Here is a 226,490-nt window from a genome sequence, read left to right as displayed (position 1 = left end):
AAAGCAAACAAACTCTAGCTGTGTTTTCGTGCTGCTGGCATTAATTGAAGCAGGAGGGCTGATTTAACATCGAGGACTTGTTTCTGCTGAGGATCTCTGGGCCACATCCCCCTGTATTTGACAGTTCACTATCAATTTGCTTTGCAGCTGATGCGCTCACCTGTGCCCCTCCAGAGCAGTCGCGGCTCTTCAGTAATGCCCAGGACATCTGACACTTGGTGGGTTTGTCAATATGCTCATATCACGTGGTGTTCATGTTCGGGGTGGAGTAAAAGATGTTTTTCCCATACCATGATCCATGTTACGTCCCAGCAGACCCCTTCCTCTCCAGTAAGCCTCACGGGGCACATCAGCAGCCCCATGTCAGTTTTGTACAACCATCACAGCAAAAACCCTAGCCCAAAACTGATGATGAGATCTTGGCCTGGATCAAGCTTTAGGGGAAATCAGTATTTAAACACCACTCAGGACATATCGTTTTAAAGACGGAACCCCAAGTCAACATAAAAACCTGGCCATTTTTGCCTTAAGTAGATTCAACAGTGCTAGACAGAGTGCTGGAGGCAATTGCCTCCAGCAAGGGTGGTGATGAGCATCTGGAGCAGAAACATCCTCAGGTGGTGTATTGGTTTTGTTTGGCAAGGTTTTGGTAGCGGGGGGGGGTTACAGGGGTGGCTTCTGTAAGAAACTGCTGGAAGCTTCCCCTGTGTTCAAGAAAGAGCGAGCCCATATTAGCCGGCTCTGAGACGGACCCGCCGCCGGCCAAGGCCGAGCCAATCAGTGATAGTGGTAACGCCTCTGTGATAACATTTTTAAGAAGGAAAAAGTTGGGACGGAGAGAAACTGCCGCCGGAGTGAGGAGTGAGAACATGTAAGAGAAACAAGCCTGCGGACACCAAGGTCAGTGAAGAAGGAGGGGGAGGAGATGCTCCAGGCGCCGGAGCGAAGATTCCCCTGCAGCCCGTGGTGAAGACCCTGGTGAGGCAGGCTGTCCCCCTGCAGTCCAGGGAGGTCCACGGTGGAGCAGATCTCCACCTGTAGCCCGTGGAGGACCCCACGCCGGAGCAGGTGGGTTCCCGAAGGAGGCTGTGACCCCGTGGGAACCCCGCGCTGGAGCAGGTTCCTGGCAGGACCTGCGGATCTGTGGAGAGAGGAGCCCACGGAGCAGGCTTTCTGGCAGGACTTGTGACCCCGTGGGGGACCCGCGCTGGAGCAGTGTGCTCCTGAAGGACTGCACACCGTGGAATGGACCCATGCTGGAGCAGTTCGTGAAGAACTGCAGCCCGTGGGAATGGCCCACGTTGGAGGAGTTCGTGGAGGACTGTCTCCCGTGGGTGGGACCCCACGCTGGAGCAGGGGAAGAGTGTGATCAGCCCTCGTCCTGAGGAGGTGAAGCGGCAGAAAATAACGTGTGATGACCATAAACCCCATCCCTGTCCCCCTGTGCCGCTGGGGGGGCTTGGTGGTGAAATCCGGGAGGGTAGTTGTGCCCGGGAAGAACGGAGGGGTGGTGGGAAGGTGTTCTGAGATTTCGTTTTACTTCTCATTACCTTGCTCTGGTTGATTTGTAATAAATTGAGTATGTTTTGCAAAAAAAAGGACTGTGGTGGGTTGACCCTGGCTGGATACCAGGTGCCCACCAAAGCCGCTCTATCACTCCCCCTCCTCAGCTGGACGGGGGAGAGAAAAATATAACGAAAGGCTCGTGGGTCAAGATAAGGGCAGTTTAATAAAACGATAGCAAAGGTTGCGCGCGAAAGCAAAGGAAAAAAAAAAAATGATGTTACTCTCTACTTCCCATCAGCAGGCGATGTCTGGCCACTTCCTGGGAAGCAGGGCTCCAGTACGCGTAGTGCTTGCTCCGGAAGACAAAAATGTCCCCCCCTCCGTCTCCCTTCACTTAGCTTTTATATCTGAGCTGACGTCATATGGTATGGAATATCTGTTTGGTTAGTTTAGGTCAGCTGTCCTGGTTATGTCCCGTCCCAAGATCTTGCCCTGCCCCAGCCTGCCATTGAGGGGAGGGCAAAAATGTTGGAGAGACAGCCTTGATGCTGTGCCAGCGCTGCTCAGCAGTAGCCAAAACACTGGTGTGTTATCAACACCTTTCTAGCTACAGAGCTGCAGAGCACAGTGCTATGAGGGCTGCTATAGGGAGTACTAACTCCATCTCAGCCAGACCCAATACAATCTCCACCCCTTATTCCATACCATTTGCGTCCTGCTCAGGTCCCACATAATTTAATACAGATATCTTCTAACCATACTATTGTATTTAATTCTCATTACTGAAATCCTTTCTTACCAACACTTACAACTGAAACTACATACTTAAACAACTTTTATACCCAACGTACAGATTTATACATTCTTATTAATTACTATCCCTTGTCCTTTAAGAGATAGATATTCCAGGGGCTTCTTCCACTCCTTCAGATGTTCACACACAGGTTATGACTTGGGCCCCATCCATCAAGATGAGTGGTCAGGACAGGAGAAGCAGTACGTTCAATCGTTGGGCACCAACGTCGGCTTGGTTTGGGTCACCGATGCACTTGTCTGGTTCCTTGCGAAGTTCACTCCTCTGCAGTTCAGGTCATTCCTGCTACATTACTTCCTGCAATATACAACTCACATCACAGATTATTTTTCCCCCAAGGTTAAATGTCCTTGAGGCACACACTGGGTCTCCCCATCCTTCCGCATTACCCACCAAGTACACCCAGGTCCCTGAGCAAAGACAATCCCACGAATGGGTTTGCTTTTTCCCATGGGAGGTGCAATCCACACTGCCTTCCCCAGCCACTTCCCCATGTGCACCACGGGGACCTTATCTCCTCCCACAGTATGTAGGGGTTTTGTTTGGGCAGGACCAGGACGGTTAGCAGATCCTCTAGAGTTAACTAGCCAAGTGGCTTCTGCTAAATTTGCATCCCAATGCAATCCCAACCATCCTCTGCTACCAGCCTGCTGATGGGAAGTAGAGAGTAACATCATTTTTTTTTTTTCCTTTGCTTTCGCGCGCAACCTTTGCTATCGTTTTATTAAACTGCCCTTATCTTGACCCACGAGCCTTTCGTTATATTTTTCTCTCCCCCGTCCAGCTGAGGAGGGGGAGTGATAGAGCGGCTTTGGTGGGCACCTGGTATCCAGCCAGGGTCAACCCACCACAGTCCTTTTTGGCGCCCAACGTGGGGCAGGACAACGGCAGTTTTGCATTAAGCGTTCTATAGCTAGTTATTAAGTGGCAAGCTCCTGTGCAGGTCACAGAGCTTGTTAGCTGCTTGCTTATCTCTAGCTTGCTGAGTTTGGGAACATGTTAATACAAATAATGGCTGTGTGCTTTGTCCTGGCACTGATGGCTTTGTTGTGCTGTGGGAGTTATCTTGTGTGGAGAATGAAGGAACGTGGGAACGTGCTAATACAAATAGTGTCTATGTGCTTTGTCCTGGCAGTGATGGCTTTGCTGTGTTGTGGGAGCTATCTTGTGGAGGAGATGAGGGAACACATCTCCCTCTCCCTACCAGGCATTGATGTGAATGGTTTTATTATGCAGGCTCCCGAGGTCCTTGTTCACCCTTACGTGAGCTGTTCAATACTAATAATTAATACTGGTGGCATATTATGGGTATTGTGGAACCTGGTCTCTTCCTGGTATAAGAGGAGGCAAGTTTTAGGTGAGGCAATATTGAAATGTGCCCTCAAGCGACCAGTCCCTGGGTGGCAGGGTATATGGAAGGATTTGGGCAGATTCCTAGGACGGTTATCACCTCCCATAATCTGGGATTTTACATCCGAACAGACAAGTAACCCTGGCAAACTGACACGTCACCTGATAGAAGGGTGCCTTGCCTATCCCAATGAAAACCAGCAGCTTCTCGCACTGTACTGGGGCCTGGCCTATGCCTACCGAGCCACAGTTCAATACTCTCAGAGGACCATGGTTGAGGCAGGGACCCAGACTGCATCTAAGGACACGATGCTCGAGATAGGGACCCAAACAACAACTACAGTAATTGCCCCAGTAGTGAAACGGAAACAGTGGACAAGGAGATCAACGGGTCCATACCATCGATTAGTGAGGGAAGAAGAAGAAGAGGAAAGGCTTGATTTAGAAGCTGGTCCTTCGATAAGGAAATTGGAGGAAGGAGTGAGGGAACTTAAACAAGAAGCAGAAACTACCCGGTCCCTGACGTCCTCAGAACTTCGGGACTTGCGGAAAGATTACAGCCGCCAGCCAGGTGAGCGGATTGCTGCCTGGCTGCTCCGATGCTGGGATAACGGGGCTGATAGTCAGCTACTGGAAGGCAAGGAAGCGCAACAGCTGGGATCCCTCGCTAGAAACCGGGGAATTGAAAGAGGAATTGGGAAAGAGGCAGCAATTTGCAGTCTCTGGAGCCGGCTCCTCTCAAGTGTGAAGGCAAGATATCCATTCAAGGAAGATCTTGTAAATTCATCAGAAAAGTGGACTACTGCAGATGAAGGCATTCAGTACCTGAGAGAGTTAGCAGTGGTGGAAGTCATCTACAGTGATCTAGATGACGAGGAAGTTTCCAAAGACCCAGAGGATGTCCTGTGCACACGAGCCATGTGGCGAAAGGTGATTCAAGGTGCCCCAGCGTCGTATTCTAACAGCTTGGCAGCAATGTATTGTCCAGATATGGAAACACCAACTGTGGAGAAAGTGTCGTCTTGGCTCCAAAACTTTGAGGAAAATCTCTGTGTCTCCTCATCCCTACAGGACAGTGCCTTGGCTGTTAGGGATGCTCCAAGAAATCAGTTCTCCCCTGTCCCAGTCAGAGGGAAAGGGAGCCCTAGGCGTATGCCACGTGGTACACTCTGGTTCTTCCTGCGTGACCAAGGGGAGGACATGAGGAAGTGGGATGGTGAACCCACCTTTAAGCTGGAAGCCCGCGTACGTGAACTGAGAGGGAAGACAGCTGTTAAGAAGGGGTCACCCAAGAAGAAGGCTGTCAGCGTAGTTGCTGTAGAGGCCCAAGAAGGCACTCAGCGATCCTCCAGGCATAGAAGAACTGAAAACACCTCCCTTGATTCTGGTGAGGGGACTTCTGGTCTGGTACCGCAAGGATCGGACAGTGAATATTCTGATGAGGAACAGCAATAGAGGGTCCCTGCCTTCGGCCAGGAGAAGGAAAGGGATGATCGGATATACTGGACTGTGTGGATTCGATGGCCTGGCACATCAGACCCACAGAAGTATAAGGCTTTGGTAGACACTGGTGCACAGTGTACACTGATGCCATCAGGATACAGGGGCACAGAATCCATCTGGATCTCTGGAGTGACAGGGGGATGCCAAGAATTGACTATACTGGAGGCTGAAGTGAGCTTGACAGGGGACAAGTGGGAAAAGCACCCCATTGTGACCGGTCCAGAGGCCCCTTGTATCCTTGGCATAGACTACCTCAAGAGAGGGTACTTCAAGGACCCAAAGGGGTGCCGGTGGGCTTTTGGTGTAGCCACTGTAAATGCAGAGAAGATCAAACAGCTATCTACCCTGCCTGGCCTCTCGGAAGATCCCTTTACTGTGGGATTGCTGCAAGTTGAAGAACAGCAGGTGCCTATCGCTACCAGGACAGTGCACCGTCGGCAATACCGGACAAACCGAGACTCCCTGGCTCCCATCCATGAGCTGATTCATCACCTAGAGAGCCAAGGAGTCATCAGCAAGACTCATTCACCTTTTAATAGTCCTATATGGCCAGTGCAGAAGTCTGATGGAGGATGGAGGTTAACAGTAGATTATCGCGGCCTGAATGAAGTGACACCGCCATTGAGTGCTGCTGTACCAGACATGTTAGAGCTTCAATATGAACTGGCATCAAAGGCAGCCACATGGTATGCTACAATTGATATTGCCAATGCATTTTTCTCCATTCCTTTGGCAGCAGAGTGCAGGCCACAGTTTGCTTTCACATGGAGAGGTGTCCAATACACCTGGAATCGGCTGCCCCAGGGGTGGAAGCACAGCCCTACCATTTGTCACGGATTAATCCAAATGGCACTGGAACAAGGCGATGCCCCTGAACATTTACAATACATAGATGACATCATCGTATGGGGCAACAAGGCAGAAGAAGTGTTTGAGAAGGGAAAAAGAATAATTCAGATTCTTCTGAAAGCTGGTTTCGCCATAAAGAAAAGTAAGGTCAAGGGACCTGCACAGGAGATTCAGTTCTTGGGAATAAAATGGCAGGATGGTCGTCGTCATGTCCCTATGGATGTGGTTAACAAGATAGCAACTATGTCTCCACCAGCTAACAAGAAAGAAACACAAGCTTTCCTAGGCCTTGTGGGGTTCTGGAGAATGCATATTCCAGGTTATAGTCAGCTTGTGAGCCCTCTCTATCGAGTAACGCGGAAAAAGAACTATTTTGAATGGGGCCCTGAACAACAACAAGCCTTTGAGCATATCAGACAGGAAATAGCTCGTGCAGTAGCTCTTGGGCCCGTCCGAACAGGACCAGATGTACAAAATGTACTCTACACTGCAGCTGGGGAACATGGTCTCACCTGGAGCCTGTGGCAGAAAACACCAGGAGAAACCCGAGGTCGACCATTAGGGTTTTGGAGCCGGGGGTACCGAGGATCAGAAGCTCACTATACCCCGACTGAAAAAGAGATATTAGCAGCATATGAGGGGGTTCGAGCCGCTTCAGAAGTTGTTGGTACAGAAACATATCTCCTCTTGGCACCACGATTGCCCGTGCTACACTGGATGTTCAAAGGAAACATCCCCTCTACACATCATGCAACCAGCGCTACATGGAGTAAGTGGATAGCATTGATCACGCAACGGGCTCGACTGGGGAAATCTAACCGCCCAGGAATTCTGGAAGAGATTATGGAATGGCCAGAAGGCAGAGATTTTGGAGCATCACCTGAGGAGGTGACTCGTGCCCAAGAGGCACCACCATATAATGAGTTATCAGAAGATGAAAGGTGTTATGCTTTGTTTACTGATGGATCCTGTCGTGTGGTAGGGAACCATCGGAAGTGGAAAGCTGCTGTGTGGAGCCCCACACGACAAGTCATTGAGGCCACTGAAGGAGAAGGCGAGTCAAGTCAGTTTGCAGAAGTGAAAGCCATCCAACTGGCTCTAGACATTGCTGAACGAGAAAAGTGGCCGGTACTCTACCTCTATACCGACTCCTGGATGGTGGCTAATGCCCTATGGGGGTGGCTACAGCAGTGGAAGAAGACCAATTGGCAACGCAAGGGTAAACCCATCTGGGCAGCAGCATTGTGGCAGGACATTGCTGCCCGTGTAGAACACATGACTCTAAAGGTACGTCATGTAGATGCTCACGTGCCCAAAAGCCGTGCCACTGAAGAACATCGAAATAATGAACAGGTAGACAAGGCTGCCAAAATAGATATAGCTCAGGTGGACCTGGACTGGGAGCGTAAGGGTGAGCTATTTGTAGCTCGATGGGCCCATGAGACATCGGGACATCTAGGGAGAGATGCAACATATAGGTGGGCTCGTGATCGAGGGGTGGACCTGACCATGGAGGCCATCACACAGGTCACTCATGAATGTGAAACATGTGCTGCAATCAAACGAGCCACCAGAGTAAAGTCTCCCTGGAACAGAGGGCGGTGGTTGGGTTTTCAATATGGCGAGGCCTGGCAAATTGACTACATTGGACCACTGCCACGAACACGCCAAGGCAAGTGCTACGTACTCACCATGGTGGAAGCAACTACTGGTTGGCTAGAAACATATCCTGTAAACCATGCCACTGCCCGAAACACCATCTTAGGCCTCGAAAGGCAAATTTTATGGCGACACGGTACCCCAGAAAGAATTGAATCAGACAATGGGACTCATTTCCGAAATAACCTTATAAGCTCCTGGGCAAAGAAACATGGCATTGAGTGGGTATACCACATACCCTATCACCCGCAGGCATCTGGAAAAATTGAGAGATATAATGGACTGTTGAAGAGTATGTTGAGAGCGCTAGGCAATGGGACATGGAAGCATTGGGATGCAAATTTAGCAGAAGCCACTTGGCTAGTTAACTCTAGAGGATCTGCTAACCGTCCTGGTCCTGCCCAAACAAAACCCCTACATACTGTGGGAGGAGATAAGGTCCCCGTGGTGCACATGGGGAAGTGGCTGGGGAAGGCAGTGTGGATTGCACCTCCCATGGGAAAAAGCAAACCCATTCGTGGGATTGTCTTTGCTCAGGGACCTGGGTGTACTTGGTGGGTAATGCGGAAGGATGGGGAGACCCAGTGTGTGCCTCAAGGACATTTAACCTTGGGGGAAAAATAATCTGTGATGTGAGTTGTATATTGCAGGAAGTAATGTAGCAGGAATGACCTGAACTGCAGAGGAGTGAACTTCGCAAGGAACCAGACAAGTGCATCGGTGACCCAAACCAAGCCGACGTTGGTGCCCAACGATTGAACGTACTGCTTCTCCTGTCCTGACCACTCATCTTGATGGATGGGGCCCAAGTCATAACCTGTGTGTGAACATCTGAAGGAGTGGAAGAAGCCCCTGGAATATCTATCTCTTAAAGGACAAGGGATAGTAATTAATAAGAATGTATAAATCTGTACGTTGGGTATAAAAGTTGTTTAAGTATGTAGTTTCAGTTGTAAGTGTTGGTAAGAAAGGATTTCAGTAATGAGAATTAAATACAATAGTATGGTTAGAAGATATCTGTATTAAATTATGTGGGACCTGAGCAGGACGCAAATGGTATGGAATAAGGGGTGGAGATTGTATTGGGTCTGGCTGAGATGGAGTTAGTACTCCCTATAGCAGCCCTCATAGCACTGTGCTCTGCAGCTCTGTAGCTAGAAAGGTGTTGATAACACACCAGTGTTTTGGCTACTGCTGAGCAGCGCTGGCACAGCATCAAGGCTGTCTCTCCAACATTTTTGCCCTCCCCTCAATGGCAGGCTGGGGCAGGGCAAGATCTTGGGACGGGACATAACCAGGACAGCTGACCTAAACTAACCAAACAGATATTCCATACCATATGACGTCAGCTCAGATATAAAAGCTAAGTGAAGGGAGACGGAGGGGGGGACATTTTTGTCTTCCGGAGCAAGCACTACGCGTACTGGAGCCCTGCTTCCCAGGAAGTGGCCAGACATCGCCTGCTGATGGGAAGTAGAGAGTAACATCATTTTTTTTTTTTCCTTTGCTTTCGCGCGCAACCTTTGCTATCGTTTTATTAAACTGCCCTTATCTTGACCCACGAGCCTTTCGTTATATTTTTCTCTCCCCCGTCCAGCTGAGGAGGGGGAGTGATAGAGCGGCTTTGGTGGGCACCTGGTATCCAGCCAGGGTCAACCCACCACAGGTGGGAAGGCTGGAGGTGGAGGAGAATATCCCTTTAGAGCCTCCGATTTCAAATGAACCCCTGGTGTTTTCCTGCCTGAATCCATGCCCAGCTTGGCTGTTTCTGCTCAGAGAGCTATATTTTAATTATATATAGATATAAAAATACAGTCTGGTAATCTCAGAGATGGCTCCTGCAGCTTGAATTCAGAAGTCAGCAAATTGGGGAGAGCAGAAGGAGTCTCCAGTGTTATTCATTAAGGTGTGACAGTAGCTGTAAGTCTCATACGTCGGTCCAGAAAGAAACATCTATCTTTATGAGCTGTTGAAGTATGGTCCATGTCAATGTGAAGAGTAAAACCCTACTGCACTTGCATTAAAGGCCTCGTTTCTTTTTTTTTCTTGGCTTGACTAATGAGAAGTAGCCCACCCGGTTCTTCAATGTGATTTTTGCAATCACTTGCGCTGACCCAGATTAGGAGGCTGTGGGATTTCTCCTGGCAGACCCTGGTGTGACAACATCAATCTGTGGATACGACCGGAGCAACACCTCCTGGATTCAGGTGCTGGAGGAGGGGACGATGTCCTGTGTCCCTGGCTGTTTCACTGAGTAACTCCCCCCGCAAAAAATAAAAACTGGCACACAGCGATGCTGTGGCAGCAGAAGCCATACCCAAAAAAGCACAGGGCTGCTTGTGCCTGGGGGTCACCCTGTTTCCCCTTGCTCGGGGGGGACGGGATAAGCCAATTAGGGCCAGCACGATGCTTCATCCCCCCACCTGCACCCCCCCTCAGCTGCCATGCCCTAGCACAACGCAGCCTTTCCAAGATGATTTTTGAAACCTCTAGGAACAGGGATGCTACATTCTCCCCTGTCTGCCCGCTCCAAAGCTAGACTTGGGAAGTTTTCCCTAATAGCTCAGTTAGGTGCAAGCTTTGTCCCTTCTTTGGGCTTTTCTCCATGTAAGAAGCTGAATGTAAAGGGGATTTCCATCTTCCTTTTTTTTGTCTAAACTATCGATGTCACTGAACTGGATATTTATTTTTTTTTCTCCCCCATCTTCAGAGTTGAAATAGAAACTCTTCAGTTCTGAGACCCTTTTTCCTTTGTGTCTTTTTGGCATCAATGCCCTTATTTTGGCAAAGACATATAGCAATGAAAAGACATTTCACTGGCTGTATATATCATTAGACTTATTAAAATACCACATACAAAGAGGAAACAATCTGGATGCTTTGTTCTATATGACCACTTATGGGTCTTGTTTTTTCTCTCTTTTTTCCTCCCTAAAACACAGGGATGCCTATGTGAGACAGTACCATCCCCCTGGGAGCCCTCTGAGCAAGACCGAAGGCTCCCGAAGGATGCAGCACCCTGGTCAGGCATCCCAAGCCCATCCCACTGGCCCCACGCAGGAGCAAATACCTCCTTCCACAGCCCAGACCAGCTGAGGTCCACTGAAAGCATCACGGCAAGTCCCAGGACTCGATTTAGGCTGCAAACACCCGCCCAGGTGAAACAAGAGGCTCCGCTGAGAATTTAAGGCAAAGCTTATCATTTTGTCTTTGCTTTTCCTTACCAAATGTTTTGCACAATGCACTTGTTTGCTAATTAATACAGTCCTTTCTTTGCAGCTGGCAAGTAAGTGAGATTACTTGAGTCATTAAGAGATAAGGAGGACCTCAGATTGTAAGAAGGACTGTATAATTATCTAGCTGGCTGCTGTCCCCTATTACTAGCCTGGGATATTAATTATTTTCCTGCTGATTCAGAGGGAAGATAGCCAAGCCGTGAATCAGCCCTGCTGCTTCTTGCAACACCTGTCTTTTCCCTAGATCTCCTCTCCAAATCCCAGCCAGGTCTGGCAGTGCTTCGTTAATGAGATCAGGCGTAATTACAGCACGAGCTGGTAGGGTTGCAGAGTCGGGAGAGAATTGGAGTAACTGCTTTTCTTTCCACATTGCAAAGCAGAAAATGCTAACTGTCAGATGTATATATTTTTCTCTGAAAGATGGATTAACAATTGTTTTTTTGCAGAATCAGAGGGTACCTGGTTCCTTCTCCATTGGTCTTCCCACAGACCGCACAATAGCAACTCCTTTAAAAAAATCCACCAAGAATCTGAAACACAAAAAAAGCCCAAATTCTCGACTTGTGTACACTGCCCAGCAGCCAAGACGTGCATCCTTGTGTGAGTGAAAGTAGACACGACACAGACTTAATGAGCAACAGGTTTTTGGCAGCACCACAGGTCTCAGAAACTGTATTGTTACTCCTTTTCTTGACTAATGCAGTTGTGTTGTGCAAAAGAGGGGGGGAAAGCTATCTGGAGGGCTAAGTAAATGAGGTTTTGAGAAAAAAAACGTAGCTAACTCAGCAGGGTTTGCTGAAGCTTAGGTGGGCCTTGGGCATATCGTACTTTTGGGGTTGGCGGAGAAGCCTTTCCAGGAACCATCTGAAGATTTAGGGGGCCTCAACACCATGTATGCAATGCCTGAGCCTGCACTGGCTACACAGAGCATTTAAAATCAGTGTCACGTTCTCCTCAAGATTTCTGACTGAGACATCCCTGTTCTCTAAAACTTTGAAAAAGAGGGGAATCAAGGCACGCGAGATGCCCTTGGTATCGTTGTCATCTGTATTACTGGTGTGAGGGGAGTATCTGCACCCCGCAGATGATAACCAGCAGTCTCATCAGCAGTGCTAGATAATTGCTGTTTTTCCCAGTATATGATAAAAAGGTGTATCCAGAGCTTTTAAAATGATGGTTCAGTCTGTTTCGTAAACCGGCAGCAATGAAAAACTACGGGTGTCAAAGATCTCTTTGAAAAAAGTACATTTGGGAACATCTCCTTCTCCTACCCACTCATTTTGGCTACAGTACAGTATTTTCCCCTAAAATATAAAACTTGCAGAGGAGGAAGGGGCAGAAGCCAATCGCTAGACACTGCAAGAAAAGAGGATGATTTCTGAGCACGCATGGAAGGGCTGTACCCAAGTCAAGGCTCTTGTGGACTCCCAAACACAGCAGCTGAATTACGGTTCAGGGGTCAGGCAGGGATGCTGAGCAGTGCCTTGCTGCCGGGCTTTACGCAAAGAATTACATTGCTGTTGTTTTTTCTGACACCCTCGGCTCCACCTTTCCAGCCAGTCTGTACTGCAGCAAATAAATCTTGATTGCGCTAATGGTTTTATGCTTGCCTAGTGTTTAAAGCTAAGCCCGGATGAAGCTGATGTAGAGGTGACCTCTCTAATTAATGCTCAGGAAACTTCCCCGAGCTCTGTAATCGGAGACGGTCCGGGAGCAGAAGTTGGAGTTGGCTTCCTCACCAACTACAGGAGTCAGCACAAGGGCTGGAGTTGCTGCACGCTGATGTTGGGGTCAAGGTGAGGCTGATAAGCAATATGTAGAAGCAAATACTCTAGAGGCCTCCAGGACATGCCCTAGAGATGTTCCTTGCAGAAGGAGAGTAGGTTGTAGAGTGAAAATACCTGCCTTGGAAACAGTGGGGAAATTCCCAGATAACAGGTTCTCATGGGGTGAGAGTGATGGAAACATGGGTGCATGGTTCCTGGTGCAGGGGGGTGAAGGGACTGTTGGGACGCGAGGCCACCACAGCAAATTATCCTCAGCCCCTTTGAAACCTCCATTTCCTTGAAATGCCGTGGACGTGAATGGCCAACCCACAGGTCCTGGTGGGTGTTGGAAGTAGCTCAGTCAGACATATATTGCACAAAATGAGTAAATCCCTGGGGAAATTTGTCCTTTCGGATCCAATGACTACTCATCTTACTGTCTTGTCTTGTAGGGAATCATCTGAGTAATCTTTGTCGTCTTCTTCTGGGAGCTTTGCTCTATGTATGCGGGAGCAAGGACTTGGTCAAGGGTGTTCCCGTGAGGTCCACCATCTGCCTGCTCGTCCTCCCCAGAGTTAGCCACTCCAAAAGTCACGGAGGGCAGTCCAAAAGTGACATCTGAGGATCACCTTCTGGAAGGACAAAGTCTCTTCTGACATAGGAACCAGGCAGTGCTTTGATGTATCTACACATTACAAATCAGCGGTATTGTTAGGCAGCTGGGAAACAAGGAGAAACTCGAAACACAGCAGAGTTTTCTAAGATTTACTTAGGAAACACAAATCCTGCCTTTCTGTGAGTCCTTCAGAAACAAGGTACCGGTTTGCACAGCGAGCGTGACTGGAAGGAGAGGGAAGCTGTTATCCAGGAAAACTCAGTCTCAGTTACACCAGTGTAAGTCCAACATCATTCCACTAATTCCAGCATTGATTTAGACTTGTTAAGTGCAGATCAGAAGTTGTCCTAATATCACAAGCAGCTGCTTATCTGCAAGAAGAGTGGTTTGGAAGAGCCTTCACGTGCGGCTCTGCCTTGCCCAGCTCTCTGTACACTCTTGGGAGCTGCTGGAAATGGGAGCTTAAGGTGTCTCTCTGCTGGGAGCTGAAGGCAGAGATGGTGACTGAGAGGAGAAAAAAAACCAACACTGGTGGTTTTTTTTTTGTCTCTCTGGGGCACAAAAGAGAATCAGCAGGAAAATAGCCTAAAAAGCTCTTGGCAGGACTATTTAGAGTCAGCACCTGTTAGGGCAGCTTCTGCCCTGTCATAAATAAAGAGCAGCTGAGAGGACAGCGGTGCTGTTTGCTCCTTTCCTTCCTCTCTGCTCCAGGGAACGTGGGGTTGCTGGCAACCTGCTGATTTTCCTAACCATCTTGCTTCTCGCTGTGGAAAACCCCATGGAAAAATCAAGGTCATTGACTGAACTCCAATAACGCTGTCTGCTCCCAAGCAGAGGTGCGTCCCTGCCAAAGCAGCTGAGCCCTGTTCCCCTCCAGCTGGGTGGTCATGGCTGAACGATGACCAAAGTCCTGGAGGGTTTGTGACCAGGAGATGGTATTGACTTCCAAGCGCTCCAGTGCTGCTTGTGCCGTGAAAAACCCTGGCGAGGTGGGAGTTCTTGGCCAGTGCCTTTATCTGGTGATGTCCCAGGGCCTTGGCAGAGGGCAGCATCTGTAGGTCATTACTGAACGACCCCCACCTGGTCCTGGCATTTTGCCGCAGTTTCTGGAAAGATTTTGTTCTTTTCAGTTGAGGAGGAACATAAGGAACATGGTGCTGGGAGTTGTTATGTCCTTGTTTCCTATATTAGTCTAGCGAAAGGATGGATGGCAGGTAAGATGGAGGTTTACCATTGGCTGTTGCTCAGTTCTCTGCTATTCCTAGGTCCATCAGCTTATATCTGGAAGCCTTGAAAATTTGAAGGTTTCTCTGCTTTGTTGGGAAGATGGGTTCAGGCTCTTTGAAAGCCCAGGAATAGAGGGACCGTGTCACACTCAGCTCCTGGAGCCCAGAAGGAATTACAGGGGGTTAAGAGGGTGGGAAGTGCTCACATCTGCATCCTCCAAGCTGCCCTTTAGGTGTTATCTCCTCATTCTGCACAGCAGTTCAGCTGCCCGGCTGCAAACCCAGCTGGGGTTTAGCCAGGACGCTTGCCCCAACCTCATCTCCTTAAGTGCAGATTACCCTGAAGTGCTGCAGGGCTGGGCTGGCACGGCTGAGTTTAATATTGCAGCACATCCCTAGACCAGGCTTTGCAACACCATCTTTTTTTCAGCACTTGGGCATTTTCCTCTGAAGTCGCTTATTCATAAGCAGGCAAGTACTCGCATAGCAGATCAGATCGATGTGGGAGAGGAGGAAAGCTGTTAGAGCAAGCCCAGCTCTCCTCTAACTATGCACTGCTGAGCAAAAGGCTGCTCAGATGGCCAAGGGACTGGGGACCTGAGCCCTGTTTCCCACACTCGTGTCACCTGCACATAGGATTCAAGGAGGATTCAGGATAGAGAAGAATAAATGCTCAAGTAGCCCTGTGCTTCCAGAGCTTGATTTGTGATACCCGAGTTACCTTCTGTAGATATAATCCTGGATAACCCTTCCTCTGCTGATTTACCTTGCTAGCTTTTCAGGGGAAGGCCAATCTCTTAGCATCTCTCTGGGCTACAGCTCCTACCCTGATCTCAGCTGCAACATCAACTCTGTCCTCCAGTATAAACCCCGACGTCATGTTTTCATTCCTCTTCAAGCAAGCTTCTTGCTGTTTGACTTGTCTTGCTTAATAGCAGCCGGCCCATTAAAAAGCTGCCTGATTTGTGACTGTGCAGAAGTAAGCGCTGATACAGACAATTAAGCGGAGAATTTAATGGTATGGATTTCCCAGCAGAGTTATCAATTAACGTGAGCTGTTTGCCAGGCAGCTGCTGAGCAGATCACGGCACGGGCGCATCCCGAACCGTGGCCAGCGTTCACCAGGGCAGCGAGGCAGAGGTGGGTTTCACCAGGGCTTATGGTTTCCACCTTGCATTTTATGCAGAAACAGGAAAAAAAATGGACCTTTTCCATGATAAAAGGTTATGATATGGATCTTTGGATGGAAACGTCTCTTCTGGCCAGGTACTGCTATCATTAAAGACCCGGCTGTCATGGCCATGATGGTCTCCTGTGGAAGGACATTAAGCTACAAGGTGTGGATTTGTTGGCTCCCAGTGACTCCAGGTCATACCTGCCCAGTTTACTCAGTGATTTTCCTACCTTAGCTGGCCCATGGTAGTGTGTGGTAGAGGAGAATGGAAAGGGAGGAGATGCCTGATGTTAGGGAGCTCTTAAACTGGGAGGAAAAGAATATTCCAAGGTCTAATAGCTGCAAGAAGATGCCGGGGAAGTTCAAGTGGGAAACGAAACAAGTATTAATAGAAAGGATATGCAGCTACTGGACCATCTGCCAAGAGGGGTGGCAAAATCTCGGGCAAGGACCTGACTGCATAAGCAACCAAAGCATCTCAGATGCCCTCTGAGACCTCCACCCCTGCTAAGCACCTCACCAGCCACTGCCCAAGCATCGTTGGGGAAGGAGCATCGCCAAATTCAGCCCCAAGATGGACTTTGCAAGGGGAACTCCCTGGCCGATGCCTCACAGGGCTCCACAGGGTCTCCATGAGCATCACAACACTGTCTTTCAATAACCTCAACTTCTCCGTCATGGTCAAGGACAGCAGTTTGGCTTCTCACCCAAGAGCTGCTTCTGCCAAAAAACAAGAGGAGTTGCTACAGTTTCCCTTTTTGTTACCAACTGCTGGTCCTCTGGTCATGATGACCCCCCCTAAATAAAACAGCTAATTAACACCCTTCTCCTCCCACCAGTGATTGACGATGACCTTGAATGACCTTGCTTAATTTAACTTTCTCAACCAGCTATTTTTGACAGCGAATAATTTAACATCCTTGTGACCCCGGTCTTGTCTCTATCCTGCCAACTGGCTCTGCAGTTTAAATGAACAGCAATAAATAAATACATATCTGCAGAGGGACCTAAATGACTCCCATTACTGGAGCATCTGAAGGCCTGCTTAAATAAATCAAATGAGTAGGAGATTATGCTGCAATCATGTGGAGAGGGAAAGGAGAGAATACATTACTGGTATTCCAGAGGCTGCAACCGGGGCGAAGAACTTTGTAGAATTCAGCAAAATGAAGTTTAATTCAAGTGCAGATGGGCGGCCAGAGGAATTGTAGTAGGCTCATTTCTTGACATGTTCGAAGAGGAGCAGAAGACTGCAGCCTGATGGGATCAACGGCGGTGAGCTCGCTCGCACCAGGCAGCTCCTGCATTGGGGATGGGGCCGTCGGCGGTTGCTCCCGGCATCCCCGCGGCATGAAAATGAGGATATGGGCACCAGCTGCCAACCTGCAGTCGTTTTCTCACTTTTCTCCCCTAAAATATGCCCTTGGAGGGACAGAGCTGGCCTCGTAGCCGCAGGGGGTGGCAGGAGCTGGCAGTTCTTCACCTCCCACCGCCCTGGGCAGGCAGACCCTCACCTTGAACCACCCCAGGACCAAACCTCACCTTGGGGGTCCCCTGCATGAGCAAGAACAACGAATTATTCCCAGGAGGGAGGAAAACCTCACTAAGGCATCTGCTTTGAAATCCCAGAAGGAATAATGAAATCCCATTTGTCGGAGGAATCCCCGGCTGCAATTTTCCTCCTCCGCTTTGCCTTTTACCTTGTTCCTACTTATTTTCAGGGTCCGGTTTTAAAACATCGCTATTTCTTCGTTCCCCCCTGCGCAGCCCTCGCGTCACCCCCGTCACGGTGGCATCACACCGAGGAGCAACGAAGCGTCGTTATAAATCGTATTTACATAATTTTCCTTCCCCTGCTGAGGCTGAAATCGAAAATGCAACTAAGTTAATCGGCGAGATCTGGGCCTGTGACGAGAGTGGGCTCGAGCTCTGCGTCCCTGCAGGGAGATGGGAGCGGCTGGGGACCCGCTCGCTGCCTTAATTCAGCGGAGGAACTTTTCCCTAATGCTTTCCAGCCCGTTAACAAAATAAAAGCTGTCCTCCTGCTGCTGATTTCGTCTCAAGGGTGAGCCCATTTTCTCTTTTGTTTTTCCTTCCTCCTCTTTTTCATCCCTTCAGCCGGCGCTGCACAGCATCACCCATCACCCCTGTGGATGACAAATTCCCCCACGTGCCCCCCAGTCCCCACGTACCCAGCAGCGAGACGCTCCCCCTTAGCAGCTTTGAGGTCAAATAGGTGAAAAAGTGCAATAGGAATTTACCTATTTATCTCCATTGCAGTTCAAGCAAACCCACGACGGCTAACTGGGCAGGAGGTGTCTGTACTGGTGGGAGGAATGATGGTTGATGATGTTAATTAACTAACAGTGATGGAGTGTCTCCCCATTTAAGCGTATCACAAATCAGAGTGGGTTCTATGCTCTCCCTGTCCTACAAGGGAGCAGCAGCAGCAGCCACCCCTGCCCTAGCCTGCCTGGTACCTGGTTTTAGGGCTATTACTGATGGTTTTGGGCTTGGAGACCTGTGTAGGATCTACTCTTCCCCTTTACAAATATTCAGAAACTGAGGGTTTGCCTTTTTTTTTTTTTTTTCCCCTTTTTTGGGGGGTCTTTGCCATTTGCTGCTGGAGTTTCCCACCATGGTTAGGGTGATGGTTCAGTGCTGCGCACAGCCTGGCTCTGGACCTAATATAGGGTCCTAAATATGGGGTAATTTCCTAGGTGATTTTTGATGAGGGGAAAGAAAAGGGGTGTGTGAAATGGGACCCTTGCACTGACCTGGTTTTGAGCACAGCCAGATCACAGCAGATCCATGGGGGAGAGGGGAAAACAAGCAAAGAGAAGGAAAACATTAGAAAATGGCTTTTGCTGCCAAAGAAAGCATTCGCAGAACTACAGATTTTTGGCTTTCCTATTCCTTCAACCAATAAATGAATTAAAAAAATTGTAACGCAAATATTCCATGAATTGAATAAGTAATGAAATTATCATAAAATTAACAGGAAAATAACAAGAACCTTGATATGAAAAGTCCAGAAGTGTTTCAGATAATAAGAAACTTGAGGAAATGGGTGACCCCAGAGGAGATGAATCACCCGCACACAGCTGCAGGTGACACCTTGGTGGGACCAGGAGCTCACACCACACCAATGCTGCTCCAGGCACGGCCTCCTTTCTAATTTTGTCTCCGAAATTTCACTGCATTACTGCAGATGTGGCAAGCAGATGTCCTTAAGCGTTCACTCTGTCGCTGGCAGGCAGCAGCTAACCCTTAGCCTGTTTTTTTGTTGTCTAAAAAAGTCTGACCATCACCCGTAATTTTGAATGTGAGAAGTTTATTCCCATCATTTACAATCGTTTTCTTTAATTGTTCTTCCCTTGCCATCTCTTTTTGGCCTAATTTACAAAAAAACTGAATACCACCGTTAAAGCTTGTGTGTGAGGTCAGAGCATCGGATCAGAGCTGCCCATGACACAGGGTCCGTAAAACCCCACCGGCTCCTTCCCGCTGCGGGGCATGCACTTTTAGGTAAGTCATGTTTATTTTTCCCCTCTTGGATGTATATTTGTGGGCTGGGAACATATGTTTTCCACCGTGGGGGGCACGGCCGGTCTGGCCTCCTCGGCCCCATTGCCAGCCCCGTGACACCCGTTGTGTGTCCACCTCCGTGGATGTGGGGGCCAAGCGCCTGCCCAGCCTTTGACCCCCTGCTCCCCAGTGCCTCAGTTTCCCTCCTGCAAAACAGAAAAGGGGAATAACTTTGGTCGTGGGCTGGAAAACACGTCTCCTTCAACCCCACTGATCCTGCCCCACGCCATTCCTGACTGGGGGATGTCCCCTTCGCACCCAAATCCTGCAACCCCTCATGACTCTCCCCTGCGCCCTCCGTGGGTGATAGCCTAACGCACCCCAGCTGCCTGATGCCTGGGTGGCCCTGCTGTGCTGGTTGGTGTGTGGTTGCTCCAGTTTGCCCAGTTCCCAGCCCCAGTGTGAAGTTCCAGGCAGAGCCGGTGGGACCTTGTCCCAGTATCCAGTGCCAGGGCAACGCTGGTCCAAGTACCAGTGCCTGGGAGGTCCCAGTGGCTAGTGCCGGTGCCCAGGCGATCTGGGTGCTGGTCCCAGTTCCCAGCACCCAGCTGATGGTGCTGGTGCCTGGGCAGCCCCAGTTACCGGTCCCAGTTCCCCATCTGGGTGGTGCTGGCCCCCGGTTCCCAGTGATCCCAGTCTCTCGACGCCTGGGGCAGCCCCAGTTACCGGTCCCAGTTCCCCATCTGGGTGCTGCCAGCCCCCATTCCCATTGATCCCAGTCTCTCGACACCTGGACAACACTGGACCCAAATCCCACTTCCCAGTTGGGCTCCCCACGAACCCAGTCCGCTCCCCCCCCCCCCCCCCCCCCCGCCGCCCTCTCCCATTTCCCACTGCCGACCCGTGCCCATCCCTGTTTCCAACCACGAATTCCAGTTGCCGGGAAGGGGATGAGAAGCTGTTCCCAGTTCCCGTCCTGGTTGATCCCAGTTCCCGGCGCGATCCCAGCGCAGGCGCGGCCCCGGCCGCTGCCCGCCCCGTCGGGGCGGTGCTTGGGGAAAGCGAAGGGGCTGCAACGGGCAGCGCCGGGGACCGGCCACGGGCAGCGGGGAAAAAAAGAAAAAAACACCCATAACGGGCAGGTAAGGCGAACCCCAGCCCTGGGGAAGGGTGCTGCGGGGGGGGGGGGGGGCTTTTTCCTTCTTTTTTTTTTTTTTTTCGGGGACCTCTGCTTCTTATCCCGGGGTCCAGGCTTCTCCTCGGGAGGGGAGTGATGCTTAGGGTACCTGTGGCTTTGGCACTGCTGGGGGTGTGCGGGTGTAAGGGTTGTTAATTTTTTTTTTTTTTTTTTTTTTGCGGGGGGGATGCAAAAAACAACCCCCCTAAAGCAGGTACCCGCCTCCTCCCCTGCGCTGCTTTGTGTGGGAGCAGGTTGGTGCTTTTGCCTTTAGCGAGCGCTGGTGCGAGGTCTAGTTTTTTGGGGGGATGCTGGAAGTCAGGCTGCTTGGGGCTGGTGCAGCTGGAAGTTGCACCCCGGATGGTTAAAACCCCAGAGCTGCTCCCAGTCTGGCTCATTTCTGCTGGCAGAGACAAGCTGGACAGAAACTTTCAGAAGCGAGGCCTCGGCGCTGGCTGGAGAGCAGCGTTTCTGCGCCGGGGAAAAAAATCCTGAGGTTTCTAGTATTGTTCTTTGTTCCATTTTTTTGGGACAAACCCAAGGGCTTTTAGTAAGTTGCATGGAAAGTTAAGGCGAGAGAGAGCTCCTGCTCCCAGGGCAGGCCAGGCTGCTGCTGGGGTGCAGGAGATTGATGTCTTTTGGGGTTTCCAAGCAGAGATATGAATCTGGATTTCCCGTATCCTGGGGGTGGGAGGCCCCATCCCTTTCTCCCTTTCTGCCTGCCCTGAAAAATGTTATTTTGGACCTGAGAAACCAGCCTGGTGCTTTCAAGTGGAGGGTGTCCCATCAGAAGTGGCTCTGGTCCTCTCTGTCCCTCACCTCCCACTCCAGTAGCTGCCAGGTGAGCCCAGGCTGCTCGCCCGGCTCTGCAGATCCACCCGTGTGCGATGCTTGGATTTATTACCAATTATTTATTACCAATTACCATTACCTTTCTGCCTGGGTGCTGCATTAGCACCGAGCTTGGTAGGGAGCACGGGCAGATGTGGCAAACGGAGATGAAAGCAGGGCAGCGAGCACAGCGGGTAGCGGAGGATGCTGTTAAATCCTCAGCTGCTTTTCTTGCTGCATCCAGCAAGGACCGTGCTGCAGACTTTCCCCAGGGCACCTTTCATCTCTGTCCACTCTGACATCTTAGGGGGCTCGGATCCCCCTCCCAGGCTCAGCCTGGTGTCCAGTTGCACTGAACTGGTGTTATACTGGGGTAAGGGCAGCACAGGGTCCCTGCATCTCCCACCCCAAGCTCTGCACATGGGTGGTTGGTAGCCCAAGGCAGATGCAGAGAGCCTGGCTGGCCATGCTGGGTGAATTGAGGAGGGACAAGCTTACGGATGCAAGTGAGAGTAGGTACCTGTTGGGAGCATCCTTGGGGCTGCAAGAACCGGGGAGAGGGAAAAGCAGCAGAGCCAGACATGGATGGAGGAGCAGTGCTGGCTCCGGGTGCTCACCGCTTAGCTCCTGCTCGGTGCAACATCTTGCTACAGGCACATCTGTCCTGGTTCAATCTTTTTCCCCCTGCCCTTCCCGGGAACATCTGGCTGCCTCCTACTTATTTAAGTAATTCTTTAACGTGAATCGCCTGGGTCTCAGCTTCAGCCTGCGAGCCAGGCAGCAGGGTTGTAAAACCCAAGAGGGACTTACGGATGGATGCTCTTTGAGAGACCCTCCTCCCTTGGCAGCTGGATGCGAGGTCTAAATCCCCCCCGCAACGGGTGCCTGTGTACAAATGCTGCTGCGTGTGCGAGGGCTGGCTTGCTCAGTGTCTGGCGCTTGCCAGGAGTCATGCGCCAGAATTGGTTGGGAAAAAACTTTCTCGTTGGCAGCAGAGTTGAGGATCAAGGCATTAGCGAAAGGAAAAGCAAGTTTTGAGGGAGGCGGTGGGGCTTGCTTTAGCAGGCCCTGCTCGGAGTAGAAATCAAGCCCCTTTGTCGTGTCCTAAGGACACCCCTAGGTGTGACGTGCAGAAGCAATAATCCTGTCTGCAAAGCGGTGACACATAAAAAAGGGGCAAAGTGACATGACCGAGGCACTGGGGAAGTTCATAGCAGAGTCAAGTCCGACCCTGCTTTCTGCTAGCATCCCCCCGTTCTTGCCTGTTGTAAGAAATGACTTAAGTGGGGCTTTGACATGGCCACGAGCTCAGCAAAATCCCTGCTCAGCTGCTCTGTCCCCCTCAGCGTTGTCTGTTCAAGGGAGCTCTTTCAGCCGACGATGGATGCCCATGGAGAAATACCGTGGGCATCCTCAAGCCGCCGGGGTGGAGGAAAGTGGAAACCCAGGGCTGTGCTGTAGCTTTGCTTTCATTTTTTTTAGGCAAAGGAGATGCTACAGGTCTCCTTTTTCTGGACTTGATGGAGCTTTTACACACTTAGTGCATGTGGGAGTGTGTCAGTGGAGAAGACTTCTGCCAGGGCCTAGGGGAACTGGCAAAGGGCGCTGCTGGACAGATTAACCCCACTCAGGATTGCTTAGATCTGCTTAAAGCCTTTAAGGGAAGATCTGAGCTCATTCTCATTTTTCCTGCCAAGATTTGCCTGCAAAATCAAGCTGAGAGGCACCGTCCAGCGAGGTGCTGTATGGCTGGATATTGTGTTATGTTTGGAGGTTGAATCACGTTGGGACAGACGAGACCGGGGGCTCAGGGCTGTTTTGGGCTCCGGATGCCTCTGGGAAGGTTGCAAAAAGGCGAGGGAAACCAGGCAAAGGGTGTTGGTGGGACAAGGGTATGGAAGAGTTAATGTGGAAGAACCGGGTTCTGAGATCTGGTGCTTGAGAGGGATTAACTCAGCCTGGAGCAGGTGCAGGGAAACAGGGCTCTGAGGCTGATCAGAGGGATGGAGAGCTATTATACAAGGCTATAAAAGCCCAGCGAAACAAAGGCAGAGAGGGGATGTGCTTGCTGCCTATAAATACATCCAAGGGGTGAACACCAGGGAGGCAGAAGAGCTATTTAAACTGGAGGACAGTGTTGGTGGGGGAGCAAATGGGGGTGAATTCATTCAGTTTAGCTTGGGAGGCTTATCTAGAGGCTCTGCAACTGCACCCCCATAGGAGGAGGGTAGGAGAATGGGAATTAGGGCACATCACCTCTCTTCTAAGGTGCTTGACTGTGGTATAAAGAGGGTTTGGGGTTTGTCAAGGTAGGAGGCTGGGACTCTCTGGTCCAGACACCCTGTCCTGGTATCTCCTTTGGGAAGGGCTGTGTTAGCCGAGTGGGTCTTACCATCTGCCTGATGCAGGGCCAGACCGGGCATGAAGCAGATGAAGCCCAGCCATGTCACCGAGATAATTTTTTGTCTTTGATTATGCCTCAGAAAAAACAAAAAATAAAAAATCCAGCTCTCCCTTTGCTGGTTGCTGCACAGATTAATAACAAAGCCTCGATGCCTTAAGAAGGCTTTGGATCTGATCCCAAGAGCAGATTTAGACAGCGTTTGTGCTGGGGTATGATGATACTAAGGACGGGTGCATCCTCTAAATCCGCTCATGCTTGTGCATTCATTACCAGATAATTTTGGCAGGTCCAGAAGTGCCAAGACCCCTCTCCTAACGCTTATTCCAAGCAGGGCAGCAGCAGGTTAATATGTGGAGAATGAGAAGGATGCAGCTGTGCCTTGAAGGCTGGGATCAGGCACTCTTCCCTCCTCCTCCTCCTCCTCACTACTCTCTAGAGGTGTCAACTCCTTTCTCTGCAGATGTCCAGAGGTGAAACCTCTTCCATACCTGCGGGAGGGTTTCAGCCCATAGAGAGGCGTCCGTCGTCCTTTGCTCATGCCCCGGTGTCGTGGGGCACAGTCGGGTCCCATTTATTTGCCGATATCTTCACGCCTGAGCTTTCACCCTCTCTTCTGAGCTGCTTGTGGAGCACAAAGCCTCAACAACAGTCTTGTGTTGACCCGCTTTGGGCCAGGCAGTGCTCCTCCATCTCCTGGCCCTGCGGGCAGTGTTGGGGATGGGGAATGAGGTGCAGTGATTACTCCAGCTCTGCTCGCTTCCAGTTGATTACCCAGGGAGAAAAGGCCAGGCTCTGGGCACTGCAGAAAATGGAAACAGACCCATTGGCTTCATGGGGGCTGTTTTTTTTTCCCCAGTGGAGCATCTGTCTGTCTGCAACATTAACCCTTCCCCCGCTCCTAGCTCTCCCCTTTGCACCCTGGAGCCTTTTCATCCATGGGTTATTCCTGCTAAATTGGCTTACACTGTAGGAGAGACCCCATTCTGGTGCCTCGATAGAGGGGTAACTTCTTGAGGTTATGGTGGAAACGGGAATGGTTGCCACTGAATTTTTCAACCCCTCTGGGAAAAATTCCTTTCTGCTCTGCGCTCTGGGATCGGGGAGGCTTCAAAAGCTTGTGCCTTTCTGCATGATGCATTAGTTTTCAGCCAATATTGCAGATCTTCATGCTTTGGGGATCCTCCTGTGCTGGAGACGTGACAGATGATAGCCCTGCAAAGCCGTGCTGGGAGCCCGTGGGTTTTGCAGCATGTAGGTCAGAGAACCATCTCCTTTGGGCCTGATCCAGCCCTTCAGAGGGGCCAGGACCGAGCTCCTCACCCCCCCCCCGCCTGCTCGTGCATCCCGTAGGCAGCTTTCATATGCTGTAGGGGGTATGTCCCAATTCGATAATGTTTTGACGCATTTTGCCTTAAAATACTCTTTTGGCATAGAAAAGCACTCCCTGCCCCTTGGTTTGCCCTTGTGCAAAACCAACCAGTTTTAGTCCTCCCATTGTTCATCTGAGCATCATCTCTGCTGCCTTGTGTCCTGTGATTTCAATCGGTCGTGAATGTAGGTTAAGGCTAGAGGGGACTGTAACGCATCCCGACCACCTTAATGCTGGGGGGCTGGAAAACCACCTTAATGGGGAGCTCTGAAATGATACATAGGAGAAGTTTTCTTCTCCCTGCCATGCAGGGACCTCCTCAGCTCATGGGGCAAATTGTCTCCTTGGCTGGCTGCAGCTTGTCCTCAGATGAGGGAGGTTGCAGCCCTGGTTTATTCCTTCATGTTTTATCCTGTAATCTGGCCATAACTAATTAAACAAGGCTGCAGCAACCCAGGGTAGGGCTACGCTTTTAGCTACACTTTTAGCATCAGGGAAAGGGACAGGTTTCTACGGAGTTACAACACGACAGGCAGCAGGTCTATCTGATTGCTGGGTGAAAAGGGCAAGACTCCAGCTCTGCTCCTGCCTCGCCTTCCGTTAAACCAAGAAGCTTTTCCCCAGCTGTGTTTTTTTTGTTGTTGTTGCTGGGTTTTTTGTTATATCTCCAGATAATTCATACAGTGAATTCCCCAGGTGAGAATGCACATCCCTCCCTTGCAGTGCGCACCCTCCGTCCAAGCTTACGTTGCATTTCTGCTTGTTTGAGGTTCCCTGGCTCACTGGTGCAGGATGCAGATGGCTCTGGTTGACTGCATCCCTTCCCAGCCCGTCCTGAGTTGTTCCACCATTGGGCCCAGTCCCCTTATAAAGAAAAAGGAAGCACGCCTGTTTGTTGCTCAGAGTTTGGGGTTGGTTTGTTTTATTTTTTGCAAGCCACACCCTGGTAAGCAAGAGCTTCCTACAAAGTATTTGCACGCTTGCTGCTCTGGAAGTCTTGCAGAGCTGGTCCTACCAGTTGTCTGAGCATGTGTAAATAATGTAAAGATTGCTCCGAGAGGATTAAGGGAGGTGATTTCTCTGCCGAGCAAAGGGAAGTCTTGCTTTGGTAAAAGATGCAGCTGCAAACTCTGTTTTTGCAGGGAGCCAGGCCACCCGCTGCTGCCTGGGCGTTGGATGGAGATGGTGTCCATTGGCTGCTCGCCCGGCAAATCTTGCATTTGGCTGCTCGGCAGGTCTTCATGCGGGAGCAGGACAGCAGTGATTTATTGCGTCAAACACGGGGCTGCGGCCGGGACTGCAGCAGGTTTCTGTCCCGTGTGGGGAAGCGAAATTCTTCCCTATGTCGTGGGGTACGTTTTGTCCGTACCCTGTGACTCGCTGCTCCAGCTCCAGGCTGCTGCAGCATATCTAAAGAGATAAGGAGCAAGGATTTCCAGCAGGATCCCTGCTGGGAGAGGAGGCAGAGGCTTAATCCCCGTCCCAGAGCCCTGTGCTTGACCCATGCTCCCCCGCTTGCCGTTAACCGTGCGGTAATAACATGCCCTGAGCCACCTCCTGCAGAGAAGCCGGTGCCCTCTCCGGCTTTTGGAAGAGTTTCCAGACAGACATCGGAGCGGTGACAGGCATTTTTCCTGGGCTAAGAGCTGGCTGTGGCAGCAGGAGCAAGCACTAGCCATGCTGGGCTGCAGCAAAGCAAGAGGTCCTCAAAAGAGGAGAAAACCTCATCTGGAAGAAATCTTTTGACCTGGGTGGATAACTGCTTTTTATCCTGTCTGTGTAAGGTCTCTCCTGGTGCTGCTGCCTGTAATCCCAGCCTCGGGGAGATGTCCCTTCGGGGCAGCCCTAGGAGGGTGAGTGGCCCAGGGCACTGGATGCTTTCAGAGGAGAAGGAATTTTAGATTTTGCCCCCAGAAATGAGGTAGGTTGGACTTGCAGCATGAGAAGCAGGGTTTTGGTCTCACTGTTTGTGCTTGTGGCTTGGCGATGGGTTAGTTTGACCAGCGGAGCCTGCCTGAGGACACAGTTAAGCTAGCAAAGGGCAGGGTCTTCTTCTGGGTTATCACAGGAAGGACCCCAGAGGACCATGTGGAGCCCCATGGGTGCAGAGGTCCTACCTTGCCCTCTGGACTGCATGGAGCAGGTTGACATGGGGATGCATCACATCCTGATGGCTGATCCTCTTAGAGAAGTGCTAGGAAGCAAAGCAAACAAAGGTGGGTGCCGCACTGGAGCATGATCCCCTACCAAAGGTCATGTTGTATTGGTGCACGGTGACCTCCTGCGCTTTCTGGAGGTCACTGTCCCTTGTAAAATGGTTCAGTCCCTCCCTGAGTATTTCTGCTAGGCACAAAGAGCTGAAAGCATCTCCACAGTAGGAGACAATCCCTCCCTACGCCAACAAACCTTGCAAGGCTGCGTTGCATATCAGCCGTGGTGCGTAGCAGCAGCTCTTCTGGTGCTGGTTGGCTTTGATCACCCGGCTGGAGGTCATGGACCAGATGTGGCCCACAGGAGATATCCATCCAACCTTCTGCTACTTGACAGGGGAGATGCTCGATAGGAACATGAGGTCGAATGGAGGCAACTGGGGTGCTCAGCATCGTGACCTGTATCCGTCTCCTGGGGGGAGGAAAGCTGGTGTCTAGTCCCTGCCTGGTAAAAGGCTGCAGCCTTCCAGCTCCGAGAGCGGTATGGCAATCTCTTGCCTCTATATTAAAGAAGAGCAGCGCTGCTGAAATGAAGGAATAAGGGGGGAAAAGTCGCCTGGGAGGTTGGGAGAGTTGCAGCATCCAAGGCAGAAACACAACTTGGAGAGCTCAAACTGAGACTGCGGGAACTTAGGTTCAGACCTTTCAGCTTGCAAGAGCCGGATGGATCCAATAACAAAGATTTCTAATAAATCTCACAAATTTGAAGCCGTCCAGTCTACCTGAGAGAGGCTTCTCTCTTCAAAAGCACTAGCAACTTGAGTTGCTACAAGCCTTTAAATACGACTTTTCTACTCGTGATGTTTTAGAAGAGTCACAGAAAGAAAAACTCTCTAAAGATGGAGGGAAAGGGAAGTAAAATCAAAAAACGGCGGATCTTGCTGGCCCAGCCTGAAGGTTTTGCAGACAAGGGGAATGCTCTTGTGAAGTCAGAGAGTACTCAGGTGTGGTCTGGATATTTAGTGTCGTGGCTATGGGATTTATAAGACGTGGGGCTCAGGAAAGGTCTGGCAAGAGGTTTAAGAGTCTATCAAAGTGGAAAACTGAAAGTGGCGGACCCACGCTGGAGGAGGGCAAGGAGCAGAGTGCCTCAGTGCTTTTATTCCGGTCTAGGTCAGGCAAAGAGAAAATACTAGAACTGTTTATTAGCCAAACCTGGGAGATGTTGTCTTGGCAGACGTTTGAGTCCTGACTTGGGGCCAAGAGCTGTAGGGCTGGGGCAAAGCCTGGGGTGCGGAGCCCATCGTCAGAGGCAGTGGGGAACCCTCGTTGGCTGAAATTGCAGGTGATGTTTGGATCACTCTCAGTTTGAACTGGAGCAGGACAAGGGACACATTTCTGGTATGGCCAGGAGTCTCTCAAGAGGAGACCTGAAGGACTTGGTGGTACCTCCAGGCCTCCAAGGGGACAGAGTTTTGGGCTCTGCCTACAGCAAGGGGTGGAGGTGAGGGAGAGAGAAGAAACCTGTAGCCCTGGGGACGGCGTCGATGTTATGATGGGGTCTGGGCTGAAGCTGCAGGAGGGATGCTTTGGATCAGCCGGAGGGACAAGCAGCTCAGCTAATCTGGGAAGGATGATCCTGTAGGATCCAGCTGCCTTCATTCAGTCTCCTACAGAGTAGCTGCAGCCCCGTTATCTCTTCTGCTCCTTGAGCACAGTTCTCTGCATCTTTTGAAGTTCAATTGCTTTAATTATCTGAGAGGCTGCAGAAGCTATTGAAGGCCGAGCATTTGCATGCAGATGTGCTGCATTTTATCTGTGCTAATGATGAGTTTTCTGAATGAATTTGCCCGTTACCCAAACCTCTTAACGAAGCATCTCTGTGACCTGTAATGCCCAAGAAAAAGGCTCTCTAGGCTATCTCAAGCAATGCCCTGTGACTGTTCTGTCCTTCCCTCTAGCCACTCATAGAGGTACAGGTCTGTCTTTAGACCATAATGTTGTTGCCCAGCTGGCAAGAAAACCAGCACGAGTGTATTGATGTGGTGCAAGGCTTCCAGTGGAGTCAGTGTGGCTGGATTTAAAAGAAGCCAGTCCAGACGTTCAATTAGAAGCCCTGAATAAATAATAGAAATACATGTTCAGTCCACTCCTGCAAAGCTAACATCTTTTTTTTTTTTTTTTAAATACAACAAGTGATCAAAATGGATGCTGAGAAGGGCACAGCGCTCCTGTTACCTCGTGGGGTAGGTGGTCTGTGTTCAACGCGATGTGCGTGTGGGGTGAGAGCCCTCTTGGGATAAGGAAGGCCCACGTGGCTGGACAACCACAGATGGAGATGTCTCAATTCTGCACACCCGACTTTACCCTTCCTAGGCTGTATTTCTCTGATGCCTGAAAACCTGCTCGGTGTGAGCCATGCCATGTTTGAACATAGACATTGCTAAATGATACCAGCCCCACGTCCTTGTGCTATTCCATCCCAGTTCGGGCTGCCATATATAAACCTGGGGAAGCCCTGGAGAAGGTTCCTGCTGTCAGCAAGGTTTTGTTGGGAAGCCCCAGGGCTCCTGAGTGAGTTGTTGTGCTCCTTTGTTGTTGCTGGGTGCTCTGGGCTGCTCCTTGCAATTATTAACCAGGGTCACGGTCGGGGTGCTGGGGTGTGGAGGGTTGGTGAAGCGATGACTGTCTCCAGGGGCTGGGCATTGGCAAAGCCCATTAATTCACCTTTCCGTGCTTGTCCTGGAACTTTTGCTGATCTACAAGGGGTTATAACCTTGCTGTGGCCTGGGGAACAAACCTAACGTAACGCATGTCTGCCACAGTAAGGCTGGCTCTGGGCTTAAATAGCACTTGGGGATGAGTTAAGGGATACCCAAAACTGAGTTTCTCTGTTCTCCTCAAACCATGAGTGGGCTGGGATGAGCTGGACCCAGAGCGGTGAATATCTTCAGCTCCTCTCTTCTTCCCTCGGCCAAGGCTGGCTGCCTGGTGGCAAGTTATAGCCACCTTCTTCCCACTGCTTTTGGGTCTGTCCTTCTGCCATCTCCTTTTGCTGTTCTTCCACCCCTGTCCCTGCTAGTCCTCCGTCTCTCCGGCCTCCTGCATTTGCCGGTCTGGTGGGGGATGCTGGCACCAGCTTTGCTTTAGGCTTGTTACTGCTGCCTGTGCCAGGATGCCTTCAGACATACGTCCTGGTCCCATCTGACTTTAATGTCTGAGCTGAGCAGAAGGACCAGTCTGGCTGATGCCACAAACGCCTTTTGTGTGCAGTGCTTTTGCCAGACAGAGCTTGCCACCAACGCAGAGTTATTAGGGTGTTTACGGTACAGGGCTGGCCTTTCTTCCTGCAGCTCCGACATCGACTCTGTTTGCAAACGGTGACTCATATCTGCAAGGAATGAGGAACTCCCGGGGCCAAAGGCGTCCCCAGTGTGAGTTATCCAAGCAAAAGGGAGCTCCTGGCCATCATATCCAGCTGGCTCCTGCAGGAGATGGGTATCCAAGGATGCAGAGACCTTCCCACTAACCCCAGCCTTCCCAGGAAAAAACATCTCCGAACACTGTGCCCCCCTGCAAACCCGCTGGCTGGCTGTATCTCTCCTTTTGCTATCTTCTTGCCGTTAAGCAACAAAGGAGAAATGTTCTGGAGAAAAAAAAACACGAGAGGAAATAAAGCAAGCGTGATAAAAATCACCATGCGTTGCTGGAAATAGTCTCCAAATGTGACATCTGACTTTTGGTTGATTTTGTTGCAGATATTGCCAGCCAGGCTCGCTTTGGTGATACAGAGTCACTTGCAGTAGTTTTCTGCTAGGTCGAGTGACCCTGGCCCCTTCCCTGCCTGTGCTGCAAATGCACTTTTTAATGGAAGATTACTTTTTTCTTGAGGTTTTTGCAGTAATTGCCAGCTGTTAGACAGCACCTTTCTCTGCAGGTCTCGGAGTGCTTTGCAGAAGTGACCAGGATCCCTGCAGATGGAAAGTGATGCTTTTTCCCACTCCATAGAGGAGGAGGTATCATCAGGGAGCATTTGCCATACTTAAGTGCTTGCAAAATGCCGTATCGATGCGGCGGGTTTACTTGCTCAGAACAAACAGCCCTTAACCCATCAGGATTTTTTTGAGACTAAATCCACTCCGTCTACACGGAGTTTTTGAAGGGGGATGGCTTATCCCCACGTGCACGCACAGAAGATTAACCCTCTGGCTGAAAGGCGCTGCGTTCAGGTGTCTGGATTCAGACCCCAGCTGTGCTGCAGCAAATCACTGGCAAAAATCAGAGCTTGATAGAAATATAGTTAAGAACAAAAATGGTTGTTTCACCTTTAGCCTAGTGGAGTTTTTAGCTCTTAGATGAGAACAGAGATACTACTGGATAAAGAGGAGAGATAAAGGCCAGAAAGGAACAGTCAGTCTTCCTCTGTTCTTTTTGTTTCAACAAGTAACTGCTGTAAATGCTCAGTAATTTGCATTTTGGCTAAAGCAGCTTCTCTGGAAAGACATCCAACTCTGCTCAGAAACATCTGGAGATGAGCTACCTATGACTTCCCATAGGAAATAGGTCCCCTGGTTAACAGCAGGCAATTTGAGAAGAAATGATGTCTTGTTTTCTAATTTTCATCAGTGTTGCTTCACCTTCCAGTCCTTGCAGACGTCGGTAATGCAGGATGCTATGCGGTGCTGCTGGCCCCGGGCCGTGCCACTTCAAGTCCAAAGCAAAGCTATGGTAGATACGCAGCTGGGAGTGGGAAAAGGCTTTGGGAATGGAGCTCATACCTGCTGTGGACCGTGTGCTGGTGGTGCTGATGGCCTTTCAATGGGACTGTCACTTTGTAGGCCATGACTTGAGGCTTTTTTGTTCCTAGAGACGTTGGCTAAGAGGTGTGGAGCGCTTATCTTGTGTTCCGTGTAGAGAGTGATTCACAGTTCAACTGCATCTTTCCTGGGTCCTGGAGAAAAAGTGTATAAAGCCGTCCTTGTGTCAGCAGCGTTTCCTCCGCTGAGCTGGACTTTTGTGTTGGTAGGTGGAAGGGCAACCCCATGTCTGTCAATAGAAACACCCAAGGAGGCTGGAAAAAATGGTTTCAATCACATTTTTAGAAAAAGCCTACCTGCTCTGAACACCCTGCTATTGGGCTGCGGTGTTGTACGTTGCACCCATAAGGCTGCACCTGGTTGGGGATTGGGCAACCACATGCCTGGTTCCTGCTTTGTCTTCTCCTCAGCTGATCCTATGGCTTTGCAATGGGTTATTGAAGATATCTCCTGTTCAGTGAGAACAGGGCTGGAGAACCCTGGTCAGCAGATCCTGTCCTCTAAGGACAAAGTGTTTTGTCTGACCTGGAGGCAGACGACTGTAGGATCTACAAGCATGGAGCCCTTTGGCTCCGTGGTACAGGAGCCTCCGAGCTGGAAGGGAAGGAGAGGAAGCATTTTGGGGGGGAGGAAGGAAGAGCTTTTCGGCAAGTATCTGGTCCTGGCCAACGCAAGCGCTTTCAGTCCCTCTCCCCCATTGCGGTGCTCGGAGCCCTGATCGTTACCAGCTGGCAGGTGCTGGAAGGAAGGGAGGATGCTGGAAGTGAAAAGGGGGAGTCCGCAACACCCCTGAGTCATATATCTGGCTCCCTTCTTGAATAAAATAGCATCCTGTTTAACTCCTTCATGGCCGGACTGAGGTTGGGCTCAGACCTCTGTTTCCAAAAAGTCAGCTCTGCTAAGATTTGTGAGTGCAGATACCCCTCCATGCTCACACACAAACACATACATGTGTGAGTGTAGGGGTGTTAATTCGGACCAGGCACGAAAATGCCCAGTTCTTGTGCTCCTGGAGCATCCTAGCTTGGCGCAAGAAAGCAAAGAGTAATTAGGCAGCCCTTGAGCATTTTAATTTGGCAGATCGGAAGTTCAGCCTGGTAAGCGTGAAATGCTGCAAATTAGAGAGAGTAATGAATTTTAACACTGCCCTAAGAAGATTCCCCCCGCCCCCTTCCTTTTAATTATTTTGCAAGGGTTTTTTTTTAATGATCCTGAACAGTATCCCTTCTTGTTCTGTTTGGCATTTCCTTTGCAACTCCAATCCATCTCCACCCTCTCATGTGAGAGCAGCCCCGCAGCCAGGACAGATGGCTGTCGAGGTGACAGTCACTGTGGGGTGGGATAGCAGGGCGAGGACTTGACCCTTTTCCCCCAGGCAAATTTGGGTGGCAAAATGGCTGGAGCTCCTTGGCCGAGAGGACCGCAGTCCTGTTCTCATAGGGATGCACGTTGCCCAGGGTGTCTCGTGGAAGTCGGTGTTGCAAGAGTCATTGGAAAACTCAGCTCCAAGCTGTCGTCGCAGAGCTGCCCGGGGAGGAGCAGTAATTTTATGAATGAGCAGCCAAGTGCCAGCCCTCGGCCACAGGGCAGGCTGCGGAGCAGCGTCCAGCATCTCCTGCGTCAAACCCATAACTCCTGCCTTAACCTGAGCGTGTCTTTTAGAAAGGCACCAGACCTCCCTCCCCTCCTCTCCAGGCTCTCTTCCTAAATCTCACTGGTTCTTTCTGCACAACTTCCCGTGGAAATGTCCTTTCCAATCTGTCAGCCCAGCTCATGCACCAGTCCAAGCAATTCTTCTGGCGTCTCAGTTAGCAGCATCTCTCAGCCTTTGTATTCGTGCAGAAGGCAGCTGCCAACCATCCTTTCCCAGCACTGCTGCTTTCCCTGGGTCTCTCTAGCAGCATGTGCTATCACTGCGAAAGTCCTGCCTGCTTGTCCCTCAAAAGGAGCTCATCCCACCACCTCCCTGGGGACATCTCCCCTGTCCTTCACCCCCTTCCTCTGCTGGAGGTCTGGAGGCTGGCTCGTTCCCTGGCCCTCTTAGCAGGGTGGATGCATGTTTTGACTACTGGCTGCATTCCCTGACTGCTCGGTGAGGCTGTCTGCTTTTCTACAAGGAGTAAATCTGGTGTATAATTTAGGTTTTACTATCAGGCTATTTATTTTTAAGGCTTTTCTGAGGGCAGGTGATGCACTTGGACCTCTTTGTAGCATCTGGGAACATCCTGATGCCGAGGAGAAAATTCTGTGAGCATCGCTATAAGCCCTTTATACCACAGCACCTCAACACATTGCTGAGCTGCCTTCAAAGGCTCCTGTGTGAATTAATACTTTTGTAACTGGCCCTACGCAGGCACGGTCCTAGCCGTGGTTTCTAAATAGAGCAAGTCGTGCAGGGTGCTGAAGGCAGAGCTGCTCTCCTTGTTGTTGGCCTGCAAGCTAAGGTGTTATAAACTATAAAATCTCAAATCAAAAATCCTGGAGGATCATTGCTAAATGCTCACTATGTTCTTCCTCCACATCGGGGACATGGGAGTAGAGACATCGAGGTAGGTGGGTTCTTGACCATCCAGTCCCACTGGTCTTCTCCTGGGAGATGCATCTACCTGTTGCCCCAGTCCATCCTATGCAGTCTGCCCAGGGCGGTGCCTCTCTTGCAGTTCAGATCGTGTTTAATTAAAGGCCTAATTGCCCCTTTGCACAGTTATTTGCAGTCGCTGCATCTCAGGGCTTGGGGCTGGGACACGCTAGGTGGTTTGGAGAAAGGTGGCTGGCTGGCAGAAAGCAGCCCACAAGGTGTTTTAGCAACTGATCCTCAGCGGCAGAGACCTGTGGAGCAGCCAACAAGGGCGTTATTTTGGGTTCACTTAAGCTCTGAGTGATGAGCACTTGTGCTGATAATCAGGCAGATAAATACCATCAATTAAAACCTATGCTTTGCTCTTCTGCTTTGCAGAAGTGAAGTGTTTTTGTCTCTCCCAGACGAGAGGAGGCTGGCTGGGTGGGAGATGCTCTCGAAGGATTGCTCCGATCAGCATGGGCATTGGTTTAGCTCTCAAACACCGACTTTCCTGCTGCTAGTCCTAGAGATTCATTAACAAGGGATGTGACACTGCTCCTAAATTGATGCCTGACTGCAAGTGATCATATAATCCCTGGGTTTTTGGATGTTTACAGAGTACCTGCTTCCAATTAGCCTTTATTGCAATTTCCTTGTCCCACCACATGTGATGATACCACAGTAAGCATATGGTTTCTGTATGTCTCACTGGGAGCAATGAGTTAAGTCAGCTTGCTGGATGCATCTCCCCGCAGGATGGGGCACCTTTCATTTTACTGTGGATGGTGTTGGAGGCCACAGTTGGGATTATGTGGCACACAAAACCCCCTTTCTTTAGGAAAGCAGACTAGGTGTTTTCAGACTAAGATCACTAATGGTCAACATTTTGAAAAGGACATCCCATTTTGGGGAGAGAGAAGGGTTCTACATGGCTGTTATAAAAAAATACAGAGAAACTTTAGGGAAGGAGCTTTGGAAGGAGGTCTGTGATTTAGTAGAGGGGAATAACGTAGAGCACCCCCCTCTCCTTGTGCTTGTTGTGGGGACAAAGTGACTCGACCTGTGGGGCGGAGGGATGAGGACCTGAGCAAAGGGGTTGGTACCCACTGCCCAAACGACAGGGGTGATAGAGTGGTGATGGAGAGGTGCTGCTCTACCTTTGAGGAGCATTTGGGCAACGGTTTCCTTCTGTCTTCTGGATTTCTAAATTCACGTCTCTGCCCTGGAAGCTAGATGCTTGTCAAGACAGAATAATTAATCCAGAAACACATGGCGGTCTGCCAGGAAGTCTTTTTTTAATTAAAAAGAGATCTGATAAAGTCTACTGAGAAACTGGAGTCTCTGATGAAATCATGAAATGTATGGCCGTGATTTAAGGCTGCATGGTGGGGGTGCTCTGGGTAGGGCTCAGCCCCCATAAAACCTGGGGACACCTGTCTTGCAGGGAATGTCGTCTCCTCCTTTGCCTCCGAGGGCTGTGTTTTTCCCAAATGAGTTACAAGTTCCCTAAGAGGCAGGACACCAGTTATCATCTACTGTGCCTGTTTTGGTGGCATTTGGCCAGCTTGGGGGGCTAAATGGGAGTCCTGTGTCCAGGGGATCAGCAAGGTACACGCAGAGGGCTTAGAGGAATCATCTGCCCCTCCTCATTTGGGTGCAGGATTTTCCCTGCCTGTTTAAATTGGTGATGGAGCACGCCGATACCTCCTGGAGTGAGCCAGAGGTGCTTCATTGGACTATAAATGTGGGGTCTTAGCGATGCAACCAGATCTGGGGAAAGGCAGGGGCTGCGTGGTTATCTCCAGCCACAACGTCTTGGTCCTGCCACTCAGATGCTGCAGTGGAGGATTGAGTGTCCCTGGCCAGACCCTGCCCCATCTCACTCCCACTCTGCCTGTCCTCCCAGGGCCAGCGGGGAAGGATGTTTTCCTCGGTGAAGCCATACGAGAACCAGCGCTACGCCTCCCTGAAGAAGGAGTGTCAACGGCGGAAGCAGCTCTTTGAGGACCCGCTTTTCCCTGCCAACGACGACTCGCTCTTCTACAAGTCAAGGATCCAGGGCATCCAGTGGAAGCGGCCGAAAGTAAGTGAGCCTGTCCCCTTGTACCTCGACACTGCTTTACGCCGACTCTGCTCTCAGGCGTCCCCAAAAATGCACAGCACGTCCTTCACCCAGGGTGCTAAGCCCCAGCTGACATCTCCTCTCGCCAGCAGGGTTTATTTGCCCAGGTTCGGCATCGTGAACCTCTGGGATGCCGGGGAGGTCTGCTGCACCTTGTTCTGCCCCCCATGAGGCCCGAGAGCAAAGGGGACTTCTCTGTGACTCAGTTTCCCCATGCATAAACCAGAGAGGTGGTTTGCAGCCGGGTTGGTGTTGGGTGCTCTTGTTAAGCCTGGTGGGTCCAGAAAGGCAGAGTGTTATCTCTGAATACTCTTGGTGGTCCATTTGGAAAGGAAAAAGATGATAAGATTTGGGTAGGATTTGGGGTCTTTGGGAGGTAGGTGGTCTAACCCATCCTTCCTCTCCTGTTCAAAACTGGTGTCCTCTGCCTGTCCTCTGCAAAAAGCACTCTGCGTGTCCTCCACGCTGCTGTGTCTAGCATGGAGGCAGGCTGTGGGAGACTGGGGGTAACATCGCCTGTCCCCCGTGCTGCCTGTCCCCCTTCTGCTGTCCTCCATGCCTGCCCAAGAGATGCACATCAGGGCCTGAGGGCACTACGTCTTGGGGAATTTGTATGCCCTGGTGTGGCCATCTGCTTGGGTTTGACCACGAGGCTGCTTCTCCGACTGCCATGAAATACAAGGCATCCCAGGGAGCAGTGATAATTGGGTAGAGGTAATATTACAGCATCTAACACACCTGGGTCTCCTTCCTTGCCGGCGGGGAAGAGCAGCCCTCGCTGCCCAGCCTGCGCTCTTTCGTACGCAGCTCGGTGGCATTTCAGCGTGGCAGGGTCGCCTGAGCTGCCGTTGTCCTTCTTGACCCTGATAGCAGCCCAGAAAATCAGCTGGCCTTTCGCGAGACAGTGCTGCATCTGTCTGGGTGAGGGCAGTCTGGAGGGGGTGGACAAAAAGGCTTTGTGTGAAGGGAGGAATGGAGCTGAACTGATTCTTTCTTTGTGGCAGGAGGGGCTGAGCCCCCCATTATCCCACCGTGCTCCTCGTGGGAGGAGGTCTGACTTCCCTCTGCCCTGCCTTGGGCTTTTCCATGCCAGCTCTGGTTGGACGTGGGGTTTGTGCAAGGCTCTGCATGCATTTTAGCTTTTTCCCCTTCTCCGTTAGAGTCGAAGGATGCTCTGCGCACAGCTGCCTTCTGAAGACAGGGCTCACCATGGTTTGGGCTCATTGTGGAGGACATGAGAACCCCTTGCACGTCCCACATATAGGTGATGCCCAAGACTTTCTAAACAACTTTCTTTGGGATTAAAGGGTAACGACGTATTTGACACCCCCTCGCTGTTTTGCATTCAGAGACATACATTAATTCAGCCCCACGTCTAACGGCAGAGGGTTGGATGCAGCTGTAGAGGGGCAAAGTTTGCTTGTCTTCTGCTGAGCGTTTACATCTCAGAGCTTGCTGCATGGGTCACAAATGATTCTGGTTATTCAGACTTTATCACGCATAGACTTGTCAGTGCTTCCTTTCAGGGAGGAGGGAGACCTTTTCTGAATGCGTGACCCACCTCGACTCCATCTGCTTTTCTGGCTTTCAGCTCACATGCAGTCCTTGGTGTTCAGGCATGTAGCATCAACTCTTGCTGAGGAAGACCTGAGGTCAGCCAGCAAGGCATCATCCTGTTGCTGCCCTGCTCCAGAGACCATGAGGCCTTTCTAAGAAAGGTTTCTGGACCTCCTGGTCTTCACCTGTGTGGTGACATGTTCAGCTAGGTCCAAGCCCATCCCTGCTGAAACATGGGGTGAATTCAAGCTTTTTCCAACCAGCCAGCTCTGCGGTTTGAACAGAGGCTCCTTCTGGCATGGGCTGGCAGTGGGAGTGGGTGCTGGAAGTGGGTCCTGCATGCAAGCAAGGTCCTGTGCACTTAACTGGAGGTGGAGATGGTCCCTCTTTCGCTGCTTCTGCACTAGGTGAAGGGAACTTTGCCATCAATTTCGTCACCAGGAGTCTGTGCTGAGCAATAGCTGTCTCCTTGATGCCACTGTCCAGTAGGATCATCTGATCAGACCGGTCTAGCTGCCTTGATCACCAAATTACCATAAAATAAGAATTTGAGCTCACATGTGCCCTGGTTACTGCTGAAGTTTCCAGAGGCATCTTTACCTAAAGGGCTTCTCAAGGTTCTTTCCTTTCAGTTGTCCATTTTGGCGAAAGTGACTGAATTTCAAGGGGTGAAGAACTGCTTTGTGCCAGCCAGCCAATGCACAGTGACATTTTTAGTTGCTGGACCCAATCCTGCCTGAATTCACACCAGTTCTCTAAGGGAGACACCCCAGCAAAATGTCCCAGCATCTTCTGCAAGAAAGCAAATGTGGTACATCTGAGTGTTAGAAATCTTGATATATATCTCACCACTTTGCTGTCTGCAAGAGAGCTGGGAAACATCATCGGCTTCTCCAATTTAATGCAGTATTCACTAGGGTCCAAAATGTCCACAAAGTTCAAATCAACTGCTCTGCTTGTGTGGTAATTGCACAGTACAGTTATTAAGCCACACTAAATCCCTGCAGCGTCCTCTTTCTATTACAATCAGCAAATCTTTCCTTAAGGCAATCACATTTTATTCTTGTTTAGAAAAAAAAAAACAGTGATACTTCCAACTTTTGGCAAGTGCTGTTTTTAGGACTTCCTGACCCAGAAATGGAGTCTGTCAGTTCCCAGGGCTGCTATCTGCAGGGAGGGGATGGTGTGTACACACCTCTGTTATCTCTCGGGGCCACAGCCATGGTTTGTTTTGGAGAGTTTCAGCTGAAACTGCATGATAAAGTGCAAGAGCTCATCATGCCTCAAGCCTTGCTGTGAGAGCAGAGAGGGTGGAGAGGGGAAGCAATTAAAAACAACTGTTTGCTTTCTCAGAAAGGCTGTCACTTCTGGTCTATGCAGAGAAGTGATACATAGGAGCTAACTTTTTCAGGTGAAGCACTGGTATGTGAAAAGTCACCATAGTAAACTCACTGGGGTGGTGGGAATGAGGTTTGGAGGAGGCAGGATCTCATTCCCATGTATTTACATGGCACTAGTACAGTGGGCATCCGTTCCTTCCCCACCAGAACCTGCCCTCATCCTTTATGCTCCTCCATGGGCTCCCAAAGCCTGAGGTTGCTTTGGCAAAAAAAAAAAAAAAAAAAAAAAAAGGCAATCTTTGCAGTTCTCTCCCTCTTGCTTGAGGTTTTTCTGGGCAAGGGGAAAAAGACAAGACTGACGGGTTTCGCTGGAACAGCCCATGAATAACCCTTCCCAGGTCAGGCTGGTTTGCTTCAACTTCCCCCTGCATCTGGCGTTGCAGCGTTTCCTGGAACGGGCTCAACCTTATTCTTTCCAGCGGGGTGTCCTCCCTCCCTCCCTCCCTTCCTCCCTGCTTTCCCCTGGCCTCAAGCCCTGCTCTGGATGCCAGATCTTTGCAGAGGGAGCAGCTGTTTGAGCTCTCTAATCAGGCTTTGGCTTTGGCGGTCGTTTGCCAAAAGTCTTCGTGATGCAGCACGGTCAAGCCAGAAAGCTAATTGCTCAAGTGTATCGGAGGGAGGGAAGCCGTAGCATCAGCCTGAGCATGGAAGGGGGTCCCGAAGATCTTTGTTTTAGTGAATCCACTTAAAAATGAGACTGGCTGGTCATTGCTGAGCCAAAGCAGATTTTGGAGCTGGCTAGGGCAGCATCGGTGGCTCTTTCTGGCAGCAGCACTTGGCTATTGCATTAGAAATTAAACCTAGCGTTTTGTGCTAAGCCCAAATCCTAGTTCCTTGCTTGAAACTCCTTTTCCCTTGCACTCCGCCTGCTAGCATATGAAGGCGAGGGATATCTCTGTTTTCAAGTAGTACCACCCGTAGAGAAGGTCTTAGCCTGATCCTTAAGCTCTGGGTTTCGCCCTCCCTGTTTGAGACGGGAATGCTGGCAGGGCAGCACGGGAGCAGGAGTTTTAGTCTGTGCATTGGTGAGCTGGTCTGGGCTTTTGGGAGCTAGGTAAATGGGGAAGGGTGGTACTGAGGAGAAGGGAAGGGGATGGATGAGATGCAGGCTGAGAGGCAGAATTAAGGGGGGATCTGTGTCTGTTGATCCTGTGGGAGAAAAACAGTGATGGCCCAGGGTGGAAGAAGCTCATCTACCCCGTGGGAAAACAGTTCATCCCTTCTAATCATCACTGTCCCAAACTCTCTTCTTGGGTACGGGCTGCTTCCAGTGATGCCACGGGATTGGAACACGGTTAAATTAGGGTCGTTAGTACCCCTTAGCAAGGGCTTGCTTTCTCTCTGCAGCCAGGAGGGCCACGTGGTTCAGGTTCAGTCCGCCAAGCGCTGACCTGCTGCAGAGACTGGTCGCTAGCCAGGACAAATTTGGGCATCACTGTGATCTTGTGGGAAGCAAATGAAGCCTGGTGGGAAGCTGACGCCGTGCACAGATGTGATGTTGAACGACGTGAACCACTCCTGGGAGGCAGGAGTGTGTCGCAGGACCTTGCAAAAGCACCTCATGGTCTTCCCTAAAATGCAGAGTGGTTGGGACAGGAGATCTCAAAGATGCTTGGGAGGGGACATGGTGGCAACTCAATGCCGAGCTGCACCAAAGGTGGTGGAAGGAGAGAGGCTGTGACAAAGCACGAGGGTTTCCAAGCAGGCTGTTGTCACAGTGGCTGGGTGGCTCAAGGTGACGTGCGGAGATGGTTGAACCTGAGCTGCACCTCTGCACTGTGAGTTCAAGCCTGGCTGGCTGCAACCACCAGAGAAACTCTCTTGGATGAAGACTACACCCTCCCGTCTCCAGGGGAAGAGTTTTGCCCTCCAACCCTGTTTCTCAGTAATTTTATATCTCTCCAGCGTTTGCTCGCAAGCGCCGGGTTTTCTCTGCAGGAATTGTCAAGGGAATTTGTCACTGATTAAACAGCACAAAGGTAAATTCTTGCTAAATGGTAATATTATTTTATCTGGGTGCAGAGGCAATGTCATTTGGAGGGGAAAGTCAGACAGTCAGAGTAGTTTGGGGGGAGACAGAGAGGCCAGGTGTTTTGGGAAGGGTTGTGGGAAGCGGGAGGTCTTAGGGCAGTAGGGCCGTGGCATTTTCAGCCCTACTGTGGCACTGGAGAGATATGGTCTCATTCACAGCCCTGTTTTTTTTTTCCAGCCAGACAAGAGGAATCTTGTTTTAGAAACTGAGAAAATACCATTTTTCAGTAGCCGCTTCCTTATTGGCCTGACATATATCTAACTTGACTTGTGTATAGGGGTTTTGTCCATTATACCCTTTGTCTCCCGAATTTGATGCTATTGTGTTTGGAGGATGAGGAGATGTTGCAGGATGGGAGAGCATATTTCAGATCCCCTTTTCCTTGTGTTATTAAGCACTTAGCTCCTTTTGCTTGCTGAATGAGGGTTATACAATCAATCCCCACAGGGTTTTCCTGGAAGGGGAAAGGAGTCAATGAACTAATTCACTAAAAGCAGGACCGGCACTTGCCTGCCCTCAAGTTTCTGCATTAAAAGGTCTTTTCCCCAGTGTATAGCGCAGGCTGAGAAGCTGGCAAAAACACAAGGGTGAAGATAATGGGGAAGACAGAGGTTAAGTTCTTGCAGTTCCTTGCTCTGAGAGCTCACCTGAAGCAAGCGCTCAGAGGCAATTAAAATGGTAATGGTCATTGGGAGCAATAATAACCTTCTGGTGCCCCACCTGGACCATCCTCTGCCAGAAATACTAACCTCTGGCACCCACGCTCCAGGGATGTCTTTGCTCAGCTTTCTGGCCTGTCTCATTCAGTTTTGGTCCTGCCCGAAGGATGCTCGTGGTTAGCACTGATGCTGTGGCTCCTCTGTGCTGCTGGATGGACTGAAGGCTCGTCTCCACCGAGCAGAGTCCGTCGTCTGTCTGTGATCCATCATGGGAGTCGGAGTCCTTCCAGACCTTTGCGTTTCTCAGCTTAGGGATTTATGAGACACTCGCCTGTTAATTTATCTGCCTTTCTCAGTAAAGCCTGGAGCTGACTGCCAGTCTGGTCGCTCCTTGCCAGGAAAGGATTTGGTCACCATTTAATGCAATCTCTGAATTGACCTTGTTCTTACATTTTTAAGCCATTCACAGGCTCCCCCTGTCCCTTCTCCTCAAGGATGGACAAGAGAATTTTTGTTATTATTTATGCTCATTTTAAAATGTCTCTCCTCCCATTAAGTGTGATGGTGACCCCGGCAGCATTCCAGCAGATCTCGCCAGATCCTCCCAGGGCCCATGGTCTCAGGCAAACACACTCTCCCCCTTCCCCCCAAAGAGGATAGGGAGTGACAAGCTGCCCGGTGTGAGTATGGCTCACTGCAGCCTTTGATAAGAAATTATCCAGCCAGTCTGCTCTGTCCTTGGCATCAGAAGGACACGGCCTTAAATGCAAAAGCAGCAGTAAAATCAGTGGATTAGACTCATCGCCTGCTTCTTAATGCAACTGCACATCAGTGTCTAGAAATTATTGTATTGGTAATGGGGAAAAGCATAACGGTAGCAGAGGTTGTCGCAGAAAGGAGCCCTGGGCATCCGCTGCCCTCTGAGCTCCATGGGAGGGAACGGTGCAAATCCTCCCAGATTTGGCTCTTGGGTGCCGGAGGGGCACATTCAGCCTGCGGAGCAGGTACAGAGCTAGTTATGCCCTGGATCAACCCACGTTTTTAATCTTGGTGCAAGCTGGGAGGTGCTGCAATGCCTGTGAGCTCTAATTTTTGACCCCCGGAGAGGATGGGATTTTGTGGTGATTTGCCTGTGTGAAGGTCAGGCTTGGTCCTGTTGGAACAAGTGCCTTTCGCCAAAGCCCTTGCAAAGACTCCATTAGGCACGGCGCTGCCTCTTGCAGAAGAAAAATAAAACGTTAGGTGTGGTAAAACCGAGGGCTGAGTTCAGCTGCTGCAAGAGGTGGTTAAAGAAGGAAACAAATAGGAGGAAGCATTGGTGGGAGGATGACAGCTGGAGCCATGCTGGCCCTGTCGTTAGAGCAGAAAAGGAGCCGTTTCCTTGGTCTGGCGAATTCAAAGCCATAGGAAACCATTGTCGATGTGTCGGCTGAATTCTGTGTAACAAGAGGTCATGGCACTTCTTTGAATTAACTCCCCATTGAACTAAACTTGACCTGCTTCCTCTAAGCACCATCCAGGTTTTTTTCAGGAGAGGAAGATCCACCGTGGCTCTGGATCACTTGTTCTAAAGACCAGTCCCTGCCTCAGGATTTGCTTTTTTTTTGGTGTGAATTGGCTTAGCTTCAGTGTGCTTGGATCTTGCATGCACACTCGCTTGCTGCTGCATTTCTGTTCCCTTTAAATACATGGTAACCCTGTAACGCTTATGAGGTCAGGGCAGAGGGGTACCTAAAACTGCAAAGAAACAGGTACAAACCCTCTCTCCATCATCTTTCCTTCTTTCCTCTCTCAGCAGAGCCTGGACTCCTGTCCAGTCCAGAAGCATTGATGGGTTGACTGGGGATGAATAAATGCAGCTAGCATCTGTCTTTGTAAGCATCCCAGGGCAAGGGCTTGTCCTTTCCTTGCTGCCAAACAACTGACACCATCTGAATTATTTGTACGGAGCATTAAATTCTCCAAGTCGTCCCTTTTTAAGATAAAACCCCAATGCAGTTTGACACTAAGTGGAATGGCACTGTTTCTCCTCTGATATATATAATTTAACACAGAGACTATGCAAATACTGCCCCAAAGCCCTGAAAAGATTAAAAACCTGTTTATGAGTCGGACTGAAATGTGCAGTGCAGGGAAGGGTGCAATTTTTGTCCGAAGTGAAGGCACTTAGCCCAATGCAATCATTTAGACCTGTGTGTGCTTGCTGAAACACTGTGCAATGGGGGGGATGAATTCCTTGGGCTGGTGCTGTCCTGCTTGACCTTCCTACCCGTGTTCATGGCCATCCATCCCCAACGTGCATGCTGTCTAGTTGCCACTTGCGGTTGTAGGGAGCCGGTGCTCAGCTCCCTGCTATGCCCCTGAGACCTCTATGGACAAGCCAGTCTTGAAGCTGGAGAAGCGGAGGAGAATGAAAAGCATCCCTGAGAAAGGACAAAGCCTTTAGGTGTTGGCAGTGCCCTGGAGCACAGGCACTTGGTAGTTGAGCTCACCAGGACCAAGCCTGCACCTCCGCGACCCCTTCACATCCTCATCTGGATGCTCATCTCTATGAAAACCCACCGACAGGTCCCTTTTAGACTATCCTTCGTCACCGAAAGTGCAGCCAAGGAGTTTGCCACAGAATTTTGCCAAATGCTCTGGCTTCACCCCCTTTTTGGCCGTGGCTTCTCAGGTGCCCTAAAGGAGCTCAGTGCTTCAGCCACTCTTCCAAGTCCCTGTGGGGCAGGGACAAGCTGGCACCACTTCTCTACCCCTTGAAGCTGGTGGTGTCTCGCTCAGATCTCACAAGAAGAAATCAGGTCAGCAAGGGCGAGCTGAAGCATCTGGCCCCTTCAGGTGATAGCTGGGGCCAGCCGGAGCTGTGTTGACCGACAAGGCAAGAGACTGCGGCTTGGGAGGGGTGACCTGTGCGTTCACACAGAGACGAAACAAAGCATCCCACATCTTTGATATTTCTGGATCTTTGGAAAGAAATCCCCACTCAGTGATGCGTTCCTCCCAATTCCCCTCCAGGAAGGAAAAGGGTGGACAAACCAGCTTACTGGAGAGTGGTCCTGGATGGTTAAAGCTTGATTGCGGTCTGATACAAATACCACTGATAAGAGTTATGTAAGAATTAATGATGGAAAACTTAAACAGAGTGCTTAATAACTGGAGAAACTGGCTAAAAGTCTAACCATACACATATTTAGCTTGTATACAGCCCACGTAAACCATGTAGTGAGTTTGTGTGGTGACCCTGTGCTACCTATTGCTGGGAGAGCTTGTCCATGTTCCTGTCTTGGAGCTGCTGCTGCTGTACCTGCGTTGTTGTGTCTCTCGGTAAACTGGCAGCAAACTGAGCATGAACTGAAGGCTTCAAAGTCTCATCTGGAAATGCTGCGTATTGCCTGTGTTACTGGGAAAGTAGAGCAGGTCAGGAGAAAATCACCATAGGGGAAGGTGATGTTACCAAGGAGAGATGAAGCTTGCTTGAGTTTGACGTCTCTGGGAACTCCTGCAGTTCCACGACCTGAGCCCATGGCCTCATGGGAAGATCCCCACTGGTTGTTAAATACAGGCTTCATCCTTTTTGGTGAACCCCCCACTTGGAGGTGCCAGCCAGTGCCAGCTAATGCTGGGTGCTTACGGCCAACCCTGCTGCCAAGTTCCTCTCCGCTTCCTTCTCTCAACAGTAGCAGGAGCTCAGCCTTTTCCTGGTGGCTGAATATTGAATCATTTTCTCTAAATAACGCCCCTTTTTGTCCCTTCTCCCAGCTAACAGAAGCTCATGAGTTCACATTCCTCGAGGGTGGTTTTCTCATAAAGCGGGTTTCTCTGTAAAGCTACACCCAGGATATGAATAACCAGAATAGGTGTGGGCTGGAAGTCATTTCTTTAAATGGCTTAAACTCATGATAACCTCTTCATTGTCATTGCATAGTCAGGGATTAATTTGGACTGTGGTGGGGTCAAGTCCCAGTCTTAGATTGAGGTGCTTCTGTGCTATAAATATGACACAATCACAAACCAAAGGGTGGTTCCTCACCCTGGGACAGTATGGCTCAAGCGGGTGTGGGAGGTATCCCCATAGAAAAGTAGTTAGGAGATTTTGATCTGAGATATGCACAGTGGAGGGTGGGGATTATTTTCCTTTGCAGCTTCAGGTTCTTTCTTTTCCCATCAATAACTTGGCTTTTAGGATAATTAAAAAAACCAAACCAACACCCACAAACCCAAAACTAAAAAACCCCCTGCATGATTTAGATGCCCAGTCCTGTTTTAGAAGATTGGCTTTCAGTGAGACACAGGAATTGGGATTCAGGCAGGGCAGTGTTCAGCAGGTACAAGTGCCAAACCTGAATTATGTCACTTGGAGGCAGAAATGGTGCAGCCAAGCTTGTGGCCACATCAGCTTGCTCCAGGATTTCACAATAGCTCTGTGATGAGTGGGTGGTTTTGGACCATTCCTCCCAAAATACTGTGGTTTCTCACGGCAGGGCTTACTTGAATAAGTTCCTCCCTTCCCACCAACAGGTCCCCACCACCATGTCCTCCAGGGTGGGGACTGATGGCTCAAAAGTGATGCAAGTTGTGGAAGATCCTCATGGCTCATGCCTGTGGTTCATGGTCCCTCACTTGTACCAACGTGACTGTGAACCTCTCCAAGAACAAGTTTGGGACCTGGTGGAGATAGTTTCAAGCCAAAGTCCTCACCCTGCAAGTCCTTAGCACCATCCCAAGGGAGCTTGGTCAAAGGAGATCCGTAGGAGAGCTCAAGACTGGGATATGATGGAGGATGGCGGGTCTTGGGAGAAGGTGACCTGCAGCACTGTGATGAATCAGAGGGGTATATCTGTCATAGGGTGTTAAAGTTAAACCGGCCATAGGAGCTTATTTTTGTTTCTCCTCCTCCACCACCTCTCCAGTGTAGCTCCCTAGAGCCCCTGCCTACATGTAGTAAGATTTAAGGGAAGGAGATCCAGGTGGAGCCATTTCTGAGAGCTGCTGTGTTTGCTCACCGTCCTCTCCTTCACTTCTCAAGACTGTAGTTGTGGGCACTCAGCAGGGTCAGGCTGGCTCAGGCAATGCAACATGAAAAAGAGCCAGATGACATCGTTTCCATGAAGGAGCAACAGCTTGTGCGGTGGCTGGGACTTGAAACCAAGAGGGACCTCTTCTGCCTCTGGATGGGGTAACCTGGGGTGCATCATCTCACCGCTCTGAGCATCCCACCCCCCAGTTTGTCAGTAAGATGTGTGAAGACTTTCCTGCTTCGGTGCCGAGATCTGCAGATCTCAGGGCTGTCAGGATCCAGGGAGTACTTTTTCTTAGCGGCTCTGCAACCAGCCGCAGCAAAAGAACTCGCTGTGGGAGAGGCAATCTGGGGAGGGCTGCGTCTGCATGTGTCGAGATGCTAAAAACCAGGCTGTGGTGGCCTCTACATCAGTCTTGGCTGGGTGGAGACTGAACAAGTCCTGGGTTGAGTAATGGTGAGGCTTTCCAAGAGTCCATTCCTGGAGAGCACAGGCAGGTGGAACGGGAACGGTGGGGCTGAGGTCTCTGCGCTTGTTCCAGTCTCCTTCCCATCCTTCTCCCTCTCTGTCTGCTCCTGGAGAGGTACGGTGCTCTCACAGCATGTTGCGTCTCTCCACGTCTCGTTGCTTTAACAGAGACCTCTGTAGTGCCTTTGTACTTTGGATACCTGGATGATAAAACCGCAGAGACCCGTCAAGGCTGCTAAGCCTGCAAATTGACCTTTAGATTTTGTTTGCCACCATCCCCACTGTTTCTGGTGCCAAAACAAACTGCGTGGCATTGTGCTGAGGTACACAAGCAGAGTCATGTGTTTGGTGGGGAGTGTATTTTTTTGATGCTTCCCTGTACAAGCAAGTCCTGTTTTCTGTGGGTGGCGTGTCCAACGCCCTTTGTGTGGTGTGGGAGCTGATAACAGAAACAAATTGTGTACATTAAGATACTCTGGGTGGATTAGCATTAGGGATGCCTGACTGAGGCAGTACAAACCCCCACAAACAGTTTTATAGGGTGTAGATATTCCCAACCAAACCTAGCCTTTGATGTGTGTGAAGCTGAGTCACTGAGGATGTAATTTTTAATAGGGCCTGTAGCAATAGGGCAAGGGGCAATGATTTTAAACTGAAAGAGGGGAGATTCAGACTAGATATAAGGAAGAATTGGTTTACACTGAGGGTGGTGAAACCCTGGCCCAGGTTGCCCAGAGAGGTGGTCGATGCCCCATCCCTGGGAGCATTCAAGGTCAGGTTGGACGGGGCTCTGAGCAACCTGATCTGGTTGAAGATGTCCCTGCCCATGGCAGGGGGGTTGGACTGGATGACCTTGAAAGGTTCCTTCCAACCCAATCCATTCTATGACTCTATGATCCTATGATTCTGTAAAAATCCCTCTGAAAACACAGACCCTTGGTTTTCTAAACTCACCTTTTCCCCTCCCTGTTGCAAATTTTTTAATTGCCTTTTTTTGCAAAATCACATCCCAGTGCAGGTACGTGCAGCAAGGCAGCGCAGGGACCTTTGTGCCAGCTCTGTTACCGTTGCTCGACGTGCTTGGACGCCTCTTGCTCTTTTGGCTGTGTGAGTGATATTTATGACACAGGATCCTTTTGGTTCCCCATTGCCCGGGAGAGGGGAAGCGCAGCCACGCTAATAGATTATCTTGCTGAGTTTGCAAGTCTGAGTGAAAGCGTTGTTCCTGAAACAGCCAGGCTCTGCAATGCAATTAGACTAGTCTGCTCCTTGCAATATCTTATTAGCAAAAAACGGTCCTGGCACGCAGCAGATGTTGTATCTCACATGGTTGTTTTCCCCCTTAGCTTTTTCCCTCCCCACAGCTGGCTTGATACGATCCAGATCCCCAGTGAATCTAAAGCTCAGCAATCTGCACTGGGAAACATTTATGATGAGACAGTCACCAATTATAAAGCCTATTAGAAGGTGATTTGCTCATTACTACCCTGTGTGGAATTGGGCTAGGTGGAGGAGATGAGGGTGATATTTTCTGGTTTAAATGGATTTGGAAGGAAATTGTGTGTGTTGGGGGAAAAAGTAGTAAAGGGGAGAGCAGAGGAAAAGCCTACATGCTTTTTGGTGGGAAGCAAAATTACACCACCAAATGCAAGATAATTGCACTGATTGGGTCTTTTTTTCCTTAATGGACTTCAATAACCCAAAGCCTGAGGGAGCAAATTGGCCTGTTCTGGGCTCCCGTAAGCCAGACCTGGTACATCTGCAATCAGCCTTTCATCGACAGGGACCTTAAAATCCTCTCCCAGCCCTAGCTCTGATTTCCACCTCTGTCCCACATCCCTTGCAGGCGGAAGAATGTGGGAAGTAGTATATGAATTACCAGAATTTTGAATCACTAGTTTGGCACTCCCTGTGTTATCAGGCTATATCTTTCCATAGGACTATCCACACAGGCTTTCTCTAAGTTTTATTTTGTTGCCTGGAGCTCAGCAGTCATTTCAGCAGGCACTTTTAGGGAGCACAAATCATCTCTGATGGTGGTTAGGATCCCTCTGTCTTTCCCTACCTATTGCTTGCTCTTCGCCATCTGTGTCCAGACTAGGAGCAGCCATGACCCGGGATTTGGCTGGGATGAGATGAAGGATGGGACGGACTCACTGTTTGCTGAAGCCGCTGGTGCCACGGGGCAGTTTGAGCTGGTTCTGTGATGGCTGATGCCTGAACCCAAAAGGCTCCCAGGATGCGTGTGGGTGTGTGGGTTTGTGTGCTGCCCTCTTCTCTTGGAGTCGTGGTGCTGGGAGGGTGATGTGGTGTTTGCTTTTTGGAGACGTGCCTGCCTGGGTAAATGTTATTGCTCACCTGGTTTCTCTCTGCTGTATGAGAGGGAGGGGAGGAAACCAAGGGGCTTTTTTATGAGCAAAGCATCCCTGCTTCTCTCCTCCCCCTGCACGTAGTCAACCCCAGGCCCTGTAATTCAGTCTGGCTGCAGAACAAGTTCTTTATCTCTTTCAGCTCTGTCCGCAGGAAAAGAAAAACTAAGTTAAATGCTTTTCTTGGCTCTTTTTGACCTAGTTCCTGCAGGTCTCTAGTTCATCACCCACCTCTTCATGTGGGCATGGTGCTTCATAGCTCTGAATGTGCTTTGCACCCTGAAGGTGCTGCATCACACACCGGGGCCCCACTGTGCTCCATGCGATCCTGGGGGCATTGCAGCCTTGCTGGAGCAGTGCCTTGGTCCCTTGCTCCCACCTCAGTACAGGCAGAGCATCCAGGGAATGTCATCCCTGCGGATTGAAAGCCACACAGTCTAGCCCAGGGCCAAAAGGTGTGAGTTGGTGCTCAGCAGCTTCAGCGGGGACTGAAGAATCCAAGTAATTTAATATTGGGAAGCTCCAGTCTTAGGGATTTGGGAAACCTTCTCAGGAGGTTTTGCTGGGGAGATTGATGCATGGATAAGTCTTACCCTGATGGGATCAACTCCGCAGCGTTAGAGCAAGGAGGCAATGCTGCCTTCCCCCGTGCGCTCGAGTGCAGCGACGGGCCATGAAGATCATTAAGGGACTGGAGCATCTGACATGAGGAGAGGCTGAGGGAGCTGGGACTCTTCAGTCTGGAGAAGAGAAAGCTCAGGGGGATCTTAACGAAGTGCATAAATACCTGATGGCAGGGAATGAAGAAGACAGAGCCAGACTTCTCAGTGGTGCCCAAGGACAGGGCAAGAGACAGTGAGCACAAATTGAAAACAGGGTAATTCCATTTAAACATGAGAAAAGACTTTTTTACCTTGAGTGTTACCGAAAATTCGGAGTAAAGAACTTATCAACACCAATGTGGTGTAGATAAGCAGACACTTCTTTATTAACGGCAGGGTGCGCAGGTGAGTCCTCTCATGAACCACGCACACCTGAATTCCAAAATCATACACCTTATATTAAACCTACTCATTCATATTCATTAGATTTCCAGGAAGTCATTAGCCTACTTTAACATATGTTAATGTCCTTTATGCATGCGCATTAAAGGTCTCTGGTGGTCTTCTAGAGTCCTCTGGTGGTCTTTCATAGTCTTCCTCACTTTGTCCGATAGTTGATCTCTCTTATGTGATTCTGCGCAGTACGGCTTTCGCTATCATGTATTTGATTACATAAAATACATTCAATGTTAATTCTTAAATTTAACCTTTCTAATGATTGGCCCTCAGTCACACCACTTGATCAATATTCTTATACTAAAACATTCATTGGTTGATCTTACTTAATTCCACTAACTGGAATCTTGACCAAAGTGGGGTTTCTAAGCAACAGAACTAAGGTCCATAACGATCTCTCTTGGTTTCTTAAGACAAAACACTGTAAAACTAACAAATCGGTCAAAGTTTCTATGGTTAACTAATTTTAAACAATACTTATTCTTTTATGATTGTATACAGCACATTTTGTACGTTCCTAAGTTTCTATGACTATATTGTTGTTATAATACACTCCTATTGGTAAATACTATATCAAAATCACCTTAAATCTCAGGCTTGTTAACTAAGTTCTATATGTTCCTACTAGATGGTTTTGGCCAATTCCTCTGGCCTTGGTACCGGGTTATACAGAGGGTTTCACAGCAGCTGTCGGTTGTTAATTAAATGTGCAAGATACTTTTGCTAAACTACTTCTTACCATTTTATATTCTTATTAAACATGAGCTATTCTAACTACTACCAAATCAATAATAAATTAAAGCTACTAACTAGTCAATAACAAATAACATAATCAATAACCAATCAGTAACATGAGGGTGGTCCAAACACTGGCACAGGTTGCCCAGAGAGCTTGTGGAGTCTCCATCCCTGGAGATATTCAAAACCTGACTGAACACAATCCTGGGCAACCTGCTCTAGCTGACCCTACTTTGAGTAGGTGGGATGGACTGGATGATCTCCAGAAGCTCCTTCTAACTGTGTTGATTTGGTGATTCTGTGCGTAGGGTCCCTGGGAGTCCGCTGGGACCGCGCGCAGTCCTAGGGCTTGAGGGTGCTGCGTGGTCCTTCTGCAGGGAAGCATGGCAGCCCCTCTCTGCCCTTCAGGGTGGAATCCTGGGAAGACTCACCAAGCATTTTGGGATTTGCACAAGTTTTGTGCAGAGCTCACGTGGTGTTTCCTTCTAGCTGGGCCTGTATATCATGCTGGGCTCATCCTCATGCAAAACATCATTCCTTCCCCAAGGCCTGATGCATCTCCAGGCACCAGACGTGCAAGAACCTGGGTCAAGGGAGAAGCTGTCACCCCCTGCCACAGCAGAGGATTGTGGCATTTATCAGCCTTCATGCTCCTAGGAAACTTCCGATTCAGCTGCAAACTGCCATGGGGTTTTGCACATTATGAGAGAAGGAGGTTAAAAAGTCCGTGGGCTGCTCAGTTGTAGAGCAAGTGTGTGTTTTCGGCCACAACCATGCTGGACCAAAAGCACCTTGAAATGCCACATCCAAGTGTGCACTTGAATGGGAAACGCCTAGCGCAGCATCTGAAATGCTGCCTGAATGAATCCTTCAAGAACGACATACCCTTAGGGACCCATCTGCAGGGAAGAGAATCTGAGTGAAGTGAGAATTGTGTTTTGCAGAGGGAGTCTGCCCTGGCGTGAGTATTTCCAGCCGTGGCACCTTCATTGCTGCCATGGGTCCAAGAGAGTAGGGTCTAATGAGCTGCACCCCTCGTCTGTGCCAGGGCAGGCTGCTCTTTTGATGAGTATTTAGGACTTCCCTCTGTTAAAGTGAGCAACCACGGGGTTTTAGTTTGCAAACTCTTTCCCGGTGATAGGGAAATCATACGTAACTGGCAGCTCTGCTCTTAGGAAAGGTCCCTGAGCATCTGACACCCTTTACCCTATGCTAATTTCTGCCAAGCAGGATATGTTTTTCATGCCTTCATGTTCTCCCCTATCTACGTAATACCAAGTGACCCCTTTTTTGTATGCTGCAGATTCACCCAAGGGTAGAAAGGACAGTTCTGGTCCTCAAATTGGGCAAACACGGTACCTCTTTCCCCCAGAGCAGGGTCACTAAGAGCTGATCTGGCAGACATCCCCATCACCAACGGACAGGACAGACGGATCCCCTGCTGCTGGGTGCTTCCTCGGTGGTATGAAACAGGAGATAAATGGAGATAAACCCCACTGCTCCTCTCCCATCCCTGTCTGCACTCGGAGATGCTGGGAAGAGCAGGTGGCTCTTGCCTTTGGTGGCTGTCAGCTTGCCTCCCTCTAGCGCTTATCCCAACCTCCTGCAACACCAGCAGGCTGGCAGGAGATTAGTCCTCTCCCTTGGGTTTGATCCCTGCCCAGTTTGTGTCTGGATGGAGCTCAGGTTATATTTTAGGTGTACAGTGCTGGCTGGGTTAGGTGGGAATAGCAGGAGGTGCTTACAAAGCAGCGATTCCTTTTCCTCCCCGTGATGGGCAGAGGCAATGCAAGTCCTCATGTGCAAAGTTTGTGGGGAACGTTATTCTAGGTGCAGCCAGCGTGAAAAACTGGGAGGTGTGGGGGAAGAAGGAAAATCTGCTTTTCCTTTCCCCCCTTCAATTTAAAAGCAAGAAAAAAGGGGAAGAGATTCTTTCAGCTCTTTGTCCCATCTGCTCCCAGCCTCCAGCTGGACATGACCTTCCAAACTGGATTGATCAGGAGAAAAGACTAAAAAAAAAAAAAAAAGCGGTGTTTCACACGAAGCTTGCTCAACACCCTCTGTATTTAAGTGCTTTCTTGGCCGGGTTCTAAGCGGGAGTGGGATGAAGGGAGCCTGGCAGGAACCGGGCAGAGGAAAGGCGATGTGGTTGATGCCTGAGAGCTTGGAGGGATGAGCTCACCTCCCAGCTCCTCCTGCCCAATTTTCTCCATTCATGGTGCCCGTGCAGAATCCACCATGCTGGCTTTCGTCAGTATGGGTCTCCTTGCCCAACTGCAAAGCTTTTGGCTCACTGAATTTTTTCCAGGAGCTGGAAAAACAAACCTCCTGGGTGAGGACACTTGGCTTCTTGCAACCATGGCTGAGCCCTCAATCTGCGCTGAGCTTTCCTGGGTGAACTGTCGGATTTAGGCACTGCAATTCCTCGTCTAAATGCCTGTCTTTGCCCTGCTCCTGCAGGGTTTTATTTTTGGACAGATCCACAAGTTCCAGTATGGGAAACAGCAGGTTTGGGTGATGGTCTCATGCTCTCCAGAGCAAAATAAGAGAGGGAGAAGCTGGTAAAGCAGTCACAGAGTAGAGAGAGCTGAAGGGCTTATGAGAAATAACAAAGAGTGAACTTAGAAGAGGGGATGGGTCACTAGGGCTGTAATGGTGTGAAAATGTATCATTATCACCAGGGATAATTATAGCAAATCTGTGCTGATGCTGGAACAGAATAGGGAGGAGGTCTGGCATCACTTCGGCAGCGATGTTGCCCATGTCCTGGTGAGAGCAGAAGGCAGGACAAGGTCCTCCTGCCACCAGCGTGATAAATGAGGCCAGCAGAAAGCTGCAGGTGGGATTTAAATGGAGCCTGAGAAAGAGAGGAAGAGATTTTCCTTTGCTGAGAGGCCTTGCTCCCGATTTCCCTATGTCCTTGCTTACCCAGTGTCTCTGTTTTTCTCCCATCCCACAGGAAATCTGCGATGATCCACATCTCTTTGTGGACGGGATCAGCTCCCATGACTTACACCAGGGCCAGGTTGGGAACTGTTGGTTTGTGGCTGCCTGCTCCTCCCTGGCGTCCCGGGAGTCTCTGTGGCAGAAGGTAAGCAGTTCCCATGCCAGGGGAAAGCCTGTCTTCAACGCCTTGGCTTCACATCGTGTTTGTCCGGCTCAAAAACTGGTTCTTCAGGGATGCCTCAGGTCCTGAAAAACTGTTCATGTGCAGAAACCTCCCTTAAAAGACAATCTTTCAAGGGGAATTAGCCATCATGACTGCAGTCCCATCACACTCAAGCCAAACCCTTGGCCAGTTTTCCTTAACCAAGTGGATCAAGTCCCATCCTGTCCTCCAGGTCCTAAATCTGACCCTCCCCACTCCAAAATAACCTAAAAAGCAACAAGAAGAACAAAATTGAGGATGCTCAGCTGCAGTGTTTGGCCCCATTTCCCTAGTTCCCACGGTGTTACCTCTCTTTGGCCGCTCAGCGTGTGCCCACCTTGGCAATGAGACACCTTGTGCTGGGGCAGGTAGGGTGATTTGAGTATCTCTCCCAAGCCACTGCTTCCCCAAAACATCCATCCCTGGCATGTCCCATGGCTGACTGCACCACGTAGCAGTGCTCCTTCGAGCGTGGGGTCCAAAGGGACTCTGTTGTGGGCCAGAAAGCCACCAAGGAGCATGGGCCAGAAAGCACATCAGGCGTACCTCGTTGTAGGACAAGAGACCAGCAAGTTGCAAGCACCTTTTCCTAGATTTTACTGCAAAAGGCAGCCACCAAAGTCCTGCAGTGTGTGCAGACAGCATCACCTGCTTCACCCACAGCCTCCTGCTGCAACAGACCCTAAAGGGGTCCTTCCACCTTACGTCTTTACATCTGCTCTGTGTGCTGTGGTACCTCCAGTCTCTGCTGCGTGGGGGTTTTGTGATCATGAACACTAAGCTCAGGAATTTGTGTTTGTTGTGGCATCCCCATTTTCTGTTGAAATCAAGGTTTTTCTTTATATGGGAACAGGCTAGCTGTTGTTGGCTTCTGGATAAGCAGTAAGGTTTCCTCCCAGCGTGGCTGTAGTGACTGTTGTGGCTCTCATTACAGGCGTGCTGCATGGGTTGTTTAGCTTGTTCCTCTGCGTCGATGTCTCCCAAGGGCGAGCGGGAGAGTTGTCTTCCCTCCTCACCATTCAATTCCAGCTCTGCCCTGGGAAATGCCAACCGAACAGAAGCCGGGTCCCTTTGGACACCTCATTATTTCAGTTTGCCAACGGCATTGCTTTTCCTCCCTTGGCAATTTGGCTGTGGGTGTTTATGACTTCTCATTTTCCATGCCCTTAACTCTCAGAGGCTCTTCTTTACCTGCCTTCTCTTTCTTTCAAGTTTGTTTTCTGACAAAAGCACAAGCCGCAGACCTCTCCCCAAGCCTTCCCTTCCCATGATGTTCAGTTTGCTGTGGTGTTCACTACCAGGCTCTGGTCAGGCATGCTTCAGCACACGCCTGCTTGTAGAGACCTCTGCATTAGATGGGGCCTTTGCTCCTCCTTTGCAAAGTGCGTTGAGAGCTTGTGATGAACTGCAGGGAGTAAGCATGGCTAAAAACTGCAGCAGCAACTTTTAAAGCAAAATGGGAGACATCGAGTACACAGAATAACCCCCTGGTCCAAAGAGACACCAGCTCTGCTGGATGTGCTGGGATTAGACCGTGGTCCTTGCCTGAGATTGCGGAGCCCTTCGTTGCCCCAGAACTAGTGGACTTCTTGGTCCCTGGTACAGTTGCACGTGCAATGGTGATAACGTTGCTGGAGGTACCTGTTGCTTCTTGGCCCTCAGACATCCTCACACATAGGACCCAATGCCTGCAAGGCAAACCTCTAGTCCTGACTGATCAATATGCTGATGCAAGCAACAGTTGAGAGGACAGACAAAGCAGCAGAACACTAGGTTTTTAAACCTAGGTTAAAACCTAGTTTTAGTGTCATTAGACACCAAAATGTCTCTGATTCAGGGTCTGGGAGGAGCTGAAAGATGCTGATGCAAGTGGTAGTATCTCTGAAATATCAGCACAAGGATCTTGGCTCAGGTCTCCCATTGCTCCTAGAAAATGTAACCCTGATTTACACCAGGATGTAACCAGGTTCTGTGTGTCCCTTGCTCCACTTCACACAGTGAAACTGTTTCTCTTAAGTGCGGAGAGGAGGAATACCTCCAAGGGAAGAGGACGGGCCAGCACATCCCTGTGTATACCAAGAGATGATTTTATTCACACCCTTTCTTCCACCTCACCCCAAGTCTCTCTCCATGTCCCTACTTCCCATTAAGCCTGTGTTGTTTGAGTCACTGAGTGGGGATGGGGTACTGGAATTTAATTTAGAGATGTTTTCTAAATTCCTGAGCCTTGGCTGACCCTACATGGCTTTAGGTGCGATCTGGCTCTATAACACCAAGCAGTCCAAGCAAGGTGCATGTGACATTGTGCATGTGGATCCATCCATGGAGATACTCAAAGATGGGCTGGACAAAGCCCTGAGCAACCTGATTTAACCTTGAAGTAAGACCTACTTAGAACAGCAGGTTGGACCAGACCCCTCCAGAGTCTCGCTCCAACCTGAATTATCCCATGACCCCATGCTCAGAGAGAGCCACTGCCACCCAGACCTGGAGGGTGGCATCCCTGACTGCACGCCTTCGTTTTGGGCTAACGAGCCGTGGTTGTCAGGGAGGTTGCCAGGGAGGCTGACATCAGACATCCCTTCCCTATAGATTATCGTGCACAGCAGCACCATCGGTTCCTAATCTGCAAACGAGGCGGGAGGGCACCCAGAAGAAGCCCCGGAGGGTGTTTTGCGTCACTGGCCTGGGTTGCCTAGCACCGCTGGGACCGTGGAGAGGGGGCACCAGCTCCGGGGGCTTGGTGGCTTTTTCCCCTTGCGTGTCCTGTTTGAGAGCCAAACGTTGCTGAGGACCTAGCAGAGGAGCAGCCGAGGCGATGGCAGCTGAGGCAGGGATGCTCGAGCTGCCCTTCGTCCACGATGACCAGCTCACCCGGTGCATGCGGCTGCGATTCCAGAGCCTGCAGCAAAAAAACATGAGGCCCCAGGATGGCGAGAAGCTGCTTCATCCCAACGAGCACGTCTACCGAGTGGATTTCATCCGGCAGCACAACCTGCGCTTCCTCCGCTGGGACATCCAGCTGGAGAGACCTGGAAAAGTTACGGTGACCGGCACTTCCCAGCACTGGACTCCTGATCTCACCCACCTAATGAACCGGCAGCTGCTGGAGCCGGTGGGCATCTTCTGGAAGAAGCCAGGGGCCAAGGAGGTGGAGTGCAATGAGGCAGATGCCCAGGAATTTGGGGAGCGGATAGCAGAGTTAGCCCAGATCCGCAAGGTGATGTATTTCCTCCTCGCTTTCACCGATGGCCTCGAGCCGGCTCAGCTGAAGGGCTCCGTTGTTTTTAAAGCCTGATCCCCTCTTGCTCAGCCCTTCTTGCTCCAGCCTTGCATTTGCCTTTGCTTTTCTTTCTCTCGGTTCAGTTCTTGGTTCAGTTTTTACGTCGTTCTTTTTTTTTAATGAGGGACAGCATCATGAAAAAGTAGAGGACAGCTTGGCACTTCTGGAGCCTCTCAGCCCTATGAAACGTTCCCCATACGTGCTGTCCTCTGCCTCAGTGATGGGGAGGAGGGGGCCATGAGCTTGCTGCTGTATTTGCCTAGAGTATAAGACTGCATGCTTGTGAATTCAGCAGGGATTCACCGCGTCTCACTGGCGCAGGGTCTTGCTGGCTTGGAAATATGAGACTGCCCTAAGCCCTCCAACTGTGACAACTGCACAACAAAAGCCTGATGAAAAAAAAGTAGGAAATTGCCATACCAGGAGAGAGTCCTGGCTTCCAGTTTCCATCCTAGCTGTTAAAAAGGGAGGGCTTGTTTGCGATGGAGTACTTCTCCTTGCAAGGATGCTGAGTGCTTGCAGTGACTCCCGCTGCGACTGTGACTGCTTGGTGTCTCTGAAGACCAGTCCCATGGAGGATTGCCTTGCTGTGAAGCTCAAGTACATTTGGACACGCTGTAGGCTGCAGATTGCAAACCCACTGGACAAACTGGTGCAGGGAGGTTGGACCACCCTTTTCCTGAGAGCCACCACCATTTCTTGCTGGGGGGGGGCTCACTGTGGGGAGGTGTAGACCAGCACGTTACTCACCTTGTGCTGCCTGGAGATGGGTTGGAGCAGACGTGCATGTGTGTGCAGAGCTGGGCAAAGGAGCCAGCAGCTCAGAGCAGGCTGTAGGTCTGAGCCAGCATCGAGTCCCCTGCAGCAAAAACCATTTTTGCGTCGTTGTGGCCTTAAAGCACCCATGAATATATTTATGCTGAAGCATCTATAGAGAGCCATGAGGCTGCAGAACGCTTTGCAAACCGCAGAGCAGGAACCTGCTGCTGCTGTCCCCAGAAAAGCAGCATCTCCTACCCTCTACAAATGCTGGGGTAGGGAGCGGTGTCTGGGTGGCCCCGGGAGCAGAGGGGAGATGGTACCTTTGCAAGTTTAGGGGCAGGAAGGTGCTTTGTGCCTGGCTTGTCCCATGACTTTGAATAAATTACTAACTTTGGATGTTCCCTTTTCCTCCACCAAAAAGTGGAGGGTACTTTGGTGACACTTCTTGAGACCCACAGATAGAAATGTCCTTTGAAAGAGTCAAGTATTATTACAACTGATCCTTTGCTAAAATTGCACTCAACTGTGGGTGAGTGCTCCTCAAGGTATGGCCTGAGATTTTCCTGAGTTGTGTAAGGAGAGGACAGTGATGGGAAAGCCAGGACAAGGTGACTTTGGATCCATGGCCTAGTGACTTTTGCAGACTATCCCCAAAAGTGTCCAACCTCTTCTTCAAAGCCTCCAGAGATGCAGACTCCATACCCTCCCCAGCCCCGCAATAGTGTATAAAATGATATGCACAAGCCATGCCAGGCAGAGAGAAGAAGGCAAGCAGGACGATCAGCTACTGGCTGGAGAGATGGTGGGAGCTTTGAGTCTTGCCCACAACCAAAGCTTACATCATACAGCCATGCCATGGGCATTGCCAGAAAGGTTGATGTCTTTGTTTAGACCCCAAGAAATGCTGGACGCGGTGAGGAGAGATAAAAGCAGATGCATCCCTGCTTGGCCCACTGTGGGCCAAACCCACTTCTAGGGTCCTGGCAGACTTTCTGATAGGAGACCCCTCCTTGTACATCCCAGAGCAGAGCTCCTGACTACAGACCACATGAGACCCAATAACAGGAGCCACTGCCAACATCCAAAGGGGTTTTTGCATACCAGGTCTCACAATATGCCATTGCTACGTTGCTGGGGTAGAGTTCTTGCTGCAGATACCTCGCTGAGTATTGATGTACCGCAGTAAATAAAAGCCTAGTCAACATGGTTCCCTTTAAGGACTGAGGCTGTGCGTGTCTTCGTGCTCTTTTTGGAAGCTGCCTCAATCCTGCATGCATTAAAGCAGCACCCACCAATTTTCAACTCACTGTTACTATTTTTGAGCACCTTTTTATCTCCTGTAAAAAGTAAAATGAACATTTACCTTCTTTTCTCTTGGTATGAAAGGCTTAATGGAGCGTTTAGCAGTTTTGTGTGGTTTGGGGAGGGGTTTGAAGCTGGGCAGAGGAGGAAGAATGATCCTCAGGTGAATTCTCCTTTCCACCAGAGCTGGGGGTGGGAGGTGAGTGGGGTAGTGCGATCGCTCGCTGCTGCAGGGAAGATGACCCTCTTTATACCAGTCACTGAAACTCTCCCTACAAATTTTCAGCATCCCATAAAGGCTTTCAGATATGCCACTCTGTCCCATCTCGCAGGGGGATTTCATCTCGGTTTGTACCATGGTTCAGCAGATTGGCACAGCTGGGTCCCTCCCTCCCCTTCCTGTGGTGGCAAGTTCCCCGCAGAAGAGCCCCTGCTTGGAGGAATCGGCGTCTACCCATTCCTCCTCCTAATCAGGGACAGTTCTCCAGGGTCACAGGTGCCTTTCCTCTTAATTAGCCACTCTTAAGAAAAGAGAGAAAAGCCCTAAACCACCTTAGGGAAATGAACCTGGTGGTTTTGGGCTCCCAATTTACCCGTCTCTAAGCCTTTTCACTGTAGATTTGTCCCACTAAAGGGTGTTACAACTCCAGATTTTGGGAGCCCCTGAGCAAAAAGCAGCACAGTTGGGTGGATGAGGAGATGTGGTCTCCACTGCCTCAGTTGAGTCCAGGACTCAGTGGGATCCTGGGATGGGTGGTCCATGGCATGCTCTCCAGCATCCGCTGAGGAGGGATGGAGATGGCTGGGGAGGTTTCCTGGGAGCGGGTGGGAGCTGTGGACCTCAGTCGCATGATGATCTCCTGGAGGGAGCTGGGCTCCAGCTACCGCTGGGGTTTCTAGATGTACCCCAGGTTAATCCTCCAGGTAATTCGCAGTGTCAGGGGTTGTGCTGTATGCCTCGAAGTGTGGTGTCCCCAGAGCTGCCCCTTCTCTCCTACGCCCAGGGGAGTCACAGACACCTTGGCCAGGGGGTGAAGCAACTGGAGGGATCCTTGGCCAGGGTGGGATGCTGTGTTCTAGGAGGAGCTGGGGGGAGCAACCTGATGTTTGAGCTCACACCTTGTGCTTTGGCAGGTTGAGGACAGATCGGGCTCTGGAGGTCAGGCTCTTCTCGTTTCCCCTTGGGTCGGTGTAGAAACACGCCCAGTCCTTGCTCCTGGATCCTGCTCTGCATGAAGGCTGACCGCTTTTGCTACCCACAGGGGCAGAGGATATTTTCAGTGCTGTCCCCAAATGAGGGGACAGAAGAGGATGGTGGGGAACATTATCTCCTGCCACCGCTGACAGTAATGGCAAGTCTCAGAACCAGCCAGCTGGAAGCTGTCGCTACCAGCTCTGGCTGACAAGCTGCTTCTAATCAATGACATAATCATTTCTAAGCCCATATTAATAGCACGTTGATTAGCACAATGGTCCTCTATGACAATTCATTAGGATGAGCTCCAGTCAGGAGGGAATCGATGGGGACTGATGGAGAGCTGTCTGACCTTTCCTGGCGCTCTCCCAGAGGGAGTCTGGGGCATCGCTTTAAAACACCAAACCCTCCAAAAGAGGCTCTTTTTCACGGCTCTGTCTTCTCTGCTTCTATTGATCCAGACAACTCAAGAATGCCAGTGAGCTCGCAGGGCTGATGGCATCATTAATATTTCAGTGTAGGAGCAATAAAACCCCTGGGCTGGATTGTTGCTGGTAGCTAAGGAGTTGGGGGGCTCTGCAGAGAGAAGTCTCTCTGCAGGGTTATGGCTTCATGGCGGCAGCCAAAAAAAAAATAAATCCAGAAGGCTGTGGCAACTGGACAAGGGCCAAGGCACAATGCAGGGGGTCTCACCATGGCCTGGGACTTCTTGAAGAACCTCCTTCTGTGCAATGGAGCTATGTCCTGTCCTACCTCACCCCAACACTCACCGCTGCCTCCACAGGACAGTGATTATTTGGTGTATTGGAACATAATTTTCCCCGTGGGCACGTTGGGGTTTTTCTTCACTTAGGTCATGATGCTTTGGGAGCAGGTAAGTAAAGAAGCAAAGGTGCGGACAGTCGGTCACATTATTGCAGTTGAATCGCTCAGTACTTGTCAACTGTCAGCTACATTAACTATACATTGCCTCACCCTGGCCATGAAGTAAAACCATGTTGCCTTCACTCTCAACAGAAGCTAAGCTGTGGTGGGGCAGTTCCTTGCTGTGTGTCTCTATGTCCTGGTTCTAAATAAAATGCCGAACCTCCTAGATGTAGCATCTCTACACGGCTGTGCCCATTTCTGTCCCAACTGTTGGGTGGATTTTCCATCCAAATCAAAGCTGGTGATACCTGCAGCCCTGAAGGACTATGGATGTTGGCATTTACCCTTCGCTTGTGCCTGTCCCACTGGCAGTACAGGTGGCAATGACACCAAACCTGTGCTCCCTCAGCTCCTCAGATGCTCTAGGGTTTCTTTCACCCCAGGCCCTCTTTTCCTTCTTTTAGCAAGTCACCTCCCTGTGATTGCTTGGGTGAGTATGGTAGCTCTTGACAGGGAGGAATGGAGACTTTCTGGGGATGGGGACCTCTCTTTTCCCACTTTTATTTAGCAGAGTAGATGTATGCAGAGTATCTGGTCCCTGTTCATTGCCACCAGGCAGTTGAATACAATACTTGCTCTTGGGCCAGTCAAGTCACACCAGAATCGAGTTAGAGAATCAAAGAAGGTGCCCTCTCTTAGTGGTACCCTCCTGACACTAAAATGAACAAAAATGTGGTCATAAAAATAAGCATCCCTGGGCAGACCGAGGACTCTTCTGCTCCAATAGCCTGTCTACAGCAGTAGATGGCAGTAGGTGTCCAGGGTAGAATTATAAGAAAGAGGACAATGGTCTTTGGCTCCATCTTCCAAGGCGCGATGAAGTCTAAGCTATTCCAGTACATGTTAATCTAGTCTGCATTGGAGGAACCAGGTCCAAAATCTGACCCCAACAGGCTGTAAGCCAGTCCACACCCCCTCATATTCTTCCTTGTCTTTGGTATTATCTACGCTAGTTCCAGGATGAGAGTCAAACCGAGCAAAAAAGGGAATAACCTAGGTGCATGTGCCTCCTCTCTTACAGGTCATCCCAGACTGGAAGGAGCAAGAGTGGAATTCCGAGAAACCTGAGAGCTACGTGGGCATCTTCCACTTCCAGTTCTGGCGTTTCGGTCAGTGGCTGGACGTGGTGATAGATGACCGCCTGCCCACACTCCACAACCAGCTCATCTACTGCCACTCCAACTCCAGGAACGAGTTCTGGTGCGCCTTGGTGGAGAAAGCTTATGCCAAGTAGGTACCCAGGCAGTTGCAGGACAAACTGGGACCTGGGCACCCTGGTTTTCCTCTCTGTTCATTCATCACTTGGTTTGCACCAGTGGAAACAACATCTTTCCTGGGGAGGAGTGGGACATATCTCAAACAGACAGAAACTGTAAGAAAAAAACCTTCTCTAGCCTTAATTTATCCTCAAAGCAAAATATCTTCCAACACCATGTTTGCTTAAGTAACACCTATCCTAGAGATTTCAAGTTCCCTTTACTTTGTCCTGTGACAGCAAGAGTGCTGCAAGCAGCATGGGTCTTATTTTTTCACCCTAGTTTGCTGTCCTCACCCACTGAAAGTTTTATTATAAATCTCTGTTCTCCGGGCTGCCCCAAGAACTGCCCCAGACCCCTTAAAATGTCAAGCTAGTGGTTTTGTGCCATCCCTGTCACCCTCTTCCAGGTTGTCAGGCTGTTATGAGGCCCTGGATGGAGGCAACACAGCTGATGCCCTGGTAGACTTTACTGGTGGGGTCTCTGAACCTATCGATCTGACCGAAGGGGACTACATTGCTGATGAAGCCAAGCGAAACCTTCTCTTTGAGCGTGTGTTGAAGGTGCACAACCGGGGAGGCCTCATCAGCTGCTCCATCAAAGTAAGAGATGTTACCTGTATGGTCACGGTCTCATGGGAATAGGCATTTTAGGATGCAGTTTTCTTACACTGTCAGAGACTTCTAAGTTAGATCAGATAAATTATAGCCAAGGGTTCCTACTTCTTGTGGATGGCACAAGGAGTCCAACCTGGATGCCAGCCCTCTTTATTCCTCATTGCTATGTCCCAGAGCCCAGATTCATCCCACCACCCTTTAAATGTTAGGAGAGGATTCACTTCCAGAGAAGGGTGTTTTGGTGTCTGCATGTGGACATCTCTGCAAACGCTGGGTGCCAGACCTCCCATGATAACCAGTAGAATGAGCTTTATTGGTTGACAGTATGGGAGCTCAGAGACCTCATACAGCAGATGAAGACCAGGAAGGATCTAGGACCTAAACCAGCATCTGATACATCTGCCAAGGCAACTGGCTCTCTCCCTGAGCATTGGCACACTTCTTTTTGGCTCAGAGAAAACTGCAGGGAAATCTGAGCTCTTTTTTTTTCCCCAGTCCATGCAAAGGCAGTCACATCCCCCCGGTACGAGCACTGTCTGTGTCCCCCTGCCCAGGCCACGTCAGCAGCTGACATGGAGGCCCGCCTGGCTTGTGGACTGGTGAAGGGCCACGCATACGCGGTGACGGACGTGCGGAAGGTCCGCCTGGGCCACGGCCTGCTGTCCTTCTTCAAGTCGGAGAAGCTGGACATGATCCGCATGCGCAACCCGTGGGGCGAGCGGGAATGGAACGGCCCTTGGAGTGACACGTGAGTTAGGACGGGCAGCAGCAGCACCTTTTTCGTTGGTGGAAAAAGCTGGGCTAGTGCAAGCCTTGAGGCATGAGACAATTTGGCTACGTCCACACCCGCAGGGTAACATTGTATGGGCAGTTGTGGGATGCTGCTTCAACCCATGTCCTAAACCTACTCTTTCACTGGGGTAGATGCGTTCCTTGCCCTGCAGTCCCTGGAGGACAGCAGGAGGGTGGCTGAGCTTGGCAGATCTTGTTGTTAAGGCTCTGATAGGTGTTGTGGTGAAATGGTTATAGCTCAGCCTTCCACTCCCAGTCTTGTTCCAGCAAAAATAGCACCCAACACAATTAACCACTGACACCACTGACTGGGGTGGTGTCAGTGGATGGGATGAAGAACCAAGGGCTGGTTTAACCTTTGGCCAGAGTCTGTTTTGTTATCTTCGCTGATAGGGTTGCGATTGTACTGGCCAGACAAAATCTTGCCAAGATTTTGGATTCACCTTCTCTGGTCACAAAGGAAGTTGAAGCTCCAAGCCGTGCTGTGCTCCCCTCAGGTTTGGAAGATGAGCTCATCAGAAGAGCAGTATGGGGACTGGTTGCATGCCTGGAGCTTTGTCCAGGCCTTGTGCCCTTGACAGATCCTGCCAAGGCCAAGTAGCCTCTTGAATTCTTGTGTGTCCCCTTGCCCTTGCAGTAATCATCCTGTACTCTTCCCACAGATCTGAGGAGTGGCAGAAGGTGAGTAAAAGCGAGAGAGAGAAGATGGGGATGACAGTGGAAGACGACGGAGAGTTCTGGTGAGTCCCTCCTGGGTTTATTGCCATGGGCCATGCCCACAGAGTCCTCCCACCTCTTGAAGCATGTGTCATTTCCATGCGTACAACTATCCAGAGCAAATGGCCTTCCAAGCCCTAGAATCTTGAGTGAAGCCTCCTCCTCGAGCCCATGGGTATTAGCTTTGCATGGCCATGACCCTAGAATTGCAAGCTGCTCTGTATCACACTGGGTCCAAACCATTTCACCAGGGTACTGGGAACCTGTTATGAATGTGCTGAACTTAACAGCCTCACCAGTGCATTTCAATACAGCGTGTACCCACGTGTGGAGGAAGGGCCGCTGCTCTGCTTCTCCCGCTCTAAAGCACACAGCTCTGTTGTTTAAACTGAAGAAGTATTTACTGCATGCATGGAGAAAGGCATCTCCGTCTTTTTTGTTACTCATCAGGCATCAGAGGCTACCCACACACAGTCTCTAACAGGTGGTCAAGAAAATCCCTGCAGCGTACTGTTCAGGGGAATGAAGCAGCACAACCCAGCTCTGTCCTTTCCTGACTTAGGATGACCTTCGAAGATTTCTGCAAATACTTCACGGACATCATCAAGTGCCGTCTCATCAACACGTCCTACCTGAGCATCCACAAGACCTGGGAGGAGGCAGTGCTACACGGGGCGTGGACCAGAAACAGTGACCCCTTGAAGAACCGCTGTGGAGGCTGTATCAACCACAAGGACACCTTTTTGCAGAACCCCCAAGTGAGTCATGGAGCAGAGGACCTTCTGGAGCCTTCATATGTGCTTCCAAGTGTTTAAATCTGCTACAGGGACCTAGAAGGCCAAACTGGCTAGCAGACGTCTAGCAGATTAAATGTGCTTACAACAGTTCTCTGGCTGAGACCCTTGGCACAGCATGGCCAGCATCCAGGCCTACTCTATTGACCTAACTCTCTTATCGGGGAGACTGCATCCAAGTGCCTGGTGTAGAGCATCTTGGCACAAGCAAACAGTAAACTCTGCCACAGGGTAGCAGTGTTAGCTGGTGCCAGTCAAACAGAGCCAGGAACCATTTCCAACAATCTGGATGTCTGAATCATTAAATTCCAGTTCCTTTGCCTTGGCACTGTTAATTTACCAGGACAGGTGTAGTCTATAGGGCTATTTCCTTCTAGGTTGGCCTTGAGAAAAGGCCCTACTCTGAAGTTCATCTCCTAGAACAAGCTCTTCTGTCCTGTCCTGCTCTGAACTGGGATTCTCAGTAACATGGGACAAGTTCTTGTGAGTCCTTCACCTAACAAGCAGATGAAGGGTGGTCTGGTCCATTGCAGGAGTTGTCATCAAGGATGTGGGAGAGTTGTTTCCTGCTTCCAGCTCTGTATTAGCTTTCATCTTAGGTCTCTGTGAACGTGAGTTCCTCCTTCCATGCCTCGTAGGAGGACTTGTGGCAGACTGCAAGCGGTGAAAGTCTCTGGTCTGAGACTGCATCTAGACTCCTTGGATTCTGCTGAGCAGTTCAAAGGCTGGATTTCCCAGTCTTTTTCTAAGACGAGCCAAAAATGTCTCTGGTTTGGCAAGATGATGCCAGTTCCCGAGAGGAGTGGGTATGGGGTCTCAGTGCTGGTACTGAAGCCAGGTTGGCCCTGCAGTGAGGTGGGTGAGGAGAAGCTGAGGTTAACTCTACCATGTGCCCACCCCCACCCATGACCAGTGATCCTGTCTTAGTAGAATTCCTCCCTTACCTTCCTGCTTTTGCTTCTAGTACGTGTTTGATGTGAAGAAGGCAGAAGATGAAGTGCTGATCTCCATCCAGCAGAAGCCAAAAAGGACCAGTCGCAAGGAGGGCAAAGGAGAGAACTTGGCCATAGGCTTTGATATCCATAAGGTAGACCGTGGTTCCTGCATGTTGGCCTGAATACCCCCATAAATTTGTTAGTGGTGGAGTGGTACATCAGTCCTGCATGACGATTGGTATTGTTCATTTAAGCGTTACCTGGGTGCCTCTGGGGTGCCTTCAGCACAGCCTGCCCCCCTCTAGAGATGATGAGAGATTTCAGAGCTGAACAGTGACAGTGTGGACAAGTTCTCCTTGCTAAAAGCAATGGTTAATCTGTTATCTCCAGATGTTGAAATCCATTAGACTGATCTTTTTGTGTTCTTGCTGGGCCTCCAGTGTCAAGCTGGGATGCAAGAGACAACAAGTCCTTGAGCCAACAGGGTTGGGACAGCCACGTCCACAGTTGTTTTCCATCCAGCCCAGTTGGAACCATTTTGCTGGTTCTCTTAACTCCAGGTTTCCCAGCACTGCGGGGTCAGTCCTTGCAGTCTGGCCCCCCCCAAGGTGCATACCAATACTTTGTCAGGCAATGTTGTCCTGCTGACTGTCCCGCTGTGGTCTCTGCCCAGGTGGAGCTGAACAGGAACTATCGGATGCACACCCTGCAGCAGAAGGTGGCCAGTTCCATTTACATCAACTCCCGCAGTGTCTTCTTGAGGACGGACCTGAAGGAAGGCCGCTACGTCATCATCCCCACCACTTTTGACCCCGGTCACGTAGGCGAGTTCCTTCTCAGGATTTTCACAGATGTGCCTTCAGATTGCCGGTAAGGAACAAGAGCAGTGATGGGGAGGAGCTGGCTATTTGGAGACAGCCCTGTGCTTTTGACATGTGGTTTTCCTGGTTGGAGTTGGTCATAGCCTTACCTGGAGCTGGTGTTTGGCTTCCTTTCAAGGGTGGCCAGGAGACAGGGCATCTTTACAGGTCTCACCACAGACATGCAAACAAGCTCCCACGCTGCTTCTAAGCATGACATGGGAGAGCATCCCAAACCCAGGCTGAGGAGATCGGAGTGGGGAGCAGAGTCTGACAGTGGACAGTGCATAGTCCTTCCATTCTGCTAGAGCAAACTCTCTGGCCTGCCCATGGGGTAAGGCTGGGCATCTCTCAAAGGCCACATGGTTTTTCCCTGCAGAGAGCTGATGCTGGATGAGCCACCACACACCTGCTGGAGTGGGATGTGTGGTTACCCGCAAGTGGTATCCCAGATCCATGTCCTCGCTGCGGCTGGGCTCAAGAATCAGGACTCCCAAGGAGGTACTGGTCTTTCCTTGTCTGCTGTCTAGTCCTGGAGGAGTTGGGAAGTGGTTGTTTCAGTGGGAAAAGGGGAGGTGGTTTCATGAGGTGGGAGGTTGCTGGGATTTGTTATGTCCTCAGATTTTTTTTTCAGTGAACATGCCTGATTCAGACACCAGAGGAGGAGAAAGTCCATGGAGAATCAAATTCATTTCTTTGCTGTGGACGTGATCTGGGAACTGTTATATTTAGGCTGTTGTCTAAGATCCTCGGGAGATCCTCCCAAAACTTCCCCAAAGCCCTTAGCAGTGGTCCTGTAACAATCCAGGCTTTCCTCCCGAGTATGAGCAGCTGTAAAAGTCAGGAATTGTATTTAAAGGCTTTTTAGTAGGAAGGACAGAGAAGCAATAGAACAGGCTGACGTGTTGGGGCAGTGTTCATCACCAGAGGCTCAATAAATGTGTATCAGTAGAGGGTAAGTCAAATTTAGGTAATTTTGGGGTGGTGTGGATCGACAGCCCCTCCCTCTATTTCCTGTAAGTCCTTCTCCACACTTGGCTACTAGGAGCCCTCTGAGATGACCTGAGCCACCACAAGCACAGCGCACTATGTTTCTGCCTCCTTGGTTCTCTGAAGGTTCATTTTCATGGTCCCACCATGCTCTGATGCAATTTTGACATCCAACACTTCTCTTGCATCAAAGACAGCAGCAGCACCATGCCTCACCATGTCCTGCGGCCATGCAGAATCTCATGGCCAAGAGCCCCTGGGGCATCTGGACCAAGAAACCCAGGGGTAGTGATGACTTGTAATGGGAGTTCATCGAAGTAGGGATGAAAGGTCTAGAGGTTGCGATTAGAGAAGCAAATGCCTTTTGGCCATGGGAACAGGCCAGATCCTAGACTTTCTCCCCCATTTCCTGAATCAAGGACGTGTTGAATGTGGCAAGGTTTAGCCAGGCACTTTCAAGCCAAATTTAAAGTATAAAAATTGAAAACTTAAAATTTAAAAAATCTAAATTAAAAACTTAATTAATTTTTTTTTTCACCCAAGCATTATTGTCAGGGCTGTGTATCACTAGAGCCCTGAAAGTAATGAGCAGGATCCTTCCTTAGGGCAAGGACTAGCCCAATTTGCTTATTTATCACATGCCACAAAGGGAGTCCTTCTATCCTATCTGGTGTCTGGAGAGGGAATTTTGTTACCCTAGGCAGGCTGTTTTTTCTTGGCTTACTCACAATAGCTCAGTGTCTCTGTAGCAATGCAGGGAAATCTGTAGCCAAAGGTCTCTGAATTGTTCAGAGAAACAAGGAGATTTATCTTTTCTTTGGACAAGGGTACATGTGGATTCTGGAGCCATAAAACATTTTTTCAGCAAGAGGCCCTTAGGAATGGCTTTTTTCCAGCTGTTTTCCAGCTGTTCAGGTCCCACCACCAACAGCGTGCATGTTTGGTGCTTTCCAGGGCAATAGCATCTCTCGCATCTCCCAGCCCAGGCCTTTCACACTACTTTGGAAATAGTGATTTACAGATAGGAATTTGGCTCCAGCTGATGGAATATGAGGATTTAATGGGACATCCCAAAAGACAAGGCTAGTTTGGAAAAACAGCTGTGAAATCCAGCAGCTGTTTCTCACCAGGGGAGCCAGGTCCTCACAAACAGAAAGCTAGTGAGGAGGTGGTCTGGCAATCAAAGATGTGGTTCTTAAATCCCTGGCCCTCAGAAGGGGGTGATTTGTTCCTCCTCTTTTCCACATTTCCTTGGACAAGAAAACTCATCCACCTGGTCTGTGTTTCCATCATAGCCACTAAAGGTCATAGTAAGAAAATGCATTCTGGCAGTTAAATTTCCATAGCAGTAGCTCATTCTCCACTGAAAATCCCCAAACGAGCACTGGTTTCATAAGGGGAAAATGTTCACTAATGAGGGACTCTTTCCCTCTGCTGGAAGCTCAGGTACCATCCAGCTGTAGGCTGATAGTCTGTGAACTTGGTAACTTTACTCTCCATCTTTGTGGCCTGCTTGTTCCCCATGAGTGTCTTGTTCCAGCTGGGATAGTTGCAATAGCTTTCCTTTCCCACTTTTTCCTCCACTTCCCACTTATTTCGCCTGGTTGCCCGTCAATGCCCAGTCTTTCTCTTCCCCATGTCTCTCACTCACTACCACCAATGATCCTTTTTGACATTTTGATCTTCTCCCTGGATTCTTGCCCACAGCAAATACTCTAAGAACCATCTTCACCTCTTAAAAGCCTTTTAAATATATTAAATATATCATATATTAAATGTATTTAAATATATTTCCCATTCATTGGTTGCTCAGCACACCTTCCCAGTTCCCCAGTGGTCTCATTTTTGGATCTCATAAATTAACACATCTTGACACTTAATTTTGGCTCAGCATTTTGCCATCTCTCATCACTTTGACCACCCAGCATTTTTCTTACACCAACATTAGTCGTTATACTGGCAGCCCCTGCAGCATTTGAGTCTCACTGAATCTAGGAGGAAGATATGCCAATGATTTGTGCTTAGGGGTGAAAAGCACAGTCCCTGCTGAGGCAGCTAGTTATCACCTTAAAGTAAAACCAGGGTTACCCTGGCTTGGAAGTTTTTTGGGTTTTGGGGGTTTTGCAGCTTGCAGGCCCTTGCCTTCTTGGTGTTACCTTGCTTGAAACAACCTCTATGAGCCTGTTTCTCTTCTCCATGGCATTATTTCTGCCTGCCTTCAGCAGAACTAATCCCAAAAGGAGAGTTGAGCAGGGCGGTGTCTTCCATGAAAGATTTATCCCAAAGGTCAGGAGGATTTGAAGTGATGAAGGAGTGTTTATGTAGAATGTGGGGTCAAGGAAGAGGCAGCCATTTCATAGCAGTCCACCACCACCTGCTGCCCAGGGACAATGCCACCTAACAGAAGTAAGCCTGAGCCCAACAGCTGAGCTTCATGGACCTCATCTGGGGTGTGATGAACTCTTTGGCAGATACCCATCTTCTCCGGTGGGGTATGGAGGAAAAGTGCTGCATGACATCCCTGGAAAAGGAGTGTCTGAGGAATTACAGGAGCTACAACAAAGCAAAAATTCCCTTTTCTCTCCCCAGGAGCTGACCCTTATGTGATCATAAAGTGCGAAGGGCAAAAAGTTCGCTCTCCAGTGAAGAAGAACACGGTGTCTCCAGAATTTGACGTGAAAGGGCTCTTCTACCGCAAGAAGCCAGGACAACCCATCATTGTTCAGGTACCTGGCAGGCGAGCAGTGAGCCAAGGGATGGAGACCCTCTCTCACTTGGACCCCCCCATCTGCCCTCTCTTCACACTGGCCACAGCGGGTTCTATTCCTCAAGGCTGAGCATCAACAGTTCATGCAGGTCAACCTCTCACCACCACGGCTGAGCGGTGACATCTGGTAAATGCATGTCCTTGGCCCCTCTCGCTTACAGACCTCGACTCCCACACCTTGACCACCTCCATGTCTCCAGCTCAGAGCAGGACCCCCATAGCCCCTTCTCCTCTCTGCTCTGTGAAGGTTGGCTGCATCCCTCAAGGAGCTGCTGTCCTGTCTGGTTTTCTTTCCCCAGATCTGGAACCACAACTTAATAAGCGACGAGTTCTTGGGCCAAGTGGTGCTCACGGGGGATCCCAGCGACCGGCAGTCCGTGCACACGCTGCACCTCCAGGACAAGGGGAACAGGAGATCAAATGATCTTTCTGGAACCATCGCTGTGAGGCTGCTCAGCAGTAACATTCTCACCAATGTCTAAGTACTCAAAGACTCTTCTTCTGGTGCAACATATGTGTATATAAACATGCACACGTACATACATACATATATATACACACACGCACAGAGCCTACCTACCATCTGCAAAGTGTATATGAACTATGCATGCATTCCACTCAAAGGAGCCAATCTTGTGTTTTCAATGTTAAAAAATGGTGCCTTTTTGGGGAACCGCAACGATCCTTCTGCTGGCGTCCTCTGCAGCCCCCGTCGCCGCTGCGTGCCCTGGGGGATCTCTGCGAGCACGCTGTGTGTCCTGACAGCCAGAGCACGATGCCCTGATGCTGTTTGTTTACACGGGGCTGGCATGCACGTGCCACCACGCACACGTGTGACCACCGCGGTCCCACCAGCCGCTTCAGTGCGTCTTCGATGTGTCTGCTTGGTTTTAGAGTAGCGTGCGTGGAGTCATCTCCCATGAAACTGCCCTTTGATTGCTTCTCTGTGGAGGCACCTCAGCAAAGAAGTAGAAAAATAGATTGGGGCCTTTTGGATGTTTTCCGGGTATATGGGTTTGCATACTGCAACTGGAAGGAAAATGCACCAAGGCAGTCCCAAATCCACAGGGGCAACAAGACTAATGGCTCCATCATTTTAGGGACAAGCTGTCTCCTCCTGAGTCTTGTTCGACCCCACGCAACTGTGAAGGATGCAAAGATGCCAACAACAGTGGTGGGACAACTGTTCTCTGGGGTCAAGTTTTTGAATCGGTCTGGACTCGGCTCCTGTGTGTGCCTCTCGTACTGCCGTGGTGCCTGCTGTCTCCATGTCTTCGTGCAGTCCCCATCCCACGAGCTCACCCCACTAGCTGGGGCGGGCTTTCTGCTGGGGCCGTACGGTGTTTAGATAAGAGGAGAATCGGTTCCTCTGAAGGCCAAAGCGTCAGGTCCAAGGGATGGGGAGCTTTGCTCAACAGGCTCCATCTTTACTGCTGCATACAGCGCATCATTTCTCAGTGCCTCGCTTTCCCAAATTGTTTTAAAAAATAGTGGGATATTAGATTGTGCTAGAGAAGAGAAGAGGAGCACTGCTCCCAGTGCAGCCTGAAAATGCTGGGAATATTTCGTTCGTACCAGTGTCCATCTCTCACCTTTAATTTCCAGTGTCCTGGCCTGGAGGATGAGTTGCAGAGTGCTAGAGCCAGTCACACAAGCACAACCCAGACGCGTCCTTGGGGCCGTGTCTAGGGCCATGCTCTGCTCCTGTTTGCCGTCAAGACTGGGTTTATCTTCCTTATTCCACTGGGTGGCAGAATCCGGCTTCTTACAAAGCATCCCAGATAAGCCAAAAAACAAACGCTTATCTGGCCTTTCAGCAGCTGATCAGGGCAGGTTTCAAAGCATTTTTTTTCTCCTATTGTTTAGGTTGGGTTTTTTTAAATTCATGTGCCTTTTAAAATGGTGCAAGTTAAGGGATTTTCCTGTCAGATTTTCTAACAAGCAAATCTTTTGGAGTCACCTGCGTGCAAGTGGAAATGAATAGATATGATGTAATTTTGTAATCTTGGTAGATTTTGGCCTGAGCAGAGTCCTCTGCCTGCAAGGACAAGTGAACAGGAAAGCCTCCTTTTGCTATAGCAAGTACAGTTTCTGCTTGTCCTACTAAAAGCTCATGTTTGTGCTGCAAGTCTGTATTTTCTTTTAAAGTCCTTAAAGAAATGCTAAGTCTGTAATGTGATAAGATGTTCCCCAAAGTCACATTACCTGCCAGCTTAATTCTTGGTGCATCCAGAAGCATACGGTACAACTTCATCGATTTTTGCAGGCTGTTTTTCCCCTTTCCTCATCTTCAGAGTTTACCTCCTGTGGTTATGAATTGGGTTTTTGACTAAACTGCTTACTTTCTTAGGTCTTTTTTTCCAGGACTTAGAGGCAAGCAGTGATCCACAGGATGCTCTTTCCAGGTCTCCATTATTCCTGGCTTGCACTGAGCACCCTCCAACTCCTGGTGCCATCACTGGGACCTAGTTTAGTTCAGCATCTTGCAGAATTGGCTCAAACACTCCTAGTTTAGTAAAGTGACATTTTGACCCCAAGGTCAAAGCAAATCCTTGAATTTGGGCAGACTGATTCAGAGATATTTTGATTTTATTCTGGTTTTGTTCATGGGACTCATCACTGAAAATAAATGGAAGTGGCATTTTGGGGCTAGAAGGCAAGATTTAGGTCCTAGGAGAAGATCTCACAGGCTCACATTGAGAGTGGTGTGTGAGAGGGACTGTGATGCCCAAAGATACCTCACCTGGCAGGGAGAAGAGCTATTTAGCTAAGGGAAAACATCACAGGAGCTTTGCGCCATCATCATCAGATGGGGGTAGCCAGCCTGCCTGCATTAGCCTTGTTTTCTCAGGAAATCAGGCTACTGATTTCAGGAAATGAGAGCCATTTGGGCAGGAGTGCCCTGACATGTGCCAAACTGCGCCGTGATCCCCGAGGAATGGCGCTGAAGCTTGCTGAGGAATAGCGGTGCCCTTGTACCCATGGGCAGCCTCCTTCCTTCCTTCTTTCCTTCCTTCCTTCCTTCCTTCAGAGAATCAAGCCATAAAGAGAGGAAAGGCAGCTTTTTAACAGCTTCTTCTTCTTAAAAAAAAAAAAAAAATCATCACACTATCAGGACCAAAATGTCTTAATATCAGTAATATTTGTCCTTATTTTTTTTCAAAAACTTTTGAGACGTTAGAGCAGAAGCCTCCTTCCCCCTACATTTCCAAGAGAATAACAAAAATTACCTTTGTTGCTTTTTTTGGTCTTGTCTTTTTTGTAGAGCAGATGAGGGAGAGCAGTTATTGCAATGCCATTCCTAATGTTGATGCCTTTTCTCTTTGAATGAAGTAAACAGAAATATTCAGGGGTTTTTTATCTGAGGGGAGGGCAGGTCTGATAAGCACTTTCCAGTCCCTCCCAGGTGGTGTAGGACTTGTGTCTGATTTATTTTCCATTTCTTTTGTTAATCATTTCAATGGTTGCAAGTAGCTTGCCATTACACTCTGTGAAATCCTTTTGACATCTGCATGTTAAAGCAGGCTATGACTTGTCTTCATCTCCAAAGGCACTGACGTGTCATGCTGCACAAGATCAGAGAGTGGTCCAAACAGAAAGCCAACGTTGTACAGCTGTAAACCTCCTATAAATAAATTGTGTATATTTTATTCAGACTCCCTGCCTTTAAACTGCTGTGTTCTTCCAGAATGCTTTTGATGGGCACAAGGTGGCTCTGCAGAGCCTTTTCAATTTGCTTGATTCACTAAACTCCATTCAAATTATTTTCTCTGCGGACTTTGAGACTGAGGCAAGGCAATCTGCGTGAAGGTTTCACGCAAGTTTACACTCATGTTCACTGGGAAAAGCCATAGAGCAGAAGGGTAGCCCCCTCTGACTATAAAACCTTTGCATCCTACACCTCAAAGTCATGACAGTGCAGGGAACTTGTTTTTTTTGAGCCTCGCCTGACTTGGAAAAAGCTCTGCAGATTGAATAAAAATTAAAAAAAAAGAAAAAAAGAATTACAGGCAAAGCAGCAGGAAGATGTGATTTTTGGATAGCTTTCCCTCAAAGAACAAACCTGCAGATTGCACGTTGGGAGCATTTGAAAAGCAAAAAGCCTGTCCCTGCCCATGGGAGTCTCCAGTCTTGCTGCTGTAACACGCGTTCCCAACGTGCTGGCGCCGGGATCTTGCTCCCACCTCAGCCCCCAGCTCCACCGCCTGCCTGTGCTCGGGGTTTCCGCGGCGCGGAGGAGCTGTGCCCTTCTGCAGCCTCCCCCTCAAGACCCTGGAGCAAAAAGGCATCTTTTTTTTTCAGACATCTGGAAAAAGCCTTTTTATTGTGGGGTGGGGGCACCCATCCAGATCCTCCTGCTCTTGGGATCATCCCCTGGGACAAAGTGTGTCACTAAACCCTAGAGAGGGGAAGGAGCATCCTAGTCCTCTGCTTCCATCACTGAAACAGCGTGCAAGGACCATTCTTCAAGGGAGAGCCTTACAAACATATCAGCCTCCCAAACATCCTAATACTCTCCTGGAGGATGTCCTGAGCAACAGGCATGGCTGAGCACCTATGGGGCTGTGTTACTTGTTGCTGGATATAGCACAAGCGCTCTGGTGTAGACCAGGTGGCTTTACCGAGTCTTGCTTTATGCACATTCAGAAAAAAGTCTATGCAAACCTGGATAAACCACAAATCATCCTGTAGGCATGGAGGTCATGCTTCCCCACCAGCATCCACATCTCAGTTTTGCTGGTACTGGGGCAGAGGGCTTGAAAGCGGAGATTGTTTTGCAGCCCTGCCTGTCCCTGTGCTGGTGGTGCATGCTGACATGTGGGCTGGCGACATGGGAAGGGATGCTGGAATTGGTGTGGGACCCCAACACATCAGCATGGAGATGTGGGGAGCTTGTGCATGTCTAGAGACCAGCAGCAGGTAATAGAGTGGTGCACAGCTCCAGGCAGGATCCAGCCCAGGCTCCCCAAGGATCCTGCAGCATCTCCTTTTCCCTCCAGCGCTGCCATCTGCCAGGGATTTCTGCTCACTAACATTAAACTAACTGAACTGACACTTCAGAGTCCCTTTTGACCTGCAAGAGCATCTTCATGGAGGAACAGGCATCCTACCATGGTTGCAGGACAACGCTGGAATATTTCTCCTCGGCGTGGGGTCCCCTACACCCTGCAGCTTCCCACCCTAACGCCCATATACATTCCATCCCCTATATGGATATGAGCCTCCTGCTGCTCAAAAGGACCAGGAATTACTAGCAAGAAGGGCTACAGAAGTAGCAAGGCTTTCAGCAAGGGGATGGGTTCACCGCCTGTCCCTCAGAGCTGCTCAGGTGCTACCACATCCTTGGCCAATGTCCCTGGCATTAAATACCCGTGGATTAGCCTGTGACCTGCAGCCCTGAGAGCGTGTGCTGAGCAGTTCTCCAAAGGCTCCTCGTGCTCTTCAAATCCCACCTCCAAACCCAGCGGTGCAGGCAGAGGAGCACACCCAGCCTTTTGTCCCTGGCAGAGCCTCCCTCGCTGCCTTCCCACGCACCCATGGGACACGTTGGGCACAAGAAAAGGCTGCCCAAGTCTGAACCCTTTCCAGGCACCTCGGATGCAGTCCAGAGCGAAGCAATTCCTGGGCACAGCCAATATCTGCCCTCATACCCACGCAAATCACATTGGCACACTTAGTAGGGCTTGGGTGAAACTGGGCATGGCCTCAGGTGGTCATAAATCATCTCTCTTGAGCTTAAAGTCAACTGGGTCTATTCATAGCTGGTTCCCATGAGAGGGCTGGGCTCCAGCAGGGAGTTTCTAAGGGCTGGGGAAGGGACAGAGTGGCCGTGCCGTCACTTCTCCCATATTTTGAGCAGAGATCCTGCTGTGGCGTCAGAGGAAAGAGGGTGCCTCTTACTGCTCCTTACTTCTGCAGCATCAACAAAAAAATTCAGCCGTCCTGGTCCCCAGGAGGGGTTCAGGTGCCCTCATTCCAAAGCAAAGCTTAGAAACAGGTTGTGTGATAAAAGTGCAAATAAAAAGGCGTGTTTTGCACCATCCGCTAGCTAAAATGGCATGCTTTATACCTAAGTAAGAAACCTCAGTGATGTTTCATAGCACAATTAAAAGCCAACCCCACCTTTCTGAGCAGGAAGGAGAAAAGGCACTAGCCCAGATTTGGGCAGGGAGTCACCAGGTCAGAGTTAAGCTTCTAGGCAAAACCTCAGCTCTGAGTTTCCTGGTCCTCGAGGGGTTTTCTCTTCCAGTTTTCACATCTACAAGCGCAGGCTGGTGCATTCAAACCAGAATGCCTGTCAGCTCCTGGCCCATCCCACAGGACCTCAATATGGTCCCTTGCACACCCCTGAGACCTCTTTGCACGGGGCAGAGGGATCCTCCCGGCCACCCCTTTACCAAAAAGCCATCACAGCTGTGCACAACGAGGACTTTTAAAACGCAGCCTAACTCGTAGCAGGGCTTTTCATGGCTACCACGGTCTGGAGCAGAGCCCAGGGATGCAGGAGGATGCCCCTTTTGGGGTGCAGGGATGCTTGGGGAGCGCGACCCTTTCGGTGTCCCCAGGCTGGAGGTATCACACCCCCCCTCACACACTCGTACACACACACACACACACACACACACACGAAGGGCTGGCTGTATCCCGGCTCCTCCCCCGCTAAGAAGCTCAGCGACGGGCAGGGCAGGAGCTGCCTTCTCTCGGTGCCGGAGGCAGCGCGGCTCCGCGCCGGGCACCAGCGCCCCTTCCCCGGCTGCGGCCCCGGCCATGCCCCGCTGAGGTAAGGGGGAGGGGATTGTTAGGTTACACCCGGGAGGGACCAGGTCGAGAGCTGGGGATGCTGCGGGTGGGACGCCATGGGGGTGCGAGGGGGTGAAAGGATTGCAGTGGGGTGCAATAGGGGGGGGGGGGGGGGATAGGGGATGGAGCGGGGGTACCCCCGCCGGGTCTGCGTGGCAGCCAGCCTGCTCCAAAGCTCGGATCAAAGCTGGGGAAGGGGCTGGGCTCGATGGGAGGTGGCGGGGGTGGTGGTGGTCAGAAATGTCCAGCAGCCCCCAGCCAGCTCGGCTCCTGCAGCAGGGATTAGTGCCTCGGTAATTTCTAGCTGCTGCTTAATTTAGCTTGGGTCACCTAGCAGTCAGCTGGGGTGTGGGTTATTTCCCTCCTGTGCTGTGGTATGCAGCCCCCCACCCCCCCTTTGCTCCATATATTCAATTTCAAGAATATGTCTGGAAATGCTTAGGGATGGGGAGAGGCTTTTGGGGATGTGTCTGCTGCACAGACCCACTGCAGGTGGCACAAAGCCCCAGGTGTCCCTCCAATCCCACCGGTCCCAGGACCACCTCACCCTCTCCCTGCTCCGACCCAGCTCCAAATGAACCACCCAGGAGGTTAAAGCACAACCTGCTCTCAGGCAACTGGTGCTGCTCTTCAGAGAGCAGCAGGAGTTTCTCCTGGTTGCAGCATAGCACGGCTTGTGTCCAGGCTGTGTTTTGGTGGTGTGTCCCCAGGGTCACACCGGTGCTGGTGAGCAGTGCCCAGGACCTTCTTTAAATTTAAATGTTTAAATTATGAGGACCGTCCCTGGGTAGGGATTGAGAGGTAGCCAGCGTGGGACAGGGAATTCCCACAAAGTAGTTTGCATTTTGCTGCCTGGTTCGGGAGTACAATGTTACGTGCATGGGCTGTGCTGGATCAGCCGAGCACCATACCAAAGAACACTCCCAGGCTTTCCTAGGATAGTTACAGTCACAATGTCCTAACGAAGGTGGAACTGGCATCTCTTGGTGTCTCTGGGAATACTGTGGTGTACGGTGAAGGACCTGTCTCGTAGGGAAGATGGAGGGAGAGTTTGAAAGGCAACAGGCTAGTGGGTCTAAGATTGCCTGGTTGCCGCTGGCTGCTAAATTGCCCCTGCAGAAGGAGCTGGCAGGAGCTGGAGGTGGTTTTCCTACAGCCCCAGGCTGTGGTGTTGGTGTGAGAGTGCTTTTTTCCATGGTCCCAGCAAAAGGATGTCCAAGAACCAACCCCGTGGGGTTAACCTGTGCTTTGCATCAAGATGTCGAGGACATGGCTTGTGTTGCAAGCTGACTCCTCTCCCTTCCTTCTCCACTGTAGGATGCTACAGGTCTTACCTCTCTTCCCATGAGGTGAGGGACAGCAAGGTCCCAAAAGTGGTGGTGTGAAGGTATGGGATGGTTTTGCAGCTTTGGACTGAGCATTGCTAAAGCTTCCGACAAAACCTGTGAGACCCTGCGCAAGTCTTCCCCCCACCTGGTGTCTAAACTATCCCAGGGAGAGCAGAATAGGGACAAAAAAAGGGGAAAACCAGGACAGCACTTCCCTCCCGTTGGCTGACACTTGAATTGTTTTCACTGTTGACTTTGCAATCTCTGAGCTCTGCCAATTTCCAAATACATTTGTCTAAATCGTGTTTAATGTTTAAGTCATGGTGATGGGCTGGCGACAAACTGTCTTTCTTTTCTGCCTGACCTCATTGAAAGCTCTGCGATTCTGTAAAACTGACATGTAGGGCCAAAGTCTTTTCTTGGGCTTTTTGGGGTGAGACTGGAGTAACTTTATGAAGTTACAGTATCATCCCACTAACACCAACATTTATGAGATCTGAATCCAGCCCAGAGATGAACCCCTTTTCCAAGGCAATATTATTTCTAACGCATTTCCCCTCCTCAGAGCAGTCAATTCATCTCGTTCACTATTAAGTTTCCACGGACCGGGGACTGCTGCACAGTGTTTCTGTCTTACGCTTGCTAACTTGTGACTTCGCAATCCTTGGGTTGCCATGGAAAGGATTATGCTGTGATTAATGAAGGCATTGTCAGCTCGTAGGTTTTTTTCAAAGCCTTTCCTGAAGCTGCAGAGAACAGCTTCCAAGCCCGGCAGAAAAGGGCTGACGAGAGAGGCGGCTTCAGGCACTCTCAGTCCTGGGCACATTTTTGGTCGTCTGCACCGACACCATACTCTCAGGTAGCAGTTGCTGCCTCCACTCACTGCCAGATCAGCTCTGCTGGTCCCTTTTGAGGGTGAGAGGAGAAAAGGGGACTTTTATTGTTCTCTTGGGGCAGAGCCAGAGTTTTCTTGCTTCCGAAGTAGAGTGGGACAAGTGTCACTGTACCAAGGGACTGGCAGGATGTGGAGACATCATGTCAGAGAGCTTTGCACCGTGAAACGCTCCTTTCTGCTAGGCGACGTGCAAGGAGAACCTCATACGGGATGAGCCAGTGTGTTTGTGATGGTCTGGTCCCCCCAGCTGAGCTGCTACGTAGAGCCAGAAAACTCAGGACAAAACTGCCCCAGCAGTATCCGTGCTTAGGCTGTCCATCCATCCCCAGGTAGCACCCCCAAGCCCTACTGCACCCAGAGCCTGTGCGCAAAGCCCCTGCTCTGAAAAGCTCTTCCCGGTCAGGTTACTGGGAGACAGCAGAGTGCAGTTGTTCCCACTTCACAAGGGGAGCGCAATGTGTGGAAATGCAATGGAAAACAGGCATTTGGAGTAGACTGAGTGCTAAGTAAATATACAAAAGTTCAAAATCCAAAGCAAAAATATCTCTGGGGACCTCTTCAGTTCTTGGCATCGTTGGCTGGGTCTTCCACAGACCTGCCCTGCCCGAGCAGCTAGGTACCAACTCCCACCTCCGCAGGGATCCGAAAACCGAATGCTTGATCCCATTGGCAGTCTCAGGGCAATTGCAGAAAAGCATTGAGCTCTTCTTGGACTCAGTCCTAGCAAGTTCCTTTCACAGTGTGTTGGTTCAGCTGCTGCCATCTCCTGAATTTAACCTGCTGTAATAAGCCAGTGTTTGCCTGGGGTGCAGATGACTTGAATACAGTTTCCACATGCATGAAAGGAGTTAAAACTTACTCTTTAGGTTGATTATAGACTTAGAGGCTGCCTTGGGTGGAGGTTTCCACTGCCGTTTTTGCTGCACAAGCAGCCTGGCCTCCAACTTTAAGATGTGTGGGGGAAGGAAGGCTTGCAAGAGGACATGCCCAAGGTTATGCTGAGCGTTGGGAGAACTGTCCCTCTGTGAATCCGTCCTCTCTTCCCATCTGACACTGGGTTGTATGGTGGGAGCTGTGCTGGGAGGGGGCTTCACCCCAGGAGACAAAGCCACTCACTGCGGCAGTTCCTGCCTTTGGAAATGGTGAGATAGATCTAGGATCATGGCAGAGCTGGAGAGAGGATGGGTACAACGTGAAGCCTGGCAAAGGAGGATAAATAGCAAATGGCAGGTATCTACAGCACCTGAATGAAGGCAGCTGTCAATGGTACCATGTACATGTAAAGACTTTTAGGAATGGTTATGGTTTAGTCTCGTAGTGCTTGCAGGTTGCAGCTGTGAAATACCTTCCACCTGAGAGGGCTTTGCAAATGCTGAGCAGAACTCACCTGCCCAACACACTGAGGCATAAGGAAAAGTTGCTCTGAGCCCTACCTGGGCTGTGCTAGACTTGGGACAAGGACCCATCTCTTGGGCCCAAGCCCTTGTGCGTTTCCTGGGGTACCTGTCATTGTCCAGAGAGCACATTTCACCCCTCTGTTGACTTATTTCAAGTAATCCAAAACAAAAAAAGGCAAAACAGATATCAGAAGAGGAATGAAGACTGAAACAGCATTGCACCTTTGTGAGTCCCTGGTGTGCCTGCAACTGGAATACTGTGTGCCGTTCTGGTCCCTCCATCCCAGAAATGATGTAGGTCAGCTGGAGAGGATTCAGAGAAAGGAAGGATGGTCAGAGGTCTGGAACAGCTTCCACATGAGGAAGGATTGTTTAGACAAAGACTTCAGGCTGGAAAAGAGATAGGAGGAAGACACCTTATAGATCCTGGAAGACAATGCTTGCATGGTGAAGGCAAAAGTTGGCTTTTCCTTAATTTTTCTTTGCAATATCAAAATTAGAGAGCAGCAAATAAAGCTTATAGAGACCAGGCTCAAAGCAAAAAAGAGTTCACACAACCTGGCATCTGTGGTACTCCTTACTGTAGTACCCTGTGGATCCTAAAAGTATTGATGGGTTAAAAAAACACTCAGACAAATTTGTTGATGAAAAGCCTCTCAAAAGCTGTAAAATATATATATTAAAGAAAAAAAGCTACCCTTCTTTGGCTCTAGAAGTTCTTGAGCTGCAAATTATTAGTGTCTGGGGGAGTATTACGGAGTAGTGCCACTAAATCTTCGCCCTGCTTTTATAATGCTCCCTAGGCATCCTCTGTTGTCCACTGTTAGAAATGCAATAGATGGGGAGTCCACAAGCTGAATCCAGTATGGGCTTTTTTATGTAGAGCTCATGAGCTGGTGCTTCCACTCATCAAGACTTTTTCATGCCCTGAGATCCTCTTTGAAACAATTCTTCTATTTGCCTCACTGCGCTTCTTAGTTGGAGAAGATAAGGTGTCAGACTCATCGGTTTAGTAGCAGTGCGATGTACTGTGTGGGTAGAGGAAAATAAAGCCTGTTCTCTTCCTTTTTCATTGAAAATACTTTCATGCCAGCAAATACAGAGAGGAGCTTAATGGGATTTCTTGCAGGTTCTATATCAGGTCTCTCGTAGGCCATTAGGGAATTGCCACAAAGATGTTGATCAGCTAGATCACCGCTAGAAAGGCCGGGGTTTGTGGGCATTTTCCTGTGAATCCCAGAGCTGATCCATGCTGTTGTTAGGCTGAGGTTTGCTTTGCAAGTCAGCAAGATGGTTTTCCATGTGCCTAGTGTGTGTTGCTGTGGGGGAGTTTGAGTTCATGCCTGTGGGAGAGGCTGGGAGAAGAAAATGCTTTGCCTCTTGGTGACACCGAGTTCCCAGTCTGGGCAAAACTCCCACTGAGCTCATGCGGGACCAAAGAGCTTCACAATAACAGCGGGGAGCACCCACAAACCATAACACCTCCCATCACCAGAAATAGGGTCCTCTTGCCTGGCTGGGGCTGTCGGGAGGACGGGCAAACCTCCTGCATTAGGACAGAGGGGTACAGCAAGTGCGTGTTGTCATGAGTCGGAAGGAGCTTTGCAAGTCTAGCTAGAGTGCCTCAAACTTCTGCCTCCGACGGCTGAGCCGTTGGGTGTTTTCCAGCACCAGCGGTGGTTGTCATTACGTTGTGCTGCCCCAGCTATTTCTGTCCTGCTTCCTCTCATCCCGCAGCTTTGCTGGATCAGCGCCATCCAGGCCAGCAGATTTACCCTGGGCTGAGACGAACCCTAGAAACCACACACACACACACACACACTGGGTTTGTCTCTCCTACAGCCTGCAGAAGGTTTTGATCTGGAGAAATAAAGGGGGTGGTTATTTCACCTGTAACCTCTGTGCAAGAGCCTTCCTCAGGCCCGTAGAGAAGTTGCATGCAGAGAGCTGTCAGAGTGAGCAAGACGATCCCCCTTTGCTCTTCAGCTCCTCTGCTCAGCTTCTTGGATGCCTTCAATCCCAGCAGAACAACAGAGCCAGGATAACCTGGACTTCTGTGGTCTGTCGTTTGGAAGTAAAGCCCAGGAAAAGGTCAGGAATAGCTGGCTTTATGGCGGGGCGGTGGTGGGGTTGTATGCTGGAGAGCTGCAAGGGCCCACAGCAGTCTTTGGCAGAGACATGAGTTAAGCATCATATTGCTGGAATTACTGAAAGTCTCCATGAGCTGTCAACGGTGTTACCCATACACCTCCCAAACATGCCCCCATGCCAGGCTGGTGGGACTACGGCATCCTTGATTCAAAAAAAAAGGATGGACAAAACTCTCCAACAGTTCTTTAGGATTTATTTTCATTTCTGCAGGCTTTCACAGCTACCAACTATCTCAGAGCACTTGGGGTGCTGCGACACAGCCCACCCAGGGATCAGGATCCATAGCAGGAACTATTAGACCTTTTACGTAATTCAGTAAAGCGGTACACGGAGACTCATAAACAATTAATGAGCAGGTCAGCCCAATCTGCTGTCATGCCAGGGAGGTCTCTCAGAGCAGGTATACTGCAAGGACACCATCCCTTCCGTGTAAGAAATTGCTTCTTTCCAGCACAGTACAGGGGAATCTTTGCCTGGTGATACCACCAGTGCTTTTGGGGATGGAGCAGGTCCTTGTCCCACGGGGAGGAGAGTTTCTGAAAGTGCAGCTGTATTACTCCAGCAAGGCACTGAGATGTTGCTTTCTCCACTGCTAAATGTCACGCGTGCACCCAAAGCATCGGGGGGAGACAAGAGAGCACCCAGTGATCTTGGCCGAGTCGCTGTGAGAGCTGTGTCGGCTTGGGATACCGTGACAGGGCAAATCAGGACTGCTGTTCATTCAGGTTAATTGTACCAGTGCAGATTAGGGTGGTGGGTAAGAGAGGGTGAAAGCTGTTTGGGAAACCTTATTGCTCTTAGAAATAACCCTCTGGATCTCCCCCAGTGCCCTGTTATATCTGGGGTTTGTGCGCAGCAGGCTGCTGTTTGGAGTAGCAAACCAGGTCCTTGTCCTCCCAGTGCTGAGCTCAGCAGTCAGGGAAGATACTCAATAAAAAGGGCTGGAACAAAAGTCAGGCTTTTCAGGTACAGCTGAGATGTTGAACTCAGCCCAGGGAGTGAGACTGGTCTCCAGTAAACACCCATTTCTTATGTGTAGCTGAGACCAAATCACAAATAGCAACAGCCACCCCTTTCCTTGGAGGAATATCTCAAAATACTGCAAACAAGGGTGGGAAAGGAGCACCTTGTTAAAACTGGAATAAATTAAGTACTTGATTAAAGCTGGCTTGCTCATCTAGTCTGATTTCCATAGGAAGCAAGGCTTGTGTGGTCACACTGCCTGTCTCTTTAGATGTGTCACCTAATCGTGGTAGTTTGTTGACCAAGTTCACTCCAAATTTGACAGCTGTAGCACAGAAATAAAGTTCCTAGGCACTTCATAGAAATACGCAGGCAGGCGGAGGAGAAACCTAGCACCCTGCAGCATGGTGCCAACTCCCATCAGACACCAGAGAGCCCGGGTAGGGTGAAGAAAGCTGTCCTGGATGCCCTACCTGCAGGAAAGGCTTCTTGGGGGGACTGTGCCCTATTGACTGTCAAGTAATCTTATTGTTTGGAGTTTCATGGTTGTAGATGAGGCTTTTGTTAGCTCTGCTGCTTGCAGAGGGACTTCTGTCATTATTTCTGACCTGGCCTTGAACACTGCCAGGGATGGGGCAGCCACAACTTCTCTGGGCAACCTGGGCCAGTGTCTCACCACCTGCACAGTAAAGAATTTCTTCCTAATATCTGATCTAAATCTACAGCCTCAAATGTTCTCTAGTCTAACTCTGTTTTGGCAAAGACCTAGAAGCATGACTTCAGCTCAACCAGTTGATGTCCTTGAGAGCACGGAGCATCCCACGTGCTGAAGCCTAGCAACTCGGTACACCACCAAAATGTGAAGAGCAGTAGACGGAGCAGCAAACAGCCCCCGTGACTCAGTTTCTCCAGCTGCAACATTAGTATAACATTTTGCATGTGCAGCCAATGAGTCAGGTTCTCCTTTCATCGGGGCTATTACAGGGCTGATGTCTCCCAGCACTGCCTCATGCTGCCCTGAGGGATGCGATGGTGATTGCACCAAAGGCACCCTGGAAGGGCAGAGCAGAGTCTCTACTTTATTTTTACAGTCCCTGTTCAAGCAAAACACCCTCTGGAGTCATCAGGGGTCTCAGCAGGATAAAACGGGGCTGGTATCTTCTGATTTGAACCCACTTAATCCTACTAGTCCCTGCATTTGGAGCCTGACCCCAGCCTCTCTGAAGGGCCGTCCTGAATTTCTCCAGGACCACAGGAGATAAGAGGATAGTGTTGGGGCAGGCGGAGGGAGGATTTCACTGAAAATCCTAGCAAAGGGGTTCCTGCTGAGAAAAAGCCTCACAGGATTATAACAGCTTGCAGAAGCCCTGCTCCAGCCAGCACTAATAGCACTGAAAGGAGAGAGCCCGCGCAGCCAAGGCCCCACCATTAGGAACCAGCAAGAGTAGAGGGTGAGACAGCTGCTTATTAGGACAATTTAAGGATCAGGGGAGCTGCCTTTATTAAAGGCATTTCAGTCCGGAGTCATAGGGATAGACTTGGGTGTCTGCACATCGCACCTTCCTGGTTCCCCGCGTGACCCTGGAGAAAGTCACGTCCTCCCTCCATGCCTCAGTTTCCCTCTGTGTGAAATGAGGATAGCATCATCCCCTCCTCCATAAATAGGCTGGGATTTGTGAGGCAATAACACAGCATAGTATCTCACTGGAGCGATTACTAAAACAGTGGCTGCAATAAAGACTCTCTTTAATTAACCTTTCTATAGCAAAAAAAAAAAAAAAAAAAAAAGCAGCAGTGGGTTAGTAATTAAGTCATTGGACTGAGATTAGTCTGGTGTTCAGATCTTACCTCTGCCATACGTTGTCTGGGTGGTGGCAGATCATCTAGAGACTGTTTTAAAAGGGAGCACTTTGCCAAGGACTTAAATCCTTCTGAAACCACTTCAGGAACAAACTCCAGTGTGCCACAGGACAAATCACCTGACACCCCATAAATTTCCTTTTGGGGCCCTGGTCCCAGCCTGCAGTGGGTGCAGTGCTCCTTCTCCTGCCCTCTGCCTTGGAGCAAGGTCTCTGGTCTGGAAGATTCACGAGAAAGAAACCTTGGAGGGCCAAGGAGAAGATCCAGTCCAATTTCCTTCATAATGTGGCCCAGTTATTCCTAACTGGAGCCAGTAATATAGGATTGGCCAGAGTATACATCTAGGGGATATATACATGTATACACACTTTCCCTTGGATCTTCATGGAATTGTTCTCAGATTATAGACGCAGTCTTTGTAGCTGCCTGAGCAATACAACCAAAAGATTAAACCTTCTTCACCTGAGCTAAGGGCTAAAGGCTGTGGTTCAGCTGCAGAGCCGGGATGGCTGAGAAGGGTGCTGCCTCCTGAACCTGGCCCAGAACAGGACATGCCACACCTGAATCTGCTCCCACATTCATGCATTCGTTGTAAAACACATCAGCCTGAAGTCAACCACCACATCTGCCTGTATACATCGCTCTGTCAATGGCAGGGGTTGAGCCGCCCATGAAGGAGCAGGTCCACGGTGACCCCACCGACACTTGTTGGTCTGCTCAGCCCAGGCTAGTTGGGGTTCCCTGAGCATGGGTGGGCAGGATCTGAGCTCTGATCTCGGCACAGTGCTGTGCAGACATCCCAGTGAGCTCAGGACCAGCAAGGGGACTTCCAGTATAGCCCAGCACTGTGCAGAACAGCCCTGCTCCAAGGAGGAGTCTTGACAGCATGTTCATGTGTTAAATCCCCCTCAATTTCAAATATAGACTTTACTCCTAATTTGTTCTCGTGGTGTGCCAGGGCCCATGTGTAGACCCTAGCACGACTGGGAGTTCATCTATGGATAAAAAAGAGATGAAAACAGATTGCAAACACTCTTTGGCCAACCTGCAAGTGCAGCATTTTGCCTACATCAGCTCAGCCTGCTAGGTCTGGATTATGCTGAAATTACACCTGACCTCCTTGCAAAAGGATACTTTATTTGATTAATTACTGTGGCTGTTGAAAAATACTCAATCACCGGTAGAGGCTGGTGCACAAAGGGAAATTGCCCTCCTCGGGAGGCTGTGCCGAGCGCTCTGCGGCGAGCTGGGATCGGATGCCTCCGTGGTCCATTGTTCGGCTCTGGCTACGTGAAAGCACAGGGAGGGAGAAAAGGTCAGGTCTTTTGTTCAGCTTCTCTACCTGCCGGGCTTTTTGAGGGGATTGAATGCAGGGCAAATCTATTGAACTTCCTGCTGGAGGCTTAAAATATTGATGCCCGTTTCCTGACTACTCTCAGATGAACAGACACTATGTATTGATTCTCTGAAGTTCCAGAGAAGGGAGTTTTCTGCGGGTTTTTTGCTCTAATGTAGCCTTTTTGGTGGTACTTATTCAGATGAGGTGTCTCTCGGTGGCACTGCTACCAAGAGCCTTCAAATGGTGGTTTGAGGGCCAAACCAGTCCCACAGAGTCAGCTAAGTGGTCTTTTGACATATTCCCAGCTGCTCGGGGAGCACAGGTATAGGAGAGAGGAGGGGACATCCAAATGAAACCGGTCACCTCAGGCTTCCTTGGTAGTCAATGGAGAGAAATAATGCTGACTTCTCAAACGGACTGAGTGGATCGGTTCTTGGAAGCACCTCTTTGTCCCCATAGTCATGGAGGTGATCTCGGTTGACTTGATCAAATGCTGCGTCTGCATCTGAACAGCTCAGTCCCACTTTGGGCGTCAGATTGGACTTGGAGCACAAAAATAGAAGATCGAGAACCACAAAGTCACCTAAATGACAACACTATCACTGGTGAGAGGACAGCGTGTGCGGATTTGGTGCAGAAAGCCACAGCAGAGATGTGTAATAAGGAACTCTCATTGTAGGATTTGCATGCTTCTGTCTTACTCCATGGTCCCCGGGCTCATGTGTATAAACACAGGTGACACTGATATTAGCTCCCAGCTCTCTTGTGATCTGTGCATGTGGCCTGGAGGAGGCAAGAGAATGCTCAGGCATTGCTTTGCACCATTCCTAGGTAGTAAGTGCATCACAGGACAGGCTCTTGGCTTTGTGGAAGCTTTAGCTTTTGTCTTGAGCTCTGTTTAAAATCACATTCTAATGCTTGCAATGGTTTTTGCTTAGTTTCTTTTGATACTGTGAGACATGTCTTATGATGACATGGCGTTAACTCGGAGTGTTGCACTCTTGCACCCTCGGTACAGCTAAACACACATGCGGTATCAGCCTCACTGGTGAATTGTCTATCTTGTCCTAATCCAAAATATGGAATACTTTGGGTAACTCTGTTCGGAGGTCGGTACTGGCATGCAGAGGACCAAACAAGCTCTGAGATCCTGCAGCTGGAGTTGAGTCTCCGTGGTCCTTTCGCTGACTGGTGCGATGCTTTCAAAGGCAAACAGGATGGCACAGCCTAGAGCTGTCATCGCAGGCTGTGATTAACGCCTGCAGCTCCTGGCGGAGGAAGGCACAGAGGATCACATTCCTTTCACTTGCTGTCTTTTAAAACCTTTCACGCCCAGCCTCCTCCAGCGAGATCACCACCTCGGCATTTCGTGGCGTTCTGATTTTCAGCTCAGGGAAATCAGCATGGTTGGACTGAAGTCAGTTGTGTCTCAGACATTTCATGCTGCTGCGGGTCTGGCCAGTGAGTTTTTTTAGCCGGGTCAAAAGAAACAACAGTGTTTACATTTTTAGCTGATCCATAGTCAACCTGACCAATGAGGAGAGCTCAGGACATGGTTTAAGTGCTTCGTTTTCAGGGAGAAGCCAGATTTTTCAGAAGCTTTCAGTTCTACCTGAGGTCTGTTGAAAATCAGGCCCTGATTTGGGGTACTGAAGTCTGCACCTGGAAACTCTACCTACTGCACAACGCTTGACACCTCTCTGTCACTCATGTTGAGTAGATTACACCCAATTTATTGGTGGTTTCAATTACGAGCATCATTTCCCCAGGTTTCAGTTGCACTTGCAGAATGACAGGCTGCAGTGCATTAGTGCTGCACTTTCTTCCCTGAGCTACTTGCATGAAAAAAAGCCCTGATGTTCAGAAATGCAAATTATCTGTGTATCTAATGCATCAAGACTACTCCCATCCTGGGCTGTTTTACTGCAGTAAGCCACCTTGGTGCCTGCAGTCTTTTCTCCCTTTAGTTATTTGGCTAATTGATTAGAAAGTTGGCTGTGTTCTTCTGTGTAGGAAAGGTTGTTTTTATTTCGAGTGGCTGAAATTTTCTGGTTTGGAGATCCCAGGTCTGTAGGATGACTGGAACATCCCTTCTTGTAAAAAAAGCAACCAACAAACTACCAGGTCTTCCCTGAGAACAGCATCTGCCCACCAGAAAGAGAAGCCCGACAGGAGTACCCTCAAATCTAATTAGTACCTAATCCTGTGGTTCTCATCACTGTAAAGCTGAAACCTGCAGGAATAGCTAGGGAAAAAATCTGCATGTTCCCTAGAACAGCCCTTGCAGGTTGTTGTTTAGTTGCATGGTGTTGCATCCATGGCTAGACACTGAGGAACCTTTCTGAGGATCCAGGGCTTCACAATGGATCTTTACCGCCCACTATCACCTATATCTTTACATGTCAACTTGCAGCTCCGCTTGAATCTTTCCCCTCAGTTCTTCAGGCAGCTGGACCTACAGCTGAGCGGGAAGAGAATTCTTTACACCAAAATGCACCTCTTGTTCCAAGCAGCTATTCCTTTGTCTCCTGATCCCACTAGAAATCTGGTGGCCACTCAAGGTCTGATCCAAAGGCTGTGGGAAAGGCTTTTCTTGACTTTCAATGAACTCAGATCAGAGTTTTTCCAGGAAAACGTGCTCTGTGCTAATCATCTCCCAGGGCTTACAAGGCCTGCAGGTATGCTGTGTCATGGATGCACCGGTCACACGAGAAATGGTAATTCTAATGTTTTCTACAGCTTATTACTGTTGTGACCTGCCTTGCTGAGGTGACAGCTTCCTCGCATTCCTCCCATCACCTGTCAGCATGACCTCAAGCTGATCCGTCCATGCGGAGGCGGCAATTAAGACATAAACAAGGCAACTTTCTCAGCACGGTGGCAAGCAGCATGCTGGCCAGGTGGTGCTCGCCGTGTCCCCACATCTCCATCACGAGAGTCTCATACTGTTTGCTCACTTGTAAAAACTCAGAGAGTGCCATCCTGTGTGTAAAAAAATCAGCAAATTCTCTGGGTGAATTCCTGTTGCCATTGCAGTTCAGGGGCATGTTGTTGCTTTTAATGTGAATGCATCTTTTCTCCACGTTAAAAGAGATGATGGGTAACAAAACCAGAAGACTGGATATTACTCTCCATGTAATCTGCACTAGAGGAGTTCAAAATGATTATTTCTTCTTGTGAGGATGAAGATATTTGTGCCACAGGAAGGGAAGGTGTAAGTGAATGGCCATTACCATGAATGTTTCAGTCCAAAGATCAGACAGGGAGATGCTAATGTTTTAAGCAACATCCCAGTAGCTAAAGCACTCATCTAGCGAGACTCAAAGTCTGAGTTAAACCAAGGTGAGGGTTTAACTCAAGTTACCCACCTCTCAGCAGGTCCTGGACAGCCAACTTTCACATAGGCTTTGAGGGCAAACCTGAGCAGATGGGAGAACTTACCCTTTGTGCAGAAAATAAAGCAAAATGGGAGGCTACAGCCCAAGGAGTCAGGGATGTCCCAGGCAGCACTGGACGGCAGGAGTTCAGAAATATCTAAGATTTATCCAAGATGGGCTCAGAAACCATGGCAGGTGGTCTGAAATTCTTACTGCGAGAGCCTGAATGTTCAGTTTATTGAAAAGCAGAGTGAGAACTGATGGGAGTAAGCTGTAAGTGCCTTCAGAGGGAGCAGACATCACTGGGCACACTAAGGATGATTTGACCTTTGGAGCTAATTACCTAGAGAAGTAGTGGGTTGTCTCTGTTGAGAGCTTGCTTGTTGATCAAGCTAGCAAGGAAGACACTTGTTAGCCAAGAAGATGGTTGGCTGCCATATTCAGACAAATATCTTCTGACCTGAAAGCCCTGGTTCTGATTGAGGGCTCTAGGAAGAATGCAAAAATACAAACTGTCGTAGCTTCCCAAGCATGCCAAATTTGAGCAGGGCAGAATAGAAGGAGTGGTATGTAGTGACACTGCCACCTTCTTCTTTGCTTCCCTGTCATGCACATTCAATGTTTAGAGATCCCAAAGACTGGCGGGTTTGCTAGTTTAACCTCATTCAAGAGCCATTATTTTTCTTCCTGATCTGAATCCTGCTTGTGGTAAGGACAAAGGCGTTTGTCTCCAAGGATGTAGGTCTGACCTTCTTTTTATTCACCATTTCTCAGACGAACAGTAAAATACAGTGCAAAATCTTTAATCCTTCTCCAATCCCTTGCTGGAGGGCAGGGGTGAAGGCAGCAGTGTGCAGAGAGCATCGGTGTGTTAAATCTCTTTGCTCAGCTAAGGTGATACATTACGTTTCTGTCAGTCAAGTGAAGTAGACATAAGGTGAATTAACTTCTCTTGTTTTTTCACACTTTTAAGTGCCTAGGGTGTTCTTCAAAAGACAGGCTCTACTCCAAGCTGGGTGCAGAGGGGGACAGGCTGTCGTTGAATGTCAGTGAACACACCCTGTAAATTAATTATTCATTTTCTTCGCTGCATTTGCAGACAGGGGAATCATGAGGGATGTGGAACTTCAGGAGAAAGGAACAGAATTCGCACTTAGAATGAAATACCTGAGTTTCTCCTAATCGATACTTAATGAGCATGCGCTCTGGAGGATTAGCACTGTGGAGCGATCCCCAAGGCAGTATGGCCAGTCATGTGATTGGACTCCGGTCCTGAAGTGCCAACAAGGAGCACAGAAATGCCAGTTAAACAGATTAGAATAGCAACCCCCTTCTCTGCAATCACAGGATAATGGTTTCGTTCAGGTTCCTCAGGCTTTTTCCCTCCAGAGTTGAGCTCTGTCAGGTTCCTCTTGCTCTTGCATTTGGGATCTCTTCAGAACCAGCAAGAAAGCCATGGCAGAGGTCACCATGGTGGAGACCGTGTACTGAAGCACTCCTTGGCTTCTGTTGACCACTGCTTGCAAGCAAGTAGCATGTATAGTTCCATGTCACACATCTCTTTGCATCCACAAGTAGTTTAAAGCCCCTTCAGCCTCACCCCACTGCCTCCCTCAGATGCTCTCTTCAGATGGTAGCCAACTAGTGATGCTCAGAAAGCTGCGAAATGAACCAAATTTACAAAAAATACACTTTCCAGAAGGGTGTCTTTGTGCTCTTGTGTTACGTGTGAGTGATCTGGGAGAGGTGCCGGGTACATTTTGTTTAGTCCAGCTCATTTCCCATACCACAAGCAGCTGTAGAGCTTCACATAGGAGATGAAGGTGGGATTGAAGCACCCTACGCTCACCGGCCAGCGAGGGTTGGAGGGTCCAGATGGCTGTTTTGTTCCACCAGGGCTCCCTGGTGGCAGGGAGCTGATCTCCCTGGTGCTCAGACAAGCCCAATCCTGCTTACTGATCCCTGTGGGAAGAACAGGGAGGGCAGTCTGCTGCTCCCCCTGCCTTTCCTTTTTGGGGTTTTCCCTGCTGATCAGGCTGTGGGGAAAGCTGGCTGCCCGTTGTGTACAACCTCCCTTGCAACAGCATCATGATGGGGCTTACAAAGCATTGAACAAGAGCAAGCCTGGTGGCTTGGACCGAAGGCTAGACCTTCAGAAAATAAATTTAAAACCCCCCCAGGCTCTGGGTACCAAAGTCCTCTTTAAAAGCAGACTCTATTGGGTATGTAAATACTCTTCCAAACTTGGCACAACACCTATTCAGCATCACCAAAGGCTGGGCTGAGCAGGATGCCAGCATACAGGGTATTTTTCATGCTGGCAGCCAGAGCAACTATGGGACAGTTTTTTGCTTCAGCAGCAGAAGGATAAACAACTAAGAGCAGTTCTGAGACCTGAACCTGGTGCTCTATCCCAGCCTGTGGGAAGAGATTCCCCATGCATGGCTTTTGCAACATGGACACCCAATGGGGCAAGCACACCTAGGCTCTTCGGCTGGTTAGCGTGCAAATAATGACTGGAATACTTAGGAGCAACCCTGCTGGGTGAGATCTCTGTTTTTCAGAGAGGGAAACTGAGGCAAGGAACTATAAGATGACTTGTCCTTCAGCCAAGGAACTCAAACTGCTACCCAACCCAGTGTTCAACACTACCCCTACAACCATCGTGTTACAGACCTGGAAAGAACCTCTGGAGAACTTCACCCAGTGCCCGTTCTGAGCGAAGCCAAGATTTCACTATTCCCAGTGGAGGAGACTCTTCAGGAGCCCTAGGCATTTTGTCTCAGGCCTCACTACTTGGCAGGGTTAGAAAGTTATTTTCAAGCCATATGAATTAAGGAGAAGAGGAATAAATTTATGTGCTACAGAGAAGATTCAAACTGAGAATTAGGAAAAATGCCTCACAGCCTTTCAGTACTAAAGTGGGCACGTGATTTTCCACGAGTCATCAATCTTCTAGAGAAAGCAAAATTAATTCATTAAATATGGTCTATGGCCAAAGTTTGTCTAGTATTTTGTAATGAACAGTGATGCCTTGGCTGCTCTTAGGACACCAGTTCCTTTTCTGGGCAATGCAGAGGGATCATCTAGATGGTTTCAACAGCTGGACGTTTTCATTAAGGTGGTGAAGGCACTTAGCTGGCAAACTCCTACAAGTTTCAATGGGGTAGTTCCCTGCCTTCAAATACGTGGTTGGTAAAAATGTAGAGGTGGTGCAGGCAGCGTGGTGAGGAAAAGGGGAATAACTGGAAATGCTGTTGAGCCTTTGCAGTCCCTGCAGGGGCTAATAGGGATAAATCCTGCCTTTCTACCTAGGATGGAATCATCCATGTTTCCCACTGCAGCTGAGAAGCTACAGAAAATTCAGCCAGCAGGATCAGCACCAAAGACTAAGTCCTACATTACTGAACGGGATGAGTGCAGTTGCTGCTGGTGGGGAAGAGAGATCGCTCTACTTGCCATGAGGAAAGTGTGTTGGGACACTGGCACAGGGCATTATCACTCCCTTTTTTTTGCAAGACTGAGTCTGTCCCATATTGTGTCTCTTTGGGACATGTCATCTCGAGATGGTTGAGGGCAGGTAGAAAGCTTTTATTATTCCCTCCTGTCCCCCCCCAGAAAGGTTCTCCTTTTAGTGAGGAAAGCACAAAAATAAAAATTATGGCCAAAACTTGAAACAAAATATTTAGGTTTGTATGACAAGTCTGGACCACTTTGTCACTGTGAGGGGAAATATCTTGTGTCTTGCAAGATCATTCTTCATCAGCCTTCACATCGCCAGTGTCTCGTAGGAGTTGTGCCTCTCAAACAGAGTCCCTTTTTGCCTGCTTTTTAAGGCATGAGCGTTTTTACCATACTGGAAAATGTTCCACATCATAAATATAACAATTACTGATTGCCAGGTAGCAAGGATGACCTGGAGATTAAAAGCTGCAGAAATTCAATTCTTTGAAAGCGTTTTTCACTCATACACACCAAACCAATGTAATGCTGGGAGCACTGTGAAGTGGCAGCACACACCAGCAAGCACAAACCCAGGAGCAGCGTGGGACTTTCCCATGTAAATCCCGCAAAAGTACAATTTGTACAACAGGCAGAAGCAGAGTGTGGAGATACTCAGTCCAATCCAGGTATTAGTTGCAGGCTGTGGTGGAGGGCTTGGTATTTTCTTTCCTCTTCTGAAAGCAGTTTTGATAGAAAGATGATAATCCATCCAGTCTCGTGGGCTGTAAGGACAGGACTCCCCTTCTCCATGTGCTTTAATCCTTACCACGGGATCTGATGACACATGTAATAAATCAGTATCAGTCTGCTTGCTAGGTTAATCCTTGGACAACTTTCTAGGACTCAGTTTACAAAATATTACTTGCGTAAGCAACCTCCAGTCCCACTCTCATTCACCACGGTGCAGGCATTAATCTGGATGTATTAGAGGATTGTTTCTCACTGTCTGGAATTAATATTACAAAAGTGTGGGGAGTTTAAGTGCTCCTAGCCCTCTTCCACACCGAGCGGCTGCATCTGTCCCTTTAGGGTTGGGACAGTCCCTGAGCTGGGACCTATGAGTCAGGGTGTCAGTTCATTAACTGCTTGTTTCTTTTGGTTTAGGTCCATTCCTGGTGATTGCTGATGTGTTTATACAAGAACCATGGTCATTCTACGACAGGTAAGTGAAGCATACCTCTCTTCAGCATTTCTAATTTTACTCCATCACCCCAAGGACTAAAAAAAGTCTTTTTTGGAGCAGGGAGAATCAAGTCAGGCTATTTTTATCCTATTCTATTGCCCTAAAAGGACTGTTACAAGATGCAGAGATACTCATTAGCCTTAATCCTTGATTGGCTTAGAGGAAATCATTGCTCTGTGTGTGTAGTCCAGATTAACCTCGTGCAACGTTCCACTTCTATTTTGTCATCCGGGATGGCCCAGAAGCTGCACGTGAGTCCTGAATATGCAGAAGAATAAAACAGCTTACTGCCTTGAAGAATAAGCTAGTCAAGAATTGCTTTTCAATTTCCAGGAACAGTGCTGCTGTGTCCTTTTGCACATTGAATTGAAGAATTAAGTTGTTTGGCAGGTCTCGTGTACATTCTGAAATAATTTAGGGCTTCGAATTGTAGTGTTTTCCCTGTGTCTAGGCATAACATGTCTCTCTCACCCGCTGCTCCTGGGTTGTCTCATTGCCATGTGTCACCTGGGGAGGACTGACAATGCTGACAATACGTGTGTCCTGGGCTGGGGCTGCAGACTGAGACTTAAGTATGTCCACACAGTCAAGCATTGAGGTGATGGAGCAAATCTACCCAACAGTTTTGCTTCAGCTCTGTGTCTGTCTTGGCAAATATACGTTTGGCTGCAACTGGGCAGAAAGCGCTGGACCTCTGTACCAGTTTGTACCAGTGACAAGAAGAGCTGAGGATAGCTTTGGGGGTGAAAGGAATAACAAAGATCTCACGGAGCAACTGAAATGCTCTTTACAGTGTTGCTCTGACCTATTGGGAGCTGTGGCCCAATATAAAAAGCCTGCACTTTGGTAGGAGTAATTAGGAGCTCGGTCCTCCTTCCAAAAGGCTCGGAGGCATTGACCCCATGTTGCAAACTCTGACTGATACAGTTTGCAATGCTGAGGAAAATGGGCATTAAAATGAAGTAAGTTCATATGCTAATTTGAAACTCGGAATAGCAGTTGTGGCTCTAAGAAATACCCTGTAACCTCTCTGTCTAGGATGGTATCACGCCAGGCTGTCTGTAATGTCTCTCTGCTGGAGGTTACCCCTCTGTGGTTCAGCTACTTGTTCATAGGCTTCTGTATTGGTCTGAATTCACCCTTTGCAGAGCTCTAATCAAATAGACCATCTTGCTAGTTACCTAAAAACAAGGTGTCTTGTCTAGGCAAGGAGGCAGGGTGCTTCGGAAGCCATTTTCTTCCCACCTCTCTTAGGGTAGGATGGATCTCCTCTCTGGAGATGTCTCTCTCTCCCTTGTCTACCTAAGCCCTAAGCAAGACTAGCTTAGGCACTTGACATTTAGATGGACCCAACTCTGAACGGAGAGCTGTGGTGCAGGGACATAATTTGTTTCTTCTGTTACTGCTGCTATCCTGAAAGTAACTTACAGAAAAGGGGACAAGTATGTGGCTCCAATAACAACATCAAGGCACTTTGTGCCATCCATCTAGACACCAATTAGCAGTCCCAGGATCTAGTATGGGATTTGGGTCCTATTAAAACCTCAGGATGCGGTTGGTCTGGTGTGAAAAAGGGGCTGAATTCTTGGGCTTTTACCTCTCGTGTCTGTAGTGTTACAGCAGTAAAGCTGGAGCAGAGCAGGAGTGATGCCACTCTTACGTTACCAGATGAGAGGTTACTGCTAGGATGTTACAACGGAAGGAAAAATGTAGTGGCATTTCTGTACTGAAAGCTGGATGCTGGAGAATAAACCTGGAGCCATTTGTGATTGATGTGTTTGTATTGCCCAAGTGTTCAAAGCCCATCACCTCCAGGCAGGTATTACAAGAAGAACCCTTAAGAGCAAAGCCTTAACATTCGGTGTGCATGTTCAGTCTCCTATAGGCTTTTTTAGAGAAGATACTCAGTTGTTTTCCATACAAACACCTTTTAGTTCATAAGGACTGGGTGTCAAAAGTGTATAAGGAATCTCCAAGTGGACTCTGGGAAGTTATCAACAATATTTGATACATTACTTTGGGATTAAAGCTTCTTATTATTAAACAAGAAAAAAACTAGGCCCCTAAAACAACCTGCAGTTTTCAAAAAGCTCTTGCTGTTCTCGACAGTTTTCAGACTACCTCTCCCTGTGCATTCGGATGCTGAGCAGGTGCTGACAAATATCAGGGGAATAGGTTTGTGTAGAACTTGTTGCTTACTGCAAACATCTCACTGCATCACGGGTAAGGTGAGCAAGGATCCTTCCGTAATGAAATAAAGTTACCCAGTTGTTAGCAGATACAGGCTCTTTCTGAGGTGACTTTATACCAGTTTACCCCATCTAAAGGTCCAATCTGAGACACACTTGAGCCACTTTGCTCTCTGTGGTCCAAAGAGCTGCTGTTTATGCTGGTCCTTAATTGCAAGTAGCAGCAATATATGTATTTTACCTCCTTCAGTTTTGCTGTAAGATTTTAGAAACAAGTCTCTGCTGTTCTTGATCAGTATGACTTTCCAGGGAGCTTTCCCTCTCTCTTGTCTTTTTTTTTTCTCTTTCATTCTGGAATGTACACCTCACAGTCCTCCCCTCCCACCCCTTTTCCCCCAAAAACTTTCTCCAACAAGATCAAACAAAAGACCAAATCATCACCTGTGATAGAACAACCCAGAGCTTTTGGCCCCTACAGCTTGGTTTTCCTGTCCTTACTCAGCTATAAATCCAGGAATTTTGAAGATGAGCCCGTGGCATTGCACCCCTTCCATTCTCCCCTCAAAACAGGTCACACTGGGATGTCCCTTAGAGGTTGGCTCTGGGCAGCTGAGCACAGAGAGAAGTGCACGGCTCCGAGAAAGGATGAGAAAAAACACAGAGCTCCTGCCCTGTGTCTTCCACCCAGTAATTCAGAAGAAAAGCCAATATTGTTCCCCAGCAGGGGCCTGTAGGGAGCCAAACTTATCAGCTTTAGTAGCTAGCAAATCACTCATGGCAAGTCCATTTCCATGCACAAAGAAAGGGAAGATGAAAAAGGAGGGCTTCCTAAATTCCTGCCTTGGCAGCCTGACAAGTTCATTTGGCTCCGCAGCACAGCGGCAGCTCGTTCCCTCCTGTTCTGTCTTTTATTTGAAGCAGAGATGTTTTTAGAACTGGAGTGGAGTCCAGGAGGGTGCAGTGGCCCCAGCTACTGGTGACCACGCAGCCTGGCAAGGGACACATTGCTGCTGCCAACTCCTTCTTCTTGTTCATGTAGGCAACTCTCATATAACCTGATCTTAAATCCAGGGTTTCCCAGCCCTGCAAATTTCCTGCTGCTGGGCCAAACCAACAGAAATCAAAACCACTTACCTACTGGGGAATAAAGCACGCTCCTAAAATTTAAGTATTTCATGTAGGACCAAGTTCAGCATCCCACAAAGCTCATCCACTAAAGTAGACTTGGCAGAAGGTTGTGTCTGTATTGCTGTAGTCTCCTGACCGTGTCCAGACCACATGAGGAGCATTGCTGCTGTTGTGGGTTTCTCCCAGTCTTAGTGGCCGCCCCAACTGCTCCGGGGCTTATAGGGAGACAAGTAGAAATAGGAGTGAAAAGAAACAGTGGAGACCTAAGCTAAGCAGATGATAGAGGAAACCAAAGCTCAGCCAGAAATTAAGGTCCTGAGGGATCAAGTGCTGTGGATGCCTCGTGCTACAAAGCTCCTTTCAGTCCAACACCAAAGCAAGGAAGATGTCTCCAACTAGTCTGACGCTTTGCAGGAGCCAAGGCTTGGTCAGAGACTTCAGCCCTGTTCTCCCGGCTCGGCAGTGCTCCCAGTGAGGTGACTTTTGGGGGCAATGCCAAAACCTCGCCGTTTCTTTGCAGCCATCCATTCTGTAAAGTTTGTGGCACCTCTGGCGTTTCTTTGAGTGTAAAAGCCCCGATACAGCTTCAGCTTTAAACCCCACAAAACAAGCCCTACAGGAACCACACTGTCCTTGATATGTTCATGCCTGTGTTTTCTGAGGGTGTTTGTGCCTTCCTGTTCTTGTGCCAGGACTGGCTTTTAGCTAAAATTGTCCCTTTCCGTTCTTGCCATTTCTCAGGTGTTTGTATAAAGAGCAAGTGCTTTCCTTCCTAGCCTTGGAATTGACCAAAATCCTAAAACCCCCTTTTTTTTCTGCCTTGTTAAAACAAGCTCTGCAGCCCTCTTGTGATGGTGGCAGCCCTTACTGCAGCTGCTCCAGCTTAATTTCTTCTTGCTAAGACCAGAATTGCACATTGTACTGCAGGTGAAAGGGATTTGTGCAGTTCATTAATGAGCAGGAACAGATTTTGTGACTGTCGCTGTTTACAGACACTCGGTTTGATGCTCCAGGAGATGTTTTCCCTTGCTGGGAGTAAGAATAGCAGAGACCAGATTTTTAAATGTTTCAGTCCATTCACAGACTTCTCCCATCTGGGCTCTGTGAGGACCGGTTTTACCTGGAGCTGGCATACACTATTTTGGGTGTTATTGGATAATATGCATTCAGCTGTGCTAAGTGATTCATTGTGCTATATATTTTGTTAGCAAGGAGGAAGGGGCGGGGGAGAAAACCAATGTTATTGTAGGTCTTCTCAGGGCTGATCTGTAATCATGTTATTATAAAAAGCAAAGTGTAAGTCCACTGTTTGGATTCTCTTTCTCATAAACACTGAATAATTTAAGTCTTCTCCCATTTATGCCTTGTATCTGTCTGATCTATGAGTCTGAGGCTTCCCTGGATAGCTGTAATGCAGCAATGAAAAGTCCAGCACAAGCCAACCAAAGGGCACATTTGCATATAGATTGAAACATGAATCGTTGGGAGCCATTCATTAGTTGCAGTGCTCAAGACGTTTGGCATTTTAACAGCTCTCTGCATCAAATCCTTTCCATCAAATTTATGGGACAATTAAAGTGCTGGGGTAGCTGTGTGCAGAAAATAAAGCTGCAGGCTAGGGAGATGTTCTTGCAGTGCTATGGCTGCAGAATATAAATTGCATGATGTCAAGTAAAGGTAGAGTGAACAATCTCCGCCCTGGTGTGGAGATACTCTGTCTCTTAGAGAGCCTGTCTGAAACACACTCGTTCCTGCTTTTTGATACCTTAGGCAAGCCCCCAGGATCCGTCTTCCCCAAAGTGTATGCACTGAAACCTTAATCTATTTGATCTCAAGATAGAAAAGTCTTGGAATGAGAGCTATTATATGTGTGGGTGAGTTTAGTTTTGCTTTTTTAAGAGACAGTAGCAAAATACCCAGCAAATGGGACATTCATTTGAGGGTATAGGAAACCTCAAAGGACTCAGTAACAATATTTACCTTGAATTAATCTTGGAACCTGAGGTTGCCCAGCGAAAATCTACATCCCCAGGGGCAGCTCTTGCAAAGCAGTTCACATATCATCTTTTCTTGCTTGATGGTAACTTCTCTGTGTCTGTCAGAGCCCTTAAAAGATGCCATTTAACTTGCTGAGACCTGACGTCTGGAGCAAGAGAGAAATTCAGCCCCTCAAACTGCCTCTTTCTCTTAAGCCCTCCAACTCATCATGGCCTCAGGTTGTGCCAGGGCAGGTTTAGATTGGATATCAGGAAAAATGTGTTCACCAAAAGGGTTGTCAAGCATTGGAACAGGCTGCCCAGGGAAGTGGTGGAGTCACCATCCCTGGAGGTATTTAAAAGACGTGTAGATGTGGTGCTTAGGGACATGGTTTAGTGGTGGACATGGCAGTGCTAGGTTAATGGTTGCACTCAGTGATCTTAGGGATCCTTTCCACCCTAAAAGATTCTATGATTCTACAACCCGACTCTGAAGAATTCTCGCTGTTTGTATATGCTTTCTGTAAAGAAAAAGACTGTAATGAATCTTGAACCTCACATGGCTGTTGTGCACCAGCTGGTGGAGCTGGGGGCTGCTGGCCCATCCTTTGCAGGAGTGAGGTTTGGGGAGGGAGGTCAGAAATCCTCCGTTCCCACCTACCCCCATCCCACCCCACATTTTATCCTGCTGCTAGGAATCAACACAAGGGTTGATTTCCCTTGGTTCTCACTCCAGCTACTGAGCCTCTGATTACGGTTCGTTACAGGACGAAGCATCTTCGTACCAGCTGTGCAAACAGAGCAGAGCAAAGGAGCTCCGTCCTGTCCCGATCCCATCCCTGCACACTCACCTCCCTCTGTCTCCCCTCCATTCCCTCCCAGATGTGTGGTACAGCTGTTGGCCGGAGCACATTGTCCATAATTTCACCAAAATCATGACTTACAAGTACTTTTAAAACCCTTGAACATAATTTATTATTTCTTACTTATTGCTGTTATTTTTACTCAGATCAGTTCTCAGATGGGATATAGGGAGTGACAATTGCAATGATATGGGTAAAAAGTTGACATTTACGCCAACGTGGCTGCTGTAAGAAATGTTTGTGATATGACATCCTTAATAGAGTGTAGGACCATGCTTTTCATCTGCTCCTTGTACGAATGGCTGTGCAGCAGGCAGGTGGCTCTCCCTGTTCGAGATGACCTTCCTCTTCATCAAATTCCTCTTGCAAAATTGGAAAACATTCAACAGCAAGGCATTAAAACGAAGCCCTCAACATTTAATGGATTTGGGGTCACAGGCACATCTGTGGAATGACCCTGATGTACACTAGTGAAAGATCTGGCCCTCATGGTGTAAAATGTGTTCATTTTTCAAGCCACAGCACCATTTCTAGCACAGTGTAGATTTGACAGCTGTTTTCCTAAAAACCCCCTTAGCTCTGGCTTTCTGCAATCAGGTTCAAGAAGCTGTGCGCAGGTCCTGGGGCCCAGGGGAAGGAAAGCAATAACAGACCATTTCAATAGCACAAATTGAAAAATGGCATTTCTTTCTCAGGAGAAAGTTGAGCTGGGAGTACAGAGTGTATCTGCTGAGATTTCCTTGCCTGGTCAATGAATAAAATAATTTTATTGGAATTAAAAGCTGACTTTGAAGGCAGAATTCCAATGAGAATGTCAAAACAATACACTCCATGTCAGTCATTAGCCAAACTCCGGTGTTTTCATGAAAAGCTTTGTTCATATGTTTTTCCTGTTGCATTTTAGGTTTTGGTGAAATGGCATTCTCTAAGGAAGATTTACAGTAAGAATTTTGGAGGAGTAAATCTACTTTTAGTGTAGCCAAAACAGAAGGAGGATTTGGAAGTTTGATAGAACACACATAAGGAGACTGTTCTGAAAAAAAAATATCTGTTTAAGAGCAGAGAAAGTTCAATACTGTGAGTGAAATAGCCTGAGATGCGCTGGTAAGCCAGCTGGCACTTTAGATACCTCTGCTGGGGCTTTCAGCAGTGGGGAAATGAGATGAGTAAGTGTGGACTGAGACTTGGGAATTTGTATGCTGATGCTTTTGCATTTCCATTTTGCCACTCCTGGGTATATTTACAGATATTGCTCTCGTGGCCAGCAGTACTGACCAGCCCATGCAGGGGTTGTGCATTAGACTGTTGCAATGTAAGAGAATTGTTTTTTCCCTGTTGATCACATCTGTATGGATCTGAGTTTTGCCACCACCATGAGAAGGTGATAGGGTGGATGAGTCCTTCTCTCGTCTCCTTCCCATATCACCCTTGCTGCTCTCTGCACAAGGGAGGTGGCACTGGTGGAGGAATGCAGCTGCTCTTTTGCACCGGGAGAGGTCAATCTTAAAAGTTTACAAGGATTTCATCCTCCATTAGGCAATTTTGTGAAAGGAGAAAACTTCAGCAGCTATAAATTATGAGGACTTCTGCTCCTGAACAGAAATTATTATAAAAGTCTGAACAGACTTAGTGTGCTGGAGTTGTGAACATATATAAAATGACCATATTTGTTCAGACCCAGGTCTGTCCCATCTGGTATTCTGTGTCCAGACTATCTGTTGGTGAACACCAAGGGACAAGTAAGCATACAGTGTAATTTCCTCACAATATTTTCTTATCCTTCAGCTAGTTTCCTGGACTCCACCTATGAGATTTCAGCTCGGTGATTTCCCAAGCCTGATGTGATTTGATTAGTAGTCCCTAATACATCTCCCTTCCAAGCACTTGTCCAGCTTCCTTACTCCTCCAGGTGTCCTATCCACCTGCATTGCTTTTTGCTGAACCTAGCCCCTACTGACCTTGATGTCCCCTTATTTTTGGACTGGAAGAGTATTTTAAAGAAGTATCTCTACAGACTTGTCCACTCTGCCCTAGGCATCCACATGGGCCACTGGTGAGGATAGGATGCTACCCAGGATGGTCTTTTGGTGTGCTTTAACCTTGCACACCTATTTTCATGTCCTGCCAGAGGCAATTCCACTTACATCCCGATAGTATTGCTCCCTCCCAACTCTTTTACCAAGAAGCAAATGCCTTCCATCCTTTCCTCAGAGTCACCTTAACAGAACCTGGGAGAAAAAGAGGTTGGCTTATTTTGCATGCTGAAGAAGAAAGAGCCAGATGCTGCTTGGTTTTAATATTGGGGAAAACTCCTATCTGGGACACAGCCTTGCCAGTGATTTTCACACTGCAACTCAGAAGCCTTTCGCGCAGCCAGTGTGAATGCAATATGAGTAATTCATGTGCATCTCCTACCACCCAGCCAGATGTTTTATTGCCAGTGCCATTGCTGGCAAATGACTCTTAAGGTCACACACTGCATTTTTATGATCTGCAAATCACTTTGTAAAGGCATTTTACTGCCCCTTAACCCCATAAGATTGCTAGATTTGGTGCGAGACAGACAGGCAGCCCTTTCCCATTAAGTAGATGCTTGGAGTTAAACAGCATTTGTACCCAGCAAAATGCAATGGAGCCACTAACCATATCTCCATGCTGATACTCTGTCAGCCCATTCCTTACAGAAACATAGGCATAATTAATATATCTATGTGATAATACTCTTGCAGTCTCAAAATTAAGGCTATATGGCAATTACTGAGTTTCTCTAAACAAGAATAAAATTGATGAGCATTCTTCACATGGTTTAATTTCCCTTTACAGAATTTAGGTTTGCACATGAGCATCAACCAGCTGCCTGTTGCTGGGCAAGGATCTCTGCCATTGTATGCACCTTGCAAACCCACAACAAAACCAAAAGTTTGGTTCCAGGAGTAGCATTTAATAAAACCCATTTGTAATGCAACCCTTTTCACAGTGAAGTGGATAAAATGTGAGACAAAACCCCTTTGGAGGCCACATCTCCCTGTGCAGCATATGCAGAATGGACTGTCTATGTAATAAAATAGCCATCAGGAAAATAAGAAGTATCAAGAATAGAGGAATTAACTGCTGAGCCAAAATCATACAGAGGTTATTACTTTCATGGTTTTATTCTTCTAGCTGCTAGAGTCCAGGACGTCCATATGAAAGTCTAATCCCACTGGAAATCTTACCAGCCACCATTCCTTGATAATTTCATGTAAGAAATAGGTCCAACTTGCTTCTTCAAGCTGTGGCTGTTGCTTCATTTGCAATGGCTGGTGATTATTTAGCGGGACTTGGATTTTGAAGCAGGTTTCTGGGTTTGTGTGTGTAGAAATGACTGATGTTCAGGGTCTGGCTTCTAATCGCTTTCTGAAAGCCAAGTTTCTTCAATATGTGCCCAACAAGCTATAAACCATTAGCTGTAAAAGTGTCCCAAGCTCACAGTTTGAAGGCATCCACAGTGCATATCTGTACATGTCCTGATCCAACAAGGCAACTGTCTTGGCTGGGTCTGCCAAATGCAACTGTGATTTGAACAGTCATGATTGGCCCCATCTCTATCATCTTGTGCCAGCCTAAAACCTCCACTCTTTCTCTGCAACTTTTAGGTTAGGGCTTGTCTAGCTGGACTTGCTGGCTGGTTCCTTCAGAACCTTAATTAACCTGGTTGTCCTCTGGGGTCCCTTCCTTCTACCAGAGCCTTCTGGAATTTCACACCTTCCACGGCCCAGCTGTGATGGTGTGAAATTTGGGATTAAAATGCACACTGTATCATTCCTGATTCTTCTTAGGGTACTATTAGCATGGAAGTTTAATTAAAACCCATCAGAAATAAACCTCCTGGTGCACTTGGTAATTCCTGAGAGTTACAGCAGATGGGGCTGGTATTGTGCTGCTGGGAGCCCATGGTGCAACTCTGTGGCTAGTCCACCTCCTCTCTCAGAGGGACCCCCCACCAGCAATTTGGGAAGTTTTCCAAACGAGATAGGCAGAGGGGTTTGAAGAATCCAGGTAAGTGGCTGCAGTTACCAACCTGCTCTGGGTTTCCATTTCAAGGGTGGTCTTGCAAGGAGCCAACCCCGGAGCCTTCAAACCCATGAAGCAAGCAATGAAATATGGGTGATTTTGCTGGGTTTTAATAATATTAGTAGGACTCTTTTTGTTATCTGTTTCCTCATGGCAAAAAAGTCCAGGTGCTTCATGTTCTCAAGACTTTTTGACACTTGGGAGTATCTTTCTCCTTTTAGAAGCACACTACTTTTATCGCAGCATCTCTGCACCCTTGTGTCTGACACCTAAGGAACAAAAACTGGTATCAAGACGTTTTGGATTGCATCACAAGCATTGCCAGCATGATTTTTTGGTTCTCCGTAATGCTTTCTCCTGCCACCCATTCCTCTCAGAAACTGGCTTTTCAAACACGCCCCTGGAGTAGTCCACTTCTCCCTTAAGCAGTCATATCACAAACTCCCTCAAGATGCTATTGACTGAGCTGCAGACTAACCTTCCTCCAGACCCCCTCACTCTCCCCAGTAACCAAGACAACCCTCAGTGGATAAGCAAAGGCAGTGTGGAAAAGGGCAGTGCTGCTCAGATCTGGTGTGGCAGTGAAGGAAAAGCTGCATAACTCCCCTTTCATTCAATATTTCCAAAGATGAGACGTGCTATTTTAAGTGGTAGGGCTTGTCTAGACATATCAGTGCCACTTTGGCTAATGCAGACCCTTAGCACAGACACATTTCTGCTGGGAAAACCACAATTACATGAGTATAGATTACTACTATATGGGAAAAGCATACATTTTTACTAGGATTAAGCACTTCTTTGCACTATGTCTACATTAACGGTTGGACTTGATCTTAAAGGTCTTTTCCAACCTAAATGGTTCTATAATTCTGTGATTCTATGATTCTGTTTATGCAGGAATAACTGTGCAGATTACAATAGTCCCATGTCTATTTGGTACACAGGAATTAATTGCAGACTAGATCTCAGTGAGGTTGTGAAAAGGCAGGGAGGAGGGAACAAGGAGCCTGAAGAAGAGACATGAAGGAGAAAGAATCTTCCCAGAGCATGAAGGATGAAGCTGAAACTCTGAAAGAGAATTTGGCAGGTTGCATATGAAAAGTAAAAGAGATTTTTATCGCAGATGGTGGAAAAATCCTGTTTTGTTTCCCCAGGAATAAAATAATGTAAAACAATTGAATACATGTGGTGGCTTTTAGGCTTCTTTGAACAGCCTTTCTGAGCCAAGATGAAAAACATCCCTTCCAATTTACATTTCTGTGCATGATTGTTTTCCCCCCCCCCCCCCCCCCCCGCTTCACTGTGTCCTTTCTGTGAATCATTGTGATCTTGAAAAGGCTGTATGCCTCAGAGGCAGAAAAATGTTGGGTGGAAATACCTGATTACCTCCATCTGTTGCATTGTTCTGTAGCTCTCCTGCTCATCAGCTGGGACTCTTCTTTCGTGAATCAAATCAAACAGCTCTCTGCCTTCACCTGGGGAATAAAGCTCATCCATAAGCAAGGCAGAGCCTCCATCAATGGTGCTCAGTGATGCCACAGCAGATATCTGCGCCGGCACCAGCTTCGCTCCCCGGCCGTGCTGCCAGCTGCACGGTCCTGCTGCTCTCCCCGCTCCTTCACTGGGGCTTTGCTGATCGCCTGATGTGCCACTTCAGGGGCTAAACCAGCAAAACACTTTGCAAAAACGTATGAAAATGTTGCTGCTGGGTTAATTCCTGGAGCCGCTTCACCGTGGGATCAAATCAAAGAAAGGGATGGGAGCATGCAGCTTAGCTGTACTGTCCAGCCACCGGGACCTGCTGGAACCAGCATCCCTCCCAAACTGTGCTCAGGGAAGGAGATGGCATTCCCTTAGTCCCATCTTGCTAACGTTTGACATACAGAACAGCATGCATTTAAAGGAAAATGTCCAAAATCTTTGCTTCTGGGTGGCTAGGGGCAAGGGGTTTCCATCATGCCCCCTGTTGCAAACTAAGGAGCTCCTGCCAAACCTCAGTTGTTGGGGGAGATGGGAATGACTGTTGTTGGCAGATTTAGAGTGGATCTGAGAGCTCCCACTGTGGTACCAGTGCAACTTCTCTACTCCTAGGACCTGAAGGAATATGTGTCCGTCTAACAGTGCTAAATTATATGCTCCCATCCTAAAGCGCTCGCCCTCTGATATCCCCTGGTTTTATTTTTGCCCTCTCTGTTTTTCCAGATTTGTATGTCTCATGATTGCTCTGTTGTCTTCCTTTGGATTTCTTCCATGTGCATTTAGGACAGGACCCAGCCGTGAGGCTAAAAGGCTCAGTCTTCATTTCCTGTTCCACTTCTGCATCTTAGCAGATTTTTCAATCACATCCCAAGCAGTGGCCATCAGCTTTTTGTGTGAGACCTGATATGCAGTGCTTTGGCACGACATTTGGGTGGGTGACGCCCGGGGCCAGCCTAATCTGCTTGTAACGTCAACGGATTGCCGGATTCTCCACTTCGCCCGCAACAGTAATGCCGTAGAATTCATGGATTAAATCTTCTATCTCCATGTTTGTCCCCATGCTTAAAACCCAATCCTGAGCCGAGAGGTCCCAAACAGTCAACAACAAGCTCCTTGCCAAAAGCCAGGGATGAGGTCAGACATCACTGGGAGCTGAGCCTCATTACACCGTGCTAGATTGCGCCCCTGCAAACCTGATTAAATCCATCATTTTTGCTCCCGGAGTCTTTAACTATCCCTCAGCACTAAATGCGAAAATGCTGAGATGCGTGCCACATTTGTGGGTTGTTTTTCCCCTCCTGTCAGTATCAAAGTTACAGGATAAGCGAGTGGTGCATTGATTATTGAATTATTTAACGATTCCTCTTGCATCTCCACCTTTGCTTCAGGAAGACTTTGTGTGTAGCACGTTACCTTGGCTGACAGCTGTTGCCTGATGTGCTATGAGAAATTGGGAAGAGAATCTTATTTATTTATGAAACAGAAAAATTATTAGGGTTACCAACTACCAGCATGTGTGTTTCTTGCACTACAGTTTGTTGTCAAGTAGAAATTCAAGCTTTTTCTTCCTTTCCCACCTTTTCTTGATGCTGGTGGCAACTGCACAGCTAAAGATGAGTGCAAAAAATAGAGATGAGCACTCCTAATTCTCCCTTGGGCTGCACAGCTGTGGATCCAGGAAAAGCTCCATTAAACTGCGCAGGATACGCCCATGTAATCGAGAGCTGAACTGAATCAGACAGGTGATATCTAGAGGTGATGATACGTGGTTTTAGTAGAGCACAGGCATGATACGGCCCAAAAGATTCAGGTAGCTGGTGGAAGACTGCACTGGCATAATACGCTGCGATGCACCAATACATTTAGATTTCAGTCTGCTCTCCAAATGACATTGAAATTTGGAGCTGGGGGAATGCCTATGTTTGCACTTGTGTCTATGTGCACTAAGGATTTTCTGCTTCAAAGATGAGCAGTAAGGAAGTAAAGGACTCAGCTTGGATATAGCTCTCTGGAGACCTGGGTATGTGATTGTACCTGTTTCAAAAAAAAAAAAAAAAAAAAATGCATAAACACATTGTTTTACATCAATTGTCAGAGCTATAGCCCACACATCACATTTGGCCCATGCAGTGCATCGATGGCCATTCTGCAGGGTATCGTTTTCCCTATTTTAGAAGAGTAAGTTTAGTGGTGCAGGGAGTAATCAGTGGAGCACTGCTGACCTGAGTCCACAGACAGCCTCTGATAACCAGTGATTTTCCATATCCTTCAGCAATTTACCTGAATATCAGCCCTTAGGACCTTTCAGCATCCATGATAGGGGTAGGAGCCACCTTAGCTAGCTTTGGACACCTGTACTGTAGATTTCTACCTCCAAACTGTCCTCTTCACACACCCCTTTAGGTCAGTATCATCTGACCTAGTTTAATTACCTGCTTTATGCAGAGGTGAATAGAATAGAATAGAGTAGAATAGAATAGAATAGAATATTTCAGTTGGAAGGGACCTACAATGATCATCTCGCAAAGACCTGGATGTCTTGTTCAGAGGTGGACACACGCACTGGGTTAGTTGAGTCCCACCTGACCCATCTCACTGAATAACTCAGCTTTTCAGTGACAGCTGCAAAATAACTGGTTCAAGACCACTTCTTCAGCCCTGGCAATGTCTGATGCATTTTCTTTGGGCCTGTAAAACAGGCTGGGGCAAAGAAACCCAAGCTTTCATTAATTTAGGTGGTTCATCTGCTGTGAGGATGCTTCCTGCAGGTGGCATTGCCCTTTTCTCCTCCAGCAGGGTGGTCCACACCACCACAGTAGCATTTAATGGGAGCTCAGGTGTCAGCAGCAGCCTAAACCTATTGCCTAGGTCTCATCAGTTCCTCAGGATAAGCATTTGCCCCTTACTACGCCTGTGCACAAAGCGTGTCACAGCAGGACCTTGATCTCAGCTGTGCCTGCTGCTGCAGAGGTATAGTAAATCATCAGATCAGGGTCCGGCATGGCTCTTTGGGCTCATACTTCTATCTCTGCAGTGAAGAGTCTAATGTTACCCCAGGGAGCTGTAATCTAAACTGGATGGCATTGCTGACGGGCTGCCAGCCAGCTAAAGGTTTATTTTCCTCCATTGCGTCCCTCCCCTTATTGTCCTAAGTGTGTTTATTTGTTTCCCACATAAGGCATAGCACGTTCCGTTAGAAAAAGCGTGCTGATGGGAGGCTTAATGCTGTTGCTCTGCCCCTTGATGCATACAGAAGAGAGGCTGGTTTCCAAGCCAGGTCATCCCTTCAGAGGGATGGGATTTCCCGTTTCCAGGAGCCAGCACGCTCGGGCCATTCAGACAGACAGCACTGCAAACACCGAGTGCCTCTGGCTGACACACGTGACTGTCTGACGAGTCCCCAGTAAACCTCCTGCTAGCAGAGCAGCAATGAAAAAAAATATGCAAAGGAAATGTGTGGAATTACAGACCATCAGCAACCCCAGAGTCGGGGAACAAAATAAGCATGCTCATGTAATAGGACTACAGAGGCTGGATTCAGCCCTCTGGGCTTCCATCTCTACTTTGCTCCAAGTATAACCTAGGGCAAATCATTCCACTCCTCTGCTCCTTAGTTTACTCTTCATCAGCACACAGAGATACACAGGCTCAGAACTATGGTAGAGGGTGTAGCTGAGCAATGATTGTAATGTCTGCTCCAGTGCAAAGTGAGATAAATACATTGGCTGCTCTTTTTCAGGTCTGCTGCTCCCACGTTGCTCCAGTTTCTGTGGTGTGGCAGTGAGGAAAGGTGTGCTGATGGGCAAAGAGTGTCTGTAGGACCCAGCTCAAATCCAAAGAGCCATCCTATAGCTCCTTTTATATACATTTATTCAGTCCTTCCTTCTACCTGCATCCTCTCATTGATTATTAGCTTTGATTGGACATTTATCTCGTACTTTCTAGAGGAGCAAAATTCAGTCTTTTACAGCACTGTGTGTTCAAGTTGTGCCGGAGGTAGACATCTCCCATGAGATTGCTACATTTGATCTGTGTCTCCTTCTCCCTACATGACTATTGCACTTCATGTACATTTTTGCTTGCTCCTTTGGTGGACTGTAGACATCCATCTTATTAATCTCTAACCTGCCTTCTTATCCATGAGACTCAACCTCTTCCTTAAATCACCTACACGGCTACAAGACTTAGACACCTTATTGTTTCAGGGCTTTGTAATATGGCTCAATCCTGGAAAGTTATTAATCCATTACCTGCCCTTTGGGCAAGGATTGCCTCACTGTTTTCACTGCTGTTCACTGATGAGCAGAAGTAGCTTGGTATGAGTTTGATGTAACCATCATCTACGGTTGTCCTTGGTGACTGCATCCCATCAAGGGGACCATAAAACCTTTGTTCCTCTAGATAACTTTCCACCAAGAATATGTCCTCTGCATCGTGGATAAATGGATTCAAAACCCCATGGAATCAAGGCATCAGTAGAGTTTTGCATTGAAATAGTGATACATGAGAATGGCATGGAAAGCTGCACCACTATCTAGTCATGCATTGCTCTGGTCTGTGCAAATGATGCCAAGTTAGATTCAAAATTTCCATGGAAGACACTGGGGCCCATCTAGAGTGGCCTTAAATCCTCTAAATGGGCAGGAAGGCTTTCTTAGATGAAAATGAGAAATCTCAACTGTATCTAAGATAGGACAGGGAAAAGCAAATCTGGGGTGACTGTAAAATGTCTTGTGCTCTTCTGGTTGGGCCAGCAGTCCTGATTAGTCCTTACAAGAACAACCCCCCATACAGAGAAGGAGAGATTGCAGAAGTGGGTCTGTAGAGCAGCAAGGTGTAGAGTCAGTGCAACCTCGTTATCCCTGTGGTCCTCGTTTTCATCCACAGCCCAGGCACTCCTCTCACCTATAGGCACAGAGACTGTGCTGCTCTGAACACCTTCCACTCAATTATTTAAAATTCAGTTGCTATGGATCTACTCGAGGTGATCAGTTTAAAGAAAATGCAGATGGCCTCTGGTTTTGAGTTCCCGCTGCGCTTTGGTTAATTTGGTATGTAAAGGTATTAGGTTAATTAAATGCCATGTGTTGCATGGGGGCTGACTGCATTTGTGGATTAATAAGCACCCGAGTGTGTTCTGTGCTGAAAGTCTTCAAGCTGGCAGACGGTTATTTCACTAAGAAAGGAAGGTAATGGAGAGAAGTCACGGGGAAGTGAAGAGGTTTCCTGTTAATCCTGCAGTTGTTTTTCCAGAACGGGTGGTTGCAGTGTCCTTCAGGTCTCTGACCAAGTATCACCCCTTACTGGAGAGACTGGAAGAATTTAAGTGAAGAGAAGCAAAGTCATTCTGTTTGCTTTGAGACTCCTGCAGTGCCAGTCGTATGGAGTGAGCATGCTAGCTGGCCAGTGGAGGACCATGGCTGGTGTGTGGAAATTTTTCTGCTAGAGGATCTTTACCAAGAGCCATACTGTAAATCAGGTCAGAGGGTGTCCTGCAAGCAGCAGGCTTGGTCACGCTGGAGGTCTAAAGCAAACCGGCCACAGCTCTCTGGCATTCATGGTGGAATACAGGTAGAAAGCAGAGAGAGGGACAAATACCACTGCAAGATTTTGGAGATGTTGAAGAGGAAGAAAGTCGTTTTCGTGCAGCCATGCCCTGAGGTGGTGGAAGATCAGGAGAGAGACCAGGGCAAATGGACACTGCTCCGCAATGTCAACCAGGCCCTGAAGCCCACGACCATTTTAGCGGTAAGATAGGGGGTCCCAAGCTCTGAGCTTGGCTGGAAGTTTTCAGGCTACTTTGAGATTAGTCTCACTGTTTGATGGGATCCTCATACTGCTTGTGCCAGCTTCTCTCACCTTCCTCCTGAGTCTTTGTTCCCCCTCTAAGTGCTGTACCTGCCCTGTGGTGCAACCTTCTCGCTCTTTGCATTTGGAAACTCCTCCTAAAGATCCTCTTCATGAATTGTGTTGATGTGTGTGTGCACCCATCGTGATGTTTCCTCCTCTTGCACCGCTCTTTGGTTGTCACTGCCCATAGCTGGTGAGGTGCTGAGGGTCTGCCCCAGAGCGTTTGGAAGGACACTAGCACCCAGCGGCTGCTTTGAGGAGGAAGAGTTGGACCGTGTTGGTACTGTAAAGTGGCTGGTGGTATTCTCACTTCTCCAGTACTCTGTCGTGCGTGTTGGAAAATAAACTGCATCAGTCCAGGCATGAGGCACGTTATGCAACTTATAAGCCAGTCCACCCAAGCTGGTAAATGCATGAATCACCCCGATTTGCCCTGAAATGCCCAATATATCTGCTGCTTTTTGGGCTGATCTGAAGGTGATTGCATCAGTGGAAGGAGTGTAATTGACTTCCATGGGTTTTATGTCAAAATCATTAAAGTCAGGGAAGGAAATAGGTCGGCATTTTTAATAAGTGATGTTATTTTTTAACCCCCCAGACCTTTTTGAGCTTACCAGCTTAGCCCATCCCATAAGACTTGCTTTTTTCACCAGTATTAAGAACTGCATTTTAATGTGTTTAGAAAGAGCATTTTGAGGGGACGAGCACTCTGTGCATTAGGCAGGCAAAGCATAGGAGTTGTCTTAGTGGTAGTACAGTATCAATTTACCTTGGGGAGAGCAGGCTGCCTTTTTATCTCAGCTGGGCGGTAACAGAACGTATGAAACAGGCAGCTTTTACAGCTATTCTAAATAAGAGATTTTAAAAAAACCAGCATTTTAATTCTTGTTTTCTTGATCAAGAGCAATTTTTACACAGCTGCTGAGGTGTCAGAAGGGCTTTCTGCTGAGCAGGGACTAAGCAACCTGGCTCTTCTCTTGCTGACACCTTGATCAAGTTACCCACACTGTGCATGAATTTGCCTATCTATGCAGTGAGAATAACAGTGCTGAACACTCTGAAATGCTTTTAAAGTCTTGGATCAAAGGAGCTAAGAAATAAATATTAATATAAATGGACTTCTAATGTATCTGTGCATGGCTTACTGCATTCATTAGTTGGGGTTTTTTTTCCTTTTAACTGCGTTATGAGATGTGAGGGTAAGGTAGTTAATGAGAAAAAGATCTGAATATTATATTTTTATGAGCTGGGTAAAGAAACTGACAACAGTGCTGTAGCACAACCCGCTGAGGAAAGAAAACCCAAACTAAGGGCTGGATCCTCAGCACCATGTAAGCAGGATGACTTTGTTGTTATCCTAGGTGAAACCTAGCAAGCAGCTGCCAAGGGTGGAGTCTACCACAAAATGGCTGGGGACTCCTCGTGTGTAGTGTTTCTCCATGTGTCAGTCCCCAGGTACAGCCAACCCTCTGGCACTCACAGGTTAGTATCTCTCAGAAGTCCTGCCGAGCAGTGACTTGGGTGGTGAATGTTTCACCATGTTTTATATTGCTAGATGTCTCCAGTTCCCACCACCCGGAGTGGAGGTGAAGGTTGTTCAGCAGCCCATTGGGTGAAACCGAATCTATAAATATTCTGTCCACAGAAATAGTCGATAGTGGATGCTCAGGAAAGGGGTTTTATCAGAGCACATGCAAAGTGATCCCTCCTTTTTTTCACTTTCCCTCCTCCCAGCAGTTTTTCAGGACTTCAAAAGGAAGATAATGCATATGCATTGTGCTTAATAGCTACAAGTGGAGTTGGCCCCCAGGAATGTGGCATTAGGTGGGGCTACAAGTTCACAACATTAAACTCAGATGCATGAAAAAGTACATTTGCTTGCTTGGTGCAAACATGCCTGATAATAATTTAACTAGGTGGCTCCCAGTTTTAGCATCTCTTCACATTGAAAATAGGGGTGGGAAATAATTCCGCCTTGTTTCATAGAGTGTGGGTCCTGGTTGGGAGTTTAGTTTTGGGTTATTTGGGAGTTTGCTTTTGTGTTGAGGGAAACAACGTCTTTAAAAGCCTGTTTGCATTCGAGTAATTTAATATCCACAGAGCTGATGTGCAGATGATAGTCCCTGCCCAGCAGGACTGACAAGAGGATCACCAGTGACATGGAGTGGATAGGGGTCAACTGTTTGCTGTATCTTCCAAAACAAAAACAAAGAGGTCTCAAATGAAAGAGGCGACACATCTGAAACATGCAAAATGACACAGCTTGTCACACTATTTCTAGCTAAACCCTTCCTTTGAGATTATGGATGCTAAAACTTTGCTCAGCTTCAGGAAGCAATTTGGAGATGCTCACAGTAGATAAAATCCACTGAGAAGTATTAAATGCAAACAGCCCACGCACAAATCGCTGTGTCTGGGAGACCTCCTGAAGAATTATATATATCTCCCCCTCTGGTATGTTCTTAACCCTTTAGTCATCCCCTTTTCACCAGTCTCCAAAGTAGGGGAATGTATATTTGATAGTGGTTATCTGCAAGGAAGAAATGTGCCATGAGCCTCCAGACAAGGCTTTCCAGAGCTCAAAACAATCTCCTAAGCGTGACTTTCTAGGCTTGTACATTGCACAGATGGAAACCTCTACCTGGGTGTGTTTTTCTGCCTGTGTCACTGCTCTGTGACCTGCTTGCTGGATGCAGTCTGTGACCGACAACGGCTCATGAGCTGATGAAATGGAGAAATAGTGCAGTGGGTGTATGCCGTGTGGAGCATGCCCTGCTGATATTACCTTGCAGGGGGTTTCCTGAGCATCTGTGAAAAAGGGAAGGTTTGTGGTTTGCAAAGGAAGTCAATTGACTTGTACCAATGATCTGGGTACCAAATATCAGCAACTTGTATCCCAAGGGATGCTGAACCTTCTGCAGCCCTGAGTGTAACTATCTTCTCTTTGGTTCCAGGGGGATTATGTGTGGATGGACCTCAAAACCGGACGGGAATTCGATGTCCCCATTGGAGCAGTGGTTAAACTGTGTGACTCTGGACAGATCCAGGTTGTGGATGATGAAGGCAATGTATGTACAAAGGGTTGTGATGACCCTTCTTCAGCTCTATGGCCTAGCTAGGCCAGGGTCATAGGGTCATGATGATTGACTTTGTCACAGACTTCTCATATGTCCTTGGGAATCAACTCTGCCATAGTTTTCTATTTGTAAAATCAAGATAATATTGTGTCCCTACTTTTGTGGCTGTACTGGGAGTGAAAGGTTGAGAAGCTTCTTGAGTACAATGATAAAAGAAGCCTCTAAAGTACTTTTAGATAATGCTTTGAGCAAACCCACCTCGACCTGCTGTTCCTCTGCTGTTATCCAGTCCTTCCTGACCTCCTACCAACACAGATGTGCCCAAACGCTTGTTCTCCTTCAATTTCCCACCTCTACTTCTGTGCAGTGGTAACTGGTTTAGAGTAACACCTAGATCACAAGCAGAGGGTGATCTGAGGAGGTTCTCTGTCCTTTATCTTTTTTTTTTTTTTTCCAGCCTGAGATAATTGTAAATGCTCTTATTCCCTTCAAGGATGGTATAAAGAGATTTGGTTCAGCAGGGTCCTTGTGTCCAATTTTTAGTGGCTTTTGAAGCCCTTTAGAAGTGATCAGTCTAAACAACACTCTGCCAATAAAAATTTTGCCACCCCTGTGCATCCCTCTCTGCTTTTCTAAATCATATTTTCTCTGCTCAACAGTATTTTCTGGCAGGGGGTTAATCAGTGATGTGAAAATGTAGTTGTGTGAAGGGAAGAACAAATCTGCTATTTGTTAAAAACTCCCCTGATGTGCTGGATGTCCATGCTGCCCTGGATGATGCTTCTGCCAGGATGGCTCATGTCTCATGTCTCTTGCTGCTCCAGTAAACCAAAAGATGTTTTCTTCTGCTATGAATCTTTCAAATTAGCCACTGCCATGCCCCAGGAATAGAAGCTGTGGCCTGTGTGCTAATGCTCTGCCATGTATGTTCTTCCATCTGGTCCTTCTGTCTGGGTTGGGCTGTTTCTGGCTTTCATCCCAGTGGTATCTCATTTGGCTTATCTTTCTCTGCCCTTGCTTTCTTCCCAGGAGCACTGGATTTCCCCGCAGAATGCCAGCCACATCAAACCCATGCACCCCACCTCCATCCATGGAGTGGAGGACATGATCCGCCTGGGGGACCTGAACGAGGCGGGAATCCTCAGGAACCTGCTGATCCGCTATCGGGAGCACCTCATCTATGTGAGTGTCCTCTCCACCTCTTGCTCTGCACTGCACCCCTGCTCTCCTTAGCTCTGGGGAACCCACATAGGGGAAACCCTCATTGAACTGAGGATCTGAGTTTCTACCTTCACCTGGATCCAAGTAGTGGAGGGCCTCTGCACTGTAGAGGACACGTTGCAGAGTTTCTGGATGCCCCAGTGAAAGACCTCATGAGTTAGGTAATGAGCAAAGTCTGTGCCACCTCGCTGTGTAGCCCCTGTAGTTTTGGGGAAAGGCATTACCTTTCTGCACACACAATAACCAGTTCAACCCAGGCCATGTGCATGCTGTAGTAATCCTAAAGCAAAATTCTTTGGCAACTGCATGCTGGAGGTGGCCCTTCTGCCTTCCCCCTCTGAACCGTTAACTCATTCAATCCAAGTGGCTGAAGACAACAACTGCTGGAGGTAGAAGGGGTGGAGGAAGGATGAGGAGGTGCATGCATGAAATAACTGGGAACAATGGAGCGAGCAACTCCCAGAACAGCTCTAAAGTACCTTCCCCATCTTATGTTTATGACTTATTAGCTCTGGGTTGCCTGGGGTCCTGACAGCTGATCTCTGGGCACAGCAGTGTCCTTCCTTAGGTCAGCTCAGTCATGTCACGCCCAGTGGACCCAGTGCAGCCTTGCCAACCCCACCAGACATTCAGAAATTGAGGATTTTACAGGGAGCCAGCCAGAACTGCACCTCTTTTCTGCAACAGAATTGTAAAGGCCACCTCCCCAGCAGGACAAGAGTCAGCATTTAAGTCTCTGTGCTGGCTTCATCAGTGTGCTATATGCTGTGCAGTCTGGTGCACATTCTTGGGGCAGAAGTGTGGAGCGCGCGCGTGTGTGTGTGTTTGCCACCAGCTAATGTACTCAAACAGCCTATGCAAATATGGAAAATTTGGTATTGCTCTCAAATCCTACAGTTTTCAGATACTCAGGTAAGTGCTTGCTGTGCCTTTGAAGGCCTTTTCAAAGCCACCTGGTAATTTAATTTTTAAAAGGCTCTAGAGACTACCAGATTTTCAGTCCAGAGGGAACTGCAGTACAGTCAGACTTCCCAGATAGCATAAGCTAACAGACCATATCCAGAATTTTATCTACCAAGTCTGCTTGTTGTGCTTGATGTCCAGTGCCTTTTGATAGGATGGTTTTGGATTAGAGCTGGGTGGTGATGGAGAACACACCACTCTGTTACGTAGGCTGTTCATATAGTTGACAGGTCCCTGCTCCCAAAGCTTGGAGGAAATAGAGACCCCCAACTTCATGTCTCACTCAGGCACCTTAATTGTTGTCCATGATGCCTAGGTCCCCTGTATTGTCAGTTTAGAGAAAAAGGCATGACCAGAAAATTATTCACATATTAGACGAACTGAGTTACTCCCTGGACCTCTCTTCAGGGAGCCACAGCCATTTATAACAATAAACTAGCAAAAGTTAGCAGCCCAAATTCATACTTGAGGTGGTGTCTCCATGTGCACTAAGCATCCGTGGCACTCGCCAGAGATATCAATAGAGCCAACAAAGCTAAGACTGCCTTTCAGCTGTGCAAATAGACGTTTCTGTCGGATGAGGTGATTGCTTTAGAGCTGGCTGGAGCTTGGAATGAAAGTTCAGGTTGGAGGTCTACACTCTAAATTTCTCCAGCTCAGAGCATGTCCATCTTCAAGGTTAGATGTAGTACTCATGTGGATAACTAAATTTAAGCAACCTGAATGCCACCCAAGAAGTACAGATAGCAAATAATTTGTAGCTGATTGGCTTATTCAGGCAACACATATCTGTGCATTGAGCATTGCCCCTTTTTTTCCTACTTGTGGGCACCCTGCAGCAGTACCAAGTGGATTCCCACAGCTCTCTCTTGCTCTCCGAGAAAGTTGGGATCATGTTGGATATTTTTTCAGCGGTGTCCATGTGTCTCTCCTGGGTTCCCTACGTCATCGGGCAAGCGCCTGTTGCCTCACTAAGTGAACAGAGGTCCTCAGATAAGATTTCATGTGTGCAATATCGGGTTGCCTGTGAATACATCCAGCTCCTTCACAAAAGATCTGCCTCAGCTCCCTCACCAAGCTATTCACAGGCATCCAGGGAGATTATGAACACAAACGAGCACTGGGCAGAGTGTTGTTTGGCAGCATCGTACTAATAAGGGCTAATGCAAAGGGCAGCTTCTAACTTGGAGGTGACCGTGGGCGGTGATTTGGGCCGAAGTGACTCAGTAACCACGTGGTTTCTCCACGAGTTCTTCAGGTCTGATGGTGACAGTGCCGTGTGTCCTACAGAGCTACTGCGTAAGGGATGGCCACATCCCACAACGGGATTTGCATCACAGAGGTACTAGGTTACTGTGCCTTGATTGCTCCACACCACTAACGGCTTTGGAGTGCCAGCCCACGATCCTGGACACAACGCAGCCATTAGTGCAATCTCAAAATTAGAATGACACTCTCAAAATTATATAGAGCGCATAGCTTGATAGAGGGGCATGTAAACCACCTCTGTCTACACATATTTTGTTGGGTGCTCAGGAACCCAACTTTAGATCTCATTTTTTTAAGAGTGGTGGCACTAGGAGGAGTAGATTTGTGTTGAATGTGGTAAATATTGATGGCAGTTTTGCAAAGCCAAGGTACCGTTTGGATGCCGTGTGGGTAGAGGATATCCAGTCCCCCGAGGTGTTTTTTTCTGGGGTATAATTTGCTCTGTCTTAAAGACGGTGAAGCTCAGTGTGAATTTACCTCCACTGTTTGAAAGGATTTCTGAGCCTGCTGACTAAAGGGTGACTTCCAAATGGATTTCAGTCCCTCTTGTTTCCTCATCTCCTTAGCTTTGTGGAGGGTGTAATTCTGCTCTAATGAAATATACTTTTCCTTTTTCTCCTCCCTCATGTTTTACTCGTAAGACAAACTGCGGTGGGAGGGTAAGTATGACTTGGCGCTGTCATTTGCAATCACTATCATGCCTTCCACTGGATCACTTGTTTCCGTTCACCATCGTGGCATTCTCATTTACTTTGCACCACCATTGCTGCTGCTTCGCAAATGCACTGAGAGAATCATCCCCGTTGCCGCAGAGCTTGACCTTCACGGTGAAGTTGTGACACCTTCCCAGAGCTGGAAAGTCACCAACCTGTGAATGTGGGGGAAGCTGTAAGTGCTTCTCAGTAATGACCTCAACTTGAAGGAAAGAAATTTCTGCAGCTAAATAAGAAAAACTTCAGCAAGGGCTTTTTGCTCGTGGCTTGGCTTGCGTGCACTAAGAGAAACTATTCTGAATAGCAAGAGCGTCTGGTGGGGAGTTTGCCCTCGTGAGTAAGGTTAAATCTCTTTATCTGGAGACGAAAGCAATGCTTGCTGCTGCTGTCTAAGGGTTGCCAAAATGCAGTAATGTTTAGTAGAGCTTTGACCCCATAAAAATCCAGATGAAGTCAGCCATGGGTGTTCTGGGTAGCGAGGGAAGCAGGCTCAGAAAGGATTTATTTGGGGCTAATTAAAATGTAGGTCATGCAGGCAGTAATGAATTTGCACTGAGATGTGGTTCCTGTGGTCAGCTACGGCAGAGCCCCTGCCTGTTCGTAAAGCTTTATTTTCCCAAGAGAGGAGGGCTTTGCCTTCACCCAGCAATAGAAACCAGTAAGACAGTATTTCCTTGGAGGTGCCCTTTGGCCCCTCATTGGCGAAGTCGACAAAGTTTTGCTTTCTGTCAACTGTGAGAACTGGGCAAATTGTGTGTATTTATCAACTAGGAATGACCTACAAAAACAAGCAATAGTACAAGAGTTCATGCTGACAGAGTATTTTGTAGATCACAAGGGAAGGGTCAGTAAGAGCATCCAGAAAGCATTCCTGCAACTAATGGTTAACTCCTTTAAAAGTTTCACTAGCTGCATTCAAGGCAGGGCAGAGCAATGTGACCAAAATGCAGAGATTTCAGAGACCTCTGCAAAGAGTCAGTCTTTTCAAAAAGAGGCTCAGAGAAGATTAGAAGTGTCCCTAGAATTAACCTGGTAATAAATTATGAATAGGAAAACAGACTTCCAAGTATCCCACTAAGGACTGGAAGGACCCTTGGGGTTCATTGGGAACATAATCCCATTCAGAAATTGAGCTCACTCCTTCTCTGAGCACTAAGCTTACCTGCTCTGTGCCTGTGGAAGGCTGCTCTGGGACTTCTCTGCTCCTTTATTTCAATACCTTCTTTTAACATCTACTCTACACAATTTCACAGTCAATTTCTACCCTTTGGGTTTGTGACAACTTTGTTCTTGAGCTTAAAGAGCTTTTTTCCTTTACTGGCACGTAATCCCCTATTACAGGAAAGACTATCGTATCCTTTCTCAGTTACCACTGTAAAATCAAACCTCACCTGGGACCGAACAGAAAGTTGCTCTGTGGTGTTGGCCACCAGACTAGAAAGTGAGGAGTCCCTAAGGGCTTTCAGCATCCCTACTGTAGGACACAATTGCCACCTACTGGCTGCCTTTCAGGAAGCCTGAGCTGGTGGGAAGTGTTGCGTAGATGGTGGCAAACAAATTATCTCACTCCACTCAAACCCTTTCCATCATGACTGAGGGATACTGGGCTTGATGGGAGAAGCTTGACCTGGGGCTTGTGTCTCCAAGTTTCCCTTTCCACTCCTCTATCCAGCAGTGATAGTTATTTTGCTGCCTTCAGAAACGAGGAACAGCTCAGACTTGTTTTATTTGTCAGCCGGTTTGCAATATGCACAAAAAGAAGAGCACCCAGCAGAGCACAGAGAGTTTTTCTCAGTTCACAAGCATCCTTGTCTGTGCCACTTTGCTGCTTTGTGCCAAAGGCTTATTGTCGGTTTTAGGTCACACAGATAAAAACCCATAAGGATTATTTTTATGTTGAAACTAGTTTGGTTTTTTTCCTGAAAAGAATATATGCAGCAGTGGGGGCACTTTCACAGCTGGTCCCACCAGGAAAGAAAGGTGCGATTAATCTTGTAACTTTAGTTGCCAAAAGTTAACCTAGAGGAGGCAACTTGGCTCCTTTGAAGTCATGGAGTGAAAGTAGCCTTCATTTCATAACCCTTGGTTAGCCTGAGAAGGAGCCCCGTTGATTCGCTTGCTCTAGACACTAACTTTGAGACAGCTGAAGTAGGGGAAGGAGATCCTTATTCTCTGCCTTGAGCTGGGCATGTGGCCAAACCTCCTAACCTCAGAGCTGCATCTGAGCAAGATGACAAAGGTCGTGAGTCCTTTGATGAGAGGCTTGAGAGAAATGGCTCCTGGATGGGCAGAAATGAGAGAGCAAGACACTACAAAGAGGTTTGCTGCCCAAGGCCCAGGACAGCTTTGCTCATTTGAGTGCCACAGAGAGCACGGGATGGACCAAAGGCCATTTCAAAAATTTCAGAAATAGCTGAGAAGGGGTACGTCAGGACATTATGGGCCATATCCATGTGCACAGGACGAGGTTTAAACTGCAGCATGGAGAGGTTTGGTTAGGCAGAAATGGTAAAGAACATATTGCAGAGGGAGGCTTAGCAGCTCTGTTGTGGATTTATAAAAACAGGTTAGACATCCATCAGGAATGGTTTGGATCCAGCTGGTCCTGCTTTGAGATACAGCAACGGTCTTCAAGTTTCTTTCATCTCTAGTTTCTCATAATTTGTGCAATGCAATAGGTATGTATGGATATGTGCTGGCTCTGGTGATATTTTTTGCAAATATGAGCTTGACTTGAAACTCTGAATCTTAACTGAGGAGCATCCAAAATATGAAATAAGGCTTGAATCCATGCTGTGCATGAGCAGGGCTGAGTATGAACTGATTTAGATAGTTTGGGACTTTTGTTCCAATTTTGCTCCAGGCTCCACCCTGCAAGCATCTTTGACTTGAACATCATCTTTCATCCAGCTTTTGCAAAGCCTTGATTTTTCTGGCCTCCACACTCCATCCAAGCTGCCAAAGCCTCTCAGCTACATCTCACTGTCCCCATAAACCTTCATGTGCTTCTCCTCCAGACATACACTGGTTCAATACTGGTGGCAGTAAACCCCTACCAGCTCCTACCCATCTACTCACCTGAGCAGATACGCCTGTACACCAACAAAAAGATTGGCGAGATGCCACCACACATCTTCGCAATTGCTGATAACTGCTACTTCAACATGCAGCGCAACAACAAGGACCAGTGTTGTATTATAAGGTGAGTTGGTGAATTTTCAAATGGGCCATATCCTGAAAACAGATGCTGAGCACTTACGTTGTTGCTGATAGGCAACAGCTTATCAAACAGAGTCAGAAATCTGAATGACCTATTAGATCTTCTATCCACATATTCCCAGTGCATAGGTAGTCTCTGTTTGCAATCACTGTTCCTGGTAGAGATGTTTTATCGATCCTTTGGTACTTACCCTGCAAACCAATAGACCTTATATTCATCTTTAACCTCCTCTTTCAAATTTAAACTCAGTACTCCTACAGACATCAAAGATGCAAAGATCTATACTTTCTGCACAAGGAAGGGCCAGGGACAAGCTTGATCTCTGGACCTGTGGTTGTTCACACTGCTGAACTGGTGTGTCCCCGCACGGCTCTGCTCTGGACTGGTCAACTTTGGGCACCAAGAAATGCCTGGTCACAGTTATGGGTATAGTTCACTCCAGTGTCTGTCCAAAACAGTGGTATGAATCAGATTTGGTTCTCTCAGCCCTCCAACACTAGCCTATCAAGTTTTGAGCCCTCAGACAGTCTTTGTGCTTTCAGGTCACCACCTCTTTCCAAGGCATGCCTACCCTAAGTTTCATTGCATGAAAACATAACTCTGGAACATCCCATGCACAGTATTTCAGATACGTGGGACTGAAAAGGCCACGCAGTAGTGATTTTTTAGCCCCTGCAGGGTTAAAAAAGCATCATATAGGGCACAGAGGAGAGTCAAGGCCAGGCGTGATGCAGTGTGCCGGTGGCCAGCCAGCCCTGAGAAGTGAGGCAATTTGGCCATGGGCTCAGGGCTGGTTAATGAACACCAAGAAGGTCCATTTCAATCACTTATATTGGCTACCCAATGTATCAGACAGGCCACAGACTCACACCAAGGGATTTCTGCCCAGCCTTTTCTCTTGTACCATTGCAAGATAACGGAGGTTATTTTTCAGTGGAGAGAAAGCTTTGAGGAGTAACTCTTGCTTTGGGCTCCGTGATCTCCTCCTTTCCTACCTTCCCCTTGGTAGGACAAGCCTAGGGGACCTGCAAAAGTGCCTGTCACTAAAAGGCAGTATTTCACACTCTGCCTTATAGTGCATTTTGGCAGCTCAAGACTGGGGATGAAGATGCCCCATGGGACCAGCTAGCCCCTGGACCAGGCTCATGGTCTGGTGACCATACCTGGAAAATCACTGTCTGAAAATGCTTCATGACCTTCTTAGTGCTGATTGAATGATGGTATTTGCTGGAGAGACCCAAACTCAAGCAACAGCTTGAGCCAAATGGACTGTAAAGCAAATCTAGATCTTGGCTGGAAGCTGTCTGGTACTGTGTTTGTCCTACAACCAGTCCTTGGGATGCTGGAAACCCATCCTTAGTGGCCTCGTCCTACCTGCGCTAAAAGAAGAGGCACAGAGACAGCAGTCCCTTTGGAGACAGAGAGAGGGACATTGGCAGGGGTGCAGCAGGGCTTTCACTGACCTCGATTCCTGTTGTCTTTGCAGTGGTGAATCCGGAGCAGGGAAGACAGAGAGCACAAAACTGATTCTGCAGTTCCTGGCAGCGATCAGCGGTCAGCACTCCTGGATTGAGCAACAGGTCCTGGAGGCAAATCCCATTTTGGAAGGTGAGGCCTCAGATAATGGAGGCATTTTTTGCTGGCAAAAAAAACCCAAAACAGGTTCAGGACACACAAAATACGGTCAAATGTAAGTCACTTTCGTTGCATTTTGAGTTTCAAAAAGTGACAAAATTAAAAAAAATCAAAAGCAATGATGTAAACATTTGTTAAACAGAATATTCAGTTTCCTTCCATCTGAATTTATTCTTCACAAGACTAATATTCTCTGATTTGGGCTTTCAAATTTTCCATTAATATTTTTGACAACTACTGCTGGAAGAGAAACATTTCAGCTGACCTGAAATTTTTTTTTCAATTGTTTTATTCACTTAAAATTGAAAAATGTGGGGTTTCCACTTAAATCAGCACTTTTTTCCCAAAATTTCAAAACAAGACCCTGAATTTTACCTAATTCTTTTTGTAGTCTGGGATTTAAAAATGCTGATCACCAAACAAACAAAGCTCTTTTGAAAAATCTCACCACCTCTTCCAGGAATTATGACTGTATGCAGAGCACTGATATCCTTTAAATGCTGCATCCAGCTAAGTTTTTGTTTTATTTGACCATAGTTGCAAAAATCTTATTCCTATTCTTTGCTGGTTCAGCAGAACATGAGATTAATTTGACCAGAGCTTCACAGACTAAACACCTTGTGCTGGCAACACACAATAGCAAACCCCACCTTTTCCTTCCAAGATCAGTGAATGGCAACAGAATGCAGAAAAAGAAATAAAGGCAGTTCGAGAAAGCATGAGCTAACAAGAATCGGCTCGTGGCCCTAAAAGGTTCATTGGCAAGCTGTTACAGTGATCAGCCCCGCCGTTTTAATTGGGTGTCTGTAAATTAAATAGGTGATCTGACCCTCTGGCCCCAACATGATGCCAGATGGACCTTTTACACTTATGCAGAAAAATAGCATTTTCATTAAAGAATAACATTATTTTTATCTCCCCTGCTACTCACAGAGAGCAGTGTTTTGCTCGGTAAATAGCCGCCTAGGAATCAATGGAAATGTGAATATCCTAGCTGCTTTCCATGCATAACGTTAGCAGAGCAGACAAGAAAGTCACTGGCTGAGATTTCCTCCTCCGTGCTCTGCTGGAGCTTCCTTCAGCCATGGCATAAAGATGCAACGAGGTTCTCAGGGCACCGCAGGGCTGCCCGACCGCCGGCGACGTAAAGCATCGTGGTGCACAGCACGCACACGGGGTGTTTCTGAACGTGTGCTCCATCACTGCTAGGATTGAGGGGAAGAGAGGTTCTGTATTTCGAATGCATCTCCATCACCCACCAGCAATCCTGGAGCAAAAATTCCAGGCTCTGCTGGCCAGGGTCCTCATGCCAGCGACCCACACCCACACAGAGGATGGACATGGGTACCTTCTTCTGCACACAGCCTGTTTGCAGGGAGAAGTCTCCCTCTGGAGGTTGGCTTAGTCCATCTGTATTTCCCTAAATGACGAGCTCTTTCCTTTCCCTCTCAGTCACCAAATCACTCACCAGCAGCTCTGTCATTTCCCACCCAGCGTCACCTCACATGCTGCAGCATCCTCCTGCTAAGTCTTGCTCAACCCTCTGGTATTTCACCAGCTTCTGCCAAAATCCTGCTGTCCTCGCTCTTCTTCCTGAATAAGGTCACCCCTTTCCTATGTCTCCTTCTCTGTGCTCCTCTCTGTATTTCCAAGGACAGTCATCTGCAATATATCCTGCTTCCCCACGCTGAGATGAAATTGAGCCAGCCAAACTTAAGAGAAAGGCTTTCAGGCTGCTTTTTGCCCTCTCAGCCTGGCTCTTTTAGTTATTTATTTTGCCCACGAGACCAGATCCATGATCCTCCCTAACCCACTGCAATTCTTCCCCGCAGCTTTCGGGAACGCAAAGACCATCCGTAACGACAACTCCAGCCGGTTTGGGAAGTACATCGACATCCACTTCAACAAAAGGGGAGCCATCGAGGGGGCAAAAATTGAGCAGTACCTGCTGGAGAAGTCCCGGGTCTGCAGGCAGGTAAGGCGATACACCTGCAAGGTCAGTTGACCTTTGCGGTGGTGTTCTCCTCGCAGAGCTGACGCTTGCTTTTCTACTGCAGGCCCAGGACGAGAGGAATTACCACGTGTTTTACTGCATGCTGAGAGGAATGACAATGGAGCAGAAGAAGAAGCTGGGTCTTGGGAAAGCCACGGACTACAACTACCTTGCGATGGTGAGAGCGCAGCGAAGCAGAAGTTTGGTGGGGTGATGTCGTTAGAGCTTCTTAGCAAGGGAGAGAGAAGTGAGAGGTGCTTCCTCCGCAGCCAAGAGCTGCTTTGCTGGTTGTGACCTTCCTGAGTCTTAGCCACAGGGTTTGTGGGACTTCTTTGTCCCACCACCGCAAGCCTCACAGTCTTAGTGCAAAATCTTAACCCCTGTGTATAAGACAGGTTATTTCCACTCTTCCTGTGGAGCAGGAGGTGTATTTGGATGGTTTTGGTGCTTGTGCCCAGCCCGCTTGTTTGGAAATAACCAGGGTGTTTAGATACGACCCGATGCTCTTGCAGCAGTGATGGACCAGGAGGCATGCGTGGCTGGATGGTGCATTCTCAGCAGCATATGGTGCTGAGCTGTCTCTGCTCCTCGTTTCTGGCAGATCCAGCAACATCCAGCCTCACTCTTTATATACCAGTGTTGCAATCCAGAGGAGCTGGTAGAAGCAGGTTAAGAATTAAGACTGGCCCATCATCAGGAAGGCTGGCACCCAGCTTTCTGGCTGGATCGGTGGGAACGTCCAGCATGTTTCCTTCTCACCCTGTATCCCCACCTCAGGGAGCTTTTTCTCTTCTGCCGATTGCAGACAAACAGAGGGTAGCTGGGGACAGCAGGGTAAGTGCAGGTCACAAAGCTGAGCACCAAATCACAGTATACACCAAAAGGCAGAGCCAGATCCGCAGGTTCAGCATCATCTTCTGCTTATTCATCCCTTAAACGAAATGTCTGCTGATTTAGGGGGAAGCCCTGGATAGCTTAGGGTTACACCCAGATGCTCTCTGCTTTACCCCATGCACCGTGCAACCTCTTCGCCTCTCCAGGGTAACTGCACAACCTGCGATGGCAGAGATGATAGCAAGGAGTACGCCAATATCCGCTCTGCAATGAAGGTCCTAATGTTCACCGACACAGAGAACTGGGAGATCTCCAAGCTGCTGGCTGCCATCCTGCATATGGGGAACCTGCAGTACGAAGGTAAAAGGACAAAATACAGGGATGGGGTGAAGCGCACTTCTACTCTTTATTCTGCAGGGTGAGAGGCAGCCAAGCTTAGGGATGGAGGGTTGTAGCCAGACCACCTGCCGTGGTGCCATGCCAGGGACTCAGGTGCTTATTGTGGTTTTTTAAGGACAAGAAAGGAGGAATAAGTCCACCTGCCCATGCTGCAGGGTTGCCGGACTCCAGTATGCTCAATGACATCCACCTTTTCTGAATGTAGGGAGGCTGAACACGGCTGCAGGCCGTTCAGTAGACTCAGGTTTTGCAGGGAGAGACCAACGAAGTGTTGAACAAGCACCTGCGTGATTGGATATGCCTTTGTAAAGGTACCAAACCACCCTGCTGTCAGAAATGACAAGGTGACTTAAAAAGCCTCTTTGGAAGACAGAAGCCTAAAGCACTTACATGCTAGAAATATTTTTAACCCATTAGTCATTTAGGGTGGCTGGCAGAGCAAAGTACAGGTCCTTTGCAGCCAGCAGCAGGACTCCAGCATGAACTTTTGTCTCCCTTCTGACAACCAGATTTTGCCTGGCCGTCACACACGGAGGCAGTGGCAAAAGACCCTTTCCCTCACCCCCCTCCACCTTTTGAGGAGCCACGTCCCTCGCTGACAGCTTTCCCTCTCCCTTTCTTTCCCCAGCTCGGACCTATGACAACCTGGATGCCTGCGAGGTTGTTCAGTCAACGTCGCTAATCACTGCAGCATCGTTGCTGGAGGTCAGTGGCTCTGCGGTGCTGCTGTCCCCTTTCTGGCTTCTTCCCATATTCCCTGTGTTGTGGCAAAGCTTCATCTGAGCCGGGCTGTCCTTGCACCACCAGCTCTAGGAGGCTGGAGATGCCTGGGTGAGCCATAATTTGCCCTGCACTGGCAGCGTGAAGGTGGATGTCTCCATCTGAGCTGGGTATCTGAGCTCCTCTTCACGTCAGCGGAGACAAACAGACGCTTTGGTGGGATGTCATCCTAAAAAGGACATCCAAAATAGTTCAGTCCCTAAAATAGAGTGTTTCCTTCATTGATGTAAAGAGAGTTCATTACAGCAGCTGAGACAGAGGTGTCACTTACACTGTGTCTTTCTTAAGTGAGGTGAGATGACCCTCACCCAAACCATCCATGCAGTGGCTGGAGCATTCCTCAGTGACCTCCCCAGCAGGTAACAGGGCTCCTCAGGGACCCCCTCTCATCTCCATAGGTACCGCTAGACCCAGACTATGATCCACAGCTGTCTGCAGGCTGTTTTCATGTACTTTAGGACATTTCCCTGGCTTGATCTCAGAAGTATGTAGAGGGGTCAAGGGGATGCAAAGCTACATTCATGCTGGTAGGATACAGCTTTGCAGGCTTTGCTTTTTCATCTTCTCTCCCCACACCTCCTTAGCATCTCACACTAAGTCACAAGAACACTTTCCATAGTAAAACAGCGTACAAAAGTGTTAATTATTCTCTCTGAAAATGCCTGTGACATCATTTGAGATATTTGCCCTGTACAGCTAAGAAAAGTCACTTACCTGCAGTCACAACTAGGAGGGCTGCACGGTTCCTCTCTGGCCACGCACGTTCAGGCCAGTAGCCCCGGCCATTGGAAGGAGACCTTGTGTTATGAAGTCAGCAGCTGTGTTTGGTGGTGTCCTTGCCAGGTTGACCCTCAGGATGTGATGAACTGCCTTACCAGCCGGACTATAATCACCAGGGGTGAGACTGTCTCAACCCCTCTCAGCATGGAACAAGCGCTGGATGTGAGGGATGCTTTTGTAAAGGTAAGTCTTAGGGCATTCTCTTCTGCTGTTGTTGATAAGCTGAAGAAATCTGCCGCTTTTGAGACTAGAGCATCCGCTGCACAGGAAAAGCGTCTTGCTTTGTGCCCGTGTGAGCTCAGATCAGCAGATGGCCTTGAAACTATGTTTTCAGTGGGATGCACAAAGAATTGAGATGGACACAGTCTAGATAGCCTGGTCTTCAGTGGATTTACAATCTGGACTTGAGACTGTCTGTGCTCAAAGGTGACCTATGGAAAGAGCTGGCATTCTGAAATGACTTCACCTCAACTTCAGGAAAACATCCCAGCTTGAGCCCCAGGGTTAGATCCTCAGCTGTTATAAATCAGAGCAGCTCTATCAGCACCTGTAACACCCACACCTGAATTTCAGGATTTGGGCATGTCTGCAGCAGTAAATAAAGCTGAACGTCACAGGAATAAGGATAGATAGAGCAGTTCAGCAGCCATCAGAGCATCACCTGAGGCTTTGGGGTGATGAAGGTTGATGAGGTGGGTGTGCATCACTGCTTTACAGAAAGCCCATAGATCCAAATTTGGGATTTTGCTTTCTTTTACCTAGGCTTTCAGGTCTGTTTTCCTTGATCTATATAACAGTTTCTGAAGCTTTAAACCATTCCAAGAGTCTGGCATAAATGTTGGTGAGCGTGTTCTCCGGGACTGTCCAGTTGCTTTAGGAAAACCTGTGCCATCACAAGTGAAGTGCTGCCACTGACTAGCAGGGCAAAATGCTAACCTGTCTCAGTAACCTCCACCTCTGGGATATTTCAGGGAATTTATGGGCGGCTTTTTGTGTGGATCGTGGAGAAGATCAATGCTGCAATTTACAGACCTCCTTCCCAGGAACTCAAAAGCGTCAGGAGATCCATCGGCCTGCTTGACATCTTTGGCTTTGAGAACTTCACTGTGAACAGGTATGGAGCCTGCAAAAGGAGAAACAGGTCTTAACGCTCCTTCACCACCCCAAGCTCAAGGTCTTGCTGTCCTTTCACCTCTCCTGAAATGAACAGGACTGGGCTGGGCCAAACCTTTTTCTGTATGAGAGATTATCAGAGCGAACCGCTACAGCAGACAATGTATTTCCTAAACTGATTGGTTTAGGCTACACATGTATAATGGCTATAACATTGATTGTTTTGGGGGAGAAAAACTGGTTATCTGAACTGATAAGGAAATTCTTAGCCAACAGCAACCTTACTGAGTGGTTGATGTGGTCTAAGAGTATTGATTCAAGCATGGAGAGAGACAGAGGAAGATAGACCATGGTGGATCTAAAGGACTCATGGCCTTTCCTTGACCTTCCCTCCACAGTTTTGAGCAGCTTTGCATTAACTTTGCAAATGAAAACCTGCAGCAGTTCTTTGTGCGCCACGTCTTCAAGCTAGAGCAGGAGGAGTACAACCTGGAGAACATCAACTGGCAGCACATCGAGTTCACTGATAACCAGGATGCCTTGGACATGATTGCCATCAAGCCCATGAACATCATCTCCCTCATTGACGAGGAGAGCAAGTTCCCCAAGGTGTGTTTTGGGCTCAGCCCTACTGCCAGAGACTCTTTTGGTTTTACCCCCTTTGCACTTGCATGCTGGCACCCTATGAGGGGTCTGATCAGCCCCAAACACACATTCATTGGTGGGTTGACTATTCATAGTTCTTATTGCTCTGTCTCATTTTCTTCCATGAGTACACAACCATGCTTTAAAGAAGTTAGTATTTCTGATGGAAGAATATGCCTGCAAGAGGCTCAAGAATAGCCTTTGATAAAGTTTAAGAGAAAATGATGTTAAATATACTCCATTTGAAGCACAATCTTGAATATAGCACAACATACCAGTGATATTTAATCCATTTCTTAAATTTCTGCACTTGAGGTATCCCCTCCAACATATCTCTTCTCAAAATAAATACACATTGTCACCCGAGACAAAAAAGAAATGCACTATTGATTGGAAAATTATCTTAGCAGGACAAACCCTGGTTAAATGTCAGATTTTTTCCTGCATGCACAGGGTACAGATGCCACCATGTTACACAAGCTGAACTCCCAGCACAAGCTTAACACCAACTATATTCCTCCAAAGAATAACTATGAAACCCAGTTTGGCATTAACCACTTTGCTGGAATTGTTTACTACGAAACAAAAGGTATGGGGCAGCTCCTGGGGCACTGCAGGTGTGAGGGGATCGTTGGGGGCTCGTGAGCTGCTGCTGCGTTGGAGCAGAGCAAGAGGGTAGCCCGCAGTAGTGTCAGTATACTCCTTTTCTGGCTGCAATGGCTTGGCCCTTCAGTGATGCCCATGAGCTGCAGTTTGGTGCTGTTTCGTTCCTGCGTGCCCATGACAGACTTGCAGCGGTTTGCATCACATGTATCTTTGATCCAGTCTCAAGATGCGACTCTTCTTCCTTCTCTTGGTCCCCCTTTCTCTGCCCAGTCATTACCCCCATTACCTCCCCAAGACCAGCCAGTAGTCCAGCAACCCAGGTTGCAGGGCACATCCTGGCCATGTTGCGTTGTGTCATCTGTCTATGTGTTGTCCCATTGTTCCTCCAGGTTTCTTGGAGAAAAACAGGGACACGCTGCACGGAGATATCATTCAGCTGGTGCATTCCTCAAAAAACAAATTCATCAAGCAGATCTTCCAAGCAGATGTGGCAATGGTAATGCAGGCGAGAGAAGACCTTTATTCACAGGGGGGTGTTCCTGGAAGGGGCGGAAGATTTGCAAAGAGCGATGTTGCTCTGATGCTGTTTGGGGTGTTTCAAACCTGTTAGTGTGAGCCAACTATCAGGAAGTGTTAATGCACGGTCATGGGTATGTCCACACTTGCACCCCCAGTTCACTGCGTTCAGTTTGTCAAATATTATTTTGTGCTGTGATTGCTCCTCTCCTCATTGTGTAGGAATGGGAACAATAAGGTTTGTGATTGTAGAGATTGGAGAGAGAAAGAGTTAGCCCTTTCAACTGACTAGTCCAAATCTGCGTATAATAGAGTGAGAAGTGAAAATCAAATACTTGTAGACCAGAGCAGAATGAATGGACAATCTGGCTGGCCCTTAAGCACCACAGCAGGACTGGGAAGGACCAGCCAACAGTCATGTTTTACTGTTATGACAGCAGAGAGAGGGGACACCAGGTATGAAAGCTGAAGTTTAAAGCTCCCCTTTTTACATCCCAGCCCTTCAGGAGGGTATGTGCTTACTCCATGCTCAGTGCAGGAGAAGACCACGTGTGCTGAAGCTCTGGAGAAAGGCACAGTTATTGCTTTAACTCTTCCCACCTCATTTGAGCATATATTACTAGGATACCAGCTTAAATGCTGAGATTAGTGACTATTTCACCATTAATAATGCAAATATATGATGTTTTCTTGACTAAGTCAAACATCTACTTCTCCCTACTGAGACATCATCAGCCCTGCTCCCAAAATTAAAGTAGAAACTGTTTTAAAATATCAGCCTTGCAGAACCTGAAAGTCTACACAGATAGGTCGCTATGGCCAAATCCCTCAGTCTCTCCCTAGGCAAAGCCATGGGACTGCAGAGGGTGCGGGGGAAAATTTTTCCAAGGTAACCAAGTTTTTTTGAAGTTGGAGTCCTATTTCCAAATGCCAGCCAATGTCACTGATGGTCCAAGGGACTTAGGTACTTTCAGGAGTGCTGAACAGTAGAAGCGTTGAATTCCTTCGACTGTTAAGGGAAATAAATGTTTAAATTCCTAAGAAATTTCTTTAAATAGGCTACAGACATCTTTCCAAGCTTTGTTCATAATCTTCAGCCACTCAGTTTTGCTCCTGCTGAAAGGGATAATCAATATCCTTTTGACTTCATTAGGAACAAGATAATGTGTATCACCCCCAGTTAAGCTACCAAGATAATGTTTATCACCCCCAATTAAGCTACCAATTGACATGACACTCCTGGTGGGTTCAGAGCTATCCCCAGATGTGGATACTCCTGCTGAACTAGGCACTAACTCCCTTAGCATTAGTACTGCCATTTACTTTGCTTTTTATTGCTTGTTCCTCACTGCTTTGTATTTTCAGTGCAAGCTTTGTGGTTCACCTTGGAAATGATTTCTTGCTTCTTTGAGCAGAGCAGAGATGCACTCTGGGGAATCGATGAGATGGAGCTCTCAGGTTTACACAGCCATGCAGACTTCTTCACAGGGATACCTACCAAGCATCTTTAAAAGATGCTGGAAGTATCTGACAGCAAAAATGAGATTTTCACCTGGGCATTGTTTAGGACCTGAGAACTGAGACCTTTTAAAGCATCAGAGCACTTTTTTTTTTGAAATAAACCTTTTCTTTTATCGTTCCATTAAACACCTTCAGAATCTGTCCCGAATGGTGGTCCCTGTGCTTTGATACTTTAACGATCTCTGCTTTTCTCTTTTGAATGAGAGACTTGCAGCCTGACTGGCATGGAACTGGAAGAGAAGCAACCATTGTGTATCAGCTCCCCTAATCATGCACAATGTTAGTGTGAACAGGGAGACCACAAATCCCCTAAACACCATACAAAAAAACCTGGTCAGACAAGCAGGATCCGTCATGGGGCTGAGATGATTTTACCATTGCTTTCCACTAAAATTCAATAATGTTTGCAGCCCCTTTCTTAAAATATATTCCCCAAAAAAAGAAGTAGGTGAGCATGGGTCATAGGTGTTGACTACATGCAGCAAAGAGCTGGGGCAAAGGCTCTTCTTGGAAGTGTGTGCACCTTCCCCGAGCATCAGTGAGGCAATCCATGGAGAAACCTTCCAGAGACACTTGGGCCAGGTCAATCAAATCTGACATCTTCCCTTAAAAACAGACAAGTGGCTGCTCTGCTAAGGGCTAAATCAAATAATGAAGCATTTTGGTCAACAGCTTCCAACCTTTGGTCCTCAGGAGCTTATTGATGTGTTTGTAGGATTTTGTGAGTCAGCGAAAAGCAAATCCGTATCTGCTTCACATTCAGTCTTTCAAATGGGATCCTTATGTGCCTGGAACTTAAGAAAGCCACAAATCAGAGAAGTCTGAAAACTAGTCAAGAGTGTATATTTGAATATCGTAGTAACTGTTTGGTCCCTGAAAGACCTAATATTTGTGCACAACGAAACCTGGGTGGTGAACTGGGTATTGCTGGAGCACATGGGGCTGTGCAGCCTGATTTGTGTATGCTTGTCACGGAGGAGGTCGATCTGCATGTGTTGGCAGAATCAGAATGTTTCTTTGAGTGGTGCCAGGTGAAATGATGGGTTCAGTGGGAATTATACACCGTTCCTCTGAGGAATTAGCCAGCACAGTCTGACAGCACTGCTTGCTTGAGTAACAGGTAGAAGGAGCAGTGGGGGTGGAAATCGCTGAAAGGAATGAGAAACAAAAGCAGATTTGGGGGCTTTCCCCTTGGCAAAAATTTCAATTCCATAGAAACTATCTGATAAATTGGATTAAAATTAGGGAGGAAGGGAGGGATTTCTTTTGAAGTTTTGTGAAAATTTGCTTTTCGCTTGCATCTTCCCATCTGCTGTCTATTGAGAGCACTGATTGCAGGAGAGCAACGGTCTGTGAGGGAGAGGAGTGGAGATGGCTGAAACTGGGTGGATAATTGTGAGGTTAGAAGATGCAGAAGAGTTGTTTCCAAGAGGCAAGAGCTGCACGGTGGCAGTTCCCTCAGCTTCAGGGATGTGAACGTGGAGATGAAGGGGAAAAGCCAGGAGGGGGATAGACAAAAATCTAAGAATGAATGCATTTTATTCAGAGATATTTTAACAGCTGGACTTCCAAGACTAACAATGCCAGGCTCCCATTTTGGTTATTCCTTCTTTTCACTATTTGCTCTTCTCTGTCTCTGTTTTGTGTTTGTTTTTTTTCACCTATGCTTCACGTAGTTTCTCTGTGGCTATGCATCCAGCACATTTGGCCAGTCGCCCACACCCACACCAAAGGTAAATTGAATACATGAGTTCCTCTGTTGTATATTCATCGCTCCTTGGCAAGGATTGTGCTTTGCTCTTGTCGGTTTATTCCTCCTCCTGCACTATCTATAGAGGATCCATTTCAAGTGACCAATGTGACGGAGAGCATTTTTATGGCTTGTTGAATAGATACAAGTGTGCGACTGTGTCATTTATTTCTAGGATTCAACTCGGAAGAGTTTTTTAATGATGAGAATTTGGTTTGGATAAAATCAGAACCAGCCCGAGCCAAATTTTTGAGGATTTTTTCTGATATTTGGATAACTTGAATTAACTTCAGCTGGATCATTTGTGGGATTTGGCTGTTGTTTATCATGGTGCCAGCGTTGTCTTTGGTGGAACATTATTCCTCCATGCAACTGCAAATATGGCCCTGTTTTGCCCTTTTTGGGGCAGGAAGCTGACAGTTCGTGTGTGAAGAGAGACTCCTGGATTGCATTTCTGAGTTGCTTGGAAATGCCATCATTCTCAGAGCAGGGTTCATTCTTGCTCAGGGGAGAGCTCAAATCCAAGCCTTCAAAGACACGGTTAATATTGAATTTTGCCATGATCATTGAAAGAGGCTTTTGGCACCTTTTTTAGGTCTTTTCTGTTGCATCTCATCTCCTGACTGGTTCTGATAGCTTCCCAAACCTTTCTTGCTAGATATTTGGCCATAGGGTAGTATACTGCGTGGTAAAGATTTTGTGATGTTAGCTTTGCGACCCTGCTCACATTTCCACGACAATCTTTCAATAGCCAGAGGATTATGTTGGAGATGATAGACCTGACTTTCAACATTCAGATCCTTGCATGGGGCTGGATTTCAACCCTTCTTACCTCTGCAGTGTCTTGAATGTTTGGACTTGGAATTCCAATGAGGGGGATGTGACCCAAAATGACCCAAAGTCATTAATTCCAGAGCTGGACTCCTTCCCCTCCGTATCATGATTGCAAACTGTTTGGATTACAAGGTGTCATTGGGCACTGCTCTAGCATTGTACTGATGCCACATACTGAAAAAAATAATCTTTACTGAGTTAGGGTATGGTGAGATTAAGTCCAGGAGAGAATTGTGCAAAATCTGTCAGAAATGCCCAGGCCACCCTTTTTCTCTGAAGACAACAACAGGAGATACAGGGAAATGGGAGACATAACACTGACAATTTTTTAAAATTTTTCTGTTGTCACAGTTCTTATAATATAGCCTCATGTTTTGTAGGTTTTCTAATGAATAATTATTGTATTTGTTAGGCAATGAGACAAGAGTGGAAGAGCCAAACCAAAAAAAGATTTTCCAAATATATCAACATCAGTAAGCTTTATAAAATGGGGGTTTAGTTCAAAATAGTGATACTCAGCACCATTACGTAGCCCATGTCAACTTTGCATCTTTCCAGACTGCACAGCCTTTAGGAGAGAGACTGTCTCTTCACTATATGCCACCGCAGAACCTGCTGTGAGGGGGCCTCAACTTTGACTGGTCACCCGAGGCCACCCCAGTGACATTTCATATGACAAAACACTAAACATCATTTTTCTCACACTTCAGAAAAAAGGCTGATAAATGGCCTGTCATGTTTAGTGACCTTCTCATCCTAAAGAGATGGGAGGATGGTCCTTTGTCCAGAACCTTTCCCCAAAGTATTGCTGCTAGCACATGCTTCTCTCTCCTTCCCTAACTCACCTTAAGTAATTAATCTTTCTGCATTTCCACTAAAGCAGGTCACCATCTCCCCAGCAGACCTAGTGCTGAGCACTGTGATCCTGGTGCACCAGGCAGCCTTCTCCTTAAAGTGGGAGGAGAAGGTGCAGAGGTATAGCAGGAGTAACTCCTACCATTTCTGGCTCAGTGACATTTCTCCTCGTACTTGCCTTTCTCTTTGCTTCTGTTTTCTTGGTTTGAAAGTTACAAAGAAAGAAACCTGGTGATTGCCCTAGCTGGAACTCTGGATCTGTATAAGACCACCCTACTTAATGTAGGATGAAAGGATCCCACAGGGTGTAGATAGGCTGAACTGGTTATTGCTTTCTCGGCCCTGGACACATGATAGGTACCCGAATGTGTCCAAGACACCAAATGAAGGAGTCTGAGTAGGTCCTTAGAGATTTTACAGCTTCACAAAGATGCTGGGAAATGGCCTAATGCTCCAGCTGTGCCACTGGGGAACTCAGACACCCCGTGCTGGAGGAATGTCCTCTTTTGTCCTACTGATGATAGTCTGCCTTGACTTTTGTCTTTATGTTACTGCAAACAGCCACGATTGTGTCTGCACCTCTGAAGTTCAGGCTGGCCTGAGATGGCAGAAAGAAGTGGCATTGAAACATGTCTGAATGTCATGCTGGTCTGCACATCTTTCTGAACTTCTCTCTGAGATGGTGCTTCTCTGTAAATCATCTAATTCTCTTATTTTTCTTATTTTTCTCTTCCGCTTTTTTTCCCTTTGATGCTGAACACAGGCTGAGTGATCACTCAGTGCCCCAATCTGGGCTACAGCACCTGTGAATCCTGCTCATCCTTCCCCATGACACACAGGTCACGTCCTTCTGTGTCCTAGACCCTATATGGACACCAGTGAAGAGATAGTCTGTGTCCCAAAGATGCTACAGTCTCAGAGTTTGAAAGCTAAGACATGTCTGGCGAGGGGAAAAGAAGAATGTGTTCAGCTTTTTCTGCCTCAGGCTACGGGGACTGGGTCTGTTCTGAGCTAAAAAATGCTCCTCCTCTGCAGTAAAATCTGTCTTTTCAGTGCCTCACTAGAGTGTGTTGGCAGGCTGCTCCACTCTTTTTTTGTTGGAGTAAGGGGTGTGATTCTCCCCACACTGGTGTTGAGGTGAGGCAGGAGGAATAGGAATCACCATGACCTCAGTGGTGTCACCCTGTCCCTGCAAGAGGAGGTTGATGCAAATCCCTCGCCGGAGGTTTCGTTGTGTAGCTGAGGACCCGGTTAGTGCCCGTGTGGCTGGTGCCCACCATTGAGAGGGGTCTGTGCACAAACGTCAGGCCCAGGAAACATGCAAACGGGTGGGATGGTGCAGTCTTGACAGGAGGAGCCCAGATCACTCTGAAAATTTGGATAGGAAGACAAGCTGCTTTCTGGCTGCTGTCCTTTCCCACCAGCCCCTCCCAGCAAAAAGCTCTCGGGTGTAAGGATGGAGATGACAGCACTGGTTTTTACCAGAGCTGGATGCGTGCAAGGAAGAAATGCAAGGCATCGGCAACCTAGAGAGGCAGGTCTTGCTGTCTGGGAGCAAACCACTCATGAATTCCCTTGTAGAACCTTGTACAAAGTCTTGCACCCTTCCTACCACCACATCTGAAAAATGACCTCTCCCAGCCAAGCCCAAATTGACAAACCTGGCTAACTTGCAGTTGCTTCCAACTTCCAGCCCTGCTCCTGCGTCTGTTGCTGCTTCTAACCCCTGTGGCTATCCTTTCACATTTCACAGAGGTGACCCCTTGCACATAATTAGCAAAGTGATAAAACATTAATCAAAGCTATCCAAACCAGGATTCTTGCTGAAACAGCCTATTCTTCATCAAATCTATGTCAGAATGTGAGCACCAGACTCTACAGTGCTCTGCAGGTAGCAGCTGCATCCATTAATTAATCTAGATTTGTTAACAGTTTGTCCTCTGGGGAGGATTTTGCTGGGAGAGATCACCGATAGCCCCCCATGCTCTTCTCGACAAGGCCAGGTTTTTCTGGTGTGTGCATGACCTGGGTTTTCTCTTGTTGGAATTCCATGATGACTTTGTGTTTGTGTTGATTGGGTTTGTCTCAACATCATATCCAACCTGAGCTGTGCAAATTCCCTGCCCATCACAAGGGGGTTGGACTAGATGATATTTATAGTTCCTTCCAACCCAAACTATTCTGTGATTTTATGAAATTCCTCAGTTTTGGGGAGTGGGAATGTTATCTGACAGGTTATTAGTGCTATACGGTGAAGCGCACAAAAAGGTTTCAGCAAAAGTGGAAATAAAACTCAGCACCTTGCAACACATAGCAGCAAGGCCAGTGCAAATGGGGACTTTGTGACTCCATGGATGGCTTGACCACCTGCAGAGAAGAGGATGCTTGGCAGAAAAATGCATTAAAATCCTGTTGAAATCTTCCCTTTGGGAAATCCCTAGCCACCAGGTCATGTCACTAGTCATGTCACAGTTTGCCCTGTTTTTTATTCGGAGGGAGTTGCATCCTGGTGCCCAACTCTTCCTCCAACCCACCAGCAGGACTTGCTGCCCCACAAAGGCTCCCTGAACACCAGATCCTACGAGACACACAGCACCTCTGTGACTGGTGTGTAATGACCTCAGGTAATAGTGACAGACACATAAAATGAGCCTGGGGCTTCATTTAGTTTGGAGGTGGTTTAACAAGGTCCTCCCAGGGCAGAGAGAAGGGGCTGTTAAGGGAAACATCTTCATTCTGCTTTAGAAACACTTGCCCCAAAATGGAGATTGGATTACTAATTTAACGGATGGAGCTAAACCAGATAAAATACTCAAAATCATCCTGATTCACCCTGAATACCCACTTCATTTAGTCTAGTTAATATTCTTTTCCAAACACAACTCAAATCTTCCCTGTAGTACCAGCTGAGGAATATAGACCTTACCAGAAGTTTGTGGAGCTGTTGCAGAGTCACCCGGCAGCAAAAGTGTCCCTGGCTTGTTTTTTACCTTACGTGGGTCTCTAGTCCTACACCCCAGGGAGCAGGAGGGGCTCAGCGTGACATGAGGAACCATGACAGAGGGGTTGGCATGACCATGCTGCCATGCGTGGGGACAGGGAAGCCCAAGCTGTTTCTGAGGAGCATCCCTGGGCAGATGCATCACCCCAAGCTGCAATACAGAGATTTTTGATGGCCCAGACGGGGCTGTTTGCTCCCATCGGCAGATCTTCCTTGCAGCTCTGCATAGGGCAGATGGGATTGCCAGTCACGCAGAGAGGCTTGAGCAGGAGAAATTAAATTATGGCACTTTTCCTCCCTGGGTAGAGGTGTATGGAGCAGGTTGCCAGAGTCTGGTTATTGCAAGCTCTCCGGCTCTCTCCTGCTGCAACACTCAACCACCTCTGGCCCTGCTCCCCCCTCCAGCCCCGGCTCTCGCCGGAGGTTCCCGGGGACACGGCCGGAGGGGAAAAGCGCTGTTATCCTTTCATTTCCTGAGCCCGCTCCGCTGCGGTTTTGCAGGGAGCGGAGACGAGGAAGCGCTCGCCGACGCTCAGCAGCCAGTTCAAGCGGTCCCTGGAGCTGTTGATGAGGACTCTCAGCGTGTGCCAGCCTTTTTTTGTCCGCTGCATCAAGCCCAATGAGTACAAGAAGCCCATGGTAAGTCCTGCTTTCCTCTCCTGGATGCTTTTCGTACAGGACCGCCAGTCACTCTGCCCTGGAGCTTACGGCAAAACTCCTTCAGGCGTCAGCGGAGTCAGGATGGCCCCTGGGTGCTTCGAAAACCAACCCACAGCCTGTTCAGCAAGCAAGGGAGTCACCAAAGGGTTGGCAAAATCAGGCACTTGCTTTGCGATCTGACAGCACCCCAAAACTTTTTGCAGAGGGGGGCCCTTGGCCCTGCCTTTCTTCCCAAGGATGACCTCGAGGAATTCACCCTGCAGCCCTTTCTCCTATAGGAAATGCCTCTGAATTTCCACCGGCGGTAGGCACCTCCCTAAGAGAGATTTAGGCTGAGCTGTAGGGCCCTGGGTTTAGTCCTATGGCAGGGTTCAATGTTTTCTAGAAGTGATTCCCCTTCCCATGGGTGTTTTCTACAAAATCTTTGCTCCCAAGGGGTCTCACTCATTTTCACCCCGTTTGATCCTTTCAACTGCTATATTTTTGCACAAATTGCAAAAGCACGATTCTAAAAGGAGAGAAACAAGAGGCAAAATAGCACAGAGGAAAGGTGGGAGGAATTATTGTGCTTTGATTCCCAGGGACTTGCTTCAAAAGCAACATTCTGGGGACAAACTTTAAGGAGCAAATGAAAGGGAAGGAGATGGCTGTAAATCCCCCTGACCACAAACTGCTCACAGAGGGGACTCCGAGTTTTTCAGCGAAAGGCAGACAATAAGGCGGGTGCTGAACATCCCAATCCCACTGTCAGCACCTTTCAGGATTGGACCCTGGTGCTGTTAGCAATCACTGTTAGCTGCTCACCACTCTTAATAGTGATACTGCTTGAGGAGGAAGAGCTTTATTTAATAATAATTACAGCTGTTTGTTTCTGTGAATCATTTTGCCCATGCCTTTGCACTTCAGTAGCGGTTAATCTAGCCAGAGCTGGAGCTTTATCTAAAGTCAGTGTTTGTTAGCAAAGCTCAGCTGAGTGCAAAAAAAGCATAAAATACTGAATTTCAGAGCTGTTATGTACAAGCAGTGTTTGTTTGAAACTTATTTTTGCTGTTCAGTGAACCTAATATGATGCAGGGCCAAAGGTTTTGTGGCTCTCTCAGAGTAGTTTACTGTGCCCTTCTCCTGGTTTTGGTGAGCATAAAAAGGCACCTAACAGCATGTTAATGGAATACTTTGGGTTAATATTTAACAATATGTCTGATCTGAGATTATCATCTGAGCTGAGATCTGAATAAGACCACCTTTAAGAACATGGGTGATGTTGAGAAATAGATGTACATCCTGAACTGATGTTAACAAATTATTTCCAATGCCCTGACTTTGAGCTGCTTTTACACCTATGTGTCTGCGATTCGGTCTGGCATTTTGTGTCCTGCACAGGAAGTCTGTATTTCATCAGTTCTTGCAAGAACTAAGCCAGAATTCTCTGTCCAACCCATTTATCTACAAAACTTTCAGTGGGACATAAAAACAGCTCTATGTTTGTAAGAATTGGGCAAAGAGAAATTAATCTCCCCATTAAAGGAATGAGTGGATAAGCTAACAGTGAATCAGAGACTGTAGTGCTATATGATATGAAATGTGATTTCTTGCTAAATTTATTTTTGTCCTTGGTTTAATAATACAAAGGAAAAAAACATCCCAGGTAGTGGTAAACAGAGCTGTGCAGGGTGACTGCAAAAGAGAATGTTTTCTGGGAGTTCATTTTCTGTCCCTGGCTTTGAAGGAAAGTATACTGATAGTGATAGGAAATGGGATAGTGGGAAGTGAAAGGTCAGTGGAAAGTCCTGACTGTTTGTTACTTCATGTTATTTTAAAGCTTTTGCTTCCTTCTAAAATGTGCTTTGGGGGAAAAAAAAAATTGTTTGCATCAGGATGCTGGCTGGAGTTCTCTGGGTCTGTACATCAACCCACACTGCTGTTTCTGAGTATTGCTTTGTTGCTCTGGTTAGTCAAGAGAAATGCATGGGATGAATTAGGTAAAAAACCATGCAAAGAAAGTCAAAACTGTCTCCGGCAGTCTGTGCCTCATCAGGGCCCAATGCCAGGAGCTCATAGTTGCCCACATGTGCAATGAACTAGCCTTACAAACTCCAGACGGTTATTTGCCAGCCCACAACCTCTCACATACCCTTCTGCTTCATGGCAGGGGGAGACACAGCAACACACACCCTTTCCTCTGCACCTTTCTTGTCCCCAATACCCACTTTAGATAGGGACAGCTTGAGGCCAAAGCTGGATGATGCTACTTTCTGCCTTTTCCTCATTCATCCATTGTCTTCTCCTGGGATCAGCATCTGTCTCACTTCACTCCAGCACTTTCATGGCTAAGTGGCTCCTACGAGCTGGTCGAAAAGCTTCTTCCAGGAATGGCGAGATGGATGCATCCATACAGCAGATCCTGCTGTCCGAGGAGATGCATCTGAGATACAGGGATATCTGAGATACAGGCACATACCTATATGTCTCCTCACTCACTTCAGCGAGAGCCTAGGTGACTCTCATTTTAGATGTCTGTACATGCACAGATGCTCCCATTTTAGACAGCTGAAGGGAGGGCAGACGAATAACACCCTGGCAGTATCTCTTTGACCCAGGCTGCGATTTACTCTCCTGGCTTTCTGTGGTGTGCCAGCACCACACCACGTCCACCTTTATTTTACACTTGGGTTGAACGCTTTTTGGATGCTCCCTGCAGACAACATCAGGCTGCAAGAGGGTGCTCGCAGGGGCTCCAGGATCCTCCTCAATGCACTGAAGCATGGCAGAGATTTTCCTGAACCTCCTTTTGTTTCAAGCAAATCTGCCCATCTAGCAGCACCTCTCATTAGCCACCCCGAGGCACCCAAAGCAAGGGAGAGCGGCCAAGTTTATTAGCAAACATCTGCAAGGACTGGGTTACCCATGTGTGCTGTCTGGCCTTGAAACAGTCCATTGCTTGTCAGGAGCAGCCACAGATGCTGAGCTGAGATTTGTCCTTTCCCTGAAACCCTCAGCTGGTCTCGGTTCTGACCTGTTCATTTTAAGTTCCTCGGATGTCTTCCTGGACAGGGTGGTTTGATGATAACAGGCTTATCTCAGGGCTCCGGCATCTCCAAGCCTTCACTCTTCCTTTGTGTGTCTTCGGGGTGTCACCTACCCTAAGATGAACTGGTGCAGGCACCCTAAGACCTTTGAGTGTCTGAGCCTTCGCTGATATGGTCCTCTGTTTCCTCTGCCAGCAAAAGGGCACTGCCCTGCCCATCCAGGAGTGCTGTGATCATGCTGGTAAAGCTCAGAGTGGCAGCCAGAAGTTAATGACCACAAGTCATCATTGCGAAGGTGACTGTATGGTTTGACCCTTGTAGATGCAGAATTGCTGCCCATTTTCCCAGGGTGATGTTCACCGTTGCATCGTGCTCTCCAGTTCTTCTCTCGGTCCTTTGTGTAATGTGTAGGACACATCCAGTCTTGTAAACAGGAATTAAAGAAACGTAGTGAGTCAAACACACACAGCAGTTCATAGGATCAGGCCCATGACAGCCAACAGTCCTATGGCCTTGGGTCCCCAAGTGAAGGATTTGGGTGGTTGCCTGACTTGCTTGCCCCACACATCTTCAGTGTCCCCACTCTCCTATGGCCGATCCAGGCCAAGGTGTGTAATGAAACCACTGTGTCCTGTAACCTCCCCAGCTCTTTGACCGGGAGTTGTGCATCCGTCAGCTGAGGTACTCAGGGATGATGGAGACCATCCGGATACGCCGAGCCGGCTACCCCATCCGCTACACGTTTGTGGAGTTCGTGGACCGGTACCGGGTACTCATGCCCGGGGTGAAGCCAGCATACAAGCAGGTGAGCATCTTCTTCCACGGGTAACGATTGCTCTCTGCTGGGCTTTCCAGAGATATTTATGGGGTGTGCATTCTCTCCAAAAGCTATTACGCAACATTTGATCCCCAGATGTTACAGTGGTGCTCTGGGCTTTCCAAGTGAAGGAAAAATGGTTATGGGGCTGGCAGGGACAGGTAGCCATATTCAGCCTATCCCTCTCACCTTTTATGTGGTGACAGTAAAGCCCTGGGAGCCTCATTAGCAGAAAACTGCTGGAATTGGGACCAGAAAAGGTCCCCACTGGGCTTGGGAGGAGTAATGGGTGAGACTGGTCCTGGTGAATCCCACCCCCTCTCCTACAAGGGCGACCTGCGTGGGACGTGCCAGCGCATTGCTGAAGCAGTGCTTGGGAAGGATGATGACTGGCAGATCGGCAAGACAAAGATATTCCTGAAGGTAGGTGGTTCTCCACGTCCCCCCTGCCATCTGGGACCCTTGCCTGCAAAGGGGTCTCCTACCATTCCCTTTCCATCACAAAACATCACCCTTTCCCATGGTCTCTGGGCTGACGTGGCAGTGGGTAGAACTTGGGCCAAGGCAGGATATTTGGGATCGGCAGTGGGCAGGAGGAAGCCCTGGCGCTCTGCCAGCACTGATGGATGCACATACCCACACGGGCGCAGAAATAGTCACATACAACGCACGGCCTTTTCCCTCCTGGGCTCGGTTGCTGAACCTCATCTCCTGCCTTCACCCAAAAAGCACAGCAGCAGGAAGGACATCCATGGAAAGCCCTGCAGAGAGAGGGACTGAGAGCAAAACAGGCTCGCTTTGCTTTCAACATGTCCTTGAGCAACCCAAGACATACCTAGAGCCTCCCTTTCTGCATCGGTCTGGCTGACACAGGGCAGCCCAACATTGCAGGTCCCCTGCAGCCCCATTCACACTCATTTCTCTTTACAAACCCACTCCTGTGTTGCTGTGGGAAGGTGAGGCTGAGCTGGCCAGGAACCAGGCTGTAAGCAAAGGCTTCCCTTGAGTAAAAATCTTAGCGGTAAACACTGACCGCTCGTGTCTACATTCACCCCCAACATCATCCCCGGCACGAACAGCCCCATCTCTTCCCTAGAAGCTGTTCCCACTAGTGGCTCTTTCCAGAGCCCGTTATCAAGATCTCACAGCTGTCAGGGAAGGAAACTGAGAAACTGGGAGGCCCCGAGGGGCCACGTGAGGTCGAGAAAAGCAGGAAACGTGTGGAGCTGTCTCTGCTGCACCCAGCACAGCGGGGCTCAGCGTGCCGCAACCGGGAAAGAAATCCGAGTTACAAACGGCATGGGAGGAATCAATAGAAAGCTTGGACGGTTACATCTGAAAGCCTCAGGGCAAGGAAATTCAGTGTTTCAGGAGCTGTTTTGTTCTTAGGGTATGAAGGCGTTGCAGCCTTGGCTAGAGGGAATGATGGGACCCAGGCAGCCTGGAGTTTGTTCCCAAACTTCTCCAGTGCTCCCAGAAACTGTTCCCGTGGCCGACAGCACTAGCAGGGAGCTCTGCATGGAAGGGCAATGCAGTTGGGTTGTTTTCAGACTATGAAGTATTGCATATGCAGCTTCTGGATGCTCTGAGTCACTTAGGAACGAAGGCAGTGGATCACTAGGGTTTATGTTAGGATTTCCCCAGTGAATAGGTGGGATGTAAAATGTCCCAAGAGTTTATTTTGGACGTCTCCTTTGGGAAAGGGCCTCGTACCACCCCTCCTGCCACATGTCAGGCAGATAGAGAGCTTGAGACATGGCTGCTGTGTCACTTTGTCCCACAGGACCACCATGACATGCTGCTGGAGATTGAGAGAGACAAGGCCATTACGGACAAAGTCATCCTCATCCAGAAGGTGGTCCGCGGGTTTAAAGACAGGTAGGTGTGAGCCCCACTGCCAAATGGGAGGTGGGCGATGTGGGATGCTTCACCCAGCAAGCGGCTCCTGGGGGATGCGTCAGTCCCTCGGTGCCCATCTGATCTGCCCAGCCTGCAGCTGGGAAGAGGGGAGCCCTGATGTTTTGGCACTCAGGTGCAGTAAGCATGGAGGAAAACAGCAGAGGAAAGAAGAGGGAAACACGTTATCTGACTGCCTTAAACATGGTCAGAATAGTACCTTCTGTCCCTGTTCAGTGCTGTCTTCGGGGGAGCTGATGTTTGCTATGACAATGCAGCAGTGGGACTCTGAGCCTGCTAAAGGCAACGCTAAGCCTCCAGTCTATGGGGATCCCCACAAGACTGCAATGGGACAACTGGGTCATCCTGACTAACATTGCTCTCCCCAGAGCCCAACGGGTTCAGGACTCTTCCATTTGCAACCTCGTTGCCAGACTTGAGTTGGGGGGGCAGGTAGTCTGTGGGGAGCTCACGGCACAGTTGTGGAAGAAGACGGGGAGCCACAGCCAAGGACAAGCTTCACCCGCAGAAGAGGGACAGTTCTTGGGGCTTTGGGTTCTTTGACTGTCCAAGCCATAGCTGTGACTCAGGTTGTGCCTTAGGCTTTGCAGAAAGGGCTCATGCTGGGAAACTCAGCAATCTTTCCCATGTAATCCTAGTGAGACCCCCAAGCCCTTCCAATGCGAATGTCTCCAAGGTGTCTACAGGTAGAACCGGGCCAGGCTAAGATGGATGGGAGGAGCAGATGAGGGTAGCAGGGTGGTGTTCCTGACGTTTGATCTTGATCATCTGGGTGAGACTGAATCTGTTTTCAGGCGCTAGGACTGGAGTGGGGGGAGCAGGCAGGGAAGAGATTTCAGATGCGAGAGGAGGGTGCAGGGCAGGGGGAAGGAAGGGACCATTCTCAGCATCTCCTGCTCTGCCCATTCCCATAACCTGGCAGAACCTGCCTGCAGAGACCTATCAGAGGGAGCCCCTACAGATCTTTTTATGAAAGCGAGGAGAGCTGGGGAAGACTTTTTCAGGGCAAAAATGCAGTGTTTACTCCACGTGGCTGCTCAGTTTCAAATCTCCAAAGAATGAGGCCCAGGAGATGATAATAACTTGTGGCCAAACCGCAGAGGCAAGTGATTGAAATGCCTTTGCAGGTCCAATTTCCTGAAAGTGAGAAATTCAGTCCTGATGATTCAGAGATACTGGCGCGGACATAACTGCAGGAAGAACTACGGTGCAGTAAGTACAGCGGTGCTTCCTCACACCTCTGCCTTCCTACCTCTTTCAGCTGGGACATACGTAAGAGTTTCCTGGCTCAAAATGCCCCACTGGGAGGAGGGGGTGGGGTTGGCTTTTATCAGTTGGAGCAATCAATGGAGGTTTGCTCTTGCTGCTTTGCCTTCTCATTGAAGAAAGCACCTGACCAACTTCTAGCTGTCCTTTCCCCCATCCATTGCACCAACAGGTCACTTGGGGTTTTAAAAGTCTTCCCCTAGTTTCCAGGTGACTGAAAACTCAAGAGCAGCTTCCTCTGAAAAACAGACTCCATCTCCAGGTGGGACCATATCTAGGTTTCTCCCCAGGCCAGTCCATGGCCGCCTCCTCTCCTTGTCCCAGGTGGCTCTCACCCAGCAGCAGGTCATTTGGGAAGTATGTTGGGGTCTAGAGTGTCTCAATATCATCCTCCAAGCCTGCAATTTGATAGGAATAGCCACTTCCAGGCTGGTCAGAATGCCATGAAACAGCACCTTGACTGTCAGGCAGGAGGTCTGCAGATGCTGGACCTCCATGGGAGCAACCCTCGTGGCTTGTGGCTACCTTGAGATGACCAGCCAGACCCCCTGAGGGCTCTCAAGGGCAGAAAATCCATAGGACTCAGTGAGGAAGAAGCTGCCTTTGTGCTTCCTGGGCTTTGAATCAGTGCAGCAGCCGGAGGGCTTCATTTCTCCACCCTCTTGGAGAACCTCCCTCCCAAAGGCTTATCCTGGTGGGGGCTGATTTCAGTGGCTCTTGTTTACAGCTGTGCAAGAAGGAGATTAGCGATGGAAATCTGCTTATGGTGGGCGAGCCCCAGGGTGGTGGGGTGGTTTCATCCTGCTCCCTCTTGCAGATGCGGATCGGCTTCCTGAGACTGCAGGCCCTCTACCGATCCCGCAAGCTCCACAAGCAGTACCACATGGCTCGCCGGCGGATCATCGAGTTTCAGGCACGGTGCCGGGGCTACCTGGTCCGTAGGGCTTTCCGCCACCGCCTCTGGGCTGTCCTCACCGTCCAGGCATATGCCCGGGGCATGATCGCCCGAAGGCTGTATAAGCGTCTCCGGGGGGAAGTAAGTACCACGGAAAAGAGGTCGGTCATGGGAAACGGAGGTGGGGAGAGGGGAAATAAACACCCTTCTGCACCACGTGCTCGGGGGATTGTTTTTTAAAGAGCAAAAAAAGAATTTAAAAAATAACTAGATGCCTATTCAAAAGGGCTCTTGTGTTTATTCCGCCAGTATCATCGACGCCTGGAAGCAGAGAAACTTCGGCTGGCTGAAGAGGAACGACTCCGAAAGGAGATGAGTGCCAAGAAAGCCAAAGAGGAAGCTGAAAAGAAGCACCAAGTACGCAGGGACTGATTTGTTTCTGGGGCTCTGTCTCTGTTTTCCAGGGACTGGTTTTGCTTCTTTGAGGGGGAATGCCAAAAATATCTAAGGGATTTCTGCCCTGCTTGAGCGGTTTGTATTTAATTCACTAAAGTACTCTATGCTCTAACTAGTTTGAAGCTGCTCCAGAATTTCTGATCTGTTGCACAGGAATGCCAGAGATTATGGTTATTATTCACTTGCTTTTGCTATTGTATAAAGGCTGAAGGGGGAACTGGGACACTCTGTGTGTGTGCACATACATGGTTGTTGTATAAAAGAAAAAAAATAAGGTCAGTGAGAGTCTCTGTGCATGGACCAAGCCCCCTAAACAGGCACTAAGGAAGGAAAAAATGTTATTGCTTTGTCCCTCTGCAGTTAGGAAACTGAGGCATGGACATGTCACTGATTTGCTCCAAGTCACGATGATGGTATAGTGCCCCAAGCACAGGGCAGTCTGCCTTTTTAAAGCCAGGCCCTGCAGAATTTAGTGCCAGCTCTTTCGAGGGAGCAGTTCACTCATTGTACTTGTCGTCTTGCAGGTACGCCTGGCCCAGCTGGCGCGGGAAGATGCCGAGAGAGAAGTAAAGGAGAAAGAGGAAGCACGTCGGAAGAAAGAGCTCTTGGAAAAAATGGAGAAAGCTCGCAACGAGCCAGTGAACGACTCGGAAATGGTGGACAAAATGTTTGGATTCCTGGGGACGACCTCCTCCCTGCCTGGCCAGGAAGGACAGGCACCCAATGGCTTCGAGGTACTAGAAACATACACAAGCCTGGTTATCACATGAAAGGCTTTAGCAACACATTAATGAGTCAGGGGAGAGTATGGCAATACGAAAGTGGGTCTCTGAAGGCTTCCTTCAAGACCAGGCTCTTCTGTGTAGCCCCAGAGGGTTACCATGCTGTGGCTGGGGACAGACAGGCAGTCTGCAGGCTTTCTCTGGGGCCATGGAATGGAGGAGAGCAATATCACTAGAAGATCATTGAGGACCCGTGGCCTTTGAGATCTTTTTCTTCATGGTTCACCACAGCTCACGGCATTTAGCTCTTGGACACCCTTTCCCCATGCTAGGAGTGGGGCCATGCTTGTTGCTTCTCCTACTGCTCTGGGGACATTCCTGGACACAGGCATGTCCTTCAGGACTTGGGCTTTGCATGGGCTCCAGAGTTATATTTAATGATTTTCCCTCCAGCTGGCTTTTCCTTTGGGGATGGAAATCAGACGGACAGAAGTCAGGCCCAAAGGGAAAGGGTAGTTCAGTATTTAAAGCCATGCTGAGTGCCTGACATGTCCTTCCCCACCAGGATCTTGAGCGAGCACAGAAGGAGCTGGAGGAAGAAGACCTGGATGCAGCATTACCTCTCCCTGAGGAAGAGGAGGAAGATCTCTCGGAGTACAAATTTGCCAAGTTTGCTGCCACGTATTTCCAGGGCACGACAACACACACCTACATCCGCCGGCCTCTCAAGCAGCCTCTCTTGTACCATGAGGATGAAGGAGACCAGTTGGTGAGGCAGGGGATGGAAAGCCTCGAGCAGGGCAGGGTGGGTTGGAACAAGCCTGGGGAACCCTTCAGCCAAAGGGTACGAACAGTTTCCCTTTGGGATACACTGGTGTGCTCGTGGTTTGGTGGAGAGCACAGCCCTCGTCTGCTGCACGAGTGTCAGTAGACACTGTCCCACCAGCATCCTTTGAGCACTGACAAGACCACAAGGGTTAGAGGGATGTAGCGGTAGAGGGGTGAGTCCATCTCTGTACCCTGATATTTGTGTTAAGATAATTAATGAAGTACTCTAGGCTCAGGACATGGATGATAAAAAATTGTTGAACGAGTACCGCTTGTAAAGCAGCTACTCGGCAGCTGTAAAAGTTGCTTCTTACCTTGTCATATGCACCAGTGCAGAGCTAGCAGAGAAGAAACACTTGATCTATAGCCAGCAGTACAAGAGCAGAACCGTACTGAATCTGCATGGTTATAAAGAACATTACATTGGCCATGAACTTGCCTTCACTGTGGTTCTCCTTCCTCTCTGCAGCGGGTTAGAAGCTGCCAGTCACTGCCCCTCTATAAGGCTGGCGTCTCCTGGCCAAGAAACAAACCTCTTGTAGGGTGCACAGGCACACTCATGATGGCACGAACGCAGAGCCTGAATTTGCGGTCCCAGCCACCAGCCAGCCCGGCTTGTTCAGACGGAGTGTTCGTTGCAGGCAAAACTGTTATGTGTGATGCAGGAAAATGTTTTATCTCCTGCAGATGTACAGAGCAATCCCAATGGATTCAGCATGGCTTGACCACCCCCTCCACTGCCCTGGTGCAAGCTAACGGAGTTAATCTTTCCTTTCAAACAGGCAGCACTTGCTGTATGGATCACTATCCTCCGTTTCATGGGAGACCTCCCTGAGCCTAAATATCACACAGCCATGAGTGATGGTGGCGAGAAGATACCAGTGATGACAAAAATCTATGAGACTCTTGGGAAAAAGACGTATAAGAAAGAACTGCAGGCTCTGCAGGGAGAAGGAGAGGTAACTGCTGTGGCTGTAAAAGAGAAACTATTATTAGCTTTTGGACATTGAAATGTGTTGGAAAGAAACAACTTGTGGGGTTTGCTGCAGGCAGTTTGTCATCTTCATTTGCAATTATGCTCTGAAGGGAGAATTGCCCGTGTGTCACGTGTTGATCTCGTCCCTTCTTCTTCACAGAGAGAACTGAATGTTCCCCAGTAATACAGCCAGGAAAATGCCCTGATATGTCTCACAGGGCTTTGATCTCTCTCCTCCACCTCAGAGGGCAGAAACACATGGGGGGAATGCAATGTCCTGTGTCATTGGTCTGTCATTTGGAGATTTCTTTTTGATCTGCCCTGGGTCAGAAGAGACTAAATTAAAAATGTGCCCTTAATCTTGGAGCAGGAAGTAAAGAGTTACCAGGAGATTAAGCTGTGGAAATGAAGAAGAAAAAAAATCCCTGTTGCACCCTGAGTGCATTTTGGGATGTCACTAGAGGACTTCATCTTAGGACCCTTCCCAGATAAGACGTTGATCTAGATAAATCTCTGTCCATAGCACTGATTTGCTTTCATCTTTGGCAATTACTTTATTCAACAGGACAAGATATTACCTGGTATTGGCATTTTCTAGACAGCACTGTTGCATTTTCAAGAAGTTTTCTGTAGTATCATCTTGACAGGCCCCAGAGGCGTTTTCAGATGTAAATTAACAAATCTCCAAGTTTTTAGAGACAGTGATATCATTCAGCACTTTCAGTGAATTACCTGAGAAGGATAGTAGCCTCATCTGGATTGTAATTCTGTGAAAGTATACACCAAGAATCACCTTTGATTCTTTCTACCCACCATTTCTTGCTTGTTTATTACAAAAAGGCGTATTTTGGCCAATTGAGACATCAGGTAATATGGAAGAGAAGGAAAATTTAAGCTGTCATTTTCCTCTCTGGTTATGTCAGCTCTGGAGAGTGCACAAAAGTGCAGAGAGATGTCTGAGCTGACCCTGAGTGTGATGATATGCAAAACCAGGTTTACAGTAGCAACTTGGCTTTATAATGGATATAAACCATCACATCTGCAGGAGTCCAAGTGTTGATTTGGTGTAAAATCACAAGTGATTATCCATGCCATTTAAATCCCACAGCTGACATAAATTTGGTATGAAAATAGAAAGCCAACAGTAACTTGATGATAGGTAGTCAGTGCCTGGGTCTGTCCTACATCAAATTTATTCTTCTGGGAACTCTGATAGAGCACAGAGCTGATTAACGGTGGTGAAACCACAATGGGCAACTACCCGTCCATGAATCTCTGGCTAGATGACTTCCAGCTCACAAACCTGCTGTGCAAATGGCTCATCTCAGAGAGTGGCCTTGCTCATCTCATTTGCGATGTAGGAACAAGCCTGAATGGTATACAGCAGAACTGGGTGGACCTGGGTTGACTGGGAGTCAGCCATGTATTCAACATAACTTTTTTCAGATGTCCCCAATACGTAATTTTGATCTGAGGAAGGTTCATTGATTAGAGGCTATCTACAAAATTCAGAGCCAGATCTGGGTTTTCGGGGGGCACGGGAATATGGGTCCACACTTCTGGTTCCCACCAGCGTCTGCAATATCTCACCCTGCCGAGGATTAATGGTCTTTTGCAGGAGCCCGGGGGAGGCAGGGAGAGCACGTCCTCGGCAGGGCTCTGTGTCTCACCGCATTGCATCCACGCCTCTTACTTTGCAGAGTACTCACATTGATGGGCACAAGAAGAACAGTGTGCGGCACAAACTGGTCTCCTTAACGCTCAAGAAGAAATCCAAACTGACCGAGGAGGTGAGAGGAGACGCTTGGCCGCCTGGCAGCACAAGTGCCGTTGGATTGTCTGCAGCCCTCTCTGACTCTCTTCTGCTTTTCCCTAGACAACATAGAACCAGCCCTCCTCTGGGTTTGGCGCTACCTGTCTCTCTGCCTGAAAGATTTAAGGAGTGTTTAAGGGGAAAGGTTGGCTTCCCGTGTCTCCTTGAGTCATTCTGCACCTCGCGCCGGCCTCCCCTCGGCTCCCGTTCTCCATCCATCCGGCACCTTCCCTCCCCTCTCCCACAGCCCTCCATCTAGCTGCCGATACCTCCCACCACTCCGCGATGGTCTGAGCGTTATCCCTGCTTTTAGCTTCCTGCCCTCCACCGTGGCGTGGGTAGCAGAGGTGGGGGTCTCACCCACCCTCTGCTCCTCTCCACTGCCAGGGGTAAAACTCCCCACGGGAGCAGTTAGCCCAAGCTGAGAGCTTTTGAAAATCCCATCTCAAAAGAGTGAGGAGCAATAAATTTTTTTTATTTTTTTTTGGGGGGGGGGTGGGGGGGTGGGGGGTGAAAGCAATGCAAAGACATGGATTCAGTCTTCTTTCACACACTGCCATGTCCACTTCCAGAGCAGGCACCTTCTCACCTGGCTGTAGCTGCTTGAGAGCGTAAAAATGCTCTCCGGGATAGTCACCTTCCTTGCCTTTAGGGTCAGTGGGGAGAAATAGGACCCCTAAACAGCTAATGTGGCTCTGAAAGCACTCTAGAAATGCCCGTCTTTCTCCAGCCGCTCTAAATGGAGACTAGGTTGACTAGCTGAGACAGAGAGCTGGTAGGTGGATGAATGCCATCCCTGTTTTCACAAACAGCACCATGCTTATGTGCTTTTGGCTGCATCATTAGCATGGGGAGCGGGTCCATTCTGTCAGTGTTTTAATAATTTTTTTTAATATAACTGAGATAAAGGGACAGGCCTTCCTTGGCAATAAGCTGGGGTTATTCCAGAGACCATTGGTGGCCCTTTTCTGGCTGCAGGACCAGCTCAGAGCTGGGATGGGAGGGTGCCATTGTAGAAAGCCTGGGCAAAGACCAAGCAGGTAGGAGTGTGACTAAACAGGACGATTTTCAGCTTCACTCGTATGTGATTAAAGCCAACAAAATCGCACCCTCCCATCGCCTGAGACCCCACCTGGCTGGTGGAGGGGTCCTCCTGGGGAGCACCACATATTTGGGATGGGGGTGGGGGGGACATAGTAACTGGCCATACTGAAAGAGAGCAATGTGTCTGGTTGGCAGGTGACAAAGAGACTTCACGATGGTGAGTCCACGCTCCAGGGTAATAGCATGCTCGAAGACCGACCCACCTCCAACCTGGAGAAGCTCCATTTCATTATTGGTAATGGCATCCTCAGGCCAGCCTTAAGGTTAGAAATCAAGACAAAGGCATAAACATGCCATTCTTGTCATTCCTTCTTCCTTGAGCTATTGTCCAAATGATTTTGCTGTTGTGTGCATCTTTACAAGGCTCTCATTATATCATTTTTCTAGTTGTGTTGTGTAATACGGCCTGGGCTGGATCACATTCTTTACTATCCATATCAGGCCTGATGGGAAGACCACAAAGAGAGACTCAAATGCTTCTGAAAGTGTTAGTGGCTACTGGATTGGGTTTTTTAATGCTCACTCTTGTTGTTCACTACCCTTTGTTTTCTATTTGACCTTTAAATATCTTTAAATCTATACTAATGAAAACCTCAAACTCATTTCAGTTGCTAAATTAAGCATTCGAAAATTGGAAAGTGCCAAACTAAGGCCAACATCTTTGGTTTAGCCCATTTATATGTGTGTGTGTTATAATACAGTCCTCTTTTACATAGTCTCATGCTCTTTTCACTCACACTTATCTGCTCACCCCAGGAACAGTGGGCATTCTCATCTGATGACCAGCTTCTCGAATTTTCATTTTATCCTCCCAGTTCACCATGAAAACCTTAGCCTTACTTTTCTGCACAAAGTCTGCTCTGAAGGCAGAGGTTGTAGTGTCCCATGGGCTTTCCCATGGGGTTTGTCAGTATAACAGGTTGGCTAACATTTTTGTTGCCTCCCATGTAGACAAGGAAGTACTGTTATTCCTCATTTTGCATGTAGAGAACTAAAGTTAAAGTCAAAAGTGGACATTAAATCCCAAATTGAGACACCTGTCAATGTATGGGCCTGTTTGGATGTAAGAGGTGGACAAACCTTGACCTACACCGGAGCCGATAGCTCCAGCAAATGAATATTCCCAGCTGATGGCCCTCTATGAATGTCAGTTTAGAAGACTTTCTTGGTGTTACTGGGAAATCTCTGTAAGAAGCCAGAATAGATTCCATCATCCAGAGGTGACATTGAGCTTCCTTGAACCTTGAGACTACCTTTTATTTCCCTCTTTCTCTAAGCAGTGTCAGTCAGCTGTGGGAAATCTCAGCTGAAGCACGGGGAAGACTCGGTGGATGTTACAGGACTGGTGATGGATGGCATTTTAGAGACACTGCAACGATCAGGGTGACCATCATAAGGGCAGTTAAATTAATATCCTTGTGATGCTAAAAATGAACTTTTAACTGTCCATCACCTGCAGACAGGGTCTGTCTCTCTCTCTCTCTCTGTTCTTGTTGAAAACCACAACCTCCTTAACTCTAATGCTTTTTTCATTCCTGTTGCAGGGATGAAATCTATTGTCAAATATGCAAGCAGCTGACCCAGAACCCATCCAAAAGCAGCCATGCCAGGGGTTGGATCCTGATGTCCCTCTGCGTGGGATGTTTTGCTCCTTCTGAGAAGTTTGTGAAGGTAAATTGTAGATTATATTTGTCTCATGAATTATCTGCCAGTACATTTTCTTTTCCATCCTTGGGACCAGCTTTTCTCTTGGGTTTCACAGTACAGGGAATCCTGGTCTTTATCTTTGCCAGGAATGAAAATGACATCAAGTTCCTAAGAAAAGTATGCGTGATCCCAGGTTCAATGTCTAAAGTGGATCAGGCGAGCCACTCGTAAAAAGTGACTCTCTCTTTCCTATGATACTAAAGGGAGTGTAAACAACTTGTTCAGATGATGTCTCCTGCACTGTAGGTGTGTGAAGACGTGATTAAATGACTTCTAGCAGGAAAGTTGACTGTGGGAGGCTGCAAGTGGCATTTGTACACCCAAAATAGCCCACATTTCTCCCCTATTTCTCACATGCAAAGGTCTATACATTCATTCAAGCATCTACTGGCTTTGACAGTATGACCTTAGGCCTGTACTCTAACAAACTTGGCAAGGAATAGTACTACACAGCTAATTATAAATATAACTTAATATAAAAAATTGCACATATAAAGGCAAGCGTTTAATTTACCTAGAAGTATATTTGCATGGTTGCTCTCTGCATGCTACAACTTGCCCCACCATGTGTCACACTGAAAACATCCAGCTCTAAACAGCCGCATGAGAGATGACAGGTAACGTATCTTCAGAAGAGCACTGTGGATCAGCAGGACTGAAGTCAGTGGGAGATGCTAAGCAGCTGACGCTTTTGAAAATCAGGTTGTTCTTAAGGATTTTCTTTTTTTTTTCTGGGCAAAGTTTTGTTGCTTAGATTTGAACAGTCTGCCTTCCAAATGAGTTATACACCTACAGTCTGACTAACCCCCTGGCGTGGTTTAAGCCCAGCTGGCAACTAGGCACCACGCGGCCGCTCGCTCATTGCCCTCGCCCCCTGCCCTGCAGTGGGATGGGGAGGAGAATTAAAAAAAAAGTAGAACTTGTGGGTTGAAACAAGAATGATTCAATAACTAAAGTAAAATAAAATGTAATACTAACAATAATAATAATAAAATAATAATAATAGTGAAAAGGAATATAAAAAAAGATAAACCCCAAGAGAAGACAAGTGATGCACAGTGCGGTTGCTCACCACCCACTGAGCAATGCCCAAGCAGCGATCTGGGCCTCCTGGCCACCTCCCCCCAGTTTATATACTGAGCATGACGTTCTGTGGTATGGAATATCCCTTTGGCCAGTTCGGGTCAGCTGTCCTGGCCATGCTCCCTCCCAGCTTCTGGTACACCCGCTGGCAGAGCATGGGAAACTGAAAAATCCTTAACTTAGGATAGGCGCTACTTAGCAACAACTAAAACATCCGTGTGTTATCAACATTATTCTCACATTAAATCCAAAACACGCTGCACCAGCTACTAAGAAGAAAATTAACTCCATCCCAGCCGAAACCAAGACACACACACTGGACTGCTCAAGTTAATCCCCCACCTAAGAGTTTAGCTGGCCCAGGGCAAAGGGCTCAGCACTGTGACTTTGCTTAGCCATGTTATAAGACCTCCTTTGTCCCTCTCAGATCTTTGAATGTTGGAGCCTGGACCTTCTCACTAGTCTGCTGGAGATAAAGATGTTCCATTAATTTCCATAGATATCAGATCAGGTGTCCTCAGCACTGAAAGAGCTGAAGTCAAGAATAGAAATCCCTCCTTCATCCCCAGGCCTTGCCAGTATGAAATCTAATAAAGCAGATAAATCACTGGCAAAGTGGCAGAAAATTAAATTATGACTGGAAATGAGATCTGAGAAAGTATGCCACAGGAGGCTGCGTGGGTTTAAATCTTTAATAGCAGAACATTATTTTAAGTGAGCGAAGTACTTCTCAGAAATAATTTATGGGTAGCTCTGGAGACTCAGACATAGAATCATAGAACACTTTGGGTTGGAAGGGACCTTTCAAGGTCATCTAGTCCAACCGTCCTGCCATGAGCAGGGACATCTTCAACCAGATCAGGTTGCTCAGAGCCCCGTCCAGCCTGACCTTGAATAATTCCAGGGATGGGGCATCGACCACCTCTCTGGGCAACCTGGGCCAGGGTTTCACATGTACCTCTGCCCAAAGTTATGGTCCATGCTGAAATATGTGGCAGTATCCCCAAAAGCTTTGGAGAGGGTTTATACTAATTCTGCCCTTATTCATCACTCTTTTGCACCTTGGGCTGTTGGAGATGATAGGCAGCCTGTGGTGACAGAAAATCCTCGAGTATGAGTACAAACAACATTTGCAGCAGCCCACACCGGGTACCTTTCAAAGCCCCAGTCTTGCAAACAGCAACACACAGGCAGTGACTCGGGCAATGTCTCGGATCTCCTCTGAAGCCACTGTAGTTATCCATGGGGACATTACTGACACCTTCCAGCTTAAATTGTTATGTTTGGAGATAAAACATTCTCATGATGAAATGTTAACTCTGCCCCTGAACCACATACATTCCCATCCAGACTCACTTTTTTTGTTTTGTGAGAAGCAGAGGAATATTCCCTTTGTTGGAGTTCAGTGAATGCTTTGGTTTTGAAGCTACATTAGCCCAGGCCACCTAGTCCAGTCTGTTCTGGGTTGGGAGACAAATTCCATGTCAGTGCCAGACCTTAAAATCTCAGACTCCTATCTATTAGTACCATGTTTTCAGGAGTTAGTAGTCTGCCAAAATCTGATTTACTGTGAGTTCACTGAGTACTGCTTTGACCGTGCAATAGCTACCATTGAATGTATGATAGCCACGCGTTGGCTATCAGCCAGTTAACTAGATGACATTTTGTTAACCTCACTTCTTTTTCAATTGATGTCCTACCTTCTCATTTAGCAGTAATTATCCACCATTTAATAGAAGGAAAAGCGTATGAGGGTAAATATCTCTTAGCGTTTCTTTCCTATACTCTTCCACACAGTGAATGTTGTATCAGACTCCTGGTTACTTTTCTCCTGAAACCTTTAGGCTCTAACTTTAATAGCAGCAATATTATGGAAAAGATGAGGAATTTCAGGAAATTGTTGTGCCTGGAAGTTGTTCCACAACCTTCAAAAGTGTCAGTTAGAACTGAATGTTTTGAGAAGGATTTAGCTGATAATGAGGCAGTCTTCAAGATGTTTTCCTGCTCCCAAATAGGAAGGTCACACTTTGGATCCCATTAGACACCTTTATCACATCTTACGCTAAGCATGGGTCAAGAAACGTTAGCACTCCTGTTCTTTGTACAGATCTTTCAACTAGTAATGGACTTCAGTGGGAAGGTTCAGTCACAAAGGAGAAATACAAAAACTATGTAATGACATAGTTCATTATTAACAGCATAATTAAAACCTACGCTTTTACACAGCATCAGCTGCTTGCAGTCATTTGCAACAGCTCCCATCCATATAACCGGGCTGTATTACCTAGTTATTTCAGAGTATCTCTGTAAGTTACTATTGACAGAGACAGCTGTCTCTCTACCCGTGTTATTTATGGACTGACAGTGTTTTAGAGCAGACTGTGTTACTGAAGGAACAACTGTATGCTATCATTCAGAGAACTCTTTATCTGTAAAGTCTCTCTGAAAATAATATGATTTACAGAACTATTAGTCTTAGCTACCTTTTTGGCCAAGATGTTTATGTAATATTTTTGAGTGTATTATCTTTCATATTGTGGAAGTCACTGGATTTAATTTTCTCTACAGTAATGTGGTTTTATTTTTAATATACAGTGAAGTGCTTCAAATTCTGGTTTGGGATCTTCTAAAATGCAATTTAAAACCTGACTAAAGAAACATCTGTTTAGTGTAATTGTGACGGAACTTTTGTACTGGCTGCTAAGTGTTCTGAATAGCATTTGCTTACAATTCCCCTGGATCATTACTTATGAGTCTTTTTCATTCACTCCCATCTTTTTGGCCAACATTCAATAACGCTTTATAATACATCTTTAAAGTACAGAGATAGAAAGCAGTGGCAGCAATAGCAGGAATAGAGAAGCTGCTGCACTGGCTTTGATCAAAGGTCTGTCTAGGCTGGTACCTTATCTCCACCGATGCCAGAAATGCACAGTATAGGAACAAGGCAAGGGTGCAGCAACGTGATGTAGGAACACCCTAAGCCTGAGTGGTATCACTGCCATTAGTCCCACAGAGCTTTTCTCCAGTAAAACGTTGCTTTTTAACCTTTGCAAATGCTTGGCCTCTAGAGCCCATGGTCTAACCAACGTGTTCCCTGCTGCCAACAGTATTTAAGGAACTTTATCAATGGAGGCCCCCCAGGTTATGCTCCCTATTGCGAAGAGAGGCTGAGGCGGACGTTTGCCAACGGGACAAGGACACAGCCACCCAGCTGGCTGGAGCTGCAGGTACGAGCCCTTCCATCCCCTCCCCAGGCAGCTGGGGCTCAGGGTTTAAGTCTTTCACTATCATGGGAACCACATTTCTGGCAGGACAGAAAGTAGCATGACAATATACCTATTTCTCTCAAGAATTTTCATGTATTTCCAAGATATGGCATTCCTCGTGCATCCTGGCTTTGCTCCAGAGTATGTTGAAGATCAGTATCTTTGGCTACATCAATACTTTTAAATTAAATGTTCTCAAGAGTGCTCTCGGGCATTGAGGCCAGCTGGCACGGAGCAAGCCCCCATGTACGCTAGGAAACTGTCTTCCCGATGAACGTGGCCACAGGCAAACTGCCTACTGAGAATGGTCCCTTGGACTTCTTCGGGGACAGCCGTAGCTGGAGCAGGCACAGTTTATACAGTAATTGTTCATTTTCTATGCTGATTTACTAGCATAGACAGCTGTGCTCCAGTGCCCAGGAGCATTCCTGGGCATGCTTGGATTTACTGGATTAGGCATTTTGATGACTGAATGTATTAAATAAAAAATCTGGGACTTCCAAGTGCTTCTAGCGGCTGAGCGTACATTATCCTGTTGAGAAGTATGTTATGGTAGTGTTGAAAAGCAGCCAGTCAGTGAGATCAGGAATTAGAAAATGGTTACCACAGTTGGGTGGAAGAGTATGTAGGTAAATGGTCTCAGTGGGATTGAAATACACATGTCTTTATAAAGTTTGACTTTAATCCACTAGGCAACCAAGTCCAAGAAACCGATCATGCTGCCTGTCACATTTATGGATGGGACAACAAAAACGCTGTTGACCGACTCTGCAACAACCGCTAAAGAGCTCTGTAATTCTTTGGCCGACAAAATCAGCCTGAAGGACCGATTTGGCTTTTCGCTTTACATTGCACTTTTTGACAAGGTATATCTTAAGTTAGGTACCTGACTAGCTCTATGAAAGAAGAGGGAGGTTCTCTGTGCCGTCACATATCTTCCAGAGGGTAGAAGGTCCCTGTGCTCTGAGTAAATGGCCAAGCCTTGAGGTCGGGAAGAAAGATTTCTACAGTGCAAGTCCCAGCATGATTTTCACAATAAGAGTAGTTAAATGCTGGAGCAAGGCTGTAGAGACACTATGAAATCTCCCTCCTTGGAGATATTCAGAATTTAACAGGAGAAGGCATGAGGCAACCTGATCAAAGATGGTCCTGCTCTGACCAGTGGGTTGGACCAGAAACCTCCAGAAATGCCTTTCCACCTACATTATTCTGTGATGCTATGCTCTTACTCTCAGTCAAGATACTTTGAGGTGAAATTCCAGTAAAACAGCCTGGATTTTTATGCAAGGGAGGAAATATATTTAACTGGAAAGCTAATGGTTGAAATTAAGCTTCTAAAATGAGCTAAAATCTGAACTGCCATACCTGCATTGGCATTTAACCCAATTTATTTAACCTCAAAACATGCTTTTTTTTAGAAATTCTGTAAAAATAAAGGTAAGCATAAATGAGAAGGCAAAACAGACCTAAGGTAAAACTTCATCAGGTGAGACAACAGCTGCAAGCCAATGAAACAGAATTATTCCTACAGCAGCTGTGTAAGAGGATGAAGTATATTCTCACCTCCAGATGTGGCCATCTCTGCCTGTGGGTGGAGAAGAAAATGGTTTATACTCCATCTTCTTGGCCGTTTTTGAGGAGACGTTCATCCAGGGATGTTCACTCAGCAGATATAGTGCTTTAGGGCTTCATGCCAGACCACAGTGAGAAGACAGAGGTGATAAATCTTCCGTAATAGGACAGGCTTTTTGTTCTGGATTTGTCTGCTGCTCGGCATGGTTGGATCCAAGTCCATGACACTGAAACAGGGTGTTTCAAAGCACAGTACGAATAAACAATACTTTGTAATGGGAACATTGGCTTTGCTAGTTCACGTTGATGTTCTCCTTTCATTCTGGATGGGAAACTGGGGCTCAAAACAAAATGGCTTACCCAGCTATGCTGTAGACCTATTCAATCTTGGTTGGCTAGTAGAGATAGCTACTTTGATTTATTTTGATAATAAAGGAAGCCTGTGTGAGTGACTCAGAGACAGATATCTCTACCTAGAAAGGTCAGCATTTAGTGGGGTGAATGCCACATTTACCTCTGCCCTGCCTAGGTCTCCTCGCTGGGGAGCGGCAACGACCACGTGATGGACGCCGTGTCTCAGTGCGAGCAGTACGCCAAAGAGCAGGGAGCGCAGGAGCGCAACGCGCCGTGGCGGCTCTTCTTCAGGAAGGAGATCTTCACTCCTTGGCACAACCCAAGTGAGGACAACGTGGCCACCAATCTCATTTACCAACAGATCGTGCGAGGGGTGAAGTTTGGGGAGTACCGGTGTGACAAGGTATGTGACCTCAGCAGCTACAGGTCTGGGCCAACGTGTATCCTCAACATGGTGAAATAGGTTGCACCAAAGGGGATGAGAAATCTTCCTCCCTGAACACCCACTAGCTTGGGGATTATGGTATTCGTTTGGGAAACAGTAGCTACAGGAATCACGTCCTCTTGGCTGGGAGCAGACTGGACGCTCCCATGTGCTGCATGAGCACCCTCTCCTGGTGAATTTTGGATGCGAGAGTGAAAGGCCACTTCATCCGTCAGCCTCATTTTGGAGGGCCACAGGTAGCCTGTAACCAGATCACCAGATCAGGACTACACAGCAGGATCCTGTTTGGTGAATCCTGCTAAGCCTTAAACATGAGAAATGTTTTTCAGGATACCTAGACCTCTGCCATGCAATACAAACCCAGTAATGCTGTCTTGTGCTAAAGGGACATTGGCAGCAGAAACCTATGCTTCTAAAATCTTTGGAAGCTTACAGAATTATTCCAACGTCACTGAAATGAGCATCTCAAGAAAGATCAAAATCTCTGATAGTGTCCATCACTTTTTTTTTTTTTTTTTTTTTTTTTTTTTTTTTTTTTTGGCTTGTGTTTAAAATCATCCAGGTGTCAAACTGAAGATATCTCTCTTCCCCAACACCTAATCATTCTCCTGTGGTCTGGTAGAGTCCAGACACCTTGAGAACTAAACCATCTTTCCCCATCTATATTGCATTAACTGCAGCTCTTTTATCCTATGAGAAGTCCTGCCCTTTCGTCCTCCCCGTCTTGCTCCTGGTCTCATTATGCTCTTATCATCTCAGTAGCTCTATTATTTGACCCCAAAGTGCTTGGAATGTAGCTGCACTGAAGGACATTTTGCAGTTCTGCATTATGCACAGGTGCGTCAGCTGGTGGGCTTCTGAAGTATGAGAAATGATGGATACATGCAGTTTTCAATCATTAAACCCTGCCTACCATAGCAAAATCACCCACTGCTGGCATCAGAAGGAGACTGAACTTTAAGGAAAGACTGGGACAAACATGTTCACACACAGTACAGGGTTGTATGGTGCTGGACATGTTAAGGCTTGATCATAGCTTTTAGTGGTCAATCCCTGAACTTTAGACGTGCAAAAAGCACTGGTGACGTTCTGCTAAAGGAAAAATCCCCACAGCATTCTGAAGCAGCAGTACAGCCAGCCTCTACAAAGAGTTCTTTGAGTGATGGAGGATGGATGTTGAGGTGGTGGCCTGGTAACAGCATTAACTTGGCTTTTTTGGGTCCCACAGGAAGAAGATCTGGCGGAACTGGCTTCCCAGCAGTACTATGTGGACTACGGGTCAGAGATGGTACTGGAAAGGCTGCTAAATCTAATTCCATCCTACATCCCAGACAGAGAGATCACAGCTTCAAAAACAGTGGAAAAATGGGCTCAGCTCATTATAGCTGCACATAAAAAGGTGGGGACAATATATCACCTGGCAAGGACCAAGGCATGCTTCAGTAGCTTCATGTGCCTTTTAAACATACATCAGACATCATAGCTCAGCTTTTAGCCTGGCCTGAAGCTAAAGCAAAGAGAAAGGGCAGGTTTTGTACTAGCCGTATTCAGCTTTACCACTGGTTTCGAGGCAAGATCTGACAGAAGACTACGAACTGCAGGAATTCACTGTGAGAAGCGAAATGCCATCCCTGGGGTCTCGTGTGTGCTACAAAGGATCGTGGTGTTATTGGTTGTATTACAGTGGCAGTTCACATCTCTAGGCAATGTCAGGACTTTATTGTGCCGGGCATTGTATAAAACCTCCCTGACTTCCTTTAGAACACTTGTGACACCCTCCCACAGCGACACCTTCCATAACTCATGACCACTCATGAGGGTTGGTCAACCAGACATGAGAACTGGCATTCATTTAACAGCAGGAGCCAGCTTCAGATTAATACCTCTAAAAATGTAAACATCTCCAAGTGCGTTAGGAGTCTCTCCTCCCATTACTGTCAATAGACACCCAGGGATACAATTCAGCTGGATCTTGCAGGTCCTCCATCAGCCTGTCAGTTACATACAGAAGTGTCAGGTACCTGAGGATGTCCTAAATAAAGCTAGATGCCTGTGCTTAAGGGCTGTTGAGTGTCTGTTTCCAGCTAAGGGACTGTCAAGCCAAAAGATTGACACCTACCTTAGGGAAACCCAAAGTTAGCTGAGATTAATTCCACCCAGACTGGTCACCCTAGAGACTTGCCCAGCCTTCACAAAGTCAAATTATTCCGTGAAGTGGGAACCAAAGGCCAGGACTTTGTCCAAACTATCACTTGTTCATGTAGGACTTTCTTTGGCCCTTAGTGGCATTGAGACCTCAATTAATATTAATTCCAAGACATTCAGGTGACATGAATTGGTTTTGTTAGCTCTCTTCCTGGATATAACTGGGTTTGTACTTCATGTCGGTTGTGGTTTGCTTTGTCTGTAGGGAATTTATACTCAGAAGAGGGCAGACCCAAAAAAAGTCAAGGAAGAGGTAGTGGATTTTGCACGCTTCAAGTGGCCGTTGCTGTTTTCTCGGTTTTACGAAGCCTTCAAATTCTCAGGTGAGTCAGTAAAGCACATCCCTGGAGCACAGGATACTCCAAAGCAAAAGGAAGGAGAGAGAGGGACTCCACAGACAAGAAGACTTAATGGACCATCTAGCTGGTCTTTTTTTGATACATTATTTTTTGGTGTATTCTGATTAGCAATGGCTCAAGCTACGAGTCTGCCACTATTTCTCTTGCTAAAAATAACACTGAGGGTTTTGACCTTTGCATCCTCCTTTGAAATGCACACTTTCTATATCCTAAGACACTTCATGAACTGATGGTATGTCTTGTCTACAATTCAGGGCCAAGCCTGCCTAAAAATGATGTGATTGTAGCTGTCAACTGGACAGGGGTGTACTTTGTGGATGAACAGGAGCAGGTTCTCTTAGAGCTCTCTTTCCCAGAGATCACAGCTGTGTCAAGCAGCAGGTAAGGAGGAACAGATTTAGCTGGTAATCTCACCATAAACCAGCCTTTTTCCAGGCTTTGCCTCTTGATGCCATTCCGTTTCTTGTTTATGTCTCCTATAAAAACATATCCCAGAGGGGGAAAGTTGCAAGGGCAGAGTTTCACCTTGGCCACCATTAAAGGCGACGAGTACACTTTCACCTCCAACAACGCAGAGGATATCCGGGACCTGGTGGTGACCTTCCTTGAAGGACTAAGGAAGAGATCCAAGTATGTGGTCACTCTCCAAGACAACCCAAACCCTGGTAAGTAAATGACCCAGCCCAGTAGTAAACATATAGATAGATTAATTACTTCCAAGGGATTTGGAAAAAAAAACCCGAACTAACGGTTGTTTTTCTTGCAGTGGGAGAAGAATCCGGGTTCCTCAGCTTCCTCAAAGGAGACCTCATAGTTCTGGACCAGGACACAGGAGAACATGTGATGAACTCAGGGTGGGCTAATGGGTTCAATGAACGGACCAAGCAGAGAGGAGATTTCCCAACCGATTCCGTGTACGTCTTGCCTACAGTCACCATGCCTCCACTGGAGATCGTGGTAAGCTGTCTTACAGAATGTCAAAACTCGATACGAAGCCTGAGGAGAGCAAAGGCTTCCTGAAGAGCTTAGATCTGGCCAGAGTCTCCCTCATGGAGAGGATAAGTTGGAAACTAAAGTGGCTGAGAGAAGTGACAAGTTGTCCAAGGCTGAAGTGATCTCAGCCTTTCTTCTGATGTTGTCACCTCGAACACCAGAAGCTTGTGACTTGGAATATCCATGAATCTAAATCCCTCCAGCTGGCCTGATTACTTGAATGTGTATTTGGGGTTGGAGGGAACCACTACATTCATGTATGGAGCTGTATCATCCAAAGCACATTATCTTCATTAGAAAATGATCCACGCTATGGAAACATTTGTTATTCCTTGCACTGGTGACTGAGAATGGCACAGAGAAATGACAATTGCACAGTTCTTACTATTAACTGGAATTAATGGGTTATTCTTATTCACTTACTGTTCTTCTTTTGATTTTGTATCTGCTTCCTCTCTCTGAATACACCAGATATATATTATATCAAATATACTGGGTGACAGAGACCTTTTCATCTCACAGGCACTGGTCACGATGACCCCTGACCAACGACAAGATGTTATCAGAACCTCTCAGCTGGCAATTTCAGACAGTGAAGAGAGAGTAAAGCCATACACCTTGGAGGAATTCTCCTATGATTATTTTAGGTGATTGCTTTAAACCATCCTCAAAAATTATAAGAATAGGAATCCATATCCAGGTAGCTTGGGAATCAGGAAATTTTTTGGCTATGGGAAAAGACTCCGAATATGCCCTTGTGTGACTTTGTACAATTGCAACCTCCAGTTTAGGTCATGGCATTTGAGCTGTAGGTTTTCCTACACAGACAAGGTTTCTTTTAAGAAAGATTTCTTCAGATTGGCTCAACACAGGTGTAACTGTGAAATTTAGTATTATGTGGGAGGCTGTGCATAGTGGTCTGATATTGCTTTCCTATGATCCCGTACACAGCCTCAGACCTCACAGGCAGCAGTTGAATTAGGTGCGGGCATTTTCATAGCAGCTCCAAAGATTTAAATGTCCACCACTGCTGAATGCAGCTGACCAAACTGATGCCAAAACTCCCACTCCTGTTCAGATGGGCTGGCAATCCAAAGAGGCAGACCAGATCCTGGGGATGTTTTCCCCCTGGTAGGCTTGTTCTGCTAGGCAATATTCTTTCAGTGTTGCTGCCCTGACCATCCATTGCCATCATTCTTCCTCTTGTGGTTAGAAGCTTTTCAGGGTAGAGAAGGTTGTTTTGGTGTCAGTACTTGGGCAGGGGCCCTAAGGGACTTTTCCGAGCCCTAGGAAAGTACAAACGGTTATCTTTGGGCAGAACCGGAGCTGGATACTTGCTAAACTGTGAAGTCCCATTTGGTGTAAGAGTTCATTAGCCAGGTGCTGTGAGCAACCTTCCCAGGTGAAACACTGGCCACAAGCTGTCCCTTTTACCATTCTAACCTCTCCACCTTTCCTCTTGCTTTGCCTTTGCCACCAGGCCACCTCCCAAGCATACCCTCAGCCGGGTCATGATCACCAAGAGCCGCGGGAAGGACAAGCTGTGGTGTTACACCCGTGAGCCCATCAAACAGCCGTTGTTGAAGAAGATCCTGGGCAGCGAGGAGCTGTCCCAAGAAGCCTGCATGGCCTTCATTGATATCCTTTCACTGCCTGGGGGAGCCCTTGGGCAACACGTCTGACACGCAAAGGGCTGACCAGGCTCTTTAGGGCCCCAAGCAAAGCCCTTGGAAAAGTTTCTTGTCTCTCTTAAGGGCTTTGGGACCATGTTGCGGCTTGGAGATAGGTCTGATCCTGAAATCTGTACTCAAGCATCCTTGAGACCTGAGGGGCGTCTGCTTCTTAATAAATGAGGGCCAGAGAACAAGTTATTGAGTCCTGCTGGTCCACACTGCTTAGTGGTTAACTCACTGGCTCTGTTCTGGCTTGCTTCAGCTATGCCTCTCCAAAATACATCTGCTGTGGAAGGCTGTAGACCTAATCAGCATGGATGCAAACAGTCCACATGGCCTCGAGGACTGAATATCCCTTACTTGGCAGAACGTACACAGCATGGGAGAGATGAACTGAGTGCAGACATAGATCCAATCTGTTGAAGTAGCTTTTATTTTTTGGTGGGGCTTTGCTCTAGGATCCAACCTTCATGGTTTGAACATTCTGTTTGTATAAGCCTGTTACTGATTAATATTACATTCTTGCTGCTAATACTGGTTTCCTCTTACTAGCAAATAATAACAGGAGGAGGAATTAAAAGAACTGGCAAAAAACAAGAGGGCATTTGTAATTTTATCCTTTTCCTCTTGCTGTGTCATACATGTTAATTCAGAAAACTGGCCTGTTCTCCTGCAGAATAGTTGCAATTTGGCATGATGGTGAAGGTAGTTATTTGGTTTATGTTACTGCAGCTCCACTGGTGTCTGACACTAGCCGAAAATCTGGTCTTTTACAGTAGTACCTGTATGTGTGATCAGGTAACACATGATCATATGCAGCTTTTTTAGGTCTACATATCCTGACCCCAAAACAATTCTTTCTGCCTGAGACAATGCACGATAAAGGGAGGGAGCTTGCTGAACTTCACCTAAAGCAATCTAAAGCTTTTACGATACACTGAGCCCCATCCATCAAATTGCAGCCGCTTCTGTAGTCATGTGTAGGATGTCTTTAATGACATCATCAACAGAAGGGCTTCCCCAATCATCACAGTTAGTTGATCCTTGACTCCTACTTCCCACCAGTGCTGAAGTATATGGGTGACTACCCATCGAAAAGGACCCGCTCAGTTAATGAGCTGACAGACCAAATATTTGAAGGTGCCTTGAAAGCCGAACCCCTGAAGGATGAAATCTACTGTCAGACCCTCAAGCAGCTCACGGACAACCACATCAAGTAAGAGTCGTTCATTCCCCTTGGCCCAAATGCACTAGCCTCTGTTGAGCAAAGCAGATCTGAAGTGTCCGTGCTGTGGGTGATTTTTTTCATCCTGGGTCTCTCCTTGTGTAGGTACAGTGAAGAGAAAGGCTGGGAGCTGCTGTGGTTGTGTACAGGCCTTTTCCCTCCAAGTAACATCCTCCTGCCCCATGTCCAGAGGTTCCTGCAGTCCAGGAAACATCACCCCTTGGCAGCAGACTGCATCCAGAGACTCCAGAAAGCCCTGAGGTACGGCACCAAAAGACCTCCTAGTCCTGACTGTGGCACAGCACCCAAATATGCATGAGAAAATATGAGTAGGAGATATTTTCGTGGCTGGGGGGGACAGTGAAAACTCACAGCCTCTCTCTGTGTTCAACCAAGTGAATGAAAGGGACATTGGGTGGAGGATATCGCTGATTAACTGTGTGTGGGAAAGTAGACATTAATTAAGTTGACTTTGTCCAGGTCCTTCTAAGTCACCTACAACCTAAGCAAATATATATTCCCCATTACAATTTTGCTTTCTTCTTTTTAGGAGGGAAAAAACCCTAATATTAAGAAAGTCGCTGAAGTTACTCAAAAAATAATATGTATTAAAATGGAAGATTTAAACAAAAGATTCTTGCTTTGATGCTTTGGCATTTGCCACCTCCTGTTTTGCAGGAATGGATCCAGGAAGTACCCACCCCATCTGGTAGAAGTGGAAGCCATTCAACACAAAACCACCCAAATTTTCCACAAGGTTTACTTCCCTGATGACACCGATGAGGTAAACAGGGGAGAAGGAAATTCTTCTTTTCTGTCAGGATGGCAGTCAATTTTCCTATTAAAATCTCAGGAGAGGCTAATATTGGTTCTGATTCAGAAAAACTCATCCTTTCCAGAAGACTCTGGACCAGAGCAGTGTAAGGAAAACCCATCCTTATCTATCCTGACCAGCTCAGGGGTTTGATTTACTGCAATTCACGTTTTTCAAGACGTGCTAGTGTTTGCTGAAGCCTTTATACTATGACCCCAGAAAGAAGAAACCTGGGTGGGTTCATCTCCATTCACTCACAGTGGCTCACAAGCCTTGGCTACCAGTTATTTGCAGCCTAGACTGACAGACATTGTCCACCCAACTACGCCCAGCGGGGTACCATGATGGGGCTCCCTGGGGACTGAGCAGATTATGGCAGCACTGGCAAGTAGGGAACTGAAATTATACCTTCGGACCTGAGATGACACAAAAATCATAACTGCACTCAGGACCCTCTCATTAAGCATCTTACACGCTAATAAGGCAGCTCGTTATATTGATGCCAGAGCAGATATGCATGTCCTTGCAGATACTGCTGTCTCATGCTACTGATTACAGTCTTCCTGTGAGGCTCCCCTCTCTGTCTCCCCTCATGCCCTTGGGCTCAACTAAATTCCTGTATTTCCAAATGGGTTTCTGTGTAAAGGAGTGCACACCCATGGAAGGAAAAGGATTCCTCTCCGGCAGCTTGCTTATCTGTAATGGGGAGTTGAGAGAACTGCTGGGATTTCTCATCACTTTGAGTGCTTTTTTTCTACATGACCAGCAATGAGCTTTATACACATGCATCTGTGTGAGAGCCAGTAGAAGGAGGCAGGGGGACTTCTGCACTTGGATGGGTTTGCTGTGATCCTTTTGGCCATGGCAGTCACCCAGGTGGACTGGTAGAGTAGCATCATTCCAGTACAACATGCATCTGCACTGAAGAGCTGCTGAACACCAGCAGCACTGAGCTCCAGGCTGGCCTTTTGTGGGGTGTGGAACATGGGTCGTGGTGGTTCGGACTAACAGAGTCATGCATGTGGTGGTCAGAAGCTGAAATTCCTTAAACTGCTACAAACCGAATCTCTTTAAGTGGACAGAACAAAACTGAGGTGATGTAAATGCTGGGCACAGCTCAAAAGGCAAAACCAGGACTGGGACCTGCATACAGGTGGGACAGTCCTTTAGATATCCCATCCACACGTAAAGCAGGAGTCATCTCCCCTCTCTTCAGCTACCTAGAAGTCAGGCATTTGGTCTAAGCCAGGCATCTGACCTCATCATCATCAGTGGAAAAACAGTTGAGACAAATCAGCCTGGAGGTATCTCGCTCGCTCTCTACCCAACCCCCCAGAAAAACAGCTCTGAGATGTAACTGTTAGATCAGAAAAATCTTTTGTGTTGCCTGGGGAGCCCTGGATAAGCCAGCACAGGATACAGATAGAGCATCACGAAGCGCAACGGTACAGCAGTAGCATGGCTGAGCTTCTCCAAACATCCCATGCCCAGAGCCACAATCCACAATGTCACTGATTTCATTGGTGGTGGGCACCTAAATCCCTTTGTGCAGCTGAGCCTAGAGTTCCTCAGAGAGCATAAAGTGAAAATTAACCTTGAGGTAGCAGTGGTGAGGATCTTCCTTTCTTCGTAGGCATTTGAGGTGGAGTCCAGCACAAAAGCCAAGGACTTCTGCCAGAACATCTCCAACAGGCTGCTCCTAAAGTCCTCTGAGGGCTTCAGCCTCTTCGTCAAAATCTCCGACAAGGTGAGTGACCCACCCAGAGGCTGGGGTAGCCCCGAGGCACTCGGGGTGACCCACCTGCCAGTGGGTACACATTGGTGGAGCCAGAGCTATCTGCACCCTCATGGGTGAGATGCATTTCGCGGCAAGCAGCGTGGTGTCGCTAAGTCAGATCCAACCTGCTACAGGTGAGATTTGCAGTCCCACAGCCCTGACTTAACAGCAATCGTCCCAAAGGGCTTAAAACACAGGCAAAGCTCTCCTAGCCTGTTGCTGAGTCGGGTTTATAAGAAAGGACTAAGTAAGAAAAACGTGCAGCTTAGAGCTGCCTCAGGCAACTGGGAGAAATCTATAGAGACAGTCATCGTGAGGGGAAACAAATTGCTCCAGTGAAATAGGAAGCTGCGGTAAGGAGTAATGGGTGAAATTAGAGACAGAGCCTGCAGCAAGGTGCTGGCTGTGGCTTTCTCATGTCAGCAGTTTGTAACACATCAGTGTAACGGGGACAAAGCAGTGAGCAACAACTACAGGAGATGGGGCAATGGCCAACCCTGCCTGTGGCTTCTTGCCACTTGCTCAGTCTTTGTAACCATGTGCTGTGTCCCCCAGGTCATCAGCGTCCCCGAGGGAGATTTCTTCTTTGACTTTGTGAGACACCTGACGGACTGGATAAAGAAAGCAAGACCAGCAAAAGATGGTAACAGTGACTTTTCTCCATTGTGGGTCAGACAGAGCCCTCCTAGAGCCCTCCAGACCTTTCAAACTAGATTGACCACACTGTCTGCCACATCTGTTGGGCCACACTACTGTGGGTGTCCTGTCTGGGAGGACATCAGGGGACAGCCCTAGGGACATCACCTGAGACATCATCTGTCCAGGAGCAGCAAGACCTCTGCTCCAGGGCTAGACCTTGCCCCTACAAAGAGCACCTGATGGCAGGCAGCTCTCCAAGGGCCTGTCTGTGGGAAGGTTTCCGTGGTGGGATTCATCTCACCTTGCTGCCCACATCCACAGTGGAGCTGGCTGCAGCTCTGCTGAATATATCAGTGGCTGCAAAACACACGTGCCTCCAGGGTGCAATTCTTCTGTCCTGCATTAGGCACGAGCACTGTCACTGAAGTACAGTCGTGCAAGTGAATCCAGACACTCTTTCCATTTTATTAAAGCTTTGCAAGGGAAAAATGTGGTTTTCTCCACAAGGTCAGAGTCCGTTTGGCCTTGCGATTGCCCCTGTCCCTGCAGGTTGTAATGGCACACAGGCACCGCTGGCTTGCATGGACATTGATTACGAGGTGGTACAACATCGCTTTTACATATCTAGTCCCTGCTTCCCTTGCACAGGTATAGTGCCTTCCCTCACCTACCAAGTGTTCTTCATGAAAAAGCTGTGGACCAACACAACGCCTGGAAAGGACTCGATGGCAGACTCAATCTTCCACTATTACCAGGTACTCCGGGAGCCTGCAATAGCAGTGGAGACTTGGGAGGAATTAGGAATGGGTTACAAAGGCTTTGTCCATCTGCAGATGGATGAAGTCTTGCATTAAATAGGAAGAACTCTTGCCTTAAATAGAGCACTGCAAAGAGCGCTGTTGAGTTGCATGGTGAGGAGCAGCCTTTGTGCACTTTAGGGTAACCAGTTCAGCTAGGATTTGGGCCAGCAGCTCTTGGGTGGGCAGCAAGAAACAGGAGAGAGTGTGTCCTGCTGGCAGCCTCAACAGGGAGGCTGAATTCAGAGGCATCCCGAGGGTTTTCAGCCACCCCCATTCATGGAGATGAGCTGTGATGGTCCCAGCAGTCAGGTAAGAAGGTAGAGTTCTGCTCTTGTTTCTTCTGGGGTGGAAGAGACGCCTTCATGTCCCGAAGCTCTCTCTCACATACACATACACTCTCTGTGTTCTTGCCTGGATAAAGTGGTTATCCCAATATGACTGTATCCCTTAATGCTTGAGTTAGTCAGTTGAGACATTTTCAGACACTTCCGGTAATGAGGGAATAGATTTTTAAAATTGAAAAACAAAAAAAAGGCAAAAAAACCATTCAATTCCAAGTGGCCATTACTAGGGGTGGATCTCCTGGGATGAGGGAGGGTGAATAAGACTGTAGGTTCACACACCTGACAGCTAACAGAGGCACCTCCCTGTTCCATGTAGGAACAAGAGACTGTTTTAGAGCAGAGAGGATCTTTAAAACATCTAGTGTGGTCTCAGCTGAGCAGGTGCCTTTCCACCACGCTCAACACAACTGCTATGAGTGTTCCCAGAGCATGGCCTCTTAACCAGGGGCTGGATACCTCCATAAACTCCATTTAACATCTGAGGGTGAAGGTCTGTGGTCATCCCCTCTATCTCTGAATTGTTCCTTCCCCCATGCAGGAGTTACCAAAGTACCTGCGCGGCTACCACAAGTGCACACGGGAAGAGGTCCTGCAGCTGGCAGCTCTCATCTACCGGGTGAAGTTTGAGGATGACAAGTCCTATTTCCCCAGCATCCCCAAGCTGCTGAAGGAGCTGGTGCCTCAGGACCTTGTCCGGCAGCTCTCTCCAGACGACTGGAAAAGGGTAAAAAGCAGCTTGAGTCATATGCCAGGCCTGGCTGCGGGAAGCCGAGTCTCTTAGGCGAAATGTTTGACGTTCAGCGTTGAAGTGGGGCTGCCAGAATGAGTGACCCATGGTCCCTTTTGAGGCTTAGCAGAGCTGCAGCCTTCCCAACATCACCAAGAGGAGGAATTGTACATGCGTGCTCATACACGCGTGCCTTGCAGTGGGTTTTCTTTGTGCTCCATGTGGCTGTGGCTGTAGTGGGTGGATGCAATGTCATACGGACACATGCTGGGAGACGGTCTCATGTAAAGGTCTGTTGTTTAAGGCAGACTACTGAGTAGAGGGGTAATTCTCCCTGCTTTACACAGGAAGAGCTGTGGCACAGGTACAGACTTGTCTAGAGCCATAAAATAACATAGGTGTCTCACTGCCAAGAAATAGTTTTATAAGTCCTTTCTGTTTCCTGGGTCTTGAACTCAGCCATGTGCCTAACCAGCAAGCTATCAGCTTCTCTGGGTTGAAGGTCTCTGTCTCCTCTGCTGCATAAATTGGAGGATCAAAACTTATAATCCCTCTAATGGAGTCACCAGCACATCTAAGAAAGAAGGACCTGCCTTGGTTCCAGGCCCTGCTCCAGTGACCAGCCAGCAATTTTGTGAAGTGTTCATTGGAGCAGAAACTAGAACCGACCATCTTTGTGGGACTGATGCTCCTTCCCTGCAAACATCCCTGGCGTTAGGTAGTGCAAACCCTCCAGCTCTGTTGTGTTCTCTGTTGCAGTCCATCGTGGCATACTACAATAAGCACGCAGGCAAAACAAGAGAAGAAGCCAAGCTTGCCTTCCTAAAGATTATCTTCAAGTGGCCTACATTTGGATCAGCATTTTTTGAAGTGAAGGTACCTTCCCTTCTTGGGGGTTTTCTGGCAGCTTTTAGCCAAGGTCAGGAGCCCCATATAACAGAAGGGTTCCAGGCATGCAGGGTTGTCCCAGTGTCTGGACCAGACTGGGACAACTCCGATGAAACAGGGAAAGAGTGTGAGACTCTCCGTCAGTAAAGGGCTGATACACTCATTTATTGCCGCCCTGCCTCTTTACACAGACAAAGGCATTGTAGAGCTTCAGCATATCTCAGTCATTGGGTCTATACTCATAGCTGTGTTGCTGAAGAGCCATTCTCTGTTTTGCCAAGGCAAACGTGTGGTTTTCCAAGGGATGTGTCTGCACCTACCACGAACCAAATCCAGACCACCCACCACAGCACCAGACTTCCATCAAAGACAGTAGAGGCCAGTAGTCATGAAGTGTGTCCAAGTACTCTGGACACCTTATTGCAACTCCCTTTTCTCAATGACCACACAGTGAGCTTGGGCTGGAAACAAGTTGCTAAAATTACTCATCAGTTCCTTGAACTTGGGCACACCATTTTCTCTTATATCCATCTTAGACAGCGTAAGGGATCTGAATATATCCTGTGATTTTTCCACCAAGAGTGACTTGGTAGCCAAGAAATCTGCAGCGGCACCAAGAGCTGAGCCCCCATCCCGTGTGCTCTGACTTATCAATCGAACAAATTGGAGGTCCTCATGACACAGAGGTGGGAGAAGGGTTTACCATCAGGAACAAAACTGAATGTAAAGATCAGAAGGGGACAGAGCAGTGTAGTCTTGGCCTGGAGGTCCACAGGAGCAGTCATGAGGATGAGTAGAACACCAAACAGAGACTGGAAGAGGAGAGGAGATGTCTGGGTTTTGCCAGCCTGTCCCAGCTCTTCCTTGCCAATGGCAAGATGGCCTCACTTTTGGGAGGCCACCAAATGAAGCAAGGAACTTAATGCTGTCAGCAAGTCGCCCACTGGTTGTCATGCATTTAGGACATCTGTACTTAAGTAGACAGCCGTGACCACTGCTGATACCTTAATGACCTCTATGTTTATCTGTAAAGGATAAACTGGATAGTAGTTAATGGGCCACCAAGTGCTGGCAGGAGAAGACAGGGAGAGAGGAAATAGGAAGGGGTCTGATTTTGCATGGCACATCTCCTAAGCAGTTAATCTCATTTCCAACAGCAAACTACAGAGCCAAATTATCCAGAAATCCTTCTAATTGCCATCAATAAGCATGGAGTCAGCCTCATCGATCCCAAAACCAAGGTAAGCAAAACTGAGGTCTTCACCAGATGCTCCTGAGCCCACTCCCCAACCCCTCACAGAGGTCATCCCAAAGAGTGTGCTGTTCAGAACTCAGGAGTTCTCATTAAGCCTACTTAGAAAGGCTGGATAGCCAGAAAAGTTTCTGGAGGCAGAAATTCACTGTTGCAGAGAGCCAGCCCAGCCTTTTTCAACAGGAGATGGATTGGGAGCATCAACTGTTAGGGCCCTGTAACTGTAGGGTACACACAGTCCTTCCTTAATCTTTTCACAGACATTAGGACAGGAGCTGGAGTAAATGAGCTCCTGCTAGTTACTGCCACCAGCCGCATGGTGATTCTAGTACGGCAGTCCTCCACAAGCACTGGAGGATCCAGAGCCTTGCATCTCACTGCCATTCCCATGAGGCCATGGTACAGTCTCATCACAGTAGACATCCTTCGTCTGCTTTGACGGAAAGTGAATGAGGACATGAGAGGTCCCCACAGCCCTTCGTGAAAGTCGAGGCTCTCACATGTTGAGTGTCAGTCTTGTGTTCCCACCAGGATATTCTCATCACTCACCCCTTCACCAAGATCTCCAACTGGAGCAGTGGCAACACATACTTTCATATAACCATTGGCAACCTGGTGAGAGGAAGCAAGCTGCTCTGCGAGACCTCCCTGGTAAGGAACGTTAAAGATTATTGGACACAGTTAGACTAAATCCTGACTTTGACAGGCAAAATTAAATGCTTCCAGCAAATTGCGTCTCAGGGATTCTCTGGGCTGAAAGTGATCTCTTAGAAGAGCCCCCCAGTGTGTTTTTTTTTCTTCTGCATTTCCCATGGCTCTGCTCAATGGATCAGGGCTCTCAGTTGGTCCATCATCCAACCTACAAGCAAGCCTGAGGTGCTTGGGACTTTGCCACCTCAGGAGCATGGGGCATTGCTCCCTGTCACTGGTCTGAAAAGCATGTTAAAGCCAACGTGGGCTCAGGGGGTACTCTTGAGCCCTCTTACCAAGATCCTTTGCCCAGTTTGTCCCTAGTAACAGTCACAGAAACAAACTGCCTCCTAGACTATCTTAAACCCAAAGCCTGAAGGATAAAAGTTCCTCCTGGATTAATTGTTATTTATCTGAGGCATTCAGTATTTTGTTGGCCATTTGAAAATCCACGTCTCATCCCAGCCTCGAGAGCATCCTGGGATGATGAGTTCCTCCATCTCAACACTCCAAATTATGTTTGGACTGTGTTCCTTGTGGTGATGTCATTCCACCCAAGGAGAATAGTGGAACAGGTCAAAATGTACCTGAAAAGTTGAAAGTCAAAAACTGGTAGCCAGTGTGTTCTGGAGGCACGAGCTAGAGACTGTGATCTATGCTCTAAAGGCCAGTAACGTCTTCTGTCTCCTCCTCAGGGGTACAAGATGGATGATCTTTTGACCTCGTACATCAGCCAGATGCTAACAGCCATGAGCAAACAGAGGAGTGCAAAGGGTAGCAAGTGAACTGCAAGAAGCCACTGGCAGGTGGCCATGAGGCTAATTCACCAGCTGAGGCCTGTGGGATACCCGTGCAGCTGGGGGAGAACCTTTGCCTCCCAGATGTGGAAGATGAGCCGAACACCATCAGGGAGTTCGCTGGACTCTGACCTTGAGGGCTCAAATCCCACCTCCCCTTCCAGCGAAGACGACTATCTCTGACCTCCCGTTCTCCTTCCCCACCCTGCACCCCGACTCCATCTTACACCTCAAAGATTTCCAGGGGACACCGCTGCTCTCAGACAGTGACTGAGCAAAGACACTGCAGCAGGAGGTTTGCCTGAACCCAATGGTTGGCATCACAAAGGCTCTTGGAAGAGGATTTGTGTGTGTGTGTATGTGTGCGCGTGGCTTGTTTTGGTTTGTTTTGTTTTTTTCTTAAGTAAGAGAGAGCTATCGGGATGCTAACAGCTTTTTGGTAAGGTTATGGGCATTTCAGTTTTGAAGAGGAATAACAGAGCCCTGACTGTCCTGGTTTCAGCTGGACCCATGTTGGAAAGATGTCCAGTGAACACTGCAGGGCTTGTTTTTTTGACGTTACAAAAGAATATGTTGCGTTCTTAAGAAAGAAAAAGCAGGCTGGGAGGAGCACATTTTAACTAGGAATCAAAATAAACAAACTACTGATCCAACAGGTTAGAGTACTAAAGTGCTGTCTGTGCAATGCTGGAAATATTTAAAGAACAAATTTTAAAGTTTTGTTTCTTCTTCTATTTATTTTTTAAAATATTAAAAAGGAAAAAAAATCCTGCATTTTGTGCCAGTATCTGGACGCTGACTTGGGGCTGAGGGTGACCTGCAGGACAATCCCTTGCCTAGGGATTCTCCCAGAGCTGTGATTGCCAGAGGCTGAGTAAGGCGCATCTTTCTCAACTTGTGAGCTCAGCTGGAAGTGAAGCTTGGAAGACAAATTATCTCCTTTTGCCCCCTGTGCCCAGACGAATTAACCCTGGGAGTATCTTTACTGCAAGTTTCAATATGGATGTAGGGGTTTTGAAGTCCCCATGCTTGGAAGACTGAGGCCAAGCCTGCGTTGAGCTGTAATTCAAACATGGACTTGGCCATCAGGGTTGGAAACAGCTAATGATTTTATTGTGCTTTTGTGTGTGTTGCTGTATAAAAATGGCTCTTTATGAGTCCCAGCTAGACCTGAACCACTCACAGCAAGGGCAGGCCCTTGATTTCAGTGGGCTTTTCTCCATCTTTGGTTGGCTGTACTAATCTGCTGGCTGGTTGTCTTCTCCACTCTTCCACCTGATGCCATGCAGTGCAGACCAGCCTGCTCTGGAGCAGAGTTGGGACCTGCCAGCAGAGAGGAGTCTGAAGCCATGTTGTGTCTGGGAGGATGCAAGGGAAGGAGCCTGGAGTGCCTTTCCAAAATCCAGGCTTCAAAGGAGCACATGCCTGGGTGTGGGGCATCAGGAAGGGTGACAATTGTCCACCAAGATCTGGTGCTGGTGTCACTAACGCTGAGTGGATCTCGGTAGATGTGGGAGACCTCTCTTGGTCCTGTGCATTGGGCTGACTTTGGCTGCTTTCATAAAAGTCCATATTGTAGGGTGTCATGTATTGTTCTCTTAAGCTCAGCTGGACTCAGACCTCCAACACCATGGCATGCCAGGCAGAGTCGGCAGCGCTGCCTACCGGACCTCAAGGACCACGACATCCAGCTGGGATGCAGCAGTGACTTTGGAACTTGGTTGCTGCACAAAAGTAAATGAGATGCTGCACGGAGACATCCACCAGCCAGCCAGGGCTGCCAGGAGATCCCCTTCCTCCACCATCCCCCTACCCAAGGCATTCTGGTGATGGGAGTACGGTTACACCAGCCAAGGCTACACTGGGAGCCAAGCTGCCTTCTCACCATCCATCTCTGATTGTTCTCTCCCTTTCCCAGCTGCCATGATCCAGCTGTCCCAGAGATCCTTAGACACGTGCTTGTCATCCCCATCACCACCACTGCTTTTTGTGAGTCTCCAGCCATCATTGCCTCCCACAGCACACTCAGTAGATGATGCAGCACAGCAATGTTTTCCAGCGCTGTCCTGGGCCAGCTTTCCACTGCCACCACTCTCATCCCTCCATTTACGGCTCTGTTGGCCTCCCACGCATCCCATCATTTTGGGGGGGCTGCCAGGACTCTGTGTGCGTGTGCCTGTGTGTCATATGTATTAGCATCTGCTGGCCTCTTTGTATTCACACCGAGCGATGTAACATGAAAAACATATGTCCAAGTGAAATATTCTAATTAAAAAGTATCAAGTGGTTTGTGGGAGGCTGTTCTGTGCTGCGTGGTTGTGGTGATGTCTCCACGGGGAAGGGTGGGCTCAGGGCTCCCAGGTCCTCACTGGGTACAAGACTTCTTCTTGCAGAGTGGGACTCCTGGTGAGAGTATCCAGCCATGGGGAACAAATCATCAGCGTGCCTGGACTGGAAATTAAATGAAAACTTTTCTTTTTTGGTAAAAAACACTGCAGCCCAGGGAGTCTCCATTGGTCATCCTCTAAGACAAGGGCTGGTTCTTCCACAAAGGCCAGTTTTGAGCTGAATCACTGGATTCAGCCAGTAATTCAGCAGGAAGTACTGGGTGAAAAGGTTGCATGTGGGAGTCAGACTACCAGCCACACGCTTAACGGCGTTGTCAGGCCCTGCTAGCTGTGAAGCAACAAAAATAGTAGCCAAGATGTGACAGGACATAAGGCATTGCAGGAGACCACAGGTCTAATAGGCCAGGCTCTGCCTGGACAAGGCTGCTGAGGATGAGGAAGACGAGTACAGGGAGATACCACTGTATAATGGCCAACCAGCAGCTAGATACATGGATGAAGGCGCGTTAAGGTGGTTTTTCCTAATACATATTAAAAGCAGCAGTTGGGGGACCATAGCTAAATCCCTCACCTGGACACCAGGGGACAGGCTGAGAACCCCATGGTGCACACCACTGCTCAACCCACAAACTCTCCACCTCCTCATTTTCGCTACTCACGTACCTCCATGTGAGTGGTACCCACAAAAAACTATGACCTAGCTATGGCTGCGGAGCATGGGAAGCGGGTTTAACAGCATCAGTAGCATCTTCTCCCCATGCTTCATAGATCTGGAGCTGCTCTATACCAACGCACCTGCGCTTCAGCCCTTTTCCAAAGGAGAATGCTGCCTTTTTGCATTTCTAGCCTCCAAAATACTCCAAAACTGCAACTTGGAAAAGTTTGAGTGCTTCTCAGCACAGCTAACTCTGAAACCTAATGCTTCTCTGTCACTATTCATTTGTGATAGCTTTATTTAGCAAAAACACCAAGCTGTGTGACACTTGTGTATGAGAAAATGTCTATAGCCTGATTCAGGTAAAGACTACTATTTTCTTCCCCTTTCCCTGTTTGTCAAAATAAGAACAAAACAGGGTAGGAGAGCTAAAATGTATTTAAAACAGCACTTGCAATTTACAAAAAATGTGTTCTTATTATCCGTTCAAGTAGAAATTTATGGCTTAAACCTGGGAGATGATCACATCTCCCTTGCAGTGTGGGGCATAGACCCCCTCCCTCTTGTGTGCCAGCAGCCACTGGGAGAAATGAAAATTGGAATAAATCCCAGGGCACAATGTGGTTATACAGACCTTCCCAAGGGAAAAGCAAACAGGACACTTGGTGGGACTGGTTCACATGCAGCTCAATCCTTCTGAAGGAAAGTGGTGTGCTCCTGGTCATAGTCTCAGTAGCTACACGGCCAAGACACCAAAAAGTCCTTCAGCACCCGTGGGAAGATACACTCTTGCTCACAGCCAAGGGGAAGAAACTGTCCCATTAGGGTCTATGGCAGGGCAAGAGTGGAGAAAAGGAAAACCTAAGCTGCCACTGCCTGCGTTATAGAAAGGTATGGGCCATAGTGACCCAGCCAGCAGCACTTGATCATCGTGGTGGGACTAGTGTGCTCTCAGGGATGGAGGAGACCTGCGAGGAAGGAGGGAGGGAGTATGTGGAGAAGAAGCCGGTCTGTCGGGAGAAACATGGGCAGCTGAGAATGAGGAGGACTGGAGGATGCTCAGATATTTGTAGCATGTGTAAAACACAGCTGTGGAAACAGAGGGCTTACGCATGGCAGGAGGGATTACAGGATGATTGCCCTGTGGGATGCCAATGGTCTCAGAGTTAAATGGTGGCTTCCATGTGGTTGCTGCATCTCATCATGGTTCACAGCTTCTTCGTGGCTGCAACTCCATCTGTGCTCCCTACACCCCAGGGCTCCCCGCCAGGTATGGAACTGCAAGTAAAACTGTAGGAGAGGAAGCTCGGTGCTCATCTCCTGCCTCCTCCACACAGAGGCAAATGGCTCCTCCTCTCCAGGTGGACCTGAGCCCCTTGGCGGGTTGGTGTTTGCATTGCAGGAAGGGGCAGCAGGAGACGGTCTGCTCTCTAGTCCTCATCGAGATGGCAGGTCCACGTCCCCTCCCTGTCCATATCAGGCCAAGACAGCGGGCATGTCGCTGAGCTCTGGAAAAGGGGACACACAGTGAGCTACTGAAACATCTGCAGTTGTTTTGCGATCTGTCATGAGCAAACAGAACCTGGCTGAAAATGCGTGAAGCCCAGGTTGGGTCATTTTGCCCGGATGGTAGCTCCATGGGTGCAGAGACCTGGTGCATGGGAGGGTCCCCAGTCAATCCCACCCCACCTTGCAGATCCAAGAGTGCTCAGCACCTCTGCGGTTTCTTTTCACAGCATCGCAGAATAATGCATATTGGAGGGGACATCTGGAGGTCTCTGCCCCAACATCTGCTTGAAGCAGGGCCAATTAGATTGGGCTGCTCAGGGCTTTGAACATCTCTGAGGGTGGATATTCCCCATGCGTCTGGGCCCCTGTTCCAGTATCTGACCACCCTCATGGGGAAGATTTCTTTTTTTCTCTTTATATCTAGTAAAACTTTCCAAGATTGCAGCTTGTGTTGATGTCAATGCACATTCAAGAAATGTGTTCTCTACACCCTCCCATTAGATGGTTGCAGACAGTGATAAGAAGCCCCTTGACCTTCTCCCACACTGTGCAAACCCAGATCTCAAATGCCCCATCCTCCAGCGTAGTGGCCCCACTGAGCTTGCTCCCATTTGTCACAATCTACTTGGTACTGGGGAGCCTGAATTGGACCCAGTGCCTAGACACGGCCTCACCAGTGCTGAACAGAGGGGAAAAATCACTTCCAACCGAGACTGAGACAACCCAGGATGAAGCCATCCTTGACCAGAGCATGGGCACCCATCACCAACCCATCCATCCATCCATCAGGACCCCAGTTCCCCACGGAGATGGCCCTGAGCAGGATGTGGCTCCCGGCTCTCCTCGCCCTCCTCACCTGTCCTGAACTTGTTGTAGGTGCCGCTCTCCAGCATCGGGCCACCGTCAGGGGCACAGCAGGAAAAACTCCGCTCTCGCCACCTACACGGGGAAAAGCACCTGGGTCAGGCCACCGCTCACTGTCATTCCCCTCGCAGCTCCCTGGTGCACCAGACACCTTTTTTCTACTTTGTCAGGGCAGGAACTGCCCCGGTATTTTGGGATTTGCTCAGATCCTTACCAAGAAGGGACTCTAGTGCCTGACTGATGTCTAAGTATCCACACTTCATGTGTGCAACAGCATTTTGAAGACAACTGTGTGAGTAAGTCCTGTTTTCTAAGAAATAGTTAAGAGCCCAAATGCCCTGCAGCTGTTGGTTCCTAAGCAGCCAGGAAAACTTAAAAATTGTGATTTTGGTGCATTCACAAACCTGACAAACAAGACCATGCAGGGCTCTCAGGCACTGCTGATGGCCCTTCACTCCCAGAAGGGCTGGGAGAAAATGTTGTTATTTGCCCAGAAAAGGTTGTTATTTGGCTGGATCAGAAGCATATGCAGGGCCCTGGGAAACAAGCACACAACATGAACGTGAGCCTGGAGGATACAGGCATGAGAAGGTATCACTGCGGTGGTGATGCGTTGCAGGAGCAGCTGCGAACCATCCTGCAAATTGGAGGCTTGAAAGCAAGGTGAAAGTCGCTAAAGCAGGACCTGAAGAGAACAGGGCGGGGTGAAGGAAGGGAAGGAGCCATTTTGCCTTGGGAAGAGAAAAGCTTGGATGCCCAGCAAACACGCCTGTACAGCTTTTAGTTCACTGCCTGGCCATACTGCTACTAATTCATTTCTCCACCACCCCAGAGCAAAAATTAGAGCTGCCACCCTTTTCTATGCCAAAGCAAGTCATGGTAAACAACAATCCAGACTGCTCACACAGGAGATTCCCAAACTTTCCCCTTGCTGTCATCGGCAGCAGAGTTGTGCTGCCAGCACCCCTGCAGAAAACACCCCTGAGCTGGCCGGGCTGGTCTTTCCACCCACCCGCAGCTGGCCAGCAGAAGACCTGAGCCCAGCACCTCCTGCTTTCTTTGGGCACCACTGGAATAAGAGCACAAGCAAGTTCCTCATCCAACTCTGCAGAGCAGAGCATCCAGCAGCCCAACCCAATTTGCTGGAGTGAGCCCGTCCTGCGAACCCCAGATTTCCCAATTATTACCCAGAGGCTGTATCTTTGACAGTGTGGGAAGAAACGAAATGTGCTGTCTGTGACATACTTAGACATTTTCTTCTCAGGGGGTCTGGCCTATGCAGACAGAGAGACACCGTTCGATAACTGGTTTGTTGCTACTGTAAATCCACCAGGTCTCCAGTGAACCCTGAGGGTAGACGATGCCTGAGCTGCCAAAATCACAAGGGAAAATGAGAGCAAGCAGGGGAAGCAGAGAGGTTTTTGTAGACTTTCAGGGCTCTCTTCTAGCTCCTGAAGGGAAAAGTAATGTTCTCAAGAGTAGTTTTAACCCTTCAGATCACCTGAAACCATCCCTCCTTCCCTCCACCTGGCACAAAAGATCAGGTTAGGATGGCCATTAGCAACTTGGTAGTTACCAGTGCAGAGCAAAGATGAGTGAGATGAGGAGCACAGAGGTCAGATCTGTCAGGATCCACATGACGTTGTACTGCTGCGGAGTCTGGAAGAGAACAGAGTATGTGTCCACCACCAACATCCCAAGATATGCAAAAAATGTTGTTCAAGCTCTTTCCTGCTGCTCGAATGTGGCCATTCAGCTGCCTGGTTTGCATGTGCAGTAACAACCCTCAGGTGTTTAAAGCATTTGGTGGCATTTCAAAGTGGCCACTCACCAGTGTGCGTTGGAGCCAAATCATCATCCTTCATAAAAACAGGTCTGTTGTGTGGCCAAGAATATTGTAGCACATCACAGTGAATATAACCGAGACCTCTTGTTTGTACAGGCAGGCCCTGTAGTTCTCACTGCTTCCCTCCAACATTAACATCAACTGGTGGTATCTCATTTTCTCTGGCAAAATTGTCCTTCATTGAACACCAGCTACCAGGTTTCAACTCAGGTCCTTTTCATGCAAAGGATCCTTTATCCATGCATGAACTGCCCCATGGTCTCCAAAGATAACCATGGACATCCCAACCCCACTTCCTACCCCTGGGAAGGGGAGGATTTTTGCTTACCATGAGGAAGAGTGGCTGGCTGAGATTCTTCAGTGTGTGGACGGCATTGGTGGTCACAGAGTGTGCCCCAGAGCACCACGCCAGGGAGAAAAGCCATGGCTCATTGACCACATAGAGGTTGGTGGTAATGTTTGCCTCAGCGTATTTCCTTTAAAAGACCAAAAGGCAATAGCATTCGTTAAGCAAGGAGGTTAGTACTTCCTTTGGGCTGAATCAAGGAGAAACAGCAATTTTCTGTAGCAAAGGATTGCTTTAGGACCTGGATAAGGAATAGAAAGGAAAGCCAACTAGGCAATAATTAATCATTCACAATTGGTCAATACAGAATAGCTGATCCGCTGGAAGCAAATGCAGTTAAAATGTCCAAAAGGTCAAAACTTTTCTTACCCTTCTGCCATAAGAATCAATGTAATGATGTGTTTGTAATCTCCCCATAGTGTGTTCAAAACCACCTCAAAGCTGGCTATTTATGTTTGTTTGCCACGTCAACTCGTCATTATTCAAGTTCTTATAAGCTACTGAAACTTAATATGAAGTAAGATCATACTCTGTGCAATGGTAAAGGACTGTATCATCAATAACAGCATTTGTAAATCTACCTAGTGTCTATCCAGGGTTTACTCAAATGGATCTACTTAGGTTTTTACATCCTGTGAAAATTATCATTGCAAAAACATGAACATTACTCTCATCCAAAGGATTAAACTTCTCATTTTCTTTTTTTTTTTTTTTTTTTTTTAAATTAAATTTCAGTGGGTTTGTGCACTGGGAAAAGCAAAGAATCCTATTTACAAAAGGAGAGCTGGACAGGTAAGACTGGCTTTTCTTTTTTTTTTTTTTCTTTTTTTTCTTTTTTTAATTTCTTTTTGGAGGGAACCATTTTGGAAACTTCTGCAATGAATGTGGAGCCTTCCATTGAAAGGATGACATTTTCAGTGTGTCACAAGCAACAGAGTACTGGAGGTAACAGAGACAAGAAATGAAGTCTCCAAAACATCAGCTACAAGACAGTGATGGTCTTTCACCGCAGCATTATGCACTTACACCGATGTCTGTGGAAGAGCCACGGAAGCTGTTCACTCTCCATGATTCACTGTTGGTGGGACTGAGGACAGTATGAATACAAAGACAAGAAATCAGGAGAGAGCTGTGATATTCTACCCAGGAGATCCTCAGAGCCTGGTCAAGTAAATATGGACTTGGGGGCAGGAGGGGGTGTAATAACGTATGCCACCTCTTGACCACACATCGGTCAACAGTAGGAGTGAACAACAGTCCTTCACTCCCAAAATAAAACAGGGAGGGCTGCTTGATCTAAAGCAGCGATTCTGAAAATGGAATAGATCCTGGAGCTGGTCACTGGAGGGAGACATTGCCACACGCATGAGGCAAACAGCGTCCAGATGTAGTCCACCGACTGTACTTGGGGCTGAAACTGCAACCTACCGGATATCTTCACTGGACATTTCAGTGTAGGCCAGATTGAGTTTGACAATGTTGTCCATCAATAGGTCTTCAACCGGGGCCTTACTGCCCATTGTCTGCTGAAACCCAGGAGCAACAGACTGAACAAAGGACCTCATGTCATTCTCCAGCCAGAGGACCTGCAGGCAACAAAAGGACCCAGTGAATTCACAGCAGACGTACTAATGTGCCCTGTCCTTCACACAAACCCAGTAAAGAAAATGTCTTGAGGGGCTTAACCCAGCCAGTCAAATGACATGTTTTGTTCAATGATCAAAGAACATTTGGATGCAGAGTAAAAACTTGCAAGTCACTTTCATCAAGAAATAAGTATGCACTGTTCCTTGCTTATCAACTTGAAATCAGTGAGTACGTTTCACACAGCCCAACAAAAGATGCGGTGTTTGAAATGAATGGAAAGACAGCTTTGGTTTATGGGAAAGGCAACAGAAAATATTCTGTTCTCCCGTTCTCCCAGCATGAGAGAAGAGATCTTCAGCAGACACAGAACAGCGTAACTCCCTGGACATCGATGGGTACATAACCTGATCCATATGCATTTAGCATTTATCCATTGCCAGGGGAAGGAGAAAGGCAATGAAGGCTCCCAACTCAGTGTATTTTAATTTAAGCCAGGAGTTTCTATGCAATATGTAAAATAAGCATGTGTGGCAGGGAGTAGGCTGCCAACTATTACAATGATGAAAGGATGCCGTTTAGGGGCTAAAGCATCAGCTGGTATATACACTGGCTTATTTCCCTGTGTTGCTGTAGGATTCATTTTGTACTTGCTGAGGAACCAATAGTAGGAATATACTCCAAATGATGCCTCTTAAAACAAGTGAAATGCAGCAGGACGGACTTTATGCAGGTGAAGTCATGCAAGGTATGACCCCAAAGTCCCAATTCAGAGAGCAATAAAAAGGTGTATGGAGGAGTGAGGCCACCCTACCAGATGGGGTCTAATCCCCGACTCGCTGAGGATGACTTCGAGGGTTCTGTTGATCCACGAGTTCCTGTAAGGATGTTTCTCTGGAGGGCGGTAGAGATCAAATATCACAAGTTTATTCTGACTGTCTGCGAGGCGCAAGAAATTACTTAGCTTGTAAATTGACTGATTCATTGCCTGGTTTTGATCTGCCCTTGACAGTGAGCCCATGCATGAAAATGGTTTGTCCTAGAAATAAACAGATATAAAAAAGGAAATCAATCAGACAGTCAACTCTGGAAGTCAGCTGCATGCAAAAAACTCATATCTCTAAGAGGGAAAAAGTTTGACATCAGCCCTCAGCAGGTGAGAATCTTTTATTTTGCTTAGCTCTTCTACCTGAGAAACAGAGGAAATTGACCCGGGCTGTGACAATGCTGCTTCTGGGACCTAAATTGTATAGTTTACAGCTAGTTTTGCTGTGCTTCTCTGTCTCATCATGTTAGCTGTGACTATTATACACAGCACCTTGCACAAGTAGCTCTTGTCGTCTTCCCCTAGCCCATGTGTTCTGCTGCTGCCATGATGAGGAGCCACAAGAACACCCACTAACCAATTGTTATAGGTCTCCTAAGCCTAAAGGCCAACTGGACAAAGCAAGGAGACACCATCTGAGGGATTTCTACTGACTTCTTTGAGTTTTGGGTCAACCAGTAGTTCCTCTCCTAACATTCATGCTATTAAGTAGTAGCCAGCTTGTGTCTTCTCCATCCAGTTGACGATAGTCCTTTATGGTGCTTACCTTAAGGAACCACGTTCCAGCATTCAACTCCTCCAGGGCATCCCAGGAGAATAATGCGGCATTTTGAGCAGTGTCATTGGGATAGACCTCCTTGATGTTAGTTGTCCTCCTCAAGGTGCTGTCATGCATGAGGAAAGGAACCCCATCGTAGCTGTTGGAGAGCAAGAGTTCAGGTCACTTGGAGTGCAGGTTTGTTCATGGCATGAGCCGGCTCATGCCAGGTCAGAAGAATATGTGGGCCACCATGAATGCAGCAGTACAGTCTCCCTCCGTGCAGAGGGTGGGATAGGGAGTAAGGCTGAGGCTCAAGACACGAGGTTATTTCTGGACTAAATACTGCTTGGTGACCTTGGAGAAGTCATGCCTGTCTATGCCTCAGTTTCCTCAGGGGCAAAGTGGAGATGGTGGCATTTATGCTTGCCAGCCCCTCCAAAAATAGGTAGTAACTTATGGTTGAAATCTCTTTTTGCTGACACCAAAGTGTTTCTATGGGTTTCAGAGGACTGAAGTCTAAATGGACAGTGATGGAAAGGCAAAATTTTCTCCTATAGAAGGGTCTACATCAGTAGAACTTCTAAGCATTAGTATTTTTCTCATTCAGTGCCTGGAAACTGCTCATCCTGCACAGCATGTTAGCAATTCATGGCAATGGGTCCCACAAACAAAGGCAATTAAAGAACTAATAATTAGGACTATGCTGTCCTAAGTCTGAACACAATTTTCTGTTGGTTTGCAGGCCTGATACAGCCCTCACTGTGGCGTAGAAGTCAAACTAGAGTAGGGACTTGTCTTTATACTCTGCAAAGCATTTAAAATATACTGTAGAAATAACGACTGTTAAATCAATAGCTACAGCACATTGACTTGCCTGAGAACAACCATGCCCTACAGCCCTTATCATCACGCACCAGCTGAGAGACCCTGTCCCAGCCATCAGTAAAACCTCATTGCCTGGCGTTGCACGTCTCCAAAGGCAACTCTTAGAAAAAGCAGCGCATATTCTGTGAGATGCAATATTTTCCCCTTACCTGATGGTGACATCCGTTTCAAGACCATCCCCACCATGTTCAATTGTCTTCTGAAATGACATCTCAGTGTTTTCTGGTGCCAGCTGAAAAAAACCAAAATGTGCATGAGCAGATAATTTTCAAACACACTGTGGAGGACTCTGTAAGTACTTTCTGCCTCTGTAACACCTGTTTTTTTTATTAAGGGAACATCATTATCTTGTTAAAGTCTACTGTTTGTTTTCTTCCACTTTAGCCACCAAACGCATCTTGTCCCTCAGGAACAGCGTTATCCATGTTAGAAAACCCATGCAGCGATGCCTCTGGCATGCAATTCTAAAAGGAAATGTATCCCCTTCCACCCTCTACAGATTTCACAGAAGAAAAAAAAAAAAAAAAAAAAAAAAAAACAGAAGAAGATGATGAAGGTAGCAAGACACAGGATGAAGAAATGATGTAAAATAACTTCTCCAGACCTACCATTGGTGCTCCACGGTGTCCAATGAGGGCTGGCTTTGGTCCAAGTGTCCCCATCTCTCTGATGCAAGGAGAGTACATCCCCAGAGGTATCAAGAAAAGAAAGAGAAGGATAGCCAGGTATGGACCAACAATTATCACCTGAACAACTGAAAGAATTTGAAGGAGGAAGGCTAGAGTTAATCCATGTGGTAGCATATGGGTTTGCCTTGCAGTTTGACTTTTAATACAGCCCTCCAGCTAAAGTAGCTGTTGGGCTCTGTCCCATCCCTTTTTCCCCTAATTTTCACATTTCACATGCTTCTCTCCAAACAATGCAACACAGGAAAACAAACTGGTCAAAGCAAGAATATGGTCTAAGTCAGGACTGCAAGTTTTGTGCTTTAATTACATCTCACTATGCCTTACAGCAAGACATGGCCTTAATTTCTTTTTCTTTAGAGGTGGTTCAATGAAATATCCCCCATCTGTAGAAAAACAATACTCAATACATGGATGCTGATTTTTTTCTTACTCAGGTAAGAACAAGCAATATTTTGAAGTTTCATTCACGGTGAAGAGGAGGAGAAACCTTTCTCCTTCAACTATGTTACATTCCCTTAAGGTGAATACTTCCTTGGTTCATTCAGATTGCTGTCAGTGACCTGTGCGTGACCTACAGAATCCTACAGACTGACTGCTCGGGTATTGCATCTCAGAAACTTGCGAACTCATTCCCTACAGTCTTCTCTGGAGTATGTTAACACATTGTCCACAAGTTCCAGTGAGCCTTCACCTCCGGGAACAAAACAGTTCCTCTGAGAAATGAGCACCTATGTGCCAATATTTCTTTCTTGAACGGGTACCACCACCCCTCTGCATGTTGTGCCAGTGGCTCTGAAGGAACTTGGGTTTACACCAAGCTGATGTATTGAGCTGGGCATCCATTAGGCATGTCTAGGGTCCCAGCATATTCCCTCCCAAAATCCCCAGCTGTAGTTCAATAAGAAAAATCCTGGGCAGGAAAAAAATATGCTTTCAGCAGCCCATTCTGTCTGTGATTTTTATTACAAATCAATATCTGCAGATGGGTGTCATGTAGATAATTTTGGCTATGTGGAGAGACTAGGTCAGAAAAACAGCCAGTCCCAGAGCCAGGCTCTTCTGCAGTTGTTCCTGGTATCTGGCCTTGTCCTTACACTACTTGGTCACTCTTCTCAGGGGTGGACAGGAACTTCCCATGAGATAACACTAGGAACTGATCAAGAAGCTCTTTCCCCTATCTCAGCTGGCTTCTCCTGAGATGCACTACTCTGACGTGGATTGACTGGACTAGAGATCCCTCCTGAGACAGCAAAGCTGAGAACAGCAAACAAAAGTCAGCCAAGAGAGCTGCCATGGGCTGCTTTTTCCCCGCAGAGGGCTGAACAAATTTCCATGCATGAATCAGAACATGGGTATTTCTGCTAATCTCCTCCATCTCAAGGCAGGTCACTGCCTTGATACAGGCCAAAACTGGAAGGGAACATGCAAACCAGTAACGCACCTGAACAGCCAGAGGACAGTGCGCAGCCCAAGCCCCAGCCCTGCTAGTTTCCCTGGATACACAGAAGTTAAAAGTCTCTTCCAGCTGGACTGCAGGTGTGGGAGGAAAAGGCTCCTGCCCACCTATTTTCCCACACTGATATACGTCTTTTGTCATATAGGGAGCAGGAAGCAGAGCTACCGTACCTTTCTTATCTGCTCTGATGGCATGAAGAGCCACGGGCCAGGACAGGAGGACCATGATGGTTATTGCCCCTATGTGGAGATAGGGAGCTGTGATCTGGGAAGGAGAGAAAAGAATTTTAGTCAAAGGATGAAGTGTGGATGCAGATGGAAACAAACCCCAACACGGCTACAGCCTTCCACCTGGATGGGCTCCTGCTGCAGATACCAGGAGTTCAACCTCTCTCCCACACCTGTATCGGATCCACCAAACACCTCTGGAGTTGGAGGAGAGATACGTGCCCCAGCCAGACCAGCTACCCAGGCTGAGGAGGGCTCCGCGCTGCACTACACAGCTCTCCTTTCTCCTAAGTCAGCTGAAGGGGACATGGCTGTCCTCATCCATGTGGACACGATTGCCATTACTGCTATGCCCTAATCTGTGAGCATCTTCCAGGGAGCAGCCAGTTTAATCCAATCTAACCCAATCCAATCTAACCCAATCCAATCCCAGCCAGGTAATAGTCACCTCTATACCACACTGCAGCTAAATCATTAAACCGATGTCAACAAACCTGAGTGATAAAATGTGGTATTTACACCTGTATGGAACTAACTATCGTGGTATAAGAGAAGTAGTTAATCTGGTACATGTCTGATCATGGACTTTGTTAGACTCATATAAACCCTGCAGTACCTAGTTTCACATATTAGCAATATATTCCAGAAAAATAATTAATTTGCATTTATTTCAAAGCATTTAATTCACTTGCATTAGGGCTAATTGCATTTTCTCTCTCTTTTTTTAAAACTTTTAATGCAATGTGTAGGTATTTTTCTTGATTTACTGACACAAAGCAATATATTCATTTAATGCTTATGATATATTACATAATACCTATTGCTGGACAGATATAGTAATTGGACTAGAATTCTTTCATCCTAAAGATCAAACAAGAAGGTCAGAAGTTAAGAACCACTTCTCTGCTTATCATGAATGCATGAGCAGAGCTGGAAACCAAGCAAAAATAATTTGTCACTTGTACAGACACTGAATGGAGGTTGGTATGACACACTTCTCATACAACTAGGCAAATCTGTCAAAGAAACCAGTCCATCATTTTCTCATGTTCGTCAGAGCCCCATGGTTACTGTTCCAGCTAGAACTGAGAGTTATTAAGGTATATGCTAGGAAAAAAAGTTATCCAGATGCAAGCCTTTCCTATTGCTTAGTCCATGCCTGATTCTCTAAGCTGGAAGGGGTGAAGAAAGCAACAGTCATTGAGAGATGTTACTGCATGTGATACTGTCTGCCCCGGACACTTGATACCAACATCTTCCGATCAGAAGCAGGATTTAGTTGCGTAAACAGAGGTGCCATCTGAGATGTCCAGGATATTTGAGATAGCTTTGCAGGGCTAATGGACATGACACAGGATCTACAAGAGATTCATGTTGTTTGGGAACAGCAGTGGGAGGCCACGTGAAGCATCTCAAAGGGCATGAACACCCAAAATAAACAGCACCTGTGGGGAACCCAAAGGCTCTTGTGTCTCCTCCTCCTCATCCACCTCCCCTGGAGTCTGTAAGGGAGAGGAGAAGCTGATGGTTTCTCATTACCTTTGCCAGTGCACAGCCCAATGGTTACTAAACTCTGTAGAGCAGGAATGTGCAATTAACGATACCCTACGAACACCACATCTGTGATTTCTCTTCCAGTCCATATCCATCGCTCTCCCAACATTCACAAGCAGTAAGCCACATGGGGGAGAAGTGATAGGCCCAAATAACATCTTCAGGTCAGCTGTGTAATCAAAGGCTACATACTTCTTGCTTCCCAATACATGTGGAAACCTGGACGCTCAGACACTAAACAGCACTGAGCAGGTCTTGCCTCCATCTCCAGATCTGGTGAGAGTTGAGGAGGCCAGCAGACCGTGCACTCTGACCTCCCGCACCCCGCAGGTTGTCCCACCTGAAACCAGCATTCCCCACCTCCTCCCCAAAAACTCAGTGCTGTCCTGCCCTCCGCACTTCTGAGTCACAGAAGACTGAAATTGTGCTAGTGCTTAAACTGCTGAACAGGCAAGAGCTGATTAGGGAGAAAGTTCGTGCTCCACCAATCTGGCCAATGGGGTCTGATTTACCATTCCTGGGCACCTGAACAGTATACCTACAACATTTTTGCCAACAAAAAAAAAAAAAAAAAAAAAAAAAAGGATGTGACTTCCCAAACTGAGACATGTTACATCAGATAGCTTGAAACTCAGCCTTGGGTCTTGGCTTCCTTTCTCCCAACAGGAAATGTTAAGTCATAATAAAAGTTTACTCAAAGACACGTACCCTGCCAGGAAAACCCATGTGAAAAACGCATGTGGAATGTTTTCTAGCAATTACCACAAATTTGTTCTATAAACAAGTTGTTCTTTCAAACAGACTTCCCAGCCCCTCTTACCTGGAATGACAGGCGGACCGTTTTCCATTGATCTCCCCAGAGTACCGATAATATGAAGAGCGCTGTTATAGAGAAGCCCAGGACAAGAAAAGTCCCAATCTGGAAAGGCAAAGAAGACATAAATCAGCTTCAGCATTTCTGCACAGGGTGTGCCACCCATTTGACTCACAGGCTCATTTAAGCAGCTTGGACTTGGTAAGTTTAGGATGCATCAGCTTGACTATGCCAGTTCAGAGCCAAAGAGATCCAACGGGACTAAAACCAGACCAACAGTGCTATCGATTGCCTGCAAGACTGATCTTAAGAGCTGGGTACCCAACTAAGTCAGCTCTCAGGGCTCCCTCTATAATCCTTGGACAAAGAGAGGAATTTCCAGAGGTGATCCATTCCCGCTTGCTTTATGATGGAAGATGCCCCTCTCTCTCTCTGTTGATGTAGATGAAGCCTAGATCACCACCTTACATCAAATCCCTAACCTGCAGATGGCTAAATTCAGAAGTGATTAATTCCATCCAAAAGAGACAGCAACACAGCTTCTTTATGCTATGAGCTGCTCTGCAACAGGCTTCAGCAACAGCAAAGACTCCCATATTTAAGAGATGAGAGTTCACTTTTTAACCAAAAAAGTGAGGAGGTAGCTCGGTCTATTCTTTGGCTTCTTGCTCAGTTTGGTACCAGCACTATGGTGATGGCAGGCTTTTCTTGGTACATCATCTATCTGCTGAGAGCTAAGTGCTAGTAGAAATTGGACCAAGGCTCTAAGCATTTTTCAGGGGGATCCTATAGATCAACACCTTAATAATCTGTCCCTAAACTCTTCTACCCAAGGATGCAGTCTCAGGGTTTTTTTACAAATTGTTCTACGTTTTTCTGGTTCTTCTGGAAGCCAATTTTCAATAGTAAAGACAACTGTGTTTCCATTACTTAAATGAAGAAACACAGGATCAAGTATCTGCATGTTCAGCTATTCCCTTCCACTGCAAGATTTGCAATCACATTACATTCTCCCCTAAACTGCATGGCTAGAGGCTCATTTTTTAAACACCTCAGCCTCAATAATTTATCAAGGACGGTGATTCTAATGCATCATTTTGCAGCAGCAACTCTCTGGGGATTTGTTTCTGCACCTTTAAAACTCCAGGTAGCATTTCTGAAACCACCCGAAGACCAAAAGCCATAAGGCACTGGGATGCCTTGGAAAAGCCAGCTTTCTCTTCTGCAGAGAGAGCAGCCACTTTTTTCACTGCTGCTGGAGTCTGCTACATGATGTCCTTATGACAACTTAGCTTTTGTCTTCATGTTACCACATGTAGACCTGTCAAATATAGACTTCACCTGAATGAGTCACTGCAGGATCCTTTTAGAGTCGGGGGGGGGGAAGGTGCTTTAAGTGTGATTCATTTCATCTTAATTTAGATGTCTACCACCAGCTGGATCAATTGCATCCTCAGGGGTTCACTTCCCTCCACTGACTACAAAGGGAGTTTAGGTGATCAGCTCAGGTGGAGATATCATTCTTATGCGTATCTATAGTCTCCTAAGATTAACCTCTTCTCTCTCTTCCTTCTCTCCCATAAGCTAAGATGTTTTTCATGCAGAGAAACACCACAGACTCAAGTGATTTAAAGCATAGATTAGAGTTACCAGAAAGCCCTGAGTCTCCCCACCTTGTGACTCCAGTGTAGGTACAGCTGCTGACCTTCTGCAAGCAAACACATCGCTAGGACCTGGGAAATCAAGAAGAGATTGTTTGCATTCTGGTAGAAGATGATGAAATGTGTTCAGTGAGGTACTTCTGGAATTATTTTTGCATTGGGAAGTCACTTAACACTAGGTTTTCCAGCACAATGTCAAGGCTGTTAGCAGGACAAGTGTATGGAGAGAAGTGTTTATTGCTACAGGAAAAATGCTTCTGAAATGGCCAAACACATACCAAGGCTGCCCTGCAGGATCAAAGCCCTTTTATGGGTAACAGGTAATGGGGCACTTCGGGGTACACACTTTCAAGGACTTTTCTTTGTGAGTACAAACTCTGAAAGAGGCATGATGGCCAGGGTCTACTGCTATGCTATGAACCAATACAGCACTAACTTTGCCTATTTTTTGTGATTAGGCATGTGATTAGAGGCATATTAACCATGGGAGAGATGTCAGGGAATAAAAAATGCCTCCAAAGCACCACAAAAATACAGAGCAGACAGTGAAGGAGACAACACTGCCACAGTAATCGCAAGAAACGCAAGAGACAGGCACATCTCAGAACAGGGAAAACTGCCTTGGAGATTCAAAGACTCTAGTTTTTGGTGGCTGACACGTTCTTTCCCTCCGATGGCAAGTTGAAGCCCTTGGTGAGGGTTCCAGTGAGGCATGGCACAAACCCCAGTCAGGGGAGGGGACAACTCGAGAAGCCTTGAACACCAAGAAGCAAAGGATGAGGAAAGCCAGGCTGTAGCTTTGATGGAAAGTTTCTTCAAGTTGTCCCGGACCTAAGAAACTGATGAATCTGGTGATGAATTTCACCAGGAGAAGTACCTTGCTGCTGTGAAAATGCACAGGTCTACACTCAGGAATCCGAGTGCCTGGGGCAAGTTTCCCAACCACCATAAGGGACAATTTGGGCACCAGTATCATCAGACATCAGGGTTCAGAGAAAAGTGTGTGTTAGTAGACATCAGTGCTGTATTGAGAAGGATCATTTATGATGCAGGTCCCTCCAGACTACAGCAGAGTGGGATTGTATGAAAACAGGACATACAGATTTAGGGGAAGAGGCTTTTCTCTCCTGAAACCCAACTACAAAGGAATTTAAGCTGTTTCCTATCCAGCTACAAACACACTCTCTTTTCAGGATCATGCTGATTTGAAGCAAGATATAAGCTCAGCAGAGAATACAGATCAGCTTTTAAGTGCTTCTTGATATATTAGCCTGCTTTAATCGAATCCTACACCCAGCACATGATGAGTAACCATGGGAGCGGTTCAGAGAGAATTGAATTACTGCTAAAGATCTTAAGCCAGCCCCATTTAAATAAGCTGTTTCAGAAAAAGGAAGAAAAAAGACACTTTGCTCCTTTTCTGCAAGTAATGTTATATAAAGACCTGGTCCTTGCCTAAGGTGCAGCCAAACACTTATTTCACAGGCCATGCTCAGCCGGACTCTCCCCTGCTACTGCAGTACAATTTCTATATGAATGAAGCGTCACATCTGGGAATGCCATTGGAGGGCGAGCTCATTTTCATGGATGGAAACAACATCTCATTATCAGCTTATGAGACGAATAATCAACAGGTTTCATCCTCAGAGGGTGAAGAAGGAACTCTCACAGTTGCACCGCTGGTCACTTTAGGAGAACGCATCTTGATGGGCCAGTGAGCTGATGTGATGCACACCCCTGAAGCTTAACATCTCAAGCCACAATCACCTAGTTTCATCCTTCTCCTCTAAAGCTGCCTCAAGACCTGCCCAACATGCCCTTCCATAGAGAGCAGCTGCCCTCAGCAGTGTCCCACAGGCTTGCACCTAGACCAGGACTTCCTCAGGCAAAGGGACAACCAGCACCAGCAGGTCTGTCTCCTCCAACTGCTTTCACACATATCCTGGGACTGTGTAATACAAGTACACAGACACGTGGGCTTAGGCAACCAGTATGTTTCTGACTGGTACTGCTGAGGCTAGAGCCAAGGTCCCTCTTGCCAGCCCCATCATCTCCCCGAATCTTACAGCCTCCAAGATTTGCAAGACATGCTTCTTTAGCACGAGGTGTGGAAGTGTCTCCCCTCCACCATGTACCTGCGAAGTGGTAATTGAGGGATGCTTCCCAGCGGCAAGAGAGATGGATTTGTGGCAAGGAGGATTGCACCTCTTTCTCACTCTTTCTGAGTGGGTGCACTGACCACAACAAGGTTATGCTGCAAAAGGATGGACAACAGATGCTTAACCCCACTCTACTTCAGCATGGGAATGACCTTGTACTTATTTCAATAGTGCTGGTGAGGCTTAGGTGGGCTCTGAGCCTACCACCACAAGGACCTGGAGGCAGGCACATAGACATTCAGCTCACCTGAAACATCTGCTCACTTAGATGTTCACAACAGCAGAATTCAGATCCTTACGTTCACTTTCTGGCAAAAATGCAGCAACTCAGAACATGGCTGGGACCCTACTCTCATAGGGGTGGAGGTTTGAGTTCACTTTTTGGACTTCAGTGCCAATGTACTACTTTGAGTTCTCTCTTGCCCTACGAATGGAGAGGCCACAACACATGGGGACCTCTTTACTTTGTAGAGTCGTTAGTCACTTCCACAAAACCCTTAGAACAAACATGGTTGAACTACAGAGAGGAAAATGTTATCTGTTGGTGTTTGAAAGACTGAACAAGAAAAGTTTTTTATTCTTCACAGAGCATGAATGGTCCTGCAATTAGACCCCTCAGCTTAACCTTTTAGCTCTAACGGGGATGAGAAAATTGTCTCGGGGAGTGATAACAATTGAATTAATTGAAACTGATTGTCTGAAAAAATTACAATGATGCATGAGGCTGGAGAGCATCTTTGTCCAGACAGCAAGTGCTTTGTTGTGCAGCGTTTTGTTCAGCTGCTGGTGGCTGGTGGGCAGAAAAGTGTTTGCTTCAGTGGTTCACAATAAGGTCATGGAAGCAGGCTTGCAGGCTCCAGTTGGGTGCCATCGTTAAGGAAGAGGGTATGGTGCTCACAAACAAAACCAGACCAGCCACTGGTTGCTATAAAATCTTTCTGCTCCAACAAGGGCATCAGGGCGCTTGGTTTTCTGACGTGATGGGCTGCTGATGCAAAACATCACAAGGAAAAATTGCCTGGGTGAGATCCCCAGTCCTTCCTGCAACACGTGTGGGGATATTCTCCATCCAACATTGTTCAACCAGAACATGGGATGTAATTCATCATGGGGGCAACCTATTGGACCATCAGTTGTCTGAAATGAATTAGAGCAACCCAGCTATTTTATAGTACCCACACTGATAGATCTATTTAGATGAGGAAGGGCTGAGTTGCACTTATTAGCCTGTGTTTTGCTGGGTGGTTCATCAAGGGCTACACTGAAAGGCCAGACACTGTGACAGGGAAGCTCTGTGAAGAGTGATGGAGAGATGATTCCCGGTAGAGCCGTTCTCTGAAAGGAGCCCTGCCGGGACGAGCATTGCTGAGCCACGGTTGTCATCACAAGACCCTGCATGCAAGCATGTGACCATTGTGTGACCCTACACGTTTTGAGACAGTGGGAGCATGAATGGTGGCAATGACTACTTTCCTCGCTCCCCTTTCCTTCAAGACCTAAGCCTATCTAGGTAACAGCTCTGATGGCGTGGGGCCTCATGCCTCCCAATGCCCACTGCTCAACGCTGATGCGTGCAGCAATCTTGCCAAATGAGACATGATGACATGGTGATGCAATCAAGCAGGACAAGTGCCCTAAGAAATACCCAACAGCTTCGGGTGGGTCGCTTAACAGCTTCATGAAAGCAAGGAGCATGGACCCTCACTGCAGGGGCTGACTCCAGAGCAGAGGAACCTCTGAAGTGTTTCTCTTGTAGGACTTGTCTACTAGGATCCAGACTACTTGTATTCTTCCAGGTTTACCTGTGCTCATCCTCCTGAGGAAGGCAAATGCTGTTAGCCTCATCAGACAGAGCTGAGCTGCTGAGAGAAGGAGGAGGATGTGCCTACACAATGAAGAGTGGGACCAAGACTGAATTGAACCATGTAGGACACCAATTTCACCTCATATTTTCCATCTTCCTTTCTGGCTTTTATTTGCCCATCACCTGTCTTGATAGCTTGCGGTCATCACATTTGTGCTGCCAAGGATGTGAAAATCCTCTAAGAAAGTCCACTGCTTGGACACTGGCTGATGTTTGGGTCCAGCCAGAGCATGACCAAGCTGACATACCAGCCCCAGGGGTCTTCAGGCTCCTTAAGCCCAGGAAATCCTGTAAAGCCCACTTCTAGCATGTGCTATGATGGGTTAGTCTGATCCTGATGTTGACTCCAGATCCACAGCCTGCTGAGGTATGATCTCAGAGGTATCCATGTCAGATGGGCATCTCTGGCAAAGCTCTGAGTTGCCCAAAGCAGCGTTGTAACCACCAAACCACCCATACTATTCCACGACCACTGGGAAAGCCAGGTAGGCTTTACTGAATAATAGACGTTTAGCCCTAGAGCCACCAGGGTGTCACAGAATCCTTGTAATTAAATATTGTTATTTGCCCTACTCAGAGCTTGGTCAGTCCACAGCTTTTATGATGCTATTGATTGCTGTGGGCATGGCCAAACAGATGTCTTATTTATCACTTTGGGTTTTTATTGCTAGCACTAGAATAAAATCACTATTTATTTGTACTTCAGCAGGGACAAAGGACCCCAGAAACCTATTGTGTTACGCACTACATGAACAGAGCCAAAAGAGATTTCTTGCCATGAGGAATTTACAGACTGACTATATGATGACACATCAAGGAATGGGCAAGAACAGCAGGAATTGATGATAAAAGCTGGTTGTCTTGGTCACAGAGGTGAGTCAAAGCCATAATCTCACCCTTAGCACCTGGCATTTCAAAATGAAAGTTGGAGCCGGCATGAGACTGAACGTGGACTCCAGTCCCTGGAGTTAAAGTGATTTCTTAGCCTATAGCTCTGGATGCAGAAGGTGGAAACACAGATGCAGATCTGTCTTTATTTGGGGAGTACCCTATGAGAGAAAGGACAGAGAAAGAGGTAGACATTTTAGGAAATGCTTGCTTTTGGTCTGTTTCCAGTAAATAAAGCAGACAGCAGGTCAGAAGTCTAGAGAAAATTTCACAGGATTTGGAAAAGTAAAGATTTCAGGAACATTGCCTCTTTGGGCATAAACTTCAGCAGCATTTTGTGACATTTCTGTAGTCTCTACCTGGGGAGGAACCCTCCAGCAAAGCAGAGTGAGTCAAGGCAACTTCAGTGATAATGTTCCCCTTCTTCTAATGAGCCTTTTTATTCAGAATTAGAGGAATAACTCAGCTTTGATGATATATCACCACCACTACATGATTCAGAGCCCCATACTTCCCTGCTGTCAAAGCAAGAATCTTTAGCTTCTCCTAAATCTTAATCCAGCCACGGCTGGCTTAGCTTTCCCTGGGTTCAAGGAGAGACTGGACACATTTATCAAAGGGAAATCATTGAGAGAAATCACGTAAACTATGTCTGGCTCAGAGACGCCCAGGCTGAAATTGGTCATCCACAGGTGAACAAGGAGAGGAAGTACCATAAACACTTGTTGTGTTCCCAGTCTTCCCCAGGTATCTTCTGTTTAAAGGTCATATGCAGGGCTAGGCTGAGCTTTGGTCTGACACATTAAAACCATCCTTATGTTTACTTTTTAGGACTATAAATCATGGTCGGCTTACAAGGAGCATTACTTACCAATAACAGCGTGATGTACATGAACAAGATTGCAGCCACAATCAGGAGAACAAGAGACCAGAGAAACCAAAAGCCCAGGTTCCCATAGTTATACCTAAAAAGTAATAAAATATTATAATATTGTTTGTGTTTAGCATATGGACTGGAGGGGAATAACAGCCCTGTTCCTTGAAATTTTGAAGTTTTCAAAGTAATAAAACAAAGAGGGAGGGAGGGAGGAACAACCTACCCTGTAACATGCAAAAGTGGGTAAGAGCTACCTTCCCCAAATCCATGATTGCATTAACCATCAGACTAATACCCCAATGTGCTGGGGTGGTAAAATACAGGACCAAATTGATGGCCTTGCTCCAGAGAGCTCCCAGTCTGACTGTAAGACACAGCACCTCGCTGTAGAGAAGGCAGCCTGGGGAAACAGTGAGATGCCATGATTCAGGCCAACAGCCCACCTTGTCTGCTTGCAGTTGCGTAAGGCACCACAGCAAAAAGGAGATTTGAGTCAGGTTTTGAAGCAGAAAACACCAGAAAGCTGGAGGAGCTGCAGAGGGATTGCCCAAGGAGAGAGAGAGGGAAGCTTTACTTTTTACCCAAAGGCTTATTAAGGATGAATAACATTATTACACCTTTCCCCTCCATAATATTTCAGCTGTTTTAATTCAATTTTAGGGGCCAGATTTGCATAACTGTTGCCTACGTACTGCAGAAGGAAAGGATTTGCATAAATCCCTGCCAGTTATTTCTTACTTTCGAGCCTGGGAACATGCAATTCTCTTTCAGCGAGATAGCTGGTACAATGCCTCTGATGCCAGCTACTACATTTCTTCAGAGAGAACGGGGGGGGGGGGGGAAACAAAGACTCAGAGAAGGAAAGGAAAGAGCTATTTAGTCCCCTTCACTCACAATTTTTGTGATGATGATCCTCCCCTTTCTCCCAAATTCACACTTACACCTAAAAATTGCAGCCAAGCAAAGGGCAGAGCCTCAGCACCTCTGAAGTCACTGGCCGTTCAATTTGGATGCTTTGACCAAGTTTAAGGAGCCAAATCTTTGGCTCACGGCTGAAGTGCCCTGCTGCAGCACAGCTGCTGGGGAGGGTGCTCCTCTCTGCCCAGCCACCCTGCTGACCTGCCCAAGGAGCGGGAGAGGAGGAGAAGGGGGTACTTACCAGTCAAAGTTATTGTAGTCATTTTTCGCTTCACCCCACATGTACAGAAAGACCAGAGAAAAGCAGAACGCTCCAACAAGCAATGGGAAAAACACGCATTCCCGCTGGAGAGGGAGAGGAAGGACAAGTTGTCAGAGCCCTGTCTACCTCAAGGCAATCAGAGCAAATAGCAGACACTTTTAGCCTGTCCCTAAGACACCTGGCTTGGTGTTGGACCTCCTGAAGTAGATATGGAGAGGACTTCCCTCCCCGTCCCCTGTGACCGGTGGAATGTCCTCAAAAGCGTACTCTGCAGCATTTATTTTCAGGCAAAACAGGTCTCACGACTTCACAGATGAACAGGATTTTAACCACCTCACGTTGGAGGGAATCGCACTCTGCAGCAGCCCTCTTTGCAATTCTTACTGCACACCCAACCCCAGTTTTACTTCTGTAATTTGATCCTATGGCTTTGAGGTGTTTCAGCGGTTCAGAGGGTTTGGTGCAAAGTCCTCTCCTGCCACCACACATTTATTAGCTGTGCGATGGCACAGACAAACTGAGCTTGCCACAGAAACACAGCAATACATCAAGCACTTAGAGCAAAATCTAATAACCCCACAGATCTCAGCGGGCTCCAAATGATGTTGGGCAGGGATGCCTTTGGCCCATGACATCAACCACTTCTCAGCTTGGACTGACCTGTTCCTCTGTGTCCTTACACAGAAATCAATATCTGTGCTGATTTTGAGCTAATTTACCGTCTTGCAGCAGCATTTCCCAGGCTCGGTCCTTCTGCGCTGGTACCGCTTCCACCGGCAGCTGTAGAAACCAGCCAGGCAGGAGATGAAGGGCTGATGCTCATATCTCTGTAGCAAGCGCCGACGTACCACCTTCAGCTTTCCAAACTTGAGCCTCTTGAGGCTGGTGGAACTGGCCTCCATCTGGGTGGCTTTATCTCATCTTCCTCCTGAAACAAGACTACAGGTTTTATGGGCAGACTGTAACCCTCCTTTCCTTTTGGGTAATCTTTTCATATCAGAAAAAAGAGAGGAAGTTTTCTCAAGAGGATGCTGCAACCAGCAGGAAAGGGTGCTGAGGACACCTCTCCTAATTTTATATACCTAAGTGAGCTGTCTAACAGAAACACATGGTGATTGCAACTCTCCTCAGCAGTCAGTGGTGCTCCTGGTTGTAACTTTGGTGCTCTGAATCACCTCTGAGGGAACCTCTGCCTCCTTTTGACTGTACGGGGAGCTCTGGAAAATGAAATCACTAACTTAAGCACTCCTTGCAGATTCCCAAATTATGTCAGATGAACCTGAGCCCAGGCTTAGCCATGAGAACTAATTCAACATCACTGTAACCTGTCTGCAACCTGCTACCAGTTTAACTAGTTCATGTTGGAAAGGGACTAAAACACTCCACGTAAACATCTCTCTTATCCTGGCAAAACTACAGCACTACGGAGACTGATCCCTTCAGAAAAAAATTATCTCCTGACTGAAATAGCTTTACGTGGCACTGTTTTTCAAGGGTAGAAAGAGTAGCTGTAAAGATGCACACATAGGAGATCTCTTCATAATCAAGATTTTAAACAAAGAACTTGGTGATAAATTGCAACTGATGTAGTTAACAGTGAAGCAAATAGCACAGGGGTTTGTGCCAGCAAAGAGCAGTTCACCCAGCAGGGCACTATCAAGACCACAAGGAAAGATTTAGAAAAGAAAGTCTTGTGTAGGCATACAAAGAAGAACCATTATCCAGCACTTCTTCAGAGCACAGAGATAGCCAGAGATATTTTTCTATTGCATTAAACGTGCCATTGTATCCTTGAGTCCATACCAACCATGTTCAAATCCAGGCATGTGTGCTGCAAAGTCTCAGCTCAGGACTCTGATTTCTCTGATTTATCTGATGTAATAACAGCCATTTAAGAACAAGAATGAACAATTTGCTGCACTATACATACGGATGAAATGCACACATAAGTTGTTTGCAAATAACTCAGAGCCCAGTGCGTCTTTGCAGAAATCAGTGGATAATTCCTTGCAAACTGACACTTCCCAAAAACCCGATCAGTTTGCAGAAAGCACAAATAAAACAGAGACATAAGGTGCAAGTTAAAACTGAAATGACGCATCCCTGGTACCCTTTCCAAATGTCCCAGCCTATGGGCAGCTGGCGTGCGAAGAGAGAGGATGGAAATGACACAAAAGGGGGTTCAGTTTGGACCACTGCTAATTGAGCAGTGCCCAAGAGTGCCAAGCCCTGAATATTTTCCTGAGACAGACCTGTCTGCCCATCCCGCACAGTCACAGGGAATCCCACACTCTTGGATATGGTGGGGTCAAGCCACCTCTAGAAGCTCAGCAGTATCAGATCTGGGCATCAGCAGGTCACCCCATAGTAAAAAATTGATGCCAATGCCATGCAGCAAGATGGTGATCCTGCTCTTGAATTACACAGAGCACAGATGAGGGGTGCAGGCGTTGTGCCGCCGGCGAGCGGTGCAGACGACAGCTGATCCTGCTGTCTTCATCAGCTGGCCTCAAGTACACCTGGCATCAACCCAGTAATTACCAAGTTACCCCAGCCGCATCTTCTGAATATATTTGAACCTTCAGAGCTCTTACCAGAAGGGTGTCATGTGCCGTGGGGTTGCAGTATTTATTACCTCCTAGGAAGATCCCTAAACCATGAGTTCCCCTGGCCACAGCATCCATTCTTGCCCAGCCCTTCTCCTTCAGCAATAGGAATTCAGGACACTGGACCAAACCCATCAATTTTGCTGGCAGAGGGCCATGAGGTTTGTTACTCGCATTCCTGGCGTGGGCACGAGGCTCACGCATCAATATTTACCAGTGAGCACATAGGATTTAACAGGAAAACAGAGATAGCAGAGACCTCAAAACACTGTTCGCTCCATCTGGCTGGTTACGGCAGCATGTCAGGCGTTAAATCTAGGGTTTAGTCTTCCCCCCTCATAAAAATTGCTGGTGATGGAGATCCCACCAGCTCCCAAGACAGGCTATTCCAGTCCAAACTAGCTTTAACATTTAACGTTTTTTCCCAATGTGTAGTCTCCTGTGGTACAGTTTAAGCCCACTGCCTCATGCCCTGTTCATGGTGGATATAAAGACCAAAGAGCAAGCAGGAAAACACGCATCAGCAGGAGAGCAAAGTTTAGGACTCCTTAGCAAGTGAGCCGTGAAAGCGGTAACATATGTTTTTCAGCTCCATAAACCCAAGAGATCTCAGGTTTTTCCCTTGCAAACAGAGACTTTGTTTGTTCACAGATAAGAATCCCCATAATCACAGGCAGTTGAACAGGGCTGCTTGTTTCCCACTGCTTGACAGAGAGTGAGGAAAAGCATGAGAGTGAGGAAAAGCATGAGAAATAGCCCAGGGGGATGACGGACGAAGGAGCAGGGGAGAAAAAGCAGGAAACATATTCAGCCACAAGGCCTGAATGCAGAATGTACTGCAAGCTGAGCTTGCTTGAGAGGCCACTACACAAGGAAAAAGAGAGTATCCTTGTCTTTTTTTGTGCTGTAGAGCTAGGGCATCCATCTTTTGAGGGATAAACAGGTACAGCAGCCAAATTTGGCATTGCCCTATAGCCTTTTCCTTGTGGCTTTTAAGCGTTTCTCTTCTTCCTTTCTCCTACATCTTACCAACTTTCTCCAACACAATATCCTACAACACGCGGGCAGGCAGGTGCAGGGCTCTTTTCAGATGTTACAAACACACTTCCCAGTCAGCTGCATGTAGAAAATTGGCAAAAAAAAATATTCCGTGGGTACCAGCAGCCATGTGAGGGAAATGGAGATGGTCATTTCTCAGCACCTGAGCATGGCCTGCTTGCCCTGAGCATCTTGATGGTGTAGGAAGGCAGGCGATAGGAGTGATGCCCCCTTAGCCCATATGACCATTCTCAAGGGATTTGGAGAGAAAATGAACCCCATGCTAGGGGTGGGAGGTGCTTTTTGGCTGAGCTGAGCCTTCCCAGAACCTGCAGCTCCGTTGCGTGGGGACTTCTGGTGCCATCCCATCATTCTCTGGGGTACCAGTTCCTGCCCTTCCACTTGGGAGTCTTCCACAGCATTGCATCAACAGATGCAAAGGAGTAAAATCAACCTCCTGGCAAGCTGCTGGTTGATCACCATCACCACGAGCTGCACACAGACCTAGCCACCAGGCAGAAAATCTCAGCAAAGAGCATCCCTTAAACCTGCATTTTTCTGCCCAAGGGTCCCCTTTATTTCACCATCATCTGCTTTCCGTTTCTTTTCGGCGAATTAATGAGGTTTAACACAGGAAAGGAAAAAGGATCAAATAAAATAAAGCTAGTCATAATCTCCCCATGATGTGGAATATACTCTACATCCTTTCCTTTCACTGGCAGATGATAATTATAATTTATCACCAAGACTTCCAACAGTTTCTTTATAAGCCCTAATTATACCTTACTTCTATGGGGGATCCCAGGGAGTATGTGCAGCTCGAGACAAACACAGGCAAAGTACATTTCATGAGTTGATTAGCTGTTGGCTTTGAGGTGTCGTTAGAGCAAAGAAACAATAGGGCTTAACACAAGAAATAACGAACGAATGTGGAAGTAGAAGGGTTTAAAAAGGATTAACTGCTCCTGTGATGGCAGGGACAATATTTATGCATTTCATTTGTTGTAGTACACCTCCAACATGCAATGGTTGTGGTTTTCAAAGCTATGGGGAGGTTTCCACCAAGGTTAATGCCCTGTATTTTGTAATATGCCATCACACTTTGAACAGACACAAATAATCAAATGTATTTCTACCAAATTAATCTACAAGTAAGCCAAAATCCTACATCTATTAGGATTGCACAGGGACTTATCCCTGTCACAGAGGACTCTCTGCACTACAGTCTAAAGGTCAGGCACCCAGCAGGAGCTGTGTTGAAAATGGTTGGCATGGCCTGCTCAATTTTCAGTCCCAGAACCTGCTGAGAGCAGGATTCATCTGTGGTCACATGCAAATGCTTTAAGGCAAGATCTTCTGAGGCAACCAAATAATTTTGTGGGGTCAATTTGACAAGCCCCTGAGGAACCAACCCCTGTGGCTGCAGATGAGCAATAAGGGTTTGGTAACGCTGCACGGTGAAGCAAGCCTCACTCCAAGGTGGGATCTATTCATCTGAAAACAAAGCCACAGATTGCCCATGAGAATTTAGGGTAGAAAAGGCACCTTAATCCCTGGCTTTATTCCAGAGTGACCATCATGGGAAATAAAGTTCCAAAGTTGAACATTTCGCACAAATCATTTTTTCCTCTGCCCTAATCCTCCCCCAAAACTGTTTGGTGTCGCTCTACTCCTTCACGGTACCTCTCTCAATAGTCTCTCATGCTTGGAGGATGTTTTTCCCCAATGTCCGGTCCCCAGGGATGACTCACTATCCACAGTCACTTGCAGAAACCTTGTTTAAACATAATCATCGTCACTGGAAATAACAGTTGTTTTTCTTCATCTTCAAAGTACTTTGTGAGCTACATTAACAAATGTGTGCCCAGGAAATTATTGGCCAAGCCTCAGAGCATTTACAACGGATTTTATACAAATGCTTTCAGCTTCGTGTGGAAACAGGCAAGGGGAAATCATCGTGTTTGTAAAAGGGTTTCACGGCGCTACAATAGATTTTCCCTCTCGCCTGCTAGGAGCAAAATGAGTGTTTTGAATAAAGCTGATGAATAGTAGCTTAAAAAAAAAAAAAGGAAGCAAAAGAAGGGGTGGAGAAAGACTTTTCACAAATGCCACGTCTTTGGCTGGACTCAAGCATATTACCATCTAGTATTATTATTATTACACAGAAATCTGCCCAAAGGGCCAGGTGGTTTCGGTTCTGCAGAGGTTTGCACGCCACCAGCCTTCCTCCATTGCAAGGAGCAAAAGCATGGGTCTGGCACAGATGGGGATGATTTTGGTTAGGGAAACTTTCCTTTGAGGTGGAATGGGAGGTTATTCCCAGCACAGCTGCTCAGTGGGGGCCGAGTTTAAATTATTTTTGACTGAAAGCTGCTTTCTACACAGGTCCACCCCACCTATCTTCTAGAGAGGTCCTCCCAGCCCACTCTCCTTTTCTTCTGGAAGGTCTTGCCTACACCAACCCTCCTTGTAGAATGTTGCATCTCCCCCTCTTCCTTCTAGAAAGTCCCAACAGCCCAAACTGTCCTTCTAGAAACTTCCACTGCACCACTCAAGCAAAGGTGGCCACCCAAAGCCACCAGCCCAGCATGCTTGGTGGCCATCAGACCATGCCAGCCCTGGGTCTCCATGATCCCGAGGACTAAAGCTGCAGCTGCTCCATCACGGTGGGTCCAGGTGATGAGCAGGCAGGAGGCTCACCAGCCCTGGTTGCTCCAGGGAAGGAATGCTCCAGTCCCAAGGGGAGGAAAGGGTGACCCATGTCCAACCCAAGGTGCTCTCCCAGCCCCAAGTGGCAGCAATTGCTGTCAGCTTTACTGATGGTAATGGGGGAGAGAAGATTCTGGCTGAGGATAACAAAGAAGCCCCAAAATCCAGCACCAAATGCTGATGCAAACACAGCAGAATTTTGTGCTTTCATGCCTGTTTTCCGTATTTTCCCCTGTACTACAATGTGGATAGGGCCCAGTTTGGCCATGGAATGGCCTGAAAAACTCTGAATCAGAAATGTCATTTTAAAAAGTAGATATTCACCTATGAAATGGTTTGGATGACGTGTTTTTCAGGAATTGCTTTCCCAGGATGTATTCACATGACTCGTAATGTAAGAAAGCTCTGATCCAAGAACAGGGTCTACAGGCACTTTCCCAGCATTGCAGAAGTGGGCACAATGCACAGGTAGCTTTGGCCCTGTTGATGCCAGACCCATCAGTGGTGCCTTCCCTCTTTGACTCTCAGCTCCTTCATAGAGCTGATATATAACCCATAAACTTGTTCTAGCCCCCTTATCACAGTCTTGGGGATCCCTGTATAAGGATGGCCAGCCCTTTGGGGAAGCTGGCATCCCTCCTCTGGGCAGTACAGGTGGGAATAGGCAAAAATTAGCCCCAAAAGCGGTCAGAACAGCAACCTTCCAGCTATGACCACATGGAGACCTTCCACCACCCAGCCAGATGTTGGTCAAAGCTGGAAGCAGCAAGATGTCCATGTTTAGGTGTCATTTTGTTCACTCAAAAAGGGAATCGGGAGCACTGGTAAGCTCATACCTCCAGGTCAAGCCTGAAAATGGAGACTCAGCATGACCAAAGTGGGGCGAAACGCTGCTCCCCATGCTTCAGCGTGGTCAACAGGAGAAGGGAAGAGTTTTGTCCTCACCTTTTGTCCTCACCTCACCTCCTTGCTTGTGGCCATGCGACATCACCAGCAGCGATGTGTGCAGCCGTGCTCAGCTCAGCCCCGTGCAGCACATGGGGAACAGCCCCAGGCTTTGCCCCTGGGTGGCCCGTGGCTTTCTAAGAAGTCTCTCTCCCACCACTGAAAAGCCACCGTGGGGAGGCAAAAAGTGCTTTGACGTCTCAAAGCCTGCCTTGGAGGGGGAAAGGAGGAGGAAGAATAAATCCCTTGGAAAAAAAAAAAAAAAAACCAACAAAAAAACCCAACAAAAAACGGCGCTCGGAAAGGGGGGAAATATTTCTTTGAAGATAAATCCTACTTTGTGCAATTCAGCGTGCCCTGGCTCGGGTCCCTCTCTGCTCCTGTGAATGCCTAAGCGGCTCTTTGTGCCCTGCTGTTAAGGGGAGACGAGGAGATTGGGACGCAGCGTGGGGGACCCTCTCCGGCCCCACAGCCCCACCGAGGGCAGCAGACTGCTGCGAGCATCGTCTCCGAGGGAAGACTTTGTCTGTCAGCCAAGAGGGGGAAAGAAAAGAGGTTTGCAGATTGCATACCTCTGCCCGGCAGCTCTGCAGAGAGCTATTCAGCCTGGACAAAGGACGGGGGCCCTAGACGGCCACCGCGCCGAAGCCCCCAGCGTTGGCCCTCCCCCAAGCTGTGGGTGTTAAAGTTCAGACCTTGGAGCAAAACATCCCAGCAAAGAGGGGAGGAAAAGGGAAGAAAGGATGCTTTCCATGCCACCGGCTAGAGGTTTCTCTGTTTAGTTATGTATAGCATCCAAATGCATCAGGGTTGGCCCATTTTTGCACCATAAGAATGTAGTTCTGCTGTTCCCAGAGGAAAATCTTTTCCAGCTAATTAAACACTACCACATTTCTTCATAAACCATCTCAGAAATCTTTTGAACTCACTTCAGAGTAAAAGGATAGTGTGAGACAAGATCCATGCTCAAATCCCCTGACCTAACACCAACCTACAGACACAGCAGAACCATCACCCAGAGCCTCAGTTTCCCAACGTAGGGTTGCGCCAACAGCAAAACAAGAGCAGCAGATGAGGACTGTATAGCTCACTTGATTTTCCTCCATCTGCTGGTGCGAGCCATGGAGTCTGCTTAGCAAGGCAGGAAGATCAGTGCAGACAACCCATGGGCAGAACCTTGATGGACCTCCTCAGGGCCCAGGACACCCAGCACAGTCAGCTCTGCTGGATCAGCACCCAACAGCGCTCACATCCCAGCAGCCCGGAAGAAGGGAGCAATTTATTTAGCTGCAGAGCTTGGGATGGATGTTTTCATTCCTCCTTTGGTCTTCCTGTAAGAGCGGTTGGACTCATCTCCTCTGTGTTTGAGCGGTCACCCTGAGTGGCTGGTACAGCCAGCAAAGAGAAATGGGCACAAGCCAACTCAACTCAACTCATCCAAGGGCAGATGAACTGTCCCACGCGTGTCCAACGTGTCAGGGCACGAACCCAGCCCAAGACAAAGCGGCGTTCATCACGCAAACCCAGTGAGTCCAGCTCAGACCTGTGACCCTTCCAGCTCACCTCCAAGGAACTTCTGCATCCTGGGCTTCACAAGCTGCCTTGGTATGGGCACCAAAGCCCATGGCTACCTGGAAGATGCCCCCATAGAAAAGCTCAGACCAGGCAGATGTCAGCTAATGGGATGAGGAAAGTATTTCCCAGGATCAGGGAGAGCCAGGCACTGCCAAGCACATGATGGACCTTGCCCTGCTCTGTTTTGCCCTGCTCAGTTTAGCTCCTCAGGTGCTGGGAGCCAGCCCTGGATGTCTGTGCCCAGGTGAAGGCACGACGGCTCTGCGGTTAGAGCTGGCGGTGACAAACATGGACCAGCTTGGTGCCAGGAGCCAGCAGGCGAGCCTCTGACGTCCCATACAGGCTCTCCTGACACCAGCCGCGGTGGCACGTCCAGATGACAATGTTTTCTGGATCTTTGTTAAAGCTCTTCTCACCTATAGATGATGTTTCATTTCCTTCCAGCCCAACAAGCACTTCTTTCCAAAAAGCAGTTTCTGCCAGGTGCATCCCACCCCCCAATCCGCAGGGACAGAGGTGGACAGGGCGGCTCATTGTCACTCAGACAGCAGCATGGAGAGGCCAAGGCCACCGCTGCCAGGGCGTTGTCACCGCCTTGGCTCTGGGTCTATCCCCGCTGCCGTACAAAGGGCGGCCACGGAAATTCTCCACGCGGATTTACATGCAGCAGTCACAGGGACCACAGATGCTCCCATGAGTAGGGCCACATGACTTATTGAGGGCAGCAGTTCCCAACCCTACAGTGCCTCATTCTTACAGAATGGCCAAAGAATCATCCCCCAAACCAGCATTCACCATGAATTGCAGAGGAATATGGGAGAGGCTCAGCTTGGTAGCAGGCTGCCAACAGGCAACAGGGAGGGAAGGAAGAGGTCACAGTGGTAAAGGTCTAAGATGGGGGCTGGATAATCTGGGGGATGGAGAAGGTAAAAGGGTCGGTGTCATTCACCTGCATTTCTTGCAAGAACTGGGTTTTGCTCAACCAAAAACTCTTAAAAGCTTTGCAGAGAAAGAGAGCGCTTAGGAGAGAGCCACCATGACCCCACAGAACCTTTCTGCCTGCTTTAAGGCATGAATCAATTAAAGGAATCACAGAGCAAAGGATAATCAGTAGCAAGTACAACTTAAGAACTAAGTAGTCTTTTAAAAAGCAGTTGCTCTTGCCAATTTCTCCCCTCCCCCCTTTTCTAAAGTGTCTTTTATTTCTCCAACTCTGGACACCTTCCAAAATAAGTTCAGTGATTAAGAGCAGCTGCCGAAAGGACCAGACTGAATCAGTGGCAGCAGCCGGGGCCTCAGGAGCAGAGAGGACTGGACCCATCAATTGTCACAGAGGCTCGGTGCTGTACAAACGTCTCGGGGATTGAAAATCTTCCAGGGGCTTCCAGCCTAATTAGAGCAGATGGAGGTTGGAGAAACAAGGAATTGCTGCATTGGAGAACAGAGGAAATGAGGTGGGAGAATAAGGAAGGGACTGACTCCAAAGCATTTCTACGCAAGCAATGAGACTCCAGCCTGAGCGTGCAGGCATACAGTGACGCTTCGAGCTGCTCCCGTGCTGTGCCCTGCTTGCAGATCTGTTCTTCCTTCTTCTTGCACCCAACAGCGAGGTTGACATCAAAACTGCCCCCATGGGAAGCAGTCACAACCTCAATCACACACATACACGTTACCCCCACCCAACCCTGCTCTATCTCCCTGCCTGCTGCTCTTACAGTGCACCACCACCATGGTGAACTTCTTGCCCTTGTCACCTTTCCATGCAAACATTGACTAAAGAAAAGCACTAGCGTGCTGTGATGGCCCCAAGACCCTTCCCTTGGCACCAGACCTGCAGAGGACAAGTCCTAGGACAGGGTTCCTCATCTCTCTCTTGCTACAGTGTCATGTGCACTCACGTAGACTACAACTGCCCAAAAACCAGAAAGGACCTGGGCCAGGAGGATGAAGAGTCCATCCTGACCCTGACAGCAGGTCCTTATCATCCTTAACACAGCATCTTCTCTAGGGACACCACAAAGACTTGCAAGGCAAAAAATTACAGGAGAGTAAGACCAGTATGAAACTAGGACATGGGCATGTTCAATCTGTTCAACCCTCTAAAGTATCACTCTTTATTCTTCCTTCCTTTTTCCTGGAGAGGACAAGAAAGGGTTGAAACGCAGCAGATGCCAATGTTCTGCTGGTGGGGAGAGTCACAGAGAACATGAGCAAATGCCACCCTCCATTTACTGAGATCTTACCAAATGCCAACTCCTCAGCCACCAAAAAGCAGCCAGCTGTGGCTCCTCCTTGAACACTGCTGGGAGAGGAGTCTCCGGCACGTGGAGAACAGGGTGAGGACAAGATGCTGAAGAGAGGAGCACCTGCAGGCAGCCTGCTCAGCTCTCTCTCACAAGGTATCCAGACCTGGAACAGAGGTTGCAACGTGGAGCCAAGCCCATGCTGCCCTCAGGGCTCATCCTGCCATGAAGGCATGGTCCAGGGTGCCTTACAGGTCATGTCTCCAAGCTGCTCTACCCATGCTGGCTCCCTTTCTTTCCTTTCAGTAAGGACTGAAAGGAGCCAAAAGAACCTTCCCAATTTCCTATCAGATCTGCTTTTTTTCAAAAAATAGTCCAAGACCCTCATTTATCACACACCGCAGAGGTCTCTGGGGCAGTCCTACAAGCCAAATCATAGGTCATCACTCCAAGATGAGGTACAGACCTTCTCCTTCAAAATATCCCAAGACCTGGAGTCAGGTTTGGACCAAAGTTGGGCTTTTGCTTCGTGCACGGCATTACAGTCTGCAGGGAGCAACCATCGCAGAGCTCCCTCCAGCCTGTCCCCGACACAAAGCCACCCAGCTGGGACTTTGCCACTGGGCAGGATTTGCTCCACCCTGCGAGGAGGCAGGAGCACACGTGTCTGAGCTGATGGGTGATAACTTGTGGAGCCATTTGCACACAACGAGCTTGAAGGAGGGCTTCTGGTCTCTCAAACAGCAAGGAGATTAAGTGCACGTTGCCAAAGGGCCACAAACTTTAAAAAAAAATATGCTTTCTCTTAAATTTTGGTTGGTATTTTATCACACTAAACACCACCGCATGGTGACAACTTGTGCAGAGGCACTTTGTAAGCTGCAGGTAGTCTCACAACAAGCTATGCCCACCAAATTTAAAGAACTGCATTTTCATCACTAGAAATAACACATAAAGCTCAAAAGACACCATCCAATCACCTCGGTCCAATGTTGCGGTGTAAGAAAGGCACAGGACTGGTCATGAAACCCAGTTTTGTATTTCTCTGCAAAGATTTCAAATTGCCCTGGAAATCTTAAACACCTTTTAAACATTTCAATAGCAAAGTTGGAAAGGAATTCATAGGTTTGGCTCCTTTCACATTCAGAATATTTTTTTAATTAAAATCCAGCTGATCCCAGGGTACATTATGCTTTTTTTTTTTTTCTTTGTTAAATGCAGCTTAAAAGCCTTGAGCAGCTGTAGGAAATTATTTCTGTTCCCTCTTGCCCTTCCACCTGGTATCATGTGCTGGAGGATAAGTCCTGAGAGACATTATATTGTGAGATCAGGATTCCCAAAGAAAGCATAGAAGTGAAGAGGAGGTGATGTACACCACGGGCTGGACCTCCAGCCAATTAAAGTTTGCACAATCCAATCCTATGTTTGCCTCGTGCTGGTCCCCAGGTTCATATCAGCTTAGCGCCTGACCCTGAATTCAAGTTCGCTCTTTCCTAGAAGTAAAAATTCCCCCATTTCACTGCTAATTATGGTTATCCCTACAAGTAATGTGGAAGTATTCGGACAAGAGCAGCAGACTAAAGCCAGGGCCAAATACCGCTTTCAGCTGCAAAGCGAGCTGCTCGCCAAACAGGTGCCCATCTAAACTCCCAGAGTGACGTGCAGCGGCGGGGCAAACGTTGGACCAGAGGCTTCCTTCCAGCCTTTCTAACCAGGTCCTGATTATTTACAGCTGTTCCCAGATGTTACCCTTTCACGGGTTATTTGTTCCAGAGTCAACCTCCCCGTTCACACGCTAGGCGAACTCAGGGGAAGAAAGAGAGAGGCTCCTTTCTCCCTTTTACTATGGAAACAGCCCTTTATCCCAAGAATTGTAAATGCTCGGCCGCCGTTTCCCTCCCACCACCACCCCGGTTACAGCAACCCCACCAGCCACCCACCGCTCACGTCTCACCCCAGCTCCCGGTTCTCCCCTCAATAGGTCACAGCCAACTCATCCAGCACAGACCCCAAGAACAAATCCAGACTGCTGAGCACCTTCTCCTCTCCAAGCAGCCACCAGAACCCCCCCCCCCCGCTCACAAATCACCCCCTTTGCTCCCCTTTTGTTACCGGTTCTCCCCATTCTCCGGGCTTTGTTTCTCACTGCAATCCAGGCAGGAGCTGGGTCAATCGCCCGCTATCTCATCCCAACCAACACACTCAAAAGTCCAAAGGGAAAAAAGGAAAAGTCAAAGAAATTCCCCCCCCCCCCCCTCCAACAGTGCTAACTTTTAGGGCAGGCAGGAAAGATCAGGCAGAGATGCATTTCACCGGGCAGGAGCATCTTTAAGAGTTAGGAGAGAGGAGGTAACTTACCTTGCCGGGATACGCATGGAGGGGTTATTTTTTGCTTTCTGCCACACTTAGGTTGCTGTGTCCTTTGCTCGTGACACTCTGGGACCCGAATGGTGGCACCGCTGTGTGACACCCAGTATTAGAGAGGCTGCTGGAGCCGTCCCTCCCACGGTAGGAGGGGCCACGCGGGGCTTTATAAATTCAGTCCCCAAGGCTGGAAAAACTAAAATCTCCTCTTGGGACGCAGGCAGCTGCTCACTGCATGGCTCTAGGAGATGCCGGGGACTTGAGGGTGAACCTGGGTTGGATTCATCCCTCGCCTCACCCAGAACAGGAGAGGCTGGTATTCAAGTCCCGCCTCGGCAGAATTAGGTGTCCAAAGGATGGGGTCCGAGGAAGCATCCCAAAGGAGATTTGTGCAAGACGTGTTGTCGCTGACTCTCAGAATTAAAACTCCCAAACCTCCTCTGTGAAAATGCTTCCCACAGTTGTGAGCCCCAGCCAGGAATCCACTGCACCAAATTTCTGAGCAACCCTGGATGCAAAACCTGCTTATTTTATTTTTTTTTTTCATGGTTTTGGGATTTAGTATCTAAATCCTATTAGAGACACAACTTCCTTTAGAAGGGGAGAGGGGGCAGGTCAGCACAACAAAAGCAGTTTGTGCGGTTGCATTTTGTAACCTCCAATGCACCCTGGACTTTCAAAGAGGCATAATCCCACTGTAAAGTTTCTCAGGTTAAGAAGCTGCACAACCTCACGCAGCTCCTCCTGCTCCTAAAAGCTCTTTGCTGCATGAGAGGCTAAAGAAACATCCCCTCAGCCCTGGAGGGCTCTCTGAAACAGCACTGGTCCAGGTGTTTTTTGTCCCTATGGTATCTCACATTGGGATTTTTCTTGTTGGATAAAAAGACAGATCAGAGGGTCCCTCAAAAGCAAAATCAGCAAACTGCCCCTTCAAACAGAGAGGGGAAGAACAGGGCAGAAATGATGGCCCAGCAGTTTTTGGGCAGCCCACATTACAGAGACAAACTTTTAAGATGAGCTAGAAATGCCAGCCTAGTTCACTCTGAAACCTAATGACGAGTGGAAGGCATATAAGAGTTCCACTTTAAAAGCAGTATTGCTAATCCTTACTAAAATAGCATCATCTCCCTTCGGAATTGGAATATGAAATAAATGAGGTAACTGCAAGGTATGAAGGTAGAAGCAGCTGTTTTTATTGCTGATCATCTTCCAGCTAATGCTCAGCTGGCTGGAGTGAAGAGGCACGGGATTGTGTGTGAGCCTCTAGAAATATTACTTGCTTTATGGTCTGATTCCTGGAAATCTGATAAATAGAGCAGGAAAGGGTGAGATTAAGAAGGCTGATGACACTGATGAGATGTAGGGAGCAGCAACAGCAGCTTTTCCAGGTACCTTGCAGTTTTAATCCCCCCAAGTTGATCCACTGGATTTTTCTTCTTATGTATTTGTGGCTGTGTTGAGCCCAGCTTCATCATGGGGCCATGCTAAGGTCCCGAAGGTCCATGCCCAGGGGAAGCATGGCATGGGGGTGGCCTGGCAGGTTTGAGGAATAGTGGAGAGCACAGAGAGCCCAAGAGCTTTGCTCTGCCTTTGAAGCCAGCAGCAAGGTCAGTGCCCCCCAAAATACCTTCTGAAGGGGCTTCACCGTCATCCTTGCCCGGGCTGCCTTTCTTCCAGCTGCTGCATCCTCATGGCATGGATGGACTCCAAGGGGTACATGGGGGATAAGGGGACAGGGCTGTGCAACATCATCAGCACAAAAAAAACTCCCTGCAGTGGAGGGAAGAGACCTGAAAAATGAAAAAGGTCATTTAAAACACAACCATAGCCCCCCCTCCTAACAAGCAAAGAAAATCCAAATATCCCTGTTCTCTGCCCTAAAATAATGCTGTGGTTTTTCTTTCTTCTGGGTATAGAGATGCAAAGCCTTCAGCACCGCTGTTTGCTCTGCAAACACCTGGCAAAGGACTCACCAACTGGGCAGAGGCTGCTCTGGCTTCAGTACCTTCAGCTCAGAGTTCACCAGCTTATCTCAACCACAAAATCCCTGCCCGGTGTCCCAGTCGGTGCCCTACCCCTGCCAGCAGCTGCCAAGGAAGGCAAGTGAGGATCAGCTGGAGCCCTGCCACCAGAGAGCCCAGCCTTGGAATTTATGAGCCCATAAAGAAAATGCCTGCAAGGGACTGGTGCTGTACAAACCCACCCTGAGGATATCAGAGGGGCAGGTCAGCCTTGAACCCTGGTGAGTTTTGCCTCTGTGTCAGGAGAAGATAAAACCAAGGGGAATGGCACAAACAGGGAGTGGGGATGGTCTCCTTGCCCAGCTGCCGGCCACAGCGTGGAGTATTTTGTTGGGAAATACATAAGTTCACGTCCTCCCATCCTAAGTCCTACCCAGCTTGGGACATTTGCCCTCTTGCAAAGCCCTGCCTTGGCAGAACGAAGGGTCCGGTGCGTGTCCCCCCTCCATCGTGTGGTTGCACAATGATTGCAGAGCCTTGAGAGCAGGTGACTCACGCAGGTAACGACATCCCCGTAAGATGAATTACAGAAATGGCATCATTTATGGTGTTGGCGTTTCTAGGAATGATAAGGGAGGTGGGGGGAGAAGGGGGAGTTGACCCGAACTGATCCAAACCTCAGCCCTTGCTCTCCTGGGGAATGGCAGCTTGCTGGTAGAGACCCTGTGGCCATGGGCGGGCAGCATCTGCCTTTTGCAGCGAGCAGGATCCCACCGAAAAGCAGAAGCATCAGTCGGTAGAGGCACAGAGAATGGGCTGGCAAGAGAAAGGGAGAGAGACCCCACTTCACGCTGAGCCCCGGGGGATGAGGCTGCAGTGGGTCTTTCTCCCCATCTCCCAGCCTGAACCCTTTGACACACAGCTCTGAAATATCAAAAATCAGGGAGAGTATTAGCCCCCTGAAGCTGATACTCAGGGCAAAGAGGAGGCACCGCGCAAATAGGGAGCAGCAGCTTTTGCATGGTGCTGGCAAGCCTCCAGGGAAGCCAGGCCCTGACCCTGCTCCTGCATCCTGCGGTATCTCCTTCACTGTCATTTCTCAGGCTGCTTAGATTGATCAGAGTTATTTTTAATCCCGCTTGCTCCCAAGAAATGCTGCTGTCCCTTCCCGAGTGACGATAGCGGCTGTGAATAATGGTGCAAAGCCCGTTGAGATGTGCCAAGGACCTGGCAGTTTCTTCTGGAGCGTGCAACCCACGAGGTGCAAAACTCACCCCGAGTGCTGGAATTTAAACTCAAAAAATAAACTCAAGCCGGCAAAATTGTCAAGCAACTCCTCCCGAGTCCTGGGACTCAGAGAGTGGCTCTGAGCATCATTTCTGAGTGAGCTGCATCCCTTGGGCAGGCAGCTAGGAGGGACCAGACGGATTCATCGTGCAGTCCAACCATGGGGAACCGGCCCGCCAGCACAAACACAAGCCGTGTTGTGGGGATGGAGAGCGGCTGCAGGAGTTTTCACCTCACCCTTTGAAGTGGCCAGCAGCAACAAACTCTCTGCCTCTCGCAGCTGCTGCTGCAGCAACTCCACTGCCTGCCCTCCCACGGTGGGGCTGGCTGCTGCTGGCACCATGGACCAGCTGATACAGCATCGTGAAAAGAGGGGGAGAGATGGTCCTCGCCCTTCTTCTATATTTTATGGCTGTCCTTTATGCAACGGCATCATTTCGTTCTTTCCCAGCAGAAATCAGGGGGTTGCAACGCACCCGGGAGGATGCAACTTGAGTTACCCTGAAAGGGCCAAGGAAGTTTCAGAGGGGAAAAGCAGATGCAAGGACCGCTGAGGAAGGAGAGGGTCCGATAAACCATGTCTTGGCCAAATGTTTCTGTACCCAAGCAAAGTAATGTGGCAAAGGGTGTGGGCAGACTGTGAGGGATGTCAGGAGTGAAGCACGCCAGGGTTTTGTTTTTTGAGCTTAGCCCCTTCCCTGATGGTTTCCCCCCAGGTGGTGGGGACACCCTCCTGCTTCTCAGCAGGGATGTCACAGCGAGGTCCCCCCTTTTCCAGAGTTATAAACTGCACAGGTCGCCCTACAGGGAACCATACAGCGTGTGATGCTTCTGAGCCCAAGTGAGTTTTGTGGGGGCTCAGATTTAATGCTCTGGTTTGGGTCAGCAAATGTGTTTCCCACCACTCAGGCTCTTAAACCTGTGCTGCGCCCCATCTCTCCCAGGCTGTGATGCTTTGTCACCATGGAGGCTCTCGAGTGGCACTTGTCATCACCAGGATGAGCCCAGAGACCTCACGAACCACTTCTCACCCTTCACACAGGTTGGTGGCCCAGGCGAGCAGAGCCAGGCTGGTCAGAGGGAGCTGCCAGCGATGAGACAACCCTTCCCCAGCGTGCCAACGCAGGAGGTTGCATTGCCTAAAGCCCTTGCACCCGCCTGGGTGCACCCAGCCCACCCTCTCCAGTGCAAGGGGAAAGCAGAGATGGTTGGTGCCCAGTGTGGGGACACCACCGTCTCTCTCTGTCCTAGCATCGCCACTGACCTTGCGCTTGTCCTCCCTGGGCTAGGACCTGCCTGCCGGCTTCTTCCTGGTGGCAAAGGAGATGGGAAGACTTATGGCATCCCTGGCTTGGGATGCTCTGGGGTGCCTACAAAACACAAAGACCTTGGGTGAGAAGTGGGGTTAGAGCCTGACGTGTTTGGGAAACAGGGAATAGAAGAAAGTGGCAGATGCTTCCCACCTAGGGGACCATCATCTATGCAGCCACGAGCTTGGGGAATGAAAAGGAGGAGTGGGGCTGGGGGAGCGGCTTTCCCCCCAGTTCACTGCCCTCCTGCACCAGTCCAGCCCCCAGGAACAACCTTTGAACATTTCAGCTCACCACCAGTGAGAAATGAGAGGGCTGTTACTTGCCCACTGTCCTTCACGGCATGATCCAGGAGTGCTTGAGTCCTGGACGCTATTACAGCTGCACACATGGCCAGCAGGACCCTGACCTTGACTCTGAGCAGAGCTACTAACCCCAAATTTAAGCAGGTTAGTGGGTTTGGGGGCACAAGATGTGGGATAAGGGGCAGGTCCTGCTTCACTTCACCCATGGCTGCATTAGGTGAGGACGAGCCTCTCTCAAACCCACCACCCATCATGGCACAGCAGGGACATACCCCTTCTGCCTTACCAGGCTTAACCAGTACATCAACATGGACCTGGCCCACCAGAAAGCCCCACCAGACTGGGGGGAAGCATGGGGGTGTCTGCAAACACCCACCCTGTTGATGTACACAGAGGACCCAGCATCAGGGACCTGTGTCGTGATGGGAGCAGAGGACCTGTCCTCGATGGCTCACATGTAACCATTGGCCTGGGAGAGACACATTTGCCTTAGGAGGCTGCCGCGACGTGTAAGTGTAAATAATATCTTAAAAATGAGACAAGGACTAAGCTGGGGATGGGGTGATCGCAGGGGAACGGACATCTCGGGACACCAGATCCTGTGTCACGACCATCTCCTCATCCCTGCTGGTGCGTGTGGGCTGCCTTCAGCATGCAGCCTCCAAAAGAAACATAAAAAGCTGCTTTTTACATTACTCGTGGAAACTGAGCAACATAAAAGGAAATGAATCTCTCAATGCCCGAGAGAGGGCATTACAGCCCCAGGAATGGGGAAGGACCTGTCAGGAAAGCCCAGCAAGCTCCCTGCTCAGCGTGTTCAAGCTACAGATCCTCCTAAAAGATGAGCTTGGGAACCAAAATTTGGAAGTTTTCTGGGTGCTGCTAAAAATGAGGGACCCAGTCAAAGCATCATCTGCATGGGGTGCTGCTGTTTTCCCTGCAGTGTGTGATAAAGAACATCTCTTCTCTGTTGTACCTACCGGCGTATTGCTTCTCCTACCACTAATTACCCCATTTCACTCCCAAATAAACTAATATCCTGCAGTTACACACAGAATAACTGCTCCCACTAGGATTTAGCGGCCAGTTGGCCGTGTCTGGCTCAGACCTGAAGCCGTACGTTCCCCAAAGCTTCTCCCTGTCTTTCTTCCCCAGCTCCCCCTCCATAGATCAGCTGGTCTAACACAAGGCATCACCTCTCCCTATAAACCAGGAGCTAAGAGGACAAGGCACTAAATTTAGGGATGAAAAAGTAAAACTTTAGAGATCTGGGGGAGGTGCCACAGGAATAGCAATAATTGCACCTGTAGCTTCAGGACACCCCTCCGAGATCATCACACAGGGGCTTCCCTCCTGTGCAGATGGAAGAAAATTAGTCCTTGGGAATTGAGAACTGTTACTTCAGAGTTGTTTATCTGACTCTCCAAAACTGATTCAGCTATTAAAAAACCCACAACCCACTAATTATTTAAGTTTGGTTAGGAATTCACCTTTGAGGAAAGATCCCTAGGGCTCTGAAGAGCTTTCACATGAGTTATACTTCACCAAAATCAACATCAACCATTTCCTAAAGCCTTGAAATTATTCATTGTCCAACATCTCCCACCCAGAGCAACTGCTGGGCAATTCAACCAAGTTCATCTCAAGGGAAGAGGCCTCCAACACAGAAAGTCCCCCCAGAGTCATAGAAAACGTTAGTTAGACTGTGTGTCCTCCACACAGCAGGAGGTAGAGCCACAAAACACCAGCCCAGTAGCATTTTTAGGGGCATGTTACCAGGATCATAAGTTTGCCTGGCACCCTGTTTTGTGAAGCTTCAGAGAAGGTTGTCTCTAATGGGAAAAGAGCATCTGACACGGGATGCTACCACATCACAACAAAGAGAATCGCCTGCAATCCCAGCCAGCTGGGCTGCAGTGTTCCTCTTGCTCAAGTGATGAGGCCCCTAATCTTCACCAAAAAAAAAACAAACAAAAAAACCCAACCAAACAGGTCTTTTCTTTGGCTTTCCTGAAAAACAGCTGTTGGAAAGCAGCCTTCAGCTAGAGCATCTGTTCTGGGCAGAGGGGATTCTATGAAGTAACGTTAATTGGTATTATAGTGGGTTATGCTATTTCCCCCGTTCAAGGTGTTCCCCTTTCTTCCAGCACCCTCTCTAAAATCTGTCTCAGCATCCAGCTGACTCACAAGAGCTTGGCAGAGCTTCCCACTGCCTCTTACCCCCACGCTCCTCAGAGGCTGAGCTCAGAAAGTCCTCTCAGCACTGGGTCAGGTTTCTCAGACTGCAAACATCCAGGTCAGGTGTTTTACACGCAGGAGATGAACTGCAGAAGGAGGGTTGTGGTGGCACACGCGTCCTTCCCAAATCACGATGTTCCTGCTCCCCGCTGCAGCGAGGCACTTGAGCGAAGAAGTACGTAGGATGATCAGCTCCTGCTCTTGTCATCAGCCTCATCCTACTGATCTCACAAGAGTGATGCTGGGGAAGGTGGCTGTAGGTACCTATCCCGAACCCTCTGCTGATTTCCTCCTCCATACCAGGAGCCTCAGACACCAAGCTCTAGCTGGGGAGAAAACAAGCATCTAGGAGACAACAACTTCCCTCGCCAGCTGCTTCCTCTTCTTCCTCCTCAAGCCATGGTCTAGATACTGCTTCTAGACTGATGTTTGTCACAGCATTAACTACATCTGAGCGGTAAA

The 226,490-nt window shown here is 48.1% G+C and overlaps 3 protein-coding genes across 12 annotated transcripts; 2 read left to right on the top strand and 1 right to left on the bottom strand.

The window, feature by feature from the left end:
- Window positions 1–17,623: 17,623 nt before the first annotated feature.
- LOC126048512 (calpain-5-like) lies at window positions 17,624–75,957 on the top strand. Of its 3 annotated transcripts, XM_049823667.1 has the most exons (14): window positions 17,624–17,764; window positions 19,130–19,227; window positions 36,442–36,618; window positions 54,916–55,047; window positions 63,595–63,803; window positions 64,239–64,431; window positions 65,001–65,194; window positions 65,901–65,978; window positions 66,518–66,713; window positions 67,714–67,836; window positions 68,358–68,554; window positions 68,924–69,045; window positions 72,124–72,260; window positions 72,601–75,957. In XM_049823667.1, the coding sequence occupies exons 3-14, from the start codon at window positions 36,457–36,459 to the stop codon at window positions 72,781–72,783; spliced, it is 1,926 nt and encodes a 641-aa protein (XP_049679624.1). In that variant the 5' UTR covers window positions 17,624–17,764; window positions 19,130–19,227; window positions 36,442–36,456; the 3' UTR covers window positions 72,784–75,957. The 3 variants fall into 3 exon arrangements, with proteins under 3 accessions (XP_049679624.1, XP_049679626.1, XP_049679623.1); XM_049823669.1 differs by lacking the exons at window positions 17,624–17,764; window positions 19,130–19,227 and adding an exon at window positions 20,285–20,369; XM_049823666.1 differs by lacking the exons at window positions 17,624–17,764; window positions 19,130–19,227; window positions 36,442–36,618; window positions 54,916–55,047 and adding an exon at window positions 57,346–58,324.
- Window positions 75,958–78,977: 3,020 nt separating this feature from the next.
- Window positions 78,978–182,860, top strand: MYO7A (myosin VIIA). Of its 7 annotated transcripts, XM_049823661.1 has the most exons (51): window positions 78,978–79,082; window positions 97,021–97,078; window positions 117,592–117,705; window positions 118,744–118,896; window positions 121,809–121,826; window positions 124,898–125,082; window positions 126,587–126,708; window positions 128,568–128,710; window positions 128,793–128,906; window positions 129,769–129,922; window positions 130,590–130,666; window positions 131,585–131,704; window positions 132,493–132,635; window positions 133,033–133,243; window positions 133,733–133,868; window positions 134,275–134,381; window positions 137,599–137,655; window positions 142,864–143,001; window positions 146,695–146,853; window positions 147,196–147,288; window positions 148,649–148,743; window positions 149,910–149,994; window positions 150,866–151,084; window positions 151,253–151,360; window positions 151,924–152,133; window positions 152,687–152,890; window positions 153,732–153,908; window positions 155,626–155,883; window positions 156,978–157,105; window positions 158,387–158,513; window positions 162,743–162,862; window positions 163,594–163,767; window positions 165,003–165,230; window positions 166,501–166,671; window positions 167,683–167,800; window positions 168,091–168,217; window positions 168,332–168,501; window positions 168,603–168,793; window positions 169,352–169,476; window positions 170,310–170,467; window positions 171,565–171,718; window positions 171,833–171,988; window positions 172,406–172,511; window positions 174,175–174,288; window positions 174,874–174,961; window positions 175,606–175,712; window positions 176,640–176,825; window positions 177,588–177,704; window positions 178,874–178,957; window positions 179,500–179,619; window positions 180,354–182,860. In XM_049823661.1, exons 2-51 carry the CDS (start codon window positions 97,061–97,063, stop codon window positions 180,441–180,443), a joined length of 6,777 nt encoding a protein of 2,258 aa, XP_049679618.1. In that variant the 5' UTR covers window positions 78,978–79,082; window positions 97,021–97,060; the 3' UTR covers window positions 180,444–182,860. The 7 variants fall into 7 exon arrangements, with proteins under 7 accessions (XP_049679618.1, XP_049679619.1, XP_049679622.1 ...); XM_049823662.1 differs by lacking the exon at window positions 121,809–121,826; XM_049823663.1 differs by lacking the exons at window positions 78,978–79,082; window positions 97,021–97,078 and adding an exon at window positions 114,414–114,535 and having other exon boundaries at window positions 155,626–155,715.
- Window positions 182,861–184,018: 1,158 nt separating this feature from the next.
- GDPD4 (glycerophosphodiester phosphodiesterase domain containing 4) lies at window positions 184,019–219,003 on the bottom strand. 2 transcript variants are annotated; one of them, XM_049823154.1, is made up of 16 exons: window positions 218,922–219,003; window positions 206,167–206,386; window positions 205,427–205,530; window positions 204,262–204,355; window positions 198,492–198,551; window positions 196,825–196,923; window positions 194,394–194,487; window positions 192,687–192,832; window positions 192,228–192,310; window positions 191,200–191,350; window positions 190,422–190,646; window positions 189,452–189,609; window positions 188,006–188,153; window positions 187,408–187,490; window positions 185,824–185,906; window positions 184,019–184,966 (listed from the first exon to the last, which is right to left on the bottom strand). In XM_049823154.1, exons 2-16 carry the CDS (start codon window positions 206,347–206,349, stop codon window positions 184,935–184,937), a joined length of 1,743 nt encoding a protein of 580 aa, XP_049679111.1. In that variant the 5' UTR covers window positions 206,350–206,386; window positions 218,922–219,003; the 3' UTR covers window positions 184,019–184,934. The 2 variants fall into 2 exon arrangements, with proteins under 2 accessions (XP_049679111.1, XP_049679112.1); XM_049823155.1 differs by having other exon boundaries at window positions 206,167–206,375.
- Between the last annotated feature and the right edge of the window lie 7,487 nt (window positions 219,004–226,490).

The sequence above is a fragment of the Accipiter gentilis genome, chromosome 19 (genome assembly GCF_929443795.1).
Source record: "Accipiter gentilis chromosome 19, bAccGen1.1, whole genome shotgun sequence".
Classification (NCBI taxonomy): Eukaryota; Metazoa; Chordata; class Aves; order Accipitriformes; family Accipitridae; genus Astur; species Astur gentilis.
The sequence above is the reverse complement of the archived record's forward strand: the minus strand, read 5'-3'. Positions and strand labels throughout refer to the sequence as shown.

Excerpts from the sequence above, each read along its gene's own strand:
- GDPD4 (XM_049823154.1), bottom strand. The coding sequence starts at position 206,349 with ATGGAGGCCAGTTCCACCAGCCTCAAGAGGCTCAAGTTTGGAAAGCTG. Across the intron at positions 198,552-204,261 it reads TGTACATCACGCTGTTATTG|GTCCTAGCGATGTGTTTGCT; the intron begins GTAAGTAATGCT and ends TTGATTTCCCAG. Across the intron at positions 192,311-192,686 it reads GACACCGTGGAGCACCAATG|CTGGCACCAGAAAACACTGA; the intron begins GTAGGTCTGGAG and ends GGTTTTTTTCAG.
- LOC126048512 (XM_049823666.1), top strand. The coding sequence starts at position 57,923 with ATGGCAGCTGAGGCAGGGATGCTCGAGCTGCCCTTCGTCCACGATGAC. Across the intron at positions 65,195-65,900 it reads AACGGCCCTTGGAGTGACAC|ATCTGAGGAGTGGCAGAAGG; the intron begins GTGAGTTAGGAC and ends CTCTTCCCACAG. Across the intron at positions 65,979-66,517 it reads GAAGACGACGGAGAGTTCTG|GATGACCTTCGAAGATTTCT; the intron begins GTGAGTCCCTCC and ends TTCCTGACTTAG.
- MYO7A (XM_049823661.1), top strand. Across the intron at positions 132,636-133,032 it reads GAGAACTTCACTGTGAACAG|TTTTGAGCAGCTTTGCATTA; the intron begins GTATGGAGCCTG and ends TTCCCTCCACAG. Across the intron at positions 166,672-167,682 it reads TTATAGCTGCACATAAAAAG|GGAATTTATACTCAGAAGAG; the intron begins GTGGGGACAATA and ends CTTTGTCTGTAG.